The sequence below is a fragment of the Anguilla rostrata genome, chromosome 10 (assembly GCF_018555375.3).
Source record: "Anguilla rostrata isolate EN2019 chromosome 10, ASM1855537v3, whole genome shotgun sequence".
Classification (NCBI taxonomy): Eukaryota; Metazoa; Chordata; class Actinopteri; order Anguilliformes; family Anguillidae; genus Anguilla; species Anguilla rostrata.
The window spans coordinates 32452960-32739816 of NC_057942.1; the positions used below are offsets into that span (position 1 = coordinate 32452960).

Sequence of the window (286857 nt, forward strand, 5' to 3'; positions counted from 1 at the left end):
CACACTCACACATGCACACACACACACACTTACATATGCATGCACACATACACATGCACACATGTACATGCGCACACATACACACACACACGTACATGCACACACACAAACACGCACACACATGCATGCACTCACACACACACACATATGCATACACACGCACGTGCACGCACACACATACACACACACGCATACACACACACACGCACACACACACACACGCTCAAACACAAAGCGCTCAGTCTCCTCTGTCCGTGGGCCCGCACAGTCGGCCCCGCCTCTCGCCAGGCCGCTGACTGAGCGCGCTCTGTCCGAAGCATTCCGGCCGTGAGGTTCTCTCATTCCTGACGGAGCGCGTCACGCTGGTGCAGCTGCGGGCCGCGGCCGAACGCAAGGAGGGCCGCTGGACGCGCGTCAGCAGCGCTCAGAGGAAAGGGCCTCGCGACTCTCAGAACCGTACGTCAGTCCTCTTCATTTCCCCGGACTTCATCAACCTTTCAGACCAAGTCGGAGCTTGTTACTCCGAAGACGGATCTGTTCCCCGGTGCTCGGTTCCCTGCTGCTAGGCACCGTGCTTATTGATTCATCTGAACTGAGCCGACACGACTTCAGTTTTTCTTAAAAGGATTTCACTTAGTACCCAATGAATACACAGACGTACGCCGTGGGACATACCCATCAACTTGAATAATCTTCGCTCTAGAATCTAAAAACATTTATTTGAAAAAATAATAAAGGACCCAGGAGGGACGGATCGAACCAAATGGATCCAACGGCAGTCCGCTTACTACGGCTGCCGGTTTCACCTGTGAGTGGACGAGCAGGGAGGAGAGAACGAGCGGAACGAGGAGCGATCCTTAACAAGCGCTCTCCGAACGTCAGGCCAGCAGCTCAACTCATCCCTGTTTCCATGGCGACCCCAAGGTGCTGCCGGAGAAGCGAGGCTGCTGGGAAAAAAAAAAAAAAAAGCGGGCGCCACGCGCCAAACCTGGCTCCTCTCTCGCCGTCTATTCATAGCTCGCCGCGGCGGGCTGGGGAGCGGGGGCGCGGGGAGGGGGGGTTTGGGGGGGGGGGGGTGTGTGCCAGGCGGGCGTACGACACCCCTTCGTCGAAATAAAGACATCAGCATGCAGGCCTGGACAGGTCCTCCGCCCCGTTCACGGATTATGAGCCTGGTCTGGACACACCTGGGCCCGTGGTCTTATGGGGCCATGGAACCTTCTGGTGGGTTTGGGGGGGAGGGGGGGTCGGTTTGGCTGAACACAATAAACCCCTGCGTTTCCATTAGAAAATACACACACACACAAAATTATCTAATTTACTCACTCCCTGCCCCCATTACAAAGTACACACACACAAAATGTTTGTGCATGGATTACACAGGTATCGTCTTTTCACCTGTGACTGGTCAAATAATTCTCTGTCCTCCAATGATGACTAGTTTTTATCATCCTAATGCAGGAGGCTAGACTCTAAAATGCGATACAGTGGAATGGTCCAAGTCCTGCAGGGCTGCCCTACTCTGTTCCTGGAGACCAACCGACCTCTAGGTTTTCACTCCAACTCTAACAAAGAGCACCTCATTCAACAACTAGAGATCCCATTGAGCTTCGAATTAGTTGAATCAGGTATGCCAAATAGGGTTGAAATGAAAACATACAAGACAGTATCTCCAGGAACTGGGTAGGACAGCCCTGTCTTACTGAGCGCAGGTTTGCAGTTTTTGGGGATCTGCAGCTTTCGGGGAGCGGGGGGGGGGGATAGCCTCACCTCTGCTCCCCTCACTCCCAGGTGAGCCACTGCTTTGATAATCATCCGCCATTTTGAATTCAGAAATCTCTATTCATACAATAAGTGCCCTCTGCAGGCTTTACTGGTAATGATATACAGTCAAAAGACAGAACCACAGAAGAGCCGTTTATGTCACAAAACACTGAAGAAGGAGCTGAGACTCTCCTAAAGGTAAGTCAAGAGTCTGGCGATGGGTGCTACACAGCTTATGATGTCCTGTGCATGTAATCAGCAGCTGAAGGTCAGCTGTCACTTCTGCAGTAATTCTTTGTGAGGAGAAGGAGGGGTGCAGGGTGAAAAGAAGTGCTTCACTTTGGGCTCCAGGCTCGCATCACTGACGCCCTTTGACGTCACTCACTGTCATCTTGAGAGCGCATCACTTCGCACATGAAACGGACAAGCCTGGACATGCCCCCCTCTTCAGCAGGAGACCGTCCCAGGAGGAGATGGATGTTTGTGGGACCGGCCACCATTTTGTCCCAAATGACACATTCGCAAGCCCCTCTTTCAAACGACTTCAATTTTTCATTTTGACCGTTTTCTTTGTTCTCTCATACCCTGCCAGGGAGACAAAATGACCATTATATTCACTTTTTTTCAGCGTCCAAACACCCCCCTCACTATTTCAGACACGTGTTGAGAGGAAGCCCTTTTATCCGTGCAACGCGGCTCAGATTGACTGTTGCGTGCGTGAATAATTGTCATTAATGTCATGTGTGCAAAATCGGTTTTGCAGTTCGTAGTTCGTGCTCAGGGGAGCTCACAAGTCCGCGGGTCGCCTGGGCGGGGCCAACCACTGGTGGGCGGTCTCAGAACGCACAAGACCCCCCCAAAACTCCTGGTCGCTCTGCAATGACATCGTTTTCTGTATGCTGCCGAAAAAGAAGAAGATGATGATGAATAAAAGAAAGACACTGCACACGCTCACACAGTGTGGTGGCTGCGCGGCCAGTCAGTCGCCACAGCAACAAACTCTCTTATTGATATTTTGCTGCGTTACGCAATGGCGCAGTATTAGATTACACGACTATCACATTAGAATTTGTTCAATTATGTTATTGCTATGGTAGCGCAAATGTGAAGAGGCAGCAAAAAGCATTTGTTTACTTGCATGTTCTATTTAAGACATTAACCCTTTGAAGAGTAGATTTTTTGTACTGTGTTTTTTTTTTCTTCAAAACTCTAAATCAGTGTTCCAGAACCCTTATTGCTTTCAGTTACCAGTGGAGATTGTTATAGCAGCATTAAATTGTCCAGTTAAGAACATTCTAAGCACATCTTTGATCTTACACCTTAAAGTGTTAAAGGACAATAAAGATGCATTTCAGAGGGATAAAGAGAGTGACACTTAGGGGATAATTCATGTTGAAAGTTTCTATCTTTCTCCAACAGCTTGAGTGGCTGTTCAGGCATTTTTTTTCAGGCATTGCATCAGACAGACAGACAAGAGGCACACATGCCCGTAAAAGGAATAGGTAATCCTTTCCATGTGATAGACCACTTTACAAAACAACTAACACAATACAGCTTAAGGCAGTGTTTTCTCAACCCCTTTTTTTCCATAGGGACTGCTGGCTATTGTTAAAACCGAGTTTGTTTTGATTGAGCTGTTTCTTCGACATGTCCGACAACCAATTTCCTGACCGCGGGCGTGACAGTTAGATAACCATTAAGCGCACTCAAACGGCAGGCCATTAACGGTGCGTCCGACAGAAACCGCCTTTCCCCCCACCCGCCGCAGCCGGAGCCGCGAGGGACCGCTAGTTTCTGTTTAACGCGCGGTCACTTACATAACCCGCGCAGTTTTACTCATACGGTCAATATTTCAACACTGTGCTCATTGTCCTGCGAGCTCTCCAAGACTGACATGGGTTCTCTGACACAAAGCATGAAATATTCAGTCACTCCTCTCCCTCTAGTCACATTTTGCATATGCCAAGATATAAATGAACTTAACATAGGCCACGCAGAGTGCTTTTTGTTTGATGTTTTTCTTTTTTTTTCTCCCCTCCAAGTTGTTTCCCATCCAATGGGTACCCCCTCTGGTCCCCCTCTGAAGAAGTGAAAACAGGTTTATAACATGAATACTTAACTCTCTACTCTCCTAGTCTCCAAAGCACAACACACTTTTTTTTTTTTTTACAAATAATAATTTCTGATGGCAAATCTGTTTTATTTGGAAAGTGACTCGTTGATTCTGTTTTAGTATAGCCAGATGACCTACTGACATGCAGAGGTGCACACACACACACACACACAGTATACACTTACAGAGGCCTATAAACATGAACACATGCATATGGACTAATACACACACGTGCATGCACACACACACACATTCAGTGTTTGCTTATAATGTGTATAGTTTACTGGAATTGTACACACACATTGTATGCACACACACTGTATCATGAATATGTGGCTTGATAATGAATTTGTAACTGTAGGGTGGACTGGACAGATGATGGCAACACAGTGGATTTCGGGGACCATTCACCTCTGCCATTTTAACAGTGCGTTCGTCCTCTCTAAATAAATAATTGTAAGACAACACAAAAAAACAAACAAACAAAAAACACATACTAGAGAGTGTTTCTCAAGCCAAGTCGTCCGATATGAGGCGCTCCATTCTCTCCTTTCGCTTGGGTACAGAGCGAGCGTCGAGCGCTTGCGCTCCACTTTATGAATGGATGGTAGATGGGTGTGGTGCGCGCCTGCGAGTGACTAGGGAATGGGTGTCGTCACAGCGCTTGTTGATAGGTACCGCCGTTTTTTACTGAACTGGGCTAGAGCTGAAACTGGGCTGTGTACACACAGACATAGCCAAGCAAAGAGACAGCGACACTAGAGAAGCGAGGGCTGAACTTCAGGCAATTTTGTTCGGTAGTCTCGATTGACACACAGACGCAACGCATGCATTGCACTTGCTGGAGAAAAGGGAAAGGCGGTTGGTCTGAAACAAAGGACTTGGACTCATGATTTAAAAATTCTCAAGACTGTCGGGCTGACAAAGAATTTTAAGGAGCACTTCCAGAAGAGACCGTTTACAGGACCATGCGACTTGTGCGCTTTGTAGCCTAATTAATCTGAAGTCAACTAAACGGGTAACTACCGGTGAAAATAAAAACCCTTAGCTTACTAGCAAAACAGTAGATCGACCCTCTGCATCACCGTCGACAATAAAAGACTTTATGCATGGCTGGCAAAGAAGACCACCGAAACGAGTTAAAATCTCGTTAATAAATCAGTTATTCGCCTTTGTAGGGGAAACGTACAGGACTGGGCGGTACAAATGTAGTGGCCATTGTTTCGAAGGAATTGTATCAAGAAAGTCGATGCACTCGTTTTTAAGGCGTGACACCAACAAAGGGACGTGAAAACTCGCATCAGCACCAGCGAATACACAGACGCGCAATAACCACCAGTCGGTTTGCCTTTGCAATATAGACGTGTTGCGTTCCTTTTGCTTTCTTCATTGTGGATGTGTTTCTGCTTTTTCTGTTGTTGGTCACCGCGCGACGGGTTTACCCGAACCGAAACCAAAGAATCTGTAGACAGTTGGGCTGGATCCACAGTATTTACAGAAATATTTGCGGGTCATTTAAATCCCCCGAAGTCTGGTTCTAAACAAAAGTTGCAACTGAGGGCATGTCATAAAGACTGTGTATTGGTTTGCTATCGAACAGAAAAAGAAAACAAGAGAGACGAGCAGAACCCAAAATAACAGAAATACGTTCGCGAAAGGAGAGACTGGAAGTGAGACGTGGCGAAGAACGCCGCAAAGATTCCTGAGGTGAATGACCGTTAAAGGTAAGTTAAAGGCAAATGCAACCGGTTGTCACTTACCACGATCCACCAGTGTGGATTTGCGTTTTCTGCCAAAATTAAACAGACGAGAAAAAGACGCATCTGATATTCGCAGCAGCAACAGTGCGAGACAGAACACGTGCATTGTATTGCATAACAGCAGAACAATTTTCAGCGAAGTAATAACATATTATTCAGCCAGTATGTTACAGAGCAAATGCAAACTACCGGGTGTAATTTAATTGAAAACATCTTCGATGTCAGGGGCGATTGTAGCTTCAGTTCCATTGGAAACTATGCGCTGACTTCTGGAGTTTCTGATGCAAGTGCTTGACACAAAGAAAGAAACTAGACTGGGTGTGTAGTTTTCCCTTGTGTCTCCTTTCTCGCATAAACATGACACGCTGTCCTGCTTCCCCAGAATTAACATGACCCACTGAAAGCTGTCTGTATACATACAAAATATCAGCCGTTGTTGCAAAAAAAGGAAAAAGGGCAATCAGGGGGCTATTTTAATCTCACTATAGATTATCTGTCTGTCGATACATATCTGTCGAATTGGCATTCAGGGAGTTGTCTCCCCAAGGTCTGACAGCCCCGTTAATTTTATACATTAAATGTTTTCATTTTGCACGTGACGTCACGGTGTGTGGAAAAGAAACTGACGGAACTGCATCGATTTTGCAGTTACCTGTCAAATGCTAACACTCGCTAACTGTAGTAGCGGGGCTGGCCAGCATGTAAAGTTCATGAAGTTTTGGGAACGGGGGGATATCCAGCGACTAACTCGGACAGGGGTTGTCGTCCTACTGTAGAGGAACGTTGCTGTCTAGTCTGAAAAAAATTCAGAGGGAAGACCACGACCTAGAATTTCTCTGTCATTAAACCTGACCGTTTGCTCCCCTCTCGTTGTATTACAAAATGAACTTTGCAAGGGAAACAGCTGCGCAAACATAAACCGGTCGGTGCTGGAATTCCACTCGCTGTTATAACGCGCTTAAAGCTTGCTTACGTTTAAAGTGGCAAATTGGCCAGCATTCTCGACCAAGGTTTGAAACTTTCACGTGCTGTTTTTACGTTTGTGTTACAGTATATAGGCCTACTGTGCACAGCTCGATTAGTATGTATTTGCCACTGTATTGGACAAGGAGTTTCACAGTAGCTCAACACTTTCACTGTGATGAAGACCAGCAGGCTTACCTTATCGTTGTCAGCCCTCTGGGCTCGACCAGACATTGACCTAACCCCGCAAATAGGGGACTGCGTGTTGACCTTTCAAAGAATTTCCACTCTGGTCAATGTCACTTTATGCGTTTATGCTTCTTAATAATACATACAAGTCTATCGTGGTACCTTTTTGTTTGTTTGGATTCTAGGAATTTATTTATTTGCCAAGCACACACCCTCCTACATTCCTTTCATGCTCAGCATTTATCTCAAATTGCCCTTTTGTCATTGGAGGTACACCGCAAAAATCTTGAATGCTATTATACTCCCTGCTGCTTAGACTGCCACACCAACCATCCCTGGCATCTGCTGCTGTGTCACCTGCCCTTGGACCTGGGTGGGGAGGGAGGGCGTGGAGGGTGGGGTGGGGTGATACGAGCAGAAGCCTGACTCTAGTAAATGTGTTACCTGCCAGAAAGAGCTGGGATTGTGTCGGAAAAGTGGGATGGAGTCGGGGGGGATTTCCATTCCGTGGAATGCTTCCACATTCCAGCCTGTTAGGAGCGTCTAGCGGCCCACCAGCTTCGCACAGCTGGATGCCATATTATATGCTGTAGCGTTGGACTGAGCAACGTCTCTCTGGATACTCTGCTCGCCCTGTTGCTTGAGAAGGGGGGCGTGGTGGTGGGGGGTGGGGTGGGGGTGGGGCTGGGGGGCAGGAAAGGGGGGCGTGTGTTAGCATTCCTCTCTCTTCTGTGGGACAGTGCGCTGTCCAAGTTGACAAACATCTCTAGTTGCTTAATCGGACACAAGCGAGCACATGGATGGTCCAGCGACGCACACACACGCGCACATCTTCTCGGTGCATCCCTTTCCAAACCACATGATGTTTTTCTCTTCTGCAGAAATGCATGCTGGGACGGAAGGGGGGGGGTGTAGCTGAATACAGATATTTCCATTTCTCTCTCTTTTTTTTGGCTGCTGCAGTAGTTGTTGTCTTTACTGCGTTCGTGTGCAAAACTCTTTTGGGGGGGGGGGGGGGGGGGGGGGCTGGCACACCAGAGAGTCACAGAAAGAGAAGAGGAGGAACACAGAACTGAAGGAAGAGGCACATGGGTTTTTGGAGTGACAGGGGACTTTAAAGAGAAGGGAAAAAGCAAGAGTTAAATGTGCTCAGAAAGGGCCAGACTGACTCAAAACTCATCTCTTCTTACCCGCTGGTCAAAGACCATGATATTAATAAAGTCAATGTAGTGTAAATGTAATTTATAAAATATTCAAAAATATATTCTAAATGTATTATGGTCTGGTTGTGCTCTGTGTAGCTAAATTTTATTTGAAGTGATAGACTCTTTGACTTATCAAGGATATTATGTCTGCATGTTGCCTAATTTTGCTATTATCACATCTTTGATATTTTGATGTTTGGTTCATTGGATGTGAGCTATGAGTTTTGTGGTTATTGCACATGGGAGATATTTACCTTTACGATATTTTAAAATTCCATTGCGAACGGTCACATGTTGGGCCAAAATAGTCCACTTGAGATTTGTGTAAGAAACAGTCGGTCTCGTGTCGATGCATTGGGTCATCCAATAAAAAACGAGCTACGCAATGAACCATTTAACTCTCCTAACTCCTAGCCACACACACACATGCACACACAAACACTCCTCCTCTTCGACGTGTTGCATGTGTGTCTACATTAGTGTGTGCCGAGCTGTGGAGAGACGTGTGGATAGAGAGGTGTTGCGTTATGAGCGAGGACAGGGCCTCCTGTGATAAGAACGCTGGTTTCCCTTACGAAAAACATCATGTGAAATTTGCCTTTTCACATGTGAAAATCACAGTCTAACATGAATTTAACATTTTCACACATTAAATAAAATATTCAAATAAATGAATATGTCACATGTGAACTGGTCATTTCACATGTGGCTGGCTTTTTCCAAAGTGAAATACAACATTCACAGGTGAAAACAAAGCATGTTACCTTTTTCACTCATCTTTAAAGTGGGATTATTTTTATCATTCACGTGGGTACACTTCACATGTTGGGTGTTCACATGTGGTTTTTGAACATGTGATTTTTTTTGTGAGGACTGCCCCAGCCCCTCCTAAAGCCTTCTCCCAGCTCTCCATCCCAGCCCAGATCCATGGTGAACATTCAGTGAGACCTTGGGATTACACAACTCCTCTTGACAGACTCCAGCTCCAGGATAAGAACTCAGACCTTCTGGGGCAAAGGTCTCCCACAACCACAGCACCTGTTTTTCTTTCCCCCACCACTTGAGCCAACACAGAGCTGTTTTCTTTTTTTTAACTCCCTATTGTTTGCATAGTCACACCCAAGCTGTTGAGTGTTTTCAAAGATGGGTGGTGACAATTCTGTCATTCCTGTCTTTGCAGAATGTACCCGTGTTCTTGAAGTACGCCTGACAGAGGATTTATTTTCGGGCCGAGCTGGATTGACGATCACAATGATTTCTTCAAGTAGTTGAACGCTGATTCTTTTTGTCTCAAGAAGGTTGCAGCATGAAACTTAGCCGTAGTAAGTTGCGAGTATAAACAGTGTGCTTGAGTGTATCATTACAGCAGTTTTTTTAATTATAACCAGGGTTGTAGTTTTGCTTTTGTACTGATTGTCATCAGAAATAAATACGCAGATCAGATAAGTTGTCACTCTGCGGCCGACGTCCTTTCAGAACGAACGTTTAGGGACGGCAATAACAAGTGGTGCAACCTTTTAAAATCTTGGATTCTTGCCCATGCTGCATGTGGAGACTTTCGTATGCATGATCTCCGCACAGTCGGCAATATGATGCAGTATCTCTTGAGTTTCTTTCTTTTTCTCCCTTCCTTTACGGGCACCTCCCTTCCCTCTGAAGCCGAAAGGCTAAGCCAAAGTACCCAGATTCTCAAATTCTCACACAGTTACTTGCTCAAGGTCACTGATGACTTGTTTCCACTCACCTGGTGTCCAGAGTCCAAATCATTCCCTGATTGGAGGGAAAATGTGAAATCCAGCAGCCGGCCTCCAGGACTAGATTTGGAAATCATTGGTGTGGGGTCAGTTGTCTCTGATTGCTCAACACTCTTTTCTCAAAGTCTGGAGTCTGGCTTGTCTGGAACTGTGAGTCTCACGCTCTCCTCCATCCTCTCCCCCTCCCACATCAGAATCTGTGGATCCGAGATCCTTCTCCGTACCAGTACTTGTTGTGCTTGAAAGATGACCCGCATTCTTCATCTTGGTCATATGATAGGATGTGTTCGGCATGCATGATGTGGCAGTTGTGAATACATATCATGAGAATTTTTTTTTGGGGGGGGGGGTGTATGCTGCAATCAGCTGGTAAGGAATTAGATATGTAGCGCCCCCTGCAGGGACAGAGCACTTTTTTTTACTTTTTGAATTTTTTCTCGACTGTTTCCACTTTTTCCTGAAATGCAAAATTCCCAGTTCCATTCCCCATCCCTGCAAAGACATCTTTCCCTCTGTGGGTGGAATGCATGTCCTGCTGCATGCGTTACCAGGCAACGCAGAGCTGCGCAGTCCCTGCGTTGGAGGGCTGCGTTTGGGGACACACGCAGGCTGAGGGTGCAGTTGGTTGAGCAGGGGTGTTGCTGTTGCATGGTGTGATGCAGAGAACCCAGATGACCGAATCCCTGCTCTGTGGGACCTAAAGGCACAGTCACCACTGGGATAGCCAGGCATCAATTCAAGGACAGGGAAAACGGCAGCAGTGTAGTATAGTGGCTAAGGAGTTGGTCTTGTACCCTAAAGGTTGCTGGTTCGATTCCCCGGTAGGACACTGTAGTTGTACCCTTAACCTGCAGTGCTCCAATATATATATCCAGCTGTATAATTGGATACAATGTAAGTCGCTCTGAATAAGAGCATCTGCTAAATGCCTGTAATGTAATGAAAATTTTAAAGTGGCTGTTCTCAATTATATTCCAGATTTGGTGACATCTGTGGAGACCGGTGGTCCCCGAAGTTTGTTTTCACACTCCAAACACCATTCCATTCCATTCGAAACTGAACTATTACTAGAAGCACATCGAGTTTGTGTATTTTCTGGAAATTCCCGCGGTTGCTTATTTTGGTTAAAGAAAACTGCCCAGGGGCACCCATCAATGTCATCTGACACGATAATATCGAGCACCATAATGAACCAAATTTTTAATAAGCTTTTAGGCCCTTGCTCTTTGCATCATCACATTTGAATACTTGCCGCGACCGTCGCACCCAACACCACCGGTGGGAAACAGCCCGTGGAGGAGCAATTTACGAACGCAGAAACACATTGAATAGATATTGCTACGGCAATGCCATAGTGAGAAGGTATCAAATATGTTACTTTTTAATATGAACAAAATGACGGATTGACGCTGAGGGACAAGTGCTTTACCTGGACAGGGCCTAACGTGTACATTTCTTCGGGAAACATCCAATTATATATTTTTGTTCTGATAAAACTTAATCGACTTCAGCCGGTGTTTTGTGTTCCATTTTTTTGATTCGTGATCAGTGAATGAATTACTTGCAGGCTGATCAGGGCGGGACTCTTTTCACAGCAGCTGGTCATTAGACAGATGCAAGGTCTTTGGCAGACAGGAGCCTTGATGAGGTCACAGGCTCCTGTTCTGGTGCAGGATTGGTTCCCCTGGCAGGGATTCTCTGAGGCCCGCTGCCCTTGAGTCCCCGTGCAATTTGCAGCTTCCTGGTTGACTTTAATAAGAGAGCGCACAGCCTCAACAAGTCGACCTGCATTTCATTAAAGCAGAATTAAGAGACGGCCTTCACCTGGGCCACTGCCACTGCCTGCTGTGTGTGTGTGTGTGTGTGTGTGTGTGTGTTTGTGTATGTGCACATGCACGCGCCTCCTCAGATTTTGGAATTTTGACCTCTCTCAGATATAAATTTCACATATCTTTGTAATATTCTTGATGACTTTGGAATATATGAGTCAAAAGTATTCTTTGAAATATGGCATGGAACATACTATGGTAAACCCCTAATCCCCACTTCCCCATGTCGCTAGTTCCTTCCACGAGTCCGTTTTTGGCATCAGAGACAGTAAAACAGGCACAAGATATTACCTCAATGGTACAGGGTTGTACATTGACCTACATTGAACGTTAACACCAGAGAGAATTGAGAGGATGTGGTTAGCATAGAACACCTTTGATGGTACCCAACTCATGGTGCACATTGAGAAAGTACAGTCAGTCAGTTGGCAAGCTGGAATGGTGAGTATGATGGTTCATTGTGTGCAAACGTGGCAAAATAAAATAAACATTCAATAATCTTTTAGTTCCCTTTAAAACCACTCCTGGTTAGCTTTCTCTTTAGTTCTCTCTCTCTCTCTCCATCCAATATTACTGTTTTATCAAACCTTTTCATTGAGATGGATGCTTTAACTTGATTACTTTCTCATCCCCCTGGTAATCCCTCCATCCTTGACCTCCTGCTGGCCTATCATGGTGCAGAATGAGAGCATCGAACCTGAAGGCAGTCCCCAACTGCAAAGCCTCGCATCAGTCTAAGTAATAAATGACAACCACACCCACGACTGCTTTTGGCAGAAAATAAATTCATTACTAAGACAACCTGCAAATGATCAAATTGTCAATGCCCTTCATTCTCATCACCGCAATGCTCCCTGAGAAGCTGGCACTCTGTCTGGTAATGGCTTTTCTCAATGCATCAGGAGGCAGTTCCCATTCACACTCTGGCTCGTCCCCGCTCAATAGCTAATGAAAGCTTCCATGGTTTCCTGCTTAATTGGCTAATAAAACCGTTGACAGTTTGCAGTTTTGACGGTTAGCCTCGGTTAGCGAGACACAAGCCTGTGGAAATGTTCCCTGAGGTAAACCTCGTTGGGCCCGGGAGGTTGGGAGAGGTGCGAGGAACGAGTCGGACGGGGTGCCGAACCGCCGCCTAGGCGAGGCGAGCCGCGGAACGTTAGTATTTTAATTTTTTGTTTTTTAAAATTCCTCTCTGCGGTTTCTGTATCAAACCAGTTGTGGGGTTTTTTTTTGGCCGCGGCAGCAGAGAGAGAGTTGGCTCTGGGCGTGAGCTGCTTTCTTCGACGGCGGGCGCTGACGTGAGTCCGCCGACACGCCGCGTGAGTCACGGCGGGAACGCCGCGCGTCGCACCTGCCGCCGCAGCCGCCACGTGCGACGAGCCGGCCGGCATTTCGACGGGGGGTGCGGTCGGACGCTCCCAGCCGATACCGCGGCGCTCCCGGCAGACAAAGGCCCGTTTCCTCGCGGTTCGGCTCTGCCTTCCGCCTTCGACTCGCCCCGAAACTGCGCAAAACTCTTTGAGATTCCTCCCCGGGGCGAGGGGGGGGGGGCATACCAGAAAATGTCAGAGCGCGACCCGCTGTGGGGGTGACCCCGAATCCCGAGCGAGTCCGAATGTGATCCTCGTTCCTACGTGGTATTTATTGATCTTCCGTTGAGAGAGCAACAGTGGAGCGTATGCTGGGACAGAAACCGAGGAGTCGGGTCTCAGCGAGACGCGGTCGGCCTCGAGAAACGCAGAGTCATCAGCTCGGCGCTTTGTTCCTCCGAGCAGCGAGACATTCACTCCGTACTCCAGGCTGTCTGATGACCGCAACGAGTTAGCAGACAGACCATAATAACCGCGAGATGAAACGATGTTATCAATATGATAATAATAGGGAGAAGCTAAAGAAAGACATGGACAATACATGTTACATGGATCATGAAAAGTACATCATCAGTTAGCAGTCAGTTATACATTACAGGAATTACACTTCCCCCTTCTTAATTTGTACATCTAACTACTCATCCCTTCCTTGCACTTTTCCTGTTTCTCCTTCCATTGCTGTGGTGTTGTTCCTGTGTTTTCGCTGCAATGTGATTGGCCGTGATGCGACAGGCTGCTGTGTGATTGACTGTGATGTGATTGGCTGCAGTGTGATTGGCTGTGATGCGACAGGCTGCTGTGTGATTGACTGTGATGTGATTGGCTGTGATGCGACTGGCTGCTGTGCGATTGGCTGTGATGTGACTGGCTGCAGTGTGATTGGCTGTGATGCGACAGGCTGCTGTGTGATTTACTGTGATGTGATTGTCTGTGATGCGATTGGCTGCAACGTGATTGGCTGTCTCTCATCTCCGGGCCTTGCGGAGCTTGACTCTCACCGCCGTCGCCGCGTCGTTGCGTGCGACATGTGGTCACGGTGTGAGACGGACGTCGGCGGTCCCTCGCGAGCGCCAGACTGCCGCCGCGCTCTCTCCAGAAATAGCCGGGCGCCATTATGGATTTTTCCACCACGTTTTGGAGATCTAATTTTAAGCGTGCAGTTGAGCATGCAGATCTGTCAATACCAGGGAAAGGGGCCCGCAATGTGTGTGTGTGTGTGTGTGTGTGTGTGTGTGTGTGTGTGTGTCCACACGCAGGCATGCAGCACACACACACACATACACACACACAGGGACACACAGGCACACACAGGCACACACAGACATAGAAATGAATAAACACATACACACACACAAACATACAAAGGTACAAAGGCAATCTCGTTGTAAGTCTGAAAAGAATGTGCAAGAAGTGGCATTAAGACATTAAGATCGCCACCTAAGCAAAATTCACAACAAAACTTCTCCCGAGAAGAAGCCGCGGAGGGCCACAAACATAAATTTACTGCGGTTACGCGCCTGGTGGGGCGAGACCGCTGTCCCCGGTGGTTACCGCGGTTACATGCTTTGTGCTCGGCCGAGCTGAGCGCGTGCAGTGGGGGCTGAAAGGGCTTGTTTTGCTTTTGGATGTGCGGAGGGAGGGGCTGCCCCCGAGGTGTCCCTGTCCACACTGGAGCTGCCCGATCCCCGGCCCACGCAGCGCGGTCCAGGCCCAAATCCAGGCCTGTTTGGCTTGGCCCGCGAACGTGTTTGCTTACCCTGTTGCTGAAACCGGGTTCTGAAACCTCTCTCTCTCTCTTACTTTTCTTCTTTCTGACTCTTGGCATTCTCCAGCTACCATCTTCTGCTAGCTCACTCCCCCTTTTTTCTCTCTTTTATTCCGTCTCTCATTACCTCCCTCTCTGTCTCTCTCCCACTTTTTCTCCTCTGTTTCACTGCCTCTCTGTGTCTCATTTTTATGTGTGTGTGTCTATTCATGAGTGTGTGTGCCCCCAATGCTTAAAGTTCTTCATAGTCATAATATTGCTCTTACATAGTCCTGAAGCTTGTACAATATTGTAAGATTTGTTAGATGGGGCATAGTTTGCTACATTGACTCCGGTTTGGGTTTACAGACAGCCACTTGCTTAATACCTACCTACTGCAACTGACTGCACTGTGATGGAATGCTCATGTTGATTTTCTTTGCTAATGCTTCAGGCGTCTGTCAATACCCCCCCCCCCCTTTCCTCCCAGTGAGCGATAGGTCTGATCCTGGGTTTGTTAACCTTTTAAGGTATAAGATTACAAACATGGGATTAGAATTTTCTTAACTGAACATTCTAATGCTGATGTCACTATTAGTGTCACTAATGACAATCACTACTGGTAACTGAAAGCAATGGTGTTCTAGAACACTGACTTAGAGTTAAAAAAAACACACCGAAAGATCGGCTCTTCAGCGTGTTAAGAGCACTTTTACGGACATGGCCGCTCACGAAGCCTGGGACGCTGATCTGTTTGTTTCTGCTGGTGCCATCTGACACAGAGCAGTGATGAAAGCGTTTTCTGAAAGGCCTGTTATAGATTGCATACGGCGGTGACGAAATCTGGCTCCCGCTGGAAGCGCCACTTAAATAAATGTTTGCGGCTGCCTCCCTTGTTTTTCCCAAATGCCTTTATTCCCCATCATGGAGAAATAACAGGGAGATCTTTTTTTTGCGGAAGAGAGATCTTTTGTAATCACCGTCTTTTGTAATTACACGGAATGCCCACTTAGTGGCAATAAGCAAGTTCAGCATATGTTTCGCGGAATGCGCTGAAACGTAATTTTCAAATGACTTTAGCACAAAATGTCACAGCCTAGCATGTGTTTTTTTTTCAGTTTTTTTCCACAGTTCTTCTGGTATCACGCAAAAAATATATCATTGATTTATATGTCACCATCATTACTCATTCTGTCCTTTCAGGGTCCTGGGCTTATTTTCACAGTCTGCCACCAAAGTGTACTATGACTTTCCGTCGTCTGAGTCTGAAGTAAAGCGAAGGTTTACCGACGGGGTCACAGAGGCTGAGAGTAACATTCCAACCAGTAGCAAGCAGGTGTAAATCCTTAGCAAGATCATGCTAAAAGCAAAGGGGACAGAGGCCAAGATTACTGAAGCACTGAGGATGTACAGTATGGCTTTAACAAACTGCTGAAAGAAGAGTAGTGTGTGTGCGTGCGTGCGTGTGTGTGTTTGTACGCACGTGCACACCTGGCAGGTGTTAATGTGTCTGCTTAGGGTGTTGGGGTTTATCAGCACAAATACCAAGACGTTATTTTTACCTGTGTAATGATTAATTTTTCAGACGCTCTCTTCGTCTCAGGGGGCGTGTGCTCATGCTCAACCCTTAGGAGCAGCAGCTGATTGGCTAATCGGCCTGCGCCCGCATTGGGTCAGCAGGTTCGAGGGCCAGGGTTAGCCGCTCCTTGTGGCAGTGCATTATGGGGTAAGCTGACCTGTCACTGCCACGCCCAAATAGTTGCCGTGCGCACCCTAATTTCCACAGGGAGCCCCCCGTGGACTCTCCTGTGTATAAAAGGAAAAAAAATTAAAGGGAGACACACTGGGGCTGATCCTGGTGCTGGGCCAGCTCTGTTTAGTAATTAAGCTTCCATAAACCCGGCTGAGTACAGCCCTAATGAGATTACCACCATACTGGAGAAGACGGGGATTTAAAGACCCCCCCCCTTCACTTCCCCCTCCCTCCGCCCACCCCTACAATAGCCATGTGTCCTTTTCCCTGCTGAGAAGAGAAGATGGGAAGGGATAGGGTGGGGGGGTGGGGGTGTACAGTGCGATACAGAACCCTACAGAATCCTGAGGACAGTCCTGCCCCCATCCTCAGTCTGAGCCCAGCTGAACCAGTGGCACCGTGAATCGCCCTCCCAGCGCCACGGGGCACCTTGGCAGAAGTGCTAACGCAGAGAAATCGCCGCCCGTTGACCCGCGTCGGCATCGCGTGCGGTCGGGCTCAGCCTTCACGAGATATCCGGTGGAAAACAAAAAGGTGTTTGGGCTGCGTGCGGTCTCTTTGCCCCCCCACCCCCCCGTGCCTGCCTGTCAGGAGCACAGAAAGAAAACATTCGGAGTGGATCTTAAGAGTGGTCGGGTGTGTGAGACTGTGAACACACACCAGCTCCGACCTGGGACACGCACTCCGGGCGGTTTTCGATAAGTGTTCGGGCCAATCAGATTTGGCAGATTCTGCCTCCCCTTGGGGAGGGGTTGGTGGGAGGCGGGGGGGGGGGAGAGGTGCCACATGCCTGTACATGGACAGTGGCGGGGGTGAAGGAACGTGTATTCGCTGGCGTTTGGCACACCTCAGGGGTGTCTTGTGATGCCTGCGGGACGTCCAACCTGTTTCCCATCACAGGGACAAGAGGGCAGCTGTCCCATGGACAATACCCCCCCCCATCCCCCCCAAGCTCCCTGCCCTGGCTCTACTCCCTTCAGCATGCCAAAATACCTGCGGAGTGCATCTGTGTGCTAACTATAGGCTCTACGTCACTCAATCAGCTCAGGAAGATCATGAGTTTGCTTCCTCTGTACGGAACAAATCCTATATGTCCTGCTATAAAAGGAATACACCACGCAAAGAATAGAGCTAAGACTTTCCTGCCATGACAGTAGGAAGCACGGTGTGTGACCAACCAGTGACAATTGTCCTTAACCCTTTGAAGAATAGTTATTTTTGTAACGTTTTTTTTCCCTCAAAATTATTAATCAGTGTTCTAGAACTCCATTGCCAATAGTGATTGTTACATCAGCACTAGAATGTTCTGTTAAAAACGATGGTTAAAGTTAAAGTATGTTGACAATCTGGAAGCACTGAAAATTGGACTGTGGTTAAAAACCGTAGCATCTACCAAATTACTGTGTTTGAGTAGCTTGGTACAGTTAACTGTGGCTTCAACAGTGTTGTAGCCACAGGGCACATAGTAAATTTCTTTTACTACTTTACAACTAACAAGTTGTAGCAAATATCTTTTTCATTTATTTGTTTGCTACTTTACATAACATTTGTAATTTGTATCACCAGCAAACTGGCAAAGCTCTTGTTCTTGTGTAAGAATCAAAACACGCAAACGGCTAAATTCAGTGACACTCAATAGCAAGGACCGAGCGCGCTGCGGTTAGATTGAACAGAGGCCTCTCGTCTCTTCCTCTTCACCGCCGAGTGAAAGAGTTTGGCCCCGCACGCCCGCACGCCACTCACGTGTGAGGCTTCCTGGCCCGGATCTGAGCGCGCTCCGTGGGGTCCACGCGGGACGACACGTGCGAGGGGCGGTCCCCGCTGATCGCGCGGTGCAAAACGGCAGCCGGCAAAAGCCGAGCCGGGCCCCTCTGCCAAAAAACGCAGCCTGACGGCTCATGCAGATCTGCCAGGTGGATGGCACAGAGAGACACAGCCCCCCCCCCCATCCCCTATCCCCCCCCCCCCCCCGCCATCTCAACCACGCTGAAAATGTGATTCTGACGGTAGCGCAACAGATCTGTTCAGACGCACGCGTGATAAAACGAAAGGGCCGCATTGGCTACGTGTGACGGTGTTGAACAGCGGACCATTTTAGCTGGAGAACGTTAGCGCCTCTTCAGGGGGAGCGCTGGGGAGTCGGCCTACTTCGTGTCTGGAGATGGACGGGCCGGAGAAGCCGTCCGCGGCCTAAAGAAGTGCTCACTGGGTGTGAAGGGGCAAAAGGCGGCACTGTGTTTACTTCACTATGTGCACGGCAAGTAGTATATGCTGCATTTATTTGCAACTTCATATACTGTTTCTACTTTCACCAACAGTATGTAGCTTAATCTGAAATATTACTAAAAGCAACAGTTACGTATATTGTATAAAATTCTGTGTTTGCCTGTACAACAGGAAATGGACACTATCCAATAGTGGCACAGATGTGCATTTTGTTGTAGATTTTGGCATACTTTTACATTCATTAAAATGTATTCCTTGTTTGCGTTTTGTATTTTACCACGAAAGTGGAGCAGTACCATGTGGTTGCACTGGGCGGGTGGCCCGCGGTTCTGGTTGGGGCAGTTGGACTGGTCCACAGCGGGTGTGGAATTGTGGATCTATTCTGTGGAGCCGAGCCCTGGGGTGGAACACCTGGGTCGGATGATCTGCCAATTCCTCTGGGGGGGGGGGGGAGAAAAAAAGACGAAAAACAACAGACCGCTTCGACGACGACGGACGGCCACAGACCTCCGCAAGCCGTAGCCCAGTGCTCTGCAAGTCGGGCCGGCCTTGTCACGCTCAATGGAGAACATTATGCATCCGAGATTACCCTGCTTTTAAGGGGATTAGCTTAGTTTAGATAGGCAATCCCCTTCCTATTTCCACTTAGGCCACTGGGTTAGCTTGTTGTTCTGCCACCTGATTGGTCTGTCTGTGATTTGCACACACAAGAAGGGGGCATTACGGTGTGCACAGCTAGTATTTAATTAAAAAGAAAAAAAAAACCTGTTGCACTTTAAGTGCCCTTACCCCCTAGTGGCTGATGCCGGCATACTATTTAGAGGCGCTTGTTGTTCTGAGGCAAGATTCACTGCAGACTCTGTATAAAGGGCACTCTTTCTGCAATGTACCCTGGGATATGTTCCAAAAAAATCAAATCCCTCAGCTCTGGACACCCACTCGCCCGAGGCGCCCTGCCATTCATCCCTGATTTTTTTTTTTGTTTCGCACCATGCCAGAGGGACCAGAGGGCACCCGTTTCTCAGGGCGCGCCACTGTGACTGGCACTCTCCGCCTTCGTCTCGCCCGGCGGGGCCTGGAGAGAAACCCGCGGGGGGAGACGGCCGCGTTTGACGAAAGTGTGGGAACACCAGGCCTGCGTCTCCTTCAAGCTGTGACAGGCGACCGTGTCAGACTGCAAAGAGTGACAAAGACACTCCACTGTCTGATCCCCCTTTCTTTCTTGGCTTGTCTGTCTTCTTAAGAGACTATGAGGTGCCTTTTCTTGGGAATGGAGGAGATAGTTTTTTCCAAAGTTTTCAAGGGCTTTTTTTCAGAACGTCAAAACTTTTACTTTTATATTGAATTTAGTTTGAAGCTTGCTTTTGGGTTAGTATTTGAAAACCCACTGGAATCCAAACAGATCTCTGGTGTAGCACGTTTGATTATTGCTGGGAATGGGGGTTGGGCTTTTTTTGAAAGGTGGCGTTTGTGCGCTTTTTTTGCACTCCTGTACGGCCATCTTTGCAATACATAAACCCACCACTAGAGGTCAGGCTAGCCATGCTTTCACTTCTCGTCTCTAGCTGAAAGAGGACCCGTGGGGTATGTTCAGTGCCCTGGGTTTTCTTTTGTCATATTTAAATGCAAGGGATGCATTGCTGTCTGCTTGGGCATGCTAAACGGTGGCATAGCTCAATTAGAAATAGATTGACCGTCCTGCTGACTTCACAGAGAAGCTCCTATTGTCTGACTGTGAAACCTCTATCATTGAGCCTTAGATGAGTAAACTACCGTGGATATGAGCCAGCGTCCTGCTGAGAGATTCTGACTAGGAGGGCTCTAAATGCTTTATACACATTCTTTATGAACAATAAAGCAAAGCGGTTTCTTGCTCAGGGGGTTGAGGCTGAAGTTCTTATGTTTATGATGCTGTTGTGCTGCAAGCTCCATATGAGAGTGGGGCGTTGCCAGCTCCCGATTATAAAACATTTGAAAAGTCTTGAAATTATTCTTGATCACACCATCACGCCAAGTGTTGGTTTTCTCCTTGCGCCATAAGGTGCACATTCCCTGATTTTCTGAGCTGCGGGCAAGTCCTCGGAAAAGAACTGAACATTTTCATGTGCGTAAGACAGAGGAAATTGGTCTCAGCTGTTGGCTGATTATTATCACCGGTCTTCGAACCGTTAAATGGAACACCACGTACTGTTTGTTGTGGATTGTGGTACATAGGCTGCTAACTTGATACCGTACTGTATGTGCAGAGAGAGCTGTTTTTTTCTTAGAATTTACTGACATCGGAGTAACGTTGACTATTTTATCGAGATCATGAATTGATGGCATTAGTTAAGATTCCCCGTACATTAGGGATACATTAGACCTGAACACGACGTCTGATATTGGTGGGTGTGGTTAAATACAGTATCAACGAAAGAAAACCTAAAGCACGGTAATCTCCTAACGATATCAATTTAGCAAGCACGTACATTAATAAAATCGTTCTGATCCTGAACAGTGTGAACACGTTGGCTTAACAGAAAACAATGGAAGCTCGCGTGTCGGTTGTTGTTAATGGACATGGTAGTACGTCCATTCAGACCGAAAAATCAATGAACAGTTTTACATTCTGGCCGCAGGAATTTCATTGTGATTAGAATATTTGTTGTGACATTTTAGTGGGCGTCTATGTGCACCATTGTAGCTTTTTCCCGAACGTGGGCGATGTTATGCGCTACGTTCCGAAACATTGTTTTCAACTCAGGAACCATTACGGAAGCAACGGGTATGCACGCGCGTTCCTTGTGCTGGAGCCGAGGAACTTGGTGCGTTCAGAGGGCGGGAACTTTTTAAGTGAGGGGCGGGAGGATAAGGACAACGCCCGGCTTCGATTGGCTGTTCTTGGTCGTGTTGCTCAGAACAGCAGGCTGGGGGCGGAGACCGTGACGTACAGCGCAAAGGGAAGGCAGTTGGAAAATCAGCTGTAGAAACAAAAACAGAAAAAAACAATCGAGGTGCGAGGTCTGTCCCGTAAAAGTACCAGCCTATGTATAGCCTATATTTAAACTTACTACCGAAACGGTGTCAAGTCACACGAATTGACAAAGATTACACGCATCGGAAGCTGCAGGCAGCAGGCTGGTCTTCCTAGATATTTCAGTATCGCTTGCTGCAAGGGCTTGAGAGAGAAGCGAAGATGCTGCCTTTGTGATAAAGCGCACAAGTTGCCACGAAGCACCCTGAGAAGTTCCCAGAAGAGTCCACGTTTTTTTTCCCCCTCGCTACAGTTCATCGTCCTCCAGCGCCCGGGTAACGGGAGCGCGAGGTGAACGTGGGCGGTGTGGCATGTGGGTCAGCTCTGGAACAATCGGAAGGTAGGGAGAAATTTCAGTCTAGCAGGCAAGTGGGTCACGTGTCCCGCTGTGACTGTTGCTGCTTTTTATACCGATCACTGGAAACATTCGAGGCATTCTTAGCCACATTAGGGAACGATACTAGGACCTAAGTCTGGACCTGCCTCTTTTGTCTTTGTGCATGCAAAATGTAGCCTACCTCTTCATTTTTGTCACCGATGTATTATTGAGACACACATGTTTTATTTAGTTGATTTCCTTTGCGTCTGTGTTTCGGCTCACTAAATATGCAATGGTGTTTCAATGAAGGCTACTCTGTGGTGGTGTGGGTATGTGGGCAGTCTCAATCAAGTGTGTCAACCTCATTCCCGATGTAGGACAATGAACTGTCACCTAACTTGAACTGGCCTTGGTTAACCCACATTTAGGATAGCTTTGCACAATTGACTGAGTGTCATTCATTGTGTGCGTGTGATTTTTTTCCAAGAACGAGGCCAGTCAGTTTCTACAGAGGGAACAATGAGAGCAACAGTAGAGGCCAGTGGACATAATGGGGATGTGGAGCTTCAGGTGGTTGTTGAAATATAATTATTCCTAGAAAAAACATTGCTTATGCAAATATAGAGATGGACAGATTCTTCTTCTCTTGAGGAGCAGCCCCACCCTTCAGCATGAGGGGGACACAGATAAGAAAATGAATGTTTAAAACAACTTACAACAACTTGTTTTCAACTAGGTCAGACCCTCATCCCACCAATCGTGGTCTAGAAAAACTTGAGCTTGACATAAATGAAATAAAATTTTTTGGGGGCTGATATTTGGCAGTGTGACCCTTTTGAATATTGACATCATCACTTACATGAAATGACTGAGGTAGATTCTTGTGAATAATCATGGTTGAGTCTTCACTGCTGCACGGTGAATTCCTGTTTCCTTTTTTGTATGAATATGGAAATTGCTGAGTTAGTGATGCATCCTATGATGATCCTACACACACACACAGCCAAACATGTAGATACATACACACACACACACACACAGCCAAACATGTAGATACATACACACACACACACACAGCTGAGCATGCAGATATATAACACACACACCAAACATAAACATCAACACACAAAGTGCCATATACACTCAACACACTAGCTGCCAATATGAACGGCACAGACGCACGACATATAATCGTACATGCACCTGCACGTAGACACACGCTCGCGGTCCGGGCGCTTCCTCCGAAACGCTGATCCCCCCCCAGCGGGTCAGCAAGACGCCCGCGTTGAGTTTCGTCAGCTGACTGACACGCCGGCTCACCTCCGCCAGGAGAACCTGCCTCCCCGACCGTGACGGAGCGACCTCGGCGGACCGCGTCGACCGCGCGCGGTTCAGGGTTCTGCTTTCGGCAGAACGCCCCCCCCCCCGTGGGTCGCCAACGCGCGCACTTCTTTTGCACTTCCTCTCCAGTGAGTACAGACAGAGTCAATGTGCGGTCCTGGCACAGTTTAACTCTAACGCTGCAGAGCTTTATGGCGAGGCGTAGCACTGTCCTGCATCCTGGAGTCAGTGTGGGCCACAGTGAGTGCAGTGCAGAAGTGCTGACTAAGCACATGGTAGCGTCTGTTTTGAAGCTGCCCGCTGTCCTTCTCTGACTTCACCCCCCATGGTCAGGGGCACAGTTCAGTCTGAGTCTGTTGACAGTCTGTTGCCTCCTTATGCAGGTGAAGGACAGAAAAGGGAAGAAACACACACACTTGACACAGTCACACACACACACACACACACCCTTGACACATTTACACACACACACTCTCGACACACGCTTGACACATTCGCACACGCACACACTCTCTCGACACATTTACACACACACACTGGACACATTAACACACACACACACACTCAACACATTCACACGCACACACGCTGGACACATTCGCACACACTCACATACCACACACACACACGCACACACACAGACTTTGTCCCTCGGGTGAACGTGCGGAAAGGGACGTAGGGTGTCTGCCAGTTGCGGGCGTGCAGATGCCTCGGGGTGTGTGCAGCGGGCTCTCTGCTCGGCAGCTGACTCGGGATCCTGGTCAGTGCTCCTTCTCTCGTCCGCTCTGGAAATCCTGTGTGCTCACTGATGGAGGTCTGAGCCCACGGGGACAACGCTTGCTCTTTCTAAAAGCTGGAGAGAGGGGTGAGGGAGCAGGGAAAACTAGGTTCCCAAGGATGAGGTCAGAGAGTTTCAGGGGACTGGAGAAAGGAATGTAGCTTCACATTTTTTTTTGGGGGGGGGCGGGTGTCTGTGCGTTAAGTTAAGCTTTTAATAATCAGGTTAGTGCTCCTCTTCAAGACAGCGGTTCCAGATTTGACTCTGAGACGGAACGTGTCGGTAGGCTCCGCCTCTCTTTCTGGCCCCTCCCACTCTGGGCAGGGTGGGCGGGGGGTATTGGGAATTTTGGGTGAGAAAGTTTCATGTGATGTCGCCGCGACCTTGATGCCCTCTGGCCTCTGTGGCCTCCGCTTCGGCTTCAGCGATCCGTCACAAGGTGAATTCCGCTCTGACATTCCGCCGGTCACGCGGACCCCCCCTTCCCCCCCCCCCCCACGCTGATTAGCCGAAGGCCGTGGGCCTTCCTCTTAAGACGGGGATCAGCTGGCAGAGGTCTGAGCGTCTGAGTGAGAGAGCCGGAGACTCGGGGGGGGGAACGCGGTGTAACGGGCTCAGCGAATGCTCTCTGGTCACGTGACCTAAGCGCCGGCCCCCGGACCCCTGCGGTTGTTGGTGCACTCGGGGGGGCTCGTTAGCGGTGCGGCGGCGGCGGAGTGGGAAGCGGAGTCTGGCGAGGGGGCCCGGAGCGTCCCCGTGGCGGTTTGGCGCTCTCCTGTGCCTGGTTACTGGCCGTCCGGCTGGAAACGGCGTTATGTAACCAGTCTCTTCATCCATGGCCACTGCTGTCTCTCCAGACCTCCCCACACACACACACTCACACACACACACACAGTCACATTCACTCACACACATACACACACAGTCACATTCACTCACACACAGCACACACACTCACTCACACACACACACAGTCACATTCACTCACACACAGCACACACACTCACTCACACACACACACACACACACACACGGTCACATTCACTCACTCACATACACACACAGTCACATTCACTCACACACAGCACACACACTCATGCATACACACACTTACAAACAGCACACACATGCACAAACATGCACAACGCGCTACACACACACTTTCTTATGCACACACACACACGCATACTCACACTCACTCACACAGTACACACACTCACGCACGAGCACATATACGCGCACACACACACACACCAGACACCACATATTACACACACAGGCAGATTAAGCACAGCGCACATACGTGTGCACACTCGTGTTTGCGCTCGTGGGAACAGCGGATTCCTCGTTACGCAGAGCAGCAGGGTCGAGCTGCTCCTGTCGCTGCCTCGGCTGGAGCGGTTGCGTAACTCAGAGCAGCGGGAGCGCCGGAGAGAGCGGCGAAGAATCGACCCGCAGTCTCCACTCTGCCCTGACCCTCACGTATTCCCTTCCTAGGCTCCTGTTCCCAGGCTGCGTGGAGGGCGCGCAGGTCCGTGGCTGCAAGCCTGAGTGGGCTGCAGTGGCTGTATTGCAGGCTTGGTTTTATGAATGAGGCGCGTTTCAGTTGCATGTTCTCTCTCTGCGTTCATCCGAGAGCGCTGAGCAGGAGGGTGGTGCGTACGTGGGAGTCCCTTCTCTACATCCGCTGAAATTCCTCATGTTCGGCTGCCTTATCTGTTCGGAAGTGTGTGTGTGTGTTTCCGTGTTTGTGTGTAAGTGCGTGTTTATATAACCTCCTATTAACACGTATACAGTATAATGTGTGTGTGTACACTGTGAGGACGGTAAGCAGTAAGTCCCCGGGGTTTGGCATTGCCTGGCCCAGTTAAGGTGTGTGTGTGTGTGCGCATGTGTGTGTGTACAGTCACCGCTGCTGCCCCTCCTCACACCGTCTCGCTGCTGGGTGAGAGAGGCCCTTTCAGTGCTGGCCTTTTACATCCTGGAGTCAGCTGCAGCTTTGAGCTTACATCACAGCCCCTGCGTCTGAGCGTGCGTCCCTAAGCTCCTTACTCACTAGACTCCCCAGGCTGGCCCTGGGGCCCTTAGTGCAGGCTGGGGTCAGTGTGAGCACATTTAACATGGGGCCCACTTCACACTGTTACCCTGAGTCAGTGCTCCCACCCATCCTGCCCCTGCTCTGTTGCCCCCCACCCTGCCCCCACTCTGCTACAAACCCCTGCTGTCCCCTCTCTGCTACCACTTTCTGACCCCACAATGTTACTCTGAGTCAATGCCCCCACCCACCCTGTCCCTGCTCAGTTACCCCCCCCCCCCCACTGTGCCCCCACTCTGTTACCCCTGCTAACCCCACTCTCATACCCCTGCTGACCCTACCCTGGTACCCTCCAGTCTGCCCTGACTGTATTGCCTCACCCCAACCCAGCCAGCCTTCACCTGCTGTCGCACACCCCCTCCCCCATCCCCCCCAAATCTGTCAGCGGGAACAAAAGAGGTGATTTTAAGCCAGACAGTCCACCAGTGAAGTGAAGACAAACAGCTGAGGGCTTTAAGAAGGGGTGCATTAGTGAGGTATTTTGATCCACTGTTGGCACGGTTACAAATCTGTGTTTAAAAACTGCTGGCGTGAGCAGTGTGAACAGCCTGGCCCACCAACTGTCACTCCGCTGTGTGGAGGAACTGGGACTGTCGGGGCTCAAAATCACTCAGTTTTCAAAAAATACTCGCACTGGGGCTTTTGGAATGTTTGCGTCCGTGCCGGTCGACGGTCATTGACACGGCTTCTGCCAATTAATGAAATAACATTGGAGGAGAAGAGACTCCGCCCCTCTGTTCCCTTAGAAGAGAGGGGTAGGCGTTGTTCTGGCCAGACTCACCTTCTCTTCCTCTGGACTCAGACTCTTGCTGGGCAGTTCGCTCGCGGTAACCTGAAGACCACAGTTAAGTCCAGTAATCTTAGGGGATGTACAGTGGAGTGCCTGTTGCCCTGCAGTGTGACTCGCAGGAAGTGGCACCCTTTCGTGTTGGTCATCCTCATCGCCGTGGTGACGGTGTCAGCGACGTGCCCCTGACCTGACTGAGGTGAGCTGAAGAGGCGGCTTGTGTGTTCCACAAACGGGTGCCGTTTTTAGACTGGGCCGGTCTGTCACTCAGGAGACGTAGTGGAGTCTACATCAGTGGAATTATAAAGCATGCACATCAATGGTTCATCTCCAGGGTTTTCATGGGTAATCCTGTAATCTTCTTGCTTACATTGCTCAGACCATCTCTTGAGGGAGATGGAAGAAATCAGGTCTTGGCACTGTGTTTTTGGAACATCATACCAGACTTGTATGGGAGGACACTGAAGTGCATTTTGGGAAAAATGATACTGAAATAAAAGCAACATATTCTTTTACAAGGGCTTGGGTAGAAGTATGTTTGAACATCTCAAGAATGGGCCATGAAAATTTGGCAGCGTTGAGAGTGCGTGTTGGCGGCCGATCACAAACTATCGAGTGGGTCACTGGCCGCTTTCTTCAGTGGCCCCGTCCCCTCAGGAGATGTGAATTTGGGGCAGATCCACCCTTGGATCTCCTGAAGCCTGTCCCACAGTCTGTTGCTGGACCGTTTTTTTTTTCAGCAGACCAAGCCTTAGTTGAAGACTATGATGTTTGGCTATTAGTTGAGTCCAGTATTTTCATGCTGGCTAGAAGCTTCCACTCTGTCACTTCTTGGTTGGACACATCTGATCTAATGGCAATCCCAATCCAGGGCAGTGTGTGAGCCATTCTGGGTTTTACAGTAAGGTGGCTACTGCTCTGAACAAAGGCTGCTTCTGGTGACTGACTTCAAGTCAGTACACAGCCAAGCCTCTAGTAAGACCTGGAATGGCTCAAAGCACCACAGTGCTGTTTGCATGCGTGGTGTACAGTCAGGGAAAAACAGCTGCCTGCTCCGGGTTGTTGCCTCTCGTCTTGCACGTCTCGCCTGTGTCTGAGTGACGATGCCGTTTTTTTAATGCTGGCTGGGATATTGAATTACCGGACTGGCCCGAGGCCGGCAGTTAATGTTTTCCCGGTTAATGTTTCCAGCGCCTCAGTTCCAGGTACTCTTCCCTTTTTCTCGAGAGCTGTGCCACTGCCAGTGGTCAGGGCCCAGTGCTCTCCTTTGGGCTTGGGACCCGGCCATTGTTCCCCCCTCTGATGGATGCGGAACAGGGCATGATCCTCCACTGGACGTCCGGAACACGGTGTCTGTCATCCGCAGGGGCCAGCTCTGCTTCCCGAAGGCAATCTAGCATCGTTATGAGCCCGGTAAACCGGCTGACCCCCCCCCCCTCCGCTCCCCTGTGTGGAAGTCCATTGAGAATTAGGAGTGGGACTCAGAGCCAAGCGAGCGATTGATTTGGCTGCTCTCCTGTTCTCATTCAGACAGAAATAGCCCCGAGGTTTCTTATTGGCCGGCCAAGGGTGGCTGATTGGCTTCAGGCTTTTTGAGCCGCAGAGGCACTAGGACAGGGGGCACTGGGCCCAGACATCCCATTTACAGAGAGGCTCCACCCCCCGCCTCTCTGACACACTGTCCTCACTATGCACCTTTGTGTGTGTGTGTCTGTGTGTAGTCCTGACCTTTGCTCTCGCTCCCACTCAGGGCTCTCTCCATGGATATAGACACAGACTATGAGCGACCGAACGTTGAGACCATAAAGTGCGTGGTTGTCGGGGACAACGCGGTGGGCAAGACCCGCCTCATCTGTGCCCGCGCCTGCAATGCCACCCTCACACAGTACCAGCTGCTCGCCACCCACGTGCCAACCGTCTGGGCCATCGACCAGTACCGCGTGTGCCAGGAGGTAGAGCCACCCAACACACACACACCCAACACACACACCCAATTTAGACACTACCCTCACACATTGTGCACCCAACATACACGCCCAACTTACACACTATTCACACACATTACACACCCCACATACAAACCCGTGGGCATTACAATCCCACACGCCTTTCACTGTACACATACTGCATGATGCATGTTTTGTTCCTTGTCTTGTTGCCGGGTGATGTGACCGTGTGCCCTGCCTGTCGTGTGCCTGCAGGTCCTGGAAAGGTCGCGGGATGTGGTGGACGAGGTGAGTGTCTCCCTGCGGCTTTGGGACACGTTTGGCGACCATCACAAAGACCGACGCTTTGCATACGGCAGGTCAGTACAACACACACGCGCGCACACACACACACATACGCACAATCACACACACACACACACACACACACACACACACAAATACACAACACACACACACATACGCACACACACACACACACATAAACACACACGCACAATCACACACACACACACAAATACACAGACACACACACACGCACACCTACACACACACACACACACACACACACACACACACACACACTCGCACTCGCACTCACATAACTGCATTGCTAATGTTGAACTCAATCTGTTAGGGGGCCTCAGCACTCTGAGAAGTTGGCATGTTGAGCCAGAGCTTTATTAGTGACGTAATCTTTCCTTTGGCTCATAACCCCCTGATGTAACTGCAGGAGTGGCACTGCAGGACAGACAGTCCAAACTCTCACTCAGTGCTGATTCTGCACTTGGCTGTGAGTTCTGGCTCCCAGTTAGTAACAGAGGCCTGGGGTTGGGGTGGGGGGGGGGGTGGCGGGGGGCAGGGTGTGAGTGCAAAGAGGATTGACACCATTTTCATCTAACGGAAATGGTGAAACGGCAGAGACCTTCCCCTGTAAGCAGACTGATAGTGTTGATCTAAGCCTCAGTGTGACCCACCAGCACTGTCTCACTTTTACTGTGAATTCACACACACACACACACACACACACATTCACACACCTCTGCGTACATAGTCACAATTCGTCACAATGTCCATTACACCCCCCTGCATCTGATGTTAATGAGTCTTTCGCTGCCCTGATCCTCAGTAAGCTGAACTCCATAATCTCCCAACACACACACACACACACACACACACACTCTCACCCTCACCCTCAGTAAGTCCCTGTTTCAACAGGCTTAATAGTCTCTATGTGATGATGGAGTGCTCAGTCATGCGGTGTCCTGCATTTGTGTAACAGTTGCTCACCATCACCATGTGACCCAGTCAGGGGTCAGGGGTCAGGTGGATGGCCATCCTTCCTACAGCCGACTGATAACACCCAGCACCACATTCGGGCGCCTGCAATGAAATGAAATTTTCGGGCGCCTGTCTACGGTTCCCTCAGATTACCCTCAGCGTCGCCATAATCACCGTTTTTGTTGCCATAGAGACGTCAGTATCGAGTCCTCCGGGTGACACAAGGAATTGTTTCAGGTTTCCCAGAGTTATTGTTGGGTGCCAGCTGACATCAGTGTCAAGCGCGGGGCAGTTTCCTCCTTTTGCAGGACCTCCCTGGAGCGACTTCAGCCAGTGTCTGGACTTGAACCAGCAATCCCCTAGCCTGTGAGATCCATTTACAACCGCCATGTTGGCACGTAATGCATGGTCATTAATTAACCATTAAGAGCATACGGTCACACGGGTGTTATAACGCTAGAGCGGTCCCTGAAGCATACAGGCACACCGGTGTGATTAGAGCACAAGATTAGAACGTTTATTTATGAATGAGGCAACAATGAACATTTGGATGAAACTCTTTCTTTCTAGGAATAAACACACTTATTTTCCACATAAACATTGCACCAAATAACTCATTACAATGTCGGTTTTTATGTCCTGAATGGGGACATTTATTTGTTTATGCAGACATTCACACTTGATCAGAAGTAGCAGCAGTTTAGCATCGGAAAAAATATACTAGCTAGGCTATACAGTTAGCTAACATTAGACTGCTAACCCAGCTGCCAAAATGAGCTAACTACAGGCTGGCAGAAAGCAGAATATTTAGTAACAATTTGATATGTGAGGCTGTAAATAGTAATTGCTATCACGAGCAAACCTGCCACTGATCAAAATAATCAATTAAATACTCTGCAAAAGTAGAAAACATTCCGAAAGTTATATATTTTTGTTCTGCCAACTTGTTTTTCCGCATAAAACCAAAGGTTACTTAAGATTGCTGCACTTAACAACAGGTTTCTCTTGCTCCCCACACAACTCCCCTTTCAATTCCCGATCAGGTCTTATGGGAAGATGGGACCAAGCAAGTGAGTAATCTTAGTGGCCCAGTCCAAAACAAAGCCCTCACAGTCTATGGACTTTAATGGTGTATTTCCAGGGAAAGGTGAGTCCACGAGTTGACAGGGGCTTGGTGAGTGCACAAAGGGTGAAACTGGACAAGACTTCTGACATCACACAATACGTGACACATTGCTGAGAGACTTAACCTTAACTCAAATTTTTATGAGGTAGGAGGAAAGTCATCCACCACCTGAACTAGGCGCGTAGGAACTTTAAATTGCCTGGGGGTGCGCTGATGAGTGTTTCTGAGAATATTTTTACTGAACAGCTTTAAAATAAGTAAATTCTAATGACTTTTCAAAGGAAATTGACATGAGAGGCAGGCGAGTGAGAAGAAAGGAAATATTTAGTTTTTTTATTTTATTACAGGTTCATGCTGTGTCATAAAATTACAGCATGAATAAGGGTGGTAATATTTGTCAGGGGAAATGTTGGTTAACAGAACAATCACAGCAAAGTTGTTGAAAGTTCTAGAACAGTTGGTGCACATGCAGAAGAATCTGGGCCGTGCGGCTGTTGGAGGTATTTTAGAACTTGTGTACGGAAGGGTTAAATGGAGCCGAGGCTGAACTGCAGCGGTGTTTTGCTCGCACCTTCTAGATTAGCCTTACGCAATCTGCCTGTCCACCGACACTGATAGCCCTCACCCAGTGAGCTCGTATCAGGCTAATGGAAGTTATATGGCTGTCACATATCCAATAAAGAATGTCTGGAATGAAAGTGTCAAAATCATGACCATCATAAAGCATTACGTTACATTACATTGCATTTATTTGGTGGACGCTTTTATCCGAAGCGACATACAATAAGTGCATACTGTAGAACAAATGAAGTCAATGGACAAATAAAAATAATATATAATAATTAAAGTAAGTTGAAGTACAAAATGAATGTGGTTAACATCATAATAATAAAGCAAATAAGCTGTTCCTGGAGATCTACCATCCTGCACCCTAATACCCCTAAGGGGGAGGAGGGTATTGTGAAAGTTTTGAAAAACAAGTCGGAGCTTCTCCCGTTAACTTGACCTGCAGTAACACAGGAGAGGCCGGGCCTGTTCCTTTAAGATCCTCCCTAGATTGTGTACTGTAAAGTCAATTAGTCAGGAGTTTGATCCCAGACATGCGGCACGCGGCGTATGAACAAAACACTGGCCGAGATGTTACATAACGCGCTGGGCCTTGACCTCTGTGGTTTGGGCTTGCACACAAAGTTAAGATGTTTGCTATTTATTTATTTATTTAGAAACACACACACCAATGGACTTGGACACGGACATTGCTCCCTAGCAGTTGTGCGTGTGCTCACACACACACACACACACACACACACACACAGTAATGTGTATTAAAAAGTAGCCTTAGCCGCAGTAATGAGCTCGTGGCAGAGTGCTAATGTGTTTTCCTGGTCACCTACGTGGCGGTTTTTAAATGAATAAGGCTGTAATGTAATCCCCTCCTGACCACGTATGGTGGGGTCTCAGCAGCCTGTGCATGCGTGTCTGTGCATGTCTGTGCATGCGTGTCCGCGCACGCGCGTCCGTGCGTGTCCATCTCCGTGCGCGCGCGTGTGTCGCTACGGCGGTATGCGGCGTATGCGAGAGCCTTTTGCTCATGCTATGTACTGTAACACTATTTATAGACCTCCCTCGTGGCCCGGGCGCAGTCAGCTGCCTATATCGCCTTACGTAACCGAAGGCCTCAGTAAGCCCGCTGTCCGTAGGCCGAGCCCCGGCCCGCGCGACGCGGTGTCTGATGTCGCCGTCCGGCCCGTCTCACGATGCGTACGGGCGACTCGGGCCGAGCTCGCGCGCGTCTTACTCGGTTTCCTGACAGAAATAGACTTGGCTCCGCTTCGCTTTTTCCACCCCCCGATGGGCGGGGCCATCGGCGACTCGCCGCTTTGGTCCAGTCGTTTCGTCCCGCTGCGGGGTGCAGATTTGGACGGGTCCATTAGGGTCGGTGATTGACGGCGCGTGCGGTGGCTCCGCCCACTGCGGTGTTCAGGATACCTCACCTGGCCAGTGGTAGTTTTTTTTTTTTTTTGTGCTAAACTTTCTTAATATGATTTGAAAGTGTGTTCAATGTTTTGAATTAATATTTTAGCCTTCAGATTTTTTTTTTTCATTCTTTTATATTTTTAGTCTTTTTTGTTTCCAAAGCTTGATTTGAGCTGTATTCTTTTCCAGGATCCTCCAAATATAGCTGTCAGCAGAGTATGTAATAGGGCAGCCTTGTATAAAAAGGGCTGTAATTTCAACATGGTGAAACCACAATTTAAAAAACGCTGTTTAGCAAAAACCACACGAGCATTGTTTGACTACAAATCTAAAATGGTGGTGTACAGAGCCAAATCAGTAAAAATAGCATCTGTCTTTGTGCCGAAGGCCATGGAGGGCCCTGTGTATTTAGCCTGAGTCCTCCCTGTCTCTCTCCGCAGGTCTGACGTGGTCGTGCTGTGCTTCTCTCTGGCCAACCCCAACTCGCTGCGCCACGTGCTCACCATGTGGTTCCCCGAGATCAAGCACTTCTGCCCCCGCACCCCCATAATCCTGGTGGGCTGCCAGCTGGACCTGCGCTACGCCGACCTGGAGGCCGTCAACCGCGCCCGCCGCCCCCTGGCAAAGTACGAGCGCCCCCCCCCCCCCCCCCCCCCCCCCCCGCGCAGATACCCTCGTACCTGCTACACTCATAACCCACCTGCAGATACCCTCATACCTGTTACACTCATAATCCACCCGCAGATACCCTCGTACCTGTTACACTGACAACCCACATAGAGGAGCTCCCAAACACAGATGCCCTCGTACTTGATACACTCAACCCACCTGTAGATACCCTCGTCCCAGTTATACTCATAACTGACCTGCAAGAGCTCACAGACAGAGATACCCTTGTACCTGTTACACTGATAACCCACTTGCAGGAGCTCACAGATACCCTCATACACTCTTACACCTATTTGTCCAAAACTCCACTCGGACACACTGCTGACCCCCTCTCTCCCCCCCTCTGCTATGCACAGGCCCATCAAACCCACAGACATCCTGCCCCCAGAGCGGGGTCACGAGGTGGCCAAGGAGCTGGGCGTGCCGTACTACGAGACCAGCATCGTGGCGCAGTTCGGCGTCAAGGACGTCTTCGACAACGCCATCCGCGCCGCCCTCATCTCGCGACGCCACCTGCAGTTCTGGAAGTCCCACCTGAAGAAGGTGCAGCGCCCCCTGCTGCAGGCGCCCTTCCTGCCCCCGCGCCCGCCCCGGCCCGTGGTGGGCATCCCGGACCCGCCCGCCATCGACGGCGAGGGGCCCGACTCGCTCTTCTGCCTGCCCCTGTGCGCCGACGTCCTCTTCGTCCTGCAGGGCGGCGCCACCCGCGTCTTCGCCCACAAGGTCTACCTGGCCACGTCCTGCTCCAAGTTCTACGACCTCTTCGCCATGGACCTGGGGAGGGCCGGGGGCTGGGGCGGCGGCGGGGGGGACAGGGGGGATGACGACGAGGACGACGGAGGGGAGGGGAGCGAGAGGGAGGAGCAGAGCCGGAGGGAGGCCAAGGAGCAGGCGGGGCGAACCAAGAGCCTGGACATCGACAAGGACGGGGAGGGCCGGCCGCGGGGCCACAGGCAGCCCCTCCTGCCCCAGCAGGGCTCTCTCAGGACTTCCCGGAGCGACAACGCCCTCCCCGCCAGCAGCCACTGCTGTTCGGGGCCCCTGGGGGCCGGACGGGCCCTCGCGGGCTGGGGCCGGGGCTTCCTAAGCGTGCGCATTGAGCACGTGGAGGACCCCATGACCGGCCGGCCACGCCTTATGACTGTGGTGTCCATGGACTGCCTGATCCAAAAAGAACCCTTCCAGGTAGGTGTGGTTAATAATTCCTAACCCTAACTAATTCCAATCCTACTGGCATGAAAAATGACATCTGCCAGCCTCGTTTCATTATTATATATCTGTCATGTCCCTTTTTTTTTTTGTTTTGTTTTTTGAACCTGCCATTTTTTGTCAGCGTGCTTTGATGTATTATTTGCAATTTGTCTTTTCATAATTACCATGAGTCAAATCATACTGAATAAATTTTATTTGTATAATGCGGTTTACAGAGAACTGTCCCAAAGAGTGTGCCGAGAGTAACTGTTTATTTTCAATCTGAATGCAATACGCCTGCCCTGTGTCCTCCGCGCCACTAGGCGGTGCTGCAGTACCTGTACACGGGCAGCCTGGACGAGGGCCGGAGCGACCTGATGCAGGTGGCCACCATCGCGGAGCTCCTGGAGGTCTTCGACCTGCGCATGATGGTGGCCAACGTGCTGAACCGCGAGAGCTTCATGAACCAGGAGATCACCAAGGCCTTCCACGTGCGACGGGCCAACCGCATCAAGGAGTGCCTCAACAAGGGCACCTTCGCTGGTACGGCACGCCGCGCTGCCTCTGATTGGCTGCCCGTCATCCCCCCCTGCTCCAGCCATGTGTGTGCGTGCGTGCGTGCGTGTGTTTGTGTGTATGTGTGTGTGAGAGAGAGAGAGAGTGTGTGTGTGCATGTGCATGCGTGCCTGTGTGTGAGGGAGAGAGAGAGAGAGAGAGGCTGTGTGTGTGTGTGTGTGTGAGAGAGAAAGTGTGTGTGGGTGTGAAAGAGAGAGCGAGAGAGAGTGTGTGTGTGTGTGCACGTGCACGTGCGTGTGCATGCGTGCCTGTGTGTGTGTGAGGGAGAGAGAGAGAGACTGTGTGTGTGTGTGAGAGAGAGAGAATGTGTGGGTGTGTGTGTATGTGAGAGAGAGAGAGAGAGTGTGTGTGGGTGCGTGTACGATAGGTCATGTGACCACCCGCTCATTCCTCTGTTTTCCAACCTCGCTGGTTTTCCTGTCGGGAAACCTTTCGTTTACGCCTTCGCCGTTGTCTGTGCACGTCTTGTCATTCCTGCATAGTTTTTTTTTTTGTTTTTTGTCTTGTCTGCCGTGCATCCTGTGTGGTACTTATAAAGCTTGCACCTTGTTTATTTAAAACTCTGCTTCCGTGTTTCGTGGCCGGTGTTTGTCTGTAAAGTGCACGTCTGTGTCTGCTGTTCTGTCGTGCCCCTCGCCATGCGCTGCCCGCTCTTCGTCTCTCTGTTCAGTGAGGGAGCAGGAGTGTATACTGAATTACTGCGGTGGCTCTGAGATTCTGCAGCCCCTGCAGCTTTGCCTCCAGGTTGCGTTCATGTTTCTCCTGTCCAGAACTCGCAGATCGGTCAGTTCCGACGCATTATATTTGAGGGAAATTTATATATTTGCAAATTACATGCGTACGGTTGTCTGAAACGACAGAATCTTCTCGAAACTCTTTAAAGTCGGGTTCTTCTGCGGTGAGCCGCCTGGGCTGGTAACTGTTTGAATAGCACGCTCTGCAAACGTGAGAAAGCACGGCCAGGTGTAGGCTGGTGTAAAACCGCAGCGTGCAGGTTTGTGAAGTGAAAGATGTCGGTGGTTTCAGTGGTGCCGGGGAGATGGAGCGTCGCTGTAAAGGACACCGAGCTCACCCCTCGCCAGGTCGCGTCTGCTGTTACCCAGCGAACGCCTTTCCAGGAAATGCCGCAGAGCTATCGGACACGCGAGCTGTCGCAGGACACCGAACACCCGGTTTCCTGAGTTCCTGAGAGCCAATCAGCTGCGACCAAGCTAGGAGCTCAAGCTGTGATTTCTCAGCTCTGAAATTGCAGTGACTTGGCTGATTTTTTTTAGTTATAGGCTAATTCATGTTGCAGGATCAGGGCTGAGAGGCATTGTGGGATTGATTCTGTGAGAGCCCTACCTGGTGTATTATCAGCGCTCAAATCTCTGAAACTAGGCCTGTGGTTTTTTTCGCTAGATAAACCTTGTATAAAGTATGGCAGTGAGTGAAAATAGAAGCGGGTTTCATTGCTGAAAGCGAGTTTTAACAAGTCGAGTAGTAAGGAAGGGAAGCTTGTGTTCTGGCACCACTGAACTCAATAGCAACACTACTGAATCTTTTCCAGAGCAGATTTATCTTCTCGTGATATCTGTGTGAAGTCTCAGAGCAGCCGTTCGTTTCTCAGTAATCCAGTATGCCTCCCTCTCCCTCACTCTTGTCTATTTAATAGCTCTGTCTATCTGTCGATTTATTTATCTGTCTGTCTGCTTGTCTTTGTCTTCTCCTCTGTAGCCGCGACTCTGTGACACACGCCGAGCTGTGTGCTTTTTCCCCCCTCCCCCTCCCGGTTGTTTTAGATGTGGTGTTCCGATTGGACGACGGCTACCTCCCCGCCCACAAGCCCCTGCTGATCTCCAGCTGCGATTGGATGGCCGCCATGTTCCGCGGGTCCTTCATGGAGAGCTACGTCGAGGAGGTAAGGGGCAAGCCGCCCTCCCAGGACCCAGGTCCTCCTCTCCCCCAACTGACCGATGCACATGATGTACTTTACTTGCATTCAGCATGGATCATTATTTCTCCCGGGATGTAATATCAGAATCTCTAAAATACACATTCAGTGCCGTGCCTTTACTGCCACTTTCAAGGTGGACCACTCTTGGGGCTTTGCTTTGTCACGGCACTTCTTACAGCCTTCTTACAGTAAAGTAAATACCTTGGTTAGCCTGCCGTGCGGCTCGTTAGCGCGCTACGCAAACGCGCGGTAGCAGAGAAACAGCTGCGGGTGGGACACGGGGCCTCCGCCCTTGCCGTCTTCACGGGGACAGGAAGTGGGCTTCCGCCCCGCGCCACGGCCGAACGACCTCGCGCCTCGTCCGCCACGCCGTCGCCTCGCCGTGTGCTGCTTCCGCGAAGGCTCCGCCCCTTTGACCCGAAGCCATCGCTCCGTGACTTTGTTTAAACGCCCGACGTTGTCAATTAAACAAGCAGCACGCGTGAGAGATGATGTTTACTCTGCCGGGGGGGTGTTTATTAGAGAACCCGACGGTGCGGTCGTGCAGCCATATGAGGGCTTTTGGGGGAGAGGGGGGGAAGCGGAGGCATTGTTACGGGCGGGGCGCTGGAACGGGGCTGCTCAGATTATACAGGGCACCCGACACCTTGGGCTGCGGACAGGGGGCCTAACCTCTCCAGATTCATGCCAGCATTCCCTCACACGCTGACTGTGCTTGGAGAGGGCTGTCGCCTCGCCTTCCGAATTCCAGATGGATTAAGTTGAAGAGGGGGGTAGACATACCACACACCCGTCCCCCCTGCCCCCCCTGAGGGTCCCTCTGTGGATGAGAGGAAGCAGGCTGTGAGAGAGAAGCAGAACTGTGAGTGTTGGGTCACAGGCCCAAGCAGCCGCAGGTTCCATGTTAGCGAGGGCAGGGGTTGAGAAACAGGCGGGACGGCGGCGCACGCTAACCGCGCCGGTGACGCTTCCGCTCACGGTCACTGTTACGACGCCCAGCCTTCCGTTGCCGGACCGGGCGACGGTCGTCAAGGTGACCGTCGGCTTCGACGAGCCCGGGCGGCGCGGGGCCGTCACTCAGCGGCTTTCGCGGGTGTCCGCCAGACGACCCGTTAGCGCCCGCCGAGTTCGTCACGGCGATGTGAAATCCAAACGGAGGCTGCTGGCCGTCCGCCACCACGTCTGGCAAACATTCGCGGCTCAGAAGACTTTTTACGTCACCCTGTCTCAACGTTCCAGTTTATTAAAGAAAATCTGCCCGGGCCCTGTTTATGTCCTGGTGGGTGTTCAGTGGTTAGGAGTGTTTGCATTTTAAATGGGACCAGAAGTAAACAAATACAGTAATGAAAAAAGACATTACGTACATATTAGAGAGACAACAGTCTACTGTATATGTACAAAAAACAGAGCTAGGTTAAATAAAAGTAGTCTGTATTAGATATTAGTAAGAGGCTCAGTTTATATAATTTGATATATCAGCCAATCAAAACCCTGTATTATAATTTTCTATTGTAACAAGAAACTGATGAACTCTGTTCTCTGAATTTGTTAAGGATAATGTGTCTGCATAGTACTGACAGCCATGTTAGTCTCGATGGTGTTCAGTGTCATTAAAGCTTTCATAACCTTGTTCTCAACTGCTGTGTTGAGTTGTTCTCTTTTTTCACTTGCGTTTCTGTTTTTCTCGTGACGCTTTCACTTTCCGCTCCGCTAATAGAAAACAGGAAGTCAGCGTATATTTTTCACGTTCTCATTTGCATTCCGAGCGCTCCTTTTTAAATGTCGTTACCCTCGCCGCCACCAGAGGGACCTCCCGCGTCCTTGTTTGCTTAGCTTGCCTGTGAACAGGACGAATGCGCTGTTTGTGTTTGAAAGTGTACGGGTGGATTTGGGTGTCAAACCCTGTCTGCAGGACAAAGAGGAAGGGATGAAAGTTGTTTGCCAGTGGAGGAGTTAATTTCACTAAGTGCCAGTGTAGTGCTTGATACGTTATGGTGTTTACTATGGACACCCATCCCTCATTTGCTGGGCTTGGTTTAGTCAGCTGATAGAAAACCAAAGAGAAGCTCCTTTCTTCCGAAGTCACCGATGGACTCTCCTCCCAGTGCGCAGAGTACACACGGAGCCTTCCGGAAAGAACCAGAAGCCGTTCTTTCATTCTGACTGGGTAGACTGCCGGGGTATGAACCAGAAGCCGGAAAGAAAACTGTGACCTCAGAAACCTTTATTCAGTCTGAGGAAGTCGAGAGCCTCATCTGGCAGTACCCTTTTCTTTGCGGCCTGTAGTTCACATCCCACGCGCTCTATTAGAGCCTGTATACTCTAACCGTGTGCAGTTTTCTAAACATACAAGGTCTGAACGCTGCACCCGACCAACCGGCAGACGTCCGTCAAAACTGGGTCGAAGGTGAAGCGTCGAACGAGAGCCCCCCCCCCCCCCCCGAAACGAGGTGCGGCGGTTCAGGTTACGCGGTTCCGGGAGCTGTGGAAGTGTTGGGTCGGCGGCGGCGTGTCACGTGACCCGGGCCCCGTCCCACCGCGGCCGGATCAGGCACGAGAGGGACCGGCGTGCGAAAGCCAGAGAGGAAACAGAGACGCGCGAGACGGCCAAAAATAGACCCGGCCCGGCGAGAGAGAGAGAGAGAGCGAGTGCGAAAGAGAAGAGAAGAGAGCGCTGGGTGAGAAGCAGAGAGAGGGTGGGGGGAGGTGAGAGCCAGAGGAAGGCGAGATGGTGAATAGAAGAATAGAGAGCGCTTGTGACACAGGTAACCGGTCGCCCTCTCTGCGAGGGAACAGGGGGATTGTGGGATGTGTTGAACTGCGTGTCTCCCCACACTGTTCGCTCGTTGACTTTGTTTGGGTTTCGATTATTTTTTCTTTACGACATAAAACATAAAAATGAGTCTTTGGTGCTTTTATTTGCCTTTCTTTCAATATGCTGACTTGTTAGAGCATTTAAATTCATTTAGTTCAGGACATGAATCAGACTGAAATTAGTTCATTGAAAAATGCTTTGATCATTATGGGGGGATTTCACTTTGTGAATTGAATTGGAACTGACCCCCTCCACCCACCTGTGCCTTTTGTATTGAGCGTTTGCTGGTTGTAGTGCGATTGATACAGACGGGTGTGCAGTAAGTGTGTTCAGTTCATAGGGAGGGGAGGGGAGGGGGGGTGGGGATAGTGTGCCATGAGGAGTGTGATCCTGTTCTCGGTGATCGATTCATCTCCCCTTTACGGCAGTGCTGGTGCACCCAGTTTTGCCAAGATGATTAAATTCTACATTAACTAATCCAATTGTAATTCATGTTCATGAAACGGAGTAAGATGCACGTCAAATTACCCTGGTTTGTTTAAGCAACGTACGTAAAACAAGGCCCTGGTCTCTGTCCACTGATGCCCCCCAAACCCCCCCCCCCACCCCACCCCTGTCCCGTCACACTCTGTGACAACACTCAAGCTCCTGTTGCATCATTTAGAAGCCTCTCTCTCTCTCTCCCTCTCCCCCTCTCTCTCTACCTCTCTGTGTTTTAAGTGCTGATGGCAGTCTGACTCACACTATGACTGGTTGTATTTGGATGGTGACAGGTTGAAATAACATTTAAATATTAAACACATGGTGCAGAAGCGTGCAGTTTAGAAATAATTTTCGAGTTGGTCGTTCCCTTAAAGTCTTGAATATGACAAACAACAGTCTCCCCAACACCTGCAAAAACAACTGGAGTTTATCTCATACACCATAGGATAACATCATGTTTATTACGCTTCATAGATAGTAACAGCATAAAGATGTTCATATCAGTTAGCCCTGTGCCCTCCATCACTATCTTTGGCTCTCTCTTCCTGTCTGTCTCACACTGGTTTATGAGCTGTAATGTTGCTGGGTGGTGTATTTTTTGCATTCGCCTTCTCTCCATCCTTCTCTCCCTGTCTTCTCCCACATCAAATTCACTCTCCTTTGCTTCTTCCTCTCACCCTTCTCCCTGTCTCCTTTTCTCTCTCTCTCCCTCCTCATCTCTCCCTCCCTCTCTCTCCCCTTCTCCTCTCTCTGAGTCTATCTCTCTCTCTCAAATTCTAATTTATATGCGATTTATTTTCATGACAAGTAAACTTGTGTTGTCAATGCAATGAGATACGTAAATGACAAACAAACCAAGAAAAAAGTGGAATAAGAAAAACGTAACAACCCCCCCCCCATACACATATGCGTGCACGCACACACACAGGTCAAAATACATTTTGTTCATAATGTATCAATTTAAGAAACATGTCAGTATTAACAATCAACACAGATGATATCATGTACCAGTATTTAGTCCACACCCTCTCTTAATTTGTGGCAGGCAGAGACGTACTGAGCCGCCACCTCTATTGTGATATCCTCTTCCCCAGAAGAATTTTTTATTTATTTGGTTCCCATAGGTATAGGAATTCATTAATCTGTGCGGTGAATTTGGGAAAATACTGGTTTCTGATTTAGACTTATTTGGGGTGACCGCAGAACCAGGTCTTCCACGCGGAGTAAGTGGCACACCTTCTCTCTTAGTATCTTTGCTGTCATTTCAACTGTCGCTTTGCGGTCCCCCTTCATGCCTTTTTAAAGGGTTCCCCTTGAGTCTGGTTCCTTCCAAGGTTTATTCCTATCTGTTACCAGGGAGTTTTTCCTTGCCACTGTTGACTTGGGCTTGCTCCTGTGGGGGTTTAGGCCAGGGTTGTGTGTGAAGCGTGTTGTGACAATTGTTTGTGAAATAAGCTATATCAATACATGTTGATTTTATTTTATTCTGAAATAAACTCAATAATCATTTATGTCCATGCTTTCTTTTACCCTCTCCTCTATCTCTGTACCCTCTTACTCTCTCTGTCTCTCTGTACCCTTCTTTCTTCCTCCCCCTCTTTCTCTTTCTCTCCCTCTCTCCACCCTCTCTCTTCTCATTCTCTCTCCCTCTCCCTCCCTTTCTCTCTCGCCCTCCCTCTCCCTCTCTCTGCAGGTGTCCATCCCCAGCACCAGTAGTGCTTGTATGCGAGCGGTGTTGGAGTACCTGTACTGCGGCCTGCTCACCCCCAGCCCTGACCTGCAGCCCATGGAGCTCATCATCCTGGCCAATCGGCTCTGCCTGCCCCGTCTCGTCGCCCTCACAGGTGAGCGCAGGGGTGGCACCCACCTCCAGGGGGCAGCGATGAGCAGAGAGGTTCACACTGCCCGCATGCGAAGACTTAATGATGAATCATTTGTTTAAATATAATGGGAACGTTTAAACATAATCCACTAATAAAGTGCTACAGTTTGTAGTGCTAAAACCCAGAAGTGAGTTAGCATTTTTGAGCCACGAGTTCCCTCTGCAAATTTCTAATGCTCTTTTCCGTAGGGATTTTGATTTCTGCAGAAAATAAGATCTGTGGCTAACATATGCTTACCAGAGTATCACGTTTTGTTCTGTGACATAAATCACACTCTTTAATATCCCAACCGTGAATTTTTCAAAGCTGTTTCCTGCTTTAGAAATGTTGCTAAAGTTGCTATATTGAAACTACAGCAGCTGTCTCATTTTGCCAGCCGCCATTCAAGTTTCGTACTAGCCCACCTGCAGGCGACAACCATTGTTTCAATATTGCAAAACCACATAACAGCTTTGAAATTCATGGTTGAGATATCGAAGGGTGTAATTTGTCGTAGCACAATGTGTGAAGCTCCCTCGAGCTTATGTTAACCGCAGACCTTCTTTTCTGAAAATCTAATCCTTGGGAAAAATCATTTTTTTAACTGCGGTGACTTCGATGCGATCTTTAGGGCGAACGGGTGGGGGTGGGTGGGGGACACGCGGACTGGAACAGACACGACGGAGGGAATAGCACTGTGGAGGAACCCATGGTGGAAGAAACTTCCGGATTGGCCTATAAAAATATCACTCTAACACTGTTACCACACGTGGGACAAACTGCTTAGGTTCTTGAGTAAATCAGTGTTTGGCCACACATGGATTGTTTTTTGGGAAGGTTGATGCTTGCTCATGTGCATAGCTGGTAAATCAGAGTTGAGCCACACCTGGGTTGATTTTGCTAAGGCTGATGCTTGCTTATGAGCACAGCTGATAAATCAGTCATTGGCCACACACGGATTGTTTTACGGGAAGACTCACACTTGTTCACGCGCATAGCTGGTAAATCAGAGTTTGACCGCACATGGATTGTTTTTTGGTTCAGACTGATGCTTGTTCACGTGCACAGCTGATAAATCCATTTTGGGCTCTCCTGGGTTGAGTTTGTTAAGATGAATGCTTGCTCATGTGCCCAGTGAAGGTTTGACCGCTGGTGACCGCTGTCCGTCTGTCTGTCTGTCCGTGGTTCTGTCCCTCACAGAGCAGCACGCCGTGGACGAGCTGCTCCAGTCCGCCGTCAAGGGCGGCGACGTCGACGGGCAGGTGCTGGCGTACCTCGAGCTGGCGCAGGTGAGACCGCGGATAGACATTCGGCCGCAGCCCGCTCAGAATGAGCTACGCGCGCGGGACACAGGCCGAGCCCCTCTTGACGTTAGGGGGCGTTTCTGGCGGCGTGGCCTGCGCGCGGCGTTTCTGCGTGAATTACTGAAACGAGCCCCTCGTTCCGTTCCGTCCCTCCGCAGTTCCACAACGCCCGGCAGCTCTCCGCCTGGTGCCTGCACCACATCTGCACCAACTACAACAGCGTGTGCCGCAAGTTCCCCAAAGACATGAAGGCCATGTCCCCAGGTAACCCCTCCTCCCCGCCCCGCTCCGCTCAGCTCCACCCACTTCTCTGGCTCCGCCCACTGTCCCCTGACCCACTTTCCCCTTGTTTTGGCCTAGATTTGCCTATATTTCCTCTTCTCTCTGCGTTTCATGATGCGTACGATTCATTTCAATGTTATGAAGACCAAATCGTTTTAAATCTTGTTGATGGTTTTGTTTGTATTTCTTCACGTACCTTCAACACTGCTCTACTCTTTTCCTCTTTCACCTTCGCAGCTCTTCTCTCCTGCTCTTCCTTCCCCATGCACGACCTTCAATCTTCTTCCTCGCCACTTCTCTCTCTGTATAAATATCTCCCTTCCCTGACCTATGACCTGTATTCCATCCACATTCATCCTTAAATTTAACTGACAAGTGAAAGCTTTGCACTTGTCCTTCACAAACTCTGTTTGCGGTGTTTGTTTTGGTGACCGCTGATCCCATGAAACTGTGCTTGTGAAGAAAAATTATCAGTCAAAAAATTAACCATGTCTTTCCATGCTTTTGTTTAGTTACCATATCGATTTAATCAGGTTAGCAGTAAATTACGTACCTGACACTGTAGTATAAAAATAAGAGTAACATTTAAGGAAAAAGTGAAGACTCAGTTTTGGCTCTCCCCTGCTTGTGTGCCCCCCCCTCACAGAGAACCAGAAGCACTTTGAGAAGCAGCGCTGGCCGCCGGTCTGGTTCCTGAAGGAGGAGGACCGCTACCTGCGCTCGCGGAAGGAGCGCGAGCGGGAGGAGGAGATCCTGCGCAAGCAGAACACCAAGAGGGGCTGGTGCTTCTGGAGACACACCTCCTCCACCGCCCCCCACATCTCCTGAGGCTCCGCCCCCGCCCCCTCCCAGCCCCCAGCCCTCCAACAAGCCCCGCCCCCGCCCCGCCGTGAGCCGTCTCCTCACCTGACCTCAGTGCTGGCAGCAAGGCGTGATGCGTCTGGCCCCACCCCCCCATGACCTCTGACCTCTGATTCCCCACAGTCACAGTCTGATTCCCCATGATGAGTCACCACCCGCGTCCGGATGGCAGCAGCCGTCCGTTTGAGCTTGCTTCTGCTCACCAGCGGGGGGCGCTGCACGATCACGTTAATGCGGGGCGGAGTTAAGGAGGAGGGAAGATTCCACCGCTCCCCAGCTGGCTGCACACCGTAGGACTGGACCGCTTCTCCTCTCGTTATTGAGGGACTGTTTGGCCAAGCTGGCGGCCGAAATCGGGGCTAACGATGCCGTCGTGCTTTTATTTTTGCCGCGAGCTCTTAACCGGTAAGGACGACTAATTAAGCAAATGACCTTAAATTTTTTTTTAAAAGAATAACAATAATATGAATACATGGTGTCAGGGATTTAAAAAAAAAAACAAAAAAAGAAAAAAACAGAGACGAGATTTTGGTGTCTCTGTCTCCAATCCACCCTCCCCTCCCCTCCTCTCCCCACCGCTGGTAACGACCTTTTTCCGTTCTCCTCCTGCCTTTTATGAAGTCATTTATTATGTTTGTTTTGGCAGTGAGTCCTTCGCCCCCCCTTCGCCCCCCCGCCCTTCCCATGTGAGGCCTTGTTGGGGTCCCGACTGTGGACTGAAGTTCCTACGGTTAAGACTGTTAAAATAAAGGGGTGGTGGTCGCTGCCAGCACAAGGGGCGTGGCCAGTGGACTGGGGGAGGGGTTCCATAACTGGGCTGTACGTAGGAGACCACACAGCGATACCAGCGAAGAGGCTAAATCGGCTTAGCAGCACAGCTCGCTAGCTCAAACTGCCTGAGCAAACAGGCCTCGTTGAGCTGGTGTGAGAGCTTTGAGTGTCCCCCACGCTCGGGGTTCTGTAGAGTGGAGCTGTGGGTGGAGGACGGTGGGGTGGGAGCGGGGTTATAGTGTTGGAGGTGTAGCTTCTCCGCCTCTGTTCTCTCTGTCTCTGGTTTTCTCCTCTTGCGAACCCTTCCCTCTCAGCCTGCCTGCCTTTACACCCCCAATCCACAAGAGGGCAGCACCACATCCTGTATTACCACACCCACTCATTAAAAAATTATATATATTTATACTGCCTCTGGGAGGTGCAAAAAATACCATCCAGGAACTGTTCAGCTTTTCTGTCTTTCACTTTTTTAAAAGCTTTTGTACTCTTCTTCATTTCCTCTTGTTTTTTTTAATTGTTTAGCCCCAGAGTTTCTGTCATTCCTGATACTTGTCTTTTTTGAGCTCCCAATACCAAAACAAAACTGTGAAGTGTCTCTAGCTAAGCACAATGTGAATCCACGTCCCGCTCCCCTCCCCTCTTACAGAACAGAGGGAGCGAGGGAAAGGGTGTTTGGGCGAGACCGGAGGGAGAGAGAGAGGGTGAGGTGGGACGGCCGTCCGGCCCAGCGCTGCGAGATCTCGCCCTCGCTCCCTCTGTCTGTGACTAAAGGTGCTCAGGATTTCTTTTGTAAAATTCCAGTTCTAAAGGCACAGCGGCTTTCGCGTGAATGAGCGGGGTCCTGACACACAGCGTGTCTGCGTCCCTTCCCGTCGTGTTCTGTTCCAGACCCGCGTGCGTCCCCACCCCACACCCCCCCCCCCCCCGTCCGCCCCTGAAACGCCATCGAAGGTCACCCCCGCGAGCTACCAAAAAACAAACAAAAAAACAGCAATGTAATTTCTACCAAATGTGTCTGGGTGGAAAGCGCTCTTGTGGGATTGCCTTGTTAATCATAGGCAATCACAGCAAAGGCGAAAGGTGGACTTCGGCGAAACTGTCGTGGCTGTTTGATTGGGGAACGTAGACCCTTGTTGCTACTGATTATGATTGTCATTCTGTTCCACGGCGTTGTCATTCGTTGTGCTGAATTTAGAAGAGAGAGGTGAATTTTTTTTTTTCTTTGTGTAATATTGAGTTACACGTGGATCCAAAGGCAGTATTAGACCAAGTGAATTTAAAAAAAGAACGGATCTCTGCACTTCTAGATGTTGGAAACATATAGCCTTGACATGTAAGGATTCAGTATTCAATCCTCTGGCGAGAATTCGTCTTTTCAAAGACCGAAATCATTGCCGTCTATATGTGCACACAGACACGCAGATGCGTATGGGCAAACGCTTGTATTCAGGATGCTACATCAGCGGAGGTGGGAATTTCTAGGGCTGACGAAGCGACATTAAAATCAGTATTTTCCTTCGGTGTCTTTCGCTGTTCTCACGGGGTCCGGGTCTTTACCGGAACATTAGATTTAAAAAATGGAGACATTGTTGGGGTGCACGTGTTTATGGCACCTTTTCCATTCCTGTCTGGCGGATTCCTCCCCTCCGGCTCCCGCCAGGCGCCCGAGAGGGAGACAGGGGAGGCGCGCGGTGCGCTCCTTTCTTTCCGCTGCTCCTCTCAAACGGAGGAGCGTTAGCGTGCTGGCGGCGTGCTCGGGCGACGGAAAGAGTCTGTAATGGGATCCCGGTGGGGCCCTCCAGGTGGTGTGCGTGTGAAGCCGTGTGGAGCTGCGTGTGGAGCAGTGTGAGGTGCGTGTGGAGCAGTGTGAGGTGCCTGTAGTCATGTGAGCTCCAGACAGGTGCGGTAGGGACTGTTAAAGCACATCGTACCCCACTTCCGCTGTAGTGCAGTGTACTGCTCTTTTTTAGGGTCGTGTGCGTGTGTGTGTTTGAAAGAGATAGTATGAGTGTGTGAGTGAGCATGTTATAGGGATGTTTGTGTGGATGTGTGGATTGTTGGATGTACGTGCGTGTTTGTGTGTGTGCGTGTGTGTGTGTGTGTGTGTATGTGTGTGCTCTTGCCATTTGTGCATGTTTGTGTATTACTGCACTTGTATCTCTCAGCTTGGTTGCCCTGGTGCTGCTGAAGTCTCACACTTGGCTGGCGATGTCGTTCACATCTGACTGCACGGAAAATGCTGCTCATTTGCATTTCTCACCTCACGGTCTACTGAACGAGCTTATTAACAGAACACAGAACTCAGTCACGCCACTCGTAATTATACTTTTTCCATTTTAAGCGACAAAGTATTAAAAATAGCCTTTGTGTAGCTGTTTTTCCGCACTTTCTCGGGCACAGTTTGCTTGCGTGGACGTGTTAGCGTGCTTGCGTTACATTTTGGATCTTGCGTAAATGGGCGTGTGAATAACTGGTAGATAGGGGAAGTGTTTGATGTGTGCAGCATTACAACGGTCACTTTAGTGGTAATGGTGGTGGAGGAAGGGTAGCAGTTGCAGGGTTGGAACTGTAATGCGTACCTTTGTGGCACTGCTTCCACTTCAAAGTGTGTGTGTGTGTGTGTGTGTGTGTGTGCATGCATGCGTGTGTGTGCGCACACGCGTGTGTGTGTCTGCGTGTGAGGTGTGTATGTGCGTGCATGCGTGTGTGTGTGTGTGAGAGAGAGTAGGGGAGAGGTCCCACCGCCCTGTTTACTCTGATTGACAGTATTTCTGTCCCTCTGCTCTTTTCTCTCTATCCCTCCTTCTTTTGCTCTTTTTCCTCAGTCTTCCTGGGATCAGGCCCCAAACCCTTTTTGTCGACCTCCTGGTGATCTGAGAAGCACTTTAGTAAAGCCTGTATTTTTAAATTATTCTTTTTTCTTTATTTTGCTAAATATAAAAAAGATGATGGACAGATTGAGTGTGCCGTACAAACACAGTAAATCATTCGCTGTACTGGGTCCGGATGAAAGCTTTTATGTGAAAGAGGACTTTGTTTGAGAAGGTTCATTGAATGGGATTTCATCTGTGGCATCGTGTGTTGTTGTTTCTTGACCCTGGTGTTACCATGGTTATGGCAGGCTCCGCCTCCTTGTGATGCAAGGCAGGGGAAGAGAGCGCCTCCTGTGGCTTGACTGTGGCGTTTCCTTGTGCCTTCTCGCGTACACTGTTGCCTGTCTCTGTAGCCTCCTGTTGGACTACACAACAACACAACAACCACTATCAGGGTCTGGTGTAGAATAGGGCAGGCCTACAGCTAATACACACACACACACACACACATACACACACACAAACGTAAATGCACACAAGCACTTACAAATAAACAACAGGCTATATGCATATATACACCATGTCACAAGTTGTTCACAAACACATTAAAGCACATGCAAATAAACCTGATCAAACCTACACACACACACATACACACAGCCTGGCAGCTGGCCGTTGTGTAACACACTTGTCTCTTAGTGCCTGTGGACCCAAGTAGAAAAGACTTCTGTCCAGTTTGTATTTAATTGTGTGCTCCTTTGGTGCTACTAAACCCCACCCACCCCCCTTTAGCCCCACCCCCTGATATTTTGCTGTATTGTGGTAACCTCACTTCCTGGTGATGGTGTTGGTTCTGTCCAATCAGAGGTGTTTGTACTGTTCACGCACCCCACCTCTGCCCCCTCCCCTTTTGAATCTACAGTGTTATGACAACTGGGGTGGAAAACAGGACACAGCAAAACATCCACAATAGAGTTCTGTGGGCTCTCTGATTTAAAGGTGTTGTGAAATGTAGGTATTGGTTCTTGGGAAAAGTACACATTCTATTACCAAGATTTGTGTTAACTTTATGTTAGGATTGCGCTTTCAAAAAAAAATTAACCATCTAATCCCCCCCCCAAAAAAATTTCTGTTTTTGTTGGAACATGAAAATGTTTGTGCAAAGAGTATTATTATAACGTGGGTTTTTTTTGTGGTTTTTTTTTTTTTTTTTTAAACCATGGTGTATATTAATGTCATTATGTTTTAACATGAGTGAGCATTGTGGTTTGGGCTGACTGGTGTTAGTAGGGTGACTTGTGAGATTGAAATTTTTTATTATTTTTTTTTCTCTAAAGAAAGTGTTCTCTGTGGCCGGAGTCAATCCTCACCCACTGCCCCTCACAGTGTAAACATGCTGAATGCTCCGCACACTAAAACTGGATAAAAAACCACAGTACTTAACCAGTAGATTATAATACAGAGGAGCTCTGATTGACTGCACGTTCCAGTCTCTATTGCTTGCACTTCTCAGTACTTTCGCCTATGCAGAGTACCTACCTGTACCTATGTCTGTATATATTTATTATTTGTATGATTATTATTATTATTTTATTATAATTTGCTGAGTTTTACTGGCTGCCTGATCGGTTACAAACCACTTAAGCCGGACTCCGTTTCCAAGCATTTGGTCCTAGCGATTGGTTCTCTGAAACTTGAACCAGGCCCAATCGGAACCCGGCATCGATTTCGCCGTTGAAACCAGTGTCGGATGCATTAATGTAACCAGCGTCAGTGACCAGCTCGGAGTGCGAATGGCCTTAACTCTCTCCGTTTTAGCGATTGTTTCCGTTGAGAGGGAAGCGCAGACCGGTGACTCAAAGTGCTTCGTCCGCGCGCGGGAGACCACTGGCTTGAAGCGCCTCAGGACAGTGGGGACCCCCGACCTGCAGAAAAGGGCTTCCTGACTGGCTGAGTTTCTCTCTGCTTCCTTCCGTTCTCTGTGCGTGTCTTTTACACCCCTAAGCACTTTCATTTCCTTTGCTCTCGTTGGTTGTTATGTTTATTTCCTTTGCTCTCATTGGTTGTTGTTTTTATTTCCTTTGCTCTCATTGGTTGTTTGAGATTTCACTTTTTTTTTTTTTTTTTTACCATAACAAGCAGCAGTGTTGGAGTCAGTTCCACTTCAGTTCAGTCAATTTAGGTAATGAACTGGAATTCTATTACTGGAAACCAGTAATGTCCTTGGAGTATTTTTCAGCTCATTAATTGAAATTGAAATTGAACTGACCCCCAACACTGACAAGCAGTTAGCATCTACAAAACTGAAACCGGTCAAAAATAAATAAATAATGCTACTAAGGGCTTTTAAACAAACTAAAAGATAATCAGAATGTTTTTGCTGCTGTTGCAAAAAAACAAAAAACAAACAAAAAAAAACTTTGTAATATTTTTTAACCACTGTGATTTGTATAAAATGGAACAAAAAATGTAGGAAAAAAAAAAACATTTTTGCCATTTCAGTATTTTAATGTTTGACTTGGCTTTTAATAAAACTCTACCTAAGTCTTTAACCTAACTTTGTGTGGTAGTTTTTTTTATTTTTTTAAGTTGGATGTGGTGCCATTCTGGTATAATGAGGCAGTGAACCACACGAGAACAGACGATTGCACCCACCCATGATCTACCTGCATAAATAGCCAACCTGAAAGTGCTACAGATCAGTCATGTGTGTTGTATTTCCACCTGCATAAATTAAGTGATACACAGGACATATCTCTGAAAGGTTGTGCAATGATATATATATATATATATATATATATATATATATATATATATATATATATCCATATTCAATTAAATGTCTAAATGAAAGCAATGGGAAAACTTAAATGGGGGGGGGGGATATTACACAATGCTGAATGAATAGCATACCAATAACATTGCTTGTTGATAAAACAGTAAAACAGTGCAACATGTAATTTAACAAATGCAATCAAGGTTCGAAGCGCCCCAGAGTATTCATTGAAAAGCGGGCTGATGGGAGATGGAGTTCAACCAGTGTTTTGCTAAACCTCTCAAAGCTCAGGAGGACCCACCAGTTTTGTCTTTTAAGTACACACTGCCTCATTATGCCTGAACTGGCCAGCAACAAAAACTTCTCAGATGATTCCTCGCTTTAAAGCACTTGCACTAAAAAAAAAATAACCTTTAGCCCATGACTGCCCAACCCTGTTCCTGTAGGTTTTCATTTCAACCCTAATTTGACACACCTGATGTGACGAATTAGCAGCTCAAACCCTAGCTGTTTAATGAGCTGTGCTTTGTTAGGAGTGAAACCCTGCATGCCGGTAGATTTCCAGGAACGGGGTTGGGTAGCCCTGACTTACATTTAAACTGAAAGCTCCACTGAATGTTTTATGTGCACATCTTTATTGATGAAGGTGTTGTATGTGTATCTTAATTGATTGCCGTATTGTGTGCAGTCCATAACCGCAATTCCGTTGAAGACTCTGAAAATGGGAAAACTTGGCACTGCAGTGGTTCCCTAACTCGGCCCTGGAGCCACTCTGTGTACGCTGGTTTTGATTCCGACAAGTCGCAATCTCAGAATTTTTCTTAAGTATGCTTTTCAGATTTAGGGAGATTGTCTTACCTGTTAAATCACATTATGTCAGAAATAGCTTTGTATGTCATAAAAAAATAAAATGTCCATATTAATACTGTGCTTTATTGCAAATGATTACTTAAAAAGAGGTAAACACATTTTTAAATGACATAATTAAAGACGGAGGCAAATCAACAGGCCCCTAAGTGCTGAACGTGTGGTCACGTAGCCCCTAAAACTAACCATTGGGTAGATAATGAAGAATTCAGAGAAAAAGCAAATGGTAACAAACCAAACCTGCATGAGAACACGTTTTAGAGAAAACATTACTAAATAACGTGTGCTAAACAATCTTAATGGAGGACAAGATTGACTGTAAAAAAATTTTAAAAAACCCAGCGTACACAGGTTGAGAACCATTGTAATACTGTTTCTTCTACATACTGCGATTTTGTGAAATCTCTTTTTTGCCACGTTAGTGCCATTACCTTATATTCAAACAGCAGGTGGAGCCAGAGGTTTTCTTACTCCGCGTGTGTCCCCATGCATGAAGTCGCCCAAAGGCAGGCACCTTAATATGAAGTGGAATAAAATGATGCAAGCTGCAGTTCTTCGTAACACAATTAAGAAGGAAACTTATGTTTAAAAATGGCTGCTCAGATGAGTTTTATACGTGCAACAGAAAGAGAATTGTAAGTTTTGGTTTGGAGCGTGATATTTAGCAATAAATAGTGTGCGTCTGCGACCATGTGTAGGTTAGAATGCATTCTGTAGTTCTTTTTACCACTCCCCTATCGCTCATGTATGTTGTATGAATAAGGGTGAACTTGCTTCTCAAGACTGGTTTACCATATAAGTCCTTAAGTCCGGCTGTCAAAACAGGGAGAAAAAAAGCACTTTTTGTATGGAAAGGCTGGAGCGATCCGTCCTGGGCTGTGTAAATGAACGGAGCGCAAACAAGTCCAGTAGCTTTGTGCTCGTAAGTACATACAGTCCCGTTCTTTCTTTTCCTTCTACGAGCATGGAAACTGTAAACCGTGGGGCACACGTTGTGTAATCTCCGATTTATTATCTTTACCGTATTAACTATTTACATAACTGGAAGAATCAGATACGTTATGCCACGCCCTTGTAAAATAATAATAATAATAATAATAATAATGACAATAATAATAAAATAAATGGAGCAGTGCTGCCCTCTAGAAGGTATATCCGAAACCACCGCATCTTATGAATATGCAGTAATGGAATCAGTTCTCTTGAGAAAATACTCCTCCTCATAAAACACAGTTTATGTCGACGCTGGTTCCCTGTCGGACTTTTTGTGGTTTAAAATAGTAAATGGACTGCATTTATATAGCGCTTTACAATTGATGCCTCACATTCACCAGAGCAATTAGGGGTTAGGTGTCTTGCTCAGGGGCACTTCGACCTGCCCAGGGCGGGGGATCAAACCGGCAACTTTCTGACTGCCAGAAAAGCGCTCTTACCTCCTGAGCTATGTCGCCCCAAGTAAATAGTAAGTCTCAGTTCTCTGACGTCTTTAAATAACTTGAATATATTCGGAAAACTGTAATGTAGCCTACATGGCTGTTGGCTGTTGGAATGACTGCATGTTTTCTCCACTGGGTTCCTGTACTGCGTGTGAATCATACGCATAGTTTCCAGTCATTGGAAGGAATTTTTGTTGAGTACATTCGAATCTTATGTAAAGCAACTGCACGGGTGAGGAGAACATGGGTGGATCAGGGCAAATGGAAGGAGTGAGTGTGTGTCGTCATGACAATGGTGGGTGATCATGATGTGCCTGATAGGCTCGGTGGTTCTTCTGCATGCTCATCAACCACCTACACGTGCACACACGCACGCACGCACACACACACACACAGGCACAGCAAAGAGAACAGAGCCACACGTGTAAATGCTCACAATGTCCCACACGCTTCCAGGAACACTTTGAGGCAAATCTGCTCTTAAAATAGACGTTTCTGGCTCCCTGGCCCATAAACCAATCTCTAGCCTGGCTGGGATTTACGGTACGGAGGCCACATGCTGAGTAGCGTCTGTCAGCCATGGTTACAGCCCTGACGCTCGCGTCGTCTGTGACGCGTCGAGCCATCGGTGACTCGCTCCCTTGTTCCCCAGCCAGCACGAAGCAGCCGGAGCTAACTTCCTTATGGATGTGCTGTGGGCCTCTCCACGGTGAGCAGCGCTAAAGTTACAGTTTTACCCAGGTTCCCCTGTCTCCTTCTGATCATGGGGAAATGTGTCTCCAGTCATCAAACACCAATAGAAGCGAGACGGACTTCTGTGTGACCCAGTTGACTCATAGCTGACAACCTCACAGGGTTGACACCCAGCCATGTCATGAGTTGACCAGGGCTACGAGTTGGCAGTGGAAGGGCATTGTGGACTTTGTCTCACCAGAGTCTGATTCATTAACATACCAGGCAACCACAAACTACCAATGATCTTGTGAGAGAAACACATCTCTTTTCCGATTGGCTCCAAGCTCTCCTGTAGTATTGTGACTAGCAGATGTGGATCGTTCTCAATCTTTAAGCTAAGTCTTGGGTTAGCGCATATGTGCAGCCTTGTTTGTGGGTGACAGTGTAACTTCTGCTGATACAGGTGCCACAGACTCTAGAGGCCCAGTTGTCATTTCCAAATTGGAACGGTAGACATTAAGGGAGAATTGTTACTAAAAAATACAAAAAATAGCGCAGTGTGTTAGGTTGCATGTGAGGGATGTAAGATTACATCATGGAAGCAGCTCAATACAAGTGAGCCAGAAGAAATCAGAATTCACAATGATTGCCAAAACCCTGGTGGGCACTGAGTCTGGCTGTGCATGCTAATTGGACAAAGACAGGGACGCCAACTGACATGAGTAAAAATGGCACATTTTGTACCGCGGGTGCTGCCTCCTGTGGTCAGGACTGTGTGACACTGACAGTAGAGCATTCTGGGAGCCAAACGTCACTGAACTCCAGTAGGAAAGGCCTTTCTCTGGCCCGGTATCATCTTATGTTTCTGTGGCTTAAGTGGAATACCTTGTGAACACACACACACACACACACACACAGAAAACATACAGCACATGCACATACATACATGCAAACACACAAACATACAGTGCACACACGCACACACACACATGCACACACACCCAAACATACAGCACACGCACACACACACATACACACACACACCAACATACAGTGCGCACACAAAATTCACACATTTGAAATTCTTGACAAGAATAACATGCCATCCCCAGGGAGGGTACACGGAGTGTAAGTTACATTCTCTCTCCCACACTTGCGGGTTTATCTCATGACCAAATAACTCAAAGTCTCACCATCACTTTTCCCCTTGCTTTCTGTGATGATTTATTGCACAGTCACTCTCACCCTTGTCTGCTCGTGTTGTATAATGGCATTCGTCTCAGTTTGCAAAATCCTACCAAAGCCAATCCGCCTTCTAATTCCTTCTCCTCTACTTCTGACCACTAAACAGAACATTATCTCTCTCTCTCTCTCTCTCCCCCTTAGAAGCAGTTTTAAATGCTTTATTGAAATAGCATAAAATACATACATAATACAAATATTTTCAATCGCATTTTTTTAAAGTTCTTTTTATTTATTTTGTACGGCACTTTTTACAGAGAACTGTCGCAAAGACACTTCACAGAGAACCCGAAGGTGTCACTTCTTTGTGTTTCTGGAGAGAATGGATGCGGATGTGTGGATGGGAAAGTGAGATAAAAACTTCTGCGTGCGGAGAAAACCACTCAAATCGTGGCGAGAAAAAAGTTTCCGATCATATACAACCGTCACTGAAGGAAAAATCAAGGCACACGAAAAGAACCAACAGCAAAACTGATCATTACGTTACCATATATTAAAACATAGTAAATCAAAACAAATTATTATTTTTGTCAATTCTCCATCCCACAGTCAGAGAAACAGCCTCCTCCACATCCGCACCCCTACGGTGTGGGGGGCGAAGTCTCTATGTTGTGTGCCACACTCGCACAGTCTCTGTCCTCAACCCACTGACACCAGAGAAGCCGTCTCCATGGCGATTCCCAACCCCAGAGAAGCCTCTAATTCCTGCAGCTGTGAAGTCTGGATGCGGCATGGCTGGTTCTCCCACACAGCAGACCCACTTCCTGGAGAGCACTGCAATGTATCATAAATATGTAGAGCTGTTTTGTGTGTGTGTGTGTGCGTCAAAATAGGCAGTGGATCGATATGAACAGCCTTGTCAGCAGGTGGAACCTGTCAATCACTGGAAGCAGAGCCTATGCTGGTATATTTTGTAAATATGTTGTAAATATGTTTTAAACATGTAAATACATCGGCATTTTTGAAGATACAATAATGGCAGTGTATTTTAAAGTATATTAAGTAAATTGCATACTGGAAGTTATTTTGTAGATTTGGCCTGTATTGGAGAGTGTATCTGAGAGCATTAATGTACATATGAGTGGGTGTGAGACAGAGCATATCAATGGATATAGAAGATAAGTATCATTGGGTGTGAGAGTTTATGTGAGAGTGTGTGTATGTGAGTGTGTATTTGTTTGTGTGCGTGTGTGTGTGTGTATCAGTCTCAGGACCCAAGGAAAGATTACTGTGTGAAAACCAGAGAAGCACATAACTGAAGAGTGGCCAAACCTGGAACCCTGCAGAGTGGTGGGAATGTGGGCACACACACACGCACGCACATACGCACACACACGCACGCACACACACACAGACACATGTGTTGTAGCTGGACCAGTGATCCGCGTTTCCCGACCACACCCAGAACAAGCCGGTCCATGTCACACCCAATCTGAGCCTGGCCAGGTGCTGAGGCCAGGGCAACAATATTTTGTTCAGCACGGCGGGGAGAAGAGAGAAAGGACAGAGAGAGCGGGAGAAAGGACGAGAAAGGTGGGGGGAAAGAGAGACGGAGAGAAGGAGGGAGAGAGAAGAGAAAGACGGGCGAGGGACGTCTGTGTTTTTCGCCTGCTCTCTGAGCTGAGCCCTGTGGAATGCTCTGAGGTTAACCCTGGGACATAAATCACGGAATCGGAGCCGGGATCGCTAGGGAAACCGTGAGGCTCCTGGTGATGACATCACTGCCCTCTTTCTCAGGCAGAGCGGATTAGGTGGCACGAGCGCACTGGAACGGGCCCCTGGCCCAGTTCTGTCCTCGCTTGTCTGGAGCGGATGATATTCTGTTGGAGCTCCTCGGGCAGAGGATCAAGGCTGAGGAACAGATCTGCACGCATCTCCCTGCCAGCACGAGCCTGTCTTACTCTGTGTCCCTCCTCTGCACTCTTTAACCCTTTGAAGAGTAGGCGTTTTTCAAAATTCGAAGTCAGCGTTCTAGAACACCCGTACTGATTGTTGCATCATCATTAGAACGTTCAGTTAAGAACGTTCTAATCAAAGATCTGCGATCTCACACCAGCTTATAGGGTTAACAGATACCACCTTTGGCATGGTCAGTAGCTCTGTTGTGTTGACTGCCAGTGGGGAGGGGGGGCAGGGGCTGGGGTGTGTGCCTGTGCGCCTTGGGCCTCCCCCTGTGAATACAGAGCGCATTGAACGGAAGGGCAGAGGAAGAGAAGGAACAAAGAAGAAATGACCGAAGGACAAAATAAACATCCTTCTCTTGTATTTTTTTTCTCTCCAGGAGTCTGTCTGTCCAGAGGCGAGGCAAAAATCGAGCCAATCAGAAAGCGTCGCACTTACAGAAGTAATCCCCCCCGCCCCCCCCAGCACCCCCACCCTGCATCCACACGTGCTTCTACCCCCCCGAAAGGTGGTGACACGCCCCGTGTTTTCGCAGCATCTCGCTGACCCTCCCCACGCCGTCAGGGACACGCTCAGTCTGAAGAACCTCTCTGTGTACGACAGGAAGTGGAAGTTCAGAATCTAGCACAATGGGGGCTAAAATCCGTTGCGAAGAGTTCATTTGTTCCCCGGCGTAAGCCTGTTTACTCCTCATAAAGCGCAGCTTAGGGGTGGAGGACACTGCATATCTGGCTCACAAGCCTGCGAGCTCCTCATCAAATGACTCTCAACAGAGAACAGATGTCTCACTGAAGCCTCCACAGTCATCCGCTGCTATCTCACTGCCCGTAGGCAAATAGAGATACAAAAAAAATGCCTTGAAATAAAAACACATTATCAAGATATTGCAACGTTTCACTAAAACTATTTTTTTTCAGATATCAAATTATTTTTTGTTAAATACAGTGAAATGCTGTATATTTATCAGAAAGTCCACATGCACAATGTTTTTCCGCGTGTTCCGTTTCCGTGGAGTTGCGCTGTTTCTGTTTGAGTGACAGCTCAGATATTGAAAGGTTCATTCTTCCAGGGGGACAATTTTGTCTAATGAATAAGGTGCTGGGCTTGTAACTCTAAGGCAGGGGGTTTGATTACCACCTGGGGTGCCGCTGGCGTACCCTTGAGCAAGATACTTCACCTGAATCGCTTCAATAAATATCCCACTGTATAAATGCGTTGCATGTAAAAATGTAATCTGTGTAAATCAATCTGGCGTCTGCTAAGACCCAGAGTGTCTGTTAAATGCAGAAAAGAAGTATGACATGATGTATTTTTGGAGTACATCTCCCCCTTCCCCCCATCCCCCCATCCCCCAGCTTCTGGTCTACTGTGCTCAACTCCATATGGACATGTCAAAAACAACTTTGTTCCATTGCGTGGAATTCTTAAGTTATATAACCAGTGAGGGGACTACAAAAATCAATCTTCAGGCACCAGCGAGTGTTTTGTGCATGTCCAAGACTCTGGCAGGGTTTTCAGCCTACACGTGTCAGAGCCCGATGTCCAAACTCACATCTGACAACAAAAAAAAACAAGGAATTTAAAAGTTTTTAATCGACTGAACTCGACTCAAACTGACTGATTCAAAATCTGCCACGAGTGCTGTGAGGTGATTTGTGTCGTAGCTGAAATTCCTGTGGGACACCCTGAAAGGTGCCTAACTGGCAGTGCAGCATAGGCGAGAGCACGCCCTGCCACCTACCATTTGAAACTATGCTCAGAATTTCTCTGTCGAGAGGACAACTCTGCACGTAGATGGGAAATCAAGCCTGGGTTTAGTCTCCTTCTTCGTCCCATGACCACACACTAAACAGTTTGGACAGTGGCCATCCATAGACATGCCTGTAGAACAGGACCATAGTGACGGGAACCTCACTGCCCCAACGACCCCGCCCCCCCCCCATCCCTTCCAAGGGCCGTTCATGCGAATCACACCCCGCCATATATGGTCCGGCAGCCCGACCAATGTTTGCACTCGCCGCTCATGCATCTCTCGACGGCATGGCAACGGCAACAAGGACAGCAATGTTCTAAACTGCCCAGACAGACATACGTCCCCATCGCACGGCAGAGTGCAAACCAAAAAAAAACTCCTTCACAAGTTGAAATGAGTCTCTGAGAACGCCCGTCAGGCTTAGCGCCTGGGCAGCGTAGTCTCAGCACACAACCGGCAGTGGCGGAAAGCACCGCACAGTGGTGTCGGCAACGGGCGTGCGCTGCACGCACCCGCGCCGCGTTCCGACGCGCCGACGAAATATTACTCACCCTTCACCCCCCGAAACCCAAAGCATTCCATTAAGTTATAAATTTACCTAAAGCCTGTACCTTGCAAGGTTGTACTTAGCGCTCCGGGGTTGAGATAATACATTCCAGTCATAGCTCTACCTCACACACGCGCAGAGCTTACAGCTAGGAGGACAGGGGGCGGCGTGTCGGAGTCACGTTGGGGGGTAAAACAATGGAAACGAATAACAAAAAACACATGATCGATGGAGAGTAATGACCATGGGCGGTCAAAGGTCGAACGGTGACCTTTGCCCAACATATATCACCCTTAACCGTTCTAGCACCCTCAAGCTGCTACCTCAGTCTAAACACTCATGACAGGAGGTGGATTTGCCCCTTCCTGGATCACCTAAACAAAGATAGTACCGGATAGTTTAAGATCCTGAGTCCATAAAAACCTACTGATAATGCTAAGTACAAATCACAGCATGCACTTCTTAAAACTACCTCTTTGAGACAGAGAGAATGGGTGTAGGGGAAACTTGCCAACCGGCAAATTAGAGACTTTCGGCAAATGAATGCGAGTAAAAAAAATATATAAATCATGTCATCAACTCGAGCCACCACCCCACCCAGTCAGAGGAAATGCCATAGCTCTGTGAAGCAAAGCTTCCTTGTACAAATGCACTGATGGGAACGCAGACTGCTAAAGCTGCTATTGACAGGGACAGTACTGTAGGCCGTGCCCTGTCGCCCTCTTTGTCTCTTGCTGCAAAATGGCAGCTGGAAATATGACCGACTTCCACCCTCCTGATTGATGGGACACGAGGGCCTGTCGTCCATGCCATGCTCTGGAGAATCCATCAGCCAGAAATAAACCACAAAGTGCTGATATCACACACAATCAACTAAGTCAGTAAAATAACCAAATTCCATAAGTTGAAGACACCAAAAGAAAGGCATAAAATATTCATGCTTTCGATAAGGAGACACGTTGGCACAGCCTCCCATTCCTGTGGCTCTATCCAAAGAAGAAATAGCTGCAGTCGACACTCAGCTGAGTCTTTCTCAAAGCAGCGTCTGGACCACCAGGGAACCGGGGGGTTGTGGGTAAATTATGGCAGGCCCTGAGCATGGGGGCAAGGGGGACACTGGCCTTTTGCAAGTCCCGAGCCTCTGCTCCGAAGCAGTTCCCACGAAATCAGGCGCTTGTTCTTTTGGGGGTCTCCCCAAAGAGACCTCAAGTGTTTCTCTGACTGTTAAAAGCTCACTGTCAACTGGCAGGACTTCAATGTTAGAGATGGAGACTTAGAGCACAAAGGAATGCAGCCAGCTTATTGGGTCGTCTGTGGGAAGCAGAAGGAGCTTGTGACCCAATCAGTAGCCTCCTCTGGCCAACCCCGCCCCTCTCTGTGCCCACTAGGCTCAAAGAGGGCACTAGTGGGTCAATTGCCTGCCCAGCCTGCCTGGAGCTGCATGCAGTACAATTTACCGATTCATTAATTCCCTGGCCAGTTTGTCCAATTAACCCTATATTCATTCAGTGAGCTTTCATTCAGTAATTTGTGGGGTTAGTTAATTTGTTATGGGATCAATCAGTTGAATTATCCCGTATTCATTCCTTCATTCATTCATATGTTTGCTCGTGAAGTTTATTCATTATCTCCATGTGCATTCAGTGGCGATTCATTCATGATTATATTGGGTAAATTAATTCATTAGCGGAACAATCTGTTTAATTAGTTCAATATGCATGCAGGGATTTATTAATTAGTGGGGTTCCTTTTCCGTTTGTTCATCGATCTGATAAAGCGCTCAGTGTAAATGAAGTCCCAGGACATTCCGTAATGGGGCACCTTTGAACATACATATTATTCTGAGCTCTTTGGTTGAAGATTGAAATGTTTGCGATTAGTGCTTGATAAAGAGGACAAAGGGTAAAAAGGTTATTTGTCCAGGACAACTCATGCACGCGTAATAACACCCTCTGGGCAGCTAAAAAGTCGATCGTTTGTCACACTTTATTTTTGGAATAAACAAACTATCCTGCTACCCTGCACAACCTATATTTGAATTTTGTATGCGTGGTGCGTAATTTGCTATTTATTAACAATGGTTGATTTTGTTGCCACTTTCCACACACCATCTCCACATACTGCCACAAATTCTCATATGCGAATCAATATAGTTCTAGATATTAGGTTCGCTACAACTGCAAGCGCTTCTCTGCGAGGGCGGGTAGGGGTGAGCGAGGAAGTAAAATAAATGGAACTGAGTCCCATAAAGAAAGCCAACTTTGAGACAGGCACTGTGGTTTCGTCTACGCTAGACTGTTAAATGGCGTTCGCAGCAATAATGTGTGGGTCTGTTTCTTCCTGTTAGAAACCAGTTTTTTTAACGTCCCATTTTATTGTTTAAAGAAGGAAAACTTTAGCGAGCACCCTGTTGCTTGCCTTTGTGCTCATACACTGAACGCACATAACGAAGGAGTGAAGTCCAGATGAATTTGTTTAACTGTTTTTTTTTTCGTCGGCTGACGGGAGGTGGAGCTTCTGGCAAAGTATTCTCTTTCAAAACTTTTTCCACCTCCCCGCTGAAGTTCGCAGCACACTTCATCTTCACATTCGTAGTGCCTACTGCTTGCCTGGAGGGCTGTCATCACGCTTAATGTTCGAAAGCTAAAGGACTACATTTTAAACACATTTTTCTTATTATGTCTGTTCTTTTCCCGTGAGCGTGTGTCTGCGTATGACTGTCGGCCGTAGTTCGCGGATATTGCAGAGCGATCCCAAAGTGGTCAGACCAAGGGGAGTAAAAAGTCAGCATCACAATGAAAGCTATTAACCTGGACACCTACAGCCTGTCACTGCTCACGGCCAAAGAGGACATTCTCAACCCCCGCTCGTCAACCAACTGGTAAATGCATCGCCTCGAGCTGTTAAGCTATGTCGAGCCAATGCCTCAAAACGACCCAGGCGTGCACATTGTTGCACATTTAAATGTTTCCTTTATATGTTTATTTGTTTATTACTTAATGTGTGGAGACCAGACCGAAAATACTATTACGCCTAACATTCTTCTTTGAACATGTTTTGTTCGATGACTGCTACCAGTATCGCAATTATGTGATCATTTATTTATTTGTCTTATTTATTTAGCTGCGCGCGCTTAAATAAATAAGCATAGGTCTTTGAGAGATGTGTAACTTTGCTCATAAGAATAATTTAAGGGTTTATACTTATTTGGAAGTAGCCAAGTTAGTCGTAACTAAGTGCGTAATAACCCGATGACATAGTTGCCTGAGGAACAGTGAAGGCAATACAGTCAGCTATGCATGTGGGGAACAATCTAACAAGTGTTTGTTTTAATGCGATTTTCACTACATTCGGGCGTTTACGTCCGTTCTGTCACACTCTGGGGTAATTTGCATTCACTCAGGCCGTACCTGCTGCGCCCCACCAACACTGTACAATGTCCACACATAGATTCACACACACACGCACACACAGAACGAACAAATCTGACTGTTTTCATTCCCATGGTGCTAGTGTTCCTGCTGGAACAACAGTATATTACTATACAACATGGCACTGTATCATCACAATAATCTTTCCAGTTATGGTCTTGCCCATGACAAGAATTTACAGGCATGAAGTACAGCATGCAAATGTATTATGTCTTTCTTATGGTACCAGCCAGTACAATAGCAATAATTAGGTTTTTAGAAAAAAAGAAAAACACCACTGTATATTCCCGGTAAGATTTTGTAAAAAGGAGCTGTACTGTGTTTGTCACGGCTTTGCTCAGGTTTCATTGAGTCATTAAGATACAAAGTGCAGACCTCCTACTGAGAATGGGAGTACACACATTTTAATGCATCCTCACCTTCCAAGCCTGCAAAGTGTGTGAATTAAGGTGTCATTTATTAGGGGAGAGAGAGGCACATAGGCAGATTCAAGGTTCTTGGGGGGCGGGGGGGGGGGGTTGGTCGGATGGGTTCCAAGGGGGTTTCCTGTTTACAGCACGATTCGTTTGCGGCTAACTTATCTCTTTGGTTAAAAAGTAGTAATAAAATAAAAAATTTTTTGTTGCTGTCCAACCAAAACAACTAATGTCGTAACAGCATAAATCAGAGAGGACCTGGCTAATGGCTGACTCAGATATGCACTGTGGTCATCAGAAAGTCTTGTAGAGGCAGCATAACAGATACCGCCCCCCCAACCCCAAACACAAGGAGAACTCGCAGTGTGCAGGGAGGGAACTGTCAAGAGATTCCAGATGACCAAACCCACATGACTGAGGACAGATCTGAGGCTGTGCATCAGAGAAATGCTGGGCGGGTAATTGTGACAGACTAGGCCCCTCGGTTTTAACGGAGATTTACATATTTCTCAAACTTGTGGCTTGGCTTCCCCCAGCATCCAACAGCCCCAGGGGTATCAGGCATGGAGGCCTGAAAGAGAGAGAAGTGATAAGCAGAGGCCGTGTGCATTTCTTATCGCAGCAGTTTCCAAAGTTTCGAAATACCCGCACATACGCTAACCGCTGTAGTGTTCGGCTTGATCGGTGTGATTAGCTTCGGTGTCGGTGTAACAAGTTTTTTTTTTAAAGATGCATCTTATGACTCACCTCAGCCTGTTAAGATGCACTCTATTGCATGAGGTGTATAACTGTGTATAACTTTGTAGTGAAAAAGGTTTAAAAAAGAGCAATTGAGTTTTGGGAGGTTTTCATTTAAGCAAAGCCCAATTCCTGTTGTGCCCATATACGCGCTGCGTATGCTTTTGTGCTGAAGGATTATTTGTAGTGTAATAACGGATGAGGAATATGAAAGCATGACCATGGCTGTGGTAATGCCATTGACATTTTTCACATTCAGTCAATAAAAGTTCTGGCTGTCTCCAGAGCTCAAGGTTGTGTACAGTAACCTTGTTTTCTTTTCACAGCAGGTTGTCTAAATTGGCCTTGAACTGTCCCGCACTGTACATGTGCATGTATCCGCATGTGTGTCTCTGCCTTTTTTTTTTTGGCTTTTATTATGAAGCCTTCTGCCTCTCCCCTTTACCCGTTTGTCAGTGGTCATCTCTCAAAGTTCAGTGATCAGGGCTTCAGCAGCACAACCTCACAGGACCTGGCAGAGCCATGTTATCAACTTTTTCACAGTGTCAAGTTGTACTTGAATCAGTACAACTTGTGTCTGTGTCTGAGTGACTTCATATGTCGCCACGTAATTTCCCTGTTTTATTACCCTCTCCGTGTGCTTTGCATGCAAACACTTTCATATCTCTCATTTCTCGGCTCATTACAAGTCTTTTTTTGCTTGCAGTTGTGAGAAGGTTGTTCTTAGTTCTTTTCTATTCAGCTAAGAGAATGGAGAACAAGGGGGGTTATTATGGAAAATGTCCAGACACCCCCCCCCCTACTCCCCTTCACCCACTTACCCCCAGACACCCAATTGTTTCTGTGTGGCAAACCAAAAGGTTTGGGCAGACAGCGTTGGAGCATGGAGCTGAATCTGATATTGGTTTTGGTATTCACCCCTCTGAACGTGTTGGGGCTTGGTGTTCGCAGATTGAATGGTGTTATTATACTTTCCAAACAGTGAGCTCCCTGCTACATTTCAGCAGGCTGATGCCTAATTCCTGCAGACGTCCTGAAACTTGCGGCTCCAGCAGCCGTCTGGGGCTGGGGGCCGGTCCGCGTTTTTCCACACGCACGCGCGGTCTGCCTGGGCTTCGCTGGACAAACCCAGACACGAAACCCTTTTCCTGTACTGAGCTTGTGCACCTGTTTCTATGGAGCACTGTTTGTTTGGGGCGGGGCCGGGTGGGGCGGGGCTGGGCTGGGCAGGGCAGGGCAGGGCAGGGGGAGCCGGAGTTGGGGTGTGTGGAGACCGTAGAGCAAAGACAGAACTGTTAGTTTCAAAACTTACCCTTAGCTGTTAAAAAAATTTCCAAATTCTCACCATCATTAGAGCTCAGGGCTTTAATTCTTTAAAGATTCCATGTAAATGGGCATAGAAGTCCCTTTAACTCTGGGCTTGTTGAAAGATCGAGGAACAGGCACATCTTGTTTTGCTGCCAACCCCCTGCCTCTCTCGCACTTGAGCTCTCTGGAAAGAAAGGCCCATTCTGAATTGTTGAATTGCATTCTCTCTGTATTGATTGGCTGGCGGGCTTGAAATGGGTAGCGGGAGTATAATGATGTCGTCACAATGCTTCCACATCCCCCATCCCTCTCAGGGTCAAGGTGTGGGGGATGTGGCCCTGTCTTAGAGCTCTGCGTATAAAACGTTTGGGGGATTGGGGGTGGGCAAAAAGGGGGTGGAGTTGGACTGAATTGGGGAGGACAGTTTTGGTTCTCCCTGCCCCCACCTCCAACCTTGAGACCTCTGTGTGGTTCATCTATTGATGCTGAGTGCACACGTGACTGCTGGAAGAGGAAGCATCTCTTTTGCGGGAATGGTTCTGAATGGGGTGTCTCGCTCATATTCACTTCCCAGCTATTGGCTGCAGCCGTGACAGTCCTTCCTGTCCATCACGCCTCAGCACCGCCCACAAAGTAAAATGCTCAGTGTTAATTAAACTCTAACAGAGTTCCCGCAAGTCCAATAGACAGGGCTCTGTGTTAAGATGTGCTCCTATATTATTTTGTCCAGCTAGCACACATCAATTTTCAGTAGCAAATGCTTCTAAAATGGGAGCAATGTAGAGCCCTGATAGGCTGAATGTACTCTGTCAGAGTGAAATATACTCGGTCTGAGTTGATTTAACATTGAGAATTTTACTTTTCGCAGCTGTTGAACAGATTTGTACAAATCCATCTGGGGTGCGTGTTAAGGTGTGTCCCAGAAACATTCATCCACTTGCTTCCCTTGTCAGTTTTAGCCATGGAAAATGATGACTGTAAAACCAACATTTTCCACATTGTGACACAAAAGGAAACTTAATACCCTTCTTCTCTTCCTCTTGGCAGTAATCAAGATCATAATATTCCATATCTAGGTTCCTAATTTACCTTCACATTGGAGTTTGTGCACATATGGTGGCCTGCTGCATTTTAAGAAAAAAGTTTTAAACCAAAGATGGCTACTGTCCTATCCACTGCCAGGTTTAGCGACTTGTCTGTGGCTGTTTAAGAGTGCGATCCGCCATTTCATGTTACAGTCTGCAGGGCTGTGCAGAAACTCTTCCCCCGTCTGAGCAGGGTGGGGGCGTATTTGACGTCCGCACACCTGGAAGCTTGCAGGGGGCGGCCATGTTTTATCCATTGCAGAGCGCTCTCTGCCTGGGTCATTTGCTATGCAGGGGTGTGGGGACCATACAGCCAGGTCTTATTCAAACAATCATTTTTTATTAAAAGTCCAGTTTTTTTCACTCAGTACTGACAGAACAACCCTGGCCTTGTTGTACTAACCCTGTGTTCGGGATGTATTTTGCAATAAGAAGTTGGCTCTGCTCGGAATGTTTGAAAAGAAACCAAGCGAGCCGTCGTTGAGATATGTCTGTAAGTGTCGGTTGTGTTGGTTTAGCAGAATGATTTCATTTACAGTGAATGTCATATGCTGATAAAAGACAATGGTGAGGTCTCATTTGCTTTGGTGTGTCCGCAAAAGGTGCCAAGCCACCTTCCTCTCTACAAATTGACAAGTCCCAGCCTTTGTTCCAGAGATGTAATCTTCTTCTCAAGAAAGGCAGGTTAGAACGATTTGTACATGAATCGACTGCAAAAAAAAGTTATTGCAAAATGCTTCACTGGAATATCAGGTTTTAAACTAAGTTTTAATACAGTGGCAGTTTTTTTTGCAGAAGACACATCATTTTGCCATGACACATAATGTAGGATTAGTTTTCTGCACTACTGTACCTTTATCATGACCAGTAATATTCCAGCCAAACAGTGCTTCCACATGCTTCAGGTACTGTGCTGTTTACACAGATACTGGTGGCACAGTGGTGTCCCAGAAGGCACTGTTGAAGATCCCAAAATTTGGGAAGAAAATTGTTAATACGACTGCTCTTGATGCCGTAACAGCTGAATTGAGTGTCTGTGGGCAATAACCTTGTGTTCTCTCCCAAGCATGGTTGGCCATGTTTGGGAGAGAAGGCAGTGTTTTAAGTTTCCTACAACAGACATCTGCAGGGAGGGAGGGTGGGAAAAGCAACTAGTTTTGATGCACAGCGGTGTCATTATCGTTGATTATGAAGGTAATTTCAGCTCCTTAAGCAGAACGTATAACACAGGTAATATGCTAGCCCCTCCACACCTAAAAGAAGAGAGTAAACAGCAATTATCATCGCACTGTGAGAAAACACAACCTGTGGGAAATGTTTGGGTGCTACAAGGACTGCTCACACCATTAATCAGCTTTCAAAGGGCCACTGACCTTGGTGTAGATGCGATATGTCCAACTAAGCCCTTTGCATGGGGTTCGTGTTCGCATTCGGTAGTTAGGGATCTTGTCCTCCCAGATAAAATTGCTTTCAAGTAACAAACATTCACCCTAAACAGTAATTTAAAGGTAAATTACAGCTTGTGTTTTGACAAAGAACAGGTCTCCGGAGGAGCCAATTAAAACACATAAAAGTGTCATGTGTAACCCTGATTAAAGTTTGCATCGCATGCAGTCGGATTTGCAGTGAGCAGGCCCTCTCTAAGTGGGGGACCAGACATGACTTAGTTTAGCCTCATGGCTGCACAAAGTGAAAGCGCGATTGAACGTTTGGGGTTATTATTGGATATTGGAAGAAGAGAGATGATATGGTGGGTGGGCGACCACATAGGGCCCCCCTTGTGAGGCTATGGCCTGCAGGAGGAGGGGGTGCTCAGTCTGGGTTATGGGAAACCAATTGCAGCTCCGTTAGGCAGCCCTGACTTCATGCATTGAATCCCTTGAGAAAGCAAAGAGTAGGGCAACAAGACTTGTTACGGGCATCAGAATTGCAAAATTATCATCAAAGTTACAAAGATTGATCGCGATTCTTATCTTGTTAAAAAGAATGAAAAACATTGTTGGGTTACAGGAATAGGCGGAAATGAGTCAAGCATTGATGAAACAATCAAATCAATTCTTTTTTCCCACACGGAGAGTTCTTATGTTCACTCCTGTCAGCACTGCCATGGGTAAGGGTAGGGCAATTTTGGAAATGCTCCTCGAGTGATCTAAGCTCCCTGGGGCATTGTCAACATGAGGCATTCTTCTGACAAATTGACCCTCTCATCAAAAGAAGTCAGTGATGTTCTTTCCCGGCCCTGGCTTGTCTTTGTTTGATGGGACTTGCGCGCTCTCACAGTGGTGACAATCGAGAAGTGGTGAGTCAAGTCTTCTGTAGACGGTGTGAGAATTTTTTTGAGAGTCTGCTTCGGTCCCGTGATGTCAGAGCAGTCGGTAGGGAGCGGCTGGAAGCTGCTCGGAGCATTTGAGCGCATCTCAACTGCTACCGGGAGACGTGACACTCTGAACCAGAGGCAGAGGGAGGGTGAGTCAGCGCTCATCGGTGGAGTTCAGGGTGTGAACTCTTTAACGTCATCGCAGAAGATTGATCCCGTGCTCTGAGTCAATGCTAAACGGTGGCTAATATCAAAGCACAAGTGGATCTGTGAGAGCAGTTCGTCGGGTCGCTCAGGGTCAAGGTCTGCGCGCTAAACCACAGAAACACAGAGAGCTGCTTTAACCCAGATAGTTACAGCACGGCGTCTGTGTGGGCGTGCTGCTTCACCTGCCTGTTGGGTAGGAAATCTTGGGCCTTCAAATGAAAATGAGAATGAAAAACAGTATAGGTTGCGTAAGCACAGGCTCATTTCAGCAGAAAACCCAGAAAGGATGTCAGTTGCTGTGTGGCTTTATGGTTTCTTGCCTCTAACGCCTCTTGGAGTAAGATGATGCATCAGATTTCACAATGAGGAACCTCTAAGCTGTGCGCCCTCAGTGTCGCAGTAATTAATCTGACATTACCTTCTGTGTCTATCAAGTGGAACAGCCATCTTCCCACCAGCGACAGTGGCCCTGCTCTTGTGTTTTAGCCCCATGCGTCCATATTGGGAAAACACAGGTGAAGGAGGGGGACGCTGCTCCCACAATCCTCCTTTGTTTTATGACCGCGGTGTCGCATCGCTTCTCTCCTGCGGGGAGCGCTCAAACCGGCCGGCCCTCCCGTGAGCGTGCCCGGGCCTGGGAGCTTGTCCTCTGGGCGCCCGCGTCTCCGGGCCCGTCTCCGTGGAGACGGCAGCTGGGAGGGTAGTCGAGATGGGAAAACAAACATTCCTCCCCTGTAGAATCCGTGCGGGGGGGTGGGGGGGGACCCGCCAATCCCGACTGCATGCCAGCCTGTAAGCCCGCTGGCCCCTCCTCTTTGTAGTCATAATAACCAGGCAATGGAATCACCCCTCAGAGGGGGATTTGGGTTTCCCAGGTGTTTATGAGTGTACTGCACAGACTCCACAGGCAACCACAGGACACACATTGCACTCTGCCAAAATACTCCCTCTATACTACTCAAGAACTCTCCTGGATGCCCCAGCACAGCAGAACCCCGTCCCTTCTGCCAGGGGCACAGCGGGGAGGTGCCGAATCCAGATTTTACCTGCATGCCACAAAGCTCTTGTGCTCTGGGGTGCAGATGCTATTGTCTGCCAGCTCAACACATCAAACACATTCAAGGCTGTAAATCATCGATTGCTCTGAGCTGCTGGAGAAGGGAGGGCTTGGCACGGCGGCCATGCCAGTCCCCCGGGGAGCAGAGAGGTCCATATTGTGGTTTAGGCGCCCGCAAAAATCTGTCCCACCGTGAACTTAGCTCCCATGGCAGCAGTGCCCGCAGTGTTCTTTCTCAGCCAGGACGGAGGCGGGGGTGATGGCGGGAGGGAGATGGGGCTGTCTGGCCTAAGAAAAAAAACAGAGTAGGGGGGTGGGGGTGGGGGGGGGGGTTGAGGAATGTAATTAAAGTTAACAATAGTAAACTGGACTTGCTGGGGTGGGCGGGGGGCAGTGCACTTCCTGTCCAGAGAGAAGAGCTAGGCTAAAGGCTCTGTCTGGAGCGACCGTCAGTTACCGGATCTGGACATGCAAAAGTGGCTCTTGGGCTGGGTGTGTGTGTGTGTGTGTCTGCGCTTGTGCGCCTGTGTGCGTGCATGTGTGCAAGGGGAAGGGGAACCTTCTGTTTCAGAGCGAACAATGAGCTTCGAGAGAAGCTTCCGAAAAGACAAGCGTGGAACAACAAACACGCCGGAACCAGGAGCGGCTCGCTTTGTTCTGCGGTTATTTCTCGCCTCGGCTTGAGCTTCCTTTGTCTGCGCGACAGAGTTCCTCCCCCCCTCCCTCCCTCCTCCCCTTCCCTCCTCCCCCCTTCATCTTTTTTTAATTGAGGATGATTAATGGTTAATGTAGTTTTTAATCCGGTCCTTTAGATCGTTAGATATATCTCTGGCGTCTGTTATATCTGCTGCAGATGGTGTTCTTATTTTCTCAGCAGTCTGAAAAAAAATCTTTCTATCTTTGCGCTGTGGGCTCAGTCATGCTTTACAGAGGCCTGCATCCTCTTCATTGTCAGATTTTTCAGAATGTTTTTTACTTCCTGCTGTTCTCAAATATTAGCTGTATTTACACTTCATATGTGCATCCTTGATCTGGGTTCATCTAACCTTTAATTCTACTACCCTGTTATTCAGACTCTGAAGTGATGGTTTAAAGAATTATTAATACCTATGTTTTCATCAGTGTGAATTACTATGAGCTTGGAATGTTGATTCCTGGTTGTGTGTGACCTCTCTGATGAGAAGCAAGCCTTGTGCACTTGAAAAGGTCAGTGGACCTGATAGGTTGGGCAGGATTCTTTTTTAAAACCTCCGTATGAACATGCAAACATGCATTAAGGCCAATGGGAAGAGGCAATTTGCGCAAACCCTGCACTTTACCTCATTAAAAATAGAACCATTCTCATTTTCTCACTTGCTGATTTGGTTGTTGTTGACTACAGGATAGGGGGTTTACTCAAACGCTTCCCCATATGTTTTGTTCTTTGTGTACAATGATCATTTTTAACTCTTCCGCATGAGTTCACTGCTACAGTTTAAAGGAAATGTAGCTGGCACTGTGCTGTATTTGCCTGTGCCCACGCCAGGTGAGCGTGACTTTTGTTCATCCAGTTTAAAAGAGAGGGGGAAGAGAAGGAGGAACACAGAGAGGAGGCGAAAGAGAGCAGGGGGGACAGGCTCTCAGTGGGATCAGTGCATGTGTGGGACAGACTGTAGGGGAAATGCCAGAGCTCTCCCTGGAGAGTACTGCTGTCTTAGGGAGGCCCGTGAGCCAACTACATACACACACTCATGTTCACATACAGCACATACACTCATAATCTCACACAAAAACACACACACTCCCGTACACACGTACAACCCATACACCATTACTCTCACGCATATAAGCACACACATATACTCATTGTGATTTGGTGATATGGTTTTATTCTGATATTCTGGTATGACTGTGTTGATCTGTCAAAGCACTTTGAGCTACATACTCTGTATGAAAGGTGCTATATAAATAAAGTTATTATTATTATTATTATTATTACTCATGCACACACACACACACACAAACATATTTATTACAAATAGTGTGTCTGGTTCACTCCTCTGATAAGTAACCAGGTCATATCATTTGTTCCTACATAATTTACAGGTTCACAATTGTGGTTTATTGTCATTTAGGAAGTGCGTGCAAATGCAGTGATTCATGCACAGTTCATTGCGTGCGCAGATAGTCTGCAGGTTCTGCACCAGAGGCAGAATGCGTGGAATCTGGTGGATTAACGAGTTCAGAATCCGCCGCGCAGCTGCTTTACGAGCGGAGGCCGCGGCCCCCTGGATCCGTGCGGGGGGTCAGCGGCCCCGGGGCCCCCGCCGGCCTGCGCCTTGTCGCCGCTTGTTTACTGAGCCGGTGATAGAAACCAGGGATGGCCACCGCGGTCTTCCGCTCGTTACGGAAACGTGTCTCACGCGGAGAGCAATTAGGAGACTTCCATAAACTAACAGAAACCGCCCCTTTCCTCTGGTTGGCTCTGTGGCCCCCAACCACAGTCCTCAGCCCCCCTCCCCTACAACTTTAGCCCCCTCTTACCCATCCCCATGAGTAAGAATACAGTACAGATTAGTGTGAGTGACGTTTATATTATGCAGGTTTTTTAGTACTGGCTAACCTCACCACAATACCTTGGGAGTGCAGGTTGGGGTAAAGGGGGACGGGGGGGTTGCTGGTCTAGGGTATGATTTGGGCACAGAGTGGGTGAGAGACTGCCAATCAGGACGGTGTGATTTTGGTCCTGAGTGGGAGGGGTGAATGAGGTATGCATTCTAAGCACTGAGTCCAATGAATGGACCCAACTGGCTCTAGTCCGAGACGAGGAAGCCCTCGATGAAGGAGCCTGAATCAGGACTGCTCGGTCTTTTTGCTGCCGCTGCCCCACCCCTAACGCTCCCCTGGCGCGTGGCTGGCAGGGTGCGGATACAGGGTGAGGGGTGCAGTTACCGAACCGCGGGTCGGGTTACGGAACTGGCCGCTCGGTCTCATAACACAGCTGTGGGCTGTTGGAGGTTTGCGCCTGCGACCGTAACCCTAGACGCGGTCCCGCCCTTATGACCTGAACTCAGTTTGTATATCTTTATGTGTCACCCAACCCTTAATTAACCCCGTCCCCACCGGTTTAACCTTTGACCTGCCATCACACCCAAACTCTAACTCTGTTTTCACTCTCGTGACCCCAACTCCCCGACAAGGTGAGGTCCCAGGTGCATTTGCAAGGATCTTGTATCCAGTGGGATATCCAGTACTGATTGACTGAGGGGATCAGATCTGTAAACCCCACCCGCACTCCCCATCCCCTGTGGGTGTAAGAAACTACATGTGTTGTCTAGCACACTCATGGATCCAATGTTTCCATGGTGACTGTCCCTGACTGGTCATCATGCCTAGGCTAGAGTTGTGATGGAATGTGTTTCCACTAGGGGGGGTTGGGTGGGGTGGGGTGGGGGGTTGGTGGTCCTCTAGTGGTGGTACGATGTCTGGGAATGTGAAACATCTGGACGATTCGAACATTTACAACTAGCGCGATCCACTTCGCGCTCACTGTAAATCCTGCGGTTTATGGAGTGGTTTTTTTTAACGGCCGCAGTAAAAAAGACGGCGACCCGGCCGTACGGCTCCCCGCTCCGCCGCACGCAGCCGCCGCACGCACCAGAAGCCGCGAGGGCCTGCTAGCCAATGACGATCCCACACTTTTTCATAAACAGCGTCTGAGAGAGTCAGGGGGAGCTTTGCGCCCTGCCTTCCACACTTTCTCTCTCTCTCGTCTTCTGTTTTCTCATAAATTCTCTAAGAGTGGGAGCCCTCCCCCCCCTTGTTTCTTGTTCTCTTCCTCCTCCTCCTCTTTTGTTCTTGGCAGTGTTATTTATTTATGCGTTTTGTTTGAGATGCTTAAGAGCACTTTGGCTGCCTGGCGTTCTGTTGAGAGCGGAAGCGTCCGTTCCTCCCATTGACATTCCGTCCTTGTCCGTCGCTCCTCTCTCTCCCCCTCCCTCCCCCTGGTCTTGCCTCCCCTCACGTCCTCCCTCCTTGACTCTCCTCCTTGCTGGGACGGGCCTCCGCTCCTCTCCCTCCTTTTGTCTTCCTCTCGTCCCCGCTGTTGTTTTTCCTCTCATAGTTTCTCCGCTCCCCACTTCTCTCCCTCTCTCAATCCCCCTGAAATCTGCCTATTGTCCCCTCCCCATCCTCTCATTTTCCCATCCCCCCTCCCTCATTCCTGCACTCCTCTTCTGCACCCTGACGGAGGGCCTCTCTCTTTCTCTCTCTCTCCCCCCACCACCTCTTTATCTCTGTATCCTTCCCCTCTTTCTCTCTCTCTCTCTCTCTCTCTCTCTCTCAGGAAGTCTAGGACAGATTAATTCATCTCACAGTCCACAAATAGCTGTTATTCTAATGTAATAGCCACCCTGGGGAACCCCCACACCCCATGCTAAAGCTGGCCACAGGTACATGCTTGTGCCAGCTGGAGGCTGGGTGGAGTTTGGGATAGGGGACAGTGTTCTCTCTGGCTGACCCTTAAACTGCAGATAAAGCAGTACATTCATATAAAAGTGTTTTGGACACACAATGTTCCAGATTCGGAAATCAATACCGCATGCAGCCATTTTGGCTCGGAGAGGCTCAGTACAGCCGCGATGGAGAATTATGCACAAAACCTACGATGGTTTGAGTGGAGCTGGAGTTGTGTACTTCAGCACGCTCAGTGAGATCTGCTTCCGGGTTACCTGAGCCTGCATTGTGCAGGGATAGTTGGCGTTGGTGCGGCATGTTGACTGTGCCAGGGGCAGTGTGCCAGGTGGCAGCTCACTAGTGAACTTTGCAGCAGTTTGCATCAGGGTCATTGGTAAAGGCTGAGCTTCCAGAAGGGGATGTCCTGCCAACGTGATGTCTTTCACAGGAAACCATCTTCACCCCCAACATGCTACGTGGTCTGTGTTGGGGAGCCAGTGAAGATTTCGCTTGTGTTCAGTGGGCTTAAAGTTTTATGTAGAAAGGCTGGTGTAAGGATAGCCTTTTAAGAGGAACAGAGCCAAAGAAGTCCAAAGTCCAAGAACATTCTAAATGAACCCTCACCCCCCCCCCCCCCCCCTCTCTTTCTCTCATTGATATTCACACAGCACAGGGAAATGTGCCTCAGGGCTGGGCAGAGTGGTAGCAGTAGGTCTCCCCTCACCTACATGTCCACTGTTGCCAAGACCAGCACCGAGTCACTAACACTGACACACACATGCAGGTGCTGAAATACACACACACATACACACACATACACACACCTCACAAGTGCGCACACAATCCCGCTTCACCTCCCCAGTCAAGTTATGTGTTGTCATTAGTTCAGGCGGTGGTTTACCTGTCAGTGCACTGCCCCCCACACACACTGTCCCCACAAGCCCTGTGCCCACACACATTGTCCCCACAAGCCCTGTCCCCACAAACCCTGTCCCCTCTCATCACTGAGACTTCTGTCCTCACTCACTACTAAGACTCCAGGTTGGACCACCATAAATTATTTCCTATTTATTCCTTTATTGTACTCTTTACCCACAGTGCAATATTTTGTCCCAAAATGGATCTTTAGGAAGTTTATACAGCTAACTGTTTTGTCCCAGTGTTTGACATTTTGTGAATTGCCTGGGAAATGGTTATGTTGGTTTTAAGGTGAAATGAAAAGCCAGCACGCCTTGTGATTTTCCAGGGCTGCAGACTCCCATTCTGCTGTGTGCGGTGTTGTGAGAGTCCAGGGCTCACTGATTTATGAAGAAAAACAGCGTTTCATCTCCGTTCCCCACTGCTGTTTCCATTAGCAACGCATAGCTACACGTGTGACATACAAGGCCAGCCAGATGTAGGTAAAGGTGGTTGTGTGCGTTCCGGCTGCTTTTTTTCTCAGATAGAGAGAGAGAGATAGGGAGACAGAGAGAACCTACCCCTGGCCTGAATTCACCATTGTGAAATTACTGTGTGTGCATCAGCTAAAAATGTTATTTTTCTGTAAACCATGCAAGGTGTGGAAACACCCTGTTCTTATTTTGTTTGTTTTCTGAATGATTGATTGTAGTTTGTATTGAGGGAATATGCCCAAGGCCTTCTCAATGTTCATGCTGAGGAACATGCCTTGAGGCCTTTCAAACTGGTGTGGACAAAAAAAAAAAAAAAAAGATCTGAAAGGATTGGGTAAACTGTCACATGATTTGTCTCTTCTTTCCAGTGTTGCCTAATTCCATACAACACAACGTTACCCTATTGTCCCCTTTATTTGTGCTATAAATAGCCAAGTCGCCTGTATTGCAGCTGTTTTCACGAGAGCTCCCAGAGTTCATCTGTCTAATTCTTCACTAATTATCAGGTAGTGGGGGGGGGGGGGCATTGACTGGAGTGGCCGCACTGTAGAGAAATGGAGTTTCCCAGCGAGACGAGCTGGGAAGTGACAGAACGTTCTGGCAGGTCACTGTAGGAACCTCGAATTGTGGAGGGGGGGGAGGCAGAGGGGTCTTTCTGTCCAAACAGTGGAGCTGCGGTTTTGCCCATGTTTGGCGAGGGGGGGGGTGTTGAAAGGAAGCGAGCGCCGCACGGGACCGGTCTCTGAGCGTTCCCCTCTGACGGTGGCCTATAAATAGCAGCCAGGGCCCCAGGTCAGAAGTGAGCGAGGCGGGGCGGGGGGAAGGGGGCGCTAATTTACGGTCGTCCCCGGCCCCCCGACCGCGGTGTGGAGAAAGAGAGAGGAGGAGAGACGGTGAGGAGGGGTGTAGCAAACGGAGGATAGTACTGGGGGGGGTTCCTCCCATGCAGAGATATCCCGTGGGTGTGGGATGGGACTAGATTCTCAAATGTCGATACCTCTTCCCTGCCAAACAAACAAAAAAAAAGAACATGTGACTTGTTTCGGGCAGCGCTCGTTACACAATGTTTGGCTGTTTCCTACGTGCGCCATGGAAACCTAGGAATATTTCCAAAAAATATTTACGGGGGATTTTGGAAGTGTAGGAGTGTGTCATTCTGAATCCTCTTCTACATGATGTGCGATTGCATGGCAGCCTTTCACCGTTGGTGTGTGAGTGTGTGTGTGTGAATGGGTGAATGAGAGGCATCAATTGTAAAGCGCTTTGGAAAAAAGCGCCATATAAATGCAGTCCATTTACCATTTACCATACCAAATAATGCTTTTCAAACCTTGAAAGAAGTTATGATTAAGGTAGAAAACCCCCACACCCCCCTCCATGAAGTGTTATCAAGTGTATTCCAGTATATTCTAATGCATTTGCATAGAGTCCTTTGACTTCTTCGCTTTGAACAATGACATAGGACAGGATTTTACAGTTACATATGTGTCATATATAAAGGATGGATGTGTATCTAAGCATAGATAAAGAGTGGATGTGTGCTAGATGTGCTGTAGTCAGAGGAGACTTCAGCACATCCAGCACACATCCATCTTTTACTTATTCTAGATATGCATGCACAGATTTAGGGTTAAAGTTAAAAATATAGCTAAAACATGTGCCTTAATACAGCCTTAAATACCCAGTCAATATACTGTTTTTCTGTGTGTATTGGCTGTCTCTCCAGAGGTGCATTATGGGATTGTTGAAGTAAGATTGACTCTTTGCACTTTACTCCACAATAAAAGTAAATAAAACATCAGATTTGCATAATGATTTGCACACTCTTTCCAAATGTCAATGCAAAGTCACATAGACAGAGCAATTGAAAGAGAGCCTTCTGGCTCTCATCTGTTTTAATGATTACATGGAATTTGGGCTCTAACACTATAGTCAAGAGTATGTCATTTTTTTTATTTGATGAGTGCTATGGCTAAAATTGAATGTTCTTAACTTGCAGTGAACAAAAGCATTTTAGTGTTTGGTTTCCTCTGGTGTTTACACATTGACCACTTCGAGCAACAGAAGTCCTTCATAATCTGTGACCAAAGTCTACTGGAAACTGTGCATGGCTGAACTTTATACTGTCTGGTGTAATGTTCATTTGCCCTGTAGATAAGCACAAGGCTGCAGACCATTTGTGGCTGCAGCCTTAAAGCAGAAACAGAGAAGTATTCCAAGTTCTTCCCTCTGCATATTCACGGCTAGCTTTATGCTAATCTCTGGAAAAACAGGAACAAAACCTGTGCTTTCCAGACGGTTCAGCGCTGAAGTGCTTCCATCAGTTCAAAGTAAACTATTGAACCATGGATCGGTGATGTTTTCTATGACGTGTATGTGTGTTCTGTGAACTGTATCTGTGTCAGCATTTTCCATATGTGTTTGTATGCTGTATATACAATTTATGTATGTGTGTGTCTGCGAGTGTGTGTGTGTGTGCGTGTGTGTGTGTCTGTCTATGTAAAATGCACTTCCTTTCGTGCTCATGTTTTATATGGTTTTATACGGGCAGTGGGACAGCGTGCTCTGTAAGCTGAAGAACAGTGCTTTCAGCGCAGCTGTGGGAAATGTGCTGGAGATGCTCAGTTGAGCTGAGGTTAGCTGGCTGGCTGCAGTCAGGGATGTTGGCAGGCAGTTTCATTGCCTGCACAAGAAAACATACTTTCATTAGCCAGATAATGACAGAGCAGCTCTCTCTTTCCAGCTGTCTGTTTCTATCTCTTCCTCTCTTTTTTCTACCTTAATTTCCCCTCATGCTCCCTCCCTCCCTCTGTCTCTCTCCCTCCCTCCCTCCCTCCCTCTGGCTCTCCCTCTTTCCCACTCTCCCTTGCTCCCTACCTCTCTCCCTCTCCTCTCTTCTTCTCTCCTTCCCACTTTTCCAAACTCTTCCTGCCTCCTTCCCTCTCCCTCCCTCCTGCCCTCCCTCTCTCTTTCCTCTCATCCTCCCTCTCTCCCTCCCTCCCTCTCTCTCTCTCCCTATCTGAGCTCATTGTTGGCTGTGTAAGTCTGTGCTGAGGGAGCGTAGCTGCTTTTCTCATCAGGCTCTCCCACATGTGTATGGAGTCGGGGCCCGGCTGCAGCGCAGACGGACGGACGGACACGCGCGGTCGAACAGACGGGAGGCGGGGCGGACCGGGCTCGCTCACGCGCACGCACCGTCCGGGTCCTGCCGGACTCTGCTGTCGGTCGCGGTCCGTCTCCCCGCAGCCCGCTAACCGCTGGGGTCAAACCGCCGTAGCGGTCACACGGAGAACAGGCTGCGTTTGCGCACACGCTCATTCCGCCTCTTTGTGTTGAGAGGGGTTACCATGCCCGGCGGTGCTGTGAAATCCCTGGGCTTGCTGTCACATGCGCAGGTGTACTGACACTGGGGTGCGGTTATCTCCAGGCACTGCTGCTTTCGTTAGGGGAGGCTGTAAGAATGAAGGAGGGGAGATGTGCTTTGAGGGACCGCTGTGTTTTGGTAGATGATTGGAAATCATGAACAGGAAATCATGGCGGTGCCTGGTGATTGGACCATAGCAGGCCAGGACCAGCGTATAGGCTATCTATCTGTCTGTCTATCTGTCTGTCTATCTATCTATCACTCTTTGTGTGTGTGTGATTGGAGGGGGGCCTCTTGAGGGTTTTGCATTACATGTTTTATAATCCAAGATCTAAAATTTAACCCATCGAACATTGACGCAGTACAACCCTAATAACAACCCACCAAGAATTATAGGAGCTGACAAAACGCTTAGAACAGCACCGCGCCCTGAACTAACACGTCTATCACGAGTGGCTCTTAGGGGGGGGGTGACCAGGTGATGACCTTTGACCTTACGGGCCGGTTGTATTCCGTACCAGTGGGGGAGACAGTGGAGGTAAAGCGCACGCAGGGGGCCTCGTGGGATTAAGAGCTGTGTACACACTGCGCCTTGGAGGTCTTGCGCAGATTTAAACAAAACAACCTTGTCATGGGGAGCCGGTAAAATGGGGGAAGATTAGGTGGACGCCAGGGTAACTCCTTTGCGCCGTTGTCGCGACCTTTGAACTCCCACATGACCTGTCTCCCAGCAGGGGCTGGCTCTAAGAATTTCAGCGATGCTAACGTGGAGGCAGGGAGTGGGGGAAGATAAACTGTTTTCTTTAGGGCTGAGGTTTGGTTACAGGAAAGACACGGAGCGATCGGTCCAACCCAGTGGAACCAGTGCTGCCAAGACCCAACAGAACATTACATTACATTACATTACATCAGTCATTTTGCAAACAAAGTTATTCTAGAGCTGCTTACAATGTTAGAGAATGTAACTGCTTTCATATTACCGTGGTCACATGACCTGGATTTATTGGAGAGAGAGAAGGGGGGGAGTAGGCAGAAGGGGAGGAGAATATGGCGGGGCCAACAGCCGAGATTGCGAACTCCGTGACCTCCTGATAGGTTTTCATCCTCCCTGACCTTTTCGGGGCATTAGGATGTGACCCCCCCCCCTCCTCTGCGGGGCGCTTAGACATCCGTCACGCCCACCGCGATCGGGACAGACGGGTCAATACCTACACAAAGGCGCGTAGGGGGGGCGAAACGGGTCGCCTTGCGAATCCCAGGAGAGCTAATGGGGTTAATTACAGCAGGCTCTCATTAGGGTGTTTAGTTTGAGGGGGGGGTTTGGTGGGGGATGATGGTTAGATCTCCGTGCGCTGCAGCGTTGGGCTGGCAGCACAATGGTGGCATTGTGTCTTAATTACACGCTGTTCTGGAGGTCCTTTGTGTTGCCTCTCCTGTAAACGCGGCCCAATTGTGTTACAATAATCCTCTAATTTGGTCAAATGAGGGGTTCGGGGTTGCCAGATGCCAGCTGTAATTGGGGAGTCTCGTCTGCTCGCGTTTTGTCCCGACCGGTGTCTGCTGCATGGGGGGCAGGTTTGGATGGTGGCGCTGGGAGAGAGGTCTGTTATTGGGGAAAGGCGTGCTGTACTGTAAGCATGCTCATCTCCCTCTGTGACATTACGCTGGCCCGTCCCCTGCCGAACACGCTAATCATGTGCAGACCGTGCTTAGCGCCGTTCGCCTAAACACTTTCAAAAGGTTTCATTTAAAACCAAGTGTTTGTAACTGGGCCGTTTATCGAAGACCGAGTTATGTAATTTATGCTGATTTGGTGAAGTTGTGCGAGTCTGTTTTGGTCTGTGTGTCTGTCTGGCTGTATGTATGCCTTCCTGTCTGTCTGTCTGTTTGTCTGTCTGTCTGTCTGTCTGTCTGTGTGTGTGTGTGTGTGTGTTCAGGCCTGTTGCGTGCCTTTGCGGGTGACAGTGTGAACTTGTGTGATAATGATCCTGAAAAGCACAGCTCAGGCTCGGAGGGGTACAGCCTCGCCCCGTCGCTCGTCTCGTCCCGGAGCCGTTTTCCCTCCGAACGGGCGGGGCCTTTGGGAGTGGGCGGCCCGCCCCTCGGGGAAGGAATGATCCCGTCTCGGGTTCCGTTAAGGAGCGGATTGTGTCCGACGCGTGAGCGGTGACATTTTGGAAGTGTCAGCAGTTCGGGCGGGGGGGCGGAGCCCCGGCCCCCCTCTCTCGGGCGGTCTCCGTCCTCGCTCGCTCGCCCGCCCGCCCGCCCGCGCGTGCGCGGAGCGGCCTCTCGCTCTCCCTCTCTCCGCCGTTTGAGGCCTCCGACCGGCCGCGAGGAGCCGGGGACGGCGACGGATTTACGAGCTCCGGGGGCGGGCTCCTGTCTGCCAGCGCCTCTCCGCACGCTCGCCTCTTCCTGCCCAAATCATTCGCCGCGCTCCGGGTCCGGGGGCTTTGATGTCGGCCGCGTTCTCCCCAGCACGGGCCAGTGCCTTCATGTCTGATCCCTGCCCGAGGAGACGGGGGAACTCTGAGGAACTCTGAGGAAGGAGGAGCGCAGAATTTGGGTGGGGGGTGGGGGGGGGGCTGGGGAGAGTGGAGGGGACCCCTGTGCTTTGGGGGGGGTGTATGCAGCATTCAGCTGTTGCTGTGAATGTGTGGACTAGAGTTTTTGGGAGTGAACAAGGAGGGTGATTGTGAGATGATATTCTGTGTTGGCTGGGTTTCTTTTTCACACGTTGTGTTCTGTTTTTTTGCGTTAGTTTTGTTCCAGACTGTCTTTGGGAAATGACTCCAGGCTGAGTCTGACAGATGTGTGCACCTGCTGGTGTTTCCTTTCTTGTGCGATGCCAATGCCGAGCTGAGACAGTGTGTGTGTGTTCGTGTGTGTATTTGTGTATATGTGTGTGCATTTGTGCATGTGTGTGCGTGTGTTTGTGTCTGTGTGCAATTGTTTGCCTGTGCATTTCTGTATGTGTATACGTGTCTGTGCGCGTCCGTCCGTGTGTGTGTGTGTGTTTGTGCGTGTTGATTTAGCAGTCCCATGACATCCCCATGATTCATTTCACCCTACGCAGACCAAGCTATTGGCACTGCGCTGGCCTTGATCTTGGCAGCCCTCAGAACCGAATGACATCACCTCACCTGTGAGATCTGTAACTCTCCGGAGAAGTTTCGAAAGCCACGCTCAATGCTGGCGGCCAGGTTGGAACAGTTCACCGCGACTGATGCTAGTCGTGACTTGAAATTTGCTCCTTGAAGCAGTTCGACAGGTTCCCCGTACTAGCCCCGAAGTCTGAAATACCGCCGCCTGTGAAGTGTAGCGCGGCCTTGGAAACGCGGCGTTTACGTTCTTTGTCCTGGCTCTGGAAAAATAACAGCCCTGGACAAAGGCCCTGTGGGAAATATGAGCCGCGTTGCTCACCGGTCCCCCCGCGCTCCCTCCTGCAGATAAACGTAAAGACGTGCCGAAACAAACTCTGTTTTTTTTTTCTTTTTCCTGTGCGAACGTGCGCTAAATCCGCTGCCACTGGGGGTTCATTTCGTAATGGAGGCAGCTGTTGGAAATTGTGCCGTTCGATGCGTGGAGAGATTTAGCGCACTGTTGCCCACATGCTGAATTCCTGCAGACGGAGCGAACACCCCATCAGCGCTCCGGAGGTGGTGATTCATTGAGCCGGCAGTTGCACTGGAAGCGTTCCAGGAGCGTTTTTATTGCGGTCTTGATCCAGAAATATGGGATTCAAATGCTGGCCCCAAATGAAACCCATTTTAAAAACCCTTGTAAGACTATGGTGTTTCATTGTGGCGCGTTGGTGCATTTTTTCGGTCCAATGAGATTTACAGAGGCTTCCAAATCAACTTTTAAAATCACGGGTTCATGTGTCTGGCTTTCAGTAAACCTTAAAAGAGGCCCCCATGGGTCATTAGTTTGCAAAGATTTGTTATGGCACACGTCGCAATGAACGTTTGTCATTACCTGACTCTGACAGTGTTTTTCTATCTCTCCCCAGGGCTCTGTTTAACTATGATGGGGCCACCAACAACCTCAAGCTCTCCGACTCTGGAGGTAAAGTCACCTGCATGCTAATTCGCACCAGAAGGTCTTTATTTTTTTATTTTCAGAGAGTGCACATCTGGTCTGTCGTGACATGGTCTGCTGCCATCATGTCTCTTCCTCTTATGACCTTCCACCGTTCCGACGCTGACCAATCAGAGATCAGGCCGAACAACCGCAGTACTGTCAGACCCTGGGCCCCTCCAGATTTCACGAATGTAAAGAATGAGTGGGCGGTGTTTGCATAGGAGTACCACAGGCACTTAGATCACTGGTCCAACCAGCCCTGCTTATCGTGTCTGCTTAAATTTATGCGATTTGAAATGCAGATAGCGGGACAGAAAAGGCACGTAATATTTTAAACCGAGGCATGCTCGTGATGGATTTATCATGTTTTTATTATCTCAGAAAGTGAGATGTTTCTCCCCCTCCCTCCCTTCCCCTCTTTTCTTCACCTCCCTCCTTCTGCTGACTCCCTCTCTCTCTCTCTCTCTCTCTGAGCAGCAGGCGGCCTGTCGGAGTTGGCGGAGAAGTTTCACGAGAGCAGGCCCCTGTACGGGCTGTGCCGGATGGCACCGCTGGAGTCGGGGCAGCGGCGCATCGTCTTGATCGCCTGGGTGAGCCAATCGGGGCCGACGTACAGGAGCACATGACCGCCGGGATAGCGTCAATGTTCTCGTATTCTGCCTCTGTTACATTGTCGATGACATTGAAGTGTGAGATGTGCAGTATGAAACAATGAGGTCAACAGAGGAAGTAGGCTCTTTCATGTTAAGCTTTTTATAGAGCAGTGGTAACCAACCCTGATCCTGGAGATGTACCTGTAAGTTTCACTCCAACCCTAACAAACATTCAACAGCTAGCGGTCTTGTTGAGCTGCTAATTAGTAGAGTTTGGTGTGCCAAACCAGGGTTGAAATGAAAACCTACAGGATGGTAGATCCTGGTAGTCCAGGAACAGGGATGGTTACCACTGTTATAGAGAATATACAGGCTGTGTTATCTCACTCCTGGTAAAGCATCTCTGGTAAATGACAGAATTTGATTGGAAGGAGGTGAGGTCATTGGTGTTGGTGTCAAGCTGTGATTGGAGGAGCCACGTGCTCAGGAGTCACTGTGATTGATAGCTCCGTTCTGCATGTTCCATTTCTAGACTTTTTGCTGAAAGGGCTTTTTAACTCCAGACAGCTCTTAGCTCCAGGCTGAGACGCTGGGGAGGGATGCTGGGAATGTTCCTAGTGCCTCTTGGCTCCCGTTTCCATGACGACCCCTTGGAATGTTGTATATGAGGGGTCAGAGGTCGCATCTGTAGCCAGTGAGGCAGGGAGGGAGGAGGGGGAGGGGCAGCAATCGGCTATCATTGCCGTTTAGACACTTCCTGTGTGCCTCTTACACATACACACATTAAACATATGTGTCCAAAAACACAAACACTCACATAGTTTCTCACACGTGAACCTGTGCACATATGAATGCGCACGCACACACGTGTACACTGGAGCACATTCACTCACACTGAAGCACACATGCTCACAGACTTTGGACTACTCCATAAAAATATTGCTTGTTCTTCAAAAACAAAACCTTACAGTACCCTATGGACAGTCAGAACTCTGAGACATCACAGTGGAATGCGCCAGGATTGGGTTACACCAAACTGGCCCCGGGACCACTTCGGTGGGGGGTAACAGTTTGCATTATGATGTCCTTACTGAACCGTACATAAGAGAACCTTATCCCCAGATGACGAGCTCACAGAAAACAGCTGGCCCGGTTTTGTGCGACACGCTCATTGCCTTACCGGAAATATTTTCACCTCTTCTTCAGATGAAGTACTGGGTGAACAGTCATTGTGCTTCCTCAGTGATTCTGGGAATGAATGAGTCAGCACATAGAGGCTTGTCATGAGGACGCACTTGGTGCCCTGTGATCCTGCTTAATTGGCATCCTTGGTCCCGATGGCACCGATGTTGCTGCTCCATGGCGCCAGTTTTGTTCTGTGCAGTTATGCGTCACTACAGACCACAGACATTGTCGTGTTTACCGTAGTCCTCAAATCAAATATGGGCTATTTTCCTATTGTTTACGGAATTCAATACTTCTGGACCAACACACCAACCGAAGTTAAATTTGGTTGAGGTGCAAGTTTTTGTGGTGGACAAACACACACACACACACACACACACACACACACACAAACGCACACACACACACACTACTTCCAGTAATGCTATGTTGGTATGTTGAATGTTTAAATTTTATGCAGCATTGCCATAGGTTGTCAACCTTTTGAAAACAATGGACCTTTATGTTTTAATAATGTGGCTAGTTTGCAAAAAGAAAGTGCAATGCGTGGTCCAAATGTGCTTGAGGCTAATGGAAAGAGTTGTAATTTCCACGCAACTTACCAAGTATCTTGGCTGCTGCAAATATCGTTCCATTATTCTGGTACAAATGATGAATTGTGGTTATTGCAAGCTGGAAAATGTGGGGCTCTCTCCAATTATATGATACCCTGTGGGAGACATGTCTTGGTGGGTCAACTTATTGTGATGGTTCTCGTGCTCCCAAATAAATTAATCTCAATATTGTGAAAAAAAATGCTGTTAATGGCAGCTACGATAAATTCATTTTTGCAGGAGAACTTTTGTTTCGGGGGCCTTGTATGAGGTCGAGAGCCATTTTAAATTGATATCGATTTGGCTTGAATTTAGTCCTCTATTTAAAGAGGTGCTTTCTGTTACTGTTGCTAATAGCTGCTGAGGAATTGACTGGTTATGTCTTGTTCATGGATCTTAATTGGGCGACATGTTGTTGTGACGTCTGCAGGTGGGGGAAGGGGTGGGAGAACAGCGCAGAGAGGAGTGCATCAGTCACATCCCCGCCATCAAGGCCTTCTTCAAGGTGAGCGATGACATCCTACTCTGTCCCTCTGTCCTCGTACGTCTGTCCCTCCTCTTTGCTCCCCGATCAGCAGTGATGTGGTGCTGAATGGCCTTTTCCCTCTCTTTCTGTAAGCAGGTGCTGTATCAGGTACATCTGTATCAGATACAGTATCAGGTACATCAGTATCAGTTGCATATCAGTTACAGTATCTGATATATCAGTTACAGTATCTGGTATATCAGTATCAGGTACAGTGTCAGGTACATCAGTATCAGATACATCAGTATCAAGTTCATTTGTATCAGATACAGTATCAGGTACGTCAGTGTCAGATACAATATCAGGTTCAGTATCAGTATTAGTATATTATTTGTTACATCAGTATCTAACGCATCAGTATCAGGTACAGTATCAGTACCGTATCGGTTACATCAGTATCAGGTACTATGTGTGGTTAAGTATTATGTGCAATATCAAGAACATCAGTTTCAGGTACATTATCGATATTACTCGGCTGTTTCAGGCAGCTGCATTTTTAGTATTTACAAAGACCTTGTTCGCCATCCCCTCTCTGGGGTTGGAGCACATGCAGCTTTACGCAGCACATCTGCGCAGTGCTGTTCTGCTGCTCTTCAGGGAAAACAAACGTCAGTTTGCTAACAGAAAAGCAGCGAAGCAGAAACGCTCGTTGTGTCGAGCGAGGGCGAACCCATCACTGCTCCGACATTTGGAAACACTCGGAAGGCCCACGGGTAACGCAGGAAATGAAGCAATCTCTCTCCTCTCGTCCTCCTCTCGCGTTCCCTCGCTCTTTCTCCCTCTCTCCGTCTTTGATGCTCCTGTTTGCGCTGCACTGGAATGCTTCCCTCCCCTCCACGGGCGGCTCTTCCCCTGTCGGTAAATAGTCGCGGCCTCGTTGTCATCCCGTAGTTACGGTTGTCAATGCAGTGTGTTGGCGGGATGTGGTTTTGGCGGGAGATGTGTCCAGCGGCAGCGCCTCAGCGCTGGGCCTGAACACGGCCGCGGGTGTAGCACTGTCTGTCATGGGCTTATGGGTTGGGGGTGAGGGACTGATAGTAAAGCTGTCTCCTATCATTGGTGTACCTGGCCATGTGTGCGTGTCTGTGTGTGTGTGTGTGTGTGTGTGTGTGTGCATGCACCTGTGTGTGTGTCTTTGTGTGTATGTGTGTGTGTGTGCACCTGTTTGTGTGTGTGTGTGTATCTGAGTGTTTGTGTGTTTCTGTATGTGTGTGCATATCTGTGTGTGTATGCTTGTGTGTGCATGTATGTGTGTTTGTGTGTGTGTGTGTGTGTGTATGTGTGTCTGTGTGTGTGTCTTTGTGTGTGCATGTGTGTGTGTGTCTTTGTGTCTGTGTGTCTGTGTGTGTGTGTCTTTGTGTGTATGTGTGCACCTGTGTTTGTGTCTTTGTGTGTATGTGTGTGTGTGTGGGCACCTGTTTGTGTGTGTGTGTGTATCTGAGTGTTTGTGTGTTTCTGTATGTGTGTGCATATCTGTGTGTGTATGCTTGTGTGTGCATGTATGTGTGTTTGTGTGTATGTGTGTCTGTGTGTGTGTCTTTGTGTGTGCATGTGTGTGTATGTGTTTGTGTGCGTGTGTGTCTTTGTGTCTGTGTGTGTGTGTTGTTTCCCAGTTTGTGCTAGTGAGGGTTTGTTTGGGGTGCTGGGGGATGTGTATGTACCAGTGGTTGCTTGTAGGATTGGCTGGCTGATGTTTTGAGTGAGTCACGTGATTGGTCAAAGCCCAGCAGAGTCCAGCAATTGTGTGCTGAGTAGACAAACTGGAAGCCTGCCCACCTTTCTGAGCAGCCCTACACAGCGCCACTGTTTATTTAAAATTTCCATGCAGCTGAAAGAAACTTTTATGAGTTCTTTCCGTATCTAACCAAACGGCCTTATTCACAGCACCCCAAATAAAGGCATGTCACCCGGGCAACAGCAGAGGCATTCCTGGCATGTTTATAGTGTTTTCTCTTTGGGGAGACTGAAAGAAATATCAGGCCTGGGAACCTTTATGAGCACCCCCTGCCACTACAACCCCACCCCCCCTTTTAAAAAGCCCCCATTCCATCTTAAAAAATCTGTGTATGAATATGTGTGTGTGTGTGTGTACGTGCGTGCATGCGTGGGTGTGCTGAAAGGTCAGGTCAAGCCCATCACAGACCCCCACCCTCTGTTGCATTCTGGGAAATGAATTCCCATACCTCTGATTATTGTCAGATGTAGCCAGCCGAAGCCAACAAGCACGCTTCTGTGAAAGTGTTCTGATGTGGGAGGAGCCGGTCCCCGGTCCTCCAGCGAACCGAACCCATCGCCATCCAGCCGGGCCGGGGCGAAACACCCAGGCCAAACAGCCCAGGCGGACGATGAGGACCGACCGTTTAAAAAAGGACCCGAAACGCGGTTTGCGGGGTTTAAGACATTTAATAGCCCCGGGGGCGGGCTGGGGCATCTGCTCTCTATTAAAAACACGAAGCAAGGCTGCACCACACACTCCAATCCCCAGCGCGGTGGGGGGTTCTGCACATATCCATCCCTATACTCACAAATGCCAAGAGACACACGCCTGTGGATGAAGTCACCGTGTTCAGGGGAATGGCTTTAATCAACAAGTGATCACTCAACACTTAAGGGTATTAGGTTTTAAAAAAACAACTTTTTTTGGCTGCCTAGGACTTCCAGTTAATCACCTTTTTTTATCTCATCCGATTTGGAACACAATACGAAATGGGAGTGTTTTCTATGCTGAGTCTGAAGGTTCTTGCTTCACCTAAGGCTTCCCATTGATCATTTATAATTTGCAGGTATTCATTTGGATTATTGCTTTGTTAGTGTAATAATATAAGACATTTAACACTGAATGCTATTAGTGACAGATAAGTCAGGTCTTTGTCTGCTTGTGTGTGTGAGACTACAGAAACCACCTTTTTTTGTTCTTGGTGTGGCATCCACCGCGGGCATGAGCAGGAAACGCGTTGCCTGGCGCGGGCACAAACAGAATGCCAACTCCACGGACCGGGAGTGCCCGGGCAGGAGCCGTCCCAACTTGTGCGCCAGTGCCGCCAACGCGGGCTCGGCTCCCGGCGCCCCCGCGCCCCCGCCCCGTCCCGTCCCGTCCCGTCCCCACGCCGCTGTTTTTCCCCTCTCCGCAGATGTTCGCTGGGGTGCGGCCTGACCTTTTTTTTTTCGGGGTGTGTGGGAGCCGTGGTCCCGAATAAAGAGGCAGATCCGTAGCCTTTTGTTTAGCGCCGCTAGCTTCCTTAGCGCCCTGTCAGTGCCGGGGATTAGCTCCGCATCGCCCCAAACTCCTCCGCCTGCTTGTCCAGGCCGGCCGAGCCCGTGTGCGGCTGTGTTTGGGAGACCTTTTTTTTTGCCAGGCTTTGGCAGGTGAACCTTCCCCCTCCGATGGTCGGCTGCAACGAGAGCTTCCTGACCGAACTTGCTCTGCACATTTCATGCGTGACACTCATTTGCACTTGGCGGGTCTGCCATGGCAGGTCTAACAAATTATAGGTTTGCGGAGTGCACGCCATACCTGGCATAAAAACCTGCGAGACTGGCACCTCCTAGGGCTTCGTATGGAAATGCATAAAACCGAAATATAAAAGAATAACCGCGGATCAGAGAATTAAGGACTTGCTTCAGAGTCCAGTCATTTGGGGAGAATTCTCGTGGACCTTCACTGGCAAGTCCAAGAAATTGGGAAGCGGGTCAGAAGAGGTCGGGTTGGAGAAATGCTCTGTTGACGGCGTGCTTTTGGGTCTGGCTCTGGTCCAGATTGGCCCAAAGGCAGGGCAGGGGCAGGGCCAGGTGTATGAGTAGGTAGAGGAGAGGACGGGGGTAATAAGGCACTTTTGGTTCCTAATGAGGACTGCGTTCGCCTCAGAGGGCCCTGAGGCTGACGTGCTGTAATGGGAGTGGTAATAACAGATTGCGAAGAAGCAGGCGGCGCCTGCTCATTCATCTCAACCTTTCCCCTCAGGTTCTTATTACTGTTAAGGAGAAGGTCGGAGTCTTTACTGCTTCCCTCAAACCCCGGGCCCCAGTGTGTTTAGATTAATGACCAAGCGTAGCAAATGAAGAGACTATTAAAAGGCCAGTGCGTGCGTGCGTGTGTGTGTGTGTGTGTGTGTGTGTGTGTGTTTGCGTGTGCTTGAGTGCGTGTGCATGCTTGCTCGTACATGCAGTTTCGTGTGTGTATAAATGCTTGCGTGCGAGCATGCATGTGTGTTTGTGTGCGTTCTTGCGTGTGTGTGCGAGCGCGTGTGCGTGTTTGTGTGTTTGTGTGTGTGTGTGTGTGCGTGTGTGTGCTTGTGTGCGTGCATGGTTAGTCAGAGGAGGATGGTTTAGAGAGCCAGTTTGCACTGAAAGGAGGGCCTGTAGAGGGCAGGGTTTAATCCCACCCAAAGCCCCGGCTTCCAGGCTTGGGGCCTGGCGAGCAGTCATGTGACATCATCACCCAACCCGCCTCCTCACTAGCACCAGCCCAGCCAGGATGTCCCACACAGGGCTGTTTCAGGCCAGTGCCCCCCACCCCCTGTCTCCTGTCCCATCTGTGTCACAAAGGCACCTCTGTACCCACCTCTCCTTTAGGACTGGATGGAAGGGGCTGAACTACAAAATTGTTCCAGGCTGTGGCCTCGTCAGTGGCAGATCTCCATTTAGCAGGTCCCCTTCAAACCTTTCCCCAAGGAAACACTGGCTACAGTCCACAATAAGTTCCGTCCTTGCTCCTATTGGATCTCCAGCAGGTGTTAATCGGTTTAAATAAACTCTTTTGCAATCATTGTCAAATTCCTTTTTTTTTTATATAAACAATTTCCAGAAACGTGGAAAGAACGTTTCTTTTTTTCTCCAGGAATTGAAAGAAAATCCCCAGTGCATTATGGGCTGTGTCAGAGTGGTGTACGTCTCAAAACCAGCACACCAGCGGTAGCCCCGCCCTTCTCTTAATGTCCAGATGTTCTTTCCACTGGCTGTGCTGGAGTGGGCATATTTTCCCTGTCATTATTACCAGATTCTGTTGCACAACAGCAAGGCCAAGAGTAACACACTGGGCAAGATTTCAAATACCTCAGGCATATCTGGCGGGGTTGGAGTCGGGTGGGGTGGTACGTGGGGGGCATGAGAGAGAGAGAAAGAGAGAGAGAGCGACAGAGAGAGAGAGAGAGAGAGAATGTCTTTCTTCCTCCATTCAAAGTGAAATTCCCCAGCAGAACTCTATCTGCGTGATGTGGTTTCACACTCTTTGCCAAGGAGTGTTTGTACTTCAGAAAGAGGCCAGCCGGGAAACGGAGCAGTTCGGGGGGGTAAGCGCTGTTAAAGCGTAAACTGAACGAGCGTTACCGTGACGCCTACGAGTAACACGAACCCAACCGAGCGCGGCTCGGCCCGGAACTCCGCTCGCTCGCTCGCTCGCTCGTTCGCTCACCAGAAATGCACAACTGTCATCGCTTCACTGTAGGCTTGCCAAGATCTGACTGGGAGAGAGAGAGAGGGAGAGGGAGAGAGCGAGATTTATTTCCTGAATATTCCCTGCTTTATGAGGTTCTTATGAACTTATAGGAGATGGTAATAGTTTTTTTGCGCATTACAATGAACTCTAAAGTCATTCCATTAATAATATGATATGACTGTCACTCTCTCGTTTCTCTCGCTCTTTTGAAAATTGGGTTCATTTATGTGCGCTGCATGAACTAAATGTCAATATTGATATGATGCATTTTGTATTGAGTGAATGAATAAATGATAAAGGGAGCAGAGCAGGATGTGAATGATTAAGGAGGTGGATTGTGGCAGTGCTGGACACAGAAAGGATTATGATTTTTATGCGTAGCATCTTAACATGTCATCGCAATCTACGCATTCTACTTTTTTCAATATGAGTTCAATATGAGACAGGCTCTTAAAGAGTCAGAGAATGATTCCCTAGTTTGTTTGGCTTAAATACTTTTAATTTAGTGCGGTAAAGATTATGTTTATAAGAGGCACTGAGCAATGTAAACATTGATTGATTGATCAATGAAGTATAAATGCTGCAGGTTAATTAATGTGTGTCTGGCTCTTGGCTAATGCTGTTTTTGACTTGAGGGAAAATTACTTTTAATATTTCACTTAAAGTGGGTTTTGATCATTTAGCTAATTGGTGTGGGGTTCTTTTGCTATTCCTTGTTTATAGCCGACATGTTAAAACTCATACTCTCATTTTCTCTCCCGCCTTCTTTACGTCTCTCTTTCATTCTTTAAGGAGGCCAATGCTTTTATCACCGCTAACTGCCTGGATGATGTGGCGGAGGAGAGAATTAACATCATCATTAGCAAGACGGGAGCCCCGCCAGAGAGAATCAAGAGGAGCCCTCGGGCTGTGGATAAGGAGGAGACTGTGGTGAGCCTCCTGTGGGGCAGTACCTGCTGTAGCCACACGAGGGCGTGTGATCCTTCACATTTTTACTTTGAGAATAGAAGCATTCCACGGACGGGCTATTCAAATATTAAACTGCTTAGCAGTTTGTCCGTGCAGGGCTCTACCGTGCTCAATGTTAGGAACATTTGCTCCTAAAAATTGATGTGTGTGAACTGTAAAAATAACTTAGGATTTAGCGCAGCTACTGATTGAGATGCTTTGGTGTATTCCTAAATTAAACAAACTTGTGAGTGCATGCTAAAAAAATGTTAGCGTACAGGCCTGCCCTGTCTCCTTTGTTATCACTTGTTTTCCTTCTCTTAAATTGCATAATAAAGCACTGTGCCCTTGTCAGCATATTCAAATGCTTATCTACTTTTCATGAAAGCAAGTGATGGTTCCACTGTACTTGTTAAAGTCTGATTATAACAGTGTAATGGATTATATGTAAGTAGTCATGTGGCGACTGCACAGCTGTTGTGCCATTAATCAAGTTTTCCGCCTCTTGCTTCATTCTGTACTCAGGGAACGAACTACAGGAAGACAAACGCTGCCATGGAGATGCACAGAATCAACAGAGAGTCCTTCTGGGCACGTGCAGAGGTGAATACTCCCCTCAGTTATCCGCAAGGGCATGATTTATGGGGAATAGGGGGTTACAACCCCCCTATTCTTCCTATTAAAAGAGGCCCCCCAAAATGTCCCAGGCCCCCCCTAGAAGATTGCAGGTCTATGCATTTCAACCCCCAGATATTCAAATTAAAGTTACACCCTTGCTTTTTCGTGTGTTCGGGATGAAGCAGGGGGTTACCCAGAGTGTCCTGTATCAGAACCTTCTTCGCCCCATTCTTTCTCTGGCTACATTTTGTGCATCTGTTTTATTTGTGAAGTGAGTCCTTAAACACACTGCCTACTGGCTGGCCTGGTCTTCTCTGGTTTTCTGGGGATGGTGAATAGAACATTTTCTGCAAATGTATGAAAATTCATCACATGTCTCAGGAATTCCATTCCTTTTAGGGCAATTTCCTGTTATGTTTTGCAGAAACAGCCGTGGGATGTTTCTCTGGCAGCACAGTTATATGAAATGTGGTCCCTGGAATAAGCAACAGAATTTAGCAAAATATTGTATGGAAAGAAAACATTTGCTTTATGTTATATTGTGAATGCATCGCAGCGCGAGGAAGAGGAGAGGAAAGAGGAAGAGCGGCGGCGGGCTGCGGAGGACAGGCGGAGGCTGGAGAAGGAGAGGGTTCTGCAGGAGCGCAGGGAGGCGGAGGAGAGGGACAGGAAGATGGAGGAGAAACTGCAGATGATAGAGGAGCAGAGGTCAGTGACACAGCATCTATACACATAAACATGCACACGCTCACACACATACATGAGTAAAGCACACGCTCACACACACACTTCAGCATGAACATGCTCGCTTCTATTTGCACACACGTGCACGCACACACACACACACACACACAAAAACATGCACAGACACACACTCACTCATACGTACGGATGCATAATCACAACACAAGCACACGTGCACCCACACTGCTGCTCGCTGATGAAGAAGCCAGTAAAGCTTACTGATACAATGGCGCCCCCTAATGCTCCCACTGATGTAGTGCAGCTGTGCAGTTATGAATGTGCAGAGTATAGAAGCGTTTTGGCACAGTTTTCATAACTGCCATAAAGTGCATTAAACTTCCGGAAATGAACAGGATATGTGATCGAGACTCTGCCTTTTAGGAGACTGCAGGCCAAGCAGGATGCTGAGATGCGGAAGCAGGAGAAATCCAAATGGGTGAGTGGGGAAGAAGGATTAAACTCCTTGTGACATAGGGCAAGGGCAAATATATATATCATTATCATGTATATATATATTCTCTTGGGTGCTGTTTTTGGGCCACATAGACACATACCTATGTGATGTGGCCACAAAGACACATACCTATGTGGCTCATGCGTCACTCTGGGCCTGAGTGAATGGATCAGAATAATGGGATCTGAGGGGAATATGTGAGTCAGGAGATCTCCGTGTAGTCTTCAGTGTTCATGTACTTGTTCATGTGTGTGTGTGTGTGTGTGTGTGTCACAGGAGCAGCAGCAGAGGGAGCACGAGGAAGACATGAGAGCCCGTTTCAGACGCAGCGAGTCCATCGAGAAAGCAGCAGTGAGTCCGTCTGTCCATCTCTTACGCCGTGCCAAACTGCAGTGTGTCATTCATGAGAATACCCATTCAGCTCACTCATCAACCAGTCATTTACATCAGCCGTTATAGCAGTAAATACTGTGAATTCATGTGTTGCGATTCCACCCCCTGGCCAACAGGAGGCAGCAGCGCTCGTGTCTCAGCGTTCCATGAATCCGCGAGAGTTCTTCAGACAGCTGTCCTCATCATCAATGAGCTCCACCAGCCCAGGCTCTCCACGCACAGGTAAGGGGAAACAGGGCAGTGGGGTCTGTGGAAAAGGGTGGGGTTTGTAAGAGTTCAGAGTTTCGGGGAGCAGGTGACAGTCCGATTACTATGAAGCCATTCTTTCAGTAGGTAAAAACTTGCTGCCAGAGTTATGAGCACCAAACGACAGTGGAGTCATCAATCACCTATAAAAACCAGGTATAACAGAGCATCACATATCAAACCTTTCCACTCCTCTTAAGTACTCAATGTGGAAGTGTGCAATCTTGGTAAGAGATAAATATTTCACCGGCATAATAGCCGTTAGAATGCTATCAAAACAATAATACAAACTATTATTAAATGAATGTATTTTAACTGTTGCACATTTTGAGATTTTGTTCTATAATTTAGATTATATTGTTAATTTTCACTTTTCAAAAGAAATGTATTAAATGTTAATCTGTTCTGTATGACTTCATATGCGTGTCTCTATGACTGTCATATTTTATTTGGAAAGTGTCTTGAACATAATGTAAGAAACAAGCTCTATTAACAGTATTAATATAATAATAATAATAATAATAATAATAATAATACTGTTCTCTCTTATTCTCTCCGCAGTCAAGCCCCCGTTCCGCCGGTACCAGCGCAGTTTGACGGACACGGCCTTCATCTTCGGGAGGGCCGACACCCCAAGCTCCCCCCGCAGCCCCCCCTTGGGTTCCCCCTTCAGCCGCACTCCCACCTCCCCCTTCCCGAGACCCATTTCCCCCAACAGCCCCATGTTCTTCCCCTCCAACTCCACCCAGCGCTCCCCCCCAAGCTCGTCCCTGCCCAAACCCCCCCGTCCCACACCGGCCCAGCCTGACAGCCCGCCTCGGCCTGCTGCTCCCTCTCAGCCCCTCCCCCTGTCCCCTGCTGCCCCGCCTACAGTGGCCCCCACCTCTCCAGACCCCCGTGCCAGCCTGGACTCGCCCTCCCTACGGGGGGCACCCACTGCACCCCTCCCTGATGCACCAGCGGTATCGTCATTGGAACGAAGTGGTAGGACGCCGTAACCGTAGAGATCCCATTATAACATATGCCATTATTATATATGCCAGGAGCATCCAATCCTACCTTATATAATATAGTCATAAAATATATGATTAAATATTTTATAATTAATATAACGCAATTGTGTGTGTGTGGGTGTGTTTATGTGTGGAACTGCACAATGCGTGATGGTATGTAAACAATCTATATTTCTTCCACTCAAAGTTAATAATTCCAGTCAACAGACTTGCCTCCTCCTCTCTATGAACATTCTTTCTATCCCGTCCTCTCCAGAGGCATGCCACCCCATGTACAGACACATGAAACAAAATGTGATGTATGGTAAAGGCCCTGTGGTGGACCAGTTGGTGCTGAGAAATGTGTGGTGTGTGGAGGTGAGGTGGAACTACCAATGCGGATGGAGGCTTATTTAGTTTATTCTTCCCCAAGTTAATAATTCCATCATGACAGTACTTGCCCTCCTCCTCTCTGACCACAGTTTCTCTGTCTTCGCCCCCGTCCTCTCCAGACGTGTACGTGGCCACCCGCATGCTGAGCGACCTGGAACCAGAGGCCGACCTGACGGTACAGGCCCTGCTGGTGGACACCAGTATCGCCCCCGTTGCTGAGGAAGAGGAAGAGGAGGAGGAAGAGGTCAGCCGGAGAGAAGCCATGGAAGTCTGCAACAAACGAGGTGGACTCTGCATTTCTCCTCTGCACTAGGACCGAGCCTTGGAGGACGTCAATGCGCTCGTATGAAAGCGCGAGGGCCGCAAGAGAGGGCCGACGGTGATGACGGAGGAGGGAAGGCCGGTCTGAACCGCCGCTTGCTCAGTGGCATGCCTGGTGAGCAGCTGAAGAGAGGCCTAAGCGTCAGTCATCAGACCGAGCTATCAGAACAGGTATATTTGTTGTGCTTTTATTGTTTTTATTCATGGAAACTGACTTGCCTCAAACCTCAAAGGAATAGGCATTGCATGCATAAAAATCCACTTCATAAAAATGCTATACTAAGGCATTCTACTCCACAGAAAGTGCTGAATAACTTGGGTAAATGTGCATTGAGGCAAATGGAAAAAGCTGCAGTTCGCAAAAAAAAAAAAAAAAGAAGCTTCCTCTGGATGCCGCGTTGAGAAAGATCATCCATATGTGAATTAACTGAGTCACCACTGATGCCATCTTGTGGAGCTGGATAAAATCATGCGAAGCCGCTTCTGTGGGCGATGCACAATTTGTAAACACCTGCTTTTGTGGCTCTTTTCCCCCACAAAAAGAGCCACAAAAGCGTTCTAACGGAAAGCTTTGATAGTGAGAACGGTGAGGCGGTGGGGTGAAGGGATGCTTTGACGCCTACGCTGATGTGACCTCTCCTCACAGAGGAGGCTACTGATGCAGTGGACACGAACCGACCCACGCCGCAGGAGGAAGCTGTCCATCCAGCCAATGGGATGAACGGCGGGGAGGATATCATCGAGACCGCAGAACGGAATGGCACAGGTACGGCAGGGCGGCAAATTCAGTCGATAAGGAGCTGAGAGGCCTGAGAGGCGTGTACATTTGTGTTTTAGCCATTTTGCTGGCGCTGTTATCCCGAGCGACTCACACAGCTCACGTTCGTTTTGCGTGCAGTCAATAAATCCATTTACACAGCTGGATGTTTGCTGAAGCGATTCAAGTTAAGCACCTTTGCTCAAGAGCACAACAGCAGGGAGTCCTGTGGGAATCGAAACCTGCAGACTCATACAATTGCATGCCCGGTTCCCTATCCGCTTTGCTGCACGGCTGTCCCCTACTCAGTTTTTCAGCATCTGATGTAAATAATCATAAAACCAACATCAGCGGTAAATACTAACGATTATAATTGGTATATTCTTTCCCATCCCCTCTCAGAACGGTCCGTTAGTCCCTCTGAAAAAGCCCTGTCGCCCCGTGTCCCGAGGCATGATGGGACGGGAGATGACATCATCACCGAGAACACAGAGAATGGGGAAGAGGTAACACTACACTACACGCCTCTGATCCCATATATCTGCTGCCTTTCACCCCCTCGCATGCTTGTTTATTTTTATACACTTAAAGTACTCCATAGCTTCGTCTGAATTCCACTGGTTTTATGGGACTGTTATATTCAAGGAAACCAGTAGAGGGCAGAAAGGTTGGATGCCGTGTTTCAAGGATGTTTTACATTTTGTTTTTCAGAATCAGAATCAGAATCAGAATCGGGTTTATTGCCAAGTAGGTTTACACATACAAGGAATTTGTTTTGGTCAGGTGGTGCGTAACAGTGAACATAAAATAAGATAAGATAAATAGAGTAAGAAATAGTGCAGTAAAAAACATAACAGACATAACATAACATAACATAAACATAGTGCAAAACAATAACAATAGTGCAAGGGGATAAAGTGGTTTTAAGTACAGGTGCTGTCTGTTGGTGTCCGTGGGGGTCAGGATAACAGTACAGTGACAGTGGCATCAGTGGGGGTCCCGGGCCTTGTTGATAAGGCCAGCTGCAGTCGGGAAAAAACTGTTCTTATGACGTGAGGTTTTGGTCCTGATGGACCGCAGCCTCCTGCCGGAGGGGAGTGTTTGCAAGACTAGACTAATTGAATGAATTCCTTTTTTTAATTAATGTATTTTTTGATTAAACTTTTGGCTTTGTTGAGGATGATTGCATAGTGTACTTATGTGACATTACTTGGACTGTCATTATTAATTAGCTGAAGGACTAGACAGAGTTGAAGTGTTCCTCTACTTCATCGTTATGGAGACTAGCTTCAGGCAAAAAATAGCCCTGTTTAGCATTTTTTACAGCCACTTTGAGCATAAATTAGTTATAATCGCAGCTCATTACAACTGTTAAATAGGATTTAAAATATATTTTGTATGAGGCCACTAGCCTGTGTGTCGCAGTTTATGAGTTTATGCCTAGTTTCTGCGTCTCTGTCTGTTTCTGTCTATCTGTTTCTGTCCATCTGCCTGTCTGTCTGCTGTCCTGCTTGACTGCCTGCCTGCCTGCCTGCCTGTCTGTCTCTCTGTCTATCTACAGCTCTGTCTGTCTGTCTATTCCTTTTTACTCTTTGATGTGAAACCATGAGTGCATAAAAATGAGTAATCTAGTCTTTTGTTATGATACCTTATTTTGATGTCGACACCGTTGGTGAATTTCTCTCTTTTTTTCCTTCATCCTCTTTTTCTTCCTCTGTTGTCACAGGTCTCTCTAGATGGGCAGTTGTGTGTGCGGGCTCTCTATGACTACCAAGCTGGTCAGTATGCATCCCTTTTTATCACTGGTGGTTGCCGTTATATCGCTGTTCTGCTCTTAAGTGCAAAATGCAATACTGTTTATCAACTTTATTGAGGGTAGATGGATCCTTGGTTTAGATTTCCTCCTGGGGAGTTTTCTAGCCCAATTGCTTATGTTTTGGGAGTTCAGGCCTGGTTTCTTGTCCAGTTTCTCTTTTGTATTTCCACTGTAAAGCATCTTTGTGACAGTGTCACTGTAAAAAAAGCCCTATACAAGTAAAATTGAATTGAATTGAACTGAGTTGAATTGAATTGAATTGGATTGAATTGAACTGAATTTTCTGAAAGTGCGGGCATCAGCTGCTATATTAAAAGTGAAAAGATGTGAGGAGGTACTGGCCACATAAGATTTACAGTTCTGGTTACGTTTGCATCTGCAGTTTATTTACATTGCTGTCATGACAGATTAGTTCCATTATGTAGGAAGTACCGTGTGTTTTCAATATGCCTCGGCCTTCTTCATGTCAGATACTGTAAGCACGTAAAACCGCATTCTTTTCGTGACGGGAGAGAGCGGTAATGCTAACACCTCGCGCCCTATTGTATCAGCGCCTTGAGTAATTGTCACAAGGTCCCCACAAGAATTCGCGATACGGAATGTCAGGCGTCGGGGTGTTTGTTAGCATGGGTGTAATTCAGGCATCCGGTCGGACGGCATAGCGCGCGCGCTCCCTGCCAAAATTCCTCGGGGGCCAACCACCGGCAGGGCTGCTATTTCATCCAAGGAGTAGATTATTTCCCTGAAATAGCTTCTCTCGGTGACAGTTACCGGAAAGACCTGCAAGATAAAAAAAAATGCAAGTCATGGACCGCATTGAGTCTTGCGCATCGGGGACTGACCTGGTAGCACGGTTAATAACGGCACAGGGTTTAGACTGACCACTGAAACGCGGGGTTCCAGCGAATGACAGGACCCAATTGGTGCTCTTCTCCAAAGTGTGTCATGTGTTACCCAGTAACTAGTTGCGACAAACAAGGTGGCAAAAAAAAGTGGTGGCTGCTTCCCTAGCATCAGAGGAGGCTAGTGCTAGTCTTTGCATCTTTGCCCTCCGGATTAGGCTGGATGCCTAAAAATTTGGAAGGAAAAGGAAAAAAGATTTGCACATCAGGCATTATTAATCAGCAGATTAGGATCTATAGAAGGTTTTGGGTAAAATCTCTTTTTGGGGGAGGACTCCTTTGTAGTGTATGCAGTACTTAAATATGACCTGTCTCATCTTCCCCCCCTCCGCCCACCCTCTCTCCCTGTCTCCCCGTCTCCCCGTCTCCCCCTGCTCCCAATACAGGGGACGAATCAGAGCTCTCCCTGGAGCCTGGCGACATCATCAGCGACGTGGAGGCCGTGGACAAAGCCTGGTGGAGGGGCTGCAGCAAAGATGGCCGCCAAGGGCTCTTCCCAGCGAATTACGTGGAGACCATCTAAGAGAGAGTATCACGAGGCTCCTGCAATGCTCTTACAGGCAGACAGACACACACACACACACACACACAACACATACATAAACACACACGCGCATGCACACACATACACATGCACACACACACATACTTTCTCTCTCTTCCTCAGGGACTAGGAACAGTGGTGAGACCATACTATAGACTGACCAACACTAAGGTGTTCTGCATTCAAGATTTCAGATCAGCCATGACACCCACCAACCTACCAGATCCCGTGTTAAAGACGCACATATTTCAGGACACTATGAAAATGGTGTAGCTATGGCATCCAGAGGGGACTACGACATTCCAGCGCTCTTCTGATTGGTGCTGAACACACTCCTGGCCTCTAAGGGTCTAGCTTGTGGACTGGGTGAAGTAATGGCAAAACAGCTCGCATCATCTGAGATCACTTTTTGGGGTATGACATCAGAGCAAGGTCATAATTTTTCCTATCCTCATATGAAGCCAAAATTATTCTATTCTGAGAATTAGGCTTTGCAGAGACGCAGCAACAGGCATGCTGCTTCACAACAGTCCAGCAGACAGAGGCATTTGACTGGTCACTCCCAGCCAATGGGATGATACCGTGGAACACTTTGAGTAAAACAGTGATGACGTCGCTGCAGTTATGCTGCAGTCTCTCTCCCTTTTCCTCCTGCATCAATGCAGAGAAATGTATCTGCAGTACATGCAGATGGCGCATGCAGGAGGTCAGAGGTCACAACAAGCTCAGATGCTGCTCATCTGATACATGTCCACAGACAATGAGTCTCGAAGAGGGGTTGGATACCATATTAGTTATCATTTTGGTCATGGTGATATTGTTCTTCCCTGGGCTAATTTTAGTATACCTTTTCTTTTTTATTTGTTTAAGATTGTTATAATGAATTCCCTCTGTTCTGAATATGCTGTAGCTGTCTTTATGCTGCCGTGGCTTGTCTTTCTAGTCTGTCTTCCTGTTCCAATAATTCTCCATCATTCTTGTTCGTGTGTCTATTCTGAAATGTGCACTAACAAGGTGATCAGCTTATTTCACATGCAAGGAGGGCAGCTTGGGAAATATGACCGCCCCAAAGCCGAGAAGAATATCTATCAAAATATGCATGCATTTGCCATCAGCGTTTTGTTGGATTACCTATCTAGTTCAGTCTGTTAAAATTGTTATTTGGCTTGGTTGACATGGTTATTTGGCTTGGTTGACATCCTTTTGAGATGACATCATTAATCATAACTTGGCATTGTAAGCTATGATCAGGTCTTTCTACTCATTGTCTAAATTTAGAATGATGTGCCTATCTGAAGAATGTGTGTTTGGTAGTTTGCGGTTCTCCATGCACACGATACATATTCTTGCTATACAAACTTGGGCGTGTTTGTTTGGGCTAATTTATACAGTACTGTAAACTGTTCTGCTCTGCAGGAAATTATATTACTTTTCATTTGCTTGCTGCATACTTAGCTAATCTGTGTGTATGTCACATCTACAGATGAAAAGGTTCACTTTCTGATTTCAGATTCATTTTATTATAATAATAATACTAATAATAATAATAATAATAATAATAACTTTATTTATATAACACTTATCAATACATAAGTGCAAAGTGTTGTACAATGAAAATTAAAATTAAAAAAAGCAATTAAATACATGAATTAATAGCAAGTCTCAAATAATGAGTGATTTAAATGAGGACACAGACTTCGCAAGTCGAATCTCCTTAGGCTGGTCATACCAATATCTAGAGGCCCTGGCAAAAAAGGCCCAGTCACCCAAGTCTTACGCCGAGACAGTGGAACAGCCAGGAGAGCTCTACCTGAGGATCTCGGACTGTGTTTAGGTGTGAAAGGGTCAGTACTGTAGCAGGACCACAGCATCCTTTAAAAGTGATCAATAGAATCTTTAAATGAATCCTGAATTGTACAAAAACACGTTTTCGTATCGTGGCAGGACTTCTTTCCTTCCTGCAAGCAGTGCAAGTGCTCTTCAGTCCCCTTTACTGCCCAGCCATGACTTTCTTGAACACACGTTGTGCAGCCATAAGAAACAGTTCCAACTGAAATGCCACTGTACAAGCTGCTTGACTTGAAGGGTATTTTCTCATTTTAGACCACAAATCCATCAATGCCCTGATGCCCACGATTGTAAAGTCAGCAGATCACCAAAAACTAGTGAAAGTATCTAAAATATGCTTGATCACACACAAAAACCTTAATAAAATGTACATATAAACTGCAGTTATATCAACAAACTCCAGAAAGTGAACTATCCTATTATCCTCTTGTTATATGTTGTCTTCTGTTGGCAACGTGTTATAGTAAAGGCATGTTTTATGAAACACGGCTGTAAATGTAAAGAGATTTTTTGCAGTTCAAATGTGGTATTCATCTGGGGAATGCTGATTCTGTTAGTTATAAATTAAAAAGCCTTCTTATTGTAATTACAAAGAGTAGCACCACACCGCCCCTGCATAAAGATTGATGCATTTTGTTTTTCAAGCAGAAAACTTTGGTAATCCTTAACATGTTTACATTTCTTTAGAGAGGACATTGAGAGAACTTCTTGAGAGAACACATTACCTTATTCTTCATGAACTGAGGATCGCAAACAGGAAACTTGTTTGAGGAAACTTGTTTTTAACGTGTTCATAGTTCCAGTCATTGTTTGATATTTTCTCAGCCGAGACCCGCCCTAGTGAGTTTGTAGCAGGATTTTTTTTTTGTTGTTGAAATATTTAAGTGATTCCAAAATTAAAGAATACATAATTGACATTGCCTTGGGGAGCTGCCTGATTTCTTAGCTCTGTAGCCATTGGAAGGATTAGGGTACATGCTCTGTAGGAGGGGGGGAGGGGGGGAGGGGGCAGTGCACTGAGAAGCACCGCTGCAGCATGCATCATGGATCCAAACGCCTTTTCTTCTTCCTTCACCATAAAACCAATAGTTTATTGTCAACAACAGCCTCTGCCCTCATGCCGTATTGGTGTGTGTGTGTGTGCGTGTGTGTGCGTGCATGAGTGTGTGCGTGCACGCGTGTGTGTGCGTGCGTGCGTAGGGAATGCTGCGAATCTTAGTATCCTGAAATTAATTTGCTTCGCATAAAACAATTACGCAAATTAATTTTATCTCAGAAGTTGCCTGAATGTGAAGACCGTTATAGCCGTTAATGCGATGTGTGGGCATGCAAATCCCAGTAAGTGGCCTTTTAAGTGCTTTCTAGGTCAGTGTTCCCTCTCGTGAAAAATGAATTGCCTTTGCTCTGTGCGCGAGGGCTCCAGGCCCACCAGCTAGTGGGGTGAGCTGGTGGGAAGAGGTGATAAAATATTAATTCTTCAAGGAATTTCAAGTGTTTTTAAAGATATTAGTCTATGGTCGAAATAATGGTTTCAGTGCCTCAACAGTGAAATAATAAGTTTGCTATAAAAGGAGCAAGGATCACAGAACATTAAATATTGAAAACACAGTTCCCTGAATTCCAAACCATCTTGTGAACCAAAACACGCTAACGTTTTGGATAGTCAGTTTTTTTTAATCAGAAAAAAAAAGACAGTGTAAATCGAGCATTAGATAAAGCAGACTTTTAAAAATGTATGGATGCATTTTTCTATTGCTTTTATGAATGAACAGTGACAATGACATGTGATACAAGAAATATACTGTCCATTTTGTATATTGACACACTTTATGGTGAAATGTGGGGCCCAAATTATTTTTATTCCTATAGAAATATAAAGTATATTTCATTTAATTGTGCTCTGGATTAGGAGATGTAGTGGAATGGACTGCAATACTATTTTGAGGTCAATCAGATCTTGTTTGGGTGTGCTTTCCTCTTGACTGTTTCATGTGTATAATGGTTTTTTATTTCAATTGTATTTTTAATTAAAAGATCACCAGATCACCTGGTTTTTCGCAGTCCCAAATGCCATAAAGTAAACCTTGTGTTTGGAATTCTTCATTCTATCATTCTTTGACAGTTTTAAATGTATTCAACGCATTTTTTGCAAACATGATGCATTCATAGTTATAGTCTTTTTTTTCTTCTGTTTTTTGCGACTGACTTGTAATTTAACATTCCTGGCTATTCCACTGAATAAAATGCACCTTATGGCATATGAAATGTATTTATGCTTTCACACTGCATAGCCATTTTGTAAATTCTATATCCCTTTTCACTCGCCATCTATAAAATTAATCAGATTTTTTTTTTTGCTTTTTTATCAGCCCTTCCTTTGAAAATCTTTTATTTCTTTTAGAATGCATAAATATGTGTATGCAATATTTGGTTTTATCGTGTGTGAGCTATTTACTGCACTGATTTGCCCTTGTCTCATGATGGAAACTGCATGGACTTTCACTGCCCCTTGTTATGTCATTGGTTCCTATCGTTTTCTGTCATGCAATCATGTGGTAAAATAAACGCAAACAACTCTGAATGTGTCAGCATGTCAGCTTTGGAATTCATATGCGTAAAAATACTAGAATAAATGTTTCCTTCGCTTTAGTGTAAGTACTTATATAGTGTAAGTCAAATTATTGTAATCGAGGAACGCTTGACTTAATTATGTTTGATTTTGAATAAGCAGGATGGTTGCCGTTGCCAATAGTTCATAGCCTGTGTAATAACGTGATCATGTGCCTTGGCACCCGTCCTGCAAAAAAACAAAAAAGAAAACCGGTGTGAGCACTTGGATTTCAACAGATACGCACACACAACACTCCCAGAGGTGAGCTGTTTATGTCACTCAGGTACAGGAGAAGGAATCCTGCGGCAGAGATTACAGTTCTGTGTACAGTAGCCAAGTTCATCAGACTTACAAGAGACTTAACGAGAGAGGGATCGGAAAGAAAGAAAAAGTGTTTTGGAGCCTGTGCTCGACCTGTTATCTAGCAACAGGTAAGAAGAGTTTAATTTAACAACCATAATTTTTAATAGCTGTTTTAAACTGTGCTGTCTGTGAGTTCTGCAAGTAAATAAGATGGGCACTGCTATCTGTTTACAAAGCCCTAAGATTTTGAAATGAAATAATATTGATGTCTCTGGGCTTTACACTTAAGACTATTTAATAATATAATACAGTGGATATAACATTTTGAATTTAACAAAATAATACACATATAGAAAATTGTGTTTCCAAAATTTTAAATTTTAATTATAGACATTGTTGCTTGCACAGGCACAAAATTTTTGTGTTGTTTAGAAATAAATAATTATCTGCATTTGGTACTGATAATTGGCAAAAAGTTTTAAAATAGCAGAGACTAGGCAATTAAAATATCTGGTAACCTTGGTTACCTTGTTTTTAAATTATTCAGTTGCAGGTTTGTGAGTGGCTTAACCCAACAGGCAAATGTTGCATTTGAATTATATCAAATGCATTACATGGAATTTAACCCCTGTGAGTTCATAAATTTGCTGTTGGCAGATAAGATTATGTGTTCATCCTGACAACAAAATCAATGAAACATTCCCACTTTTTTTGAAGCCAAACATGTTAAAAATTACATGGAAGAGAAAGAAGTGTTAAATTTATGGAAGAACCACCTTTACAACTCATTACGCAGCCATGTTAACTGGACTTTTATCTCAAACAATATCAGTGTCTGAATTCCAGTCTATTTATCTTGGCAGAGCCAGCTAAGCATTCCATCCATAAATTCAAAACAGCGTATGGTAGGAAATGTATCATGACGTCACCCCTGAATTCCAGACAAGTTTTCCTGATTCTTCACTGGGGTGTTTCCATTGTCCCCTGCTCAAAAGCCCTTTGTGGCAGGTGTGGTTATGATCAACCCTCTGAAGAGCAGGTTTTTTGGAATGTTTCTTTTTTCTTTTTTTTTTCAAAATTATAAGTCGATGTTTCCGGAACCACATTGCTTTCAATTGCCAGTCGTGATTTTTACATCAGCATTAGAATGTTCAGTTAAGAATATTATAGTCACATATTTGTGATACCTTATTCCTTAAAGGGTTGAACACAGTGCTTGTGCACCAGGTGGGGCACTATGTTGGCTGAGGAGGCAGAGGGAGCTCAGCCTTCGAATGAGTGGGAGGTTCGGGTGAAGGCTCACTTCCTGAAGGACCTCTTTCAGTTCATGGACAGCAGAGATCTACCCATTGAAAGGATACCGCAGCTAGGCTTCAAGGAACGTGAGTGAAAACACATACACACACACACACATATGCATGAACATATGCACATGTACAGCTGCACACATGCACATCCACGAACACACACAACCACCTGCACAAACATAGAAATGCATACGTACTGATTTGGAGACTATTGGGTGGAGCCTATAGAAAACTATTATCAATTTAAATCAAAAATGATTTATTTTTCTTTCCAGTTGATCTGTTTTTGCTGTACAAGACCGTGCAGAAACTGGGAGGCTTTGATCAGGTAGGAGTTTTGACAGTCCCGTGTCAGATTCTGATCTTACGCCTACTGAATTGTCCACTAGGAAACACAACCACTTGTAGAATCAATTAACACTTTGTTCTTGAATTAAAAATATATATTCCAAAAATTTGCACATATACCATCCACACTAAAAATGAACATTGGTCATACTGTATAAAAATGAAAATATGAAACATGAAAGGCTTCGTGAATAACTTCATTATTACCAAAGCATAACATAAGGCCATAATTAGCATTTGGTCAAGGGTAAACCCTTCAGTCAAGAGATATCATGTGTTCTGTCACATTTGAGGACATGTCTTTTAATCCTTCATAAATAATTTTCTCATAAAGGATTCAGGTTTAATTAAGTCATTATCCATGCTTGAGGAGGCTTTGTGAATGTCTGTTTTTCCTTTAACATTGCTTGAATGTTTTAAATGCTTGGATATTTCAGATATTATTGACATATATTGTAGTATATTTGCTTATATTCAGCTGGCAGGACCCAAAATGTTTTTCCAATTCAAATATTTGAGATAACTAAACCCATCATATTTCACGATCGATGATTATACAGTAAAGTAAGTAAAATTCTGAAATTCTGAGTTAAACAGCGAGATGCTTGAAAGTTGTGCTTAATAAAATCAACTTTTGGATCAAATTTTATATCATGTCAGCCCAATAATCAATATCTAGACTAAAAGAGAATAATAAGCATTTTAAGTTTTAGTTTAATATTTTTTATTATTACTTTTTCATGGATATGATGTTTTTTTCCTTAAGCACTATACATTACGTACAGTAGAACAGCAGTTCATTTTACAGTACTTCCTGCTACAGGATGTCAATTTAAAGGACTCAGAACCTCTAGCAGAAGACCTGTTCCCTCCTGATAACATTTTTCTTGCCGTGGGTTTCTAAGGAGCCCCATCTCTTCCCAGACTGCCAGAGAGAAATGTAATTAGAGACAGATTCAATCCATCCCAGTTAGCCCGGGTCAAAGGTCACATAAAACATTAGCCAGTGGATCCCAGTCTATTGAGCTACATGGGTTTAACAAGTTGGCCAAATGCATGAAAGGAGACTCCACTTACAGTAAAATGACTTCTGGGATCTCTTTGGGGGATGGCCAAATGCAAAGTAGTTTGACACTGAATATACAACATACAGGTAATGATTTGCTTACCACACATTTTGTGTGAAAAAAAAATTGTTTAAAAAAAAGAGATGTTTTACTTTTGTTAGAATCAAACAAAAAGGCTTTTGATTCAAAGGTTTTTTTTGTTCTTTTGTGAAAAGTTGTGTGCAGAAACGTGCTGAATGCCACAGGAATGTCTTTTATAACTGAAAAGCTGAAGGTTTTATTCCTGGTTATTGTAGTCATTTATTATTATTGTGTGTGTGTGTGTTTATGCTTGTGTACGTGTGTGCCTTTGTGTGGGTCTGTCATAGAACAGCAAGATATACAATGAAACAATCAAACAATGTTAAGTTTACATTTTACATCACGTTTTACATTCTCGTTTTTTATTTATAAGTTGCTCTTATCCACAGCAGCTTGTACAACTTGCTTTTCATTTTTTACACGCAATCCTTTTTTACAGCTGAATATTTATTGAAGCAATATAGCCTTAAGTGCCTCACTCAAGAGCCGATAAGAGACCGTGCTGAAGAGCTGGCATAGTTCCCTTGAGCTAAGCCCACATAACTTGAATATTTCCAGTACATAGCAATGAAAAACATTTTTAGTCATTTTTAAGATGTCATCTCAGGCAAGGACAACTAGATAATGATTTGCAGTGTAATGCAACTGTCTGGTTGCAGCTTGACGTCTGTCTGTGTAATGCTACTTTCTCGTCGTAGGTCTGCTATCACATCTTGCTGAAAGGTCCTGAATATATTTGAATACATATGCCTGTAAAATTGGAAAAGAGTCCCTGATCTTTTTTTTTTTCAATGCTACTAGCCAATACATGCAATCACATGAAATAATTTTCTTGTGTATGTTGGCGAAAATATGTTGAAATTTCCAACAGGAAGAAGGGATACAGAATTTAGAGCAGGGTTGTCCAACCCTGTTCCTGGAGATCCACTGTCCAGTAGGTTTTCATTTAAACCCTAAGCAGGCACACCTGATTCATCTAATTAGTAGCTCAATGAGATCTCTAGCTGTTCAATGAGGGGTTAGGGTTGCACTGAAAGCATGCAGGATAGTCGATCTCCAGGAACAGGGTCGGGCGGCCCTGATTTGGGGAAGTTATTTGATTCAGACCTGAAGCTGACGTCCAGGTGCGCCTCTGCCCCTCTCTCCCAGGTGACGGCGCAGCAGAAGTGGAAGCAGGTGTACAGCATGTTGGGGGCGGACCCCCGGAGCACCAGCGCGGCCACCAGCACCCGTCGGCACTACGAAAAGTGAGACACAGGCCTCCGCAGGCCCCGCGCTGGCGGGACGGCTTCTGCCGCTGCCCTTGCTTTGTTTGACCGTGAGCCTTTCCGTGGCCTTCCTCTCTCTGATCACCCTGATCACATGGGTTTGCTCCTGACGCATCTGGAGCTAGAATTCCTCCCTGCTGGTGTGTGTGTGTGTGTGTGTGTGTATTTACATTTGAATGTATGTATGTATGCACTGTATGTATGTGTGCATGTATGTATGTATGTATGGATGGTTTGCATGTTGGTGCCATGTGCGAGGTGTGTTAGAGCTCTTTGTGGTAGTGCTGCGTGACACTGTGAATGTGGTAGCATCCTAAGTGTGGTGGCACTGTGTGTGTGTGCGTTTACGTGTGTGCGTGCATGTGTATGTGTGTGTGTGTGCGTGCGTGAGAGTGTGTTTGCATATGCATATGTGTCTGGTGCTCTGTTCTCATTGTACTGCTTTCCCAGGCTCCTTCTGCCCTACGACCGTCACCTGATGCAGAAGACTCCGCCCCCCAGTCTAAAACGCCCCCGTCACCACAGCCCCTCATTGCAGGATGAGGAGAGCTTGAGGGGTAGTAAACGCAGTGCAGCCTGCACACTCCCAAATCCTACACTCACCCAGGTACGCACCTCCCTCTCCTCTCCTCTCCACCCCTAACCTCCACTCACAGCCCCAGCTGCAGTCAAATACATTTATGTTATTATATAACAAACTGTCAGACTGGGCATTGCAAATCAAATATAAATCAAGATTCAGCAATTACAAGGCCTATTTCTCGCCTCAAATGTTTTCAGAAATGCATTTTAGTGGACTGTTTGGATGGAATATGAGAAGGTTTAGGAACAGGCCGACATGTCTCTCCAGTTTGAAAACATCAGGTGGAGACCAATCTAGCCAATCAGGTGCTGGCAGTGTTCTGTTGTATTAAAAAGTAAACATACAAATTTGTGGGCGGCAACAATTTTCCAGCTAGATATCTTGATTGACATTTATATGACTTGGTAGTACTTCCATAAAGCTATGCTGACATCATGATTTGGGCAGGGCCAGAGTGGAATACAGAAAGCATTTTTTAAATGCTAGAGAGGAGCACCAAGATGTTTTTTCTGCCAAATGATATTGTTTCAGAAATGTTGAAATAATGGCATGGATTAAAATGTTTCATACAAGCACATTTACTGATAAAAAAAGTGATCTAGGGTGTAATTATCCTTTAATTTAATCGTCCTTCTCTTCCCCTGTGTTGCCAGAGATCTCCGGACATCTCTACAGACTGCACAGTAAGGATCACCCCAAAAACAACGGACTACCAACTGAATGGGGACCCACCCTCCTACCACACTCTGTACCCCAACATTCCACCTCCTCAAACCAACAATCAACCCCATGTGCACCCCCGGCTACATCCCTACCTCCACTCCCACTCCCACCAGGAGCTAAGGTCATTGGCCGAACGGGCAGTGATTGACAGTTTGAGGCAGATTGGCTCCTCCTCTGGCTACGAGCAGCCGCTAAACCTCAGCTGCTGGGGGCGTGGGCGGGACCCCGTGGGCCAGCGACTGCCTTCCTTCACCCCGCCCACCGACAAGAAAGTGCCCAAGTTCTTGAACCGGGTGTCCTCCCTGTATCAAGCCTGGTGTTTTCAAGAGGGAAATGTGTACAGGTTGCCGAGTAACCTGCCAACTAGAGAAGCTGAACAGACTCAATTGGAATTTGAGTCCATTAGTGTCCAGGAAAAAATCATTGACCTGACCACCTCCAGTGACATTTCTCTGTCCTCCCCACCCCCTACCAACACTTACCTCTACCCCCCACCCCCACTGAGAAGCACCTGCGGCCCACCGGACATCACCGTTAACAAGACCCAAGAGCGGAAATACCCCCTGCAGACAGGAGAGGTGGAGGGGCCCTTCAAACTCAACCATTCCTTTTCCAACCCCTCTGCTGGCTCCTTGGGAAAAATGCAGACAGAATTTGCTTCGCTTCTGCTCAAAGCCAGATTCAGGGGAGCAGAGGGAGTGGTGACATCATCAGGGAAACAGTGGTGTCAACAGGGCGTCACGGAACCACGCCCCACAAAGCATGATGATGCGTCCGAGCTGGGATTCTCATTTCGAGATCCGGACAGGAGGAGCTCGTTTGGGGAGTCTGTACACTGGAACGGTATCGTAAAAGGAGAGGAGAGCCTTCGTCCCACTCACCGGGGATCGCTGTGTGACAGGTGGCAGGACAGGGAGCCAGTGTCAGATCGCCATGGTAACGCCCACTGGCCGCACCCGTGGTGCAGAGACCCCAAAGCCCTGGGGCCATTTCACCAGGGGTGGCTGGAGGCTCAGGAGCTCCTGGCAGGCAGACTATGCCCCAGCGCCTGGCCAACGCCCTCCACACGGTACCCCCCGGGCTCTGCAGGAAGCACGCAGGAACCCTCCCAGTCCACCCTGGGGCCCGGCGTAGCACTGGAGCCGCTGAAAGGTATCCCAGCAACAACGATGGGGCCCTCTGAAGTGCTCAAGGGCGACACCTCTCCATCCCTGCTAATGCGCTTAACCCCTGCGGAGTACTGGAGCTTAAGACAGCTCCTCTCTGGCTCATATTAGGGACCTGACAGGACTCCTGCCAGTGACCCAAGGGGCCCCTGTTCCGGAGGCCGCAAGTGAACATTCCAGAACTGCGGCCAGCACAAAAGGGGCAACATTTATCCCGGGTCCAATCGCAGTCCTTCACGTTATTCACAGAAGGTTCATGGGTTCGAATCCTGGCAGGGGGCCTTTCTGTGTGGAGTTTGCAAGTTCTCTCCTCCTCCCCTTGGGTTTTCTCTGGATACTCTGGTTTCCTCTCAAAAACCAAAGACATGCAGGTTCGGCGACTTCAGAGGGCATTAACTGGGCATTGCTGTGAATGTATATATTATGTGCATTCTCAAATTTAAGACAAGAGGCTTAAAGCCTCTGGGTAATGTAAATTAGTTTTCTCTTGTTTTCCTTTTTTATTAGCTAAGGCTAGCCAATTTTTAAAAAACCACCTTACATTACTGTATGATGTAGACATATTTATGTTTCTTATTTTATGAAAAATTGTTCCTTTGTAAAATATATGAGAATATAAAGGAATTATCTTTCAAGGTTTTGACATCTATGGCAAGAGATTTTGTGTGTTATAAAGTAGTCAAAGCCTTATTTGCTCCATATTAATCTTGTGAATGAAATTAATAGTGTCACCAATTGTAAAAAGTAATGGAACAATATAGAATATACATGGGACAATGTTGTATATATACTGTATATGTAGCAAGAAATTATTTTCTGTTGTAGTCTGCATTGTTTATGCATTGATAATCTAATCAATGAATGTACATAAATGGAAATAGTGTGGAAATAGTATCCACAATCCTGTGAAATGTGAGGATAAGAAGTTGGATGTACAAAGATCCAACTGATTGTTGTACTGTGTGAGTCAACTTTGTTTTCATAGCAACCTCATTACAAACATACTCATCTCATAAACCCTTTGGCTTTATGTCAAGACGTTCTGACATAACACAGACATCTACACATACATCATGTCTTTACCTATTCTTCTAGTCTTGTTAACATTCGAAACAAGCAAACTTCTAACAAAACAAAAGCTGTGATATGTATTATGAAACAAAGCTGTGAGCTTTATGCTGTCATGTTTTCCTGTTGTGTATGCATATTGTTATATTTTTTTTTTTACAATACTCTGTAAATATCTGCCTTTGAAGTGTTTGTAATATTTTTTACAAGTGCAGAATAAAATACTGTATTGGAAGCGCTGTATGATGGCTTTTAATGGAACCAGTGTGTGTGGTGTAAAACACACTAACTGCGGTTCAGTACTCCCTCACAAACACTAATATTTCAGCTCACCACCGGCTTGCTTCCTACCTTGACTGTCCTTCCTTCCAGGTTGCATGGTTGTATTGGGTGGGCCACACAGTTTCGAGACTTCAGGAACCGTTAACAGGTGTCCCCCAGGGTTCAGTCCTTGGCCCTCTCCTCTTATCTCTATAAACCAAATTTCTTGACTCTGTCATCGCTCATAGCCTGACTTCTTCCTACACAGATGACGTGCAACTTGTTCTCTCCTTCCTCCCCTCCATTACGTACACAAAATATTTCAAGTTGGATGACAAATAATTGACTTAAGCTCAACTTGGTTAAAACTCCAGTTAAAACTCATCTAATTTCTCTCCCCTGCTGGACCTATACTTCGCCCTGAATGGCACCACTATGTCAACCTCTTCATTTTCAGGGAATCTTTGAGTGCTACTGGACAAAATCTCATTTATGATAACATTGCAGCAATTGTTGGTGTGCAGATGCTTCCTGTACAACATTCAGCTCACTACCTTGTTTTGGAACCAGGGTTTTAACCACTTCAAACCCGTGCTCCCATACAAAAGTACAGGTATGTCACTACCTGTAGAAATAATTCCAAGAGACTTAGGAGTGCTTTAGTGTTCTGCAGGTTTTATGATTCCAGTCAATTAGCAGCCATTTTAGGTTTCAGAATGAAGGTGTGTGGACTTCAAGCAATCAGCAACTTCCATTAACTTCATGCTGAAATGCACACAAAAATGCAGACACTGTGGCCCTCCATTACTGGAGTCTGGCATCCCTGCTCTAGCTGTTAATTCCTACATTACCGACTGAACTTCCTCAAGGTGTCTGAGGAAAGAGTGCTAATAAGGGGTTTGCTATAATGGTACTGAAAAAGTCATTGAGTAGCTCTAACTGGTCATTTCTACATTAGTGACTGAACTTCCTCAAGTATTCTGAGGAACGATAGTGTTAATAAGGGGTTTGCCACAATGGAACTACAAAAGTCAAAAACAAGCTAGCATATAAATATCTATAAATACCTGAACTCATTGATTTGTCCCTGCTTTTATTCATGAAACATGCAACTCTGCCAGGACTGGCTGTGAGCTTCAGGCAATTTCTGTCCTGATCTATGTGCACCATTAATGCACTTACTCAAAAGTATACATCAATTTCATTCCCCTTTGACAGGAAGGCATGAGTGGTTTTGCAAGTATAACTATTTATTGCACTCTTGGCTGGAGGGTTACCATTTCACAGAATTTGTTCCATTACATATCTAAAAGCATTGTTAACTTGAGTCAGGAAAGACTTGCTTAGCCACCTTTCTGGTACAGTGCTGTGAAAACATTTTGCCTGATTACCTCTATCATTGAATATTTGTCATACATTTGTCATGAATGTTTTCAGATCTTTAGACAGAATGTAATATTAGACATAGGGAACCTGAGTAAACACAAAACACATTTTTCAAATAATTATATTTATTTAATGAAAAAAGTTAATAAACAACAATACCCCCCATTTTAAAAAGTAATTTCCCCCTCAAACTCAGTAGCTAGTTGTACCACCTTTAGCAGCAATAACTGTAACCATACATCTGTTATAATTTGATCACTCTTTCACATTGCTGTGGAGAAATTTTAGCCCACTTTTCTTTGCAGAACTGCTTTAATTCAGACAAATTGATAGGTTTTCAAGAATGAACTGCTCGTTTCAAGTCAGGATTTTGACTAGGCCACACCAAAACTTTCATTTTGTTATCAGCCGTTCAGATGTAGACTTGCTTTTGTGTTTTGGATCATTGTCTTGCTGCTTAACCCAAGTATACTTCAGCTTCAGCTAAGTAATATGGTATCTCATAAAAAACACGTTTTCAACGTACAGAAATGCCAAGTTACACATACAAGACATACACCGTCAATAACTCATTCATTCAGACTGCACAAAATCCAGGCCTGCCATTAAAAGTATTGATATCAAAATGACGCCAAGTTACGGTACTACTAACAATATAGGCTATCTTGCCTCGCCGAAATTTAATAACATGTATTCCAAAGCAATCCTACCCAATATTTCCTCAATTCTTTCAAGTCACTTGGCCCTGTGTTTTGTAATCTTACCATATTACAATGTCATGCAAACTTTGTGTCAAATATTAAGGGGCTGTTTGTTTTCATCGCTGATAAAATACCACACATTTTAAATCACTGATATATCTTAAGTAGGCTTGTCCGATGTCCGTCATCATTTGTATACAATTAACAACTACAAATAAACGTGCATCTGCAGTTCAACATTGAATATCCAAATATGTGCTTGCTAACAAGCTAGCTGGCTAAAACGTAATTTGCTAATCATAACATAACATATAGCTCGCTAACTGATTTTATGACATTCCAAGTTCCAGCGCACACCAAACTACGGAGGAAGAGGTCTGCATGCTATTTCGCCGAGGCTCTCAACCAGGCGAACGTTTCCCTGCTCCTGTTTTACAACCTGAGAACTTCTCCAAACCGTTCGCCTGGTTGAGAGCCTCGGCGAATAGCGTGCAGACTTCTTCCTCCGTAGTTTGGTGTGCGCTGGAGCTTGCCATTGAGCCATAACACGCATTCTGTCGCATGCTGCAGCAAGGGTTTCTATGAACTCTCGCTGTTAAGATATTTCTTTCTAGTCTTTGGGCCATTCCCTGTGAAATTTGGTGCCCCTACTTGAAAGGTCCTAATACCAAGAAAATAAGGACCCCTTAATGAAGTCCGAATTATTGCCTCATTAAAATTTTAATTATTTAACGTTTTTGTTTGCTTATCCTTGATTGTACTGTCAAATTTTACTGATGCTAATGTTAAACTTGTTTTTGTCACTCAGTAGCCCATGAAGAAAAAAAAAGAAATAATTCAAAAAGTAAAAACGGCTGTCTTGTGATATGCCTGATTATAAACCGAGTTATATATATATTCGGAATTGTAATTTATATATTCAGAATTGAAGTTATATATTCGGAAATTGAATTTATATATTCGGGAATTGTACTTATATATCCAGAATTGAATTTATATATCCAGAAATTGAATTTATATATTCAGAATTGTAAATATATTCGGGAATTGTACTTATATATCCAGAATTTAATTTATATATTCAGAATTGAAGTTATATATTCGGAAATTGAATTTATATATTCGGGAATTGTACTTATGGGTGATTCTTAGACTACAAGCACTTTCATGTCCTTTGGTCATATTTTTAAAAATACATATAATTTTGTACAATTCCCTCTCTCTTTGTTAAATTAACAATAAAACCATCTTAGAAACTTTTTACCATGTGTCCATTATGATTTTTTCTTACTTTTTAACACCCTTATAGGCTTCAATATCACTGTTTTGCCCTTGTCCCACACCCAGACTTTTAAAATTAAACAATGAAAATAAAGTGTAAAAATATAATTTATATTAAAACATTTAATGTTCCTGAACAAAGTAATACTCAAATAATAAAAAAACATTTTAGTATTTAATGTGAGAGAGTTGTCAATATTATTTTTTACACAAAATATAGTTGTCTCACAGTATCACCATCATTTCCACCACAGCAATGTAATTTCCCTTTAAAAAGTCTGTATGAGAGATTGTGTAGGTGGTTGTTAAGGAACTAGACAGTGGCAACGGAGCACATGTCTGATATGGAGGAGATGTGCATTTTCATGTACAGCTATTGAAGAAAAATCAAGGTAAATATTGCTTGAACAGACAATATTTTTATTGTATGTCATTTCCAAACATGCTGTACCTTCATGGAAGTTTGTAAGAGGATAGATTTTAAATAAGTGTATTTTGCATGCATCATATGCTAGCTATCAAATCAAAGCTAATATGTCAAGCTACCTTGAAGTTTTTCACAAAATACTGTAGAAATGTCATTTCCACCACAGTCATTTCCACCACACTTCCCTCTGTGGTGGAAAAGACAAGAGTGTGGTGGAAATGAGAAAGGCATTGTGTTAACACATAAACCCGAGCTATCTATGTTGATAAGGCACAAATATGGATTGTAAAAATAGATATGTGTAATACTATGTTTATATATTAATTAAATCCAGAAACCGCAATGTTTCAGGATGGGAGGAAGATTGCCCCTCAACCAGCACATCACATCCTAACACATCCCACAATTTAGGTCTGCAGGACATTCCGGACTTACACGAGGGGCTTATAGGTCAGTGGTGTGCCGTCAATTATGACGGAGATGTGTACCTGGGCATCATTCAAGATATTGATGGTTACAGCGGTGCTCTTGTTAAAACAATGAGCCGCATAGGTAACAATTGGTCTATAGGTAACAATTGATTCTATTGGCCAGAGAGAGATGACATCATCTGGTATCAATCCGTGAAAGTAATAGGACTTATCCCTGAGCCTGTACCAGTGACCAAACGGCACCAGTGTCAGTCTGGAAAGAAATTTGTCAAACCCTTGATTAGATTTGGCCTTTAATCACATTCAGACATTCACACACACATGTGCCGCACGTACATACACGCACACGCACACACATTATGTGCAGCCACACAACTGTTTATAATGGGCCAGACTAGAGTGCTCAGAATGCTTAAGTCCAAAGATGTACTATCATTTTGAATCATCTTCTGCATAATGGAAGACTGGGATACATGCACACACACACACACATACACACACACACACACACATTTTACGCACACTATGCATTGAAAGTATGAGGTACATTTCCACTGGGTGTTGTTAAAGTTCTATACAGTAACTCATACACAACTGTTCATCTAAGAGACCAATTCATATTTTTAAAATATACATCCAACTCTCACAATTATTTGATGTAATTTTGATGTATCATTGCTTTGATGTACATTTTTGCCTTGCCATTATTTTGCATTGTAAAAGCAGTTTTGTCTCACGACAGTTCAACAAAAATGTTTCAAATAAATGTTTCTACTGTTTTCAATTTAATATTTTCTACATTTGTGTTCATTAATTGTCATTTCCGCAACACAATGTCATTTCCACAGCACCCTGTCATTTCCATCACTGCACACATGTTTTGAAAATATTCAAAAAGTTACAACCATACATTAAACATTTCTCCACAATTTTGGAGATCATACTCTACTTAATGCAATAATACAATTTATTTATTTCAAAACAGTATCTACCCAAGCCAACATTATATTTCAGATTGTGGTGGATGTACGTTAAGGCGTTTGGTCCTTGTGACATTTAATAAATTTAATTTGCAAATGTATAATAATTGTAAAAAGGTATCAACTGGCAAAACTAGTTATGAAAATAGTCATATATTATTATGGGGTGACATATGTCATACTATTTTTAAATAATAGTCATATATTTAGTGGTGGAAATGACATTTGTTCATTACGGGTCGGACAAAATGTCAAAAATGACCAAATTATCTTGTGATGGCAGCGCGTCCTCTCTTGGACCTTAAAACTAGACAAATTAGATAAACTTATGAGACTGTGGTAAGTGTGATTTGAACAAGTTTTTTTTAATAAGTTCACAAGGACAAAAGTGCTCCTAGTTGAAGAAACCCCCATATATTCGGGAATTGTACTTATATATCCAGAATTGAATTTAGCTAGCTAAATGAATGTAACCAGAAATAATCTAATAGTCCTTAAAGGGCACTCTAATTTAAGTGAACCTAACGTTAGTTAAATATTTGCATTGTCTTGCCCATAAGCCAGCGGCGCAAACTATGGGTCTCGAGTTATCCATGGGTTTCCGGGACATGAAAAGGGGAGTGGTTACTGTGTTCGTGAGGCACCAAGTTGAGAACTTTCTCAACCGGTTGAAAATAGGACGATAAATTTAAAACGCATATTTCTCCAAAAATACAGAACGGACATATTTAATACTTTACTCATTGTGTTTCTTCAATGCCTCTTGTGGAAATAGCACATAAAATTGAGAAAGTGTGAAAGTCACCATTGTACTCCTTTAAAGAAAGGTGTTCTTAGCTGGGCTTGAACCTAGGACCCCGTGTTCCCAAGACTGTAACCTTGCCCACTAGGCCATAGGCGGACTAGCTTTTTACCCTGGGAATGTTTCAGATTAAAAAGGTATGGGTATTTTGCGTGTGTATGCGCGTTTTGGATTGGGTCGTGTAGGTGAAGATTTGGCTGGTGTCAGTGAAATGTCCAATGGGGAGACATGTTGTTAGTGGGATAGGTGGCAGGAAAAATAAGAATGAGAAGAATAAGAAGAAGAAAGAGAAGAAGAAAGAGAAGAAGAAGAAGAAGGAGAAAACGCAAAATCCCCTTAGTTTGGGGCTTTATTGCGTGGACATGTGAAGTTATTTATGAAATCTGTCTGTTGAAATGGGGTCAGAATGTACAGAATTTAATGTTTTTTAAGAGCTGAGTGTCTGTGGCTGTTGTGGTTATTTCTGTGGGGAACCCTGAAAAGTGCCAAACTCTCGGTGCTGTATAGGTATGGGGCATGCCCCCGCCAAGGCGTAACTTGGCGGGATGGCATACCTGCCATCCCAATACTATATTAAATGAAGACTGTGTTATATCATTATTAATTAAATTGTCAATGGCGACATGAAAATAGCCCAGCAAAACACTTTATGGATGTTTTATCCAAAAGCAAAGCAGAATTGCAAAATCCCAAGCATTGATCAGATAAACAGGACACATAGTACGCTATCACTATTACATAGAGAAACTTAGAGAAACCATAGAGAAAATACAGGTCGGTATCACTGTCCACCTATCGATGTGTAACCATTAGCGTTCTAAATGCCATTTCATGAGCCAAACTGGTTTACATGTGCATACTCAACACTGTGCTTCTCACCTGGAGCTGTTCACTGTCACTGTGTTAATGAACAGGACGAAACAATTGACAGAATAATTTCTTGAATCTCTGATATACAGGATGTACACTAACATTATGCATTATGGAAGAAAAAACAAAAGACACTTTCCAAATTGATAAAGTATTTATTTTTGTCTTTATGTCAAACTTTAAAATGAGTTAAATATTCCTTGTTACACTCATCTCCCCCTATGTAGCTGCACATGCAGACAGATTGCAGCCACAGACCTCCCATTTCAAGAGTAACCATCTTTACAGTTAGACTGGTATTCTTTTAAAATTATATATCAATATAGTCATATTTATAACAAAAATCAATAATGCAAAATACATTTAATCTCAAAAAAGAAGAAAAAAGTTAAATTACAAAACTTTACAGTCACAAATGTTGCTTTTAAGCATTTCAGATCTACCTTTAGTAAAGTGAACAGAGCTCTGGTTGATGCCGGAGACACAGCGGCTTAGTTTTACAGTCATTGTTATGCAGAGACATGGGACACTAGGCTTCACCGTACTGTCTGCAGAGGAGAGGGACATTAGATCTTGCCTCCCTCATCAATACTGAGGACAAAGCTAAAATACCTGATCAATGGTTCTTGAGAGGGGCAAGGCTTTTCAGTATATACAGTAAATACAAAAATACAACTACTGGTTACAGTTTATACTATTAATGTATAGATTTATTTAAAATAGTATACACTATATAGCGATTTAACTTCTCCCTGGTTTCAGTAAATTCTATGAATAAATCTGATCTGAACTAATAGGCAAAAGAACCACTTAGAGATACATACCAAGGGATGTTTAACAAATGCAAAGCCCACTCATAAATGTATAATATGAAAAATCCCCATTTGTCAGGAGACCCATTGCCTTGAAAGGGGATCATTTTTCTTTCATAACACAAGTCAAAATGGCTGTCCTAGTCTCCAGGCACTTGCACACTGCATGCACTGAATCCTGATCGGTCAAATTTCTTCCCCTTGATTCTTGAGCTATTGTTCTGAAAATAGTTGGAAATAACCTTTGAATCACAGCCAGACAGGAACAAAACCTTCCTGCAGAATCATTGGAATCCAAGAAAGCTTTTACATATCTGATTCCATGGTGTGAAGGTCAGCACGTGTCTTAAGGGAATCTTAACTGGAAAATGACATTAACATGCAGGGAACCTGCAATGAAATCTATCCCTAATTTGATTCCAAAATCCAACTTTTTTGTCATACATTTTTTTATTGTAATTTGTTTTATACCAGCTGCACATGCTTTATACAGTTTAGAAACACTACAGAGCAACAGAGACAGGCCTAATGGCTCAAGAGTCTCCCTTTTTGTAGGGACGCTGACTGTCCTTGGTGTGCAGAGGTGTGGTTTTCACGGTTGTTCATTTACTTTGATGTACTTTCATTCGACAGAATGCCTGGGCTTCAAATCAAATCAGTGGACACCAGGAATTGGCAATGCTCCTGTTAATGTTTTTTTTCAGTGTTTTTTTTCAGGTTCTCTTTAAGACTGTTGGGGCCTAGCCAAGTCCAAACTCTTAACAGCTGAAATAACCTGACTGCATTCATTGTTTCAGGTTTAATGTGCTACTGCTGTATAATAGCTTACTAATAATGCAGATATTTTACAGTTAATTTTTGTGTGTGATTGCTTAAAATGATATTGTGAGGTAAAGTAGAGAATGCAACAGTATTAGTCTCCCTATTTATCTTGCTGATAAATATTCACTGTAAACTTCAATATAGTGCATCCTTGAGGTTACCACAGTAGCAACTGGTATGTGCCAATGCTTAATATCATATTAAAAGGCTAGAATCTTCTTTCCCCTTCCAGCTGAAAATTCCCAGGGATTGTAAATGGCTTTAGAATTTCACATAATACATTGTGTGAGGAGCAGAAAGAGCCTTGCACTAACAGAAGCAATGCTTAGTGTTTGTCATCTTGCTTCTTGAAAGCTGGACAGGAGCGGGACAAGTGTAGCAGTGGAGTAAAGAGTGAGAAATAGTAAAACAGCAGCTTTTCTCACAGCCCTCGAACTGGAGTTAATGGTGCATATTTGTACATATTTGGTTGCCTTACACCCTGGTGGAAATTTCAGCTTGGTTCCAGTCGGGTTTAAAGCTGATCCAGCTTATCTGAAGCTGGTCCTGCTTGTTTGGAGATGCTCGAGTTGGCAACAAGATGCTTGAGATGGCAACCATGCTGGCACGTCATTGTCCAGCTGGTGGGTCAGCTTGGTGCAGACACCAGGCCATCACCAAATTCCAGATGGTTTCCAGTGGAAGCAGAAGCTGGTTCCAGCTAGATTCTATCTTAGGCTGGTACCTAGAATTTCCACCAGGGCAGGCTCGACCAATCAGCTCTTTTCTGGAATGACCTTGCGCATCAAAAACATGACCTCAAAGTGTGAATTTGGGAGTGCCCTGATAACTCTGTTAAATTACAGTAGCCTCAGAACAACATTGCCCATAAATCACATTCACAAGTCATTTATTTTCACATTGGTTCATGATGCATTGCTCTGAATCAAGGAGTTCCCTCTGTTCCATTCTGCACATACCAGCTTTGCATTAGCAGTGTGAGCTCAACAGGCACAGTGTGTGCCCTGGTACCGATTTGTAACACTTCTTCTATTTTTCTTATTAAAGAAACCATGCTTAACAGTGGAACGCACACAGTTTGAGAGTCAAGGCTGTGAAACTGTGAAAGTATCCATGATGAGACGAGGTTCTCAGGCTGTGTGGTAAACTGTTGAGTCATTTAATCACACCTCAGGCCCTGTGGTGAACTGTTGAGTCAGCCAATCCCACCACTGTGGAGGTCGGCCATGTTTTAGTTCATTGCACATAGGAGGGACAGTTCCTCTTCCTTCTGAAATTCTGATTAAATTATTGAATGCAGGAGGTATCTCAGAGGATGGGGTGTGGATCAATCCCAGATTTTTTAATGACTTTGAAACCACTTTCTTGTTGACAGCTTAATACTGCTTGAATAACCGTGTTATACAGAAGAGGATTCATCTAGTTTGTGCTCTGACGACACAGATTTTTTAATTTTACACCGGCGTAAAACATTCAGTATGATCAGAAATTCGGGATGAAGACACTAAAAGATTAAGGTGACTGCTAAAATGCTCCTTCTGGGCCTGGCTCCACAACAAGGAGGGAGAAAGAGAGAGACAGCCCATGGTCCATAACACGCACAGAGGGAAGGAGGCTGTGTCACATGGGGGCCCTGTTTTAGCTGTGGATCATCTGCTGCCAGGAGAATCATTCTTTCCAGAAGGCTCCAGTCAAGCACAAGGTGGGCTGGAGTAGGGATGGAGGGAGAGGGGGGCCTATACCTGACTCTGCAGCCAGTTTCGGGGGTCTAGCTTGGCGCGCAGGTTCCTCATGCTGCGGCGGGCCGGGCTGGGGCGGGAGAAGGGGCTGCCGTCGGACTCCGGGGTGCTGCTGCCCTCGCTGGAGCTGTTGCTGGAGGTGGAGCTAGAGCAGGACAGGCCCTTCTGGGGGGGGCGGGAGGAGGAGGAGGAGGAGGTGGAGGCGGGAGAGGCGGAGACCGAGGCGGAGACGGAGGGCGGGGCCTGGCAGGCGCAGGGCAGCCCCCCGTACCTCCTCCCCCGCAGGCCGGTGAGCTTGGCGTCCAGCGAGAGAGTTCGCGGGCGGAAGCGGGAGGGGGTGTCGCCCCAGCCGCGGCGGGAGCAGGGGCTGGCGCTGCAGGGGCTGTCGCTCTCCGACGTCAGGCTGGCGTCTGAGGAGAGCAGGCCCAGGCGGGGGCTGAGGGGGCTGCGCGGGGTGCGGCAGTGGGCGCGGGGCGGGCGATGGTGGTGGTGACGGTTGGGGGACTCCTCGAACAGGGCCATCCAGGGGGGAGTGGACCCCAGCCTGCTCCTCAACTCAAACTCCTGCATGCGCTGAGTCAGGATGTCCGTCACGGTGCTGATGTCATCTGAGGTGTCAATAACTGGGGGGAGGAGCAGAAGCCAACAGCTGTTAAAACCACAGAAGAACCTTTTTTATTGCACTAGAGTACATGGACAGTGTCTAAAAACACATGAAAACCAGTGCAGCCGTTCAAGGATACTACAGTCTGGACTTGTTACAATAAAAAATGTGGCACAAAATTATACAGAACTTTAGATGTTCCCTGTCCCATAATTCCATGTGTCACTGTAATGTGGTTCATCGACTGTGATATGAAGAAATAAGTCCATCTCGACAACTTGATTGCTTCTCTCGTTTTAGTGAAACACCAGTGGCAATTTCAGTGCCATTTTATTTCCTTTCCTCGATCTAAAAACAAAAGATGATGTGACTGCAACTGTCTGACATTGTTTGCAACTTAAATGAGACAGACTGCAAAGCAAATTGCCCACGAGGGCTATGAACATTTAATCTACTCCACCCTGTAACATTTTGATGTCTTTTTAAAAGTCTTTTTAGGGCAAGATCGATATGTTGTCACTACTGCCCTGGCGGAAATTCTAACTACCAGTATATGATGGAATCCAGCTGGAACCGGCTCCAGCTAGATATCATCTGGAATTTGGTGATGGTCTGTTGTCTGTACCAAGCTGGCCCACCAGCTGGACAAGGTCTTGCCAGCATGGTTGCTACTATCTCAACCATCTTTCTGCCAGCTTGATCATCTCCAGAACCAGCTTCAAACCTGCTGGACCAGCTTAAAACCTGGCATTGACTGGAACCATGCTGCAGTTTCCTCCAGGGTACATAATTAATCATAACAGCCATATTTAGTTGATTTATTGTTTTACAGGACATTTTCCTGGGGCAGTCACATCAATAGGGGAGAACTCGGTGACCTGCATTTTTCCCAGGAAGGTGTGGTCCAAATGATGGACCTTTTCTAATTAAATAATTGAACCACCTCACACGCACACACAGTCCAATTTTAAGTGTGTGTTTGTGTGTGTGTGTGATATGGTTTCGTAGGCAAAAATAGCAAATCAGTTTCATTTCACCATATGAAAATATTCAGAGCTATAGAGGCCTGAAAAAATTATGTCTTAAGAAAGAGAGGCCAAACATATTGTAACACCTGTAAAATATCTCCAGTGTGACAAAAATTGTTTCACACTACAGCCCTGAATTAGTCAGAAATGTTTTTTTCCGCAACAGAAGGTGACGTGGCTTGCAAGACCCAGGTTTAACTGCTCTTTAAACTCTAAATATATGTCTATAAAGCCTTGTGACGTAACAATTCCAAATAGCCTTGGACAAACAAGTGCAATGCCATTTAAAACCTGTAGACACCTATGCTATATCGCAGCTAATAGTGGAATTAGAACCTGGAATCCATTAGTAGTTTATGGAAACTACAGCCCATAGACAATTATTATAGAATTGTGAAATTTGGATAAACTATCCCTTTACATTTGACTTATTGTGGCTAAGGTGACTAAGGTGAAACGCTCAAACAATGCTCACAACAAAAAATTGCAAATTACTTCTACTTGCGTCTGCCTCCGTACATATATGGGAGTTTAGCAGCCTCATTGTCCTTCTCTCTCTCTACTTCAAACAGTTCCAGTGCCATTCCATTGCACACTGCAATACTGTTGTCATGGACCAGGTTCCTGGTTTCCAGTCATCGTCTGCTTCCCGCGTTTAGTTCTCACCTGTGTTCTGTGTGTTGTCCTAGCTAGTTGTTTTTTTGTAATTGTATAATTGTCTTCTCACATTCCGCAGACGTCTGCACATCTTCAGTAATTGTCTGCGAGTGTTTCCCTGTGTATTTCCCTGTAAAAAATCCCTGGTTTTGTTTCAGGTCAGAGCTTGGTCTTCAGGTTCTCCCGCATGGTTGTCTTAACCACTGCTCCCCCGTGTCTAGTTTTACTGGCATATCCTGTGCCTTGTTTGTTTCGTTTTTTGCTGACAAAAAGCGTCAGTGAAAACGGTTTTACTTGCCTCTGCCTCTGTGGTGGTCGGTGTACCTGGGTCCTATCCTTCTCCCAATCTACAACTAAGCATGATGGCTTGCATGCATTGTGACACTTGATCAACCCTTCTTTTCTTTAATGATACTTTAATTGGATGTACAGTATGCCATTTTTTTATTTTGATGTCTGATTGGTTAAGGAGCACATCCTTTGTAAGTGTCACTTTTGCAGTATAAAAGAGAAGAGAGAAGCTGCAGTAACAAGGATACATATGAATGGACGCTTGTTCAGGCTTGGGGTGCATGAGACGACAGTGTCCTATCTGCTGCATTTCTCTATTGCGCTACAGGCGGCTGCTGAGATTTTAACGTTGGAAATAGGGGTTTTGTGTATCCTGGAAGTGTATTTTTTATAGAATTATTTTTGTAGATTTTTTCCCCTTCAGATTCTGGCAATTCTAGCTGGGGAAGTCAGTTGCTGCTTTGGTGTTTGAGTTCAATTTAATGTACCATCGCTTTTTTTTTGTTTTTGTCGGTTCGTCAGCTACAACTTCCCCCCAGGTGTGACTCTGGTGAAGATCATTTGGATAAAAGGCCTTTGATGGTTATGCATTGCCTTTTTATAGTGTCTCCCATTAAGCTTCAAGTGCTTTACAGTAGAGGTGGAAAAATGACCTCAACCAATATGTAGCACCCTTTCTGAGCAGTGCATAGCAAGCTCTACGTCAAAAACAGCTGCACACATCAGCTCAGGACCGAGAGTGACCATTTTTGACATTAACAACATAGTAGTAGTAGTAGTAGGCCTGGTTACAGGAAGTGAGGTAGGCCTGCAAAGCGAGGGAACAGGAAGAGAGGGTGGGTGGCACTGTTGGGCGTTACTTCACCTGTCGTTGTAATAGGAGGAGAGGAGAGCACGGATCTCGGCCGAAACAGCGTTATCCTGGAGCAGAAGCCCCTCACAGGACGGGGTGGGGAGGGAGGAGGCTGTGTGTGGGGGGGTTGTGGGGTGGGGGTGGATGTGGGAGGTGGGAGGTGGGAGGTGGGAGGTGGGGGGGGGGGGGTTTGTGAGGTTTGGAGGTCGTTTTGTATGTGATGAGGTGAAACCGGAACAGGTGAAAGTGTCGAACAATATGTCGATTTAAATTTATGTGAAGCGATGACAATGGCCAGTTAAACGAGCATGTTTTGAGAAGTGCAGAGAACAAGTTAGACAGGACAGAGATATTGCAGTCAAATTGTTCACCATGAACGATTAATGAGAGGAGAGACAGAAACGGCAGTGAGATTGATAAGAGGTGGTGAATGAAGGGCAAGATGAATAGATACATAAATAATCCCCGGAGGAATGCAAAGGCGAAGGGAGGGAGAGGAGAAGAGGAAGGAGGGATGGAAAAAGGGATGACAGTTGGGGTAAGAGAGGGAGGGAAGAGGGAAAGAGAAACGGAGAGAGATTAAGTCAGCGTGTCAGAGAGAAACATAGGCATTCACAGTGCAGTCATAAAAGAACCAGGAGAGATGTTTGAGCACCAGGACTGGAAAGATGACTCAGGGAGGAGAGCCAAAAATGGAGGACTCATACCAGCTGCCACATTCCACTGTTAGAGAAAAGCATGCGGTTAGCAGGACTGTGCGCCTTTTGTATCTTTTGCACGATCTCCGAATTTCACACATACTTCCTCAGAAGGTTGACAACCGCGGAATAATAAAGGCTATTGGATTTCACACACGCCCTGTTCTTCATTTCGCAGAAGCGTTAAACAGAGCTCGGGGGGCTGGAAGCCAGAAACGGAGACGCTGCGTGAGAGAACGCGGCGGCTGCTTTCATTCGGGACCACGCGCTTTCGGGACCGGCTTTTCCAGCTCGTCGCGCCCCTTCGCTGCGCCGTGACAGCTGGAACTCAGCGAGCTCCGGCGGGACTTCGCCCTCTGGAGGACGCTCCTTCCGGGCAACCGTGAAATTAGGAATATTTGTTTTGTTTGTGCCTGTGACGAGGTGAATTCAGATGTGCCACCGGCGACGATTAACACATAACTTTTGTCCTTTGCAGTATTAAGCCGAAGGATTGTCTGGTATTGCGCTACGGGTACACAGATTCACCAGGCTATGTATTTCGAAGGTATCGCGAATGCTCGTCCAATCACGAGATTAGGAAAGTGGGTAATGTTACGAAGGCTGTGGCCAAGTAATCTGATAACATATTCAGGCATTGCTTTGTCAGAAAGGCTGAAATAATACTATGAGTATCAAATCTTAGGAATGGTCCTAATTACGTTGCTTCCTTAATAAAGAAGCCATTGCTTCTGGCTGCTGCTGTGAGCACAATAAACAAAAAAAAATAACCAACCACTGATGGGGGCTTGTGATTTTTTCCCGGGAATGTCGCCACAGACACCCAGTTCTTTAATCATAAATTATAATAATAATAATAATATAAATTCATATAATAATAGGCTCAATCACCATTGTATTACCTAATTCGGCGATAGATAGTGACTTAACAGACATTTGTTTTAATTAAAATCTTTGAGATTATTACTTTAAATAATACTACATATTTTACCTAATCTAGAGTAGGCTATGGGTAGAACATTAATATTTGTGAGTGAACGATGCCTGTGTTGCCACATAAGTGGAATTTGGCATCTACTTCCACCATCCACCTGGCACAGGTGTGTTCTTACCCATCTCATGGTAGAGGGAGCCTTGCTTCGCCATGACGATGGCAGGCTTCCGTGGCAACGGCATATCGATTTTCATTAGGTCGTCACAGCACTGCTTCCACTGGCCTGTAGGTGAGAAGAGAGAGCTGTCAATTCACACACACACACACACACACGCACACTCATTTATAATGCATATTACCAACCCACAGTTCAGACATAGAACAGAGCAGAAAGGAGAACGTGTAATACTGAATGAATGTGCCAGTGCCGATGCCGTCAGTGTACCTGACATACTAAAAGCTTCACTGCGTTCAGCTAGCCAAATATTCCACTGCATTCATTCACATTATACTGTAGATCACAGCATTCCATCACATCAATTATTATTTATTATTAGTTGGTCCTCTGTCTAATCTATCTCCTCCAAAGCGGGGTGATAGTGGGTGGGCACAAAAAAGTAAAAAAGTAATAAAATGAATGGGAATATTCCATTGTATGATTTTCAGTTCTTGCATGTGAGATTTTCCAATATGAATATGATGACACATTGATAGAATGAATGTTATCTCATACAGATGAGGTGAGCGTGCATGCGTGGGTGTGTGCACATCTCATAAGTAGACAGACACAGTAACATACGCACTACACAGGGCGTGCCAGCAATCAGAAGCGTGGTTGTAAATGTGTCTTCTTTAGCAGAACTGTTTGCTTCCAGAGAAATTTTCCGATTTGTTTCAGGAGCAAAGTTTGGGACAGGTGCACAGAACGCACCCCCTTGATGACAACCTCTCTGATCACATGAGAAGTTGAGGCCTCATATTCTATCCTGCATTAACTGTGACAAATCAGCCATTATTGTAATACAAAACAAACATAGCAATGTTGGAATGTGCAGCCACGCCTAACTCAACCAAAGCCTTTTGTGATTGGATCATAGATTTCCACTGTCTTACTATTTATATCTCTACAGTAACTGTAGAATGATTAGATCAATCTGGCACAGAAATGTTCTTGGGACTATTAATATAATGCCATATTCTCTTCCTCTTCAATTTTTTGAAAACTGGCTGGCTATCAATACATGCATGACACTGCAAAATTAAAAACTAACTAATGTAGACGAATAGCTTAAGCATTACCATTACATGTCATTGTGAGCTGTTTGAAAAACAAGTCTACGTGTATAAAAACAGCTGTTTAAACGCCCCTTGCCCTGAGCAAGAGATAAACTGACATTCTGACACCAGTTACCCCGCCCTCTCTCCGTTCTTTACCTGCTGAATGTGCAAGCAAATAAAAAGACAACAATCAGTTTAGTGTACCTCTTTGATGGTACTTATGATGGTTTTCCTCCTCAAACATCCTCTAATGTTTTTAAATGTAAGAGACAATTCTGTTAATACTGCCTAATACCTGACCCTGCCTTTGAGTCACCGGTCCAATCAGAAGAGCACCTGAGCTGAGGCGCCAGACGCACAGGAAGGCAGTTCAAACACGCAAAGGTTAAAGGTTAAAGGTTAAATAAACAAAGGGACACTCCAAGCTTTCTGACCGTAAGCAGTCGCATGTCATTTTCAGAACAGCCGTTGATGTCTATCAGCGTGAACGTGTCAGCCCCCCGCCTGGCCCCACCCGGCCCCGCCCGGCCCCGCCCACTCACTCATGTCGTAGAACTGCTGCCAGAAGGCCTCCATCCAGCGCTGCGTGTCCTCCTTGCTGTCGGCGCTCAGGGTGTGCGTCACGTCCTCCCCGCCGTACTGGTTGCTGATGGAGATGCTCTGCGCTTTGCTGTGACGGTCCTTCTCCGAGGAGCGGATCCTCGTCTCCTGTGGGACGCGCATGCACGCACACACACACACGCACACACACACACACACACACACACACACACACACACACACACACACACACACACGCACACACACACATTTTACAAGCACTCTATGAGTCTGCTTCTTACATTTGTTTAACAAATGAATTATAGTTGTCGCCAGTTTTCATAAAAACTACTTTTGGATATACACCCGTAGCTACTAACATATTATCCCTTTACGTTACCAGCCATTTACTGTTGAAACTACACATGGGTACTTTACTCAGCTATACAACAGTTATAACATGTTTGGAATGTAAGCCGACAAATTTCCCACAAATGACTCATTTCTGCTCCCTAATCGGTCCACATTCCAGATACTCCACAAGTAACAACGTGGATTATTTCTGACAGAATTAATAATCGTTGTTTTAAAAAACACATTTAAAAAAAACTCAGACTTGTGAGGCCTTTGTCACTCGCAGCCCTGTCTCTGAGAAAGATGAGATTCTCTTGCGATCATCGCTCCTTCCCAAACTACATCTGCAAGTCTGCGCTACACTGCCCCCTACTGGAATGAAGAGGCCTGCAGGCCATTTGCAATAGAGGAGACTAATGGTTGTAAGAGGCTGGCAGAATGACAGGAACCACAGCTTCCAAAAGAGGAACATGGCACTCACTGTTGTGTATTCTGATATTTCTGATAACTTATGCATTTTCTTACCAAATACTCTTATACAGGGAAAATTGCATATCTAAGACACATTACCCATTTACACCCCTATTTAGTGACTAAACTGGCCACGACCTTTGTAAAAACAATATCTATTAATATAAAGTCAGTCACAAGATTTATTATAAACTTGCCAGTATATGACTGAAGCAGTAACTGTGCTGTGAAACTCCACCACCAGCAGATGGCAGCACATGGCAGTAAATCTGCGAACAGCTTCCCCCTTTCATCCACACGCGCAGTGAGAGGGGCTGAGTAAGGATAGCTATCCGGAAGCCTGGACTGATGAAATTACACAATTCCCCTCAGGAATGCAAGCGAGGCGTTTCTTTAACGCTGGCGCTATTCTCGTCAGTGACTCAAAGAAAATAAACATTTCTTCAATGATTCTGCGGTGACCAGCTGATGAATGAGAGGTGAAGAATGAAGATGTGTCTGTACTTTCACAAACCGGAACAGGAGAGAGGGGTAGAGGGGAGAAACGACTGTCAGACCCATTTGTGTAGTCACACTGCAGATGCCATCGGGACATATGAGCTTGTATATACACGTGTATGTGATTCTCGTCCGGTGCTGCTAAATAACCCTTCGGCTGTGAAGTGTATACAATGAGCTCACTGGTCAATGTGCATCCTGCAGCTGTGGAGCCAGCTGTCAACACCTAGGAACGTGCACTGCAAAGTGCACTGGCTCCTGAGCTAAAAGACCCCCAGCCGTAGATTACTGTCAAACAACGGGAAGTCCGTCTTTGAGACTCCTTGCTGTAAAGCTCAGATTCTACCTTACACATTCAGTCTGTACCCACTGTTTGGTAGCATGAGACAATGGATTCGATCAGCGGTTCTCCTTCATCTACAATTAATATGTTTGAAAAGAGGTTGGCAATTTTAATTCTGATGAAGCTAGAGAAACTGCTTCTGAAGCTAAAAACAAACACAATAATTCAACTGTGAGCCAAAGTCAAGGATGAATATGTATTGAATCCTAAGTGCCTGTGTTAAAGTCTGACCTTATTGATGGCAATGGTGCAGACAGGCTCCACTTTGGCCTCCACGTCCTCTTGCCTGTGGTAGCAGAAGAGGTTTGTCCCTTTCAGGACACCGTAGATCTTCTTCCAGCCCTGAGGCTCCCCTCCCAGCTGCTGTGAGAGAGGGATAGTGTTAGAGGAGCAGGGAGAGAGGGGCCGGTTTAGCGATATGAGCGGAGTGTAGCACAGTGGGTAAGGAACTGGGCTTGTAACCGAAAGGTCGCAGGTTCGATTCCCGGGTAGGACACTGCCGTTGTACCCGTGAGCAAGGTACTTAACCGGAATTGCTTCAGTATATATCCAGCTGTATAAATGGATACAATGTAAAATGCTATGCGAAAGTTGTGTAAGTCGCTCTGGATAAGAGCGTCTGCTAAATGCCTGTAATGTAATGTAATGAGCAGGGAGAGAGGGTGGTTTAGGGGTACGAGCAGGGAGAGAGGGGGAAGTTTAGCAGTAGGAGCAGGGAGAGAGAGCAGTTTAGCAGTAGAAGCAGGGAGAGAGAGCAGTTTAGCAGTAGGAGCAGGGAGAGAGAGCAGTTTAGCAGTAGGAGCAGGGAGAGAGAGCAGTTTAGCAGTAGGAGCAGGGAGAAGGGGCGGTTTAGGGGTAGGAGTAGGGAGAGGAGGTGGTTCAGGGATAGGAGCAGGGAGAGAGAGCAGTTTAGCAGTAGAAGCAGGGAGAGAGAGCAGTTTAGCAGTAGAAGCAGGGAGAGAGAGCAGTTTAGCAGTAGGAGCAGGGAGAGAGAGCAGTTTAGCAGTAGAAGCAGGGAGAGAGAGCAGTTTAGCAGTAGGAGCAGGGAGAAGGGGCGGTTTAGGGGTAGAAGTAGGGAGAGAGAGCAGTTTAGCAGTAGGAGCAGGGAGAGAGAGCAGTTTAGCAGTAGGAGCAGGGAGAGAGAGCAGTTTAGCAGTAGGAGCAGGGAGAGAGAGCAGTTTAGCAGTAGGAGCAGGGAGAGAGAGCAGTTTAGCAGTAGGAGCAGGGAGAAGGGGCGGTTTAGGGGTAGAAGTAGGGAGAGAGAGCAGTTTAGCAGTAGGAGCAGGGAGAGAGAGCAGTTTAGCAGTAGGAGCAGGGAGAAGGGGCGGTTTAGGGGTAGGAGTAGGGAGAGGAGGTGGTTTAGTGGTAGAAGCAGGGAGAGAGGGGGCGGTTTAGGGGTAGGAGCAGGGAGAGGAGGTGGTTTAGTGGTAGGAGCAGGGTGAGAGGGGGCGGTTTAGGGGTAGGAGCAGGAAGAGAGAGCAGTTTATCAGTAGGAGCAGGGAGAGAGAGCAGTTAAGCAGTAGGAGCAGGGAGAGAGAGCAGTTTGGCAGTAGGAGCAGGGAGAGGGGGCGGTTTAGGGGTAGGAGCAGGAAGAGGGGGCAATTTAGCAGCCGATCGGGGGCAGAGCCCCTCAGGTAAGCACGGGTGCTCCACACTCACCTTCACCTTCAGGTAGCCGCACATCATCTCCTGAGTCATACAGTGAGGCTGCGCTGCCAGGCGACAGCACATGCTGCCATAGAGTGGCAGCCAATAAGAGCACTCTTCTGTGAAAGAAGGGGGCGGAGAGAGAGATTTTATTTCATTATCATTTGTGATTGTGGCACTTATGGGAATTATTAAAATAGAAACCTGTTCATAATAGCTATTAATGCTGCAGTAAAGATTTGACTAAGTGATGTGTTGTTTGTTTTTCCTCATTGCCAGTTAATTTTTTTTTAAATATAATCAGAATATAATTGAAGAAAGACTAAATCACTTTGAATCATCAATTAAAAACAAACAAAACAAATCAAAATCCAGTAAAAAACCAAATCTGATTGCTAGAACTGGCTGAAAAACTGCAGTCTCTAAAACCAAAAAAACAAAATGTCTTGATGTCTGGAAAATGACTATCCCCTGTGCCAAAAACAACACTGATAGTGTGCCCGGAACATGCACAAACACAGACAAACACAAACACAGACACAGACACACACACACACACACACAGACATACTGTACACAAACACACACACACCACATACACATACACACACTACACACACACACACAGAGCTCATTGTGTAGGGTGTGAGCTCACACTGGCATAATGAGCCACAGCGATTCTCGCATTCACCTCCCCCCAGTCTATTTGTACACTCCTAATGGTACTTCTGTCCTAATTGGAAAATGAAAGCGTGCTGTAAGCAATGCAGCGCTGCAGTTCCCACTGGGATCTTAAAGCTTTGTCTCGTTCCCATTTAACAATCAGGCTTGTGCAAACAAAACTCGGTCAAATTTGCCAGAAGTACAACGAGCTAAGCCTGAAAGCATAAGCATATACAGACACACCCTCTTTTTGGGAAGAATACACAACATGGCCAAAAGTATGGGGACATATGATGTCCAACATGCCATCAAAAATTATGGGCATTAATATGGAGTTGATCCACCCTTTTCTGCTATAACAACCTCCTCTCTTCTGGGAAGGCTTTATACTAGATGTTGGAGCATTGCTGTGGGGATTTGTTTCCACTCAGCCAGAAGAGCATTAATGAGGTCGGGCACTGATTGGGCGATTAGGCCTGGCTCGCAGTTAGCTTTCCAGTTCATCCCAAAGGTGATTGATGGGGTTGAGGTCAGCTCTCTGTGCAGGCCAGTCAAGTTTTTCCACACTGTTCTTCCACACAAAACAATTTCTATATGGATCTTGCTATTTGCCTGGAGGCATTGTCATGCAGAAACAGTCAAGGGCCTTCCCCAAACTGTTAGGGAAGCACAGAATCATCTAGAATAATACAATCTATGCTGCAGTGCTAAGATTTGCCTTCACTGGAGCTAAGGGGCCTAGCCCAAACCATGAAAAACAGACCAAGAGGTGTCCAGATACTTTTGGCCATATAATGCATATCTGAAAGAAGACGAGAGAGCAGAGGAAGAAAGAAGAGATGAGGAGAAGAGGAGAGGATTTCTCACCATTTCCAGAGATGGAGAGGTCGTGTGTGCGGAAGCTGTCTTGGACGTGCGTGAGAGTCAGTGATGCATGTGCAAGGAGGTGGTACTTCGGACCCCTGCATGGACAGACAGGCAGACAGACAGAAACAGCCAATGACTCTAGGAATCAGACTCAGAGTACACAACCAGCATCTGCACCCTAATCCCCACACTCAAGCCTGTAATAGTGGGTGGTTTTCAGGATTTTAATTATCCTGTCATTATTGTTTCTTTTTGATGTAAAATTTTGTCTCCAAACACAAGTGCAGGAGATCTGGCATAGTGAGTCCATTCTGTACAAACATTCACATCAAGTGCACTTCTGATTGGCAGCCCACTCAACGGCCTCAAGTCTGATTGGTTAAAATATAAATGGCATGTGAACTGCAAAATAAATGTAGTCTCCAAATGACCAATATCAAACCCTACTACAATTGACAATATAAGAACTTCGCTGCTAACAAAAAATTTTTTTTTATCTCAAATGAATGATAACATTCGTTTAGATTTATTTTTTGATATATAACTGTTAAAAAACTAGAAATATCATTGAATTATGTTCAAAGTATAAAAAAGCAACTGCATATTTTATGTTACAGAGGCATCTCGAGATCAGTGGCCTGTAGGTGGGTGGGGCTGGACGGCGTTTGACCGGGTGAGCGACAGGCAGCGGGCGGGGCCGGTACTCACGGCACAGAGGGCACGGGCAGCAGCAGGGTGGCGCCCCCGCCGTTGGTGACGGGGCTGCCCCCGCCGGGCTCCAGGGCGGCGCGGATCTTCTTCCCCGACGAGCGCCCGAGGGAGCTGCTCAGCTTGCTGGCCAGCTTGCGCGGCGTGCTGCCCCCCGAAAACTCGTCCTCCGTGCAGCAGCTGTACAGCTCCACCTTCAGCTCGAACCCGGGGCCGGCCTCGCTACTGAGTGTGCAGTGTACAGACATACAGTCACACACGCGCAGGTACATACACAGACACACACACAAAGATATGTACACACACATACACACACGGACATAAATATACACATATAGCCATATATACACACGTATACACACACATATGCAAGATATACACACAGACACACACACAGACATATACACACATACACAGGCATATATACACACGTATACATACACACACAAATGCAAGACATATACACACAGACACACACACACACACACAAGCATGCACACACACACACCCAAACACACACACGCATGCACATACAGGCACAGACACACAAACATATACACCCACGCACACATGCACATACACACACATGCACAGACATACACGGACACACACATACACAGACATACACAGACACACAAGCACGCAAACGAACGCACAAACACACGCAGACACAGAAACACAAAAACCGATCTGTTAGAGAGGGACTTCCGGGAACAGAGCATTCAGACTTAGATGAGCAATGGGAGAAGCAGAGGAGGCGGCAGACACTCACAAGACGATGGTGTTGTCGAAGCAGATGTCCGTGAGCGTCCGGTCCACCACCACCATGTCCGTGTCGTAAATCTCCCCTCCGAGATGGAGCAGGCAAAACACCGCACAGCGGTGCAGCTCTGAGAGAGAGAGAGAGAGAGAGAGAGAGAGAGAGATGGGGGAAAGAGAGAGAGAGAGAGAGAGAGAGATAGATGGGGTGAGAGAGAAAATGAATGAGTGTAAGTCACGGTCCTTAATACATGGGAAACAATGTATAAAAAGACAGGAGACATTTTCTTGCGGTAGATCTAAACAGCACCTGCTTCTGCACCTGTCTGTTCACCAGGAGGAGGAACACATCTGTTACACGTTGGCTGCGTGTCTCCCGCAGAGTGTGTGTGTGTGCGTGTGTTGTGTGCTTGTTTATATGTGTGTGTGCGTGTGTGTGCGTGCTGTGCATGTGTGCGTGTGTGTGTGCGTATGTGTGTGAGCCTGTGTATATGTGTGTGCGCGTGTGTGTCTTAGTATGTGTGTGGATGTGTGTGTGTATGTGTGTGTGAGTACGATGTGAGAGAGTATGAGATACGTGTACAGTGTGTATGCATGAGGTGTATGCAGCAAGGTGTGTGTGAATACAATTCAAGTGTACAGTGTATGTGTGAGTGTGCGTGTGGTGTGTTTGAGAGTATAATGTGTGTATTGTGTATAGTGTAGAGATGTGAACAATGTGGTACACTGACTGTCAGTCTTTGTGTGTAGGATACCCGCTGTATCAGTCTCAGGTGCAGAGGGCCCCGACAACTCCTCCCCCTTTTAGCACTCAAGACGACCTTGACTAATTGCCTGGCTAATACCCTGAGTGAGCCTGCTACCTGTCTCTGCCACCCATCATTAATATGCAGATTTATGCAGACTGATTCAGGGGAGTCCTTTGGTCCAGATGCTATCTATTTGTTTATTACGCTGGGGAGGATTCCCAAACCCACATCAACACAGAGAGAGGGAAGGGAGTCTGGAACGGCATCAAAAAAAAAGCTTACAAAATCGACACCGGGATGAAAGACGGCAAACGTGTTAGCCTCGCTCGACTGGCCATTCTTACCAGCTGGCGCGTGTCGTGAAATCTACACATCGACCGTGTAATAGGCCAAAGATGGGATTTCATATCAAACATTTTTTATAATCGTGGCCAAATCTGCCTCAGGTGCGTTTTGTTATGATGCAGTCTGAAGCCCCGCCTCCTATCAAAAAGGGGGCCGGCCAATTCTCACCTCCTTTGTTCTTGAAGTACTCCGTGTCCTTCCACATGAGAGGGATGCGCAGGTCTGCAAAAGGACAGGACAGGTGCAGTCACAGGGTGCATGCGAATTCTCACGGCACAGCGGTTACATCATAACGACCCAACACTGCGCACACCCAACATCTGACGCACAAACTACAATATGGAACACGAAATACGATACCAGGTCACTATTGTGTGCCAAAAGGAAGTTGACTGGTGCTACATTAGTGTGCCTATATGTGAGCGTGTGTGTGTGTGTCTGTGTTTGTGTGAGAGTGTTTGTGCTTTTGTAAGTGTGTTGGTGTGTCTGAGTTTGTATATCCACGTGTTCGCGTAGCTGAGTGCGTGTGTTTGAATCTACTTGTTCTTGGCTGGAGGGTACCCATCAGAGTACATTAAATTAACTTATATCTTCTTGATTGCACTCCCATTAAATTCTGCACAGTGCCTTCTCTTGCACTTGTGCAGTTTATGACGCATATAATTGAAGCGAAATGAAGTCTTGGACAAGCAATAAAAAAAGGTTGCAAGTGAGCATGCGCGCCTGGGGGTACAAATGTGTGTGTACCACAAATCAGCTCATTAACCCCCTACCACCACACGCACACACACACACACGCACGCACGCGCACACACACACACACGCACGCACGCGCACCACACACACACACGCACACAGCAACACACCACACAGCACGCGCACACACACACACACACCACACACACACACACACAACGCATGCACACACACACACACACACACGCACGCACACACACACACCACACACCGCACGCCATGCACGCACACACACGCGCACGCGCACGAACGCACGCGCACACGCATGCACGCACACACACAAGCACACACACACACGCGCACACGCACGCACGCACACACACGCACACACACACACGCATGCACACACACACACACACACACACACACACACACGCGCACACGCATGCACGCACGCACACACACACACGCGCGCTCACACACACATGCACGCGCACACACACACACGCACGCACACAAACACACACATACACACGCATGCACACACACACACAAGCACACACACACACACACGCGTGCACACACACACACACACGGGGTAAGGGCCTGTACCCATGGAACCCCTCTCCGGCATATGTGCCGTTTATCATGATTCTGTAATTACCACGTTCACCAGAATGTACCTCAGGGGCTCCTCGGTGGGGGGGCGTAACTGAGACCTGGGGCCCCACCCTGCCCACCCTGACACATGGGGGGGCAGGCTCATTCATCACTCTCCCACACCCCCACAACCCGCCCCCCCGCGTGCGACGGGTGGCATCTCCCATTAGACGCTGATGAGAGGTGACAGACTGCAGGGTGCCGTAGAGGCAGTCAGTAATGAGGAAATTACAGACAGTGCACTGAGGGGCTTAAAAGGGGTGGGTGGGTTTGGATCTGTGTGTGCAGTGTGTGTGTGTGTGTGTGTGTGTGTATGTGGCTGTGCGCGTGCAGGGTGGGAGAGGACACGGTACAGTGCGGAGGACCTTGGAAATCTCTGCCCTGCTGAAAATTCTGAGGGGTCAGGAGGATTCTGGGTAAAGAATTTGATTGGTGCGAGAGTATGCAGCATGCTGAGTGTAAGAGATGGAAGCAGCACCCAGACAGACACTGCCCAGGATTTTTACAGGGGTCCACATTTCCAACTTTGCCAGAGGTCAGTTACGTCAGACATTGCTCTTCTCAAACAGAAGATCCTTACACGTATGTTCAGGCTGTAGAACAACACTGAGCTTCTTACAGCGGAGAGAATACGGCCAATCAGAACGTACCTGAAATAGCCACTTTGGCCTTGCAGGGGAGTCGGTCGTCCATGGGCCCAGCGTCTGACGACCTATGGCAGAGAGAGAAAGTCATTTCCTCTTCCTGTCGCTAATGATTCCACTCAGAGGCCTGTTCATACCTACACTACACCTGAGGCCTGAACTGTGGTGTTTTTATTTGTTGTTCTTTTTGCATAAGGGATACATGACTGAAATTGTGAATCATGCAGGCTGTAAAGACAATGACCATGCACACACATTCTCGTACACACACATACACACTCTTACTCACACACACACACACACACACACACGCACACACTCTCCCACACACGCATACACACACACACACACACACATACACACATACACACTCTCTCTCACACACATACACACACTCTCACTCTCACACACACACACACACACACACACACACATACTTCCTCCCCCCCCTTCCCTCACCTCCGTGCCACCCTCTGCATGACCTGCGCCTCCTTCATCCTCTGCAGCTCGGACATGTAGGCCATGATGCGGGCGTTGCAGGTCAGCAGGCTCTTGGCGGCCTCCAGGGCCTGGTCCCGCTGCGAGCAGGCCGCCAGCAGCTTGCAGGCCCCGTCCCGCATGCGGATCTCATAGTCGATCTTCTTCTGGATGTCGCTGTCCTGGGAGAGCGAGAGGGAGGAGAGTGTTACCGCTCTGTCTGGAGCCAGGCCCCCTATGGGGGTGCCCATTTCACTATTAACACTTTAAAAATCACAACAGCCTCTTTCACACTCCAGAGATAGAAACCTCTTCCCTCCTTCTGTACATTAATCCTTTAATGTCTAACATCACAAATGCTCATTCTAATGCTGATGTCACTGCTGGTAATTGAAAGCAATGGTTCAACACTTATATAGAATTTTGAAGAAAAAAAACAACATTCCACAAAAACTGCTCTTCAAAGGGTGAAACCAAAAGACCAGCTGAACGTCCACGACAGTGAAGGACGTGAGGCTTCATCGAGCACCGAAATGGGAGGAGCTATCGCATGCACAGTAATGATTAATTTACAGTGAGCCAGATTAATCAGTGATTGACAGCTCGTAGTAGCACCACCCAACCAATGATGGGGTAGATTTAAGTTTGCGTTCCCATCACTCTTGTTTATCTGGTGTACAGTCCTGTCCCCCAATCCCCAACCCCCCCCACCCAGAAAGCGTTTTGGTGTCAGTGTGCAGCGGCGCGTGGTGGCGGTAAAGCGGGTAATAAGGCGGAAAACGTTGGGTGGCCTCCCGCCCTCTACTTGCCCCCCCGGCCCCCTTGCACGAGAGTGCTGAATCATTTATGGGGATCCACGCTGTGGGAGCACCATCACAACCGGGCACATGTGGCAACTGTCAAAATATAGACCCCCAAACCCTTACCCCCCGCCCCCGCCCCCCTCAGAAACTGCATGTTGCAGGCACGAGCTGTCCAGAGGAATGTGTCCACAGACCCACCACCCCACATCCGCCCAAAACGTCCCCCGCCCTCCTTTCAGAACAGCACACTTCACATGTGCCCATGCTGGCTCATCAAGGGCAGGAGACCTACCAGGGGGTGGGGGGGGGGGAAGGACGGAGGGTGACGAAGGGATAGAACAGCTAGAGGAAGAAAGAGCTGGTGACCGCACACACGTAATGGACAAGGGACACGCTGTGCGACAACTTCTCCATGGTTCGCTAGAAATGACACACTTTCAAAAAAAAAAATTTGCTTATAAGAATTATTTCAAAAATCTGAATCATTACATAATAATTTAAACATACAAAACAAAATGATGTATACTGTGTCTGCAAAGTGTAAGGCCGCTGTGTGTATATCCATGTCCAGTGTATGATTAAGTGTTATTTCAGACGCGTGGTTTGTGTGTATGAGCGAGAACAGTATGAGAGCCTCTGCTTACTCTCCCCAGGCTGTCAGACAGACCAGTTCCCAGAGCACCCGTGCTACACTCTCCACTGGGAGAAATTACCTGACCGGCCTCACCAGAGATCGCCAGGCACACAACAGCAGCCTATTAACTGCTGTCAGAGCAAAGCCAGAGAAAATGAGAGAGAGCGAGAGAGAGCGAGAGAGAGCGAGAGAGAGAGAGAGAGAGAGAGAGAGAGAGAGAGAGAGAAGAGATATGCATTTGTACAATCACTTTGTACCGTTACTTTTCTTTGTTATCTTTGTAATATGTTTGACATGCTTCTTGGCATGTTTTGGCAACACGAATGCAAATTTTGTCATGCCAATGAAGCACTTTTAATTTGAGAGAGTGAGAGAGAGACAAAGCAGAAAATAGGGAGAGGTGACAGCAGCTCAAATCCAGCATGGTAGACGACTTTAGTGTCGAGTGCCAAACATTTCTCCGCTTTTTTCCTTGATTGTCCATGGAAGCATTCCACTAGCATTCCCTATCCCATCCTGCAGCGTCCTGCTGGCATCTCGTGTTGCCATGCCAACCCCCCCCCCACACACACACACACACACATACACTCACTCTCCACATCAATGTTTTGGAGCTCGTTAGCATCAAACCTGCGTTCCAATTATAACTGAAGAAATGCCACACACAGCTTTAAGCCCCCACCTCCCCTTTCATCTTCCCTTCTGCTCCATCACCCTCCCCTCCCTCCAACACGCTTCACTCCGCTGAGTCCAGAACTTACTGCTCATTACTCTCTCCTACAGAGAGGTCCGCGCCGCAGCGCTTAGAGAGAGAGAGAGAGCGTGTGTGTGTGTGTGTGTGTGTACATGTGTCTATGAGTGTGTGTGTGTGTCTGTATGTGTGTGTGTTTGTGTGTGCGTGCACGTGTGAGAGTGTGTGTGTGTGTGCATGTGCATGTGTGTAATAGTGTGTGTGTGAGTGAATGTGTGTGAATTGTGAGTGTGAGTGTGAGTGTGTGTGTGTGTGTGTTTGAGGCAGCGGGGAATCAGCTAGAGCCTTACTTCACACCACGATAAGCGGTGGTGAATTTTACTTAGGAAACGATTAATTTTACCACCAGCTGCTCCAAAGGATGAACATAATCCTATGGCCCTAGGAGACTAAGGATTCATGTGCTTCCGCAGGTCATGAACACCTGCATGTTTCTCTCGCATTGCAAATCATCAACACGACTGCGGGACCGTGTGTCTTCCATTCAAGAGTCATTCATAACCGCCAAGCTACGCCAGTCTAGGAAAACCAAACCAGTGGAAGAGACAGAGCTAAGCAGCTAAACGTAAGAACACGCGCATGAACATCTTATCTGACCGCACACACACAGAAAAATCTTCAAAGGTGGGGAGGAAGGGCTGAAATTATCTTCTCCTGTCCTTCACAGACTTCTCCTTTGAGCCACAACCAGAAAAACTAATTGACATTTTCTCCTGGGAGACGACTTCTCAAAAATTAATATAAATTCTACCTCTCGTGGGCCTAAAAGGATTAGACTGAACGGTCACTCTAGGGCCTGGCATTTTGTTCAGAGACATGTGATGGTTTATATAGAGCCTGTCACAGACAAAGAAGAGTCCTTCAGAGAACAGCAGTCTGAACAGAGCTATCAGGGAGCTAACCGTCAGCTCTCCAGCAAATACTTCCAGCAACGTCTCTTCACAAGGCAGAAGCCTCCGTGTTTGAGGTGTCCAGTGATGAACCTCGAATGCACTTTCAAGAGCGAACCTCGGAAAAGTTGGCATGATATTTATAGTGGCCAATTAACCGCTCCTCCTCAGGATTCCTCTAAAAATAAGGAAACGTAGCCTACTTCGGAAATAATTAGCTCTGTGACCTCGTCTGGTCCACTTTAACGAAGACTTCCACTCCAGTGCGTTCTTATCGGACGGGCGACAGAACAAGTCCGGGCAGCATTATACACCCCAGGGGTTTCCTCTCCTCCAGAAAGTGTTTACGAGTCTTTCCGCACTTATAATAACACTGATAGTTTTGCGAGTCGAGAAGCAGGTACGTGCCAAGACTGCGTTTACGGCCAAGCTGTGGCTTTATGTCTTACCTGCTGTCTTACAGTGAAACTGCCATACACTGGAGAGCACTCCGTTCTGGTTTTGTTCCCAAAACTATCAATAAAGGCCCATTTTGGCTATACTGTATGCTTCCATACTCCAAGGCAGTGAACGCTTTTAAATGATGAAATTCTAAGAGCCATTATAACTCAGGCTACCTAATGTACAGAGACAGAAAGATCCTCCACACTGGCTGGAATACGGCTGTGTTCATGAGTGTAACCAGGCAACGCATGGCACCACCCTGACTATCCCCTCACATGTAAAAAACCCACTGGCTCCAAGTCCTGTGCACACTTCACCCTTCATAGTCATACAGCTTCTCTCTCAAGGGCATAGTAGAAACAGAGAGAGAGAGAGAGACGCACATACATGCACACACAGCATACACACGTACAATCTTACACGCAGACACGCGTGCACTCACACACAACACAGGCAGGCAGAGACATCACAACATAACTTACTGCCATTTTTGTTATAAGCTTGTTTTTTTGAACTAATCCATAATCTAGCAGTTAAATCAGTTTAATGTATACTCTAAATCTAGCATAAGCTATATTGTACATAGTTCTATTTTGTAACCTATGCTTTGGCAACACAAGTGCCTATATTGTTCATGCCAATAAAGTGCTTTGAAATTGAAATTAAGAAAAAGAGAGAGGTGGGGAGAGAGATATACACAGACACAGACTTGGACTCAGCCCCGCCCCTCAGTGGCAAGGCACGCGCCAGGCAGCGTGTGCCCCTGGGAGGGCAGAGAGAGCAGGAGCAGCGGGGGGCACGCTGGCACGACACTTCCCAGGTAATGAAGCGTAAGTGTTGCAAATGAGCCCAGATGAGGACAACCGGAGGGAGATGGAATCTTCCCCTGCGATGAACTGATGGCGGAGGAGTGTGAGAGCGAGGGAGAGAGGGGGAGAGAAGAGGAGGAGGACAGGGCACGGTTGGCGGCCCTCACACGGCTCCCAGCCTGCTCACCGGTCCCGGGCGGGGGGGGGGGGGGTCTAGACGAACGGGACCGCCTGGAGGAGTCTCGACCGAATGGGGGTGCGGCGACGGTCCTTTTGGGGTCACTGACTGCACCGTCAAATTTCCGCATGGCTACAGCGTGTGTTCTCAGCTCTGATGTTTCTAGTTTTACTCTAAAGAGGAACAGAGAGGTCATAGCTCCTCAGCTTGAACGGAAAAAAACGGTCCAGCAGAGTTCACCCGTCGCTCTGCTACGTGAACAAACCCTCGACGGCTCACTGCGAGCAGAGAACGGAAACGCTAAAGCAATTCATTCGAACGTGAAACTACACGCTTTAAATAAATTGAATTAATTCACATTTGTAATACCCGGTCTTTGTCATGTCTTTAATCTCGGGAGAGAGCAACTATAACCCGGGAATATTCCAAGAAACATTAGCTACTACTCTCAGGCTTTTTTCTTTCTGAAGGAATTTCTTAAACGTGGAGACAAACGTCCTGTTTGTTTGTTGAGGTTAGACTGTTCCGCTTCGTTTGGCCTACCAGCAGAGTATCGCTGGTGACCTCTGACCTTTCTCCCAGAACTGGGCTTGCGCTATTCTAGGTGGCCAGCTAAGCACTAGGGACAGCAGATTTCATAGCTACGGAGCATGTGATAGTCAGATACTGCTGATCTTGCCTTACCTGATTTATTATACCAAGACTGGTTTTTATTTTCCACGATAAATAAAAATAGCACTGGTAGTAAAGCATTAGTCTGTGTGTGCATTTTAAAATTACAGTTGCATCTGCAAACCCAGGTACACTGTCACTTATGTTAGTATGTGTGGAAATAAACCTTCTCAGCATTTCCGTGAGTTGTGAAATGAGGGGGCTGTGCCTCTTGGTGCAACAGTCAGACCTGGAGCACAGCGCTAGCACGAGATTTAGACTGCGCACGAGATTTACTGCGGGAAGGAAAGCCAGCTTTGCTGTTTTGGAACACGGAGAGTCCAGGAGAATAAGTTAAGCATTGTGATGTCACTTCCTGCACTTACAGCTGGGTTTCCTGTCCCGAGGAATGTTCTCTGTTTGATTGGCAACAGCAACTGTGGGCTGGGGAGAGAGCGCAAGGCGCCGCCAAGAAAATTAAGTTAAGCTAACCATTAAAAGGAGGGAGGCAGAAAAGAACAATGGACAGAGAGTTTGAGAGGAGAGGTTGAGAAAGGATTCAGATGAGACGGAGACTGCCCAATGGGAGAGGAGCATAGAGCAGGCCTGTTCATGATCACAGAGAGGGGGACAGCGGACTAAGTGGGGTAGAGGTCAGCACAGCTGGGAAAGCCATCGTTCCCACGACAGGATGAACTCATCTAACCATCACACACACACACACACACACATCCGCCCACACGCACACACCACACACACACACACACACACACACGCACACACACACATGTACGCACACAAACAAGCATAAAATCAATTTTCTGCAAGGTACTGTGATCGCTCCCTGTGGCCTGATTTTTCCAAACCCTAAAAATGTCTCTAAAGCTCCACGTGAGCAGCATTGCATTTCAGGCTTACACAAGAGGGCCCTATCACCGTGCCCGCGGTGGGCCGACCGCGAACGCGGCAAATTTCAGAGACACTTTTCTGCCAACACCCAAGCGAAGTGTACACAGAGCCGAATCCTGAGCTCTCCCACACGCATGCAGGATTTCCCCAACACAGACTCCGGCTTCTAATTAGACGGCCACAGGAATGCACCCGCCCCAATTCATCCATTCCACTTCCTGTCCCTCTCTCCCCCTCTCGGTTTTCCCACAGCCCGGGCGGGGCAGGGCCAGGAGGAGCCCCTGGGAGGAGTTTGGGAGGGGGGAGGCGGCGGGGGGAATGGTGCGACCATGATGGGAGAGGAGAGGCCAGAGCACAGCGGACGCTTATCTCCACCCAAAACCCAGCTGAGATAGGACCCTCTCTTCAACTCCTGAACTCCCCCTCTTCCTATATCACAGACCAAACCCACCACCAAGCTAACACACACATGAAAGACCCACACATACACACACACACACACACATGCAGACACATGCACACACAAAATGATGCAAACACAACACACACACACACCACACACACAAATCAACACACACACAGCCAATAAAACACAAACACACAGTGCCACACACCACACACACACACAATGATGATGGTGTGAGTGGGACTGCGACCATATATGACACCTTGCCTTCCTCCTCCTACTCCTCCTCCTCTGCGCGCTCCCACACAAAGGTAGCGAGTATTCCCCTGCAGCTGGGCTACAGGCTCTGGCAGCGGGTAGGTGGGAGGGGGGGGGGGGGGGCGGAATGTGATCTGGGACACGCCTGGCCCTTCTCCACGCGGTCTGTGTGCAGTGGGGGCCTTAAACTGCCTCCCTCACCACTCCGCCCGCCCGTGAGGTGTGGTGGGCCGTGTTGCGCAACGGCGGCGGACGACCGGCAGTAAATATCCACTCTGAACGGTCCAACATTCCAGGAAAACGCTTCACCGCAAAACATTCACCCCAACACGCTGTTAAAATACATTGGCCATGCTAAAAATGTCAACCCTGAAATGTAAAAATTCACTGTAAAACCCATATAGCGATCTCAGGTGTCGGCTCAAACCAAGAACTGATTGCAAATAATAAGTACGGTACTTGGTACATACTGATGCCATCCTTACTAACTGCCATAGCAACCATGAAATCAAATCTATTCGTCCTTGTCCCAAAGGCAATTCGTTCACAGAGCTTCAGGCAAATCCCACCATACTGTTTCAGGCAGGACAACAGGCAAACGCACTATACAAACAACCAAGGGAAATCATAAACACCACGCCAAACACCAGCTTCAAAACAGCATCAGGGCAGAGAAGCTTTGCAGCATGCAGTCATGCATCATACTTTTAATATTAATATAGGGACTGACGTACCAAAGCTATGTAAGGGAATTTACTGCAGTATAACTGAGTTATCCTACAACAGCCTAAAGTTAATGCTATACCACCTCAATATATAAGCCGATAATGCAATTAAATTGCAGGTTTTAAAGGCTCTGAGGATCTTACCACCAGCTCTGGATATTAAATTACTCACTTTTCCAATTCTGATTTAATAAAAGCATTACCATACAATTCAACCTTTCAAAACCACCTTCGTAAGAGTTCAACAAATGGAATGCGTTACTATGGTTTCACGCCCCTGAGGTTTCAAAAACCATCAAACCCGCCCACTTTCACAATAGATGGCGTGCGAGAGGTTTAGAAGCACTTCTTGTGCTTTCTATCACTGCAGTCAGGACAACTTTCGTATTTACACTGACAAATATGCAATGCAATTTTCGTTTGTAGCTGAATGGATCTGCATTAGGCACTTTGCATGCAACCTATTAAACAGGGAACATGATACATCTCCCCTACCAACAGGAGAAATATCAAAAAACCTCCCAGTACCTAGAAGCAGATCCAAACAACAGGTGCAAGCTGGGGAGGTGGAGGGTGAGCAGAATTCTGCGAGCTGCAGCAAGCATAGCATACAAAAAGAGTCTCTGGAGAGGTCTGACTGTAGGTTTAAAAAGGCACTCCAATAGTCATGTGTGCATGTGATCATGTAGTGTGTCTACGATTGAGTGAGCATGGGAGCATGCAGTTGCTGAGGCCAACCAATGGTTGGCTGCAGCAGGAGTTTCCTGACCAAACTTCCTTTGCGCATTTCACGTATGACATTCCTTTTTTACTGCTTTGCCCAAATCCTAAATCAGGCTTAAATGAAATATTTAACAGGCACATTTTGAACGGCCGAGCAGTGGGTTTTATTGCTCAGGGGACTGTTCTACTGGGACCTCCCAGAGCACTGAGGTCCTGTTGTTGGATGCAATGATGTGGAGCTGAAGAATAGGTTGTCCAATCTTCTCCGGGTCCTCGCTGGCTTCGCTCAGATCCGTATAACAGAGAGAAGAGCCTGGCTGCACTGATCTACCTGGCTTCTACCGGCACAGAGCCAAATCACCACGGCTACCGCAGCAGCGGGTCTGTGTCACGCGCGGGACGTGTCCCCCCCGACCCCGGGCCCACGCGACAGGCCCCGTCAGGGGGATTCGGCATTCCACCGCACACCGGAGACCGCTCAAAACAGCTACGCGCGGTTCAGGTTCCCCTCAAGTGAGGAAAAGAAGAATGCTTGAGAATGTTTGATGGCGAGAACGGGCTGTTCAGCCCAAGCAGGCCCCTAGTCCAGCCTATAAGTCTGAAAGCTACCCAGCACTGTGACAGGTCTGGTCCCAAGTTCACTAAGGGTCACTGCTTCTATAATGAGTGAGCTATAAAAACCAATTCTTAGTAAAATTCCACAGTGAATTTTAGGGGTGAGTGAGTGAATTGTGTGTGGGCCCTGCAATAGATTGGTGACCTGTTTAGGGTGCATTTCTGCCTCTCGCCCACTGCATGCTGGGATACGCGCCAACTCCCCACCGCAATCCAGACCAGGAATGAGCAGCTCAGAAAATGGATGAATGGACGACGGAAAGCCACACATGCAGACATCACGATTAACCAAACATTAGCGTATCAAAATGAAGGTCCAGCCTTGGCCGGGCCGGTGTTTCTGCACCGTTCGGCTGCAGGGCTTGCGGGGTAGCTTTTGGCACGAGGAGCCGGGCGGAGCGCAGGTTCCTCAAGAGCTCCGTTACGCGAAGCGGACCGCTCCTCCGAACAGCTGAACCGCAGCTCACCGCTGCTGACACGAGGAAAGGAAGTTCGAAATTCACCCCCGAAAGCAAACATTCCTTTACTCCCAGCGCTAACCCCACAGGGCTAGCCGCAGCTCTACACACGGAGCCTGCAAAAACCATTTAACTGTACGCCTCGCTAATGTTTCAGGGCTGGCGGATGGAAAACACAAATGTTATCTATTCCCCGTGAAAGAACACAAGAAATTGATGTCTTTTAAACGCTGAAAAAACAGGCCTACAGGATTAGATCTGACGGGCCTTTGAAGTCGCTCTGCGGTCTTTCATGTTGGCAGGGGAAACCGTTCCACGTTGCTGCAGAGTCATGAAGAAATTAAGAAAAGAAGAAAATCTGAATGAGATTAATTTGTGACAGTTGCCGTCTGGGGAGGGCACGTGTAATTAATTAGGAAGTGGCAGAACACAAAGCCTGTTAAACAGCTTCACTTCGCAGCGGGAATCTGCAGAACCACAAAGCAGATCCTCGTATCGATTAAATCATAAGAAGTCATTTCCAAGCAAAGATGCGCAAGGCTATTATCTACGCTTTCCTTCAGACACACAGCACAGAAGGAATTACTGAGGCCCAGGAACTTGAGGCATTAAGAAAGTCTTTCAGTCTCTCTCCACTTTCAATGGAATAGAACAGAGCAGGACACGGTACGGTCGCCTCTTGTCTGTCAAACAACCTCAGATGCAGATAATGCAGTCCTTGTCACTGCCTTAACTGTGGAGCTCTTAAGATAACAGGTCATTTTTCAACAGTTCCTTTAAACGCGTAGCTTAAGACAGCAGGTAAAGCGCACTGCCTGCTGTATAAGTCTTTGTCTGCCTCGGCCTATCACCCACATTCAGCTGAACGTGTCGTCTGTCACTCACAATGCCATCTGCCTTTGCCTTGCCGTCTGGCTAGTTTTCTTAATGGAGCCCGGCTTCCTCCTTAGCCTCAAAGTAAGAAATGGGCTAATCGTCTCCACACCCAAACAGTACAGAGAGATCACTGCAGAGTGGGTGGGGGTGGGGGTCACTACTGACCACACCCTTGCACTCTCTTGAGCTCCCTAATCCATGGTGCTTTGTGGGGGTGGGGGGGCAGTGAGTGAGATTTGGAGGGGGAGGGTCAATTACAATTGCTGCTGCTACGAACCTGTGCCACTCGAAATCCGGGGGGCTTGTCCTATGTATGAAACCAGCGCTAAAGAAATCTGCAGCTAATCAGATCATCAGGTATAATACTAGCAATAACACCTCTGAGCTGGGCGCCACACAAAAGCCTTTCCAAATATAGACGTCCGTCTGGAAGTGGAATCGGGTAACCTTTGTGACCCACAAAGGTGTAGGAGGTGGGCGACAGTCTGGGGCTTGAGCCACACAGCTGTTCGCCCATTAGGGTTCAGTCACACACACCACCCATACATGCACCACCCTCCACCCCTTGCCACTGGCTGATACGAGGCAGTGGTGATGTGGACAGCCTGCCCAGTGCCTGCACCTCATGGAGACCTCTCTGTGCCGTTCACTAATGCCACTTGGCAGGGTTAGTTCAAAACTCAGCGAAGGGGTACAAATGGGTCTGCTGGCTGTGGTGCTGCCTGGGAACTCATGCTTTGGGGGGGGGGGGGGGGGGGTGGGGGGGTCTGAATGGGACCTGCAATTTTCATACACTTAACAAGAAAAAAAGCCCTGGCATACGGAGTTAGCCAGAATTTTGACTTCCACGCTGAAGGGGGAGTCTGCATTTCATAACAAGCCGGAACTTCCTTATTTAGAAGACGGTGGATAGGTCACTGTGGAAAGAATGCTCGGAAGAGCGTGTAAGATAAGTAGCTCAGGGGGCATGTTGCGATAGCTCTGTCTGCCTTAAGAGAGGCTCGGCTATGGTAATTTCACAAACGACCAACCCATAGCCGGGGCCTTCTCAGGGGTGTAATAAAGTCCACAGAAAAAAGAGCCAAATTATCGCAGTTCTTGGAGACCTTGCTAATCCCAACGCATATAAAATGGCCTACATTTCTTAATGTGTAGGGGGATGGGGGTGTAAATCTGTGGCTGAGGCTAGCCAGAAGCCGTCAGACTTACACTCCAGATGAGCCGAGTGAAATACTGGACTCATTAGCATTTTAAATGAAGGCAGTGACCTGGCCTTGCTCTTCAGGACGTACGGCTGGCGTTGGCTAATGCGACTTCGGATCTCACAACAGCTGCTGCCTTTTAAGACTGGAATTTTTCACCCGTGCTGAAGATCAATGAATTTTCAGTGCGGCAGCCACTGTACAGACAAAATTCTCTGGCGTCTGCACAAGCGTATCACAGCTGATTTTATACAGCCATTATTTAATTTCAGTTTCAACAGACTACAGATTGACTAGTATAAAAATGGAGAACACAAGAAGAGGATTAGTCTGCTTCTGTAGTCCCACCCACCAATCCGGCAGGGAAAATGTACCGGGTAGTCTGGAAGAGGGGGTTACAAAAGTCCCCTTCAAGGTCTTTTTTCATCGAGGCTGGTTTCTTGATCAGACCTGATCCAGAACCTACAATTCTGCTCAGGCCACCATCTCCGCACATTGCTTTGTCACACCAGGGCCCAAACCACTTTTACAACTGAACTGAATCAAATGCAGATTTTCTTTTGCGTCCAGTGAAGAGGTGGAATGTCCAGGTGTCAGAAAGTAAAAGTCCTGTCATGTGTTTATTCCACCCACAAACTCAGTCAGCTGATTCCACTGATTAGTTCCACCTCCTGGCTGAAGAACTGTGCAAATGCAGGTGCCTGGAACAAAATACTGGGGAGGACTTTTAGTTTCTGTACTGCTGGTGCAGTGTGAAAGGGCACTTAACCGTTTGAAGAGTATCTTTTTTTGGAATGTTTTTTCAGACGTGTTCTAGAGCTCCATTGCTTTCAATTACCGGTAGTAGATTGTTACACCAGCATTATAATATTCCATTAGCATTCTAGTCACATATTTGTGATCTCACACCTTAAAAGGTTAAGAAAAGAGCAAGGTGGAGCCCAGCGCTAATCTGAGCTACTGTAAGAAAGCCCTAATGCCCGGCCGCACAGACAGGGAGAAATGACCAGACACTGCAGTAATGGTATGAGGAGGCAGGGCAGCTCCCTACAGCAAGAGAGCCTCATACACCACAGCAGCAGCAGCAGCAGCAGCCTGCACGGGTTCTCCCTCCAGCCTGCAGACCAGATTAACCCCAGCCGCTGAAAGCTGCAGTCTCTCCAACGCCATGCAAAGCGCTGCTAGCTCAGCCCTTGTTACAGGACGTCCAGCTTGTCGCGCAAAACACGCTGCAATCGGCAAGCGCGGTACGGGCTACTAGAAACCGCACACGCTCCGTTAACGCGCTCTTAAACCTAGATTACAGCTCCACTAGCGTAAAGGCGTCGGTACGCTCGAGCTCCGGGGGCTTATTTACGAGACGGTTCATCCTTCCCCGCGGTGCACCTGCATCTGTGCATGCGATTGATGTGTGTTTTTCTTTTATTTTTAGTTCCTGCGGTGATATCGTCCACAGATGCCATAAAACAGATGTACATTACATTAGGTTACAGGCATTTAGCAGACGCTCTTATCCAGAGCGACTTACATAACTTTTACATAGCATTTTACATTGTATCCATTTATACAGCTGGATATAGGCCTATACCGAAGCAATTTCGGTTAAGAACCTTGCTCAAGGGTACAACGGCAGTGTCCTACCCGGGAATCGAACCTGCGACCTTTCGGTTACAAGCCCAGTTCCTTACCCACTGTGCTACACGCCGTCCATGTAGGGAGTACTAAACGCACTCTCTCTCCAGTTTTGACCACAGCCTTCACATAAACAGTCACGAAGGGCCACACTCACCTCTTCACGTCTTTAACACTGAGGGATAAAAGTTAGTGTGACACACGATATGAGTGAGTGTGCGGCAGGTTTATGGAACGTGCATGTGTGTGAAGAGTGTGTCAGACAGTGTCTGTATGTATGTGCATGCGTGTTGAATGTGAGCGGGGATTAGGGTTGTGTTGCTTGATGATATATCGAGGAATCAGCGATCATCATGAGGGATCACAATCTCTACTCCTAGAGCAGATTTTTTTTTAAATTATTCTGATTTTATATATACAAAGTATGTGCGTTTATGTGTATGTGAATGCTGTGAGTCTACGTGTGTGTGTGTGTGTGTGTGCATGCGTACGTGTAGCAGCGTGTGTTCCTGTCACAGTGTTTTGGGTGTGTATGATGTGTTATCGTATTTAGGCTATGTGTGTAATGATATCTTTGGAACCCCACAGAATGGCAGGACAGTTATTACTGGAAGCACAGGGGCTACAAGGGTTCTCCTGTCAGAACCCTCATTTAATTTGCCTGAATGTATGAAACCTGAATCATTTATGAACCCAGCCAAACATTTTGACTGCAAAGCAAGATAACTGTTTAACCGAAAAAGCTACCGAAAAGCCCTGTAACCAAAACAGACTAATTTGCTTTCTCTCTATCCTTCCCACCCCTGCTCATAAATACAAAGCTTCCTCCTAAAGCCATCTACAGTTTCCACAAATTTCCATATCTAATGCCGTAGGACTTGTTCTTCTGTTGAATAACAAATTGCTGCAGGTGAGATTCAAACTCATATCATGCTGTCACCTTCACCAAAAAAATAAATATGAATAAAATTTGTTAAGAAAAATTGTGCAATTTAATTTTAATGAGTCTGCTCATTGCTTCATCATTTCCCTCATCTTAGTATGTATGGCCATTTGAAAAAAAGTATACTAAGAATACTTAATATAAACGTGAATTATACTACGTGAAGTATTCTGAAGTACAAAATAGCATACTTCAGGTATACTCCAGCATACTATTTTTCCACATGGGCGCTCAATCCTTCTCCCTCTCTGTAATGCAGAGAACAGACAGTAAGGCTCTCTTGACGTTTCCAGATTGTATTTCTCCAAGGTCACACCAATGGGTTTTTCCTCCGTCTTTGAGGTGTAGGTGACACCGGGTGATCCTAAGCAGAGATTTCCCTGAGACGGTCGACTCTCTGCCAGTTTGGGCTCTGGTTACTAATGGCGCCCGGGCTCGCCGCGGTCCGTGTTTGATCAATAGAGATTGTGTGTCTCGGGCCTTCTATGACAGATCGGTTGACCCCATTGCTTCACGCGGTACGGTTTCCATGTGCTTCCCAACAGTCACACCTCACACTGGCAGGCAAAGTGCCACAGTCACACACACACACACACAAACACACTCCACCAATGGAATTCATACACTTCTTTCCCAGAAACCATCCTGAAAGTAGAACACTGACCAGGGGGGGTGGAGGGCAGGGGATGGGGGTTGGCATGAGGCAATCTCAGCAATACTAAAACCTCCTTCCAAGAAGAAGCACAGAGAGCAAGAGAGAGAGAGAGAGAGCGAGAGACAAAGACAGAGACTGAGAGAGAGAGCGAAAGGACACATCCGTGTCTCTCTCCTTATCTCTCTCTTCCAGGCCGCTGAAGCTGCTCGGTCACTGGGGGGGAGCAGGGGCAGCTGTAGCCGGACGACCCCAATATTAAATTAAAACATAGGCCTACGGTCTGCAGAGTAACCCCCCAGGCATGAGAAGATTCATGCTCTGAACAAGGGGACGCCGTGACACCGTGGAAAATAAAGAACTCAAACCGCGTACGCGCAGAACTTCACCTTCGTTCCCTCTCTCCTCGTAGACGGAAAACAGACCCCATTAGCACGGCTGCCCTGCACACTTCGCGCGCTTGTCCTATAGAATTACGCACAGCCCACGCACCCTCAGCACGCAATCTCCGTTGATGCTGGAGGTCGCTGCCGCCGCGCAGAGAGCACATCCAGGCGTGGACTTCAAACGAGACCATAAACCCCCTCGTCCCCGCCCCCCGCTTTGCATAACAGAAGGCGACAGCCCTGGCGTCGGGCTTAATCCCCGTACCGAGGATGAAGAGGGCTGACCGATGACGAAGGGCGCTTGATTGACGTTCCCGGGCGTCGGGACGGCCGGCTGATCCGGGCCGGGCCCCGAGGCCCTCTCCCTCCCCCCCCCACCCCCCGGCGCAGGGGGGCCTGGCTCCAGCTCCGGCTCGGGGACGCAGCACATCCCCGGATCACGTGCGTGCGACCCTCTCTCCGCTGCCGACTCAGCCGCACTTCTCATAGCATTAGTATTGATTTTGCTTTTTTTATCGCCGTCGTGCGAGTGCAGGATCTCAGTTTTATCAGTTATCGTTATGTTTTTATTGTAATTGCTGTACGACAATGGGCCGGGCAGCCGGCCGCTGGTTGCCATTAGCGGCTCTGCGGGTCGTGAGGGCCAGTGAGCTCCCCTGGCTGCTCGGAAAGGGCCAGCGACCGGCCTGTTAGAGAGAGGGGAGGGTCTGGCCTTTCTCAAGTGCAGCCGCACGTCTCTGTAGAAACAGGCTGCTCTGGGACACGAGGGAGAGATTGACTGTCATGGTAGTGATCACTGAGTGTGTCTGTGGGTGGGTGTGTGTGTGTGTGTGTGCATTTGTGTTTGTGTCTGTGTGTGTGTGTGTGTGCGTATGAACCTCGGCCATGCTCCAAAGCACATAATGGCCACCAATGGTTTCAGAGCAGACCTTAATTTCCTGACTAATAGCACCACTTATTGTCAAGGTGTTTGCTGTAGCCAAGACAAGCCCTTGAGGTCAGGAAATGAATGAGCACTTTGTGCACTAGCCTTGGTACTACAACATAGACAAAGCTTTAATGAACACAGCAACAACTTTCCCTTCACTAAATACCATTTTTTTAAAAGCTTGATGCTGGTGAGTCTTTTGATTGCAGTCATACTGACATGCACTTTACCTTGCAACACAGGAGTTTTAAAAACATTTTCCCCCACGATAAAAGCATAAATCGCAACGTCCGGAACATTTACGTCCGTGAGAGCTGAATTTAAAGAGTGTGACTGAATGTCACTGCCTGAAAAGTTCAGGCCGTCTGTATCTGCCGGTCTGATCCGAATGCCCTTTTCAGCAGCAGACAATGAGAGCTCGCGGAGCTCAAACATGATTCACACACACAATCTTTACCAACATTCAGCTCAGGACATCCGACAATGATGAGTGAGATAGAGCTCAAAATGTTGAGAGAGGGAGCGACAGAACTCACTCCCTTGGGAGAGGGGTGACTTTCATTCATTCATTCATTCAGTAGCAGTCATAAATCTGTCACGGAAGCACTATTGGTGTTTGCAGGGGGTGGAGCCCCTGCAATCTCCAATAACCCCTAAAACAATTGCAAGGCAGAGGGAATGGCAACATGCTTCTGAGATGGGATCTGCGATTTGCGCAGAAAATAGGAGGTTGGAAGAGGCAACTATCAAGGATACTTTGGAGTAGATTTCTATCCCTGCTTCAAAAGTCTGCCTTATAATGCTTATTCTGGAATGGCATACCAGGAAACCAAAATCAATACATCGTGGAAACAGAATCCCTCCCCCAAAAAAAATAAATATCACTGAATATCATCCTATGGTAAAACCACAAGGTGAAAACCCCTACAATGCAGATACTGTGGTTAGTTTCTCACATAAAACAACCAGCCTTGTGTAAACTTGTCCTCTAGCAAGTTGCTTCATGTCAAATAGTGGATCTGCCGTTCGCCATGGGATAAAAAAGGCTTTCAATTCAGTGAGAAAGTGACCTGCTGTTAAAACAGGTGAAAAAGATCTATAGTCATTGCAGTTCGATGCGGGCAATGGACCTCTCCCCTCTCTAATCCGTAGCAGCATTGGCACGTGCTACTGTACCAGTACAACTGATTTGACGCAGGTCCGTAATTGCTTCAGAAAACGGCTTGCAAATTTTGTAATTGAATACTCTTAACGCGTTGACATTAAAAAAAATAAAAAGAAAATAAAAATCGGAGTGAAAACACAACCTGTCACTTCGTTGAAGATAAAGAATCAATTAGTCAATTTATTTGGCGCTTTATGCTCACTCGACTCGCTACACCGTGTTTACTCAATGACAATGATAACCACGGACTACGTGGCATAATCGTTACTAGTATTAACACATTTCATGTTCTACGTGAATTTCAAGAAAATGTTTAAATACATAGGCTACCTTTTCCTCCCTATAACTTCCGCAATGGAAAGATGCGTTCTGACCTTGTGGTGCAGAGAGCGCACCTGACATACTCCGCTCTACTGATGCGGTATCCGACGAAATTTAGCAAACAAGCTATGTAACAAGTCTTCAGCAATATGTAAAGTAGGGCACTTATGTAGATAAATATATCCATTTAGCCTACCGGTTCCCGTATTAAATTGTATACAAAAACTATACACATATAATGCAGTTAATGTACAAATTACTCAAAGCAGGCACAGATCATTCATCACGTCGGATAATTAAATGAAATGTAAAAAAAAAAAAATGATATCCGTCATACTTACTCGGTGATTCTTGGAGTTGTTCATGTTTGTGGTGGCTCCTGAGAAAGCTACAAACTCCAATCGGCCAGCACACTACTAATGCAGCAATGCATGCAATATCCCGCACCCACACATCAACCTCCGCTATGCCAAGTCCAAGCCCACCTAATCACCTAATTTCAGAACACCGATCGTACAACGGAGGTTTAATAATTCGGTTCAAGAGAAAAGAGACCAGTTACAAAAACGGAGAAGTCCTTGCTCGCTCAGGACCACCGGCGCCCGTCGCGGTCATCTGACCCTGATCATCTCTCCGGGTTGTCATCGGCTCCTCTTCGAGTTGCTTACCGCGGGGGGAGTTCAGATTGAACGGAGTGAGGACCAACCAGAGGTACAGCAGAAGAGGCGGGCGTATTTTAGTAGCCAAGTGTGAGCAGTTTTGTAGATCAACGGCAATTTAAAGCATGCGAGCGCAAACTGATATCTCTAAATCTCCACCGAGGCGTTGCAATGATTTCCGAAATAGATGACAACGTGCTTCCGATACGCCGGGAGCTACTGCCGGACTTAACCACAGGAATACACTGTGCAGCCAATCTCCGTCTTGAATCGCAGTGAGAAGTACAGGCAATTTTTGAAGGAAAATAAAAACATGCCAAAGTCGCGTATAGAGCAACACTGAGCAGACACCAGATCCCTTCCTAAGCTTTGATCCAGCTCATGCCCTCTCTCTCCAGCTCGCCCATTTTAATTTCCACGGCCGCCGAAGACGTTTCGGGATTACATCATCGGCGATCTAACAATAGCGGTGGAGACAGTGGATGGCATTGTGCGAATAAGTGAAGACCGCGCATCCTTTAACTCGTATTTTGGTTATCTTAAATTAAACTACTGAAAATGTAGAACAACTTTCATTTTACTTGCATAACTCCAACAAATATGAAATAAACACAACAAAATAGATTATCTGCAGCAAAATTATAGATGTTTTTTTTTAATTTTAATTCTGTTCAAAGCACACATTGTGAACTAGGCTACACTACACACGTGGTAATTCAACTGGCTAATGTGCGTAACAGTAGGCTACAAAAATGTTATGATGCTTGTTATTCTCGGACTTGTATCTGAATTACATTCTCACAATTAACTTTATGATACAATTAAAGACAATTAAACTTTATTGTACAATAAAATTATGCAGTACGCCGCTTCCCCTGTCAATCCACCTGCGGAAATAACTAATTTATTTCGCACTCATAGAGCTCTTAAAAATTGTGGAGATATGACACCACGGCCCCTTAATTAGAGCCGTCATTAACCTACTGACATACACGGATACACCCATCACACTCTAAGTGGCACTATACGAATTTTAATTGCATCTTTCTTACAAGCAATCGAACCCACGTGATCATGTCATGAGAGTGTGCGCGCTGGGTTGAGAAACTTAGACCTCAGCACGCGCATACAGGATGATGACACTTACAATTTCCTGCACTCATATCAGCTCTCAATTAGCATATGGAGACAAGGGACAGGGTGCACACTAAACTGGTGTGTGTGTGCGTGTGCGTGAAGGTGTTGAGTGGGTAATACAGTAGCTCCTGGCAGACTGCAAATTTAAAACCCACCCATAATCCCGTAATGGGACTGTGCTCCCCATCCACCACAGGAGAGGAACGGTTTGTGGGATCGTAAGTCTCCCCTGAGGGATTACTGAATGAAAACGTATTACCATGTAGAGATGATAAAAAGATAAAAGGGGTGGGGGTACAAAGGAGAGGTCTGGGAAAGTTACAGCTGTGAGGCATTAGTGGGGTGTGGGGTGGGAGGCAGGGGTCAGACCCTCCTCCCTCATAGTGGGTGGGAGCCCCCAGTAACTCTGGTGTCTCCTTATCCATAATAAATCTTGCCTTTATCCTCTTCGATTGGACTTCCACAGTCCATCTCACTGAAATGCTACAAAACCAAACTAAGGTGTGTTTATTTTTCCAGGAAAAAATTTCTGGGGGGTCAACTCGGTCAGCTACTCTCATTTTGGCATCAGTTAAAACCTGAGTTCTGCATTTAGTAGCTTATCCTCATCTGAAGTGGATTCCAAAAAGAAGCATGCTTTTGGAAAAAGGCAAGAAAAACAACTGGTTAAAAAAAACTTTAAAATATAAATGTAACATTTATATATAAAAAGGAAGGAATATGTCATTCAGTGGTGATTACTGAACCGTGAATGTTGAATGTTTCAGTTCTGTAATGTAAGCCTATGTGATGCAATGTTAGAGCACGTATTAAAGGTCTGAACTTGTATGGAGTATCAGGCCAGTGCACTCTCAGAAAAAAAGGTACCATTCAGTACCTAGAAAGGCACAATCGCTTGTCACTAGTACCTTTAGAGGTACAGTTTTGTACTTGTACAGAATTTGTACCCTTGTGTACCTTTATGTCTGAGAGTGTGGGTACGAGCTCAAACAGAAGGCTGTTGTGTCGTCGTTCTGTGTTCCTGGCCCTCCAGCATGCTGCGCTGATGTCGCTGAATTACCGGTGCACCTGTCGCCTCCGTCTCCGTGGGGACCTGACGGCGGCCAGAACGGCAGCCCGGCGACAGACTGAGGCAGATTAACGCACCTTCAGAGGTCCGTGCCAGAGAGAACCGCAGGCTTCCGTGCCTGTCCGCAGTGCCTCAAAAGACTGGCAGGAACCGGCGGATGGAGCAGTTACTTCTGTGTGTGTGTGTGGGTGGCTGGGTGTGTGTGGGTGTGCAACATGTGCTTGTGTGTGCATGTGCGAGTCTGCACATGAGCTTGTGTGTGTGTGTGTGTCTGTGTCTTTGTGTTTGTGTGTATACACATGTGTGTGCAACATGTGCTTGTGCATGTGTGCACATGTTTGTGCATGTCTGTGTGTGTGTGTGTGTGTGTGTGTGTGCACATGTTCGTGAGTGAGTCTGCGTGTTTCTGCATGTGTGAAATCACCACCTAGTAGAACACAGAGCCAGGATGAAGGAATGTGAGTTAAAGAAAGTGTTGGAGGAGTGGAGGAGTGTGGGAAAAAGACATGGTGGAGCGGAGAGAGAGGACGAAGGGTCTGAAAAGGGAGGTATGGGGAAAGGATGGGAATGAGAAAGAAGGCAGAAAAAAGATAGAAGGAGTGTGGGAGAGAAGAAAAGCAAGGAATTCTGGCAGTGTTTCAGCACACAAAACCATCCGCACCCACTTACAGCCCCAAGACTTTGCACATTACAGTCAACACATCTGCACCACCTGGGGATCACACTTCAGCTCTGGCCAAGGATTATGGAGGCGGTGTTTTCTTTCTGGCTCCTACACACCCACAAAGATCCCCTTAGCGAACCGTAGAAAGATTCGGAACCAGGGACGGCCAATCAGCACCCTGCATTCGGGGAATCTGAGGATGTTTAACAGAGGTTTTTGAGGACTGTGATCGATACAGACACTTCTCCTGCTCAGGTAGCTTGTCGGTGGCTCTGTGTGGGTCGGAGCCTGAAACGGGGTCACTCAGTGTCTCTCGCTGCAGTAAACATGCTTCCACAAACAGGATTAAACATCCAGGTCTGTGGAACAGAGGCTGAACTCCAAACAGCTGTACCATTTCCTGACTTGTATCCCCATAGAAGGGCAATGTGATACAGGCGAACGCAGCCAGTCAATGGAGAATGATTCATCGCGATACTCATTTGATGCATTCATGCTAATGAACACAGAGAATGAGTAAAACACGCATTCCGGTGCATCGCGTGCATCCCCATCTGCGCACGCAGCGATGCGATGTCAGTGACCGTGACGGTCTGCAGGGGGATGATTCAGCACAATGCAGTCTGACGCACTGCCGTGGAGAGCCCGCAGCGTGAGCGGGATGGGCGTACCGTACGGACGGAGCCAAGTACAGCAAACAGCCAAGAAAGCCTGAACCAGCACCGGGAGAGCGGGCTCAAATACAACAACAGCATCTGTGGCCAGCGTATCTAAACAAGCACTTCCTCAGGGGTGAGGAGTGTGAATTTACCAAGGGTCTGATATCACAGCCATAAGTCAGTGTGTTCAAATTCCGGGCGACAAAAGGTTGAAATATATCCAACTGTGTACAAAGGATGACCTGCAAGATATACGGTGTGTAGGCCTACTCAGAGGTAAGGTCCTCTGCCAGGTCAAATATATCAAATAATCTAATGTAATGTAAATTATGGTTGCATCTACAGCATCATTAAATCTAAAGACACACATACATCACCCTGCAGCATGTAAATATATCACTTAACAGCCACAAAGAATGCAAATCTGTTTTGTTTGGTGGTTTCCAGAACTAAGTTGTCAAATTGCAAAAAGCTGCCCAATAGGCCTATTTCACACCAAATTTATATTTTTCTCTAGTGCAGTATGCAGTCTCTAGTATCTGCCAAATAAATGTAATCCACCTTGTTTTTCAACAGTTCATTTTGTACTTGGTGCATAACCTGAAATACGATAACATAATATTTATTAAGCACTATCTTGGCCAATTCACATCCATCTTGTTTAGTGCGTCATGGTAGAAAGAGAGAGAGAGAAAAATCACCTTTTCCTGTCAGTGTTTGTGTGCAGAGGACACCTCCCTTCTACACAGTCCTTCACCCGACACAAGTGAAGGAAGAGTGAGGCTTCATGACCCCCAAAATGTACAAATGTACCTCGCATGTACAATCAACCACTCACTGACTTGAACCAATCACAGCTTTCCAATCACTGGGGAACTGAGCCTTCCAATTGGCTGACTGACAGAACACAGTAGTACCACCTAAAATGAGGCAGATGAAAACTCAGTGTCCCATCATTACACTACTCCTCACTCTATGGACCACCCCACCGGTGTGGAGAGACTCCCCTGGCCTCCCTAGTGGTCAGACACAGGTAGTGCAGCCTGGGGACAGTAAATTACCACTGTGGAGATATTCATCCTGGAACACTCAAACCTGGGTTGGAAACCGCCACCCTCCCTCTCCCCTCCTTGGAGGAAGTACACCGGTACAGACAGGAAATGTGCTTTAAGTTTGTTTTTTGTTTTGCTTGTCATGGCAGTGGAAACACTCGAGCCATCAGGATATGGCCTCCGGGTCAGGGTAGAGAAATAAATACCAATCAGAGCGAGTAGAGGACACAAACACCAGAGCGTGCGAAGAGGCTGAAGATTCTTAACAGTGAAAGGACAGAAATCAGTTCAACTGTCACTGTCACTTTGTGCTTTTCCCGGGGATAAAACAGATAAAACAGGCCCCATTTTGTCTCATCTGGAACCTAGTGTGTTTGGCCAACGTATATCACTGGAGCACATGGCAATATACAAAGAAACTGAATGGGTGCAATCAAAATGGCGACAGCACAAAGGCACAGGACTTAAAGGAAGTGATCAACCATTATTTCATTAAATAAGAAACACCACCTGTTAACTGCTGTATTGGAACAAACATGACAAAGAATGAGCAAAGTGATGATCAACTGACAAACAGCTGTAGTTCATTTGTTTGGCTAGTCGAACGTGTCTCAACCAATTTCATCTCAATTATGACTCTTGTTTCATTGTATACAGGTTGCTCACATTCTTTCTGTATGTGAAAAAGGACAACCAATCACACAGAGACGGAGCGACAGCTTGTCACAACAGGTTAATCCGGGGTTCGGGCGGCTCGCCGCCGGGCAGCCAATCAGAGCGAGGTGTGCGCTCACATCCCCCTGTACTACGGTAAGCTGGCTTAACCTTTAGATTTCCACCCGATGACAAGATTAGAGGCCCATGAAGTTTGCCTGCAGGATGAAGCAGGTCATTTTTTTTTATGTTTCTTTGAAAGCATTAACCAGGGTGACTATGCAATCTGCCACCCAACGGAGATTTGACAGGACGGTGAAAAACCTCCGGCTACTACAGGGAGGTGACTCCATTGGCACATATTTTCACAGCGCCTACAGTCTGCTGTGCATTATGAGCTCTGCTCTGCAGCAGCTTGTGTGGACCATGTAGCAGCCTCTCGCAGGCCTTTGCGTGCTAAACAGCCAATCCAGAGATAATATCCTCAGGGCACAAGACAGACAGAAAAACAGTCAGAGAAACATCAAAAAGGGGCTCCTCTGGATGCCGCCCCCTCCGCCCTGCCCTCCTGACCCTTCTGGCGTGTGACCCCACCTTGCCCCCCACCGGGGAATCATGGGGAAAACATGACATCACCCCCCCTCCGAGTCTCCCATGAGTTACATCACTACTTGGAGCAGAAAGCACCCTCCGCCTTTCAACACCTCAAAACAAAGACGCTTTTCACAGCCCACTCTGGTCTTTCACTCTACTCCACACCAACACAGCCCACTCCTTACTCCCGTTCTACTCCCCACCATGAACTACTAACCGTTAAATAGCCTCGAGCTAAGCATTAAATAGCTTACACCTGAGCATTAAATAGCCCAGAGCTGGGCATTAAATAGCCCAGAGTTGTGAATTAAATAGCCTAGGGCTAGGCATTAAAGAGTCTATATCTGAACATGAAACAGCTTAGAGCTGGGCATTAAATAGCGTAGAGCTGAACATTAAATAGCCTAGAACTGAACATTGAATAGCCTTGAGCTGGGCATCAAACTGCCAAGAGCTGGGCATTACAGGCCAACAGGACTGACAGTGGAGTTCTGTGTTCCAGCTGGGGATTGCACTGGCAATCGCGGGCACAGAGAACAGCCAGCAAGCTTTCGCCTCTGACAATAAACAAGCACTGAGAAGCACAGCTCTCCCTCCCAATACCGTGACCACCCCCCCCCCCCCCCACCAAAGCACCCAACCACCCCCGGCACACACAGGGCAGTGAACACGGCTGTTCCAGTTACCGCCAGCCTCCTCCTGTTCCGGGCAGCGCCCGCCGCCGCTACCACTGGGCACGGTCCGATCGTTCGTGCCCGGGATGCCCGCTGAAACAGGGCCAGCAGCTGGGCCAGGTTGGGCCAGAGGCTGGGCAGAGAGGGCAGCCTTTAACACTGCCAGGCTTTGTTTACTGTAACAGGTCTTTTTCCTTTTCCACTTTTCCCTCCCCTCTCTCCTTCTCTGGAGCGAGAGAAGCCAGGAGAGCCCTGCCAAGAGAGCAGGCCCGTCCAAATTACAGGCCCAGCTTTCTGCGCTCTGACGCAGGCCTTCCTGAACACTCCGCCCAGCAATTACAGCCACATGTGCACCTTGTGGAAGCAGAGCTGCTGAGAGAGACAGGCAAACGGACATAACCTCTCTCCCTCTCCCATTCACACGCACGCATACGCAAACACGCATGCTCACATACACACAGACACGCACGCAAGCACACACACAGACATGCACACACATGCACACACACAGACACACATGCATACATACACACATGTGCACCTTGTGGAAGCAGAGCTGCTGAGAGAGACAGGCAAACGGACATGACCTCTCTCCCTCTCCCATTCACACGCACGCATACGCAAACACGCATGCTCACATACACACAGACACACGCAGCCACCCCACATGCACACATGCACACACACAGACACATGCAACACACACATGCACCTGTGGAGCAAGGCGAAGACAGCAAGAAAACTCCCTCTCCATCACATCACGCATGCAAGCATGCTCACATCACCAGACACACAACACACACAGACATGCACACACATGCACACACACAGACACACATGCATACACACACAAACACACACATGCAGACACACAAACACGCGACTGCACACTCACACACATCATCATGACATTCAAGCTCATACAAACACACACCAGCTTTCCCTCTCTCTCTCATAAGCATGCATAAATACAAAGATGTGCACATTTACAGACACACACACACCCACATTGCTCTGTTCATAACTAATGTAAATTTCACGCAAATTTTGGTGAGAAACATGAGACTGGCAGTGAACATAGTGTTCCGATGTTTGCATTTTTTTCCTTTCACAAGCCTAGTCTTAAGTGGGAAAAATTACGGCATCACACATTTTCCAGTGTGTGGTGCACATTAAAAACATGTTTACAGCGATACATTTATTAATAAACTAAACATATTTTCACTTTTGGAAGTAAAAGCAAACATTCGGCTGAAGAAAATAAGCTTTTTTCCGTATTTACCCTGGTGCTCGACACCACCGCTACAGACACAAACGGCGTGTGTTTCAGCTGGGTGAAAGGCGTCATTATCGCGGCCGGTGTGGGAGAGGTGGGGCGGGTGGGGCGGGCGCGGCGGGCGGGGCGGGCGGGGCTGTGGCGGGGCGGGGGTCCGTGCCCGGGCGGCTCCCTCGATGCTCTGGCTCCCGTTCCGGTGTTTTTCAAAGGAAGCCGGCCCCGGGGCTGAGGCATTTCGCCGGATCCCGCGCACAGAGCGGCCATTCAGCGCCGCTCCCGACCGCCGCCGCTCCCCGCACAAAGACCCTTTTCACCGCCGTGCCGCCGCCCGCTACCCGCCGCACCTCACAGGGACAGGGAGCAGGGAGCCGCCCGGACCGCGCGCACAAGCGCTAACACTACTGAACACATGGATACTTAATGCACAAACATGGTGCATATGTGCACACATAGACTTACAGAATAGGGCTGTTACGAGTATGCATTGTGAGTCACAATCCCCTCTTCTTTATTATACAGTGCCCACTACCTATTGAACCCTCCAGACCTGCAGGCATACACACTTATAAGAGTAGGTTTTTTTTTTCAAAAATCTACGTCAGTGTTCTAGAACTCTAGTATTGATTGTTACATGAGCATTAAAATGTTCTGTCAAGAACACTCTAATCACATATTTGTGACCTTACACCTTAAAGGGTTACAGCATAAGCACCAGTTATGTACGCACACACCAATGTTTTTGCAGGAAAGCAGCCTGCATGCAATACATGCATAGAATCCTCTTACTGTCTGCACCCCACTGCATCCCACATCCTTCTACACTGGACTCCGTAGACTGTGTGCACATTCCTAAGAACACCCAATCGCACACACGCTCGCAGCACAGACCCCAGGCAAGCAAGCTATACACACACACCCAGACTTCAACCAGGACAGCGACCAGCAAACGAAACAAACGAAACAAACACGAGCGCAAACACGAAATACGTGGGAAAGCGTAACGGTAACAAACTAACGGGCTACCGGGGGGGAATGCAAACAAACCAAAGGGCACGTTTGACTCTCCGTTCCTCCTGTCCGGAGAAAGGACACCCTTGTTTGCCCCAGCCGGAGACTCTGGTGCTGCACCGCAGCTGAACCAATAGAGGAAGAAGCCCAGGCTTCACTGCTCTGCTGTGGATGGAGAGCACTTCCTGTCTGTGCATGGCAGCTACACTGCACTTCCTTCCAAGACCAGTGCTCCACTGCATTAGGAGTCTGTAATGCGAAGGTCAATGCACAGCTGCCATAGCCATTAGCTCATGAAGTCAAATTACATTCATTTGGCAGGCGCCCTTAATCAGGAAAGCTTGCGAAACCCTTAAGTGTAAAACTAAGGGTGGACCAGAGAACGGAAGTAACCTCTAGGTGGGGTGTCCTGGGGAGATATGCCCCCCCCTCCATCCCCAATCCACTGCCCCTATTTTTACAACAGCAGGTCACAGCTCAACTATTAGTCAGCTGAACTACCCTGTGGGGGGGATTACACCCCCCTGCCGAACAGCTGAGTATCCCCTCAACTCAGCGGCCGCGCGGGGCGATGAAGGTCATGTCACGGCCTGTCACGCTGTCGTTTGGCCCACCCCCCCCCACCCCCCTCTGCTGCACACGCTCCCCAAATTCCTTGATTGGTTAGAAAGTCTCTCTCTGCTCAGGCTTGTTAGCACAACTGATATGTGACAGTGTTGGCCGACTGGCAGCCTTTAGCAGACAAACGCACACACGTGCGCACACACACGTATGAACAAACACGTACACACACACAAACACACACAGGCAGCATGAATATTAACAGGTGGACAAGTCATTTGTTAAAGAATTGCCACAGAAAGGCTGAAGTTCCCCAGCGTTCAATGCACAGTCCGCATTAGTGGTGGCTTCTTAATGTCTAAGCGGGACGAGGCCCTGAGGTGGGAGCGGTCCGTGCTTTGTTTTCGATGTGCTGGTTCGCGAGCCGGTGCTCTTCTCTGGAGTGACTGCCAATGTTTTCCGGGGAAGGGGTGCAATTAATCCCTTCAAACGGTCCCAGTGTGCCACGGCTCTTGATCTGCCTAATCCTTCACCGGTGACAACAACAACAGCGGCATCGGCAGGGGAGGGAGACCCAGGAGTCCCGCCCACCTCCAGACTCCTCCCACTGGAAGCTCCTGCTGAGAAGGTCAAAGCCCTCAGGCTAGGCCTGAAAAGCGCATATCTCTCCTCCGCCCCACTAAGCCAATACTTTTAGGCTCAATAAAAATGCATCTCCGGGGGACTGCCTTACACAACAAAACCCAGAAAAGGTGTTTTGTTGGACATGACAAGGGCCACTGGTGCGCCATCTGTCTACTGATCACAACAACACACGTTTCTTGTCCAGTTTTTTTTTTTCTAGTTACTCAAAATACAAAGATTCCACAATTACAAATGAAAACATGAAGACAGTTTTGATAGAACAGCCCCAGGACCAGGAGTAAAACATGGCCCTGGGGCTGCTCTGCTAAATCAAAAGATCAGGGGGTCAAGAGAGTCAAATCCAATTAAGTCAGCCTTTTACACAGGGCTTTTAAAAGGTGTCTAAAGTTCTTACAGCACTGTCATTAAAGGCAACAGGACTCTCTTCAGTTCATTAGACACTACTGCTTAGCTTCTGTGTCAAGGAAAAGGCGTGCGCACCTAAGAAATCTCACATCTCGCTTCCTCTGAAATACATTTTATGGCTAGTGGCCACAGACAGGCTAACGATAGCCAGGAGGGGGGGGGGGGGGGGGGGGGGGGTGCCCAGCTGGACGTTAAGTACAGCCTGCAAGGAGCTTCCTCCCCCGAGAAAGGGAAACTCGCAGGCCTGTCACTCTCGCCCTGTCGTCAATCACTTCCTGCAGCGAACAGGCATCGGGGAGAGGGTGATGTCGTGGGGCGGGGCCATGAGCACCCTCTTGCCCTCTCTCCAATATTTTTGCAAGTCAGGGGCATGCTGGGAATTCCTGTTTCCCAGCAACAAAGCTTTACTAGCGCTACGTCAAGGGGGTAAACGCTCAAGTTTTATGAACGACAGAGGCATAGTAAACTTTTTCCAGAAAAAACAGTACAGGGAACATGGTCAATTCCCATTTTAAAACAGGCTTTAAAAACTCGAACAAAAAAGCAAGTGGTTCAAAGTGAGGGGCTAGGAAATTATGAGGCAGCTCTTACTAGGCAAGCTAAAACCACAAGCTCTCTTGCTTTGTTTGATGTTGCTGTATTCTGCACAGAAAACACATTATTGTGCACAGCTAAGAAATGCAGTCACTTTGAAGAAGAATGCAACATCTCGTTCTTTGGTTAATTTCTATTTCTGATAAAGTTGCAAACAGCAGTCGTGTTCTGAAGGCATCCAAGCCAGCACGAGCGTATTGATGGGCAGGGGGGGTATGCAGTGGGCGGGGGCTAGGCATCCGGGGTGGCAGCGCTTGGGCATTGGAGTGGGTGGCGTCCTCCAGAGCAGAAGATGAACCGGCACCTCTGGATGTTTACCACATACATACCCCCCCCCCCAGGGCTCAACGCTGCCCTCTCTGGCCAAATGGCCACAAAGCGCCACATTCCTCCCAGGCTCTCTGTGGGTCAAAGCGGCTCCACGGGACACAAAGAGCCAGTGTTACTGCCATCGACCGGCTGGGCCTCAGAGATAGCACAGCAGGGCTTATTTCCTATCGCATTCTTAACTGGTCACTTAATGGACAGAAGTCCGACTTTTGACCCGACGCGCTTACCCAGAAATCAGGGCACACACAGTTGGGCCCTTTCCCTTAAGGAATCTCCCCAAAAAAAAAAATCAGTAGAGCTATTCAAGGCTATGATTTCACTCAACCGATAAACAAGCTCTGAGATCATAAAGCACCCCTTTCATACAGAAGTAGGCTGGTTATGTGAAGCGAGTATAGGAAAAAGATCTAATAAGTCGGAAATAAAACTGAAGTGGATTGGTTGATTTCTGAAAGCTTGTGCATTAGTGCTGCCTTTGGAAAGAAATAGTGTTGTCCTGTCTTCTCAAAGCTCACAGTCAACATCCTGGCTGGCCAATGGGACAGCCACTGCTGCTATTTAACATATGCACACAAACTACACATAACTCTGTACTCCTGGGACTCTAATCTTTCCAAACCCAGCATCCAGGTAACAAACCAATGCATTCTATGTGGCCCACCCCCACAAACATTTATCTTAAACCTTAATGAAATTAAATATACTGCAATATGCAGTTCTGGAAGCCAGTCTTGTGGACAGATGTGACCAATATTTACTTGAATCAGAGTAATGGCAAGAGCAAAAGGAACTGCCCAAAATCTTAAGAACAACTCCCCCCTTCATCTGTGAAACATGGAGGTGGTAGTGTTATGGTTTGGGCATGTATGGCTGCCACAGGTACTGGCTCACTTGTCTTCATTGATGATATAACTGCTGATAGCCGCAGCTGAATCAGTTCTGAAGTGTACACAAGCACCTTATCTGCTCAAGTTCAACCAACCTCCAAATTCATTGGTGGTGCTTCATCCTACAGAAAGCCAATGATCCCAAACATATTACTAAAGCAACAAAGGAGTTTTTTCAAAGCCAAAAACTGGGATATTCTTGACTGGGCACGTTTTTCACCCTAAATGAATCCAAATGAACATGCATTCATCATGCTGAAGAGAAACTCATGCCCTTAAATAAAAGCAGAGACTGTGCACTTTAACCACATGCAAATAGTTTGATTACAAATATAAACTTCTGGGGTACAGAACCAAAAAATACATCTATGTCATTGTCCTAAACATTATGGAGCTCACTGTATGTAAAAAGTCTGCCTGTACATGTCTGTTATGGCACTGATGATGTGATTAACTTGATTAGTGTGAATGTCTGTAGAGGGGAGATTACAAGCATTTTTGCTTGTGAATATCATGGATAACACGAGCACTGAGTTCCCCTCAGCACCCACCAGTGGGGTTGTACTCCAGAGAAAAATGGAAACTGGAAATACTGTTTCTCGTGGAAACGATCCAAGCCTTGTGCTTGAATTTGGCCTTGCCATGCATCCCTGGCAACTGAAGCGTGACATCACAAAGGGGAACGTTTCTGGAGATCCTGTTTGCTGTGTGTGGACGGCAGCTTGCCGTGCGTTCCGCCCGGTAACGAGGTCAAGCCTATCCTTAGTGCTGAGCCATGCAGAGCACGCAAAGGCAAGAGAGTCAAAATTGGGTAGAGTTTGAGGCCAGAATTCCTATTAGCATTCTGATGGACTCTACTCGCCCCTCATAACAGGTAACAGCTGCAGACCAGACAGCCAATGTGTTTCGCACGCCAAAGCAGGAAAAAAGAGTGAGACACTAGGAAATGCTTTGATATTCTCAGTAGCATTCCCAAAGACCATGTGTCTCATTTTCACTCCTCCAAAAACTGAAGATTTTGGCCTCTTCCTCCACCTCTCAAAGATGCAGGAGCTGGCTCTGCCCTTCTGGAAGACTGAATCACTTGAATAATGCATAAGACTCTGTGTTTTCCGTATAAACAATTTCCACATCTACAGCACGAAATTTGCTGCCTCAAACAACCTCAATCACTCTAGCTCTGGAGTTGCAGACAAACTTTTAACTGGCGACCTTCACTTCAGAAAGCACATGCTTGCAAAATGCAAATGTCCATTTAAAAATCGGACTCCCGTTTTTTAATTTGCATATGGTCAAAGGCTTTACTGCACTCAATAAGGTGTTATGTGTAACACACAGCAGACTGATGTTGTGTTCTAGACCTCATTTAGGATTTTATCAGTGTGAAGTAGATGAGACAGAATGAGAGAGGGAGAGAGAAAGAGAGAGAGAGAGAAAGAGATTATACATACGTGTGTGAGTGCGTGTGTATGTATTTATAATATCACCTTGTTATGTTACTTTTCTTTATCGGATGTTTCATATGTTCTTTGCCATGCTTCGGCAATACAGATTCAACTTCTGTCATGCCAATAAAGCACTTTGAATTGAAGAGAGAGAGACAGAGAAGGAGGGCACAGTGAGTGAATGATGTTGTTTACCATTACGATGCACTACAGACTTGGCCACATATGGCGACCACACCAGATCACGCCTGACCCATGCTTCCCCTACATTGCTCAGCCCTGTTTTCCCGCATGCATGCAGATAGAGCTGCAAGGGTGCCTGGCGAAGACGGCTGCGCTGGTGGTGGCATGCGTAACGGAGCAGTGGGAACTCTGGGTGAGGACCGGACTGTACAGAATGACAGCGCCACACGAAGGTCCCAGCCAAATACGCACAATGTCATCCCTCTGAGATTCTGCGCCCCTTTTGGTCACACGTGACTCTTCTCTCTCACACAGTCACACACATACACACCAAAACTTTGTGTCAGTGGGTGAAACTACTCTGGCCACTTTACCTAGTACTGAGGGTAGAGGGGTCTGGAGAACATATTTTCCACAAAAACTCACAGAGAGAACTGTAATCTCAAAGGACTCATTACCTGTAAACTCAGCGCGATCTGCCGGATGTACATCATATTAAGATCCTCCAGGATTCGCAGTTTGTCCTCCATTTCTGCTGATCTGTCAACTGGCATCCCTCGACGAGAAGTCCAGTGATCAGAAAGTTTTACTTGCAGCAGGATTTTCCCCACTTTACCAGTTATTCGATCAGAACAGAGATATTACATCGAAAATGAAAGAAATCCATTACGACAAATCAATATCTCAATCCAGGGCAACAATTTTGAAATCCAGCTTCTTCTTTTAATCCATGTAAAACTGTATTGATGTATGATAAAAACCAAATCGAATCGTTGAAAATGATTACAGGAACTGACAGCAACAAAAACGATACTTCCCCTTCAGTAGTGTCCCATCAGACTTCCGAACGATTTCCAAGCAGCTTAGAGCTTCAACCTGCAACTACTGCACATGGCTTGTCCCGAAAGAGGCGAAGGCGCATTAAATGACTCTTCTTCATTCAAGGAAAACTTCGTGTGGTCACAGTATTCCTAATAATCACTTCCCAAATCCATACTCTGGCTTCTCTTTTCAACCTCGGAAAAATACGCTTCTAAAACGTCCACACTCCTCTCCCTTCAGCGACTGTTGGGATAAATTAAAAAAAAACGTATTTTGTTGTTGTTCATTTAATTCTTCGCTTTGTGTCGTTTCGTCCTGATATGAGTGCCGTCTGACCGCTCTGGCTAGACCTCATCACAAAAGGGTATCGCCTCCGCTGCAGCGTACAACCACCCCACTGTGCTCCCTATTAGTTCCTGCAGCTGAGACAGGACGGTCAATTAACCCATACAACTCGCGTCTTGTAACGGAGCATTTAAAACGAGACAACTAAACTACATAAAAGGGAGACCAGACTACACGCCCTTCAAACCACCAAATAAGAAATGCCAGACAATTATAGAAGCACTACTGTTACGCAGGACAGAGTGTTATTCCTGTTCCTCCCCGAAACACTGAAATTAAAATACCGAGTTAGATCTTATAAGTAGCCTACTGTCAGACAGGGCATTATCACGGTCCTAAATATTTTTAAAAAACGTGACTAAAGTGCAGTAAGAAACTGCTTTCAAAAATACAATTAAGATAGTTTAAAAGTTTATTTTGAGAATGTGCTATTTAGCTCGTAATCGTTGCATTTAAACAAATCGTGCTATTTAATAAGCAATGACATATTTTAACGAAATATCGCAGAATGTAAGTAAAAGGGTATATTTCATATTTTAATAACCAATCGATATTTCATAAATTAATATCCACTTGCAACTTACACAGAAGCTGTTCCAATCGCCCAGTTGACAACTCTTACGAGTATGCGCGCTAGTCTCCGTTCACTGCAGCTGTAAAGTAACTATTAACTCGAGGAAACAATGAAGCCATCTGTTTCGGATTAAAAATCGAAAAGGTGTACATTAAATCACGAAGAGATGTACACTACAAAAGGATCTCGCTTTACATTTTTGACAACTGACTTCCCAGGGTAGTCTGCAGTTTAAAGCGGGGAGGTAGGCTACAAAGAGGGCAACACCTACCACCGCTATAACTGGTTTAACACAGAACTATTTCCATCCGACTCAAAACCAACCGCACATTTAAGATACACTTCTTTGGTGTTCGCAAATCGATTTTACCGAATGAACGCCTCTTCGGACTGACAGCAGTCCATGTGCCCACCAGAAATAACGGTCTTTCATCCTCCCTCAATAATTTATATTGAACACGAGTCTGGCAAGCCCTGCCCGTTTAGTGATCACTGTGCAAGCGGGGGGAGCCAGTCATCAATCTGAGAGGTCAAGCAACGCACGGGACAGAAGGCAAAATGCCCAGCTGTATACAATACCTCTTTACAAATCAGGAAATTTAATCTAAAGTCGGATAATAGGCCAATAAAAAAAGATTAGATTAACAAACAGGGCGAATTGTATACAGACGCACCTTACATGTCGCGGGGTCCCAGCTGTGACTCGTTTTAAAAAGAAGATCTCCATAATATATCCCCCCTGCTGGTTGACATCTTCACTCTCGCGGGGATGTGATAGGCTACATTATGAATAATTAAACTTGGACCACAATCTGGGTCAAACAACTTCACTAAGGGAGAGTGAATTGGCTAAATACCGTCAGAGATACTAGTTAGAAAAAGACTGAACAGGCAGTCTGCAAACTACAATTAGTAAATGTAGGCTTCAACAGAGTTCATCAACCAGCGTTCCAAAAAAAAAAAAAAGATTCCAAATATTCCCATCTGTTCAGTGTGCATAATCTAACAATTTTTCCACCATTTTCCACCAGCTGTCGAGAAAGCCTTGTCCAATCGCTCTGCTACGTCTGAATCTCGATCCAAACTGTATTTATAGCCTTCCTGTGCGCTGGATTATACTGCTGAAAGATACAATCCAAGAGCCACTGGGTCGTAAAATTCGCTTTTCTGCCAACATATCTTTCGTCTGATTATCAGTCATTTCTCTGTATTTTCTACAGCAGCTTCTCTCGCAAAAATGGACTTTACCATTTTAAATTAATTAGGAATTACACTGAAATTATTATTTTCTATTTTCTGTTCAGACCAGTATACTGTGTGTGTGTGTGTGTGTGCGCGTGCATGTGTGCATGTGTGTGCGTGTGTGTGTTTGAGAATCCCACATTTTCAATAGCTCAGTCGCAAGGAGCCACTGGACATTTCAGGAAAACCAACCCGAAAGTGGGGCTATTAAACACATGCTGTTTCCCAAAACACACATTCCTCGTATGTTCCCGCACCGAGAGAACCGCGAATTCGACACAACTCTAAAAGCTGTAAAACCCAGATGACAAAGGAAAACAAACATTACGCGCACACATGCGTACCAGCGACCCCCCTGACATCGCCACAAGCAAACGGAGATCGGGTCAAAAGCTTTTAGGGGTTTTTTCCGCAAGAAGCCTCCTCCGTCCTTGAGTTTAAATCACCGTCAAATTTCAGAGCAGGAACTATGCAGTGGATAGGTAAAAAAAGGCAGATTTGTGATCCTTTTGGGTTGTCAGAGGTGGGAAGAGGGCAAGAAATGTCAGAAGAGTGTGCACTAAGGGAGAGGTTTTCATTGTTTATGAAAATAGTTGGTGGCTTGACTAGCTGACTCCCTTCAATGTAGGTCAGTACGCCAGGGCAGAATTCTGTCTCCGAGCCAGGAGACACCAGGGAACTTTTCTAAAAAACTAAAATAAATAAATAAATAAATAAATGGTTGGTTTTCTCCCATCTTGTCCACAGATTAACCCTTTAAGCTGTAAGATCACAAATATGTGATTAGAATGTTCTTAACTGAAGGTTCTAACACTGATGTAACAATCACCACTGGTAATAGGAAGCAACAAAGTTCTAGAACACTGACCATGAATTCTGAAAAAAAAAAACATTGAAAAAAAACCTCCTGTTCAAACCTTCTGTTTAAAGTTCTGTCAAAGCTGCCTCTAGTTTGCGCCTTATCTCATAACATGAGCTTTTATGAGTAGCTGCACAATGGATTTGGAAGAAAATGTGATGATCTAGAAGCACACACGTATTGCCATCACCAACACAACATGAAGCACTAACAAAGCCAGTCATGTATGAACCTGGCATGACAGTAAGATCAGGAAAACTTCTCCAAAGGCAAAACAGGGTGTGAGACAGGTTTTAAGCAAATGTTAAAATGAGTAGGAATGGCAGTTGGTTTGGTTTGCATTTTTACCAGTTCCAGTTTCGGAGCACTGCAGGTTTTAAATAGAGTCAAATGCACACAGTCCACTGAGGTGTTAACAGCCTCTAACTGGCCAAAAACCTAGTCCTTGCATAAGAATTACTTCTGAGAAGGGCTACATACAAAATAGATGTGCCTGAGAAGGGCTACATATGAAATAAAGATTCACCCCATGTGGAGGTTTGACTAACAAAGGGAAATAAAAGACAAAGTGACAAAAACTTAACAGACAATTTAAGAGAAGAACCCTAAGGTGGTTGGGCTGGGCATTCAGGAAGACTGGAGCCAAGAGGACAGTTGGATTCATTTCACCTCAGGGCACAGAACAACTCCCAAGAGGAGAGAAAACACAGGCCATTATGTGACTGGAGATCAGAATATTCGAGGCAAATCAAACAAAAACAAGAAAATAAACCTTTAAAAAAAGAGATGTTACACTGCCAATGTTAAAGTCCAATTGCTTAAATTATTATCTCTAAACAGGAGGAAGACACAGGGCATGACCCTTTGAGCCTCTAACAGTAACATTAATCAGACTGCTATTCTCAGAGTACAATCCGGCAATTGCATAAGAAATCCCAACCGATCGGCAATCCTAACACTGCTTCCCAGCTGGTTCTTGATCAGACCTACAGCAACATATGGAACCATTTCCTGCCCCGTCTATAGTACCAAAATAGAAAAGAAAAATGACAGGCAGCTCAAAAGGAACTGAGCTACAGGCACGATATACAGCTGTGGATCCACCTGGGCAGAGTGAAAGAGCGAGCACACACACACACACACACACACACACACACACACACACACACTAGTAGTTGCAGGCAGGAAGGGGGATTGAGAACAAGAGATAGCTCCTTGGGGCCAGCCCTGCAGCTCTGTCTGAATGGAACTGCAGGCCAAACAGCACAGGGCAGGCCCTCAGGAGGCCCCAAAACCACAACAAAGGAACGAGCTGTCATTAGTCCATCTGCAAACCGAGCCCCAGCCACCCAGAGGAGCAGTGTGCAAGGGCCCACTCCCGCACTCACACGGAGGAGAACTGCACAAAACAAGCAAAGAGACAGAGATAGAGAGAGAAAGAAAGAGAGAGAGAGAGAGAGAGAGAGAAAGAGAGAGCAAGACTTTCAAGAGCCACTGAGATTGACAGAAGATAAGTCCTCCCTGAATCTCAGCCTCCCAGAGTTTCAGGCTCAGAGAAATTCAGGTGAAGCGGAGGACCTCCGCAGCTGTGATTCACTGCGCTGTTTGTCAGGCGCGTTCCGCACGACGCCTCATTTTGTCTCGTGTCATTAGCGCCGTGAAACCAGATGGCGGCCTACGGAAAATCCCCGCGAGGCGGGACGCCCCCCTCGTCTGGAACAACCACCGAATAAATACCGAATAAATTCTGCGGCGCCTCGGGCCGGTACCAGACACGGAGACGCAGTTCCGCTCGTGGCCTGAAGGGGCAAACTCCCCCACCAGGCTCTGCGGGAGTGAGTGAGCAGGCAATAAAGCGGAGACACATGGTGGGTTGGAGCGGCAGAGGGCTCTTGGTCTTATCGCAGGCACTCATACAAGATAAAAATGAGAAGCAGGTGGCTGCTCTGAATCATGACAACAGCATCCAGGAAGAAGGGGCGGGAGCAAGGGTGTAACTTATGGGGGGGGGGGGGTAGGGGGGTTCCCTTTGAGTTGGAGCTAGACCCAAGCTGCAGCATTGGGACTGACACACCTACACCGGCAAACCAGCACCGGGAAGTATGGAGAAGCACAGAGGAATGCGCAACGTGATGATTGGCTAATCGGGAGTGATGTAAGCCCTGGAGTAGTCTAGTCAGTCTATATGCCCCCGCGGGGTCCTCCTTGCATGTGTCTGAGGGTTGTGAGTCATAAGGATTGGCAGCGTCACTCTGTCTGAGCGTTAGAGCTGACAGGATCCCACGTGCGCTCTGACATCACCGTTTCCTCACGCGCTCACTCATCCTAAACTCAGCACTGCCCTGTCTGCTTATAATCCGCCACGCCCCCCCCCCCCCACCCAACACCTCCAGTCCTCCAGTCCTTGAGCTTTCTCAACTCACCACTTTCAAATAACCCGTCATCAGTGTTCAGTCTGAACATGGAAAGGACATTCACATACAAGGAAACAGCATACAGATAATTGTGTATTCCAGTTTGGTCTTTGGGTAGAAATGTTCTGATTCGGCTGACCTCGTTTCCAGAGGTGGAAAGTCCAGGGGTCAGAAAGCCCTGCCATGTGTTTCTTCAACCCATGAACTCAGCCAGCTGATTTCACTAATTAGTTCCACCTCCTGGCTGAAGAATTGTGCTATTCAGCAAATCCAGGTGATTGGAACAAAATCTTTTACTCTCTGAACCTGGATTTTCCATCTTTGCTTCTTTCTATGAAGTCCACTGAATGCCAGGGATTTGCCTGGTTCACTTTATAGGACACCACCCCAGGTACTTGACAAAGAATATCATCCTGTCCAGATATTAGTAATAGCTTACATTCCCATTGTCATCTAAGGATGACTACACATAATCCATGAACATCTAAGATGATTGTGTGTGTAAAGTACATAATGACTCACTGACAGCTTGCTACCTCTCCAACAGAGTATGTCAGTACTGACACAAGAGCTCCCTCTCGTGGACACTGTTTGAGCAGCACTAAAAAAGAGATCAATTTGCCACTCCTTTATCAAAAGCCATTTCTTGTGTGAAACCCAGTGAATTCGCCCATGTTTTGTTTAGCAGTGCACTGATGCATCAAGGGTGTAGCATTGGCTTTATCTATGCCAACCACAACAAAAGGGCTATTGTGTAAAGTAGTCCTGGTAAATTAGCCCAGCACCGCTGACAGATATGCACAGCCACACTTCCCCTGGTCCGCCTTAGCTGTTTCAGAACTGTTCTGCAATATGGCTGTCTGTATTTCAGCTTTGAATTGATTCTCAACTCCTTCCATTAACTGAAGATCTGGGTACAGGAGAGGTAAGTAAAAGTTGAGTGGCTGACATGTTATAGTATAAACTATCAAAGATATGCCCTAACAAAGTATTGCCCCTTTGAGTTTTTTTTTTCTTCAAAATTCTAAATCAGCCTTCTAAAATCTGTTGTTTTTAGTCACCAGTAGTACTTGTTACATCAGCATTAGAATGTTCAGTTAAGAACATTCTAATCACAGATGTGTGATCTTATACCTTAAAGGGTTAATACACTTTCTGATGATGGTATTTTACTGGGTAAACATGTCTACTTCCCCCCTTGCCTGGGATCAGGGCCAATCTGGGCCGGGGAGTGTACAGCTGGCCTGGCTGGGTAATTTGCAACAGAAAAGCTACCGGATAATTTCGATGCCAGCTGATCTACGTACAAACAGGGTGGATCGGCGGAAAAAGATCATGTTTGGCTAGCGGTTGACACCATGTTCTGTGTTCTAAGGTGGAAGCAGTCTCTCTGCAGGAAAAGCACAAGGCCGTTCTAGTGTCCGATTCCCAAACCGAATGTCCTTGTCCCGGAACTCCGCTATTTATAAACCTACAGAAAACTTCAGTAGCAGCAGCGGCAGCAGCAGCACCTGGAGCGGAGGCACGTGGGTGTAATACCTAGATGAACCAGCAGAGGGACATTATACCAGGACCACTTTTCATGCTGCCGTGTACACACACACCCAATTGTCAAACAACCCAATATTAAAATGGTGAAAAGGTATTATGAAATCCACCATTCGTATGCTGAAAATGGGTACTCACTACATTCCACAGTGGGCCTGGATCTCCATAAACTCATGATTTATAACCACACAGTGGGTCTGGATCTCTATAAAATCGTGATTTAGAACCATACAGTGCACTGAACTGTAGGCCACACCTATTTCTAAACACAAATGTGCTTATCCTCGTTCATGGAAAGAACTAATGTAGTGATTATCCTTTTGAATCCTCCATGTGTGCCCTTACGGTTAGGTATTTCCATAAATAACGATGATAAGTGCATGTGTGTTTTAAAATAGGTGTCCTACAGTTAAGTTCACTGTGTGGTCACGATTTTACGGAGATCCAGACCCACTGTGGGGTGTAGTGGGTACCCATTGTCAGCATATGAATTATGGATTTAATTACACCTTTTTACCATGTCAACCGTGGATTTTTGCACAATCGGGTGACAGGCAGAACCAACCCTGGTCCTGGAGCCACACAATGTGCTGGATTTGCTGTCACTCGGAACTTATTTGATCAAGTAAAGCAGTTAGTTACACAGTTAATTCACCTCACCTGGTTTCTTGGGTCAAAATTAAATAATGGCAAATATTTTTAATAAATGGAGATCACCGCTTGGAGGGGTGCACCACAGCATCCCACAGGTAGGAGCAGAAAATTGCAAAAGTAAGTTTGTGCTGACAGTTTTCACAGAACAACATATCGACTACTTCTAATAGACATGCCAGCAAATGTCCAATCATGAAGTACCTACTCCTCTAGACTCCGCCCTGCTGTATTTCCATTGGTCGAGAGACCTCAGTCTGGCAATAAACAGTTCAGAGGGGGCAAAGGTGTAAACGTGTGTGCTGACCGATGCTAGTTGGACAACCAGACGGTAATTAGCACTATCCCTGTAGCACTCTGGTCAACCCCTCCACTCAAGCATTCCACGCTAGCCGGAGGCCTCTGGGTTCAAACAAAGGGGAGGGAGGCCAGATGGCTGTAAACGAAACAAGAACTGTTGTCTGAACTGGTCACAAAGCAGTTTCCACTGTGCATGCTGCTAGCTCTCCCACTGGTTGCACAGCACAAGGCCTGGTAATGCCTTGCTTTCATAATGAACAATCATGGTTGCAGCTGCATGACCTTGGGGGATATACAGACCTGCTTTGTTGAACTAGGGCAAGACCACCACCCCCCACCCCCCACCAGTGCTGACATGACCTGTTCCACAGAGACATGTTTACATACAGCGGGATAGACCATGTGACAAAACCAGGGTTGTGGAGCTGGGGATGAGTGAAGGTGAAGGGAAGAGGTGAAGGGGTTATTCTAGGATGCCAAAAATGGCAAACTGAGCGGTAAAGAGACACAAATGCCAGAACAAAAAAAGAATGAGACTAAGGTTATCACAAGACCCTGTGATTACATCACTGGCAATGAGCTGGAGAGGCCTTGGGGGGAATTTCACAAAAAGGACATGACATCATTGTTTGCCATTCTCTCCTCCCTTCAGGGTGAGACTGCCACCCTCCCCCAGGAAGACTCCAATAACAACGCCCAGAGTTGGGCTCGGTTGATACAGGCCAGTGGGCAGGCAGTTAGTCATTCAGAGAGAGCGCTGGGGGGCCTCCAGGTGAAGAACAAGCTCTTTGTTCGGTAAAGCAGGGGGACAGAGATCGAAACTGCGGAACCGAAATTCCAGCACGGGTGACGTAAGAGGAGAGGCCATACCTGGCACTGATTCCAATGGCTTCATTCTGATGGCTTAGTGACCCGCTAAATTCCAGGATGTTTATGAACCGTCCCGGTGAATTAGCAGGTTAAAGTTAGGTTACAGTAGCCCGCTGGACACGGACCAGTGGCAGTGCTAGGCCAATTTATTTTAGACCACAGGTAAATCAAGGTTATGTTCAGGTGAGAATGTGTGCAATGCAATGTTTTACTCCCCCCCATGAGCCTACTTGAAGATTTAATTTAAAGAAGTCGTACAGGCAACAGTGCAGTGCTGAAGTCCTCTTGCTGCAGAAGGACAAAGTGAAGCAGAATAAAGGCGCTGGATCCCAGGTGTGTGCATCTGAGATAATGGTACTAAAAAGCAACAGTGAGACTGGAAATTAATTCCACACAAATGCAGGTCATACAGTAACAACTCTAACAATGTGTCAGCATGTTTAGTAGACAGAGTGAACACAAAACAAGAAACTGAAAAAAGTGGTCTTTTAGCCTTTTGAAAAGTAGGTTTCTTTGGAAGAATATTCTTTGGAAAGTTCTAAGTCAGGGTTTTAGAACTCCATTGCTGTCAATTACCAGTAGTGATTGTGACATCAGCATTAGAATGTTCAGTTAAGAACATTCTAATCACATATTTATTTGTGATCTTGCACCTTAAAGGGTTAAAGTTGCTGTCTGTTGCCATGTACAGCAGCCAGACAGTGTTTACCTGCTTCAGTCTAGAAGTGGCCAGTTAATGTGTTACCTTTTTGGATGTGTGTGGCAGGACATAGCAGAGAGGTTTACTGACCCTGAAGAGCTGACACACCTGATAAAATAATAAAATCAAACTTAATTTAATATGACTCGCCTCACGCAATCTAAGGCAATCTAATCACTGTGCAGTTGCTAAAGGAAAGTGGTCCATTCAAGAATGAGTCAGAACCCTGTGGCATGGTCTACACAAGCTGTGTGTGCTCGTGCGTGCTGTAAGATATTCCAGGAAACGCGCAGAGTGTCCGGAACCAGCCACGCTGAAATAAGCTCTCTGTCCTTGACTGAGCTGTTATCAGCCCCTCAAAGGCATCAAGCAGAGCTTCCCTTTCCCGCCATCACAGCTGTGAAACGCACCTGCGGTATCTTCAGCGGGAGAGCCAAGCACGAGCCGAGAGGCGTAATCGCCGGCTGTTTAATCGCCTTTCACGCTGCAACACTTTCCAGTGAACTGCAATCGCATCTGTAACGGTACAGCTTCGCTTACGTTGTTGAACTCCATCCCCCAGCAGCCACCTGCTGGTTGAACGGCTAACGAGGAAGAGCTGGCCAGTCAAACATTAACAAACACCAGACATTCCTCGTTCGCGCTGAGGTTTAACCTCCTGAAGAGAGGTGAGAGAGCCAGAGCAGCACAAGGTTACACTTTCGCTAGCCTGGAGCAACCTGCCGGAACATTCCTCCGGTGAGCTACGGCCATTGTTGTTTCTGGATTAACTGTCAGTGTAAAATCCACACGCAGACAAGAAAATAGCACCCTGCGGCGCTCGTTTCTTCCGAGGGAGAGATAAAAACGTACCATGGGAGGCCTACATGCGCCGATAAAGCTAAAATTAAAGGCACTTTCCACAAAGCACTGTAAACAAGCAGTTTGTGAGCAGGTTTAATGTGCTGCCTTGCCTAGCCTTACAGTACCCCTACCATAGGAGAAAAGGACTGTGTAACAGACAAACAGACAGACCACACAGATAGTCGTGTATCCCTAGTACTGGTTAAAACAAACCTTGTCTGTGACACTGTTTTGGCATTCAGAGCACTGATGAAAGCCCAGTGTCATAAACTTAACCGCCCTAATCTATTTTCTGCACTTTGTATATGGGCACCAATTAGGCCTACTGCTGCGTGTAAGACAAATTCTTTTGACATGACGTTCAGCACAATGATACGTTCTCTCTTTGTAACAGTGAGTGTGAGTTCTTTACACATTGGGTTTTAGGCTTTGGTTACATCCAGTGAGACACTTGAGCCTTAAACGTCTAAAACATCACACACTCCACACCCCGGAGGCAGCCCACTCCAAGGGTTCATTCCAATCACTTATTTTATCAGTCCTCGTCTCCTTGGTCCTCATGTGACCCAGAAATCAGTCGAGGTCCGTCATCCTTTAAAGCGAGGAGGCTCCTGGAGGAGACTTGAGAGAGGATACACAAGTGCAGCCTTTGCGGAAGTCTTTTTTTGGAACACGTAATTATAAATGGTGCACCTGCGGATCCACTTTTCCACATCTGCCACATCTGTAACTGACATCGCTTCAAGCTGATGCTTCACTGAGCAAGAACATTTTCCATTTGCCTCATGCATGCTGCCTCGATTCCTTCGTCCTCGTATCTCATCCTTGCATCTCTAACTTGCGTTCTCCGTCGGGTTGAGAAAAGGAGCGTGGAAAAGATGCAAGGATTTAAAATAAGCAATTTGAATGAGCCCCAAGTCTGCACGACCCCCCACCCCCCACCAACAACTGATCCAGGATCAGTGCACCCCAAAAACTAGATAACTTAGAGTAAGAAGGTGGATGCTGTAGAGCAGTTCTAGAATCATCCATGCTAGAGGAAAGAATAAACCCCACCATTGTAGCTGAAAATGTGCTGTGGAAAGCTTGAATTCAGTGGTTCCCTTTTATGACATCACAAATCACTGTTGTTCATTAAGTTGTAGCTGAAATGCATTTTGGTACCATGTGTTTTAGATTGCATGGACTAAAAATACACAGAATAAAAAGGAGGCCAGAACAATTTTTAAAAATAAATCCAGTTGCAGTATCATTCTAAAAGTTAATCATCACCAAAGGTGCCAAGACCTGAAAACCAGAACACAGACAGAATAGCAAGTAGGAATACATTAACAACACTTTCTACAGCTGTCCAGGCAAGCGCAGTACAAGATCTTATCTGCAGAGCAGCTAATCATCTAAACTGTATCTTTCAGGATTATTACATTTACAAGCCTTTTTACTCAGAGGCCCCGAGGGAAAATGTTCACCGCAGCAGGTGGAATTGATCTTACAGTATTTCTCTGGAAGTAAGCCCGAGTCATGCCTGTATCCCACAGCATTGATGGAAACACAGCGTAGGCAGAACACGGAGGGCTACAGTCAAGCACACGTGTAGCAAGCCGCAGCACTGTTTCTATATTAGCAAGAACTTTCATTCTCCGCTGGTGCATCACCGCTGCCCCAACGTGCAGAGAAGCACTCCAGCAGAACAATATCTGCCTGCAGATAGAGCTGCAACACCCAAGAGAACAGTCCACTTACACCAGGCCTGGCCATTGCCAGTCAGCAATGCAGGACCAGCTGAAAAGGTGAAAGCCACATCTCAGTTAGCGTCTACAGCAAATATCTTCTTCTTGTGTTCGGGCAGCCTCAATGGACCCGTGTTACATAAACAAGTAACGCCCGGCTACCTCAATGTGACATCACTGTGGCACGAAAAATCCCTGTGGTATGGGCTACTACATTACTGTAAGCTGCAGTAAGTGCTCATGACAGCGCAATGTTTAGACTATGAGTCTGAGCCCTGGACCAGTTTGCCATTAAGAACGTGTGGCCAGCGCATTCTGGCCTCTGCATCTGCAACCAGCAACGCAAATGTGCAAACAAACGCAAGCGTCTGTTTCATTCAGAACTACAAGGGAAACCGTAACTGAAAGAGGGAGAGAAAGAAAGAGAGAGTGTGTGTGTGTGTTTGTGTGTGTGTGTGTGTGTGTGTGTGTATATGTGAGTGTGTGTGCAAGTGTATGCGCGCACAAGTGTGTATGTGTGTGAGTGAGCGAGTGAGTGAATGTCTGTGTGTTTGTCAGTTAGCATGGACAGCAGACGGTAGGTCAAGAGGAAATAAAAAAAGCCAGACAGATTGTGAGGCATCGTCTCAGCGACTATCGCCAGTCCAAATGGAAAAATCTTTATTGTGTCTCACGCCACTCCACCATGCTAGAGAAAAACACAACTGATAGCAATCTATAAAAAAAAAACAATACAAATCAAGAGGGGAAAAGCAGATCAGTTTAGCGTGAAGTGAAGAAAAATGAGCAGCACACAAGACTACTAATGCTACCAGCATGGCATGATACGGAAAACATTCTTAAAACCATGTCATACATTAAAATTACAAAGGCTATGTAACATTAAACTAATACATTTTATGAGAATTATATTTCCACCCTCAGCCAGCAGCTACCTGCGAGAGGTCACGACCTCTGCTGTTACATCATCTCCCCCCAGGGAACGGGCCTGGTACTCTTCAGAATAAGCATCAGTGACCATTACAACCCCCCAACCTCCCTCCCCCCCGCCCCACAACCTCTCTGGACTTCCACTAACCCCCCCCCCCCACTCCCACCCCATGACCTCTCTGGACTTCCACTAACCCACCCTTCACCCCTCACCCAGCTTAACCTGAGGGGTCAGTGCACCTCAACAGACAGGGACAAAAGGTGTGTGCCGCACTTTTGGTTTTAATCTGAGAAGACGTGGGGCCGCAGGACATGGAAAGCAAAGCCATGGCTTGCACTTTTTAGAATTTGGACAGCTTCAATACAATCGATACTGCCAGTGAATCACAGGAGCTGCCCTGGGGCTGACATCTCATCTCTTTGAGTAGATATGAATTGTGAGGAATCTGCAATGAACCACATACGGCTTTCTAAAGGATCGTTTTCCGGAAAAAAATCATCTGAACCTTTCCTCTAAACCATCTCCCATTCAAGCTTTCTCATTTCCCTTTTTCTAATCCATTTGGTAAACAAACAGCAGGAGACAGCTGAATCCCACCTCTCGTGTGTGTGTGTGTGTGTTTGTGTGTGCGTGCACGCACGTGCGTGTGTGCTTATTTTCCAAAACCTCAGACTAAGCAGCTGTGATGACTGATCTCCATCTTTAATTCTCCCGTCTGTTTTGCTCAGCTGCATTACCTCAAAATTAATTACTGCGAACAATACCCAATCTCAGACCCTGTTTAAAAGACTGATGTTTGCACACTGTGATACAAGCAGTTATCAGAGCCTCCATCTGCCGGCCAGAACAGCCTGCAGTCTCAGTGAAGTTCTCCCTGGTTCAGTAGCAGGTAGAAGGGGCTGAAGTCTCAGTGAAGTTCTTCCTGGTTCAGCAGGTAGAAAGGGCTGAAGTCTCAGTGAAGTTCTTCCTGGTTCAGCAGCAGGTAGAAGGACCAGCAGCTTCTTCCTAAAGGCAGACTAATGTCCATGAGGCTGCTGCCGCCCATGGGCCATGGATGAGGCTTGAACGGGGATTTGGAAGATAACCAAGCAGCTGGACATCAAGCTCCGAACACCCCCTCTCTCTCCCTGTCCCTCTCTCGCTCCGTCCCTCTCCAACTCTCTCCCTCTCACTCCCCCCCTCTCATTGTGCTCTTCCAAAGAAGGGGGGCTGGAGGAGCCTCAATGGGTCTTTATAAAAATGTAACAAAATATTCTACCTTTTCAGAAAAGAAATACACCCTCCCTCTCTTTTGTCTTTGTCTCAATGTGTCTCTCTCCACATCTCAATTTCTCCCCCAGTCTTACCCACCCCCCCCCCACGCCCGCCCACCATTACCTCAGTCTTTCAGGAGTCCTCCTCACCAAAATCTCTCTCACTATTCGTCCGTCACCCTCCCTCCACTCTCACTTCCTCCATCCCACCTCCTCCTCATCTCAATTAGCTGGGTGCCTGTGGGCACAGTGCTTTAGGGACTCAGGGACACATTGGGAGCTTTGACACCCCTCTCAAAGCCACGATACCCCCCACCCACCCCCACCCCTGCGCAGGCTCTCTCTGAAGCCTTCCACCCCCCGCCCCCCATGTTGGCAGGGAATCAGTGCCACTGCGTGTGAGGTGGTGTGTGACCAGGGTGTCAAGTGGGGGTAACGGAGCCGAACACACAGCTGCCCTGTCAGGCAGGCACAAATGAAGATGTTCCATGGGGCTCTACCTCTGGGTCCGGCTCCACAGAGAGCCAGCCTGACTCTCTCTGTGGTACAGGGTGCCCTGCAGTTTGAACATGTCCGCTACCAAACTCTGCTACCACCCGCTTCACCGTGGCACACCGGGCCCTGGTCGCAGTCAATGTCGAAAGAAGGGAAATATTTAGTAGGGCTGCAGAGATCACTCTCTGGCCTCCACACGCAACTGCGGGATTACAAGTGTCAGCAGAACAGACGACATAAGGCAACAGCTTTTTCTCAAGGCTTGGTTTAGCTGTGGTCTGGACACAAGATTTCTTTCACAACATGACCATGAAGGGTGCTGGATAACACTTAAACTGTGCAGAACTGCCACGTTTAAGACAAGACAGATCGAGAGAGAGATGAAGAGATCATAGGAGATTGAGAAAGAGATAGAGGATGAAGAGAAGACCAAAAAGGGAAGGGACAGATTGTGAGACAGAGAGATTAATACTACATACATTACGATTGAGACGCTCTATCAGAGCAACGCACAAGTTTAATTAATTAAGATTAATTCTGAGAAACTGTGTGTGTGTGTGTGTGTGTGAGAGAGAGAGAGAGAAAGAGAAAGAGAGAGACAGAGCAGCCAATCCTTGCATGAACTATTCGTTTTTGAGGTTTTTTTCCCCTCCGATGCTCATTATAACACCTCACACACTACACAATTGCAGGATGTTGCCCTTGTTATTCGGGGGTTGAATAAAATCCTTGAATTGTTTTAGTCTTAGAAAAAAAAATGTCCACTGCATCTGTGTGCCTTCCGGTGTAACCGAGCGACAGCTACCAAAACTGTGTCCCGACACATTTCTGAACTAAAATGAACATACAGACACACGACCACAAGTAAACACAGACACACGGACACAGGCATGCACAGACACATGCATGCATGCATGCACACGTGTGCACTCACACACTCAGACACACATATAAATGTACACCATGTTGGCACATACACATCCCATCTCTCCACGTCTCACAGTGGAGATAGGTCTTGCATAACTGTAGATCTTCCAAAGTAAAATGAAGCTTCTGTCCTCTTAATTATGGTTGTGTGGAGTTTGTACTCATCTACTCTCATAACTCACAAGAGAAGGCCTCTGGACCAGCTACTGGACTGGATTTGCGTTTGGAATTTAATTTGCAATTGGATTTGGATTTGGATAGTGGTCGTGGAACTGTGCTTACTACCAGGTAACTGGTGGTCACATCCGGATGTACGCTTGATGACTATGCTGAATTACTGAAACCCTCACAGGAATAATAACATCAGAATACATGCAGTGTCTAGCCTAAGTCACCCAGGATAAGTCAAAGCCAAAGACTGAAGTGAATAATGAGCTGTTTGTTTGGACTAGCCCGCTGAGCAATTTCCCAAAGCTTCCCCTGAGCGCTCCGATGCTTCTTACCGGTCAGGGGGAAGCATTCACATTCCTCGAGAGCAACTTCCCCTGAGCCAGAGGTAAGAGCCCCTTCCTCTCCACCCCCATCGGAGTCGTTAAAGTGACCATGCTGGGCTTTTGGTGGGGTTTGGGGTGGGGGTTACACAAGTCCCGGAACCTATAGTCACACGGACTGGGGGAGAGATGGGGGAGCCATCCAAAACAGCAGTAAGGGAGAGGGAACGCTCACAGCATAGCAAAATGTGCAGCTACGCTGTCTGTCACATGGCAATGGGGTTAAACAAACAGCCTAGCCAACCCGCTAAGTCTTACCAAGCGCTCATCCCTGCCAAGGCAGCGCTAGGCTACATGCTAAAGCACCGCTTTCAGGCTGAGCGACTGCGCTCAAGCCCACACAGGACCACAAAAACATTCCTTCTGCTCACTACTTTGGGAAAGTTGGACGCGGAAATTCACCGGTTGAGAAACCCTGCAAGAGACGACAGGCAGAGCGTGAATCAACGCGCTGTAGTGTCTGACGGCGCACCTCGGTAGGCACGTCCGCTGGACAGATGGCGAGGAAACGGTCCTGAGGTTGCGTGGGTGGGTGGGCGTGCATCCTACATCACGTCCTGCCACCAGCTTTTTTTTTAAAGACTGGGTTTCCAGCGAGGGTTTTAATGGCTGGCGGAGGAGCCGACCCACCCCACAGCCTAAAAATAAAAATGGGAAACTGGGGCCTGTTCTTCTGCTTGCCTGTCCCATGTGATTCCACCAATCCCCAGGGCCAGTCTGACAACCAGAAACTTCACACCCACACCAGCCCAATAAAAGATGCTTAGACCCTATAATCTAAAGACAAATACTAATATTTAGAGACCGGCTACAAAAGATGGTGTACTCTTAAATAGAATCACTGGTGGGACTAGATCGCAGTGCATCAGGATAACAGCTGGCTGCCAGTAGCTAATTCACAATGCAGATGAGAGAGACAGAGACAGAGAGAGAGAGTTCACAAGGAAAATGCATTTAATAACATTCATGCTAAGTCAACTTTCCTCAGAAACAAACACGTGCACACACACATACACAAACACACAGAAATGTCCACTTGCAAACAGAAACTTAAAACTTTGAAATCTGAAAGAGATAGAGTGGAATGGACTAACAAAATCTTCCAGAAAGAACATGGAGTATTACTCCAGGCAGCACCAACTGACACACATCCTCTTTCTCTCCCTTGAAATCAGAAAACCACAAATTTTATCAACTTGACAGTCACGAGCAAGACGTTTCTTTATTGCATGGTGTATGTATAGGTCTGCGTCACATGGTGCCCAAATCAAACCACCCCTACTCCCACAGTACCAGGAGCGTGCCAACTTCCTCTTGGCCTTGTCAGGGGTCCCATCAGAACGTGACCCAAGTCCAGTCCAAGCCAGGTCAAGGTGCATGTGGTTGCATACACACAACATTTAAAAAGCATAACCAGTTCTGCGGTACAGCTAAATCTAGGCTAGCGTACACAGAATACGGCCGTCCTTTCCTGGTAACTGTATGCCTTTAGAAGCTCTGAACGCTTCGCAGAAAAGGCTGCAGGTCAAAAGAGGGGGTGACGTCAGCGCAGTTTATCAGCTGATCCAGTGAAAGCCGTGAGATTGTGAGAGCTTAGACTTGACTCTTAAGATATCATTAGCGGCTGGTGATTAGCGTCAAATAAAGGACCAATTAAACTTGTATGAGATTCTGGAGAATGTTCCAGTGTCTTACGGCATACCAAGTTTTGCGTCTTGTTGTTCCTGTTGCTTTCTTTAGTCGAAATGAGAACATCCAGCTCTTTAAATGTATGCTGAAAAGACAGCAAAAGAAGGTCGCAGCTTCTAATAATGATAACATATGAGAGCAAGTGACACCGTTTCTGTTGTTTCCTTAGATTGCATGGAAGCAAGCACACAAATAGACTAGCCCATTAGTAGCAATCTTTTACGTAAGTAACCAGTATAGAGAGAAATGCTACTACATTAATCCATACTGAACCAGGAAACAAATAGGACGCAAGGTATCAGCACCAGTCCACTCACTGAGAAGAAGCATACTCTTCAGAATTCCCACAACCCCATGACCGTCATCCTCTCACCAAATTCTCATGACATCATCATCGTACTAACTCACCAATACCATAATTTTGTTCAGCACTCTCCAGGATTAGCCAGCCTCATAGCGGCAAACCCCTTTACCACTCACATACATGCCTGCTGAAACACATAGTTCATTGTGGCCAGTAAAAGCATAGCATGCCCATCTCTCTTTCTCTCTTCATTTCTCTCTCTGGCATGTATGCATGCATGTACACACTCGCACAAGAATCAAAACCAAATTTTACAGGTAGTGCTTCAAATCAAATGTCAATAAATATTGAACAGTAATGTGCTCCAGTTGACGTTTGCATGCGTCACTGGGTTAAACAGATAAACAATTAGTCAAAGAAACACACACATACACACACAAAGCACAGATCAATACCATGCCTGTCCTATTCTCTGCATTACTCTTTGGCAACCTCTGACTGTTTGCACTGGGCTACATACACAATTCAAGCCAAGCTTTTTAACATATGATAGTCTGCAGTCTCATTCACATTTCCAACTCTCCACCCCCACTTCTCTCCAACATGAGATGGGTTTTAAATATGACCCGACACAAATAATAGCAACAAAACCAGAGCCAGCTACTGAAAACACAGTAGCAGCCATCGGTTCACAAAGTCGAACGGTCCTTGGCCCAGAACCCAAAGTACACACCACACTTCCGCAACGTGGCCTTCAACACACAGTCAGAAGGGGAGAGTTTCCGTCACATCCTTATTAATGTGCTACGAAAAAAAAATTAGAGGTCTGTAAAAAAAAAAAAAAAAAAAAACCTTCTGGAGGGGCCTGCGACTCTCAGACTACACCGGCTAATCACGTGCAGATGTCCTAACGAGACCGTTTCCACTGTACGCGCGACACGGCAAGAAGACGAACGCACTCGTCAATGGCCAAAGGAATGTTTTTTTTCCCACCTGCATGAGCTGAAGTGGCTAAGGGCTGTACAGCCAACGGGAAAATAATCAAGGGATCATGCAGTACATGACTTAAGAATATCCTCCGTACGCTGTAATTACTGGTTCCAGTTGCTTTGCCACGCCCACAAGTGAAACTGCTTTGCAGACGGGGGGCGCTGCGCACAGGGGACACTGTATTTAAAAGACTCAGTAAAGTACACCACGTTTTCATGTTATTTAGAAAATGTATCGCCAACCGCAGGAGAAACCCAAACCACACCCCGGTATAAAATTATATTCTGGGGCTCCCTCACAACTACAGTTATAACCACTGAAAGCCTAGCATAGTTCATGCCATGAAAAATGTTGATATCAAGGTGAATCAAAAGCAAGACTGCAGAAAGAAGAGTCATTGACATTTCAAAAAAGAAATCTGTCTACGTGCGTTATTGAACTAGACTATATGTGACGATATATTGCCATTCTGCAAATGTACCGCTTCCTCTACAAGGTAACTGACATATTGAGGTCACTGAAAACGGGAAGGCAAATGAATAGCCTATTTAATACGACTAAATGAACGTTTTAGTGAAAGGGACATGTGTCTCTTTATTACAAATAGCCTATGCTGTGTGCTGGCAATGTACCAATGAGGATGTTGATTTGATCCTCCCCACATTTTCAACTCTTGTTTGTAAACCGAATTGTTGTTTTTACACAACTGCAGTAGATGTTTTTGTTCTCTCTCTCTGAAGGGGAAATAATTACATCCTGGTCTTATGCAGTAAAACGAACACTAAATGGTTGTGAGGAAGTTTTCCAGTCCCCGTTGAATGTGTCCAACAGTACCATATCAAATGTCACAATGTGTCCAATTGCACCGTATCAAATGTCACAATAAATACATCAGACCTGGCGCCCCGAGTAGCGGCGGCGGCGAGGGCGGCTGGGGAGTGGGGGGGGGGGGGGGGGGGGGTATGTATGGGGTCACATAATACCTGCATTCAGGAAAACTTTGTTTCCAGAAAAAAAATTCAAAGCATACTTTACATAAATATATATTTGTACGTCCCAATTAAGTTTTTTAACTCACTATTTCTTGCTCGTTCGAGAAGGCATTTTCGCAAGCACAACGGATAAGCATTTGGATATGCATTTAGCCTATATTCCATGTGAAATCTGAAACTCAAAGACCTCCGCAAGTGAGGGCAATATTCTGCCAGAATTGTGTGCAAAACATTGTATGTCTCGACAGTGCATTGCAACGTTATTTAATTTGACAAACACCAAAACTGAAAATGCATCTTTGCAACTTAGCTAACGTAACGAGATAGCAAATGTTAATCAAAACTTACCTGTAGCGTATCGAAGAAAATGCTCCGTCTGAACTTCCCCCGCCGTATCTCCATTTCCATAGCAGAGCCCCTTGCTACAGTGGCTCTCGTAGTCTGATTTCGGCAAAACATTGTTATTTTCTGAGATTTGTGTAAAATAAAAGGTAAGCCTTAACCAGGAAGCTAATAATATTCCTCAGTACGCGTTGGGAGACGCTTCTTGATGCCGCTTGCCTACTAGCGATTTAGATAGCTCGATAATGCACTTAAAGAGGAAACAGTAGGCTAGTTAAACCAAACTAAATTACTTATCCGGACGTACAAATAGAACTACTGTCACGAATAATTCCTTTAAAACACGGAGAACGGTTAGTATATATCTCCCGTCCGACTGCTGCTCGCTGCAATTAATCACTGAGACAATATCCTACATATCGCTGTTCCCACTCACACATCCCCTGGAATGATTGAATTCCCAAGTGCCTGCCGAGAATCCCAGGACAGCAACCGCTAACTTTCCCAAAGCCTCCAGTGAGACCCCTATCGGTGGGCCGGGATATATTATTCCACTACTCTCTTCTGTCTGGCTGCCTCTGGCTATATCTGCGACAAAACCCCAGGGACCTGTAAGCTCTACCCACACGCGCGCGCGCACACACGCACGCACGCACAACAACAACAACAACATGAAACAAAAACAAAAACAAAAATGCAACAAACATAAGTTCTATATAGTCTATTAAGGAAATAATAACAAATAAAAATAGCATTTTTTTTACTTCACATATTACAAAAAGTGCCTACAGCATAGGTACGCAGTTTTACGCCATATTTTTGTTCTGTGACTATTTTTCGGTCTCTATATAAACAGAAGAAGAAGAAAAAAAGAAATCCCCTGCTGCATGTTGTGGACTATGCACAGCAGCATACAATCAGAAAAATCAGAAACCCCCAAAAACATGCAAGAGGCTTATGCTTCTCACAGTTGTTACACAGCAACAGTATAGTTGGCTTCCATTCTTTTTCTTGCAATCTCTATAACCACCTGCTCTTTGCACACTTGACGAAACACAGACGGATGTGTTGTAACAGGGAGACAGAGGGAATGGAGGCTTCAAATGCCACATATGGACTGAGTCACTGTGGCATCTTCATGCGTCCGTCGCGCAGTAAATATTCAACAACACCGGAAAGACGGCCACATTGCCCAGCCCTCATCCCAGGAATGCAAGAATTTGAGCAGCCTGCTTCCCAGAGCTGCACTGTGGCAGTATGGGTACAGATGTTTCATGGGACAGTCTTTTTTATATGGGTATTCAGCTTCATGGTCAAATCAAATTCAAGCTTGTATTCCCACTTCAACCAACCAGGTTTACTTGAATGAATGAGGAAACCATGACCAGAAATTAACCTGACCAGAAATTAGTATAAAGAAATCATAAGTTTAGGTATTGTGACTGTTTATTGTCACTAAGGCCAATATGGATCCAAGTTAACAGCTCTATGCTTCCTTTTCAAGACCATCAGCACCAATTAAAGGATTATCTCTGCTGTTAAGTGAACTGTTCTAGAATACAGTGAAACAGGCTGAGAAGAATACATTTGAGGAAAAGAAGAACAGAATGAAAGATGTGGAGAAATGAGTGTAAGGAGGTGGGAAAATGGAGAATGGACAGAGTGGAAAGAAATAAAGATGTGATGAAAAAAAGTAGTGGTAGAGAAGGGACAGCAGAAGAATAGGAAAAGAAGATATGGAAGGGTACAGAGTGCAGAAAAAGAAGAGCATGCAGAGGGACATAAGGACTGAGAGGGGTGGAGGTAGAGAGGGAACAAAGGACAGGAGAGCTCAGTGCAGTTAAGGTGGAGAGATAGCAAAGAGTCTACCAGGCAGTGGGAGCAGTGTACCCTGGGACATTTGGACACTAGCAGCTACCCAACAGCCAATGGTGGAAGCAATAAAGACTGGTATAAATGACAGAATAAAGGAAGGAAAAGGCAGGCTAATTAAGAGAAATAAATCACACTACTATTAGATCTACTTATTTCACAATGTGGTAATAGAAAAAGATATCGATCTTAAGGATTTATTGGAACTATTGGATCTATTTCAAGCGTTCTTTGTTGGGCAAAATTGTTCAACATGGGAGCTTTCACACTTTTCACACCTAGCATAGAGAGCTCCATAAAGAACTAAAAAGCGTTCCCTTATGAAGACAAGCCAAAGAACCCATTCAGAACCTTTTCTTCCAATAGTACAGGAAGGTGTTTTTGGGGAGCAGGGGGACCATCTGGCTTGCTCGGAACATGACTATAAATTTCCTTCAATGTCGTATTCGGTGACCCGATGACCTTGTTGTCACCTTTGGGTTTTATTGGTGCAATTTGTTTAGAGTAGGTTCAGGTGTTCCTCAGAGTGACAGATGTCACTAGACTTTGAGTCGCCTTGGGTTTTATACATCACAACTGTGTTTTTTATATCTGGCAAAAAAATAAAACCTCATTAAGTTGGGCGCGTATTTTGCAAAACAATGTGGTAAATGTTATTTGAAGTCTTTTTTCACTAATTTTGCATTTGAGACATACTCGTCTGGTTCAATTCATGACTTGTTTTTAAAAAATATTAACACAGAAGTAAGTTTCAGCCACATATCTGCATACACAGTTTCCAGATATTTTCTCAGCTGTGTGTGTTTACAATACTGACAAATCCAGTTCAGGCACCAGAAATTTGGCTGAAATCCTAATAGCCCTTGGTCCCCTCTCTCTAAGTAGCATGTTTGTCCCACAGGGATATTTTGAATAGCATTTGTCACACCAGCATGTGACATGGGTTTGTTTTGAAGTTCCATTCCAAAATGCGTGTGAAAAGTATCGTGTTTAGGCATGGACCCCTCTCCCCGCGCCACAAGACAGTAAGCCACCACAGTGCCGAAATGTTCCCGAACTGCACCCGGGACAGAGTACTGTCCACGTGGCCACCCCCCCCGGCTGCTGCCCCTCGGCCTTCTGGGTAGTCGCCGGTGCTGGCTGTGTCTGAGAGCAGCTTGGAGCAGCTGTGGGCAAGTGGCAAGATACTGTCTCTTCTCCACAAGCGCAGAGCTTCTGCGGAAACAAAGAGCTCCTTTTAATTTTCAGCACCCACCAATACCATCAGCGGCACAAGCATTTCTTCCTCAGATTCAGAGAGAAGAAAGCCAAAGAAACAGAGGATTTATCTATGGGTGTTATAAATAGTGTCCAATTGGTCTGGACATTCTTGACACCACATAATTTCAGGCCAAAAACTCTGAACTCCTGCAAAATTGAACCCCCCCAAACTCATGTATGGAGGTTGAGAAAAGTCTGTCAGCAAATCCAGAACTGTGCATACTTGCACATCTCTTAGAGTGATACACAAACAGTTGGACAATCAAAGCAAGTGTACGCAGCAAACAACAATCACATGGTGAGAATATAATGGTAGAAAAGCGAGCTGACACAAAGCTTCTTTATGGTAATTTTAGTAGGGCGTATGGAACAGCTGACAAATGAGAACATAGACTGTGAGGCAGGAGACAAGCGCACTCTTTTTTCTGTGAAGAACCAATCGATTCATTAAATGGGAACATAAAAGACCTTCCAGAAACTCAGCAGAGAGCCTAGGGCAAGAGACAACAAGGAAGCACATTACCATGGGAATAAATCCAGCGTTTGGTCTTTACAGAGAGAATTTTTTTACAGTGCCCTCTAATGGAATTCAGCTGACTTCATAATTATGTAATAAAGTGGGCGTGGAGTTTATATATAGACAATGTTTACATTCCATGTTGGTAACTTAAATCCATTCAATTGACTTTTGGGTTTATCTCCAGGAGAAATACATAACAGTACCATCAAAAAGCTTAATCCCAGGAAGAAGACAATTTAAAAAAAGATACATATTACAAGCATTTGAACCAGTCTGTGAAAAGAACTAGGATTCAAAATTCTACCAAAACTTCTGAATACACACAGTCACACACAGTAAAACATTCAGTGTTACATAAGCATGATCCTTATTGTACTTCTTATGAGTTACAATAAGGGCCTTCCCCAAACTGTTAGGGAAGTACATAATTGTCTAGAATGTGATTGTATGCTGTAGCATTAATATTTGCCTTCACTGGAGCTAAGGGGCCTAGCCAAACCATGAAAATAGCACTTGACCAAGGGCTGTCCAGATACCTTTGGTCATACAGTGTATATACTCTTGTTACAATCCTATATCACAAAGAAATGACAGACACACCATAGAAGTCTTGCTTACGGGTAGTAACAAGATAACTCTGAAGAAATTGACTGGCAAACCGGCATGGATACCCGTGAGTGTACCACTTTCCCAGGCCCATTACAGCAGCACAAACCCCCCACAGAAAGCACACTGGATCAAAAGCCTGAGCCCCACAAGGGCTGTGCTGTGGCAAACCGACAGCTCTCAAATTACATTTAAGGAATTTAGTGGAGCGACTTACAAGATTACATTCTTTTAACATACAATCCATTCAAACAGCTGGATACTTCTACTGAAGCAGTTCGGGTTAAGTGTCTTGCACAAGGGTAGAACAGTAGTGGTGCCCCTGGGAATTGATCTAATAACCTTGAAGTTCCATGCCTAAAGACCTAAGCAGTATAGTACAATCTACCAAGTCTACAATGTATAAAAATACATGTTAGACTTGATGGCTGACAAAACAGAGAGGGTAGAGGACAAAACATGTTAAAGCAAAATCAAAGTAAAAATATCTACATACCAGTTTCCTCTTCAGTGTTAACTCCAGAGACTGTTAAATCATTAAAAATCAAATAGTACGGCAACATAGTTGCAACAAAAAAAAAGAGCACAACACTGCCATCTAGAAGGTGAGACTAAAATACTGAACTTTTTATTGTGATGTTAATTTTATAATATCAAAAACTTAATCTGTTTTTAAACTTTGGTAAAACCTAAAAAATGTTTTATTATATGGTTATTGTATATTCATAATTCATATTCAGGTAACCAGCAGGGAATAAAAACAACTATATGGATACAACAGTTCTTTTATTCCTTCATTTACAAAAAATGTAAAACATCATATAAAAAACAAGGTTACAGTGAGAAAACTTAACATACACAAATCACCTCCTTCCAATAATCATCCATATCCACCACCATCCCTGGCATAGACAAATTCCTGAAAACAGAGACAAGATCAAAATGAACACAAACCCCAACATATAACAAGCAGAACATGACTGTTCTTCAATTAATAAGCTTGTATCTCCACACATAAAGCTCCATAAAGCAAAACCAGCTTCCCATGCATCTGAAGCATAATCAAAGCAGAATGTGCCAGTATAGTGTAATAATTAGGGGACTGGCTTAGGAAAGCCGAACTCATAGCTCAGTGGATGAGGGTTCAAATCTCAGGCGGGGTACTGCCATATACTTAAATAGAGCTGCTTCAGTAAATATCAAGCCGAATAAACTGCACGAAAATAAATATGTGAACTGTTCCAAACAAGGGCATCTGCTGTGCGATTAACTTACCCCCAACATACCTAAGAAAAACCAAAGGCGTGTGAACTCTTCAACTGGGGTCAGGCCTTTTTCCAGAGGTAGTCTCCTCCCTCGCCTTTCTCAACCCCTGCAGAAACCAAGCCAGGGAGAAAAAGGGTTTGGGTCACTGAGAAAGCAAGCTAAACTTTCTGAATTGAACACATAGGATACATGGCAGGCTGCAATTTCTCCATCAGACATTACACAGGAGAATCCACAAAAAAAAAAATAAGAATAATAATTTTGTACAAGAAACCCATTGAAGACCCACAATGGATTCAAACAGTTCAATATAATTTAGACACAAACCTTGATATTTCTTTCTTTTTTTTTAATGATAAAAAGAGAAGTGTCACAGGAATAAGCAAATTCATTGATTTGGAGCCTGACGGAATTTCAACCGGCCACATTTATGAGATTGCTGACCCTCTGAGGAAAAACACTGACGATAGCCAATGAAATATGTGAAAATAATCATGAAGTCAGGTTTAGTGCAAACTCTGCTCAAAGCCGTCTCTGGTCCCCCAAGCAGACACACATGATAGTCACCCACACAGCCTACAGAGGGTAGATGTATATACCATATAGTAGCCGGTGTGGTATCCGCTCATGTACCAGGAGATGAGCATGCAGTTCAGGGCTTCGTCGTCCTGCAGAGAGTCCGAGCACAGAGGAGGGGGCGGGGGTACCATCTGGCCAATAGGAACGGAGAGTTATGCTTCTGCACCCAACAAGAACCCACACTGCTACTGTACTTCAATACATCACCCTTCTATACAAAACAATACGAGATCATATAAACAACTGTAGATCATAATATAATCTATCAAAGAGTCAAAAATACACCATAGACTTCCTCTGAGGCCTACAGCACCAGGCCAGATGCACACACAGCAAACAGAACTGATGCTGTCTAACCCTGTTGCTGGAGTTCTACTGTCCTGTAGGTTTTCATTCAAACAACACACACCTCATTCAACAGCTACAGATCTTGTTGAGATGCTAATTCATAGAATCAGGTGTGGCAAATTAAGGTTGAAACAAAAACTTAACAGACGGTAGGTCTGCAGGAACATGGTTGGGCAGCCCTGGATTATACAACAAAGGGAACATTGGACAGCAGCCTTACCGGTGGGCCAAAGGACAGCGAAGGAGGCCAGCCAGGAGGAGGAGCTCCAGGGTCAGGAGGAGGAGCTCCAGGGCCAGCAGGTCTCCATGACTCTGGCTGCAGGGACAGTGAACCTTTAGCTAGTCATCTACTCCATGGGCATCCCCCACTGATTTGTCAACGAGAGACTAGAGATAGCAGTGTGGCATTACAAGGAAACAGCTTGCTTGCTTACCTGCACAACTGTTTAATTCTTTATTTGTCAGTGCAAATGACACATTTCTAGTCACAGAGCCTGTGGTTTTTTGCTGCTGTTTATGTAACGCAGTTGAACGCTCATTTGCGGAGTTTTGTTCTCGTCCGTACAGCTTACGTACTGCATAGCTTAATGTTCAATAGGGTAGATGACAAGTTGTCAGTCAAGTCAGCACTTGTTGAACTTGCCACCTCTCTTAGGACTATACTTTCCCCATCATGGAAATTACTGCACTTCAATCCTTGATCTTTGCACTCCTATTTCACTGTAATTTGCTCAGGATATGTGGGTATGCCAAATGCCAGTAAACAAACCACCAATAATATAGGTTGGTACAGAGCTGCTAGAAATCCTGTAAACAAACATTAAGTTTCAAATTTAACACCACTGAGGCTGTGTGCAAATTACCCTTAATTGTACCGTAATGGTACATTTAATGTACATTACATTCATCTTGATGTAGTACTTGACTAAATCTGATCTAAAAACTAAGCTATATGAGTTGCCCAGAATAATTGTTTTCCAGGAAAATGCAATTACAGTCTGCTTCATTATGGGAGGTAAAGCAGAGTACAATAACCAACCATTTTGTTTTTCATGGGAAGAATACAGAGCGGTTTGATACACACAGATCTGAAACAGGAAGAAACATGTCTGCATAAATATGGGCTCCGCTGTGCTTCTCTGTGTACTTTTAACTGTGTCTTTTTTTGTGAAAATAGTAATTTGTAGACTAGGCTAATCAATTAGAAATGTGAGGGCTCTAACAACTAAAAGCCAGTATGCAAATTTTGCATATCTTGTCATAAACAAATGGTCAGCAGAAACGAGCGTTACCGGTCTGAAAGTGGACCCTGTGGGTGGGGCAGAAGGGCGGCCCGCAGGCTTGAGTTTGGGTTCAGATTTGGGTCCATGATTGGGCAGCTGCGAGCTCGAACACTTGTCACTCTCGTCCGTTGAGGACTCGCCCTCTTTCACCTGAAGACACACAGATTTCTTACTGTCATTTACCCAAAACTGTCTTTTCAATCACATTACTGGGAAAACCCAGAATCACTTTGCACTTCCTAGTTAACCATAAACCTTTCTAGGGGACCATTTCATCTTTTATAGCCTTTGCTTGCTCCTTTCAATACAACCTGAGAGTCATGCTATTTGTTCTGATTGAGGGACTTTGTCTGGATACCGTAGTATGTGTATCTCATCTTGCTGAGACACTCAGAGTCTGGCATTTCTGACGTGTTCTTCCTCCAAAAGTCAAACATTACCTTTCTGGGAAAAGTAAAAGTAAAACCCTCTCTTAGTCTAAAATATGTTCACCCCACTGACAGGACTTTCTACTGCCACTACCTGATCAGCCATTTTGGCTCCATCCTCCTCCACTTCGGAATTGTCAGACAGAAGATCCACCAGCTTCTGCTCCTCCTCATTTCCATAGGCAGTGTACACAACGGTGCAGGTCCCCTTTTCCTCATCTATTGTGGTGACTGTAGCTGGGTACAATTTACCATCTACAGACCAGAATGCACAGCAGGGCTCCCCAACTTTCCACTGTGAAATAATGAAAAAAAATGGTTGATGATTTCCATTTGAATGTATTTGTCTGGCCTTAAATCACCAAAGAAAAAAAGGTAGTAAGACCTGACCACACCTCTTTTTCGGGGATGGCATTACTTCTCTTTCTACTTCGGTTCTTCTTGTTGCTTTTCCGTTTCTTTCCCGGCTTGCTCTCCTTGGGTGATTCCACACTCTCCTCTTCACCCTTCAAGGCATTCTAATGGTGGGAAGAGACACGTTTCACCATTTTGACAAGAACAGAACATTCAAGGAAGTTAAAGTCAAGTGTAAGTCAAAGCGGGTGAATAGCCTGCCCATTTTGCATAAACAAACATGGAAAGACTATGATTGTGCCAACATCAGAGATTTTTCCTTTGGCATACATTTTCCATAAAGACACAAATGACTTTCGTGCATGTATACATACTGATTGAATTTTCAGAAGTGTTTTATGTCTGAATTGACAGAAACTATTACACACTATGAGCTGAGAAACATGTATGAACTGCTGTACATTGTGTTAAAGTTGTCTTGATATTCAGTTTCAACCTTCAGCAGAGCTGTAAGGAAGCGAACACCAACGTCCAGCTTGCTGCATCTTGACATGTCCGCACATGTGACTTTAATTGCCACAGCCTTCTGAATTATATTTTGGACAACAGCATAAAGCATTCTAATAAAAAACATCACACACCAACTGAATTATGACGGGTGTCTTCAGTGGTCCCTTCAAGTGACTTTAGGCTTCAGTTGTCAGGATGAATAAAGCCTGACCATAGCCTATTCCTTTACCAGGCTCTGTCGTGTCAAAGTTGGATGGCTTTTGTGTTGTGCAAAATGTATCCAGGACATTAGATAGTCACCTTGAATGATGCGACAGCTTTATCATAAGCCTTTATCAAAGCTGTGTCATCCCAAATGTCAGGGTCGTCACTCTGGGGAGGAGAGTGAGAGAGGGGGTCAAAGAAGTTAATGCACAGCAGTGAAGCATAATGATATATTCACAAAAACAATTAATAGCACGAATGGTTAAGTTACTATTCTACTTATTTCAACAGACACCGATCGTTTCCGAGGCCGAACCAGTCTATGGGCCGAACGCAGACGTCCTCACTGGACGAGGTAACGTTGACTCACCGGCAAACTAACGAGCTAACGTACATGTTTGGTCACACATGAAAAACATTCTCATGCAAATTATTATTATAGCCGAACATGGGAAATAATGTACATATGTGCACATACTTTTCCCATTCCTCGCGTGAAAAGCATTTCATTATAAGCATTTGCCATGAAGAAACATATAGCAGCCTGTTCCAATTCGTTGCGATCAGCACCCTGCGTTGTCCTTAAATGATGACGTTATTAAAATGCGACTATTAGGTTTGGAATGTTGGCTTCTGCTGGCTGCTGGGCAACGATGAAGTAGTCAACCCAATTTACCTGCCTGTTAGGTTTACTGGACGTTGTCTAGCTTGTCGGTTCATTTTTGCACATTTCAAGGGATATTTTCTTCGGAACATGATTGATTCCGCATTAAGTTCATTTGGAGCTCAGGTTATTTTATCAGCGTCCAGCGATGAGAATTACCCTCCGGAAAACATAATTGACGGGTGAGTAACATTAACTCTTATTGCTAGCTAGCGTCCTCCAGATTTGATCAATTTAGCCACAACAATATTCATATTTTTAAAATAAATACAATATATACAAGGAAATATACCGATGGACTAATTGGTAAACCATTACACTAGCTAACATAGATAATTTCATCGCTAGCGTTAGCCTGCTGTATTCATGGAAGCTAATATAATCGTATTTCCACTTTAGAAACACAGAGTCCTTTTGGATATCGACTGGCATGTTTCCGCAAGAGTTCATCTTTCGCTTCACAGATACAGTGAAAATGTCCCTCATAAACATTCACTCTTACAATGGTAACGTATGACATTGGAAAATGCCAGCAGCGATTGCATTGTAGAACTACAGTACTCTGTTTTTGTCACTCTTTGACACTCTTGCTGTAACCTGTCCCATTTCCCCCCCGTTTAGTTAAAAATCTTAGAATTGAGAAAAGCACTTCAAGTGATGCGACAGATTTTGAAGTTATTGCACAAAAGGGTAGGCCAAGACATTTTTGCCATTACATTTCTTGGGCTTAAAGCGTACTTCACAATGTATAAAGTATCTAAAATGTGGATATTGTCAATCTAATCATTCCGTTTTCTTACCAGAATTTGAACACACAGAAGGTCACCTACAGGAAAATGATTTTTCGGTAAGTTATGTTTATTTTATTTGCATTAAATCACTACGAATGACTATATATTACAAGTTATTTTTTCTTTTCTTTTTTTTTACAGCTCAGTGGCACTACTGCAACACACTTACGCTTCATCATAACATCTGGATATGATCACTTCGTTTCAGTACACAGGGTGGCCATAGAAGGAACACGATAATAATTCAATGTTAAGACACTAATTATTGTAGGTACTGAGTTTGTTCTGAGTTGGCAGTTTCAGACTTGGGATTATAAAAGTGTTAACAGCTACATCTTGTACAGAATTGTGTATGCATCTTAATTATGTACCACACTGCACCTGCTTCTTTTTTAAAATCTAATTAAATGTCAAAGATTTCTGCTTCAATAAATATTTTTATTTCAAACAAAATGTTTTCAACAAATCCATTTCCGTTTTCTTCATTTTTGGTTACAGATATTAAACAACACTTGGTTTAAAGAAAAAAGCAATCAGCTTTACTTGATTCCAACAAAAGTACAAAGAAAAGTACTTTATTCAGTCTCCTTTTTGTTCTTTTCTTATAAACTTCATGCCAGACTTGATAACTAACCTAACTGACTGCAGAGAATTCAAATGACTGTAATCACAATTACTGTACCATTATGCATTAATTTACTTAAATCAGCATTCAGTAAATTTAACTCAAATCTGGGATGTCATGCATACTAATTACACGAGGCACTAGGTTGTAGGATAAAATTTTATGCCATATTGACAAACAACACAAATCAATTAAATTACAGAGAATTACAACAGCATGGTAAAAAAATAGTGTAATGTAATATATAGGACATTACTTTAAATACTGATCATATTTCTTCCATTAGAAAAAAAAACAGTGACAAAAGAATATACTGTGGTTTAAAAAGTGTGAGTGTACCCTCAAAATAACACACTTGAACCACAAGAATAGTCAGTGTTGATGTGGGAATCGAGCACACTTGAAGAGCCCGAGGTTCAAGCTCAAGGACACCGAATCCTCAGGAATGCGTCGCCCTCGTTCCTTCGCTTCCCGTCTCTTCATTCACTTGGTTTCAGCATTTGGGTTTCTCTTCTCATTCGCTGCTTTTTGCTTCAGCTTCATTATTTCAGCATCGCTGCAGAAGGGATTTGCACGGTTGAGTCAGAGAGTTTCCTTTGACTCTGGGACTGAGAGACGGTATTTAGCTCGGGCAAAGAATTATGATTTGACCTGACAGATGAAGCAAGTTTCAGACCTAAATAAGTAGGTGCCTTAAACTAAAGAAGTCACAATAAGTAGCTTGAATTTTCCCAGTTTGTTGGCATTACAGTATGTTGACTTGTCATATGACTGTGGCTGTTAACATGTAGCTTTCAATTGAGTCTCGTATGCCCATTTTTGCACTGGATGGTTTAGACATCTTCAATAGTCCAAGAAACCCCCTGTGTATACAGATTAGGTTTTACTCTTAAATACCTTTTTTTCTTTCTTTGATCTGCTTTGTGTTGTCTCCTCACCTGAGGAGAAAAAGTTCAAGGTACAGGGAGATCAAGCTAGACATTAATGCAGTTTCCAGTGTGTGACCACTGCAAAACTTTAATCAAATTAGTTGCTTGCTCTTAAAGCAATGCTAAGGTTACACAACGTTTTTAACATTACACAGGCACCTGTTTCTGTTCCACTGGTAGTCATTTAAATTTAAGGCTGGGGGGGAATAAGGTTGGTAGACTGAAAAGGAATAGAATCAGGTCTTCTACGGATATTTAATAAGGGAAGCTTGTTACAGAAATGTTCAGGTAAATGGATGTGAAAATTTACCATGGCTCCTTATGAAAATGTAATGTACGTCCATATTAACATAAATATTAAACATTTCATATCCGTTGAAATGTGTATATTCAATATACTACTTTTGACACTTGCACAGATTCTGTGCTGCAGTTAATTTATAAACAGACAAAACTGGCACATTTCTACCACACATTCAACCATTTTTTCTCCTAGTATATACTACTAGCTTGTTTTCTGTAACTTAACGGAGTCTTAATGTAGTAGTCAAGTTGCAAATATAACGACTAGCACGAGAATTGGCTGCGAATTGGCCGTGTTCGGCCGCGAATAATTTAAGGAGAAATGCAAAGGATAGCAACGGTACGATTTTTACGGGGTTAATTTCAGACTTTTTCTGCCTAATTTCACTCACCGCTGTTTCCTTTGGGCTGCCGAGAGAGAATCGTCCTTTCTTTTCCCTTTTTGATTGTCTTGGGTTTTCTTAATGTTCTTCTGACGGGCGAGTTCGCGCTGGTTTCCACCTGCGTTCATTATAGAAGTACGTACACTTTGCGACCATTGCTTTATTAAATAATTTAGTTATAAACTGTACAGTCTACTTAAGTAAAGATTGTTTTAGAGGCGGCTGGAAGGTTATGTGTAACGTTAATTTTCTTAGCAAACACCCTTATTCACTGAGACTTGCAGCTTACAGTTTTTTTATGTATGTAGCCTATGTATTATCCATTCCATACAACTAAATATAGCTAGTGCGCCCTAAATGGAATATGATCTTGCAATCTCCAGATGTCAAATCCAGCTCATTAGCCAATGTACCATTGCCTAATAACGTCAGAGTATTGAAGTTGAGCCTTTTTAAACATTACTGGTCGTGAGACGCCTAGTCTATTTGCTAGGAAACTAGAATTGTTAGCAATAAGAACAGTAAGCGCACTATGTCCCATGCTCTTGGAGCCAAAGCCCGACGCTGTTGAGACAACACCTGACCGTCACATGCAGTGCTTTACTGCTAAATCAAACGACAGTAGAAAGCAAAATTTAGAAATGACTATTGTGTGGACTCTACAAGCGAACGTTTAGCGTTTAGTGAACATTGATCGGAACATAGTAACGTTAGCATGCACATCCAAGTAAAAGGGTATTTCCTTGGCTGTGATTCTTCGTCCTTAGGCTATACTTGGATAGCTACCGTAGGAATAGGTCCGCCGTTGCCGATGCAAAATTAAAGTGCACAACAAATACTTACGAGTCATATTTATCAGGATATTTTAATATTTTTTCTTTGTGTATAGATCACGATATGCTTTGATATTTTCCTGCATCGAAGTTTCCAGCGGCTTCTTTAGACAGGTCAGCTGTTCCGTGTACGGAAGAAAACGGGGACAGCACCAGCGCCCTCCTTTACCGTAAAACAGGGGAAAGAAGCGCATCTTTCCTGCATCAGTTATCGAGAGAAACCGATTTACGACGTTACCACAGCTCCTAAAACGTCAATGTAGGAAATATATGGGCCTTACTGAACTTAGTTTAACTGAACTCGTTAAAGATGAAAAGGGTTAACAAGTCAAGGACATGGTACAAATCAAACAACTGTCAACTGTGATAGGCTATAGCCTTTCTTGAAAATTAATTCCACCAACCTCGGTCGTGTGGCCATTAAAAGTGATTGATTGATTGATGACCATTATAAGCTATGCCATTAAGCTCACGCGTTTTTCATTTCACGAAAATGCTGTGACATCACGTTGTTTACTCTAAAAATAAGATAAAGTTCAATAATTAGTCTTGCTCATTTAGAACGCGGTCAAAGACCGAAAACCTGGATGAAATCACTGTGCGACCAACAAATATTCCTTCAAAATTACACTGCCTACACTACATTGCAGGGAGTAATTTTCAATCTCCATAGGCTATCCAAATTATAGGCCTACCATTCTGCTAGACACGGAAGAACTATAAAGGACATTGTAGATGGCATTGTCTGGACGTGGGTAAGAGCTGAGCTAGACCTATGTCTGTTCTACAACAGGTTGAACTTGGTTGAGTGATTTTTTTTATGAAAGAAGAAAAACACAGCGTCTTAATGGATTACATTTATTGATGCAATATGTAAAAATGCCAAATCTCCCGTTTCTCATTTAGGCTATTTGACGTCAAATGTTTAAAAAAGCATAAACACAAATGGCAAACTTTACATCGCAATATGAACTTTTGGCCGCGGTCATTATCGAAAAGAAAATAGCTACAAGTAGTGGGGAATTGCTAAACCCTCCACATATGCATTTTTTTCGGATAAACATTTATAATAATCTTTTTTTTGAGTGAAATTATGGTTTATCCTGTTATACTGGGTTTCTGGACAGATAATCACAAACACCTAAGCAGAAATGAATTGCAGGATATTCTGTATGGACAATCGCAGAGTTTCCCGATCCGCGCGCCTTTCCGCAGAGCACACCGCTCACCTGCTTCACACTGGGAGAAGAAAAACGCATTTTAATACGCATGTAATTTAAAGTGTCAAAATTATTTTAAAAGAATCAAAAGTTCAATAGTGCGTTCGAACATACTCAAACACATTATTAGGGTACATACTTCTATTTAAATCAATAGGGAAAAATGCGGCTCGTCAAATCCTACCATTGGCAACTGGCCATATTTCTTCCCGTAAAGTGGAAATCTATTGTTTTTCAGTTTTTCAAGGACTCCTTTCAAGGCACTAATCTGTAAATGTGATAACATAATTGGTTTGTGACAAACTGTGTTAGAAGCAATTCTCCTGAACATGCTACCACACAAATAGACAAACGGTTTAATAAAACGAATCAATACTACATTTAAAACTCACCAACTGCTTTTCGTTAGGATTATATTCTTGTTGTGTGAAATGGTACAAAGACCTCGAATCCAACTCCACTTCTTGGCAGAAAGTGTTGAAAATGAACGCAGCGCAGATCAAGGCAAGACTGCATAAACGGTAGCTGTCCATGGTAATTACGTACGCCGTATCTCGGAAGATCTCTACTACGATTCGGGTTGAGAAGAGATTGGTAGTCTAGTAGGAGTCGACCTCCTTTTATATGCATCACACACCTTTCCAGGCAAAACCGTGACGTCCTGACGCATGCACCACGAACTGGACTCTTTACACCTAATTGTAATGATACCACAAGAATAGATCTTTTCAATCAAATGACAAGGTCCGTGAACGCACGTGTTCATCCAGAGTAAATGAAGACAAAGCAACAGCATAACAGTAAGTCTTATATACAGTATTCTGCCTTACAAAAGCACACAATCAAATCCCTATATATATCAAAGTTTATATATTTATGTGCCATTTCATAGCGGTTGTCAGTAATACCTTTTGTCAAGGCCTTGGCAGCACTGATTTTTCCAAGTGTGATGAAAAATAACAATGAGTATGCAAATGTGTTACTAAAAGACTATTGTTGGAGTCCCAGTTTTACCCATTTGTGATCTGTTGTCAGTTACTTTAATACAAGATTCTGATTCTTCCATATTGTCATCATGCCACCTCAATAATCCTTTTCTTTCATGACCCTGAATGTAACAGAGCCATCCCTGTGAATAGCTCTCAACAGGAACAAATACAGTGACCATTATAACATGTTTTTTGGGGAGCACGGTGGCCACAGTGCCGACTGCCCCATAAGCCGCTTTTTCACCGCATGGTACCGGCTCAACTAGACTTGACTCGACTTTTTTGGTTTTCCATCGGGCAAAAGTTGTGGATAGTACCTGGTACCTGGTACTTTTTTGATATCACCTCCGTCGAGGTTCCAAGCGAGCTGAGGTGATACCAAAAGGTGACCTGAATATACTGCAAACCACTGATTGGTCAGTGCAACGCGTTTCATGCGGCGTCGCTAATAACGACCAGCTACACTGACGGGGGTACTATCTGCAGTGGAAAATGAAGTAGCCTACCTGGTACCAAAAGCTAGTAGAGTCGAGTTGAGTCGGTACCATGCGGTGGAAAAGCAGCTTTAGGGTGATGAGCAATTGATATTTGTGTTCCCCAGAGTATGGGAGGGTTCAGTCAGTTATGTGTCTGCGTTTTATCGCGTTCAACGACCCCCGATGGTTGATTGGGCACCCACAGACTACATGTCAAAGCTGCATATGAAAGGTCTTTCTCCCACTCCACTCTGTGAGCTTATCTTAGCTATTCCAAATTAAGGCGGGAATTGGACATGTTCAGCCGCACCTTGTGTGCCAAATTTGTTTAAGGTTCAAGCAGAAAACAAAAATCAAGGTCATTTCACATTGAAGTTTAATTATTATTTTTTTAATAGGTTCATTTATATTAACTACAGAACAAGTGCAACAAAAATCCATCTCCCCGTATATTGTTAGTACAAAGTTGAAAAATCTATGTGCTGTAGGTTTAGCTTTGTCAGTCAGCCGTCCTGAAGCCGTGGGGCTGTGTTTCCGCAGCAGATCACATTCTGAAGACGCCGAAACGCGTTCTCTGCGTGGGGGCGTTGAGTGCCGCGCTGAGGCTCAGTCCCAGCACCAGGCGGGTGTCGGCCGGGTCGATGATTCCGTCATCCCACAACCTGAGAGGACGATGGGGGGAGGGGCGAGACACAAGGGAGGCTCAACGCCAGCGAACAAAAGCTCTGCCAAGATTCCACTACATTTGGAACTAAACTGTCCAAGAAACCAGGTTTCTGGTACAGTGACATTATCAGAATGATGGCTTGGGTGTAATATTAAAAAAAAAACTAGCTGCTATTTATGTATTTAATAAGAAACTTTTGAGAGATTTTATGTTTATGTTCACTGTTTCTTCAGGTTTAGGTTTTAACACGCAACTTTCCAACAGCAAAAAGGCCTCAAAAACTTTTGAGCACCTGCTGCTTGTGTCTTCAAGGTTCAAACTTAACAGCTGTAACATCAATCCTTGTGAAATATGACAACCATGAATTGATTTCTCATAACGTAAACAACCTGAGACTTGGGAATCGCCTTCAATTAGATATTTCTTGATAAATAAATTGTATTACCCATGCTACAGAGGTACATACAGTATCAAGTTGACTATAACATGCTTACAAGAAGAACATTACACGTTGCACAATCAATGAAATGCAGTCCCTCTTTAAAGACTAACCAATGAAAAAACACATCTATAATGATTATGCACATTGAGGCCGTCTCCTTAATTGACAAAGACAGACTATGATATCCTTGTGACACCAAACAATTGGCCCTACATGAAGAGGAAAGGATATAATTGGCCAATGAGGTTAAAAGGAGGAGCTCTCTCGTAAATCTCCCCTCATGATCTCACTCCGCTGACGCACACTGCAACACGCGAGTGCGCAATGCACGCTGGGAAATTTGTGTGCACAAATCAATGACGTTACTCCCCTTTCCGAATACACAGAGGCACAGCACAATTTGATTGTCTTCAGCGATCAGAACAATATGACCGGAGAATGGGCTTGGGATGCATGACTCCTTCACGGCGTGAGCCCCTCGTACGCGTCTGACGCGCAAAATATGCTCCCCGCTAATGCTAATGCTAAAGTTTTCTTGTGACCCCGAAAGCTTAATATGACTTTCGAATCGGGCTGCTGCTAAAACGTGCAATGATTCACAGATAAGTCAACAGTGACAAAAAGCCCCATAAAAATGAAGGTGAGACTGCCTGTCCGCACCTACTAATTACAGGCACTTAACCGCACACGGCACGGTCTGCGTGTAGCTTTTGTGTTTGTCTCTCCCCACACGTCTTCCATGCCGTAAGGAGCAGGCGGGTGGCGGTTCAGAGACGTGACCGTGCTTCGGCAGAGCGAGGTATGGGGATGAGGAGCGAGGCGAGCCGCGCGTTACCTGGCGCTGGAGAAATACGGGCTGCCCTCCTCTTCAAAGCGCCTCACGATGGGCTCCTTCATGGCCGCTTCCTGCTCGGCTGTGAACTGAGAGAAGCCCCACACACGTGAGGCCACGCCCACCAATATAAACCCCACACACAGGCCACGCCCACCCTTATAAACCACACGCATCAGGCCACGCCCACCCTTATAAACCCCACACACAACAGGTCACGCCATTAGGCTATCACTGCACTTATGGAGTCACACTACTGCAAGTGGAGCCCCAGAGGAAGTGCTTCTGTCCTGAGGGGACTCACCTCCTTTCCCTCCCGCGCTTTCTGGTCCTTCGTGATTGTGGCCAAGACGGTGGCTGCCTGTTCCCCGCCCATCACAGATATCCGAGCGTTGGGCCACATGTACAGGAACCTGGGACTGTGGAGAAGGATGAGAAAAAGACCTCACTTTCCACTGGGAGTGTAGTGCAGATCCATTGGCTCTGTGGCCTCGGGGCAGGGGACATTTTGGCTCTGTGGCCCCAGGACAGCAGGACATTTTGGCTCTGTGGCCTCAGGGGCAGCGGGACATTTTGGCTCTGTGGCCTCAGGGCAGCGGGACATTTTGGCTCTGTGGCCTCAGGGCAGCGGGACATTTTGGCTCTGTGGCCTCAGGGGCAGCGGGACGGGGACCTTGGCCGTACCTGTAGGCCCTGCCACACATGCCGTAGTTCCCGGCGCCGTACGAGCCCCCGATGATCATCGTGATCTTCGGCACGTTGGCGCAGGCCACCGCCGTCACCATCTTGGCTCCGTCCTTGGCGATTCCCCCGGCCTCGTACTCTCTCCCCACCATGAAGCCTTGAACGAGACGCAAAGCCAACCAAACTCAAAGTAAGATGCGAATACAGAACAAACATTTTCAACCCCCGGTTTGGAACAGGAAACAGACCCTGGAGTTACTGCTGTACCGTCCGAGCCTCTGGCCTCCGTATGGACTCCTGCAGCATATGCACCAGAGAGCCTCTAACTATCCTCCACACTGCCAGGCCCACAGCACGGCAGGGGAACCAACAGCAATCAGTGGAGAGGCTAATCACCCACTGAGCCAGCCAGACGGTGCCGGATGTATTGATGGCCCAGATGACTGTAGCAGAAACCACTGGAACCCCTGCACACAAGCTCAGCCTATTCCCAGTCTATCCTTCAAAGGCCACCGTGTTCTTTCACTGCACGCTAAAGACGTAACCCAGGCTCCAATCAGAGGCTGTGGGGACCAGCCTGTAGTCATGGTAAACACTACAGGGAGGCTGGGGATGATGAACAGAAGGTGCCTGTAAATTAAAGAAAATTTTTTTCAGATGTCTCAGGAATTCCATTCCTTTTAGGGCAATCACCTGTTATGTTTTGCAGAAACAGCAGTGGGATGTTTCTCTGGCAGCACAGTTCGATAAAATGTGTTCCCTGAAATAAAAGACAAAAACAAACAAACATTTGCTTTATATTATGAATGAACTTTGAGAACCTGGGGAAACAGAGCATATTTGAAAATGATTCCATGAGGTCCCACGGAATCGCTGACATTGTCATCAAACTGATGAAAATAACAGCTTCTCTAAAAGATGTCTGTACCAGGCTAACTCAAACGATCTTTGGCCCTTCTGTAATTAACCTCCATGGCAAGTGCCACAACATGACAGCCTACAGGCTTGACTGTTAGGAATTTGTTCATCAGGGCCAAAAATCAAACATCAAAACTAAACGGCCAGTTCATGTCATGGAGAAACACAGTGATGTTGAGCAATTCTACTCAAGTTTTAAAAGATAACGAATCTCAAACAAATATAATTCAAGAAATATGTTAAGAATACAAAATTTTTATTTAGTAAGACTTCCAAATTTGTAACTGTGTATGCTTCCAGATCTTAGGTTTGACACTGGCACCCTTGAACTAAACGTGAATCACTTTAGAAAACAACTAGCTTTAACTTCCTGGGTAAAGATGTTTGCTAAACAAGTAAATAACAGGAGTACTATTTAGTATTAGAAGTGGTAATTTATATAATAGTGAAATTGCATTTTTTTATTTATTATTAGTGTACGTTATAAGAACGTGTCTCATACATTGTAAGTTAACTATGGTTATTCTGATTGAATTGGTGCCTGTAGGTTACTCAAGGCTATTAAGGGTTTCTGGCTCTCTAATGAGTACTTAATTCATGGTATTAGTCATCAGAGTTATTTTTGTCACTTTCATAGAGTGAATTTTTTTGTAATATTCAAATATGCTCCTTGAAGGAGCACAAGGGTTTAAGTGAAGCGGGAACAGAGGACCCCAGGAGACTCTCAATCTAAAGAAAACTAAGTCCTTAGAAGTAACAGTTCAAATTTGAAAATGTATTCTAGTGAATCAGTATTCGAAAAAAAGCATTCCATTAATATTGAGAAATGGTGCTGAATTCAAAATAAAAGCCCACGACGTACTTTCTTTGCGGATTCTGAAAACAGAACCCCGTTGTTGCCAATGATTCCCACAGGGTAACCAAATATTCTTGCGAAACCTGGATACAAAAGAGAAAAGAGAGAGAATACGAATGAGCTTACAATGACGGAACCATGTTTTGCACACTGATTTGATAATGCAGTGCTCTTCAGGACAAACACTGCAGGTACGACTTCTTTGTGTCAACTCGCCTGTCACAAGTGTGTCTCCATAGAAGGCCTTGAACTCGTCAAATTTACTGCCATCCACAATTCGCGCAATGACCTGTAAGTAAACATCATTTGCAAAACATCAATTAATATAGAAAATACAACCACAGTGTGCACATTAAATTAATGAGACATGTATCTAAAGGGCAATGTGATAAAATAGAATAAAATAAAATCAGAAGTGATAAAATAGTCTATCCACTTATGGGTCCACTTTTTATAAACCTAAAAAGGATACTTATAACAAGGATAGTAACATGAACAGAATGAATCATGTAAAGGCACTCCAAATACTTAAACCCTGTTTACTTATTTATTTTAATTTAAAAGACTTTATTCTGATAGTACTATTTATTCTAACTGGGGAAGACACAATAGGGGGAAACTAAAATTCCGGTGATGCGGATCATCGAATACCTCTCTGACATCAAAGTTCCGCTTCAGGTTATCCCCGACGATGCCGTACAATTCGTCGGCTGGGAAGAGAGGTGCCTCGGGCGGCTCTACGGTGACCTGGAAAGAGTGACATCAGAGCAGTGACCCCAGACAGGTCACCCCAGAGCGACAATACAATAAACAAACCACTTTATTTGCCTGACAACAACTTTAAAGGTGGAGCTGGAGGCTGGAGCTGGAGTCCTACAGGGCAGCTCATGATTGGCTGTAGTGTCACAGAGGGAGGAAAGGAGGGGCCCAACTGGCAGGGTATCGCCCTCACTGTGCTTCAACAGCCATTCTGTTTGATTGGGAGGCTTTTCAAGAACCACAGTCCTCTGGCAAAATGGCTGAAGGTCTCAGCCAGTGGACTTTAGAGTGAAAAGAAGAGTCTGGCTGCATACGCTTTATAGAATGCTATAGAGGGAACAGGCATGTCATTGTGATTTAGCATTCCAAATGGGAAGAAATTGTAAAAAAATAAATACAAATACATTTTAAAAAAATTGAATAAAAAGGTGTTCCGAGGAGGTATGAATATTAGTGTGTGCTAACACAGGAAGGGGAACAGGACAATCAATTAATGCAGGACAAATGAAGTGTATGCCTCTCTTGCTCTGTAAGTTACCAGCAGACACAATTACTGAACATGTCTGAACAGGGTTCATTATTCTTCAACAAGTTAAACTAAAATTCATAAAATATATTCACAGAAAGGATGGCAAAGCTACATGACAAATGCGTAATTAATAAATGTTTGAATGCTGGACTGTTATAAACTTGAATTAGCCCAAGCTAACCAGTCCCTTTTAGGATAATCTGCTTACGAGAACAGTGAATCCAGAATATGGCCTTGTGTTTCAAACCATCCAACACAAAACCTTTGTGCTTACATCAAGTTTCTTCTGGTAGTTAAGGCTTCGCACCACTTTTCGAGCTAAATGGAGTGCGTGGCTGTCGTCTAAGGCGTAATGGTCAGTGACACCAGACTTTCTGTGAAGATCAAAACCACAGACCATTAGAGCCCATCAAAAACACAGACGCGAATACCTATTTGTAGAAGTACATCCAGTGTATTCTATGCTATTGTTTGCATAGGAAAAGTGTGGAGAGATCAGTTTTGAGGCTACAAGCCAGTTCTTCGGTTATTTAACGTGCATTTAATTAGACGTAATTAATAAAATGTAAATATCTATAGACAAGAAACTTTCAGCAACATAACAATGAATTATTTGCTTATACATGCCACTTTACATTGATTCCAATTTCATAATATTTATATTGTCTATATAGACCGCTGGATAAACAAAGAATTAGGCCTAAATAACTTTCTTGTTGGCAATTACTGCCATTAACAATGACTGTAATTTCGGTCCCCACAAGCCTCTATTAACTGGGTTTATTTGTGCATGAGTCACCTGCAGTGGAGGTCAGCTCCTCCCAGGTCTTCAGCAGACACCTCTTCCCCTGTTGCAGCTCTTACCTGTAAACCACACATACACGTGCACACACACGCACACACGCATTGACACGCACACAGACGTACACGCACATGCACACAGAGCAAGCTTAGATTTAGAGATTAGCTGTATGTTTGAGCTGGGTAACAAAGGCCAGAAAGGTCTCATAATTAGGTTACAATAGGGCCATATGACATTGATAGACGGGCATTGGTAGTCAATTTCATTAGCTTTTGTTAGAGCTGAAAATGCTGTTTTATTATACTCAAATATGGTATGTATGGGTGTACTTCTCTAGCTTCAATAGGGGACATTTCTCTTGTTATCTGGAATTACAGTCTCTTTAAAAAGCGGTGGCTTTGTTTCCACACTGAATGTCGACATACACAGTATTCAAAGTTTGGTACAAATGAACAGTGGAGTGTAATTTCCCACAGTGATCATTTTCAGCTCCTAAGCAGAATATTCACACAGGAAGGGGTGTTTTGTACACAGAACCTACCAGTGGAGGTCCACCGAGGAAGATGGTCCCTTGTTTCCGCACGATGATGCTCTCGTCTGCCATGGCCGGGACGTAAGCTCCGCCCGCTGTGCAGGAGCCCATCACCACGGCTACCTGCAACACAGGACCGTGCAGCTCCAGGAATTACCCATAACCCTCTTCCAAAGCAACAAAAAGGACCAGGAATGCCATCAGGCAGTGATGCAGTAAGCGTGAGCAAGGTTTCATGAAACCACAAATGGGCAAAAGACAAAATATGCTATCAATGACTCCACGATTTGAACCAATCCTAGCGATTCTTTGCTGGGAGCAAAAACCCTTCTGATTTGTCAAAAAGTCAATGATTGATAGCCCATTATAGCTCAACCTATAAGGAGTTCATGGAATCTCACTCTCCTATACTTTCACTAGTCAGGTGAAAGTGACTGGTTCTCTTGTGACTTATATGCTACATACCTGCGCTATGCCTTCAGAGGAGAGCCGTGCCTGGTTGAAGAAGATCCGCCCAAAGTGATCCCGGTCGGGGAACACGTCCGCCTGTCTCGGCAAATTGGCCCCGCCAGAGTCCACTACAATACCACAGTGGAAACAAGAGCCAGGCATTTCAATTAGGCACTAATTATCCTCATAGTGTTTCTTTGGCCTTATCACTGAACTATGTGTTTGCTCATTAGAAAGACAGACTTTGTGGACAGACACCAAAGCAGTAAGGAAGCCAATGACAAAGTTCACCTTTGACTTTAGCAGAGGAAAGTGTGTCACAGGAGAGCAGGGTAATCAAATCCCACTGTTATGCAATCTAACAGTATCAACAGAAACAAAGTTCCACACATATTCCTAGACCACTGACTTAATGTCCAGTTCAGGCTCACCCAAGTAGATGCATGGCAGGTGATTCTGCTGAGCTATTTCCTGGGCACGGAGGTGCTTCTTCACAGTGACCGGGTAGTAAGTGCCACCTTTGACCGTGGCATCGTTCGCAACGATGACACACTCTACCCTGAAATAACAGAGGGGGACATGTGTACATCTGCAACAATCATGGTACATTAACACTCTGATAGGGGAACATGTGCTGCCATATTTACTTTCTCCATGCATACGACCCAAGGACAGGACATACAGTGATAGCTGGACTCTCCATACACGATGCCCAGGGATTTTGGACCTCGTGAAAATATCTCCCATTGGGCCCCACCAACTCAGGCCACCCAGTCCCAGCACAATTTTTTGAGGGCCCCTGTCAGTCAGAGCCCATCAAATCATCCTAACTGCACCCTCCCATACAGCACACCTAACTAGGCTTGTAGTCACTTACCCTGAAACTCGCCCAATCCCCGTTATGATGCCCCCTGCCGGGACCTCCTCCTGTCCATACAATTGGTAAGCAGCAAACTGGGAGAACTCCAGAAAGGGGGACCTGTACAAATAAAACTGCTTGTAAAACTGCATGGCTACTTCAAAAATCATATGGGCAACATGGATAAAGGAAGTAAAGACAAAACTTGGGAGAACTCAAGTGAAGAATACAATTTATTTTACCCAGGGTCCAGAAGTTTGTCAATGCGCTCCCGTGGTAGCAGCTTCCCCCTAGACGTATGAAGTTTTCTTGCCTTCTCTCCACCCCCTAAATCATAAACAAGACTGTTTTATAGTGTAAAAGCATAAATAATACTGAACTGGTGGTTTGCATATTACATTGAACGCTGTGACTTCAGATGAAGGTGACGGTGGGAAAAGTCACCACGAATCTAATGTCAAAGTACATTCGCTTCACTGCAAGACAACATTAAACTACCTGTGACGTTAGATTAGAGCTCCTATGCAAACGGGCATCGCTCACCTAATTTGATTTTCTCTGCCCTGTCCTTCAGCTCCTGGACAATTGCTTTCATTCGTTCATAGTTTTCCTAGAAAGACAAGCAACATTTTCGCTGGGGAACTTAACATTAAAAAGATATTTTAGAAGCAGCTGCCAGCAAGCTAACATTGACGATTACAGTTGTTTCCAGTGATTTTCCGATTAATAAAGTATTAATATCAACCTTGAGTTCCTCACTACCTGCATTAACTGTGACCGCTTTGGAGAAAATGGTGAATGTCGGGATATTAGCTAACTAGCTACAACTGACAAGCTGTTGCATGATTTACGTCCGACTTACATCTTCTTGTCAATGGCTTCATATCGTTACAATTTCACTCTTAAGAAATGAGCGAAAAATCCATTTGGGCCCCATCTGCAGTTTCCGGCACGCCCGCATGTCAAGACACTTTTATCGGACATAGGTTTGCAGAAGAGTCCGAGGCTTTAGGCACGGCCTACCTGGAAAAGCGGCGACTGTGCATCGGGCTGCGAGCCGAGTGTGGCTACTCTATCCCCGTGGTAGAGTCGCGATAGGGTGGCTGGTACCGTCCTCGTGCATCGGAGCAGACACAGCGTCGATGGCCGAAGTGTGTGTAAAATCATTCTTAATGCAGCATATGTTTGCTAAACATATGCCTAAAATAAATTACATCCAATGGTGTTTGAACCGTTCCCTGTGTAGTCGTTGGACCGGTCAGGGCTCTACAGAGTTAACAGTACAATACTAATTCCCACCCCCGAACTGCGACAGCAAATGACAGCGTTCGGAAGGGAACGGCCCACCGCCACAAGCAGCGTGTTAGCTTGCTGGAATTCACATTTTGGAATGGTTGTTTATGGAAGTATAAACCTTCCCCTGCAGGGAAGTGATGAAAAACAGGTGAATTTGAGATGCAGGAGAGTATCTTGCACACCATCAGAGGTTGCTGCTTATCTTAGTATTTCTGCAGGGATGAAACATAACTAAAGATGGACTGTATAGCTTCAGCCTCCAATATCTTAAATTTTATGCAATCTGAAGCCAGTGAAAGGCAACCAAGATGTGAGACAGGGAAATATTTAGGGCGGTTGTAGATCAGCAAAATCGTTGAGTTGTAAATTAATTGAAGGAGCCTGAGTTCAGAAGTAGGTGATTCTTGTGAAGAAAGTCCCAGTCAAAGCATTGTTTTAAAAATAAACTTTACTAACAGAGGGGGAATATAAGAAGTACCACATCCTCACACACTCATAAAAACATTTATTTAGATTGTATGTCAATTTAGCTACATGACAAGCAAACATTTTTCACACAGAGAATTTTCCTTACCTAGAAGTTTGTAACACCTTCTAGGAAAAAAAAGAACTCCACAGCATATACTTGTAAACTTGCAAATACATTATCTGAACTGTCAACTCTCCAACTTAAGCTGTCTCCAGTAAAATATAACAGGCAATCAATAAATAATAGCTTTTTCAAAATGCATTCTATTTTTGTTACCATGTATGAGCATCACACCAGCGATGCTAAAAAGCCAACAAAAATTACAGTACAGATCAAGATTACATTCACTTAAGCACACCATTATCCACCATTATCATCACAGTCTAAGGTCATTCACAGTAATGCATCAGAAACGGACACAAATCGCAAATCACAAGCTGTGAAAGAAGTAGAAAGTCCAGGGGTCAAAAAGTAAATGTCCTGCTATGAGTTTCTTCCACCCATGAGCTCAGCTGGTTGATTGCATTAATTAGTTCTACCTCCTTGCTGAAGAACTGTGCTAATGAACAAATCCTATTTTGACTGAAACAAAATACTGGGATGAACTTTCTGAACCTGAATTTTCCACTTCAGCAAATATCAGACCATCCTTTACAACAGAACTCTTCATGATATGTCTTAATGTGATAACTTACACCATTACAGTGCACGCTGATGCTTTGGTTCAGCAGAAAAGCACACTTAAGGCAATATCAGGTTTATGAATAAAATTTGCATAACTTAAAATTCAATTTTTACAAAAACATACACAGGACATTCTTTCCTACCCTCCTTTACAAATTGAATTCACACAGCAGATAAAATAAGATATTTCTATATGCAAGGGAAAACTGGAAATTTACTTCCAAAACAAACACTGTTACCTTGTAACGTTCTTTATTTCCTGAGCATCAATTTTCAAACCACATAACTGGACCATGTAAACAAACTTTGATGCAAAGAAAATAGTGGGAGTTATGTCAATTTCACTAACAAGAATACTTAAGAGAAAAAGACACAAAAGGAACCATTCCTCCAATGCATGTATAATCAATGGTAAACAGTCATGAAATTATAACCCTGAGCTTATAGTCACTTCCAACAAAGAATCATGTAAACGCTAAGGAGTGGCACCATTTTGAACAGGAAGACACTAAGAGGCCCTTTAAACCTCTTTATAAAGTGACAAATATGCTGACAGCAATAAATTAAGGCAGACGTGTCTCAGTATCATTGCCATAGAAGCATCCAAAAAAAATAAATAATCTATCTTCGCAATACTCAATAGCAAAACAAACAACTCTGATCTGAATACATTAATGATCCCTGTCAAGATCCAGTAATAGTATTATAACATTTACACTCATTTACACTGTAAATGCAAAAGGTCAGCTCAATTGCAAGAACAGGTTATTTCAAGTCATCGGATTCTGCTTCTGTATCAGTTGAGACAAAGTGTTTTCAGTCAGCATAAACATAACATTCTTAATAAAGCGCCACACACAAACAAAAAGCTAATTTGAAGAAAGCACACTCATATAGTTTATGCAAGATCTTCAGATCTTCAATACTGCCATTCAATACTCCATTCCAGAAAACACATTTTAGGCCATTTGACATTTTTAAGGATGAAAACCTACCCGTGGTATTGTGGATTACCTGAAACAGCTTTTTACTAATTGTAAAGTAACAGGTCTGATTGATATTTGAAGATTCTGTTGTAGTGTAGCCTTTTGCGTTTCATTCCACTGTTTGTGTACTGCCCCAGAAAGAAAAAAAACATCCTAATAAATGAACACACACACACACACACACACACACACACCTCCTTCCACATAAAGTAAAGGCCCTTATGTCTCCCTGTGATTAAGTATTTTTGGCTTGTAAGACTGTGGCTTGTGTATTATATTCCAAGTGCTTTATGCTTTACTTATGATTAAAAAAAAACATGAAACAAAAATAAATGGCCCATCTTCATGAGAACTTCAAAACTGCTATGAAAGGAGCAGATAATCATGTCTATCAGTTACTGAACTATCAACCCGATAATTAAAACTGACTGACTATTAAAATGAAAAGACTTAAACTGAAGTTTCATAATGTGCCATTGCTGGGAATAATGCTGTCACACAGTATACCACTGTTCACATTCTCAGAGTACACACACAACACCTGAGAGCTTCTATCTGAGAGCTTCTACACACAACAAATTAACAGTAGCTGGACATCTGAACATGAGGTCCGTACACAGTCATATCACTTCAGAACAATCCCTTGCAATGTTTAAAAAAAAAAAAAAAAAACACGTAAATAAATAAATATATAAATGCAGGTTTGAAATGTGCAACACATTATTTGTGGCAGACAGGGGAAAAGGGGGGGACGGGGACAGCGTAGATCCCGTGTAGTGGAGTGATGGTCTCAGTCCGACTCCAGGACCTCTGTGAAGATGTCCTGGAAGTAGAACTCCGACACCTTGGTCGGCTCTTCTTCGGTCGCCGAAGGTCTTGCACAGAGGAACTCGCCCTCGGCAGGCACTGAGACCTGAGAGTTAGTTGGCTGGAAAGACGGTGAGAATTAACAGAGAAGCCTGTACTTACAAGGTGTCTTAAGGTGCACACGCATTTCTTCCACGTGCCCTTCACCATATTTGTAAAGTCCAATATTCTTGAAAGCAGAAGTTATCATTACAAGTTATATACCTAAGTTACTCATCAGTTTGTTCCATTTGAAGTGAAAATATCATACGTTTAGATTTCTCCTTTAGATCTGTCAGGTAACTCAACACTGATTTAATAGTGAATGGTAAAACAGAAGATAACATTTCACAGCAACACCACAATCAGCCCTATTGAGTACTCCTAGTCCAATGTAAGCTCATCTGAGACCATATAGCAGACAGCTCAGCAGAGCCAGGATAAGAAAAGTAGCAGTTACCTCAGCAGAGGGCCCACTGAAGCAGGTGCTCTCGCTGACTTTGGTGGGGGACGAGCTGCTGGGGGAGTTGTGGGCGGATGCTTCCGTGACGGCGTCTGCGGTAGTCCTCCTCCTCCCTGTGCGTGAGGTATTCACTGAGGGCTTCTGGGATACGTGCCTGACGGGGCGGGAAGCCAGGCCGGCCCCACTGCCGCCGGAGAGAAAGGAGAGGAAGCCCCTGGGCGCTCGTCCAGACCTCAGAAGGAAACGGACGAATGAATAGCTATACAACTTTCAGGGTTCAATCATTTTTTTAATGCTTGGTAGCTGGAATAATGTTTTACCACAGACATTATTTCAGCTGGGTAAGAGTGCATGCACAAGCAAGCAGAGCACTGCTAAATTCAACAAAAGAGCTTCCATTGCACATTCCATTGTCTAAAGCTAATGGCTCAGCAGTGCCTGTCCAGTGTTTGGATTCCTCCACAGATTCTCAACCTCTACCTTACCTTGTAAGTGTGGCGCTTGTGGATTGAGTTGTGCTGTGCCCTTCCTCTCCATCGCAGCTCTCCTCGTCTTCTGCTCCAGCTGCCACGCCCTCTTCCTGCTGTGGGAGGTCTGAGTGGCCCACAGTCCCCTGCGGCAGCTCCACAGCAGCAGGCAGCTCAGAGGCTGCAGCAGAATCCTCCTGCTGGGTGTCAGGGAGTGGCAATGTGGGTGGGAGGGTCTGCGAGGAGGTGTGGGCGGGGTCTGGCTGTGTGTGGGAGGGGCCAGGTGGTGTGTGGGAGGGGCCAGGCGGTGTGTAGGAGGAGCCAGACTCTGTGTGGGAGGGGCCAGTCTGTGTGTGGGAGGGGCCAGGCTGCACTGCTTCCTCAGGAAGGAGGCCCTGCTCGTCTCTCACAGAGCTTCTGAGCTTCCTCTGAGTAACACACGGCTTCACCTGCAGCTTACCTGAGCACACAACAGGAGAACAAAGCACACGTTCAGCAATCTTTCAAAAACCTACAGAATGTGTAGCTTTCGGCACTTTTTCCATCAACACTTTCAGAGGTGTAAGACACACAAAACAAAATATTTGTTGTACAGAAACCCAGAACGTTCATTTTAGCTTCAGAATTAAGGGCCCTATTTCCATGGTTAAATACAGGGCTTGATCCACTGACACACCTGAAACATTAAAAATAATACTTAAATATTCATGTGATGATTAATTACAAATCACCCACCCCTCCTGGTCCTGACAGGTGGTTTCCTTTTCTCTTGGGACGGGGTGTCCCTCTCACTTGTCCCGTCTGTCCCAGCCTCCACTGGGTCATGTGACTCTACCGCTGTGTCATGTGACTCTACTGCTGGGTCCACAGTCTGACTGCTGTGGTCTTCCTCTGCACCATCAAAATAAATGAAGAATCACATCAAAAGAGTTTTACAGACAAAGCAATACTTTTCATAAGGAGACAGAAAGAATATTTTGGAGAATATTCCTATAAAAATGTAATATGACTGTCTTATGTTACAACTAAAATTATTCACAGGGACATGGATATAAATGACACTTTACAGTGAAAATGTCAATCCCTGTACAGCTGTATATTATGAAACATACATCTAAATCACTTACCACATAATTCTGCGAGACCCTCTGCATCGTTGTTCTGCAAAATGAAGATTGGACCCAATGAATGAAGCTTCCAAAAAACAGATCTTTTTGGCTGAACCGCAACAGCGGGCCAGCCCTACAAACGCGAATGTCTGTGAGTGACTGAGTGACTGATTGAGTGATAAAGTTACACCGCGCATGTCTGTGACATTAGCCGGTTTGGTCCAGCCATATACTAGGTTTTAACCTGGTCGTGTTTATCTGAACAACAGTTACACACACAGGCAGTTACCATGACAGCGGTGAGGGCCGTCTCTCCTGCAGTTTGGGAGAAGGCAGTGTGGGGGCGCTGTTCTTGCAGGCCAGTCCAGTGCTGCGCTGGTCCCTCTTCCTGCTCCTCACAGACAGGTATGAAGGCGTCGCTCAGGACCAGGTGAGTGACTGAGCCACACCCTGACCCCGCCTCTGCAGTTTCCACTGACAGAGACTCACAGCTGGGGCACAGAGACAGGAAGAGGTGAGGATCAGCCAGGGTCTGGATCAACAACATCTGGAAAATTCTGATATGGTTCTTTAAATTATCCACAGTCCAAACAATTTGCATCCAGCACATCCTGGACCTGAGTTAGACAGGTGAATCTTTCACTCACTTACCTGTCCTGTGTGCTTTGACAGCCGAGCAGAGGCTCCACCCCTCCACTGATGCTCTCCTCGTCTTCTGCTCCAGCTAGCAAGCCCAGTTCCTCCTGTGGGAGGTCTGAGTGGCCCACATTCCCCTGCGGCAGTTCTTCTACACCTAGCAGCTCAGAGCCTGCAGCAGGCTCCTCCTGCTGGGTGTCAGCTTGTGTTGCTGTGGGTTGGTGGATCTGTGGGGATGTGTGGGCGGGGCCTGGCTGTGTGTGGGAGGGGCCAGGTTGCACTGCTTCCTCAGGAAGGAGGCCCTGCTCATCTCTCACAGAGCCTCTGAGCTTCCTCTGAGTAACGTACGGCTTCACCTGCAGCTTACCTGAGCACACAACAGGAGAACAAAGCACATGTTCAGCAATATTTAAAAAACCTTCAGAGTCATAGTATGGTAAATGTATAGCCTTTTGGCACTTAGCACATTCACAGGTGGAAAACACACACATAATAGACAACTAATTTGATCATTAGAACAGCAGATTATTCATTTTAGCTTCAGATTAAAGTCCCTATTTACTTAGGAAAATACAGAGTTTGATCCACTGCTACCCCTGGAACATTTTAAAGACTACTTAAATACTACTATAATGATTAATTATGAAACAATCACCCCTCCTGGTCCTGATAGGTGGTTTCCTCTTCTCTCGAGATGGTTTGTCCCTCTCACTCATCCCATCTGTCCCAGCCTTCACCGGGTCATGTGACTCAATCACTGGATCATGTGACTCTGCCACCGGGTCATGTGACTCTGCCACCGAGTCCACAATCTGACTGCCATGATCTTCCTCTGCTCCACCAAAATCAATGAAGCATCACATTAAGAGGGTTTTACAGGCAAAGCAATACTTTTCAAAAGGAGGCAGAAAGAATATTTTGGAGAATATTCCTTTAAAAATGTAATGTGAGTGTCTTATATTACAAATAAAATTATTCACAGGGACATTGACAGAAATGACACTCTTCACAGTGAAAATGAAAATCGCTGTACAGCTATATATTAATATGAAACATACAGCTATATCTCTTACCACATAATTCTGGGAGACCCTCTGCATCGTTGTTCTGCAAAATAAAGATTAGACCCAATAAGTGAAGCTTCACCAAACAGATATTTTTCCCCCCAACAACAGTAACACACACAGGCAGTTACCATGACAGCAGTGAGCGGCATCTCTCCTGCAGGTTGGGAGGGGGCAGTGTGGGGGCGCTGTTCTTGCAGGCCAGTCCAGTGCTGCGCTGGTCCCTCTTCCTGCTCTTCACAGGCAGGTATGAAGGCGTCGCTCAGGACCAGGTGAGTGACTGAGCCACACCCTGACCCCGCCTCTGCAGTTTCCCCTGACAAAGACTCACAGCTGGGGCACAGAGACAGGAAGAGGTGAGGATCAGCCAGGGTTTGGATCAACAACATCTGGAAAATTCTGATATGGTTCTTTAAATTATCCAGTCTATACAATTTGTATTCAGCACATCCTGTACCAGAGTCAGACATGTGAATCTCTCACTCACTCACCTGTCCTGTGTTTTGTGACATCTGAACAGAGGCTCCTCCTCTCCATCGCTACTCTCCATGTGTTCTGCTACCACAGCCACACCCCTTTCCTCCAGTAGGAGGTCTGAGTGTCCCACAGTCCCCTGTAGCAGCTCAACTGCAGTGGACAGCTCAGAGGCTGCAGCAGGCTCCTCCTGCTGGGCGTCAGTGTGTGGTTCTGTGGGTGGGTGGGTCTGTGGGGATGTGTGGGCGGGGTAGGGCTGTGTGTGGGAGGGGCCAGTCTGTGTGTGGGAGGAGCCAGGCTCTGTGTGTGAGGAGCCAGGCTCAGTTTGGGTGGGGCCAGGCTCTGTGTGGGAGGGGCCATGCTGTGTGTGGGCGGGGCCAGTGGTGTGAGAGGCCGGCTGTGTGGGCGGGGCCAGGTGGTGTGTGGGAGGGGCCAGGCTGTGTATGGGCGGGGCCAGGTGGTGTGTGGGAGGGGCCAGGCTGCACTGCTTCCTCAGGAAGGAGGCCCTGCTCATCTCTCACAGAGCTTCTGAGCTTCCTCTGAGTAACACACGGCTTCACCTGCAGCTTACCTGAGCACACAACAGCACAAAATACATCACTAGAAATCTGAAATACTAAAGAAACACAACTTAATCCTGTAGCATTTTCACATTAATGCCATTCTCATTATGATGATGGTCATCATAATCAATCAATCAATCAATCAAATTTTATTTGTATAGCATATTTTACAGCAGTGTACATAGCTACAGACAACCTGGCCTAACCCCCAATGCAATCATCACAGCCTAAGGACATAGAGAAATTGCACTGATCACACCTTGTGAATAGAGCAAAACGCGTATTTTAGGTCTGCAAATCACCCACCCCTCCTGGTCCTGACAGGTGGTTTCCTCTTCAGTGGTGACGGTGTGTCCCTCTCACCCGTCCCATCTCTCCCAGCCTCCACTGGATCATGTGACTCTACCATCAGGTCATGTGACTCTGCCACTGGATAAAGTGACTCTACTGCCGGGTCCACAGTCTGACTGGTATGGTCTTCCTCTCCACCTCCAAAATCAATGAATCATCACATCAAGAGGGTTTTATGGATAAAGCAGTGCTTTTTATAAAAAGACCAAGATATATTTTGGAGGATATTCCTTTAAAAATGTAATACGAGTGTCTCATGTTACAAATAAAATTATTCACAGAGACATGGATAAAAATGACATTCTTCAGAGTGAAAATGTCAGTACCTGCACAGCTACATATTAATACGAAACATAGTCGTATCTCTTACCACATAATTCTGGGAGACCCTCTGCATCATTGTTCTGCAAAATGAAGATGAGACCCAATGAGTGAAGCTTCACCAAACAGATCTTTTTTCCCCATCCACAGTTACACACATAGGCAGTTACCATGACAGCAGTGAGGGACCGTCACAGTTACACACATAGGTAGTTACCATGACAGCGGTGATGGACTTCTTTCCTGCAGTGTGAGGGCGCTGTTCTTGCAGGCCAGTCCAGTTCTGCGCTGGTCCCTCTTCCTGCTCCTCATAGACAGGTATGAAGGCGTCGCTCAGGACCAGGTGAGTGACTGAGCCACACCCTGACCCCGCCTCTGCAGTTTCCCCTGACAGAGACTCACAGCTGGGGCACAGAGACAGGAAGAGGTGAGGACCAGCCAGGGTTTGGATCAACAACATCCAGCTAATTCTGATATGGTCTTTTAAATCATCCACAGTCTGAACAACATGTATCCAGTATATCCTGTACCTGACTTAGACAGGTGAATCTTTCACTTACCTGTTCTGTGTGCTTTGACTGCCGAGCAGAGGCTCCTCCCCTCCACCGCTGCACTCCTTGTCTTCTGCTACCACGGCCACACCCCCTTCCTCCTGTGGGAGGTCTGAATGTCCCATAATCCCCTGTGGCAGCTCCACTGCCACTAGCAGCTCCGAGGCTGCAGCAGGCTCCTCCTGCTGTGCGCCAGTGTGTGATGTTGTGGGTGGATGGGTTGTGGGAGTGTGTGGGGGGGCAGGCTTTGTGGGAGGGCCAGGCTGTATGTGGGAGGGGCCAGGCTGCACTGCTTCCTCAGGAAAGAGGCCCGGCTCATCTCTCACAGAGCTTCTGAGCTTCCTCTGAGTAACACACGGCTTCACCTGCAGCTTACCTGAGCACACAACAGGAGAACAAAGCACACGTTCAGCAATCTTTCAAAAACATACAGAATCATACTATAAATGTGTAGCTTTTGACACTGTTTCCATCAACACTTCAACAGGTTGAAAACACACACAAAACAGATAACTTGTTTGATGTTTATAACGGCAGAATATTCATTTTAGCTTCAGAATTAAAGTCCCTATTTACTTAGGAGAATACAGAGTTTGATCCACTGCCACCCCTGGAACATTTAAAAGAACACTTAAATATTACTATAATGATTCATTATGAAATGCTCACCCCTCCTGGTCCTGACAGGAGGTTTCTTCTTCTCTCTACATGGTGTGTCCCTCGCAGTCGTCCCATCTGTCCCAGCCTCCACTGCATCATGTGACGCTATCACCAGGTCATGTGATGCTGCCACTGGGTCATGTGACTCTGCCACTGGGTCATGTGATTCGGCTACCGGGTCATTTGACTCTGTCACCGGGTCCACAATCTGACTGCTGTGGTCTTCCTCTGCACCACCAAAATCAATGAAGCATCACATCAAGAGGGAAGCAAAGCAATACTTTCAAAGAGGCAGAAAGATATTTCTTGAGAAATATTCTTAAAAATGTAATGTGAGTGTCTTATATTACAAATAAAACTATTCACAGGGACATTGACAGAAATGACACTCTTCACAGTGAAAATGAAAATATCTGTACAGCTGTATATTAATATGAAACATACAGCTATATCTCTTACCACATAATTCTGTGAGACCCTCTGCATCGTTGTTCTGCAAAATAAAGATTAGACCCAATGAGTGAAGCTTCACCAAACAGATCATTTCCCCCCCCCAATTACAGGAACACAAACAGGTAGTTACCATGACAGCAGTGAGGGACTTCTCTCCTGCAGTTTGGGAGGGGGCAGTGTGGGGGCGCAGTTCTTGTAGGCCAGTCCAGTGCTGTGCTGGTCCCTCTTCCTGCTCCTCACAGACAGGTATGAGGGCGTCGCTTAGGACCAGGTGAGTGACTGAGTCACACCCTGACCCCGTCTCTGCAGTTTCCACTGACAGAGACTCACAGCTGGGGCACAGAGACAGGAAGTGGTGAGGACCAGCCAGGGTTTGGAGACAAACCTAATGGTCAATTACATTACACTTGCCCTTAAGCCCTTACCAAAGATGACTTGCATCTTTCACACACACACACACACACACACATACCCTGACACTAAATGCATCGAGTGGCCCAGTTGTGTCCACTGGAACATAGGAATGAAAATACCACTCCAAATGCATGTCACCATTGAGCCATTCCAGGTTTTACTAAATGCAGGTGAGTATGCTAAAGCCACCTGCTGGCTCATTCCTATCAGCACTCTAACCAGCTTCCCGTAAAACCAGGAGTGGCTCAAACTCGCATGAATTGGGAGTCCCGTCCCTGCGTGGGAATACGAGGGTTATTGGGGTGTCCCTCACTCACTGTGGCTCTGATATCGCCGGCAGTGGTCCGGATTGGGGATCCGCGATCATGGACGTTGGCGGGGAGAAGGGGTTCTCCGTGGCCAGACCTAGCGCCTCTGGCCCGGTCTGGTAGTCTCCTATCTCCAGGGGAGGGACAGCGAACAGCGTCAGGATGAACGTGGGCTCCTCCTCGCCACCGTCCGCCCAAGAGAGTCCTTAGACAGAGAGGGAGAGGAGTCGAAAAACCCTGTCACAGATGTTCAGAAGAGCCAATTCGTTTATTCAGTCCTCTACGAAGACCATCAAGGGGCCATCCCGCCACACTTCAAGAGCACGAGGGCGTGACAGATTTGTTTGCGAAAAGAGCAGAGTTACCTTCCATGCACTCCTTGGTGATGAAAGCACTTGCGTCGCCATCGAAACAGACGCCCGGGGCTTCCTGTCAAAACAGCCTGTTAGCAAAACGCTAAACACCGCGCGAACAGCCGATATGAGATCGGGGAGAGGAAGGTGAGTCAGATAGCGCCAGCGCCCCCTCGGGCGACGTGACGTCTTATCTCGAGGACGTTTTCCGGGATCTACTTCACTCACGATTCCAGCAGCCTGCCGGGACTCGTCCGCCGATGATGAAGCATCCTCATCCGCCAAAACCAGCTCGTTCTGGAAGAGAGGACAGACGACCGCCAGGGAGTCAGGCCGAGTTGTAAATACGAACGGACAGAACTTGGGCACAAAGGCACATAAACAAACAAGTGAAGATCTATTTCCACCGTAAAGTGTCCTTGTGTCTCTGCAGAAAAGCACCATACAAAAAAAAACTGAATTGAACTGAAGCGGTCAGTGCCACTAGTGTCCCCTCAAAATTAAATACTAAAGGAATGCAATGAATGCAATCTTGTAAATCTGCTTTGAGAAAAAGCCCTTTTGTTCTTCAAATGGTATATACATCACACTTTCCCTTGGTTCATTTGCAATCATATGACCTTGCCAAATGGGTTAAAGGTATACAAGTGATATTGCACTAATTGTACACGTATTCATGAGGTCATTTTTATGCCCAAAAACCATGACAGCTGTCCAGTTAAAAACACTTTAAAGCCATTTTTCTCAGTTTTACCCTTTGCGTAGTTACTGCAGTTAGGCTTTGTAGGGCAGTACTGATCAGGCCCCACATTCTCGGTGTCTTGCCTGGTTGAGGGCGCTCACCTCAGGCACGCCCGTGCTGGCCGGGGCCCCCTCTGCAGTTTCCTCCCCTCCTGTCCCAGGGACCGGCTCTGTGAAAGAGGGCCCAGGGCAGGGCTGAGAGGGGCCCAGGGGGGCAATAAAACTGCTGCTGGCAGCTCCCGTTTCAACTGTGGGTCTCCTAATGAAGAAGAGATCAAGGGTGGAACACGCATATGCTCATTAATTCACAGAAATTACCCAACATTCACCCGGATACCATTCATTACATTGCTGAATTTTTATGAGGCAGAAAAAAAAGACCAACAATAACACAACCATGTTTTCAACTTATGCCTTTTTTGCAAAGGGGGGAATTAGGCAAAGCTAGACTGTTCATGTACAATGTGAGTTAGCCAAGTTAGCTCAAAATCAGTTTTGCAAGGTGTTTATTACGTACTCTTCCTCAGTGTTCTGGGTTTCGGATGAGCCTTCGGTCAGAGCCTTCTGATCAATGACCTCAGCACTCAGGTCAGAACTGCTGCAGGTCGGAGACTCCTGAACGGGTGTCAGAGTGCTGGACCCCTCCAGAGGGGTGGAACTGCTGTCATCGACTAAAAACAACGACCAGAAAACAAACTTTGTGAGGACACCTTCCAACAAGCACGAAACAGCCTTTGTGAGGACACCTTCCAACAAGCACGAAACAGCCTTTGTGAGGACACCTTCCAACAAGCATGAAACAGCCTTTGTGAGGACACCTTCCAACACACACAAAACAGCCTTTGTCAGGACACCTTCCAACATGCACGCCAACAAGCGCTAGAAACTTCCTGCTCTGGGAACACGCTGTCAACCAAATCCTGCGGTTCTCCATGTGTCTTACCTGGTTTGGGGGTTGCGGGGTTCTGGGACGGAGCGGTGTGGGGTGCACGGGTCGACCGGCCCAGGTTGGGTCTGGGTTTGGGGAACCGGCTCCGCCTCACCAGAGGGACGCTCTGGACCAAGGAGTCCGAACACAAGGTCTCACTCTGAGTGCTAACGCACACACATACAAAGAGACACATAGACACACACACACAAATACATCAAAGTGAATTTGAGGGCAAAGAACAGAACAGCATTGGGTCTTCTGTGGCAAACCCTTCAAAACCCTGCATCGCAAGAATGAATTCATCCAGTCAACAATGACACCAGAAGCCCACATGCAGGAAACCAAACCTTAAAGCTCCAGGCTCCAGGAGTTTCTCTTTGCCAGACCCCTCTCCCTCAATTTGAACGGAGGCACTCTCCTTGTTGGTGATGAGGTTTTGGTCACTCCTCTCCTCTTCAGAGGGCATTGGTGACTCTGTGTTCACAGTGGGAGGGGCAGCACAGGAGACTGGACCTATGGAAAAAAATCTGGTCGTAAATAGCTGTAGAATCTAACCTACTGTTGTGCTGTAATTATCAATGCAAAGTACAGCAGGGCGAGTACCTAACTAACACAAAATGCTTCTCACAATGCTGCTGCCAAGAGGTGGCAATGTTGCAGCATTGAAAAAACATCCCAGTAACATTGTGTGAACATTTTGTGTTAGCTGGGCAGGTGGAGAGGGCAGTGCACAAATGTTCCGACCAAGAACCACATCGTGTGATCAAACAGCAAAAGAAAGGCTGTCAAACACACCCCATGAGGTGGTCTCACCTGGACAGGGGGGTGCGGTGGACCCCCTCAGAGGGGTACGGGGGGCTCGGGTCGCCAGGCCCAGGTTAAGTCGGGGTTTGGGGAACCGGCTCCGCCTCCCCAGGGGGGTGCTGCCCTGGACCAAGGAGTCCGAACACAAGGGCTCACTGAAAAGCAAACACAGACACGTCCCAAAGAAAAGTTACTTCAGTTTGCTACATATGAGCATGCATATCAGTTTCCAGAATTTAACCATGTCTTAAAGGTGTTAGATCACAAATATGTGATTAGAATGTTCTGAACTTAACATTCTGATGCTGATGTCACAATCACTACTGGTAATTGAAAGCAATGGAGTTCTAGAACACTGACACTGAAATTTTTTTTTTAAATCCAAAAAACCTACTCTTCAAAGGGTTAAATAGGCAGGAAAGCTACACCTCTCACAGGGAATTTACCTGTCAGGCATCACATTCCCGGTGGTAGCAACGCTCTCTCCCTCCTCAGATGTGACGGGCTCTTTAACAGGACACGTTTCCACCTCATCGACGGGAGCCGACGTGACGGGGAGGTCAGAGGTCACAGACTGCGGGGCTTGGCCGCTGCACTGCGATTGGCCAGCTTGCTCAGACTCGGGTTCCTGCTCTTCCACTGGGGCCGAATTAGGGGGATCCAGGGCGTTTGCGGTCTCTGCTGCGAAGGAGGGGGAGAATGCTCTTTTTTTAACCCATTCACCTCCAAAACCAGGAGGACACGTGTCTGAGTGTCGGGCGCAGAGTAAGTTCAGGTGTAGGCCCGCCCTTACTTGGGAACTGCAGGTCAGGGTTACTGAGGGTCAGAAGAGTCCTGGCCACCTCGTCATCGTCCTCGGCCTGCATTCCTACAGGGAGGACCAGGACAAGCGTGTTAGGGCCATCCGCACTGTTTTTCACCTGCCAGCCTATGAGCTGTACGGAAGCCCTAAAGGGTCAAAACGTACCTCCGACAAGATGCGGGGATAAAGACTCTATCACGTCCTGTAATGGAAACAAAACAAATCAGACTTGGCCTGAACAGAACTGTGGCTTATGAGTGATGTCATCCAAAGAGAGGGGAGGCTCCTTACAACCAGCAGGTTCAGGTGATGCTCAGAGAGCTCCACGCACTCGTCCTCTGCCCGCTCGCACCCGGGCACGGACCGCTGGGCATCTGCAGACGCGCCAGGGCCTGGGGCATCGGACACGCCCGCGGGGATCTGCAGCTGAAAGGAGAACAAGGTGGCAGAAAGGGCAAGGTGAAGTTAAGAAGGGGTTCAAAAAATACAACTAAAATAGAAAATAACAGAAAAAAACTAAAATGCAAATTCACAAAGTACACAAACAAAAAGAAATAAGCACAAATGCAAACAAAGTCAAACACAACAACAACAACAACAAAATAAGTAATGCAATGCAAAAACAAATAAGGATTCTATTCACAAGGGCTTGAATATTTCCCATTAAGGGTTTTTGTACTACAGCCACAACTAAACTCACACTGCCAATTTGAAGCACAACAAACAAAAACGCTGGTAAATGTGTTCTGCCAGTAGGAAGAGAGAGTAGGTGTGAAGAGAAAACTTGAAATGGCAGCAATGAAAATGAAAAATGTATTAAAAAATAAATAAATCACCAAAATTGTACTTCACTTTTCCATATTTAAACATGGAATAAAAAGGCCAATAAAACCAGTTGCTTGGCAACAGCGTTCTGTGACATCAGATGCTTGCTCTCACCTCATTGGACAGCAGTTCCAGTGAATGTAAACCTAGGGGCACCAACACCTGCTCCTGGCTCAGTATCTCCGTATGACAGGGAGAACCCTGTTCTTCCACCTGGACCTGGTCCTGTACCTCCTTCTCCTCCTCCTCCTCCACCTCCGTATCTTCCCACCCTCCTTCATCGTGGTCCTCTTCCTCACTGCGTTCCCCCATGTTCAGTTTGCTCGAGGGATGGCTCTCCTGATGTGTCCCCGCCCTTGGCCACAGCTCCGTTTCCGGCAGCTGGCCACGCCCTTTGGGGGAGGTGGCCTCAGGGGGTGGAAGAGAGGAAGACTCCTGGCCTTCAACCCTTTTCCAGTGGAGGGTGGGTGGGTCAGTTGTATAATACCACTCAGACACCATAAGTTTAATACATCTGAATCATGTACACAAGTGACTCTGTAAATCTAGTGACATATTACCAGTCATCCTGAATGCATTACTGGCAATGTTGCATCATTCACTGCAATGTACAATCAGGTTTTAGCCATAGGGTTATGAAGGAGAACATATGAATGGGATAAGTGAAGTACCACTCAACACATTAGGGAAGGAGAGAATGTGCACTGGGGCTGCACTGTAACAGATGAAGATATGGAGGAGGAAGAATGGGATGGCAGCTACCTGGAATTGTTTATCAGCTTCTGTCCATCTGTGAGTGAGACATCAGGCGCCCCCTGCTGGTCTCCCTCTGGACTCTCCTCGTCAGTGAGCGGGAGAGTGCTCCCGTCAATCGCAAATACACCCTCCAAGAGAGCACTGCAATCAGAAATCTAACACACAAGGTCGTACAAGGTCACAGAAACAGTGATAGAAAAGCACACAACTCTATCAGTCTGAACATGCACACAAAGCGTGGAAGGTTAAGTAATGACTGATTATAGAACTCAAGGGCACAGGCCGGCTTTTAGATTAGAAAGCTCACATTGTGCTACATTATAGCATCCCTGTTCCCTCCATTTTCACCCCTTGAACTGATTTAGTGCTATAGGCAAAGTCGAGGATATACCGTCCTCAGTTTTGGATGTCTTCAGTCTAAACCCCCCAGAAATGTAAGCATTCATCTTTTTCTGAGGTCAGTTAGAGCATAATGGGGAAAACTGTTGGACCTCTGCAAACAAATGTAACTTTGGAGTATTGTACCCACATTTTAAGATTGAGAATAAAATGACGAGGTGAAAGTATGAAATTAGCAAAAATCTAAAAATATTTCTGTAACTTCGGGACCAGGGTAGCCTGCCACTGCTGTAGTCCACACCTCGAATAGAGAGACATCATCCGCCCGGCATTCCTCCTCTTCTCTCCTGCTACTGTCTAATGTCTTCTCCTCAGAGTCTGGAATGTTCTCTGTCGATCTCCCTCGCACCAAGCTGGGCTCGGCCTCTGCACTGGGGACCCGGACCGGTTCAACCAGCTGTCCCTCCACTGTGCTGCCCATCGTCTCGGACCTACACAACCAGGAATGCCACGCGAAGACCCCACAGAGGTCAGACAAACAAAGAAAATACGTTTTTGTAATCGCCAAAAAAAAAGGGAAAGGGTATCACTTCAGTGTAATTTACAGATTTATTCCTCTGAGGCCGATCAACTGCTACGTACCCCACGGCCTCTTTAGCATCTGATTGGGCACTGGCAACTTCCTTCTCTGTGACGTTGACCAAAATGGCTCCGTCTGCCAAGCCAAAACAACCAACTGTGAGTGACAGAAGACACTGTCCTTGGCTTCCTGTTTCCAGTCTTAAAATTTCTTAAAACAAACAATATTAAGTAATATGCACCTACAGTACACCTTATAGTATTCGAGGACAAGTAGTATCATATAATCAACGACTACATTTCACACAAGCAATACCATCAAAATAATCTATTAACATTATAAAAATGTAATTGTGCTCTTTTTATATAAAGAGATCTTCACCATCTGGATTCTTTTCACTCTGTTTTTTCTTTCGTCCATCTGCTTTCTCTTTGGTTGAGTCAGGCTCCTCTTCCTCCTGGTCCTCCTCTTCCTCACCCTTCTTTGCGCGTTTGCACTTCTTTCTCGTGGCCGTGGCAGTGTTCGTAGCGTCGGTAACATTGGAGCCGTCCTCATCCTTCTCTTCGCTCGCCTCCAAGTCTCCCTCGGCAACGCCATCGCCCACCTCCACATCAGGAGACAGCTGGTCCTCATCGGTTCCCTTTAATGAGGCCTTCTTGCCTAGAAGGGGGAGAGAAGATGTCCAAGCAGGTTGACACCAACCATGATGTAAAGCTCCAGGAGATCAACCGAACTGCACTCAATGTTAGGGTATCTATGACACATTCATGATAATATCAATTACAAAATGAAAAAATGAAAGAATCTGTCACTGAGAACATACGGGCCAAATTATGTTGTTGCGTAATGAATGATAACAATGAATGACCTGAGTACATAATACAAGTACTGTAATATGAAAATGTATTTTAAAAAATAACACATTCTTAGGTCTTCACCATTTGCCATTTTTTTCTGCCGTTTTTTCTTCACTTTGACTTCTTGCTCTTCGGCTGAGTTGGGGTCCTCCTCCGCCTGCTCCTCTTCCTCGCTCTTCTTCACGCGCTTGCGCTTCTTTCTAGTGCCTTTGGTGGAGTCTTTGGAGCAGTCCTCGTTCTCCTTCTCAGCCGTCTCCATGTCGCCCTCAGCAACATCGGCGTCCAGCTCGCCATCTCCAGTGGCCTGACCCTCACTGGCACCCTTCACTGAAGCCTTCTTGCCTAAAAAAACCGAGGGATGGGGAAGATGGTCCAACAGGTACACGCATTAATCCAGAAGTAGGCCTCAGCCAGCTGGGCTACTGATTTAATCACTAAAACAAAGGCCTGTCAGAATCCTGTGTATGCAGCAGACTTGTACAGCAGACCTATGGGAAATTACAGGATAATTCTGAGTTGCATATTGCACTCCTGAGACTTAAGCTGAGTATTTGGGGGTTGTTTTATGAACAGGTATAATTAGATAAGCGTATAATTACCATATGCAAATGAATATAATGAAACGGGAGCAGAAGCAATCATGCAGGTACACTCTAAATAAAGAGCACAATAAATGTGTTGCAGGGGACAGCAGGAACAATTGACTTGTACACCTATGACACATAAATAAACAAAACAGTTATCAAATTAAAGGCCTTTTTAGAATCGATGGTCCCATTATTCTGAGAAACTAATTCACTATCTGGGGTGCTCTCTATTTTATGCTTTTATCTGACCTAACATTGGCCTGAACCACACATCTATTTATCTACAAAATCATATTCCATTCTGTGTTATATGATTTTCACCATTAGCCATTTTTTTCCGTCGTTTTGGTTTCACTTCTTCTTCCTGGTTTTCGGTTGAGTCGGGCTTCTCCTCTTCTTGCTCCTCTCCCTCGCTCTTCTTCACACGCTTTCGCGTCTTTCTAGTGCCCTTCTTGGAGTCTTCGGCCTTGGCAACGTTGGAGCAGTCCTCATTCTCCTTCTCAGCCGTCTCCAAGTTGCCCTCGGCAACATCACAGTCCAGCTCGCCATCTTTAGCGGCCTGGCCCTCACTGCCTCCCTTCACTGAAGCCTTCTTGCCTAGAGAACCGAGGGAAGGGAAGATGGTCAAACAGGTGCAAAAAAATAAAAACCCTGAGGCACATGCACTAATCCAGAGGTAAGACTCAAACAGCTGAACATCTGGGTCATTGGCTTAATCATTAAAACAAAGGCATGGCAAAGACATAAAAAATACGTTCACCAGACTCAAACAGAAGACCTGCATTAAATCGGAAGATAACTAGAAGTCATATTATATACTCCTACAGGACTGGTTGGTATATTTTTGGCTGCATGTTAAGTTGGATAGTTTGCTTGATTTATTTTTCCCTCTGATTTTTCCCAGATGCCTTTGGAGCGAGACGGGGGGGTGTATGTGAATTACATTTTCGCTTGCGTTTCGGTTTTTCCCCAGACGAGCCTTTGGGTTTGGATTTGTCTCTCTTCCTCTTGTCTGCGGCCAAGACCAGTTCCAGCAGCGAGCTGAAGAACTCCATGTCGAAGGGTCGCTTCTCTCCTGCTCAGAAGACCACTACATGATGGCCGACCCTCTCGGGACAAAACGAATCACAGTACTTCTCATCTGTGGCTCACATCGATATGTCCCGCTACGTAACAAGTATGGCTTATGCAGAAAACATATCGAAGAAGTAGGTAGCACGTTCAGCTACTTACTGAAGGCTTTGTCAATTCTCCACGAGCTGGTCTTCTCCTCTCTTTTGAATTTGTTCTGTGACACAAGAAGAAACAATGTGAAAAATAACCTTGGTTACTTAACTCTGACTCCATTCATCTCCGCTTCATTAAATGTTCTTGGGTTGAGTAAGACATCCCTAAAGCTGTACACAAACACTGCTGAGCTGTAACCAACTATCATAAGGGGCGGGCTCACAGCCACACACTGTGAATGGCGCTCAAAGGGTTGGAGATCCCCCCTTTCTGTGCTGTACCTTGACCTCCTTCCGGTCGCGATGGGGGAAAAGATGGCACATCATAGAGAAGTCCGATCCGACCATGCTGAGAGCCAGGTAGAACATGTCGGTCTCTGAAACACACAGAGACAGCGTAATATAGGACTCCTTCTAAGCGCATGTCCCTTCTAAAAACACTAACTTAAGGGCACTTGTATGGCATGTGACACGTCAAACTGAAACTGGTATGGAGCTGGATCTGACTCCAGGCCACACAAGTGTTGACAATGGCCGACGGTCAGATGAAACAGTCAGATAAGCCAGCAGTTTCCCAGAGGGAAGAGCTTCAGTTGCCTGGGTATTCCCTGCCAAAATGTGCACTCATGTGGAAAGTAAATGCGGCAGGCTGCTCCATATGGAGTACAGTCCATCAGCATATGTGCATGTGTAAGCGCAGGTCAGCTGCTGGGCTGGCGAGTAAAAAGCAGTGGAGCTAGATGCATGCATTTCAGAGGAAGCGCAAGCCATCCTGAGCTCAACTGACCTGAAAGGCAGATTCAGTAGCTGCAGAAATGAGTTCAGAATCTCAGTTGGGTGTTCCAAATCAGGGAATGGAATGTTGTCAAAAAAATAAATTACAGTGGGTTGCATGGCAACAAGGTCTTCCAACTGTCAAACACATTGGCCATCCATATGCTTATCTTGTCATTTTCTTTACGCATAATTAGCTGCAACATAGACGAAACTTGTCTAGTGTGGTCCTGCCTTTGTCGGACCAGGGCTTGCTGTACTTCAGGTTTCTGAAGCTGGTGTAGGTGGTGGTGGAGCCGCGCTCGAAGACGGGGTCGTTCCCCTCCACAATGCTGGGGCCTTGGGCCCTCGTTACCCGTACTGTTAAGCTGAGAGAGACAAAATGGACGCCGTTTCAGCCCGGTCAACTTCAGAAACACAGAGTCATTCAAAACTACAACGCAAGCAATCAATGAGGTTTACAATGACAGTTATGACTTCTGTCACAAAATTCTTAACCAAACATGTTTCTGGCATATATTTAGTTTTGAAAAGTACTGCAATTTATCTAAATTAACTCTTTATTATATGAGATAGTACTAGAGGAGTACTGAAGTCAAAGATTGTACACAAGAAAACTAAAATGGATAGTGTGGGGATTTGGCTATTTGCGAGAATATAGGCAGAGTACCTTTCTTCATCAATAACCAGGGAGCCATCTTCTGCCACTTTCACCTTGGGCACCAACAGATCCTCATCCTTCATGGCGCCATCATCATCTTCCTCATCTTCCTCCTCTTCCACTTCCGGCTTAGTCGGTGGCAACCTTGAGATAAGCGGTTGTAGTTAGCAGTCATTAGAACCTGGTTCACCAACACGGTGTACAATGTCACAGCGCTCACCCACATGACTGGCACCTGAGCAATACAGCATGGTTTATCAAACCAAGCTTCTTCACTATAGGTTGTACAGGTACCATACCACGACTGAGGAGAGGCTAAATCTTCTCTTAACTCATTCACTAAATCATAAAATAACAAACCATGGCGGTAGCAGAGACTCAAGGACCAGACTTGGCATTAACCCAAAATGAGAAGCACTCTAGACTGTAAGCAAAATGGGCTTAGACGTGTTGAATGCCCCACAGTTTTTCTGAGATTGTATTTTCATTTGTGTAATACCAGGCCTGCAACATTTGGACAAGGATTCATTTTCAAATCTATGTAACCAAGCAGCTGTATGTAACAAATACAGTCGGTGCTTAAAGTGCAAAATGTGTTCACAGGATTACACCCTTACTCTTGGCTGGGAAATGGTGGAGTGAACTGCTCATCTTGCTTCTGTTCTTCCATTACAGCTGACCTTTGAAAATAGATGGGAAAACATCAGGCATAATGACTTGAAGTTCACCTTCACATCAGAAACAGGCCTATGCGAAGCATCGGAACCTTGATGAATGGCAAAGGAACCATTACTTTGCCGTGTTCCTTCAGGAAATATGAAACAAGAGAAACAGCTCATGACTGAATAAAGAATGAAGAGGCACTTTAAAAAGTCTTGTGTCTCCGAAGGGTGTGTGACGTGCAAGACGCACATATTTAGGAGATGGAAAGGAAAACTCGACATACTTCATAGGGTTGGTTTCCGGCAGGTAATAGATGAGGTCCCTCATAGTCATCTTGCTGTGGTCTAAAGGTGAGCTGAAGTCATCCTCATGGGGTTTGCTTTTCCTCTGACTCTACAGATCAACATGACATTACATCACATGCATTTAGCACACACCTTTAGCCAGAGAGACTTAGACATCAGGAATCATCCACATGAACAGGTTATTCACAAAACAGTGTACCTAACATCTCTGGGGAATCCCCACCCAAATCAAGTTCATATTTTGCACAGGTTTCAGTCATATTTTAAAGACACAGCCTATGTATAACTATGCCTATGCCACTTGAAAATGTAATTGCTAAAGAAAATATACATATTTTTTAAGAAAACAATAATTTTGGAAGCTTTATTTTTTTAATGTTTTGTTTTCTTCCGTTTGGACTCACACTTATGGATTCTCTTGGCAGCAAATACTCTCCCAGTATGTAACCACTGGCTTTAGACAGCACCTACACTATAGCAAACTGAAATATATTATTAACAGGATTATTAAAATTAATGCTTTAAGGTGTAAGATCACAAACATGTGATTACAACGATCTTAACAGAACCTTCTAATGCTGATGTAACAATCACTACTGGTAATTGAAAGCAATTGAGTTCTAGAACACTAACTTAGAATTTTGAAAAACAATTCCACAAAGGGGTGAAGCTGAGAATAGTTACCGGACAGTAGACAGACCATGCTGTACTCCATCCAATCTTGCACTAGAACTCTACCCAATCTGGCCCAGATTGATGCGTGCTCACCTTCTCCTTCCTGTTCTCTAATCGCATCATTTCCTTCAGCTTTCGAGCTTTCGCGATCCTCCTACGATCCTCGAGGGGACCCACCAATTTCAGGGGATAATGCTGCGTTGAGGGCCCCTCCTGTGGCGATGCGTTGATGGGCGACAGCTTCCCATAGCTCGGGATAGGTTCCGATTGGACAGGTTGGCTGCTGCTGGCTTTGCTCTCCGGTGACACGCTCTGTCGACCAGAAGACTTTCTCGTTCTTTTCTTATTCTTCTCTGAGGGGGGTTCTGAACAGGAAGTGGTCGGAGCCACTGGTGATACAGGTCCAGTCTGGTCCTGCGATGTGACCTGATCCCCCAAAACAGCCAAACCAGGGGACTCCACACCGGGGGACCCCACACCAGGGGATCCCACACCCTGCTTGGCTCCGCTGCTTTCCGCTGCTTGGTCTTCAGGTACGGGGTCTGGGGGTTCTGCGGGGGTGGGTGGGGCTGCTGGCTTGGAAGGGGGGGGCTGACTTGGGGCTGCAGGGAGGGGGGATTTGAGTGTCCTCGGTGCAGGGGTCGCCCTGGGTTTGGACAGGTTAGGCATGGCTGAGAAACGTTTCCTCCTCTGAGGCGTTGTGGACATGAGGGGTCTGTCATTAGGGGTCCCCCCATTCTGATCTTCTTCACCCCTGAGTTAAAGACAGACGATTTAACAACATTGCAACAACATGCAATCGCAATAAAGACTTGACTAATTGATTAATTGATTAATTTATTATCACCAGCAGATTCCCTTGTATAGATTTTACAAGTCATTTCCAAAAATATTCACATGCTCTGGGCAGCTGTGTAGTATAATGGGTAATGGTTTTGTAACCTAAAGGTCACAGGTTCAATTCCCAGGTAGGATACTGCCGTTGTACCTTTGAGCAAGGTACTTGACCTGCATTGTTTCAGTGTGTGTCCCGCAATGTAAATGTTGTCTAAGTTGCTCCGGACACGAGCGACTGGTAAATGTAATGTAACACAATGTAAAAGGCAACTTACAAGTCAGGGAAAATTATTTTTTCTGGCGATGTATCCTGGGAGGTGTTTAGCCCTGCTGCAGTCTCAGCAGACTGTTCCACGGGCTGACCGGGATCTATGACTGCTGCACTGTCTGCCCCCTTTCCCTCTGTCCCAGCCGCATGGGTGGTGTCCACAGCTGCTGCTCCCTGACCATGCTGACCTTCCTGGGAGCCAGGAAGACCCCTGCCCCCGGGCCTCGCGATGTTGGGTCGCACGCTGATCCTCGATCTGCGCATCATCCTGCCAGGCGTGGAGATGATGCGTGACCACGGTTACAAGGTAAACAGCACACGTGATACATCTGGACTTACTATAAAAGTGTTCGACATTCCATTTAAAAAAATTCCACCACAACTGATGTTGGATCAGATCACGGACAAATGAACTAAAAACTTGGCGCCACAGCCAAACTATTTAGTATGCTTGCAGTAGCTGATTAATAATTCAAAACGAAAATTTACAGAATTCAATCTGATAGCTTTAATAACTGCATAATTGCACGGTCATCTTCATGTTTCTCAAACCAGTGCGGCAAATAGAAACGGTACGTTACATGGCAAATCGAATGATGACTATGCTGACATTCTAGAAAGTTAGCTTGCTATTACATCAGGCTAGCTTTACGCATCGCGGTTTAATAGTACCAAAGTTAACCTTACCGGCCTTATACGTACTTTATTATGGATATCCTAGCTATTTTGCTGGACATAGAATGGAGCGCAGTCTGTAGTTACACTGCGGTTTCATCATACATTGCTTCCTAACTCAACATACCAATCAATACAGCGAGCTTTGCTAGCTCTGTTGGCTAACGACACAACTTGCCAGATTTCTAACATTCCGAACCGATCAACGCCTAGCAGGCGAGCATGCTTGGGCAACAGAGCTAACGCTGAGCTACAGAAACTGCAGTCACGAAACTTGAGTCATAATGCATAGTCGCCCACTGTCAGCTACTTTAATCAGTAGCAGCTATTACTGAAATGACTTAAACCGTTTGTCTTAACACAGATTGTCCATGCGTCCTAGTTTACAAGTAATACATGGTGCAATTACTGGAACGCTTTAGACACAAGCTCTTTCTGGTTAGTTACAGAGTCACATAAGTTTATGTAAAATATGAAAATTAAAGAGAAATTACTCACTTTCCAGTTCCACAAGCATGTAATTTGACAAGTGATCAACCATTAAAGCGTTCGGTCCAGACACCAGTAATCCGAATGTTGTAGTTAGTTGTCACACTGTCACGCTTCTTGCATGAGCCATGCTTTGCATTCAGAAACCATACCGCTACCTTTAAGAGGTGGATTCTGGGAGAGTACGAATGTTCCGGTATAAAACTACAGCTCCCAGAAAACAACAGAACAGCGGCAGAAGTGCACTGTGTCATCAAATTGATATTCAGATTAGTTACCTCAAAAGAAGTAATCGTGGACATAATAGTGGTGCTGTTCAACCTGATTAAAAGAAGCGTAGAGTATGGCTACACTATTTGCTGCGAACGCTATTCTGGTTACCAAGAGACTACTTTGGATGAAGTCTATATTCTATAGGCAATGTATAAAATATAAACCACGACATGCGGTGTATAGCCCATACGAGAATGTAGCTATATATTACCTACATATATTACGGCCAGTCAATTTGCAAAATAACCGCATAGCTGCTTATTATGCGAAATTACCAATTTCTTTCATTGACCGTAACATAAACGGTACATGATATGAGAGACAGGCCCTTTATTTAACGATTCTGATTTATCCACAATATCCAGATTAAGGACAGAATTTCTTAAATATCAAATTCTACCTAAAGCGAAAAAAAACCCATTTCCGAATAATTAATGGTATATATCAAATCGATTGAGTGATGTTACAGAAATATTGCATTGGAATCAAATCTGTGCTGTAAATACATTTTATATAGTTTTCTTTGAAGGCCAAGAAGAAACAGTTGGTATTCAATGAAATAATTAGCAAAATAAATAAATAAAATAAATTCCACAAAGCTAAATATATGAAAATCCCTCCCTTGTTTATTATCTTTCATAAAGAATGATATGTCCCTTAGAGTAATGAATTGCAAATATGCCGTTGTTTTGCAATTCTGCGGTCTACAGATTTAACCACAAAGTTTAAATTCCAGCTAAGCACACTGCAATTGACCCTATGTGGTTTAAACCAGTCGGCATCCTTTTATTTTTAAGTTGTATCTTTGGCAAACCCCTGCTCTTATACAATTTTTTTTGCCAACTCTTCTGCTCTGTGTGCCTGTGTCAGTTTTTTTCTTTATTGAATATTATTGTGGCTTACTTTATGCCTCACTGACAACTGACAACTGGGTATTTATTCATTTAAAATATGTGTAGTATTGTTGTTTTGTAATTTCCCCATTTTGCTTAGATTTAAACCGTTGTGAAATTTCTATGTCAATGAAGTGAAACCATTGCCTTGATGTTTTCTAAACTGAATCCTTGTCTCCATTTCAGAATAGAAAAAAAACCTTATCTATTCCACTGTCACTATATCCTGAAGTGGGCAGAGCCAAGTGTGTATCTTTAAATTGTGCATTGTCATATAACTGAGAACAGATTCAGACAGTGAATTAAATGAAACAGTCACCATTAGACAGTTACTGCTTTATTATAAGGCATATCTGAATGTCTTACATTTTTTTGAATACAAAGAGTTGTTACAAAGTTATATGAAATATTTAGAGCCTAAGGAGCTAAATTTCCAGTTTATTGCAATGACTAAATAATAAATTCACTTTAGTTACACAACATCCAAGATAAAGGTGAAGTGCATAACAGGATTTATATAATATATACACATAAACAGGCACACACATCCACGCAAAGTTTCGACGAATAAGATGTTTACTTCAATTTCCAGTATGAGAGATTGTGTGTGATCTTTAACTGTCCTAAATACAGGCTGGACTCTGACATATAGAAATGTCTCATTAACGCCATGCTGTACGTCAACATATTACTGATTTCATGTTCAATCAACAAACTAGGGGATAAGCGATAGATATTGCGATTTAACAAAAACGTATATCTTTTCTCTTGTGTCGGAGTTAAGCATGAGCTAAGAAAAAAAAAGAGATTCTCTCAGATGAGAGAAAATGATTTAAACATTGTGTCAATGGCGTGGATGTCCAGTCAACTGTCCTAAATATTACATTTCATTTCTACAGCTAAGCAAGGTATTGGGATGACCTGACAGGTCAGCATGTAAATGCCACTATTAAACAGTATTTAAAAAACAAAAATCATTCCACCACAGGCAATCATGCCACCTCTAATGCATAATGAGTGTTTCTTAAATCGCAGACTACAAGGACTGCATGTCTACATCTGTGTGAACATTTAATAAAATGTTTGGCATTATAAGTATGGAAAGTAGGAAAAAATGAATGAGTAATTATTCTTTTCATTGGGGGAAAGGGGGCTGACGGTCATTATCAGGATGCAGGACAGAGCCTGTATAACAGCTGTATATTCCTCGCTTTGAGGCATTTGCTGTGCTCCAAAATCCCCTTTCGTTATTGAAAATAAAACTGCAGTACAATTTGGTGAAGAACAGTGTATACCCCCCCCCCCCCCATTTGCTTTAAAATGTCAATTGGTTACCCCCCTCCTTCCCATAATTTTTTCCATGGGACACAATTTCACAAAATCCTGTATGTTCCAGAAGATGGCGCTGTGAACCACTGAAATGATGAAGAAAAAAAATTCAAAACCTGCCCTTGCTCACAGAGAGACAGGAACCTGGTTCTCCTTACAGCAGTGTAAAGGCTCCAAGAGAGCACCAGATGGGCGTACTCTGTCATTAGTTATGTTACATTCAGGAAGTGAGGACATCCAGGCAGAACAAGGCTGTCAGTGCTGTGATGGGGGGGAGGAAGGAAACATTCTGCAGAGTACATTTGTCTCTGGTAAACTGCAGGGTCTGTGTGGCGAAACCAAGAGGCCGATGCACAAGAAGGATTGTAACATGAGTACTGGGCAAACCACACACAGCACACGCCAACTTTTTATTTTTTTTTCTTCTTTTTAATATCATTAGCACCCCCCCCAACCCATCCCATCCGGGAATGTACATCCACTTCCGAATGGGTCTGCTTCTTTAATACTGCAGTGTGCATTGCCTTCCAGAACAGATGGCTTTGTTGTTCTTCAATCTCCACAATCATATTTACATAGAATTATATTTATGTATTTATTTATTTAAATGGGCTCAGCGCGACTGCTGAAAAGGGACGGACGCACTTCCCAGATATTGGAAGCGGAGGCTTATTCGCTGGCGTTCGCGACTGAAGGGGGCGAGGATCAGGGCGATGGCGGGTCGGATGCGGCGGTCGACCCGAGGACGGAATATCAGGAAGATCGGGAACAGGCTAAAGCGCCCGGAGGTGGGAAACCAAGAAGTGCCCAGGAAACAGGAAGTGCTCTGTGGATGAACTCTTGGCAACAGCATGGCCTTCCTGGAGAGGGGGAGAAACAAAAAAAAAACTTTTTTTTTTTTTTGCCAAGAAAATAAACAGACAATTATTGCAGTCCTATGGGAGGTAGATAGAGGGTAGTACAGAAGACATGTTGGAACAGGGATAATTTTCTTCAAAGCTTAGGCGGTACATGTCCCACACGCACTCACATGTATGCTGACGGCGCTGGCCGCTTGGGGCGGGTCAGGCAAAGGGGTTGCCAGGCGGTGCTCCAAAGGGGCCTGACCCAACTGGCTGGACGGCCGGAGCACTCTGTTGCACAACAGAGCAGAGAAACCCCGCTTACACACACAGCTATATAGGGCCCTTATATTACAGAGACTGCGGTAATCGCAAAGAGCCTAACGTTGAAAAATATAAACTGGTGATTGTACAAGCATTTTGTTAGTCTTATTTTCTCATTATTGCCCATATTGGAATGGCAAGATGTCCTCTAAAATATGGCCTGAAGTCAGCAGGCTGTTGCTTTTCTGCACTCCACCACCTGACCTGCTGTAAAAGACCCCAGCAGCTGAAATCGTCCCTCCCTGGGTGACACTGTGGCCAATATACAAGATATACCCTATAGGGACTCACAGGCTACACAATACTGCCATTTTGCATCGTCTGGTCTGGTGTTAAAGGAGGCAGTCAAAATGACAGAGTACAATGGCTTTAATTAAACCATTTAAAGTATAATATCACAAATATGGGATTAGAATGTTCTTAACTGAACGTTCTAATGCTGATGTAACAATCACTACTGGTAATTGAAAGTGATGGAGTTCTAGAACACTGACTTGGAATACTGGGAAAAAACATTCCAAAAAAACCTCTTCTTCAAAGTGTAGGGAGGCATGTACGTACCATCGCAGGAAAGGAGGCAGCAAAGAGACCAGCACCAAAAGGGTTGTCATAGCGAGCTTTGGCTGGGGGTGGGGTCACAGTGGTGGGGGCCAGCTGATGGGGCACAGATTTCAGCAGATCTGGAGAGAAAATAACAGCCCCATAAGAGATAAAAAATAAAAATAAAAAATAAAAAACTCCATTACCCACAATGCTTTATCTTCATCAGGTAAACAGTACTAAAATATCATTACCAAGCCTTACAACTTATTAGTGCCTTTCCTGTATCCCCTAGGCATAGGCATCTACTATTTCATATTCAAACATCTCCTCCAGTTGTTTTATATTAATATAGAATATGACAGGGTAGCCTGCGCATAAGGACCTGCTGTAAGACTGGAGACAGAAGGCAGAAGTCTGACTTCTCCTGGGTCCTGGGACTGATCAGACACAGACTCTCATAATTCTAACGCTAATGTCCCTGCAACCTGAAATATGGGGCAAATCAGTCCGGAGACAGCTAGCGTTAGCCAACAGCGATTCTTTCTAAATTGTACATGCATATTAGTTCAGTTAAGTGTAGCCAGAAAAGGAAGGAAAAAACTAATTGGGTTATTGTGAAAGAGAAGACAAAAAAGTCAAAAAGTACACTAAAAGTAATACCATTGATCTTGGGCGATATGTGAGTGATGTCATAGCCATTTTGCTCTGCTGTGTCCTGCTGGGACAGCCCAACTTTGCTGGAGAAGTACTCGGCGAACCCCCCGTTTACGGCAAGTCCGGCCGGCTGCTCGCCCTTCCGCGCCGGGACGGCCGGCGGCCGGGCCATCCGAAAATCCTTGAACATGTCCTCCCGGGCCTTCGGCTCCCGCTCGCCCAGGGGGTCCAGGTCGGTGAAAGCGTTGCTGTCCACCCGGGGGGGCTCCTTCTGGGGCGCGGGTCGGGGCGGAGGCTGGGGAGGGGGGCTGGGTGATCCCGTCGCAGGCGTGGCTGGGAACACGCTGGTCTGGAAGGGGTTGGCCTTGGGAGCGGGCGGGGCCGGGGGCCAGACCGCGGGGGGCGCCGGAGAGGGTGCCTGGCCCCAGGACGGGAGCGGAGGGACGGGGGCGGCCCCGAACGTGGGCGAGGGTTGGCCCCAGGCGGGGACGGGTGGGGTGCCGAACACCGTGGGCGGGGAGGCCGACCCCATGACCTGCGGAAGAGCAGCCGAGGAAGAGAACACGGAGGGGGCCGGCTGTATCCAGGAGACGGTCGCTGTGACAGCAGGAGCAGCCAATGGTAAGGCTCCTGGAGGACACAGAACGGTAAGAATGAGCATGGATGTACATGCAAAACCACACTGCTGGAATTCAATGAAAGGGCAACGATCTGTACGTCAAAACAAGCCGCTGTTTTCAGATAAGCCGTCACGCCTTACCAAAAGTTGCCAGGGGGGCGGCGCTGTTGGCTAGGCCGTTGCTGAAGAGATCCATTTGTTTGAGAGGGGAAGGGTCCTGCAGAGGTGGGGAGGGAGACTCAGCCTGGCTGGGAGAAGCGAACAGGTCTGTTCCCAGGAGATCGTTGGTAGGGGACTGAAGAGAACACGAAGAAAAAAGGTTAATAAAAGTCAATGCAATCTGCCTCAAAACAGGCCTTTCATCTGAAGCCTATTCATCTGTAGTGAATACACCAGAAGATTCATTCTACAGGAAGGGTTATGAATGGCTAATGGAAAAAAAAGAATAAAAATCAATGGAAATCATATATTTCCCCAAAAGGGCAGCTGAAATGGTATTCTTTACGAATGCATATGCGCTGAGCAACACCTACTCTCAAACAAAAATATTTTAATAATTTTTTTTCTGGCAGACAGATTAGAAGGTCATCAGAAGGTCAACGCCACTGTCAGCACTTACCTTGAACAAACCACTGATGCAATGAAATCAGAGATAAAACATGTTAACAAAGAGCACGGCGAGCAGACAGAGGTTATACAGATCACAGAAATGCGCAACAAATAAGATTAGATTGGCATATGCCAGTAACACAAGCAAAGAGAAGAGAACCAATCAGCAAGCTTCTAACAAACCTTTTCATGCACAAATTATACTACTTACAACATTTATGAAAGACCAGAAAAATGGTGGGCAACCCCTGACCGGAAAATCTGTTTTCATTTTCAGTAGTGTCCAGTAATGGAATGAATAACATTAACTGAACTTCCCAGTTCGCCTATTTTTAATAACCTCTCCATTGCACCAGTAGGGGCGTGTACACACGTGTATTAGTGCTCGCGGCCTGTCATGGAGGATTCATACCACAATGGACAGGCCAGGGTTTGCCCACCGCTGGTTTGGGACCACACACAGAAGCAGCGGACACGCGAGAGGAAGAGGCCGCGCTCCCGTCTCTACCTTCACACTCCTTCGTCCCCGTCCGGCCTTCGTGTTGAGCGGGGGAGGGCTGATGACCACCGAATCCTTGGCGGGGGGCGCGGGCGGCCCCGGCCTCCCCGCCGGCTCCTGCTTCACGCCGTTCTGCAGAGGCCGGCTCTTGCCGGAACCTTCCGCGAAGGGGTTGTGGGCGGGCCCGTGATGCGAGCCGTTCCGCTCCTTCGCGGGGATTCCGTTCCGCGCCCAGGCGGCCGTCTCCGCCCCCGCCACCCCGCCGTTCGACGGCCAGTGGCCGTTGGTCAGTGCCTGCATGGCGGTCCGGTTGGATATCTGGTCGAACTGCTGGGCGAAGTAGTCGGAGTCGCCGTTCAGGGGGCGGCCGTTAGGCTCGGCCGAGCCGTAGGATTTGGCGGGGCCCTCCGGGGCCGGCTGGGTGTTTTTGGCAAAGGGGTCGTCGCTGAAGGGGTCTGGGATGGGGGTGGGAAAGAAGCTGAGCTGGGAGGAGAAGGGGTTTTCAGGCGAGGCACTGGGCAGTGGCCTGGGGCGGGAGACAGAGGAAGAGGAAGTGGAGAAGGGGTTTCCTTTTACACAGTTCTGGTTGTTGTCGATCTCCGTGGACAGATCCAGCAGTAGAATGTCTTTAGTTTCCTGGCCGGCCAGAGTAAGAAGGGAAGAGAGAGAGAGAGAGGAGAGAGAGAGAGAGAGAGAATAGGTTAAGTTTAGTGAAAGTAGCAATCTCTATAAACACACCGCTAAGCATGAGGAATCACACGCATGCCATGAGGAAATGGGCAGTTCATGAATAAACCAGACTAACAGGGACATGCAGATCACTGAACACATTTGCCGGCCGTGATGATTCGCATGATATCTGGAGTCAGACCCCCGCTGAGCGGTTTGCACACGATGGAAGCCTGCTTTGATGGCAAATCACATTTTGCAAGTGCGAGCGCTCGAAAAATACTTTTGGGAAATAGTTACCTGAGCGCGATTTCTCACGGTCACGAGAAATTAATTGGAAAAAGAGCAAAACACATCAAAAACCCGCAGAGCATTAAAAAACACACATCAACACTTTTCACTTTTCATTTTCCAGGCATGCATGTAATATGCTTTTGTGTTAGAAAAAAAGAACCCTGGTTCAGTGCTGGAAACCTCTGTAGTCCATCATAAACTCTATATTCAGGAGGTTTGACCACATGTTTATACCATTAAGGCCTAGCCAGCTCAAGTCACTGACCACATTCCCCTCACGTCATAGCATAAGGTCATCAGGGCCTCTGACTTTACAACGGCTGAGAGACTGTAGGCTGTCGGCTGAAAGAACATTACTGCAAAATGACTGGTGCGCCTTGGTGCCAATCATTCTCTAGTCCTCACATGGTTGGTTTGTTGTAGGCTACAGGCTACCCCCCCAATCATACAGTTCATCTGCAGTATCAAGTCATGTCTTCCCAGAAGCAACAAACTTTCTGGCTTTGTTCTCTTTTGACCATAAATCATGCTGAAAGTAAATTTATGCTCCTTGCGAATGTAAATACCTTGTTATGGTTTCAAGGTTGCTAAGCTACACTGAGACGTACTTTCATACTGAGAAAACCAAAGAACTCAAAAACAAACCTCTCATTTCGCATTCAGATTTGTTCTGTGAAGCACCTTCTGGCCAAGCTATGCTGATAACATCACTTTCGTTAGTAATCAATTCTCTTTTCACTTAAAATCTATTACTATCATCCTGAGCCGTCTGCCTGTGGTAAATGTTTAGCCCTAAAGTCCAATGGAGTCCACAGTGTCTCTATGTCCAGGCCTTTCCGGTTGGGAAGTATAACTTACTGAGGGAGAGTGCAAGTCAGGCGGTGTTGACATGTCTCCAAACAGGTCCAGCTGCTCCACACCCTGTCAGAAAAAGCACGAAGGGAGAGAGAGAGGAGAGGACACGTTTAGGGGAGAATGTTACACCGTGGCGTGGCCTTAGTTGAACTCCCATCACGGATCTTGGCGTTCCAGAGTGGGGGAGAGAAAAAAAAAATGGGAAGAGAAGTCTGCTTAGCAACCGTCTCCAGGAGCGGAACAATACAGACATGCAACGGGCTGTGAATCGTGAGGACGACCGAAAAAAAAACACAAGAGTGTGTTTTATCCTGGAATCCAACTTTTAAAAGAATCCCTGAGGGGGAACGAATGCAGTTGTCTGGTTCATATGGAGTTGTTGCAGTCGGTATGGGGGCCGTTTCAGGAACTTCCTGCCTGTAAACTTTAACGCTTCCCCTGCAGAATGCCGGCCAGACGGCCTAAGGGGTACGTAATGGCTGACCAGCCAACTGGATGCACCAAAGTGGATGCCAAAAACTGGAGTCAATCTTATACAAACACACCACTACTCCATTATGGGAGTTTTGCCCAGAGCTACGTACGAATACAGTTGGTAGACCTTGCTAGTATCGATGTGGACAGTGTGGACTTCTATTTTGTGTGTGTGATCACGGTGTGTACACATAAATATTTACATATATGAGATCATTCAGACAATACTTACTTTTAATTTATCCACTGGGCCTTCGATAGTCTGTGAGGAATCACCGCCATTCTGAAAATTCAAGTGAAGAGAGAGAGACGCTCCTGAATAAAATAAACCAATTGTGACAACAAACCACAAAAAACTTTTTTTGTTTTAGCACTTACCTCTACCACCTTATTAGTTTCATCCTAGAAAAACAAAAGCATGTTGCATTCAGTATACATACATGACGACTGATGATTTCTTAAAATGATGAATACATATCTGAATTGAGAAGAACTTGTGAAATAATTGTCAGGTAATATGACAGTCAATGACATAAATATGCATTGTACAACGATAGTTTAAACGAAAACCTTTTTTTTTGTGAATGGGAACAGCTGCCTAAAGATACAAAGGTCATGGCCGACGCATGTAGGGGCAGTAAATATTTCCCAAAGCGCTCAAACAGACTCACATTTTGGTGGGAATATTTACATGCTCCCATTGACGGTTGTCTCTGTGATTAATGGCTGACAGTGAATGGGTGGTAAATGCAAGTTTGCAGGACCGTAATCCACGGGGCTTAAAGCCAGAGACAGAGTAAATACATAGCAGATCTGAAAATTACCAGGACACCCAAACACCATTTCATTTACAACACAAAACAGAACTGCACACCCCAAGGTCGAACAACGGTTTCCTCTAGACACAGAAAGCCATTAAAGTATATTTTTGAAATATAAAGCACTGAAATTATTTTCTGGGAATAGCAGTCCTATGACTATTCTCAGATATTGTCAGGATATAATTTGCAGGGAAAAAAAAAGAATGAAAAAGCTTCAATGATTTGTCCCCCACGGAGGACGCCCTCAGACCAGGACCTTACATAGACCAAATATTCCAAAATCATTTACCTTCTTTGTGCCTTCGGTTTCCTTTTTCTTCAGATTGAAAATTAACTGGAAGAGATCCTTCAGGTCAATAACCAGAGGCTCTGCCTGGAACACAAACGAACAGGGTCAGTTAGACCCCCGCGGAGTACTGATTTCCTGTCACCTACAGGAAATACCGCTATCTGATAACACACATGGCAACGTACACTAATCGGGTCAGGAAAAGAGCTCTTCACGAAAACGCGTGTGACTCACTTCAGACTACCACCGGCAAATCAAATTTGGTTTCTCCTCCTCAGACCACCCGTGTCTGTGACTCAGAGAGGGGCGGGGCCTACGACGTCAGCACCGCGTTCGTAGCGCGTACCTGTTGGGCCGTCTTGATGGCGAAGAACTGGTGCTGGCCCTCGGCGCCGCACACGTAGCCGAATGCTCGGTTGTCCGTCACGTCGCGTGCGATGAAGGAGATCTTGTTCACGGCGTGCTCGTGTTCTATTACCTGGGGAGCAGAGCAGAGAGTCGATCATTTATACCCGGGCTCGTGGGGGGGGAAAAAAACAGAAGCTCAGGTTCAGAGTCCAAGTGTGAGCAACTGCAGTTTCCCACTCTCCAAACAAACAGAGGGGATGCACTCACCCCCGTTTTCTCATCGATAATTCTGATCCCGGACAGAGATATGTTGACCCATATCCTCTGTTTGTGCTTTCCCTGGGATCGATTAGCTGCAGCCATACCCTGCGTGCGACAAAACACAACAACCATCTAGTATCGCCTCCCTTTTGCCTCCAGAACAGACTGAATTCTTAGCAGCATGGATTCAACAAGGTTCTGGAAATATTCCTTAGGGAGTTTGGTTCATGCTGACTTGATCGCATTATATATTACAATAAAAAAATAAATAAATAAAAAAACACATTTTAGAAAGACCATGCACACTGATAAATATATGCTAAAGACTTTGTCCTGAAACATGACTCACTTGTTAACAACTGCATAGAATTTTAAGAAATTAAAACTGCTCCACTAAGTAAGAGAGGCAAGCAATTAGAACAATTATACCCCAATTTGACCGATTAATTGATATAATTTTGTTCTCTCTGATTTGGAACCACCGTTCGTGCCTCTCAACAAGCAAATCGGTGCACTACAGCTGCTCTCATCATTCAGAAAGCGCCGTCGAGCGATTGCTAATCACGTAAAAGTGGGGGGGCGCGGTTTACGGCGATTTTAAACGCGTACCTTCAGCATCATCATGGAGTCCTGGCTCATTTTGTCGCCTCGGGCGGCGGGCACGTTGTCCACGCCGATGATCTTGGCCTTGTATCGCACGCCATCGCCTTTGAACCTGGCCAGCAGGTATTCATCGGTCTTCTCCGGCCCTGCCGCACAGAGGAAGACATTAACACTTAGCAATCAAACAGCCTGGGCAACGGGGGGGTGGAATAAAAAAAAGTATGGCAGTTAGTGGTTCGTAAATCTTCCACTTGCGCCTACGTTGAACTTATCCAACCTGTTTTTTGGTTGCTAAGCTTTCCTGCTGGCATTAAATTCAACATTTAAAAGCCCCCCCACCATCCGCGCCAAGTCGAGCAGCAATAAAAACCTCTTCCCGCCTCAAAAATTATACTCGGCCCGTGAATGCCGACTGACAGGTAAATTGGTCTGTTGAAAATAACTGCGTGCATCGCCCTAGGTGGCCCCCGGTGCAACGGTGACCCTTAACAGCGTGTTCCCTCTGTGTCATTCCGATAATGTCTACCCTTACAAGGGCTTACCTGCAGCGGAACGAAACATCCCGCCATTCCAGAGTCGCAATCTTTCAAATCTTCTTAATAACACCCTCGCAGGGATTGTTTAGCGCGGCTCGACTCCTGGCAGGAAGCGCCGGATCAAGGCCCACCACCGCACCTGTCCACAGTCACTCGCGCGCCCACGGGCACCGGCGCGGAAGCCAGCCCTCGTCGAACGCGAGCCTCGCGCGCGGAAACGTCGGCCGCGTTGAGAGCGGGCGGCAGAAAAAGTCCGCCGACGCAACAGCCGTCCCGCCTCTGCATCCGAGCACCGCGTCGCCGCGATCCGCCCAGGCTGTTTATGCTAATTCAGAATCCAAAGCAATTACTCTTTCACCTAAATGAGTTTTTCCATGTAAATACATCACGTCGCTGGCATAACACTCCTGTGCAGGGCAGCTTGCACTGCTTACATTCACAAAAAAATCAATTTATACGGCTGGACATTTACAAAACCAAATCAGGGAAGCACACTTTTTTTCAATAGAACAAAGACGGTTCCCTGATTTGGGAATCAAACCTGCAACCCCCAGTTGCAAATTTCCACAAATCAGTACACTTCTAATACAGAATGTGTAACCGTGCGTATTTTTAGCTGCAATATTCTCAGGCTGCTTCTTTGAAGGGGAAAGCGCTTTGGCCAAATACCACATCCTCTCTCTGGCGGAACTCTCGGGATAGCAGACGTACTCGAACGCACCGCTGCTTCTGAAGCTCTCTCGGATTAGCCTGACACGAGCACGCTCCACAGCTGTCAGCTCGCGTCAATCATTCAAACTGGCAGGAAAATCGATGTCGCAGCGCGTTAGATACAGACGCGTAAAAGCGCCGCTTTTAAATTCTGTTCAAAAACCATCATGTCTGTAGAGCTCCAAGGCCTCCGGGCAGTTTCTCTCTTTTATTCTACTCTCCTTTTTTTCTCTCCACGCTCTCTATTTTTTCTCTCCCGTTTCCTTTCACACTCTCTCACTTGGTTCTTTTCTTCTCTCGCCCATCTCACCATCTCTCTTTCTCTCTATCTAAAATCCAAATTAAATAAACAAACAAACTAGCATGATATACATGCAAAGTGCACACAGCCAAAGATAATGAGGGGGAAAAAAAACATTATTTCTGGCTGGAGAATTAAAGCTTTTGGACAGAAGTTGTTTTGTCAGTGTGGGAGTAATTAACATTTTACCCAACAATTATTTCGAGCAACAATGACCTCTCGCTGGTTGACGGTTTTGGTCTTTTTAGCAGCGAATGTCTTGTTCCATCCCGCTCGCTCTCTCTCTGTCAGCGGGGGTGGCCGAGCAGTGGCAAGACGCCCTGGTCCGGGACAGCCCCCTGAACCCCTCAGCTCGGGTGAAATCGAGGGGGCGGGATGCAGGCGGCGACGGCGGGGGGCTCCGGCTGGGCCCAGCCCCGCGGGCTCAGGGCCGGGTACGCCATTGACTATTCTCAGCATGCGGGCCCGCGCCAGTCTAGAGGTCTCCCCTGTGAGCGTGCCCCACTCCCACCATCGCCCTCCGCCGCCGCCCCCCCCCCCCCCCCCCCCGAAAAACTCCACATCGTTCAGCTTTCACCCAGAACATGCTGGGTTCTCCTCAAGTGATCACCTTCCAAGTGATCACCTACAGCAGGCATGTCAAACTCAGTTTGGCTCTGGGGCCGGATCCAGACTTTCTGTTCTCGGGTGGGCCGGATCAGTAAAAGAATGTCAACTCCAAATATTTAGCTTTGTTTTTCAGTACTATGCTTTATCATTCAGCCTACATTTGTAGCCTACCCTACATATTATAATCACGGATGACAAGGGATCTTTTCTAAGCACAACACATTTATTCACCAACAATGGAAAAAAAAATGATTTCATGTTAGGCGGTGAATGTGTTAACAACTGGTTTATTTTAACAGTTAAGTGAATGCAGTTTTACACCTGAACCAACTCACCACACTAAACAAACTCAAGTGGGAGCTATGAAAAAAATATTTTCGCCTTAATTGTCATACTGCTTTGAAATAAATAAAAAAGAAATAAAAAATAAAAGTTATAGCCGTGCATGGGCAATAAGATTAGACTACATCAGATCAAACTACTAGGCTGGGCCTACTGAAGCTGAGAATATACTGCACAATATTAATTGTCTTTAATATGAAACCAGATTAATCTTATTTTTAATGATCTGTATTCATGAGTGCAAACAAATTTCGTGTCATCACACTTTTTTTCTCTCTTACTGCACTCCTGCAGTCTACTTGCTGCTGCTGGCTCCTGAAACTTGGGATCTTTTTGCCTTCACAAGTGTATCGATATTAGGTGTCAAATCCTGAGTAGCAGCACATTTAACAATGTCATTCAAGTGTTTATTTGTTAACCTTGAGCGCTGCTTTGTTTTATTATTGTTCATTACGGAGAACACCTGTTCACAAAGATAAGTAGTCCCAAACATGGATAGAACCTTTGCAGCCATGGCTGTTATTTTGGGGTAACCTGGCACGAGATATTGATAAAACGTATCCAATCCCACGGACCCAAATGTATCCTTCATAGCGGAATCGCACTGCAAGTCAATAAGCTCGAGTTGAATGTCAGCTGGCATATCAGAAGGCTTCACTGTAAATGGCGAGCGAAAAAAGCCAAATTTGTTCTCAAGTTCACTGAATACCTGAAACCTCTGCTCAAACTCTCGCAGCAAATCTGTTATGTTGTCTTTATATTTTTCCAAATCATTATCGGGACGGTCTGGTGCCTCCGGACGCACAGCTGTGAGACAAGAGAAATGCGCGGTGTCACCGTTGGATAGCTGCGTCTCCCACAGTGACAGTTTCATCTTGAACGCACTTATGCTGTCGTAATATTGAGTGACAACTCTGTTACGGCCCTGCAATGTAGTGTTAAGTGTATTCAAGTGTTGTGTAATATCAACCATAAACGCAAGATCCTGCACCCATTCCTTGCATTTAAGTTCCTTTACTGGGCGTCCCTTCTTCTCCATGAACTGTCTAATTTCCCCTCGTAGCTCAAAGAAGCACTCCGTGTCCACTTTTCTTTTTTTTGACAGTGCCATTTTGGGAAGGGTGTGTTGACCGATAACTTGTTTAGTAGTGGTGAATTGTGAAGCAAGATTGCCGGTTTATTTTTAGTACTAACTCGTGTCAATGCCGCATGCTGGACGTGAGCTCTTTTACACATTTACTGCCCTCCCGCGGCCGGAGGGAGCATTTGGTTTGTATTTATTTTAAAAAATCATAACTTTTGATAGAAATAAGCTAGAGACTCGCTTCTTTTTTTGACATACTCAGAAATTTATGCCGGGCCGGATTAAATCATCCAACGGGCCGGGTCCGGCCCGCGGGCCGTATGTTTGACATGCCTGACCTACAGCAATAATAAATTAAACAATGCTAAATATTTCTCATAGAAATACATCTAGGAGAAACCAGAGCAGCAAGCAACTTAACTTAACTCAACTTAATCCAGAGGTTTGCAATGATACAGATCCCAGTTTTATATTGAATTTATCCATTGGTTACAATATAGGACCGTTTCAAAATTGGATAATGACATAGTTTGCCTGTCTGTCTTGTGTTCCTGTGTGACATCATAAGACAATCCATCCCAGACCTGCTTCACAGTCCTTTCCTTCAGGCACAGAACAGAAACTCCTTTGAGAAGTGAGGTTTCTTGGGCTGGGACTGAAATGAGGTGTGTGGCAACACAAGCCAGTGACCACTTCCCCCCACTATCAACACCAATGAATTTGGGCAATAAAATGTCGAAAGTGGGTGGGCTATGAAGAGCTGTGGCAAAGCTTCGGGGGGGGCTGGGGGGGGTACTTGGTATGAGTCAGTAATCCAGAAAGAGCAGATGTGCAGCATACATATAACAAGAGTAATATTAAACCATTCAATGCAAACTTCAAACCATATGAAATATAATATTGGCTTAAAAATAATAATACATAAACATATTACATAGTATTATGTCATATATAACAATACCATGTAAAAAGACACCGGAATTACCATTGTATTTAACAGTAATAAAAATGGACAAGATTAATATGTGGCAATATTCACTGTGTAAATACTCTGCAGAAGTTCTCAAGTTGTCTGAAACCAGCTGAGGGAGGAATTTTACTTTCAGACAATGGCGATCAACCGATATTAAGTTGCATATTTCAAACCGCAGGGTCACTCCGATTCTCCACGCAAGCCGCCACCCGCTGAGTTTATCTTCTCCGTCCTATTGTAGCGGTCCTGGGCTACGCTGGCCCCAGAGGCGCTAGGGTTCCGAGGGTTGGCTCAGAGACGGGGGCCCCCTCTAAGTCTCCCGTGACCCAGGCCTGGATTCAATCAACGTCCATCCCTAGCGCCGACTAGCAGCGCGAGCGTTACGCTCTTCCCTTCGTTCGCGCGGTTCGGCGTGTTTAGCAATAGCGCAGAACTTTGCCCGTTAAGGGAAAAGAGCACGGTAACGCTCGCGTTTGTTCCCGAGTCAAAGTTAACGCGGAATGTCGACCGAATCCAGGCCTCCATCTCTAAAAAAGCGGCTTCGGTGCTGGCGGGAGACGAGCCGAAAACAAATCCTCTCTCGGACTCAGCTGGTGGGAGCTGACAGAGGGTTTTATTGAGGCCGAACAGGGCCTCAGTAAAACCCTTCCTCGCCTGGAAACGCTTAGAAAGCCGCGCGGCTCAATACTGATACGTGCGAGTTTGCCTTCACATAACAAATCCGGAGAAATATTAGCCAAGAGGCACCGGAATGCGACCGGGAGCCCTTGGCATTCCGCTCGACGGAGTGACCTACTTTGAGCATGTCTGGCAGCGTAAAATAAGGAGAAATCCAGCAGCGCCTTCCACCGAGTGACCCTCTCACACATACATCAAGCGGAATTCCTTCATGAAGTACAGGATCCACATCTCACCCAGTAACACAGTGCAGCTGGAACTAGGGGGTGCTTCTATACACACAAGCCAGCAGTCACGTTCTATTTAGGTTCCAGGACTGCAGCGTTTCGACCTGCTATTCCATTACATAGAGGAGGCCTGTGCAGGCAAATGCAAAGATTCGTAACTGATACATCAAGTAGCACTGTGATGAAATCCCTTAAAAGTACCTGAAACTGTCACAAACAAAGGATGTGCACTGTGTTGAATCTGTGGCGAGCGGAACCGATTTGGGCTGGTGCAACATCAGACTCGCTTTGGATGAAACTTTCATTTCCTCAGATATCTTCAAAACGCTCAGTCCACAATGTACTCTGAGCTTAACATTGCACAACGCCAAACGGACGCAAGCGGGTCATCACTGGGACAGAGTTAAGTCTTTTGTCGACAGGAGAGAAGAACTGGAACAAGCTGTATCTTCAGCAGTGATCACGCTCCTCTATTTCTATTAAGAATATTGCTAATGCTGTCTATAAATGTCATTTGACATTTCAACACAATACACTCTGCAGTAATGCACATCATGAACTTTTAGCCTCCGTCAAAAAAATATATATATAAAAAAGGGAGGGGGGGAGATGGGGGAATCAGCAAATATTTACAACCAAAGATGACTAATGCTCAGCACATATCTGGCCCACCCTCTGCAGATCACTGGCAGACGTCGGTTAAAAATAAGTGCCAAAAATGTTCCCAGAAAGCCGAAATTACCGTGTGCCAGGCGAGCGCATACGCTGAGTGGGCACAGTGGAGCTCAGCACCGCCCTGAGACGGGCCCCCCGAAGCCAAGAACGCATACCTTTCTTTTTCTCTTTCTTGGAGGGGGTCTTGACAGGGGGCTGGTCGGCCTGGTTGTTTACGTTGGACTCCGCCTCTGTTGACATGGCGGGAGGGGGGACCAGCCTCGCGGGAGCAGCAGGAAGAAAGGGGGGCGCAGGAGCAGAGCTGGTCCGGGGGGGTGGGGTGGGGGGGGACGGTGGGTTCTCCGAAACTCACGGTCTCAGCAGCCGCACGCACTCAACAGCGCCTGCGAGAGGGAGGCAGGGGAAACGCAGGGGATGAGGAGGAGGGGGGGAAGAGATGAAGTGAAAGGAGGGGAGAAAGGGGGAGAAAGAAAGACAGATGAAATAGAGTCACGTATCAGCTTTATAAAGTATCAGCTTATTGTTCAAACCACTTCCACAACTCAAGCTTCTATGTCAACATGTATTTTGCCCTCATGTCCTACTAGCTATAGCATGACAACAACAAAAAAAATCTAACAGATGACAGTGTTGCTGACCTACACACAGATTCCGGTCACATTCTATGCAGAGGAAATGCCAACCGTTACAGGACAGGACAAAGTACAGCTTAACAGCCAGGCAACTGCCTTTTCCCCCCAATACCTTAATCCACTACTTACAACAGGAATGTTTTTGTTTGACACACCTATTAGAAGTTGCAGCCGTTCTCTTTTTCGGCAAGTCTTAAGGACCGGTGGCTTTTTAATACTCCGGGGTAAAGGCTTGAGGAATGTTCTGCATTTGATTTTAAGTGAAGCCACCAGAGACACTTTGATTGGCTGGAGTAGGGAGAGGAGGAGGAGGAGGAGGAGGAGGAGGAGGACACACAGCAACACCCCCTCCTCCTCCAGAAGGACCCGCTCCCCCCACACCCCCCTCCCTGCCCCCCCTCTACACCGGCTGCCCAGCCCCTTCCAGGAAGCCGCAGTCTCGCTTGCATCTGGGATTCATAAAGGCTAGCGCTTTCCACGCCACCAGCAGGCTTCTCTGCTTTCCTGCTCGGGAACGGGAAACCCTTTTTGCGCATGTCTCCATGCTAATGCTCGGCCTGCTTCTTTTCTCAGGTTTCCCAGCCCCCCCCCTCCCCCCCAAAAAAAAGAAAAACAACAGGACACATCCGCGGGGAACGCGGTGTACGCATATTTTTTTGCGTACGCACCGTACAAACGAGGCCCCAGGTGCTCCGCAATCAGCGGACCGCCGAGTCACACGAACAGAGCTGCCAGCCATGTTCTTTACCAAACGAGGAATTCAAACTCAGTTTGTCACAAGCACAGAATGCCAGCAGAAATAAAAAAAACTGAAATGACTCATTTAATTTGGGAACATTCGGTCTTCGGGCCTCAAAGATCTGTTCTCTCCGAGTCGGGAAATTATTCAGTCCCAAATGATAATTTAAAGGGAATTAGGCTAAAGACTTTAATCATACACAAGGCTCTGCATTTCAAAACAAGGCCACACAGGGTTGGTGAGGGTAAACTTACAGGCTACATTTCATATCTTGTTTATGTAGTGCTCATTTCAGCATGCTTTTGCTATGTATAAGATATTTCCAAAAGAAAACGCTTTCAAAGTAGGCTACACGTCCAGGCAAAAAATCTGTTTAAATAACTGCCATTATGTGTGTCGAATGCTTATATACACAACTGAAAAACCACACAAAAACAATAAGCCAAAGAATCAGGTTTCCCTCACTCTCACGAGGGAGTCTATAAGCATCCGCAGTGACTATTTTATGTGAAAAATTGTAAGCAAACGGCAACAATAAACTGAAGGCACGAGAAATTTAAGGACTTTGGTCGCATGCCCAGAGAACTTGAATTACTCTAAACACAACCTTGAGTTGAACAATATCAATCACCGGAGTGATAAACAACATTTACGGGTTACAAACTGCACTTTGAATGCTTGTGGAATCGCATCAAATGAGAACGGCAAAACAATGTCAAAGGCTGACTTGGAAAAAAAATTGAACGTGAAAAGAAAAAACAAAAACAAAAAACAGGTAGACAAAACACTTACAGCCGGAGAAGTATGAGTTTCTTTTATTTCACGTTCGCAATACATCACTCAGTTCTTCACAATGCACTGAAAGCCATTCTTATTAACCCCATCCACAAGCCAACAGTGTTGCCCAAGGACTCTACACGGCTGTCCACTCCCAACTGTTAAAAGCAGACCCACCATCCGTTTGCGGTGAACGAATACAATACACTCACGCGTGCGCACGCATACACACACACGTCTCTGTGTATTCTGGTGGTACCAGGCCAGCATAGGAGCTCCGTCAGATGTGAGACTACCAAAACGAGCGCCTCTCTTTCAAAAGGAGAGAGAGGGGGCGCACACGGGGGGGGGGGGGAAAACCCGCTGCGTACCAGCCGGGACGCCAGCGTGGAGGTGGGCACGGAACCGAAAGCTGTGACAGGCCTTTCCAGACCCCTCCAAAAGCCACCAGGGGTTGTACCACGACAAAGAAAAACCCAGTGAAAGCAGCTGGACACACAGAGACTGTACACATGCCTTGCACTCCATTACTGCCTGGTACTGGACTTCCTGAAGCTATCTGACAAAGACTAAGTAAGATATAGCCTACCTTGTGGCGCACGACTTGCTATGTAAAAAGTTGTGTAAGTCCCTCTGGATAAAAGCGTCTGCGAAATGCCTGTAATGTAACGGCGCAGAAGTTCCGTGGTGAACACTGGCTCGCCCAGCACTACAGCTCAGGCTGCCTTCTGTCCGTTTCTAGAAAATATTTTCATTGTGGATTTTGTCTCATTTCATTTGTCCACCCGCTGCCGTTACATTGAGCTTCACTCCTTCCCCGGGTTTTCGTTTCCAGACACGTGGACTTCCTTCTTCCCCAAAAGCCGGAAACAAACGTCAAGCTCCAATTGGGCGTATGCATAAAATGACAGGGAGCCCGAGATGACCTTTGAGATAGCCGATTGTTGACCGGAGGTCTGGTTTTTTGACCTTTTCAGCTGGAGAACAGATAAAACAAAGTGGGTAGAGAGGAGTAGGAGCTAATGTTAGGGGGTGTGCAGGCAGACAGATGCTCAATGAATGAATGAATGAATGAAACACGACATTTATATCACTTTCCCAGACGCTCAAAGTGCTGTACAGTGATGTGGGGGTACACACCACCACCACCAATGTGTAGCACCCACCTGGGATACGCACGGCAGCCATTTTGCACCAGAATGCTCACCACACATCAGTTAAGGTGGAGAGGGAGGGAACCACTTTCAGCCAGTTAAATCCAGGGACAATTAGCTGGCAGGTTGTGAATTTAGCCTGGGCAAATTTAAGCACAGGGTGAGTCATTCCCACTGCCATGCCATCTCATTCGGCAAAATAAACACAGAGAAAGAGGAAGGGCGTAGCACCGACGGGAGTATTTTGGTCGAGGCTCGGACGCGACAAAAGCATTTCGCGGACGTGTGGGAACCGCCTGCTGGCGGTCCGTCTGAAGGAAACGAGACCGCGTGCTGAACACTATACGCAGATTGACACCTCTTCTTGTTTTTAGCTCAGAGCCGCTCTGGCCTCCCCCAGTAGAACTGATTAAACGACCGCTTCCCTCTCCACTTGATCTGGTTCAACAGCTGCTGCGCATCACCCAGGCGGCTGCTAAGCAAAGCTGGCGTTCCAGGTAAGCTGCTCTCTATTCAGTGCCAGAGATGTATGAAAAACATCGTATAAACGCAGGCCATTATTATAATAATGATTATTGGTAGTAGCAGGAATAAAGGCGGCAGTCTCACCTGGAGTGGCTCTGTGATGCTCTGTTCTACTGTTACTTAAACGAGAACAGAGCAAAGGTTGAGGCGGGAAAAGGTGGAATTACACAGTTAATCGATTTGTGTGACTTCTCACGTCATTCAAATCTTTTTCCCACAGTGATTGCATCAGAACTACTGATGCACAGAATCCAAAACAGACCTGAACGAGCGAGCAAAATAAACATTGAGCAAGAAATCCAATTTCTGCCAGCACACCTCCCTGAACATTTTAACTTTAGCTGAATACGAGGCAGCAGACAAGAAGGTTAAACAAACACTGAAATTGCAAAAGTGTTCCTGGTGAGATACATGTTTTGCTTTAAGCTGAAGGTAGCCTAACTATAGCTTTGGTTCCATGGCACTGGACCAGACAATCGAGTAACACCGAGTTCCTGTGGTAGCTCAGGTCCTTGTCAGGTTTTTAATTCAACAAGGAGAGAAGTAGTGAAAAAACATAAAATAAAATTAAATAAATAGCTAAAAATAGTATAAAAATAGAAAGTCAATGTTGAATCAGCACGCTTGTGACCCATCTGTGTCAGAGAGGATCTAGATTTCACCTTTGCCCTGGAAGTGAAATGTCCGTACCTCTACGTTGTTTTCACTCGGCATGTAGACTAAGTGATTATGTAACTCCAGTTCCAGGAATGTTTCCGAAGGCTATCGGAAGCGGCGGTACAGATAAAGCTAGCTGTCGTATCCCCGTAAAACTACACGGTGCTAGGCCTGTGTGGAGGATGGTGCGGAAACAAAAAAGCGGCAGGATGGTTTCACGGCGACGTGACACGAGGGCAGCCTTTATCTCTCGCTATTGCTTCCGATGGCCTTCGGAAACACGGCCTGAACTCGGGTTGCGTAACGTTTCACGTGCCGAGCCGAACCGCGGCCAAATGGAACAGTACAGCGGACATTTTGGCCTCCGCGGAGACGGTGAGAACTGGACTCCCTCCAGATTCGGACGGGTCACTGCTGTACAGATGCTTGCGTGATTGCTATCAGTGTTTGTCAACCTTTAGTCGGGATGACGCTGACAGGGTAGCTATGCCAGCCTGGGGGGGTGCTGAACAAGCATTACTGGGAAATGGGGACAACAACTCCTGACACAGTTCCGACGGATTAATGGCACCACTTCTCAGCTTAAATCCCCATTCGTCCCAATTCCTGTAGGGTGCCCTTCTTTCTCTGGTAAAGAAAGTCCCTGAAGAACGTCTATCAGGAGACAGACTCGGGTGGATGGAGGATTTAAGCCCCATTCAGACAACTTCTAAAGTGGCTTCTGCCAAAGTTCCTCACAAGAACAACATAAATATTTATTCTCCACTGGTATCCTGACAAGACCGTTTTTTCATCTCTCTCTCCCTCTTCCCCTCTCAATCTCTCCCTCCCTCACACACATTCTCTCTCTCTCTCCCTCTCAACCTTTCTCTCCCTTCTTGGTCCTCTCAATGTCTTTCCCTCCCAACCTCTTTCTGTTTCTTATTCACTCCATCACCCCGCTGTCACAGTGTGAAACGAGCACAGGACATCTCGGTCCATGTTAGGGAGAGAACAGCAGGGGCTGGGGTGGTGGGGGGGGGGTGTGTACACAGCATCCTTCTTGTGCCCTGGACCCTGAACACCCCGCACCCCCAGTGAAGGCCTGGCCCCTCCGCCACAGGGATGAATTAAGAGTAAATATCCACTTGAAAAGGGGGCGAGCACCAGGCCTAAGGAGCAAGCCCAAAAGACACAGCATAACTCCACTTTCCCCTGTCCAGGCTCCAGGCTCCAAGCCAGAACCTCAACCGGGGAAGGGGGGGGGGGCAAGGGGGGGATTACCTAGGCCCGTGCCAGAGGAGATCAGTATCAGAGGAGAGACCGGCGCTCGCCACCTTAGCATTAACTTCAGTAAAGCTTCTCTCCACAAAGGGTCCTCTGTGCCGCACGTACCTGACGTCGATGCGTCACGCGAGGGGGCGCGAGGGGCCGGTGATGTCAGCGAGCCGACCGGCACCGCGGGGACTCCGTGCTGCCACTTTTATACTTTTAATCCAGGGGGATGCCAAGTCCAGAGCACGAAGCCACAGCAATACCGGCGACAGTAATATACGATGACTGGGATACCGCAATTCTGCGATCAGGCATTCCAGCACTGCAAGCCACTAAGGCCTCGCAAGCTAAAGCCCGCTGTCCTCTGGGAAACTGAGTCACTACGACACTGGGCAGGAGGAGGACACTGCGGTGCATATGCTCAGGGAGCGAATGAGAAAGAGCACAGCTTTCAAATGGGATCCTCACTCCCCCTGGCGCCGTTTCCATGACGCCTGTGCGCCACGGAGACAGGTGCTGGAAAGGCTATGCATGCCTTTGCTGTCAGGAGCTGGAATTACTTTCCGGCGCTTTCCAAACAACGGACACAACAGCAAGGACTCATCAACGGAAAGGAATGTACTCCCTTTTTGGAGGGTGTGGGGGGTGGGGGCAGGGGGGGGGAAATAAGGTCAAATATTCAAAAAACCATCTCTCCACCAGACAAATTGTCACAGACAAGCAATATCAATCCAATGTTCACACAATGGGAGAGCACAACAGTGAGCAATTTAAGGTTATTCCTTTTTTTTGTTGTTGCAATAATTCACTGCTGGTTTCTTGGTTGCTTATTACACTGCAGTTCTTCCCTAATTAAAGTCTGCACTTCAGCTCATTGCTTTAAAGCAAAGCAGTGATTTACCATACAGAAAAGAAATCACTGGCAAATACTCAGTGGGGAGAGATCTGACACCAGAATGAACTATTTAACAGTTCCCCAAACGTCCAGCCCTAACACGAGAGCTCAATTAGGAGCTCCACAAAGCAGCAAACTTCTAATGCCTCCAAATGATTATTTTATCGACCTGGTTAACATGACAAATAGTACACTGAGACCTCAAATGTATGCTACAGGGTGGTATAAAAGGAAAGGCTGTGTCAGAAAGAAAAATAACATTCAATTTTCAACCACTGTTCTAGTCCCACTGTGCATAACATAACACTTTATTTATTCTTCAATGTGAACAGTGTATATCCAAACTAAGAAATGTTGTTCAAATGTATACAATGGCTCATTGATTCAGGTAAAATCAGCTGTTATGCTGGGTTAGGTTTTAACAATATCGCTAAGTCTAATGAACATAAAAACTCTTTGCTTTCAAACAGCCACAAGTTCTAGAAGTTATATTTGAAAGTGAGACAGTTTCCATATTTGAATTTCTCACTTGAGAGCTAAAGCTGTTGAGAAACAAATCCACCTTGAATCCACAGGTAATAGCCTCCTACAATACATAGCCTATCACAAGAGTCTTTGTACATTGTACTTGGACTGGCATTTGTGTAGACCGTAGTATTCAAACATCCATTTAAAAACACGTTAAAACCACAAAGTGGTGTTAAATTAAGCCTTTAAAGTCATTTTCAAACAGCTACAACTTTGCTTTCAGCACCTTTTGTCCCATGAAAGTAAATATTTTTGGTCGCCATGACAATAGTCAAGGAGCAAGAAGGCATTCAACATAATTACAGCATAGGCCTATTGTTTCTAACTTTTTTTTTTTTTTTTACATTAACTTTATTATTCCCCATCTAAGAGGAAATAATCAGGTACTCCATTCTGCATGAAGCTGTCAAATAAAGTTGAAGGGGTCTCAAATTGCATGGAAAAAAATTTAGGCCTGTAACATATCATTTTTCCATGTGTGGTCTTACAAAAGTGCAATTGCTGTCATAAAAGCTCTCAAATTGCTAGTTTCAATGTGGGGATTCATAGAAGAGGCCCGCTAGACAACCTTCCATAAAGTTTTTTCTTTTCTATAAGCATGTTGTGCAGTACATTTTTAAAAGGGAAAGGCAACTGCACTCAACCATTCAAAAACACTTTAGTCTTCCTTTGTCCTGTCTATCAAGCTTCCCACTGAAGACTGTCTTTAATTCTCTGTTGACACTTCAGTCGTCTCCACAAAGGAGGTTTTCTCCTTGCTTTGCAATACTACACATACCAAACACCAGCTTATGGATCCCATTTGTACCGGATGGAAGAGGAGGCAGCCTTCGGTTCGTTTCATTTAAGACAAAGATGTCAGTTGACTCCCTGATCTGGTTGCCCTTAAAACATAGCCTACACACATAACCATCCTTTTACAGACGGAAGGGCTCTGACCCAATGTGAAAGAAACTGAAAAGCCTTGTACATTCAGGACAATGTATGCCATTGCCTGCAGACTTAAGCTATTTCCTTGACGATTTATAACTGAAGTTTGGGTGATATCCTTTCTTTTTCAAATGTCATTTTGGCATTTAAAATATTCACGATACAAAAGGGTATGTATTGGAGGAATGATCAAATTTTCATATTCGACTGGGTGAGAAACATTACATTTTCATACCACAACTACATCTGTGAATCTGGAGCTGTTATACAATATAGAATGCAAATACAGATCACAAACCGAATCAATTGAAATGTTTGCCATCGTGCGTCTTTCTAAATAGTGCTACAAATAGTGTTTTTGAAAACCTAGAAAAGCCAAACCAGTTCTTCTTATCTTGTCAAGCCTCTCTAACGCTTGCTGTGGAGCCACTATGTCCATAAAATATGGAACAAGAAAGAGCGCAACTAATTGTAGAAGCCAGGTACCTCTCTCTAATCATGCCAATAAACTTTCACTGCAACATTCTGAAAAATTACCCAGAAATAACTAGCCTATGACAGAAATATTATTACTAGCAACAAATTTATTAGAGGTTCTATCTAAGCCCCTGCCATTTTCTTAAACAAAATACTACCTCTGTGCACTGTTCAACCCAGACCATTGGCCTACGTACTTTAGTGAAGCATTGCCTGGCTTTGAAGGGTCAAAGCCATGGGACGACAAAAGGTTGGTCGTTGTTAATCAGACACTGACCTTCACAGGGGTCATGGTATCCAATACCACGTTAGGCCTGCAGCCACCACTTCCTGTTTCACATATTCTCCACAGCTTTGGCATAGTTCATTGGGGCATCTGTGAGTTTAATCCTCCAAGCTCCTCCCACTTGGAGTCAGGCGTCAGGTGACCTCACATAAGGAGATCTTATAAATGCCAAAGAGGTCACCTCCACAAGGAATTAATGCTCTACAAATTACGCCAGGCTGCCAGTTTATAGTCTGCACCTTTCTTTGAGAAAATGGAGTTCAGAGGTTGACCTTCTTTATGGAGCAAAAGGATGGTAACAAATGGTTCCACATCTGGCTCTGACCTGGTTTGTGCTCTGCCCCAGTCGTGACGGAGAGCCTGTAAGTGCTTCTCCAGATTTCACATTCTTCTTTGTGGTGGGGAGTGAGAGGCACAAACATACGTGCGGTTCAAAGGTCATTAACTCCCAGCGTGGTGACCGCAGTGAAATTCCGTTCGATACAACACCCAGACTCGAGCCACAAGTCTCTTCTGCACAGGCCTAAGTATGGTTCGACAAATCAACAAAGTGTGACAAATTGACCTTGTCCTTGAACGTCGCAAAGACGACAGAGGCTGGAATTGAGAATGACAAAAAGGAGAGTGGGCATAATGAATTGTTGATATTCTTATTGACTTCGCAGGCTTCCACCACCATCTAAAGAACAATGCAAACCAGGTAGGGAAGAGGGGACTGATTCGGGGAGCCAAAAAGAGTGGAGAAAAAGAATGGGGGACGTGGTGGGGAGCAGCAACATCTGGATGCAATAAAAGCGCACGTATTATGCCCCTGGAAAACAAATGACTCTCGTCAGCACAGAGCTGGGCCACATCAGCCCCAAACAAACTTTTTCAGAACCAAGTGTATTCAAGGCAGAGACAAACCAACCCACAGTCACCTACCATGTTCTAGAGGCTTTGTAGCTTAAATTTGATACAAAACCTCCGCCACATTGCCCTGTCGTGGGATCCAGTCAGTGGCTGTTTGAAAAGGCTAGTAAAACGGCACATTCCTGGTAGCTTTCAGTAGAGAGGGTTTATGAGTTAACCAACTTAAATAGATAACCAACTTTACTTTCATCCACCCATTTTAATGGGTCTTGAGTGTACATAGGTTTCATAAAAAAGCGAGAAAGAAACAGAGAGCGGTGGGAGGTAGGGGGGCCCTGGGATACAAAAAGGGAAATTTGAGTATATTCTGCACATCTACCTTTGTGTTGCACTGACACAAAGGGGATACATATGGCTGACCTGTGATAGACCAACTGTTGCCTCCCTTAAAAAAAGCACGAAATGAACAACGACAGTGATCTGCACCGAAATTGATCTGCATCAGATAAATGCCTGAAATGTATGCAACAACTTAAGAGATCCAAGTAGTAGGCCTATACAGATCAGCACTGACAATTGCTTAGAGCCTTGCTTTTATGAGGTCTGCATTAAGGAATGTGCAAGATTTAGCACACTAAGCAGCCAGAAATATCTTTTTTTAGTAAATCCAGTCAGACAAATGGATGAACAGCAGTGAACAACCTGTTTTCCGCCACACACAAGAGTGGAGAAGATAATGTAATTTTAGAAAAAGGGGCGTGTTCATCGGGGTATCACAACCCCTGTATTTATATTCGTGGATCCTTTCTTTTGGGATACTAATTAAAATATAAAAGTAAGCTACTGTCGTAGTCTTTTGAAGTCTTATGTCTCTAATGTAAATAAACACTACATTAGGCTACCATTAATCAACGAGGCAGGTCAAGAAAACAGTTCAGTACCAGAATCTGGAGTGCATGACATGGCGCCTGACCTGAATCCCAGTTGCCCGTTATGCGATTGGTGGAACGCCGGACATGAAAAATAACGTGAGAAATAATGATTCACTGTACCGTTAACACAAACGAAAAGAAAATGTACACCAAGTCAAGCATGTGTGCGGTTTCAACAACATTCTTCATTGATGAAAACATCCGACAAGCTTTTTAAAAATAGGCTAAAACTCCAGATTCAATAGCCATCCTGTTTGTAAACTTGAAATCACAAACAATTCGCCTGTTGGCGCGTAGCCAAACTCCGATGGCTGAAATATCGTTGATATTCTGAGAAAGAACACCGCACAATTTACTTAGGGAGTCCAGTCATTTATGCTGGCGTTTCATGGTCTGAACATAGACAGTCTGAATCACGTTTTAGTGTGAAACATGACACTGCACACCACGTCACAAAACCTAGCAAGCACGAATCCCTTCCATTTAGTAAACACTTGCATCTCACAAGCCGCAAAAGGACTAAAATTGTTTTTAAGCACAGACTTATTACATGTAACGAAAAAATGAACGTAAAACATTGTGTAACATAGGGTACAAATTCAATGTATCGTATTCCGCATTCAGTTGAATGATATTCATGGACGAGAATAAACGTTAGTAGCAAACACGCTAGTTTTACAAGTGCAAGTGTCATATTTCCTTTAAAAGGTGGATCAAGACTAAAACGCCAGGATCGTGCTTGAATGACACAAGAGAACGTGTGCCGCTACAAGACTGGAAACCATCAATACAGCGTCATTGCCGTACGATGCAAATTTGCGAAAACAGACAATATTTATATTCAATTCCAGTTCAAAACACGTAGTCCACGGTCCATTCGAAATAACGGTTATTGTGAATCTCTGAGAAATTCGGACAACAGAAAATACACGGGGTAAAATCTGCATACTTTATAGGTAGCTGTGCAATACATCTGCCCACGCCAAGAGTTGGATACGCTTGGGTAGTATGAACCCGACATTCTGTTCCCAAGATTTTCTTCTTTTCACCCATCAATGCCTTGCTAATTAACATGGTATTCAATTCGATACTGTATCATCTAACAATTCCGTATTAAACAATGTATAAAACCTAAGGATTAAAATGATCATCTCGCACAGAATAGCTATCAAAACCAAGACAGATTTAGACTAGCTAGCAAGCAATACTAGGCTACCTAGGCAGCAAGGATTAACAACCTAGATCGCTTATTTTGCGCCCGTTCACTCGCACCATAATCATCCAGACCTATGCACGTAATATACTTGCTACATTGTGTAGCGTTAGACGTAAAGTAGTTTGCCTAGTCTATGCAATTCCAAATCGCCGCAAACAATCAACGTTACGGGCTCATTTTATGTGTAGTCTTTTGAAATAATATCTATGCGACGGTTCGTAGCCTATACATTCTGATGGCAGTTTATGTTTTGCTTTAATCCACTAATATAAAAGCCAGGTCGATTGATCCAGCAACTAGGGTTAATTAAAAAAACGTATGATCAGTTAGCTTTAATTGGTTGCATCGCATTTTTCCTCGCTAACAGTTGCCGTTTGAATCCAACCTCACTAAAAAACATAGGCAAGAAACATATTTGACGGCTGAAGTTAACCACATGCCCTCATCACCGGCAATCTCCTGCAATCTCAGAAATGCAATCGCTTTGATTTTACACGTACCCACATCCAGCTAGCTTGCTTTCCTCGGACTCGACATGTTATTGGAGATTTACTCGGCCGACAAACAAGATGACACTGCAGGGTCCAGTCGACTTTCTCCGTTTCCCGTCCTTATGTCAATGTTAGAACTGTAACGTTACACCTCTGCTAGCTCTGGTTCTAATCAGATATTGGCAGTTAATAACTGCGCAGGAATGCACTGCGATGATCCCGCTGTCTGTCTGGGCCGAGGAACCGCTGGGTCAGAAGTTTAACTCCCTATGCGCCAGAGACGGACCAATGCCTCAGATACCTTGCTTATGATCCCAGCTGGCCACCCCTTTTTCTGAACTACCAAGAAACGTCAAACATGTGGGCGGTGACGTGGAAAGTTATGGTGGCTACCCCCCCCCCCCTTTCCCCCCCCTTTCTCCTTCCAGTATGAGCAGAGAAATATTATTAACTTGGAAATAAGTCCTGTAATTACATTTAATTAATCAACTTACTTCTATTTATCTATTGCTGCCTTATGCATCACACCTTTGTACTACTTCACTCAATTTTTCATAGGTTTCAATGAACGTTTTTCTTTAACTTGCTCTTTGGTTAACAAAACTATTTCCTGCTTGAGCAGCATTGCCCCTAAAATCCTCTTAACATTCATTTTTAAGAGTTCTCACAAAATAAGGAGGAAACAATGATTCAAGATGGACTCTGATTGATTCTGATTTCATTCCAGAGTTAAATAATTACATGAATCTGTCACTGTGCAGTGGATATGAATTGATATAGTGCTTTAATAATGATGGTATAATGGCAGGATGTCTACTGTCCTGTGATTGAGGAGTAACGTTGCTCAGGTCCTATTGCCTTAGTTTCCCAAGATGGCGTTTACACCCAATCACGCATTTCTTCGTTAGGAGTGTTTAATCTCAGAGATCCTCCTGTTTGTGGGAGCTGACATCGTTCCCACAGCTTGGGGGTCACTGTTGAGGTGAGATGCAATGATAAAGGGGTGTCAGCTGCTCTCAGTGTCACTGAGCAGTATTTTGCTGTTCTGAGTCTCTGGTCATGGTGCAAGTCATGTGACCTTCCCATAAAGCTTTTGCCGATGATGACCTAGGGGCAAACAGCTGTGTGTGCTGCAGTGCTCAATGGGGTGAGACATGGCTGCTTAACACCAGACAGTCCAGTCCACACACACATGCCCACACACACACTTACACATGCATACACACACATAAACACATGTACGCACACGATCACACGCAGACACACCACACACACACACACACACACACAATAATGATTTCATGTGAGAGTGTTGCAAGTTTAGGCTGCTACATTGACATCAGAGATACATTGTAAAGCCCATTGTAGACCAGCTGTACATGTCAAGCATTACTGTTGTGAGATCATGTCCTCGGGGTTGGCTTTTCAAGGCTGTTTGACTGTACATGAAATAGGGGTAGCACACATGCAGTAATGTGGGTTTACACCTGACAGACAGGTCCTAACTATGGTCCGTGTGTACTCCACAAGGAAACCACTCCAGTCTTCTGTACAGTACATTTCTCCCCCCATAGAATGAAACTATAGAGCATGAAACTATAGATGCTTTCATGAGCATATAGGGCATGACAATTTCAGGAGTACATAGAGTCTGCTTGGAAACAGACAAGCGGGAGTCCTTCATGTCTTGTAGCCTAACTATGATTGGTATCATGGGAGAGGACTCGACTGGGCCCATAGACAAACTGTAGTTCTCAAAATATGTTGGAGGTTCTGTGAGCAATTGTGTTGGGAAGGGGTGTGGGGGGGGGGGTTGGATGGGTATTGCCAAAAAATGTCATCTGTGGTGTTAGAGGACAATAATCCAAATTCAGGGGCCCTCTAAAAATACTAAGACATGGTGGGGCCCAATGGAAGATATCTTCATGGGGCCCAAAATCCCTGATGGTAGTCCTGGTGCTGGTGGTGGTAATTTATAAAAAAATTGTGTGCACTACTTGAAGAGCTACAAATCAGCAAATGTGTTTTGCATGATTTTCTTGCAGTTGTTAAAAAAGGTATCCAATCCCACAGGATTCGCAGAACCGTCCCCCTAAAAGTTTGTAAACCCCGGTGACATGTAAAACCCTGTTACATGTAAACTTCTCCTTTCTTGCCTTGTAACTGTAGGAAAAGAGGTAGAGAAGAACAAGGGTTCGTTGCTTTGTAATGGCATTAAAATAAGCTGTTTGAAATCTCTAATCCAAGGTTGGTCTGACTACAGAGCCATTGTTTGTAAGTAGACCATAGTTCAGGGCCAAACAATTGGATATGAATGTTTATGTAGACAAAATACTTTTGCTTTAACTTGGGGATTGACATGAACCTTAGGACCTGACATCTATAATCTCCGACACATTGGAGTCATATGCTATGTACTCGGAAGTCTGTACAGATAAGCCCTCAGTCATGGTCGGGTCATTGACTATGTCCCAGGGAAATGGGACATATGATAGGTTAATTTCAAGTTTAAAGAAGTTTCATTTGGCTGGCTCTTAATCTGTTTTGACAGTATGCAATCATGTATCTCACTTAATGATGCCAGCATGTGGCAACCAGTTACTGCTCAGCTAACAGGTAGCATTCCACGAATGCATGCTGCGACACTGTTGCTATACAGTAAATGAGGGCACTGTTCTTTCAAGGAAACCCTCTGAGAACACTGGGTCAGCCTTATGCAGAAGCAATGGGGAGGCTGGTACACCATCAATCACAGCAGAACCACAGGTTCCTTTATTATAACATGCCAGTACTACTGGGTAAAGCAGGGTATTAACACAAGTTTTTTTTTTTTTTTTTGCCAGACAGATACAGGACATTCGTCTGTATTTTCGCACTGTGACTCGGGACGTAGCACGACGCTAAGCCCGCGCAGGGTTTTGAATACTATGGAAACGTGCGCTCGGTTTGCAGCAGGGGGCAGTTTTTTCCCACCTCGGCCCCAGCTGTTTTATCTGTTAACGGTGATGGCAGCTGCGGGGCGCAATGGTAGAGATCTCTTTCCTTTTTTCGTGGTAGAGGAAGCGGTGAAGGGGATATATGTGCCTGTCCAGTTAGCCTGGGAGAGAAGCTGGGCTGGAAACGTAGCCTTCCTTTCCTGATGTCACTTTTCCTCTTCTGTGCTGACTGGACAGAAATGATGCCTCCGCACATGGCCCTAGAGCCCAGCGTGATCACCTTACCGTCAATCATTTTTCCATGGATACTCGTGTTCCCGTAATTTCTGACAAATGCTGACAGGAAGTTTTTTTAAGTTAGGTTAAAAACATGAATCATAACACGGTGCTAAATATTTTGAGGAATTTTTTTAAAGGTATTATTTCTTATTCCTTGTTCTCTCGCTCTCCTTTTCTGACATTCTTAAGTAGAAAGAGATCAGACGGTTTGTAACTGTCCTTGGTTTGAGATCTGCCCATGGTCAGCTGATTGACTGAGATGCACCTGTTAACATGGGGTCACCTGTTATATCTAAAAGACAAACAATGCAGCACATTTGTGCTTTGGACTGAAGAGATACACAGCCTTTTCCATTTCTAAGAAAAGACATATCTTATCATAACCACAACCAAAACATGTCTTTCATGACCATTAACATAGAATGATCTAAAAGTTTATGAAGTTCCTCTGGTTCACATATCCTTGTCTGCTATCCTTCCACTTAGCAGTGTGCCAAAAAACTAGCAGTGTATTACCTGAGTGGCAAATGACACAGTACCGGCTCATTGGCTCGTATCAGATCCTTACATGCCTAGTTTAAATAGCCCAGGGAAATGCCATGCCATGAGGTCATTGAAAGTTAAAAGAAAGGACACACTGACCCACAGGTGACTCAGAGCAGACTGTAGATTGACAGCCATTTTGCCTCAATACCAGCCTCAAGTTTACATTTTCCAACACGATGAAGCACTGAATGGCAGATAAGAATACCTGAATGACAACTGAGCCACCTTATCATCTCTGTGTTTTTGCGTTTCACCAGCCAAGCAGTAATGTATGCGTGTGTGTGTGTGTGTGTGTAGATAAACCCTAGGCCGGTGAGCTGTCATCACAGTGTTAACACGAGCCCTCTCCCGAAAAAAAAAAAAAATTGAGTGGACTTTTGTGTTTGCTGCGTTTGACGACATGTATAGTACAGGCAGATTTAAGAGGGAAAGCATGAGAAATTTTTCAGAACTAACTGTGCACAACTGCGGCCATCATGTCCGTAAACACGTCAGCCTTCCGGTGGCTGAGGCCACACCTCATTCGGGCAAACGTGAGGACCAGTTTCTATGGCGATGAACATGCAATGCAGTTAACTGCTTACCACAGAGTTCCATTTGCCTGTTTAAACAGCAGCTTGGAGCCAACCAGCTGCTCCTTGCCAGATGTCTGACGGGGCCTTTCCTTTAGCTACTTCAGATGAAAAGAACCGAAATTAAGGGAAAGGAAAGGAGAACAGGTAGTACAAAGGGATTTATCTAAATTATATTGTGGTTGTAGTCACAGTCTCAAACTTCATATCTCCTGAGGACCACCGCATTATTCCTCTTTAATGATGGTCACTGGCTGAATGATGTCATATCCTTTTCTCTTTATTGACGCTCATATACAAAAAAAAACCTCTTGAATGGGAATGGGATTTAGATGAAGGCCACATTCACCACAAGGATTTTGATGGATCTTTTCAGTGCCCGGATCACAGTGGAGTCTGTGTGCTGTAAGTGGTCACCCTCACGGGTGTTTCTTTGTCACAGTGCCAAAGGAAACCAAACATTTGACCCCGTAATTCAAGCTTGCTTCAAATGTGGTCTCCAGCAGGAAAAAAAATGTCAGATATTTATCTTAATCAATTTATCTCGTACTGAGCAGACTCATAAATTTGCACTGAAGACTTCATGTAATAAATTTAATCGGTTTGTGCATGTCCGTACATGAGATTTAAGCATGAACTATAGAAATAGTTGTTTGATTATTTTATGGGTTTTTAGAGACTTGTTGAAAAGTATTTAAACTGATCACTAACTGTTCATACATAGTGTATCAATATTTAGTAGTACAGTCTAAGAGGAAAACATCTTGACTGAGATAGAAGGGAAAACATAACATAAATTATAAAGAATATTGTTGTGCAGTTTTTATGTCCAGCAACACTTGGTGACAGGTGTTAACTTAAGTAAACGTTAATGTAAAAACAAGGAAGGATTTAGGCTATCTGACAACCATAGAAATGGTTCTATGGTCCGATGAGAACTTTTCCGGTAAAGCAGTGAAACCTGGGATGAAATGAATACAATCCGTGCTAGCTGCTTTTTTTTTTTTTTTTAGCTCAATATTTTGCGATCTGAAGGCCGCAGCATTCCAGGAAGTGGCCTTGGCTGTGAGCGCGTGGAGAGTTCACCGTCAGTGTGTTCCTGAGGGAGACACATTTTGCTCCGTTTTCTGAGAACTGCAGCTGGTAAAAAAGTATCATTTCGCTGTTTTTTTTGTTGTTGTTGTTGTCGCATCTTGTACTCCTGGCAGAGTTAACGCAAGCAACAAAGAACACTCCCTCTGGGAATACGGAGATGTCCAAACAGTGTATTTTTCAACCCCGTTTCTTTTTGAGTCGTACACTGGATATCTCCGGCACGTTTGAAAGTCCCCCAGACCAGCAAATTCCTGGGTTTAATCAGCCCTTGGGCCCCCCCCCCCTTTTTCTGCCCCCCATTGAGGAGGCCCAAAGGTCAGAACCCAGAGAGGAGAGCAGCAAGTGTTCCCAATCATGTCCAAGAATTATGGCTCAACTGGAATTTCGCTTCCCGAAACCACGCTCGCTCACCCGTCTCCGACGAGCTGCTGCGCCAGGTCCGCGTCACATGCTTTCGACAGCCAGATCCGCGTTCGTTTCACATTTTTTGGAACGGTGCTGGAACAAAAACACAGGTGCTTTTCCAGTAAGTCCCAGGCCAGCCTGGAAGAAGCTTTTGTGGCACGGTCGACATGCTGTGGTCCCCCCGACCCCCCCCCCCCCCCCCCCCCCCCCCCCCCCGCCCCACCCCCAGTGGTGAAAATTAATTCCTTTACCATATGAGTGTAAGAAAAGGGATCTATCAACAGTCCTGTACTTTTTTTAAGTCTCCTTGTTCTAAGTGCTTGTATCCTCTCCGCTCCTCACTCCACTAATGGGCCAGAACACCATGTTGTTTTTCCCACAGACACACATGTGAATGACCCGAGTCTCCAGCCAAGCTCTAGAGGTGTGGGAGAAATTAAGAAACCACATGTTCTTCGGAAACTTTGGGTGAGATTTTCGAAAAAACCGACTGACCCATTTTCAGCTTTCAGCCGAACCGCGATTTATGACGGAGGGGCACGGCTCAGCAAACAAGAGGAAGTGAGCGCGATTCTGTCTCCAGCGATGTTCCAGTGAACGCCCTCTATAACGCTTCCGAGGAAGAACCCACTTCCTGTTGAGACGTTTATAGTTACAGTGAGAGGGGGGGGGGGGCACTGGGACCCACACCACAGGCAGGGCACAGAACTAGTAGCCTTGAGCTGCAACAGATAATGTCTTAAAATGTCTCAATCCCGTGGGTTTTTTCATGCCATCCTGTTAGTCATTACTTTCTGCCCACAAATATGAAGGTGTGTCTTAAACGCAAGAGGCCCTGTTTTTGCTGAATCTTAAATAAAAATAACAGCTTCAGTTTGGAGCTCTCTGTATGTATTCTGCTCCAATACTTTTGGCCACGAGTCCCATAAAGCAACATCTTGAGTATGTTGTGAGATACTCGAGACTTCCAGGAAATACTACTTCATTCATGTTTTGTGAGGAATGTGTCATTACCATGCCACATGCAATTCCAGCATATACTGTACATATCCAGAAAATGTATTTGTTTGTTTTTTTCCCCCTCTTTGTATATATGTGCCTACGTTGCCATACTCTGTGAAGCAGCCTTGGACATGAGAAAAGCGCTATACAAATAAAAGTTTCTTCTTCTTCTTCTTCTTCTTCTTCTTCTTCTTATTATTATTATTATTATGTCTTTTGACAAGGACCATTGAATATGTGCAAGAGCCAAAAAAAAAAGTAAATCAATCATTACCAATTTCAACAGAGAGTCATTCTTTATTTCTGCTTAAATAAAGGCAGAATAAATACCTTCATCTGCACCATTTCTTTAGAGGTACTCTGCAACTTAAACTAAATGTACTGTACAGGCGACCCACAGAAAGTGATTCAATTGACCAAGGAGCCATTCACTCAAGGCTAACATTATTTAACTAACTTTGAGCTGAACCCTCGCTATTCAGACAGCTGGAGCGCTGGATGTAAACACAATGAAAATGAAGTTGCATTCTGCGGATTTGCCAACAAAGGTCTCAAGGAAATGAAAAGGTCAAAAGCCGCTTGGCAGCTGGACAGTTTCCACCTCGTGAAATAACTACACCGAATGAAATGCCTGACTGCTCACACTGAACTGAAAGTAATTGTTATTTTAAATTTAGACGAGCAAACGAAGCAATTTTCCGTTTTTAATTTTACCCTAATATGAAAAAAAAACAATGCGTGAATGGTAGGCAGTGAATCTTTAAAGACATTTTAAAAAATGACTGCAAGAATGGCAGCTGACGAAACTTTCCTTAATGCTAATGAAACCTTCCTCACTGTTTGTAAACCCAAAACAGCAGAAACCCATATCAGTGTGTTGCATTCCAGTCAGTGGAATTTACGTGACCCACTTCTGTTACAATCCTGTTCCATAGTCTCAATCGAACTGAACAGCTGGGCTTAGAAGAATCCTGGTTTAGACAAACGTATTTGCAATCGTTGCAACAAGAAATGGTCACAGACAGCCCTGGAAAAGACAAAGACACAGAGAGGTGGAGTTCCCTGAGGAAATGTGTGCATTTCCTTTCCTTTGGTGAAGGGGGGGTGGGAGGGGGGTGGGGGTGGACTGAAACAGGGCGTCGCAAACAAACGGCTGGTGCCAAACGAATTCTGAAATCTTCCGTCGAGGCCCGAATTACGGCCCCCGGACAACAAACGAAAAGGGCGACGGGGCCCTCGCTCTTCCTCTCGCACCGTCAGGCCGACGGGTCACAGATCCTTCCTCGCTCTATTATTTCCTTTCTGGAGGACTTCAATTGGCGGGCCGGTGCTCCGGGGTCTTTCTTCCTTTGTCTCCGAGTGGAACCGGGCCAAAGCCCCACTGCGATGCACAAATTTTACAAGACAGCATAAAGGGCTCGAGCGTTCTCTGAGTGCGTGAGCGCGCGCACCCGGGAAATAACCCAACCCCCCCTGCCCCCACCCCTCCAAAAAAAAAAAAAAAAGGCAAAAGTGTTTTTTAAACACTGTTCGGTGCTGTATTAGGGTCCGAGGTAGGACGTGCTGGCTTATTGCCCAGGGTATAACAGTGGCTTCCTTGTTGAATGCTAAATGAGGTGTTTGACCATACTCCCTCTCTCTGACCCTCACTCTAAAAGTGTTCCTATGTCCACGAGAGAAATGCTCTCCAAGAAAAAGAGGAGAGAGGAGAATAAAGAACACATATGGAACTTGTTATTCCATTTGGTGGAGGGGAACCTAACTGAGTCCAAGACAAATATAACATTAGAGTAAAGACATTGGCTAGCATGTGCAGCCTACCTATAAATAGTCCCCCAGAAAAGCACATCTAGCTTTTGAACAAAGGGAAATGAGTGTTTGTGAATGAATTTTGATGAATTTTTGATTAAAAAAGATGAGGATTCTCCTCATAAAAAGCTGCATAAACACACGCTGTACACCAGAGGTCTCTACTGAGGCAGAGAGTTTTCCAAGTTTAAAACTACTGTACTTGTAGTATTGTAGGTATAAATCGTGAATTGGCAAATGTGGCTGCATCCTTATCCGAGGCACTCAATGGGTATAGTTTCAGTAAATATGAATTCAATTGTGCATGTGCCAATATCGACAGACACTGAGATGTTCATCCTGCGTGTGGTTGCTCATGGTATGGAAGTACTGTACAGTATTTTCAATTCATAACAAATATCCATGTAGAGGTAGAGTTGGCAGCAAATGTATTTAATCAAAATGATGAAGCAATTTAATCTACATCAGCAATCTAAAAGTACATACAGTAATGGGTTTTGTGATGACATTTTTCTGGAAACTGGACTATTCATATCATTATTCAAAATGTTTGAAACCTGAATAAGCTGGTACTAACCAGTAGCAAGAGGCTTCAACTGGGAACAATTCACTTATGAAAGTAAGATTTCAAGTCAAAACTGGATAGAGTAAAACAGGGAGAAATGTACTAGTGATTTGATGTGTGTGTGACATTCAAATAAAGTTTATTGTTTAATTAAACCAATCAACAAATTATTTTACACCAATATATAAAAACAATTCCCTCTCAGGGATCCCTACATACCATACATAGCACATTTGCTGTAATTTAATTTGACAAAAACTTCACTGCAGACCTGAAAAAGCTTATATTCTACCATCAGATTATGGCAATAGTGGAAGCTTTACAGAGAAGGAATGGAAACAGCAAATTCCACAGGAACCGATTCTGCAGTATAAGCCCTGTTTGCAGTCCGGATTATAATGAAAGCCTCTTTGTTTACAGTAGTACAGTTTTAAAATAATGCCACTTTATTGAGAGAAATCCGGATTTTTCTTTCTCTGTTTCATTTAATCAATTTCAGAGACTTACCAGAACATTCTGCACCACAGATAAACGTGACATCTTCTGTATAGTACAATATGAATTATAATATTTAAAATCTTTAGTCTACTTTGAACATTGAATGATGAACATTTTAAGGAGGTCAGCTGATTATAATTACTGTAGCTTATCCCTAAAGTTGTTGCATTTGTAGCCAATGATTTTTTTTTTTTTACGTTAAAAAAAATGTTATTTTTGAAATGTTTACACAAATGTTGGTGTATTGTTTAATTTGATTGTGCTTTTCAACAAAAATAACAGGAATGATACTTCATCAACTTTCATTTTTACAAGTACAAAAAATCATAAATGTATCATTCCATGACAGTTATCTATATTACTGTGTATTATACTAATCATGTTATTTGAACTAAAATTTTATTTTGTGATTGAAAAGATTTGTTGTAGCTATTTTTGTATGTTGGGCTATCAGTTGCTGGGGGAGCGTTTTTCTTGGGTTAACTATGCTGCTTGATAAACACATTTTTCTTTGATTGTTAGTCTCTTCTACAGTGGGCAGAGCAACACGTGCCTCATTCAGGCAACGCCCCCCCCCCCCCTCCCCCCCAGTTGTCTACAAATCTTCAGCGAGGGAGGAGGACTTGGTGAGGGGATTTGGCGGCACCATAAAACCCTGGAGACTGAGCCAAGGAATGCAAAAGTGCAGAAAATCAGCTGGTAGCACTCCCCCCCCTCCCCCACCAAACCCCCCTCACTGAAAAAATAACAACAGCAACAGGAATTCTTTCTGCTCAAATGCAATCTGAGCAGGGCTGGCCCGAGCAGGAAACCAAGAGGTGAAAAACTGAGACATCAGCATGTCTGAGGTTTAGGATTCAAACACTTTTTCTTTCTTTCCTCATTTTTGTTTTAGCTTTATCTTGGATACAGCCAGAAAAAGTAATGTGCTGTATTATATTACACAAAGCATTGTTCTGTATTGTATTGCTCAAATGATCCATAATCATTATTTCTACTTTCTGCATAAATGAACAAAAGAGCCACTACTTTAGTTTAAAAAAAAAATAAATAAATAATAACTTGAAAAACATCTTCAACTTACCTAGCTCTCACACCACAAGCTAAAATATTTTAAGTGAGATGTTAAAATCATTGTGAAATTAATACTGTAGGTTGACAGCAATGGAAACATTTTCTCATTCATTCCAAGTAATGAAAACTACAGTACATTATGAAAAGCAACTAATTACTTGTGACCTCAGAATACACAAGATCGCTCAAATGGCCATGCCTTATTCATTTTCAAGCTGTGCAAAAGTACAGCGTGTACTGAACGAGAAACACTTTAGAAAAACACTTGAATGAATACAGTCATATTTCTTTCCCTGGCCGGTAAATCTGGGTCAGCATTACCCAATCCTGTGCTTCTTGGCTGCATAAATTATTGCTGGCTGGATTTTCAATGTAAGTATTTCCGAAAAACAAATGATGTAAGCCAAGCTAGAAAAGTTTTTCAAAATGGCTAAAAGCTGCGCTAGCTCTAGCCTTCCCACAATACACTACTGTTGTGTCCCTGTGTGACTCACCGCTAAATTGCTGCCAAACCTACTGATTTTATTTCTAGAACATTTGGGACACGTTTGGGAAGCTTACCTACACTTTTTATTGGCCTGGCCTGTGTGGATGGTGCTGAAAAGTCATTCTTCTGGAAACTTCTACTCACGCATACTTTCACACATACTTTCAGGTTAATGTTCTGAAGGTGCATAGAATTATTGCCATAAGATTGATATGGTGCTGGAGATGCTGGCTCCAAGCCAAAATTATATATATACCCACAATGCACTTCTTACTTAACCCTGAGTTAGGAAATTATGCAAGTTTGACTTTTTCAGTAGCTTAAACAACATTGTATAGTTATCCACTTTTATATTTATTCCAGAATGTCCAATCATGACTGTGGGCACGGAAGTGCACTAGCACATGAGTTCTCTGCCGCCACTTCAGAATCTGCAAGCTGAACACAGAAATAATTTCCCTGGAGAGCTGTAAGCCTTTTTAAGACATATATTTCATGTTAACGCTGAAAACGGTTTACGGTAATACAACATCACAGTTTCCCTTCTGAGAAAGCAGAAGACTGATCAGTCGGCAGGATGGGAATAACGGTCTGTCTGAACTTCCTGTTCCTC

At 46.0% G+C, this 286857-nt stretch overlaps 10 protein-coding genes and 2 long non-coding RNA genes across 33 annotated transcripts; 4 read left to right on the forward strand and 8 right to left on the reverse strand.

Annotated features, from left to right (window-relative positions):
- Positions 1 to 1842: 1842 nt before the first annotated feature.
- Positions 1843 to 5780, reverse strand: LOC135233231 (uncharacterized). 2 transcript variants are annotated; one of them, XR_010323790.1, is made up of 3 exons: positions 5638 to 5780; positions 2556 to 2663; positions 1843 to 2349 (listed from the first exon to the last, which is right to left on the reverse strand). It is a non-coding gene; the product is annotated as an uncharacterized LOC135233231 (long non-coding RNA). The 2 variants fall into 2 exon arrangements; XR_010323789.1 differs by having other exon boundaries at positions 1843 to 2663.
- LOC135233230 (rho-related BTB domain-containing protein 2-like) lies at positions 4540 to 51453 on the forward strand. Of its 3 annotated transcripts, none has more exons than XM_064296558.1 (11): positions 4540 to 5601; positions 28754 to 28955; positions 29205 to 29308; positions 33774 to 33959; positions 34359 to 35187; positions 35517 to 35736; positions 37551 to 37669; positions 42697 to 42847; positions 44066 to 44154; positions 44328 to 44433; positions 45098 to 51453. In XM_064296558.1, the coding sequence occupies exons 2-11, from the start codon at positions 28764 to 28766 to the stop codon at positions 45277 to 45279; spliced, it is 2178 nt and encodes a 725-aa protein (XP_064152628.1). In that variant the 5' UTR covers positions 4540 to 5601; positions 28754 to 28763; the 3' UTR covers positions 45280 to 51453. The 3 variants fall into 3 exon arrangements, with proteins under 3 accessions (XP_064152628.1, XP_064152629.1, XP_064152627.1); XM_064296559.1 differs by lacking the exon at positions 4540 to 5601 and adding an exon at positions 20212 to 21101; XM_064296557.1 differs by lacking the exon at positions 4540 to 5601 and adding an exon at positions 21141 to 22023.
- A 10965-nt stretch (positions 51454 to 62418) lies between these two features.
- On the forward strand, positions 62419 to 105813 carry si:dkey-40c11.2 (drebrin-like protein B). Its single transcript, XM_064353218.1, has 16 exons — positions 62419 to 62975; positions 83855 to 83910; positions 84403 to 84515; positions 86727 to 86801; positions 93049 to 93186; positions 93730 to 93807; positions 94379 to 94530; positions 94948 to 95002; positions 95297 to 95371; positions 95530 to 95635; positions 96221 to 96643; positions 97164 to 97288; positions 98002 to 98131; positions 98525 to 98628; positions 99849 to 99900; positions 101227 to 105813. The coding sequence occupies exons 1-16, from the start codon at positions 62890 to 62892 to the stop codon at positions 101361 to 101363; spliced, it is 1905 nt and encodes a 634-aa protein (XP_064209288.1). The 5' UTR covers positions 62419 to 62889; the 3' UTR covers positions 101364 to 105813.
- Positions 105814 to 105967: 154 nt separating this feature from the next.
- On the forward strand, positions 105968 to 113992 carry LOC135233232 (AT-rich interactive domain-containing protein 1B-like). Of its 2 annotated transcripts, XM_064296560.1 has the most exons (6): positions 105968 to 106274; positions 107348 to 107528; positions 107729 to 107781; positions 110099 to 110196; positions 110668 to 110824; positions 111454 to 113992. In XM_064296560.1, exons 2-6 carry the CDS (start codon positions 107384 to 107386, stop codon positions 112798 to 112800), a joined length of 1800 nt encoding a protein of 599 aa, XP_064152630.1. In that variant the 5' UTR covers positions 105968 to 106274; positions 107348 to 107383; the 3' UTR covers positions 112801 to 113992. The 2 variants fall into 2 exon arrangements, with proteins under 2 accessions (XP_064152630.1, XP_064152631.1); XM_064296561.1 differs by lacking the exon at positions 105968 to 106274 and having other exon boundaries at positions 106285 to 107528.
- Positions 113993 to 121031: 7039 nt separating this feature from the next.
- On the reverse strand, positions 121032 to 194796 carry rtkna (rhotekin a). Of its 9 annotated transcripts, none has more exons than XM_064296567.1 (13): positions 175304 to 175320; positions 173347 to 173953; positions 141016 to 141215; positions 140563 to 140624; positions 138725 to 138778; positions 137476 to 137593; positions 136704 to 136928; positions 135996 to 136090; positions 134478 to 134584; positions 133050 to 133181; positions 131155 to 131320; positions 129513 to 129617; positions 121032 to 124892 (listed from the first exon to the last, which is right to left on the reverse strand). In XM_064296567.1, the coding sequence occupies exons 2-13, from the start codon at positions 173440 to 173442 to the stop codon at positions 124267 to 124269; spliced, it is 1986 nt and encodes a 661-aa protein (XP_064152637.1). In that variant the 5' UTR covers positions 173443 to 173953; positions 175304 to 175320; the 3' UTR covers positions 121032 to 124266. The 9 variants fall into 9 exon arrangements, with proteins under 9 accessions (XP_064152637.1, XP_064152636.1, XP_064152635.1 ...); XM_064296566.1 differs by lacking the exon at positions 175304 to 175320 and adding an exon at positions 175000 to 175235; XM_064296565.1 differs by lacking the exon at positions 175304 to 175320 and adding an exon at positions 174640 to 175235.
- A 4491-nt stretch (positions 194797 to 199287) lies between these two features.
- Positions 199288 to 204107, reverse strand: LOC135233235 (survival motor neuron protein 1-like). Of its 2 annotated transcripts, none has more exons than XM_064296573.1 (9): positions 203969 to 204107; positions 203587 to 203658; positions 202818 to 202940; positions 202517 to 202717; positions 202004 to 202144; positions 200932 to 201027; positions 200384 to 200494; positions 199805 to 199890; positions 199288 to 199437 (listed from the first exon to the last, which is right to left on the reverse strand). In XM_064296573.1, the coding sequence occupies exons 1-8, from the start codon at positions 204014 to 204016 to the stop codon at positions 199834 to 199836; spliced, it is 849 nt and encodes a 282-aa protein (XP_064152643.1). In that variant the 5' UTR covers positions 204017 to 204107; the 3' UTR covers positions 199288 to 199437; positions 199805 to 199833. The 2 variants fall into 2 exon arrangements, with proteins under 2 accessions (XP_064152643.1, XP_064152642.1); XM_064296572.1 differs by having other exon boundaries at positions 199794 to 199890.
- A 96-nt stretch (positions 204108 to 204203) lies between these two features.
- On the forward strand, positions 204204 to 205398 carry hspb11 (heat shock protein, alpha-crystallin-related, b11). Its single transcript, XM_064296575.1, has 5 exons — positions 204204 to 204336; positions 204554 to 204660; positions 204776 to 204844; positions 204958 to 205001; positions 205087 to 205398. The coding sequence occupies exons 1-5, from the start codon at positions 204245 to 204247 to the stop codon at positions 205183 to 205185; spliced, it is 411 nt and encodes a 136-aa protein (XP_064152645.1). The 5' UTR covers positions 204204 to 204244; the 3' UTR covers positions 205186 to 205398.
- LOC135233236 (small EDRK-rich factor 2-like) lies at positions 205148 to 208186 on the reverse strand. The gene is made up of 3 exons (XM_064296574.1): positions 208029 to 208186; positions 207195 to 207303; positions 205148 to 206126 (listed from the first exon to the last, which is right to left on the reverse strand). Exons 1-3 carry the CDS (start codon positions 208033 to 208035, stop codon positions 206054 to 206056), a joined length of 189 nt encoding a protein of 62 aa, XP_064152644.1. The 5' UTR covers positions 208036 to 208186; the 3' UTR covers positions 205148 to 206053.
- Positions 208187 to 208862: 676 nt separating this feature from the next.
- LOC135233240 (uncharacterized) lies at positions 208863 to 209602 on the reverse strand. The gene is made up of 2 exons (XR_010323792.1): positions 209423 to 209602; positions 208863 to 209257 (listed from the first exon to the last, which is right to left on the reverse strand). It is a non-coding gene; the product is annotated as an uncharacterized LOC135233240 (long non-coding RNA).
- A 1470-nt stretch (positions 209603 to 211072) lies between these two features.
- Positions 211073 to 220368, reverse strand: mccc2 (methylcrotonyl-CoA carboxylase subunit 2). Its single transcript, XM_064296585.1, has 17 exons — positions 220057 to 220368; positions 219577 to 219643; positions 219276 to 219360; positions 219052 to 219153; positions 218606 to 218733; positions 218190 to 218302; positions 217734 to 217847; positions 217190 to 217254; positions 216665 to 216764; positions 215754 to 215849; positions 215319 to 215391; positions 215109 to 215185; positions 214022 to 214088; positions 213329 to 213485; positions 212949 to 213063; positions 212648 to 212733; positions 211073 to 211365 (listed from the first exon to the last, which is right to left on the reverse strand). The coding sequence occupies exons 1-17, from the start codon at positions 220198 to 220200 to the stop codon at positions 211248 to 211250; spliced, it is 1707 nt and encodes a 568-aa protein (XP_064152655.1). The 5' UTR covers positions 220201 to 220368; the 3' UTR covers positions 211073 to 211247.
- Positions 220369 to 220817: 449 nt separating this feature from the next.
- On the reverse strand, positions 220818 to 245464 carry LOC135233238 (transcription factor TFIIIB component B'' homolog). Of its 8 annotated transcripts, XM_064296581.1 has the most exons (40): positions 245306 to 245464; positions 244140 to 244400; positions 243121 to 243781; positions 242331 to 242440; positions 242002 to 242064; positions 241394 to 241528; positions 240958 to 241091; positions 240232 to 240326; positions 239957 to 240011; positions 239667 to 239798; positions 239045 to 239320; positions 238218 to 238478; positions 237661 to 237939; positions 237342 to 237414; positions 237001 to 237190; positions 236367 to 236515; positions 235719 to 236052; positions 235071 to 235205; positions 234945 to 234981; positions 234771 to 234845; positions 234424 to 234658; positions 233987 to 234132; positions 233521 to 233686; positions 233186 to 233337; positions 232760 to 232913; positions 232345 to 232501; positions 231730 to 231798; positions 231514 to 231577; positions 231158 to 231353; positions 230557 to 230758; positions 228812 to 228845; positions 226645 to 226821; positions 226005 to 226356; positions 225631 to 225844; positions 225372 to 225405; positions 224980 to 225135; positions 224591 to 224704; positions 224263 to 224527; positions 223775 to 224009; positions 220818 to 223396 (listed from the first exon to the last, which is right to left on the reverse strand). In XM_064296581.1, exons 2-40 carry the CDS (start codon positions 244397 to 244399, stop codon positions 223259 to 223261), a joined length of 6714 nt encoding a protein of 2237 aa, XP_064152651.1. In that variant the 5' UTR covers position 244400; positions 245306 to 245464; the 3' UTR covers positions 220818 to 223258. The 8 variants fall into 8 exon arrangements, with proteins under 8 accessions (XP_064152651.1, XP_064152649.1, XP_064152650.1 ...); XM_064296579.1 differs by having other exon boundaries at positions 224263 to 224704; positions 234424 to 234655; XM_064296580.1 differs by having other exon boundaries at positions 224263 to 224704; positions 225643 to 225844.
- A 1319-nt stretch (positions 245465 to 246783) lies between these two features.
- On the reverse strand, positions 246784 to 275299 carry si:ch211-204c21.1 (disabled homolog 2). Of its 2 annotated transcripts, none has more exons than XM_064296586.1 (15): positions 274986 to 275299; positions 262787 to 263014; positions 256502 to 256641; positions 255899 to 255997; positions 255630 to 255761; positions 255284 to 255367; positions 254552 to 254575; positions 254406 to 254456; positions 253703 to 253765; positions 251891 to 252517; positions 250915 to 251068; positions 250161 to 250784; positions 249519 to 249637; positions 248822 to 248927; positions 246784 to 248651 (listed from the first exon to the last, which is right to left on the reverse strand). In XM_064296586.1, exons 2-14 carry the CDS (start codon positions 262869 to 262871, stop codon positions 248856 to 248858), a joined length of 2274 nt encoding a protein of 757 aa, XP_064152656.1. In that variant the 5' UTR covers positions 262872 to 263014; positions 274986 to 275299; the 3' UTR covers positions 246784 to 248651; positions 248822 to 248855. The 2 variants fall into 2 exon arrangements, with proteins under 2 accessions (XP_064152656.1, XP_064152657.1); XM_064296587.1 differs by having other exon boundaries at positions 248822 to 248924; positions 274986 to 275298.
- Positions 275300 to 286857: the final 11558 nt, after the last annotated feature.

Coding starts and splice junctions, on each gene's coding strand:
- LOC135233230 (XM_064296557.1), top strand. CDS start 21,995: ATGTGGGTCAGCTCTGGAACAATCGGAAG. Junction 35,737..37,550: donor CAACAAGGGCACCTTCGCTG/GTACGGCACGCC, acceptor CGGTTGTTTTAG/ATGTGGTGTTCCGATTGGAC. Junction 44,434..45,097: donor CATGAAGGCCATGTCCCCAG/GTAACCCCTCCT, acceptor CCCCCCTCACAG/AGAACCAGAAGCACTTTGAG.
- mccc2 (XM_064296585.1), bottom strand. CDS start 220,200: ATGATTTTACACACACTTCGGCCATCGACGCTGTGTCTGCTCCGATGC. Junction 217,255..217,733: donor TCCTCGGTGGACCTCCACTG/GTAGGTTCTGTG, acceptor TGTGGTTTACAG/GTAAGAGCTGCAACAGGGGA. Junction 215,392..215,753: donor GGAACTTTGATGTCAGAGAG/GTATTCGATGAT, acceptor GTTTACTTACAG/GTCATTGCGCGAATTGTGGA.
- si:dkey-40c11.2 (XM_064353218.1), top strand. CDS start 62,890: ATGAAAGCTATTAACCTGGACACCTACAGCCTGTCACTGCTCACGGCC. Junction 93,187..93,729: donor TGGATAAGGAGGAGACTGTG/GTGAGCCTCCTG, acceptor TTCTGTACTCAG/GGAACGAACTACAGGAAGAC. Junction 95,636..96,220: donor CCCAGGCTCTCCACGCACAG/GTAAGGGGAAAC, acceptor TTCTCTCCGCAG/TCAAGCCCCCGTTCCGCCGG.
- LOC135233235 (XM_064296573.1), bottom strand. CDS start 204,016: ATGGCAAATGCTTATAATGAAATGCTTTTCACGCGAGGAATGGGAAAA. Junction 203,659..203,968: donor TCACGCGAGGAATGGGAAAA/GTATGTGCACAT, acceptor TCTCCTCCCCAG/AGTGACGACCCTGACATTTG. Junction 202,941..203,586: donor AAGCTGTCGCATCATTCAAG/GTGACTATCTAA, acceptor TCCCACCATTAG/AATGCCTTGAAGGGTGAAGA.
- LOC135233232 (XM_064296560.1), top strand. CDS start 107,384: ATGTTGGCTGAGGAGGCAGAGGGAGCTCAGCCTTCGAATGAGTGGGAG. Junction 107,529..107,728: donor GCAGCTAGGCTTCAAGGAAC/GTGAGTGAAAAC, acceptor TTTTCTTTCCAG/TTGATCTGTTTTTGCTGTAC. Junction 107,782..110,098: donor AACTGGGAGGCTTTGATCAG/GTAGGAGTTTTG, acceptor CCTCTCTCCCAG/GTGACGGCGCAGCAGAAGTG.
- rtkna (XM_064296562.1), bottom strand. CDS start 194,377: ATGTTTTGCCGAAATCAGACTACGAGAGCCACTGTAGCAAGGGGCTCT. Junction 131,321..133,049: donor GCACCATTGCCATCAATAAG/GTCAGACTTTAA, acceptor CGCGTCCCACAG/GAGACGAGGATCCGCTCCTC. Junction 124,893..129,512: donor CTCCCTCTACCATGAGATGG/GTAAGAACACAC, acceptor TCCTCCCCCCAG/TTATTGACACCTCAGATGAC.
- hspb11 (XM_064296575.1), top strand. CDS start 204,245: ATGATTGATTCCGCATTAAGTTCATTTGGAGCTCAGGTTATTTTATCA. Junction 204,337..204,553: donor CCGGAAAACATAATTGACGG/GTGAGTAACATT, acceptor TTTCCACTTTAG/AAACACAGAGTCCTTTTGGA. Junction 205,002..205,086: donor TACAGGAAAATGATTTTTCG/GTAAGTTATGTT, acceptor TTTTTTTTACAG/CTCAGTGGCACTACTGCAAC.
- si:ch211-204c21.1 (XM_064296586.1), bottom strand. CDS start 262,871: ATGTCAACAGAGGCGGAGTCCAACGTAAACAACCAGGCCGACCAGCCC. Junction 256,642..262,786: donor CAAGAAAGAGAAAAAGAAAG/GTATGCGTTCTT, acceptor TCTGTGCGGCAG/GGCCGGAGAAGACCGATGAA. Junction 255,762..255,898: donor TTATCGATGAGAAAACGGGG/GTGAGTGCATCC, acceptor TCTGCTCCCCAG/GTAATAGAACACGAGCACGC.
- LOC135233236 (XM_064296574.1), bottom strand. Junction 206,127..207,194: donor GCAGCCCAAAGGAAACAGCG/GTGAGTGAAATT, acceptor TCCCTTCTGCAG/CGATGCTGAAATAATGAAGC.
- LOC135233238 (XM_064296576.1), bottom strand. CDS start 244,399: ATGATGCGCAGATCGAGGATCAGCGTGCGACCCAACATCGCGAGGCCC. Junction 242,065..242,330: donor CCGGAAACCAACCCTATGAA/GTATGTCGAGTT, acceptor CTATTTTCAAAG/GTCAGCTGTAATGGAAGAAC. Junction 225,406..225,630: donor CTGTCATGGTAACTGCCTGT/GTGTGTAACTGT, acceptor TTCATTTTGCAG/AACAACGATGCAGAGGGTCT.